We start from the raw sequence: 286,054 nt of genomic DNA, 5'->3' as shown, positions 1-286,054 counted from the left end.
GTACAAGCTGGCAAGTGACGGGTGAGACCACGTGAGGGGGAAGGTGGGTGGGCAGCGGAGAGGGGTCAATGTGAAAAGCTGGGAGATGATAGGTGGAGGAGGTAGAGAGCTGAAGAAGAAGGGATCTAATAGGAGCGGAGAGTGGACCATAGGCAGTAAACTGAATTGTGGAGAGAGTTTGAGCAGTTGGGACTGTTTACCCTGGAGGGACTGAGTTGTGGAGAGAGGTAGAGCAGATGGAACTGTTTACATTCGAGGGACTGAGGTGTAGAGAGAGTTGAGCAATTAGGACTCTTTACACTGGAGTGTAGGAAGCGAAGGGGTCACCTTATAGAGGTGTACAAAATCATTAGGGTGAATGTGCACTGTTCTTTTCTCAGTGTTGGGAAACAGGGCACAGGTTTAAGGGGAGAGAGGATCAACTATTTCACCCAGAGAGTGGTCAGAATGTAAGTGAGCTGCCAGAGAAAATAGTAGAGGTAGGTATATTAACAACATTCAAAAGGCACTTGGGCAGGAAAGATTTAGTGCGATATGGGCCTAACACAGACAAATGGGAATCTTGGTCAGTATGGATCAGTTGGGCAGAAGGGCCTATTACCTTGCTGTATGACCTTGTGATTCTATAAGTTAATAACTAAAATAGCATTTATTTAAACTGTATTAAACTGCCATGAAGTAAATTTTAATAATAAACATTAATATGCAAAGTAATCAGGAAAGATTAAGGAAAACCATCAAGGAGAATATGTACTGAATTGGAGAGAGAGAACAATGCTCAGGGCAGTGGGGGAAGAGCGCAGAAAGGGACTGTTGGGTTGCTCTACTCTGAGAGTCGGTACTGAGATGATGGGTTGAATGGCATTCTGTCTGTGCCGTAACAATGATTCATGGTGACTAATCTTTTGGCAGTCAGTGCTAATAACTGCTCATGTTTGTGGTTAAAAGTTGGCTGATAAAGGCTCTGGGAGCAGTTGAGTAATGTTGTTACAATAACGAAGTTAGATAAACGCGAACTGGTGCTGTGATTGATCTGGGACAAATAACGACTACCTCTCTCTGCAACAGCTCAGGACGTGCAGCAGGAATACGACCCTCATGCTGACCCCGTCACTCATCCCCAGCATCACTGTCCTCCGTTGAGTCCACATCCCTTGATTCCCACAATGTCAAAGAAAGCAATCACTCTCTCTCGTGAACACTCTGAGACTGAGGCCCCGCGAGCCACCGGGTTAGGCAGTGACAGAGGTTCTCTCTCTGAGAGGGTGAAGGTATTTCCTCTCAGCACGCCCCTGAATGCCCACCACTTCTTCAGACACAACAGTTCCTGCTTTTTGATGCCCCAACCAGAAGATGCAACAACCCCGCTCCTACGCTAACAAACGCTATCGATGTCTTGCTAAGGTTCGAAGTTCAAATTAAATTTATTATCAAGGTATGCTTATGTGACTGTGTACTACCCAGAGATTCACTTTCTTGCAGGCACTCACGGTAGGACAAAATACAATAGAGTCAATGAAAACTACTCACAAAGACTGATAAATGACTGTGTGCAGACAAAATGTGCAATAAATAAACAAACAAATAAGTATTCAGATAGATCAATAAATAAGTAACCCGATAAATAAACAAACAAACAGACAAACAAATAAGTAGATAAATAGATAAATAAATAAATAGATTGATACTGTGAATAGAAAATGTAGAATCCTCGAAGGTTAGTCCGGAGGTTGAAGAATCAGTTGAGGTGAGTGAAGTTATCCGGGCTGGTTCAGCGGCCTGGCAGTTGAAGGGTAATAACTGTCCCTGAATCTGCTGGGAGCATCTGCAGGAGGGTAGGCATGAGAAAATGGCTTCTACTACGGAAACAAGCTCTCCAGCCCAACTTGTCCATACCCGACTGAGATATCCATTTAAGCTAGTTCCATTTCCATCTGTCTAACATTTCCTGTCCATGTACCTTTTCAATATTGTTATTGTAACTGTCTCAATTATACATCCTCTGGCACCTTGTTCCATATATACACCACCCAACAGGTGAAGAAGTTGCTGCTTGGATTGCTTTAAAATCTCTCCCTTCTCACCTCAAACCTCAAACCTACGCCCTTTAGGTTTTGATTTACTTTCTCCAGAGGGGGAAAAAGCTGTGCAAATTCACCTGATCTGTGTCCCTTGGGATTTTATACACCTCTATAAATTAACCCACTTAGCCTCCTATGCTCCTAGTAATAAAATCCTAACTTGTTCAACTTCACTGTATACCTCAGTCCCTTGAGTCCTGGCAACCTTCTCATTAAATAAAGTTAAGAATGAAACACAGGACCAGAAGAACAGAACAAAGCACAGCTTAATAATTATGTGTGAAACACGGAGAGAATGGCAGGACTTCTGTGGAGGAGTGGCTACAAATGTTAGGGCACTAATTATCGCATAAAGTAAGGTGATTGTACAGATCCACCCCACCCCCACACTCCCATCGCCCTTTATAAAGAGTCCTTTCTCGATAAGACAACATGACTGACTGAATCCATTCACCACACAACTGACTGAGAAACAGTCACCAGTTATTCCGAGGGAACTCTGCGAACAATTGGGCTTTACTGAATCGGTCACGAGATTGGTTCCTTCCCCGTTGTTGCTCTCTCCCGAGGGACAAGCTTTCTTTTAGAATTCACAGCTTGTCTGGTCGGCCATTGCTCTGTGACCTCTTGTGAGCTCCTCGGGGTACTGAGAGAAAAGCTTTACCAGAAAAAGTGTTGGGAAAAGCAGGTTTTCCGAGACATATCCTGGGAAAGGCCATCCTTGTGTCTCCACTTCCTTCCCCCTACCCTCGGCCTCTCCTTCACCCACTTCCTGTCAAGCTAGAGGCATTGCTGGGACTAGCAGCGGTAGGGTTTGACCTCCTGATCCATAGATTGATAGAAAGAAAGGTTTTGAACACGGTGCAATTCAGCACAGGAACAAACCCTTCAGCCGACAATGACAATGTAAACCAAAGGTTTCCAAACCCTCTTTCAGGTGGGTCCTCTCCTCCTCAGAATCTGTCTCCCAGCCACTCAGTAAATTAGAACAGAGAATGTAGAACACTACAGGACAGTACAGGCCCTTCAGCCCACAAGGCTGTGCTAGCCTTTTAACCTATTCTATGATCAATTTAACCCTTCCCTCCTACATAGCCTTCCATTTTTCCATCATCCATGCGTCTATCTTAAATGTTCTTAAATGTTTGTAATGCATCTGGGTCTATCTCCATCCCTGGCAGTGCATTCCATGTACCCACCATTTTATGTGTAAAATACATACCTCTGACATTCTCCTCCCCCCACACCACCACCACCACAGACACACATTGCTCCAATCAGAATCAGGTTTAATATCACCGAAAAATGTGAGATTTGTTGTTTATTGTGGCAGGAATACATTTCAATACACAATTACAGAAACTATGAATTACAGTAAGTATGTATATATATATATGTATGTATGCGTGTATATATATTTACTGTAATTCATATATATAAAACATTAAATAAGTAGTGCAAAAATAGTAGTGAGGTTGTGTTTATGGGTTCAATGTCCATTCAGAAATCTGGTGGCAGAGGGCACGAAGATTTTCCTGAATCACTTTAAAATTATGCCGTCCCATATTAATCATTTCCGTCTTGGGAGAAAGTCTCTGGCTATTCACTCGATCTATGCCTCTTATCATCTTGTACACCTTGATCAAGCCACCTTTCCAATTAAACAAAACTTAGAATCTGTAAGTATTATCACACGGACCGAGGTACAATGGGAAAACTTAGTTTTGCGTGCCTTCCACACAGATCATTTCATCCCAGCGGGACATCGTGATGGGACAAGGGGGAACAATAACACAACACAGATCAAAGTGTAACAACTACAGGGGAAGTGCAGTGTAGGCAGACAATAAGGTGGAAGGCCAAGAGTCTATTTTATCATATAGGTAATGACGAGTTTGAGTACAGAGAGAAAATTAAGAACCTGGTGGCATGGTACGAAGACAATAGCCTACCCCTCAACGTCAGCAAGACGAAGGAATTGGTTGTTGACTTCAGAAGGAGTAGTGGACCGCACGACCCAATTTACATCGGTGGTGCGCAAGTGGAACAGGTCAAAAGCTTTAAGTTCCTCGGGGTCAATATCACAAATGACCTGACTTGGTCCAACCAAGCAGAGTTCACTGCCAAGAAGGCCCACCAGCGCCTTTACTTCCTGAGAAAACTAAAGAAATTTGGCCTGTCCCCTAAAACCCTCACTAATTTTTATAGATGCACCGTAGAAAGCATTCTTCTAGGGTGCATCACAACCTGGTATGGGAGTTGTCCTGTCCAAGACCAGAAGAAGTTGCAGAAGATCGTGAACACGGCACAGCACATCACACAAACCAATCTTCCGTCCGTGGACTCACTTTACACCGCACGCTGTCGGAGCTGTGCTGCCAGGATAATCAAGGACACGACCCACCCAGCCAACACACTTTTCATCCCTCTTCCCTCCGGGAGAAGCTCAGGAGCTTGAAGACTCGTAAGGCCAGATTTGGGAACAGCTTCTTTCCAACTGTGATAAGACTGCTGAACGGATCCTGACCCAGATCTGGGCCGTACCCTCCAAATAGCCGGACCTGCCTCTCAGTTTTTTTGCACTACCTTACTTTCCCTTTTCTATTTTCTATTTATGATTTATAATTTAAATTTTTAATAGTTACTAATTTTAACTATTTTTAATATCTGTAATATTTAATATTTGTAATCCAGGGAGCGTAAAGGCAGAATCAAATATCGTTGTGATGATTGTACGTTCTGGTACCAATGGTTTGGCGACAATAAAGTATAAAGTATATGAGGGAACTGGTCACTAGCCTTAAGAAGGTGGGGTAGAAGATGTCTTTAAATCTCGTGGTACATGCTTTCAAGTTTCTGTATCTTGTCAGTAAAAGTTTAGTCAAATTGGCAGGATCTTAAAGGTGATTGGAAGAAAGTACAAGAAGTATGTTAGAGCAATGTTTTTTACTGAGAGTGGGGAGTGTGGGGAGTGCGTGGAACGTGCTGCCGGAGATGGTGGTAGAGGCAGAATCATCAGGGACACAAGAGATTCTTAGAAAAGTACATAGATGATAGAAAAATGGAGGACCATGTGGGAGGAAGGATTAGATTGATCTTAGAATAAGTTAAAGGGTTGGCACAACATTGTGGGCCAAAGAGCTTATACTGTGCTGTTCAGTGTTCCGTGTTCCTTAAGGGAAGAAAGGCAGAACAGAGGGGTTTCGGAAGGGAATTTCAAAACTAAGGCTCCAGGCAACAAAAGCCACGGTCGACAACAGTAGAGTGGTTACATTCAGGAATGTCAAGAGGCCAGAATCACAGAAGATTTCAGAAAGGGATATATGAAGAGGTAGGGCCATGCAGGGATCTGAATATCCATCAGGTGTTGTAAAATTAGGCCACTTAACCCACCAAGTCTGCTCTGCCATTCAGTCGCGGTTGATTATGTTTCAAACCCATTCTCTCACCTTCTCCCTGGAACTCTGGAATATTGTGAACAATTTTGGGCTCCATACATAAGGATGGATGTGCTGGCTCTGAACAGGTCCCAGAGGAGCTTCACAAGAATGATTCTGAAATTGCAAGGTGCATGTGGAGTGTCTGATGTTTCAGGGTCCGTACTGCTGGAGTTCAGAAGGCAGAGGAGGGATCTCACTGAAACCTATTGGATACTGACAGTGTGACTAGAGTGGACATGGAGAATATGTTTCCATTAATAGGAGAGCCTAGAATTCGAGGGCATAGCCTCAGAATAAAGGGATGTTCCTTTAAAACTGAGAGGCAGGGAATCTCTTCAGTTGGAGGGTGGTAAATTTGTAGAATTCGTGACTACAGGTAGCTGTGCAGGCCAATTCATTGGGTGTGTTTTAGGAAGAGATTACTAGGTTCTTGGTTGGTAAGGGAGTTAACGGTTTTGGGAAGAAGGCAGAAGAACGGGGTTGAAAATATCAGCTATAATTGAATGGCAGGGCAGATTCAATGGGCCGAATGGTGTAATTCTGTTCCTTTGTCTAATGGTCCTATCACTCCAGCAGTAACTAACTTTGACAAGTATTGTACTAGTCTTGATGTTCCTTGGGATATCTTGAGATTGTGAATGGCACTATGAACGCACTTACTTGCTGCCCATTACACCACTGGCGTTAAGGGCAGCAATGAAGGTCCTCCATCTCTGGTAGTTTTCAGGGCTTCCTTCTTCATGTCAGTAGCTTCTCTCAGTTTACACTACTGTCAGTCACACAAGTCCCAGATGGAGACTCAGGAATACTGTCGCACACAGATGTAGAAGGATTCTTCATTCTGTTTTCCATAACAGTTTTGTTTTACCAGTCAGGGACATTAGCCCCCAGCTAAATACCGAACCCGGAGGTCTAGTGGGCCACTCATAGTCTGGCCTCTACCCTTTGACCTGTTTGGCATGGATGGCCCTACCAAGAGCCAAAGTATAAAGTCCTGACTCCAGCCAACATAGCCCTCCTGGTCATTGAGGCTCACAAGCCTCCAAACCCCATGACAAGGTTGTGGACCTCTTGGAGGACTAAACACTCAGTGGCCATTTTATAAAGTACACCCGTACATCTGCTCAGTAATGCAAATATCTAATCAGCCGATCATGTGGCAGCAACTCAATGCATAAAAGCATGCAGACATGGTCAAGAGATTCAGTTGTTGTTCAGACCAAATATCAGAATAGGGAAGAAATGTGATTTAAGTGGCTTTGAAACAGAAACTGCGGGTCTCCTGGGGTCTTCATACACAACAGTCTCTCGAGTTACAGAGAATGGTGCGAGAAACAACATAACATCCAGTGAACAGCAGTTCTGTGGGTGAAAACCACCTTGTTAGTGAGAGAGGTCAGAGGAGAATGGCCAGACTGGTTCAAGCTGACAGGAACTCAAATAACCACGTGTTACAACACGGATGTGCAGAAGAGCACCTCTGAACCCACAACATGTTGAACCTTGAAATGGACAGACTACAGCAGTGGAAGACCACAAGTGCACAGAAATACACTTAGTGGTCAGTTTAATAGGTACCTCCTGTAAAGTGGCCATAAGTGTAGAAATGGAAGTCATTTTTGGGGATACCTCAGCAACATACCTGAAGAAAGAAACACAATTTCCTATCGCAGACCTTTCACTTCTGGGAGAATCCAGCCTGTCTTTCTGTTCGTTTCGGGGGAATCAGCTGAGGGGGGAAAGGTTGGACAGCTTTATTCAGCAGGGTGTCAGAGGGACGTTCACAGTCTGTGAACATCAACAGGGGATTAGGGGGAGGTGTCAGACTCTGAATAGGTCAGCTCCCAGAGTGTTGGAGGATTAACCGAGGGTGACAAGTTTAATCACACATCCACATCCCCCACTCGCGGTCTTCTAGAGGAGCGATTTCCCTGTCTAACGGGGCAGCAAGAGCTGTAATTTCTTATTATTTTGTATTATAAAGTTATAGACACAGCTTTGCATGTCACAGAAAACAGCCTCCCTTCTATAGACTTTGTCGGTACCTCTCACTGCCTCAGTAAAGCAACCAGAATAATCAAAGGCCTCGCCTACCCCAGACATTCCCTCTTCTTCCCCCTCCCATCAGGCAGAGGATACAAAAGCCTGAAAGCTTGTTCCACCAGGCTGAAGGACAGCTTCTATCCAACTATTACAAGAATTGACCTCACAATCACCTCATTATGATCTTCCACCTTATCATTTACCTACACTGTTTTTTCCCTGTAGCTGTTACACTTTATCCTGCATTCTGTTATTGTTTTACCTTGTACTCTCTCAATGCACTGTATCTGAACAGTATGCAAGACAAGCTTTTCACTGAATCTTAGTACCATGTGACAATAATAAATCAGGATACACACGCAAGTATTATTTATGATAATTTTAAGTTTATGTTAACATGTTTGATCTTGTCTTGTAATGTCTTGTAACTAAGTTAATTTTCAGGGTATTTATACTCTGTTTATGTCTACCCACCCCAAAAGGTGTATGGGGTGTTCTCTGGTGAAGGGGCTCGTCGTGTCCATTCTGGGGCAGCTCACTCACCTTTGGCCCCCACCGGGCACTCAGCTCTCACCTGTGGCTTCAAGTAGCTGTGTGCATGTGACAGTGGCCATAGCCCGGTACACCGCTTCGACAGGCGGGCTAAACCAGGTGTGGGTAGCTGACGGGCCTCACACCCCGGTGAGATAGTGAAGTCAGCTCTGGCGGACTGGGCAGATGAGATCAGCTGTGAGATCCAACGGCCAGGGAGGTGGTTCTGCAACACTTCGTGGAGGGCAAAGGGCATGGCGAGGCGCAGAAGGAGTCGTGGACATCCGCTGCAATCACAAGCTCGGTCGTGAGGCCTATGTGTACCGCTGGACCCGGGCTTCTGAGGTCGAGAGATTGGAACTGCCCCAGAGCAGTGTCTTTTCCACTTTAAAAACTCTCCTGCACAGGTTTCTTCATGCAGTTTAACTGTACAAATCTAACTGCCTTGTAAACCTCCCTCTGATACCTCACAGCCCCACGAGGGTTTGTGCTGGATCGCCATGGAGCCTCTCACACCGAGCAGTTCACCGAGTGACAAACTTCTTTACGTCTTGGCCTGGTGTGGGAGCTCCAGTGCTCAGGGACGCAAGAGGCTACAGACAATGACAGACTCAGCCGGTCCCATCATGGGCACGGCTCTCCCCTCCATCAAGGGCATCTACAAGGTGCGATGTCACGGGAAGGCAACATCCACCATCAGGGACCCTCATCACCCAGGCCGTGCCCTCAGCTTAATGCTACCATCGGGCAGGAAGTACAGGAGCCTGAAGACCCAGGCCTTAAGGTTCAACAGCAGCTTCATCCCTACTGCCATGAGGATCTTGAACTGAACACCCCCAATGCTACCTTGGACTACAGTTCCCTCAGTCACAAGAGATTCTGCTGATCCTGGAAACCTTGAGCAACACATACAAAATGCTGGAATAACACAGCAGATCAGGCAGCATCTATGGAGGGGAATAAACAGTCGGCGTTTTGGGCCAAGAAGCTTCAGGTTGGAGGAGGAACATGTCATTCCCTCAACGTACTAATACTGTTATGTTATTCTGTTATGTAAATTACGTGCAATATGCTAATTTAAATCCACATAATTTATGCACAATGTGCTAATTTGTGTAAATTATGTATAGTATGTTAATTTGTTTATGTAAATACGTTAGTCCTGTTTGTAAAGTACTTTGCTGCTGCACGGTTAATTTTCATGGCATTTACACCCTGGGTCCATGGCAGAAAACTTGAACTTCAGTGGGACTTGGAGTGGCTAATTGTCTCCGATTCTGGGCCTGGAACCAAAGAGGAAAGTGGAAACCAAGGGATTAAGTAACTTCTTTCAACAGACAGTGAAGTGAGACGGGAGAGAAAGTTGTTAGAAATTCCATCGGCATGCGAGGTTGGAAATTAAAATGTTTGGGGAATGTGTTCAGTCCACAGGAAGAGACCGCAATGTTCACCCCACAATCTTTGGGGGATACAGAGGAGCTGTGTGAGTGGGCGAGAGCCTGGCAGATAGAATATGTGAGGCTGGAGGGTTGTGTGTGCGTGTGTCTGGTTGGAAGGGAGGAACGAGGCTTGGGTTGCTGTTGTTGTTTTGATGCTTGCTGTGGTCTGCTTTGGTCTGCTGAGCATGGCGAGCTTGCTATGTTACTGCCAGAATGTGCAGCGATACATGCAGACTGCCCCAAGTACATCCTTAACGTTGTGTTGGCTGCTAATGTCAATGGCATATTTCTCTGCATGTTTTGATGCACATTGATAAACAAATCTTAATCTGAATAAATCTGGATCTGAATAAAGAGTAAATTATATTGTTAACACAAGAATGTCTGCAGATGCTGGAAAAAAGCAACACACACAAAATGCTGGAGAAACTCAACGTGCCAGGCAGCAGCTTTGGAGGGGAATAAATAGTTGACATTTCAGGTGGAGAAGGAACAAGAAGAATGCCAGAATAAAAAGGTTGGGGAGAGGGGAAGGAGGCTAGCTGGAAGGTGATAGGTGAAGCCAAGTAGGAGAGAAAGATCAAGGGCTGGAGAAGAAGGAATCTGATGGGAGAGCAGAGTGGACCATAGGAGAATGGGAAGGAAGAGGGAACGCAGGAGCAGGTAATAGGCAGGTGAGAAGAGGTAAAAGATCAGAGTGAGGAATAGAGGAAGGTGATGGGGGGAATTTTTTACTGGAAGGAGAAGTCAATGTTCATGCCATCAGATTGGAGGCCACCCAGACGGAATATAGGGTGTTCTTCCTCCACCCTGAGGGTGGCCTCACCTTGGCACAAGAGGAGGCCATGGACCGACGTTGGAACGGGATGGGAATCGGAATTGAAATCATGGTGTATAAAGCCACCGGGTATAGTTGCATCCTGGACACACGATTGGTTCCCACGGGAACCAGTGAGCACAAACTTCCTCATCAGCTGAACGAGGGCACCATGCTATGTGGGTTAAAGGCAGTAGATGGGGCTGAGAAAAATGGAGAGATGGAGAAAGAGGGTGAGAGAGAAAGAGACAGGGAGAGAGATAGAGGAGGCAAAGGAGGAAAGGGAGAGTAAAAGAGATAGAGGAGGGGGCAGGGAGAGAGAGATGGGAGAAGAGAAAGAGGCAGTGACAGGGGAAGGGAGTGAGACAGATAGAGAAGGGACAGAGATAGAGAGCTAGCCAAAGAATGAAAGAGAGAATAAGGTTAAAAGAGACAAACATAGAGAGAGAGAGAGAGAGAGAGAGAGAGAGAGATTGAAAGATGGTCAAAAGAGGTAGAGGGAGAGAAAAAATGAGGATCAAAGCAGGTCTGGAGATTTCTCTGGAGACATTGTATATACACAATGGGCAATGGGGGGAATGGTCTCAGTACAAGACAATCAGAGACACACAGGGGTAGCCTGAGAGAGAGAGAGAAAGAGTCAGAGATAGCAAATGTTAGAGAGAGAGATGGGGAGGAAGGAGACCTATACAATAATATGTTTAAGATAACGTTTAAGATAACTTCTTCTGATAAGGTGCTTTCATTTCCAGAAACCATTTGTGTTGAAGTCCGTTAATGCAACTATAATCCAGAAATCCTGAAATCTCAGGAATTCTGGCAAAGCCTCCAGTCAGAAGGCTGAGGAATGCACAGAGGATTTTTAGTTATATTAATTTACTGCTGGAATGTGGGCTCTCCCTGAGTCACCCAACCATAACCCGTTGCCTAGCAATTTAGTCAGCTCTCTCAGTTGAATTAGACATATGACATGACTTCAATTACTTGATATGATGACCTAAGGATGTCTGACTACCTGACACCTGACCCCCCCCCCCTTGAGATCTGACCTTCTAAACTCTGATTTGGAGTCATCTGATTGGGTAACATCTAACCTTTTAACACAATTACATGATACCCTCTCTTCGCCTCACCTGCCCATCACATCTCTCGTGCCTCTCCTCTTTCCCTTTCTCCCATGGCTCACTCTCCCCGCCTATCAGATTCCTTCTTGTTCAGTCCTTTACCTCTCCCACCTATCCCCTCCCAGCTTCTTACCTCATCCTTGCTCCCCCACCCACCTTCTCCCTCATCTGGTTTCCTACTTCCCCTTCCCCGTCCTCCTTATCCTGGCTTCTCCCCCACTTTCTTTCCAGTCCTGATAAAGATACTCAGTCCAAAATGTCAACTGTTTATTCCCCCCCCCAACAGATGTCGCCTGACCTGCTGAGTTCCTCCAGCACTTTGTGTGCACTTCTCATCCTTGCCCAGTACAGCTCCCCTGTGACTCAAGGCCCCCAGTTAAAGGCAAGACAGTCAGGCAGTCATTAACCTTGGGATTAAAGCTACTTGGTCATATCCCACGTCCTCATGGGAAACTCTTCACTGCGGAGACTGGAAATGTTGAAATGTGACACCGTTCCCTTGGGCCAATGAAGCAAGGGCAATAAACATTTCTTTTACCGGCAACTTCCACGTCCCCAGAAAGAACGATTAAAGAGATTTGTTTTATTTGTTGCATGTACATTAAAACATATAGTGAAATGCGTAGTTTGCATCAACAACCGACACAGTCCGAGGATTGTGCTGGGGGCAGCCCACAAGTATCACCAGCGCAGTAAGCCCACGGCTTACAAATACTAACCCACACATCTTTAGAATGCAGGACACATCAGGAGCATCCAGAGGAACAGGGAGGAGGTACAGACTCCTTACACACAGCAGTGGTAATAAAGCTTTAAAATGAAATAGAACACCAAGTGTAACCAATCGAACTTGTTATTGTTACTGGAGAGCTTACACTGTTGGACTTCCTTAAAGTATGCACCAGTGCGGATAAATGTTCACTATGCATCTGGGAGGCTCTGCTTCTCCCTCAGGTCCACACTGCGGGACAACATTTAACCCCAGGACCCTGGTGGTCAAAGGTCTAGAGGGGAACCCACACAGGAATAACGTTATACAAAATGCGGGAGGAACTCAGTGTGCCAGGCAGCACTCACGGAAAGGAATAAACAGTCGATGATTTGGGCGGAGACCCTTCATCAGGACCCATACAGGGGTGCAGACTTCAAATGTTCCTTTGAAGTCTATGAATGTGTCTGAGGTGGTAAGAACTGAAAGAACCACAGGTGCATGGCAAGAGCATTTGGAATAGTTCTCCTGAGAGCAGAAAGAGAAGAGTTCAAAGTTCAAAGTAAATTTATAATTAAGGTGCATATGTGTCACCACATACTGCCCTGCGATTCATTTTCTTGTGGGCATTCACAGTAGAACAAAAATACAGTAGAATCAATGAAAAACTACACACAAAGACTGATACCCAATGTTCAACAGAAGATAAACGGCAAAACAAAAAACTAATAGTAACAATACATAAATAAGTCTATAAATAACACTGAGAACGTGAGTGGTAGAGTCCTTGAAAGTGAGATTCAGGTTCAGGAGCCTGAGGGTAATAGGGTAATAACCTATTCCTGAAACCAGTGGTGTGGGACCCAAGGCCCCTATACCAGCAATGAAAAGAGAGCATGGCCTGGATTTTGCTACTAACAGCTCACTAAGCATGTTGAGGCCACTCTCAGGTTGGAGGAGCAACACCTCGTAGTCTGTTTGGAGAACCTCCAATGTCATGACATGAACATCTATTTCTCCAGCTTCCAGTAATTTCTCCACTCCCCCTTACCTCTCTTACAATTCTGCACTCTGGCCCTCCCTTACTTCTTCTCTTCTCCTCGTTGGCCCATTACCTTCCCCTGGTGCCCCTCCTCCTTCTCTTTCTCCCCTCCTATCAGAATCTTTCTAAACTCAAGAGTTATTTCAACATACTATGTGAATAGGAATTTGGCAAGCTGTGTTGGGCCGAATGGCCTGTTCTTGCCCCCCCTCCTTGTCTTTCTTCCCGGACCTCCTGTCCCAGGATCCTCTCGTATCCCCTTTTGCCTATCACCTGTCCAGCTCTCGGCTCTATCCCTCCCCCTCCTGTCTTCTCCTATCATTTTGGATCTCCCCCTCCCCCTCCAACTTTCAAATCCCTTACTCACTCTTCCTTCAGTTAGTCCTGACGAAGGGTCTCGGCCTGAAACGTCGACTGCACCTCTTCCTACAGATGCTGCCTGGCCTGCTGCGTTCACCAGCAACTTTGATGTGTGTTGCACTAATATTCTAATGCTCTCCAGTCCTTTACTTTTTCCATTTCATCCCTTCTTCCCCACCCAGCTGTCCTAACCTGTCACCTTCTAGTTAGTACTCCTTTCCCACCCCCCACCCCCACCTTCTTATCTGGCATCTTCCACCTTTGTCTCCAGTCCTGAAGAAGCATCTCAGCCCGAAATGTCGACTGTTCTTTCATTTCTTTAGATGCTGCCTGACTTGCCGAGTTACTCCAGCATTTTGTGTGTGTTTCACTAAATATTTTGACATATTTCCTATGCTTTGATTCTTTACTCAATAAATGCTATATTTTATGTTTTTTATTGCTTATTAAAAATTAATTACAAATTTGAATCCTAACATTGGAATAGTTTAATGTGAGAACTAGAGCTGGATCACTCAGCTGCTCTGTCTCAAAGTTATTAAGTTCTAGCAAGATAACTCTCGAATTTTCTTTTCTTTTGATATTTTATTGCTTCCAATTTTAATCAATATGATTATTTTCAATGCGCACAAAAGCTCAAAATTCATGATTGTTTAGTGTCATTTCCAGTATGCAAATGTACAGAAGAATTAAATAGGTTTTACTCCGGATCCGATGCAGCGCAAGAAAACACAAGATGTTAAAGAACACAATAATATGTCCCTAATGTCCCTAAAGTAAGGCTGATCAACACCGCCACCCCTTCACACCCATAAATGCCACCGCTTGATCATTTCCTGTCAGTCACCTTTGGGGAAAGTAACTGTTTTTGAGTCTGTTGGTCCTGGATGCTATGTAGCCTCCTCCCTGATGACATTTGGAACACGCGGTCAACGACCAGGGAGGGTGGGATCCTTCATGATGGCACATTGCAGAAACGGGCCCTTCAGCCAAACTAGTCCATGCTGACCAAGATTCCCATTTAGTACCATTCGCCTGATGTGCCTGCCTTAGTCACTTCCTCCGGCAGCTCATTCCAATTTCTGAAGGTGCTGGAAATCTCGAGCAACGTACACAAAATGCTGAAGGAGCTCGGCAGGACAGGCCGAATCGATGGAGAGGAATAAGCAGGCGATGTTTCAGGCCGAGGCCCCTCACCAGGACTGCAAAGGAAGGGGCAGAAGCCAGAATAAGAAGGTGGTAACTTTAAAGGATTTAGCTTAATTTGACACCATGTCTGGCACAAGCATGGTAGGTAGGGTTGCCAGCTGTCCCGTATTAGCCGGGACATCCCGTATATTGGGCTAAGTTGGTTTGTCCCACATGGGACCGCCTTTGTCCCGTGTTTCCCCCACTAAGGTAGAGCATTCCTATGAAACCGTTCGTACCGAAATGGCGTGAAGCGCAGAAGCAATTACCGTTAATTTATATGGGAAAAATTTTTGAGCATTCCCAGACCCAAAAAATAACCTACCAAATCATACCAATAACACATAAAACTTAAAATAACACTAACGTATAGTAAAAGCAGGAATGATATGATAAATACACAGCCTATATAAAGTAGAAATAATGTATGTACAATGTATCAGAATCAGGGAGATTAAGCCAAAACAGATTTGTAGAAAAGAATTTGCACGTACACACATGCCCAAGTCACATATGCGCACACAGGTACCCGCGCAAGGCTTCATGGTCATGGTAGTCTTTCTCGGGGTAAACACAAGTGTCCCGTATTTGACTGCTCCTTTTGTCCCTTATTTGGGAGTGAGAAAGTTGGCAACCCTAATGGCAGGCCCAAGGGCCTGTTCCTGTTCAGTGTTCAGTGCTCTATGTTCTCTGATTCTCCTACCCCTCATCTACCCATGAGGGGTAACTAACCCACTCTACTGCACATCTTTGGGATTTGGGTGGAAACTGGAGCTCCCCGGGGGGTGGGGGGTGGTGGGGGGGAACGTGCGACTCCTCCCACACCCTCTCCTCGGGCTCAGCCTCTGGACTGAACGATCAGTTAACTTGCGGTGGAGCAACATTACTGGCATCCGGGAATGAGATGCACGTCTGGGCGGTGGAGAAGGAGTCTGTTATTTAGTGAGCAGGGATGGCTGACCCTCACCTCCCTGCGAAGGATAAAGAGGTTGGTGTGAAGTAAACTGTGGCAGTCTGTTTCCAGTTAAATAGGCCCAGGCTGGAAGGGGAGCCGTCAATCAGAAAGAGAGCATGTGAATGAGTTGCTGTACCTCGCCGGGTGACAAGTGGCTTCTTGTATCCGGTTTGGCACGTACTGAGAGGAATCGTGAGAATTCTCTTCCTACAAGTGCCATGACAACATTAATTAGCTCCTCAGAATGGGAGGTCTGCTCTTCACTGACCTCGCCTGAGAGATCTCGGCTGATGGGTCACCTGATTGAGGTTGATTGACAGCTTCAAGCGACAAAACCTACCCGGTGATTCTCTCTTCAAAGTCTCTGCTCTCAATAGTCACCTCAGATGGACTAATGTGGTACTGTTACAGCGCACAATATCCATTGTGAGTTCCTTCTTTTCTACAACCCCCACTGCTGTCTGCTGGGGGAACAGCTCCTCTCCTTAACCCTTAAGTGGGCTTCAGCTTGTGTGAAAGCTGTGCCATTCTAAAATACCGACACACAGTTCCCTCACTGTTCACTTTCTTTTGCCAGACCCGCTGAGAACCCCCAGCGTTTTGCTCCATTCCAAAATGGGGCGACACGCTACCATGGCAGTTAACTTAAGGCTGCTGCAGTGCCAGTGACTGGGGTTCAATTCCTGCCACTGTCTGTAAGGAATTTACACATTCTCTCTGTGACCGCGTGGGTTTCCTCCAGGGGCTCTGGTTTCCTCCCACATTCCAAAGAATGTGGGAAGTAGGTTAGCTGTAATTTAGCAGGAGGGGCTCGTTGGGCCGGAAGGTCCTGTTACTGTGCTGCATCTCAAAATTTTTTTTAAATGACCATTCAACCCATCGGCCTCATACTGGCTCCCTTTAGTTCCATTCCTAATGTCTGTAGGCCTGAGTCCAAATCTGAATCCATTAGAGGCTGAAGACCGGTGGCCTGCCCTGGGGTTGGATTGTGTGTGTGGGTGGGTGGGAGGGAGGATGGTAAGGGGCTTGTCTTGCTGTTACTGTTTTGTTGCTTGTTGTGCTCTGTGTTGTTCTGCTGAACATATGTTGAGTTGGGAATATGTGGCGACAATCGTGGTTGCCACCAGCACACCCTCAAGTGTGTTGGTTGTTGATGAAAAAGGTGCGTTTCACTGTATATTTCATATAATCTTCAATCTCTCTTCAAGATTCCCTGTATCTGTCCCCTGTATCCCTGCACCTGCCCCACCCCCCATCCCAGCACGTACACCTCATTTCCTTGCACCTGCCACCCTCCCCCACCCCCGTGACCCAGCACCTACACCTCATGTCTCTGCACCTGTCCCCTGTGTCTCGGCACCTACACTGCCTGTCTCTGCACCTTCCTTGTATGCCCAGCAGTTCCTCTTTTGCCACACTAAGGAGAAGCCCCCAGCTTACCACCCTACATAGCATATCCTATCTTTGGGATTTATGAGGAAATTGGAGCACCAGGAAACCCTATGTGGAGAAAGGTACACTCAGATAACACCAGAGGTCAGGATCAAACCCTGGTCGGCAGGGTTGGGAGGCTGCAGCTCTACCCGCTAGGCCACTAGCATCCACAGAGAGTTCAGTAACCAGAGAGAGAGATTTAGGTGGCAAGATCGTTGATAAGGATTGTTGAGAACTTGGGAAGCATAACAATCACTGAGCCTGAGGGCTGGTGAGGGCAGAAACCCTCCCATCCACATGTTAAAACATCCGGATGCAGGGTCTCAACCTGAAACATCGACCATTCCTATCGTCCCACAGACGCTGCTTGTTTACAGGAGATAGAAGAGCAGAGCAGGCCCTTCGGCCCACAATGTTGTGCTGAACTAATTGAACTAGTAATTAAATGCCTAAGTAATCTCGTCCCTCCAGCCTACAGAACGTCCATATTGCTCCATCTCTGCACATTCACTAAGAGCCTCTTAAATACCTCTTTGATAAGTTAGTGAATTGTGGGTAAGCTATGTTGGTGCCAGAAGCACAGTAAGCCTTGCAGGCTGCCCCCAGCACCTCCTTGGGCTGTGTTGGTCATCGATGATTTTACTGTATGATCCGATGTTTCTATGAACGGAGCAGAATTTGGCCATTCAGCCCATCGAGTCTGCACCATTCAATCTTGGCTAATTTATTTTCCCTCTCAACCCCACTTTCCCGCCTTCTTCCCATAACCTTTGACACCCTTACCTCCACTTTAAAATTCCAAATGACTTGGCCTCCACAGCCGTGTAACAAATAAAGCTAATATAGTCTGTATCTTCATCCCATCTCTCTCCACCACTACCCCTGACATTCCAAGTGCCCACCTCTCCTTTTAACTTACCAGAATCAGAATCAGGTTTAATATCAGTAGCATGCATCGTGAAACTTTGTCGTTCTGCGGCAGCATCACATTGCAATATGTAATGATAAAACTACAAATTACAGGATATATAAAAAAGGAATTTAAATTAAGTAAGTAGCGCAAAAAAGATAGGGAAAAACCACTGACATAGCGTTTGTGGGTTCATTGTGGGTTTGTTGGTGGCAAGAACAGGAAGGCAGATTACTATCTGAATGGTGTCAAATTAGGGAAAGAGGAAGTACAACGAGATCTAGGTGTCCTGGTTCATCAGTCACTGAAAGTAAGCATGCAGGTACAGCAGGCAGTGAGGAAAGCTAATGGCATGTTGGCCTTCATAACAAGGGGAGTTGAGTATAGGAGCAAAGAGGTAACCAATCAAGCAGAGTTCACTGCCAAGAAGGCCCACCAGCATCTTTACTTCCTGAGAAAGCTAAAGAAATTTGGCCTGTCCCCTATAACCCTCACTAATTTTTATAGATGCACCATAGAAAGCATTCTTTTAGGGTGCATCACAACCTGGTATGGAAGTTGTCCTGTCCAAGACTGAAAGAAGCTGCAGAAGATTGTGAACACGGCCCAGCACATCACACAAACCAATCTTCCGTCCTTGGACTCACTTTACACCGCACGCTGTCGGAGCAGTGCTGCCAGGATAATCAAGGACACGACCCACCCAGCCAACAGACTTTTCCTCCCTCTTCCCTCCAGGAGGAGGCTCAGGAGCTTGAAGACTCATACGGCCAGATTTGGGAACAGCTTTCCAACTGTGATAAGACTGCTGAACGGATCCTGACCCGGATCTGGGCCGTACCCTCCAAATATCCGGACCTGCCTCTCGGTTTTTTTGCACTACCTTACTTGCCCTTTTCTATTTTCTATTTATGATTTATAATTTAAATTTGTAATATTTACTATCGATTTGTAATCCAGGGAGCGTGAAGCACAGAATCAAATATCGCTGTGATTATTGTACACTCTAGTATCAATTGTTTGGTGACAATGAAGTTAAGTAAATAAGTAAAAGGTCCTTCTGCAGCTGTACAGGGCCCTGGTGAGACCACACCTGGAGAATCGTATGCAGTTTTGGTCTCCAAATTTGAGGAAGGACATTCTTGCCATTGAGGGAGTGCAGCGTAGGTTCACGAGGTTAATTCCCGGGATGGCGGGACTGTCATATGTTGAAAGATTGGAGCGACAGGGCTTGTATACACTGGAATTTAGAAGGATGAGAGGGGATCTGATTGAAACATATAAGATTGTTAAGGGATTGGACACGCTAGAGGCAGGAAACATGTTCCTGATTTTGGGGGGTCCAGAACCAGAGGCCACAGTTTAAAAATAAGGGGTAGGCCATTCAGAACGGAATTGAGGAAAATCTTTTTCACCCAGAGAGTTGTTGATCTGTGGAATGCTCTGCCTCAGAAGGCAGTGGAGGCGAATTCTCTGGATGCTTTCAAGAAAGAGTTAGATAGAGCTCTTAATGATAGTGGAGTCAAGGGTTATGGGGAGAAGGCAGGAACAGGGTACTGATTGTGGATGATCAGCCATGATCACAGTGAATGGCGGTGCTGGCTTGAAGGGCCGAATGGCCTACTCCTGCACCCGTTGCCTATTGTCGATTCAGAAATCTGATGGTGGAAGGAAAGAACCTGTTCCTGAAACGTTGAGAGTGTGCCTTCAGGCTCCGGTACCTCCTCATTTCTGATAGCAGCAATGAAAAGAGGGCATGTCCTGTGTGATGGGGGTCCACAATGCTTTACCAGTGACCCCGGCTCAATTCCCACCATTGTACATTCCCCCTGTGACCGTGTGGGTTTCCTCCGGGTGCTCCAGTTTCCTCCTACAGTCCAAAGACGTAGCGGCTGGTAGGTTAATTGGTCATTGTAAATTGTCCCGTGATTAGGCTGGGATTAAATTGGAGGATCGCTAGGCTGCGCCACTGGAAGGGCTGGATGGGGCTATTCCGCACTGTAGCTCAATAAAATAAATAAATAATGGATGCCACATTTTTGAGGCATTACCTTTTGAAGTTGTCCTGGATGTTGTGGAGGCTGGTGCCCATGATGGAGCTGGTTGAGATTACAAACATCTGCAGCGCTTTCCTGATCCTGTGCAGTGCAAGCCAGTTAGAATGCTCTCCACAGTACATCTGCAAAAATTTGCGAACGTTTTTGGTGACATGCCAGTTCTCCTCAAACTCCTAATGAAATATATCCCCTGTCGTGCCTTCTTTGTAATTGCATCAACATGTTGGGCCCAGGATAGATCTCCAGTGATACTGACACCCAGAAACTCTAAAGGGCTCACCCTTTCCACTTCTGACCCCTCAATGAGGACTGGTGTGAGTTCCCTCAATTTCCCTTCACTGAAATACACGATCGTTTCCTTGGTCTTACTGATGTTGAGTGCAGGCTCGTTGCGACACCACTCAGCTAGCTGATCTATCTTGCACCTGTATGCCTCCTCGTCACCATCTGAAATTCTGCCAACAATAGTTGTGTTGTCAACAAATTTATAGATGGCATTTGAGCATTTGTGCCTTGCCGCACAATCATGGATGTAGAGAGTAGAGCAGTGGGCTAAGCATGCATCCTCGAAGTTGTCATTAAGGCAGCTCACCCTGCTCTTCTTGGGTACTGGTATAATGGTTTCTGCTTTGAAGCAGATGGAGACGTCTGATGGCAGCAGTGAGAGATTGAAGATGTCCTTGAACACTCCTGGCACAGGTTTTCAGAACCCCACCTTGTACATCATCAGGGCCTGCCCCTTGCAAGGGTTCACCCTCTTGAAAGATGTCCTGACATCGGCCTCCAAGACAGAGATCATGGGGTCGCCAGATGTTGCAGGACTTCACGCAGGTGTTGTCTTATTCTCCCTTTCAAAGTGGCACACCTTAAATGCATGCAATGGGGCAGTAGGTACTTTGACCCAGAGCAGAAGTTACAGATAGACTATGCCCTTCATAATTTTATAAACTTTTATCAGGTCTCCGTCAGCCTCCGCCACCCCAGAGGAAATAACCCAAGTTTGACCAACCTCTACTTATAGCTCAGGCCTTCTCATCCAGGCTGGGGTTCGCTCCAGTAGATTGCTTGTTGCTCCAGATTCTCTACGTTGAAAGTGTAACCGACCCCCACCTTTCCAGTTTTGGATACCTCATCCCCCCCCACCCCCCCTCCACTAGGCACAGGCATCATCCCTTCACCTAGCCTGAGCAACATTTGAATGGGTGTCCTAATGATCTAGTGTGCAGATATTTTATAAGGCTTTGGTCAGACTAGACACAGAGTATTGTGAGCATTTTTGGGTCACTTATCTAAGGTAGGATGCACTGGCTTTGGAGAGAGTTCAGAGGAAGTTCACGAGAATGATCCTGGTAATGAAAGAGTTCATGTACGAGGAGTGTTTGATGGCTCAGGGCCTGTACTCATGAGAGTTTAGAAGAATGAGGGGACATCTCACCGAAAACCATTGAATATTGAAGGCCCAGATAGAATGGACATGGGGAAGGTGCTTCCTATAGTGGGTGAGTCTAGGACAAGAGAGCACAGCCTCAGAATAGAAGGATATCTCTTCACAACAGAAATGAGAGGGAATTTCTTTAGCTAAAGGGTGGCGATTCTGTGGAATTCACTGACATAGACAGCTATAAAGGCCAAGTCATTGGATGTATTTGAAGTGGAGATTGATAGATTCTTGATTAGTTTGGGTGTCAAAGGTTATGGGGAGACGACAGGAGAATGGGGTGGGGGGGGGTTGAGAGGGATAATAAATCAGCCATGATGAAATGATAGAACAAACTTGACTGGCCGAATGGCCTAATTCAGCTCCTGTGACTTAAGGTCTTATGGAGTTTATTTTAAATCAAAGTCACCTGCTCCTAGATAAACAGTGGGAGGAGAGGACAACATTGGACTTGTGTGCTGTGCCCTGCCATTGACAAGCAAGATGAGAGTGCACACACACACACACACACACACACACACACACACACACACACACAGCGTTCAGTCCACTAACCTCCTCCCCCATTTCTGGCCTCTGATCACTCCTCCAGTTGTTGCTTGAAGTCTTGCAGTTAGCTGCAACTCTTTATGGGAGCCCACCAGCTAAGGCTATGAAAAATTGCATGTTGTTAGCCCATAATTAGCAAAATTGCCCCACATCCATCTTGTCAGCATTGTTCACAAGGTTAATTCGGCTAATCAATGCGTCTGCTATTTCGTTCAGAGTTTGAAGGACTATTTTTATGTAGCTCAGGTCCTCGAGATTGATAAATAAAGAATTTCACACTCCTCTCCAGCCGATAGTGAGAGGATACACACTGTCTCTCTTACTGACAGTTACCCCATGTGGGGTAGGACATAACTGGTATGAGGGCAACACTGGAATTGGACAGGTTGGGGTCAAAGTTTCAAAATTAAGGGACGATGTTCAGGAATAGGATGTTATGTTGAAGTTCTTTAAGACACAGGCAAAGACAAATTTGAATTATTGTATGCAGTTCTGGTCGATTATCTAAAGGAACGATATCAATAAGATATAAAGAGGGCATGCTCCAAGTTTGAGCATAACCAATTTCAATCACTCCAGCAGTGGCTCCACTTTCAGGAAATCCCTCCCTAAATCTCTCTAAAACCTATCGAATAGGCCTGGATAGAGTGGACATGAAGAGGACATTTCCAGTAACAGGGGAGTCCAGGACCAGAGGGCACAGCCTCATGTATGTCCATTTAGATCACACGAGGAGAAATTCCTTTAGCCAGAAGGTCGTGAATCTGTGGAATACATTGCCACAAATGGTTCAGGAGGCCAAGTCAGTATATTCAAAGCAGCGGTTGATAGGTTCTAGATTAGTAAGGGTGTCAAAGAAAATGGGAGAAGGCAGGAGAATGAAGTTGAGAGGAATAATAAATCAGCTATGATTTCTATCGCCTGTCCCAATTTCTTTTGTAACCTTTTTAGACCACTGAGAACAGGAGTTGGGATGTTAGTACTGATGTTGTATAAGGTGTTGGAGAGGCCAAATTTAGAGGATTGTTTGCATTTCAGATCACCTACCTACAAGAGAGGTAGCAATAAGCTTGAAAGAGTACAGAGAAAATTTACAAGGATGTTGCTGGAACTTGAGGACCTGAATTATAGGGAAAGGTTGGATCGATTCTGACTTTACTCCCCAGACCATAGGAGAATGAGGGGAGATTTGATAGAGATATACAAATTTATGAAGGGTATAGGTAAGGTAATTTCAACAAGCTTTTACGACTGAGTAGCAAATTGTTAACATAAGGATTTCTGCAGATGCTGGAAATCCAAACCAGCACTTCTTCAGGACTGGTCTCGGCCCGAAATGTTGATCGTTTATTCATTTAATAGATGCTGCCTGACCTGCTGAGTTCCTCCAGCATCCTGTGTGTTTTGTTTTTACCTGAGGTTGAGTGACACTGCAACCCGGCTGCGACCCGTAGTGGCATCAACGTCGGACTTCGGGACGAAAGGTCCCGAGTTCGAATCCAGCCGGCTCCCCTGCACGCTTTCCATCCGTGCTGGGTTACGAGCTGGTGATCTCTTTGGAAACTCACCCGGCAGAAGGCAATGGCAAACCATTGCTGTAACTTGCCTCGTACGCGGTTCCCCACCATGTCAGAGAGGCGTGGAGGGAAATCGTCCGCTAACAGGAGAAACTCCGGATGCGACGTACCTTTCCTTTCCTTGAGTGACACTAGAACTAGAACTAAAGGTGAAATATTTAAGGGAAACACGAGGAACGTCTTCACTCAGAGGGTGGTGGAGTGAGCTGCCAGCAGAAGTTGTGGACGCAGGTTCGACTTCAACATGAAGAATAGTTTGGATAGGTACATGGACGGGAAACGTATTGAGGACTATGGTCCAGGTTTGGGTAAATGGATCTAGACCATTCGGTAAGGACTAGATGGGCCAACGTACCTGTTTCTGTGCTATAATGCTCCATGACTCTAATGGGGATGAAAAGTAGGGGAACAGTTGGAATTCTCTCCATGAGGTGTTTGACCACTGAGCACATTCAAAGCAGTTTCGGTGAACAAGTGACAAGTAAAGCTAATCTTGATCTTTATTATCGGCTAGGAGAGCGAATGGAGCCTCGAGTCCATGTTCCATGCAAAAGGCAGCACCTCTGTTTGACCATCTCTCTCTCTGATGATGGAGCCAGGAGCAATGAACTGGAGCTTGTGCTCTGGAGTGGGAATTGAACCCATTAGCTTCTAACGCATGAGGCAGTGGCTCCCTCGTTCAGCTGCAGTAGACAGCCAGGGATACCGTGAATTGAACTGACTTTATTTCTTTACATCCTTCGCATACATGAGGAGTAAAAGTCTTTACGTTACGTCTCCATCTAAACGTGCAATGTGCAATCATAGTAATTGATAATAATTTATAATAAATAGAACAGTCAACGTAATATAGAGTACACTCAAATCAGCGTGAGTTCATCAGTCTGATGGCCTGGTGAAGAAGCTATCCCGGATCCTGTTGGTCCTGGCTTTTATGCTGCGGTACCGTTTCCCGGATGGTAGCAGCTGGAATAGATTGTGGTTGGGGTGGTTTGGGTCCCCAGTGATCCTATGGGCCCTTTTTACACACCTGTCATAAATGTCCTGAATCATGGGAAGTTCACAACTACAGATGTGCTGGGCTGTCTGCACCACTCTCTGCAGAGTCCTGCGATTAAGGGAGGTACAGTTCCCATACCAGGCAGTGATGCAGGCAGTCAGGATGCTCTCAATTGTGCCCCTGTAGAAAGTCCTTCGGATTTGGGGGCCCAAACCCTTCTCCCAGCTACCAGCTACCCTTCTCCCGGAGGTGGATATGATCAGAAACAGCCCAGTGAAACGCAATAACCAAGCATGCAGCGAACCACCAGTGGCGTTCACGAGAAGGTAGAAGAGTCTACACTGCCTCCGAAGGTCACTTCTTCCCCACCCTTCAGGCATAAGATACAGAAGTTTGAAAGCCTGTACCACAAAGCTCAAGGACAACTTCATGCTACTGTTATCAAACACTTGAATAATAAGGACAAACTCTTGGTCTCATAATCTACCTTACTGTGGTCCTTGGACCTCACTGTCGGCCAGCACCGCACTTACTCTGTAACTGTAACAATGTTCTATATTCTATGTTAGGGATCCTGCCACGAAACATATCTTTACCCCTCCCTCCCGTCCACTTTCCTTAGGGATTGCTCCCTCTGCAATTCCTTTGTTTATTCATCCCTCTCCACTAATCTCCCTCCCGGCACTTATCCCTGCAAGTTGTCTAAGTGCTACACCTGTCCGTACACCTCCTCCCTCACCTCCATTCAGGGCCCTAAACAGTCCATCCAGGTGAGGCAACACTTCCCCTGCGAATCTCCTGGGATTGTCCGGTGTTGCCTCCCCTACATTGGTGAGACCCGTCGAAAATTGGGGGACCATTTCATCGAGCACCTCTGCACCATCCGCCACGAGCGTGACTTCCCCGTGGCCAAACATTTTAATTCCCATTCCCATTCCCATTCCAGCGTGTCAGTCTACGGCCTTCTCTTGTGCCAAGAAGAGGCCACCCTCAGGGTGGAGGAGCAACACGGTATTGGTCTGGGTACCCTCCAGCCTGATGGTATGAATATCGATTTCTCCTTCCGGTAAACTATTTTCCCCTGCCCCCTTCCTCTGTCCCCCACTCTGCCTTGTTACCTCTTCTCACCTGCCTACTTCTTCCCCCTGGGTCCCCTCCTCCTTCCCTTTCTCCCATGGTCTATTCTCCTCTCCTATCAGATTCCTTCTTCTCCAGCCCTTTACCTTTCTTGGCTTCATCCACCACCTACCAGCTACCCTCCTTCCCCTTACCCACACCTTTTTATTCTGGTATCTTCCCCCTTCCTTCTCAGTTCTAAAGAAAAGTCTCAGCCCAAAACGTTGGGCTCTATAGATGCCGCCTGACCTGCTGAGTTCCTCCAGCTTTTTGGGTGTGTTGCTCTATAATCTACATTCTGTAATTGCTTTCCCTTATAGATTAGTTTTATTTATCACACGTACATTGAAACGTATAATGAAGTGTCTCGGTTGCATCAAAGATGACCACATTCTGAGGATCAGCTGGGGGCAGTCTGCAAGTATGGGGCCAACATAGCATGCCCATAAGGTACTATCTTTAACCTGTACATCACTGACAAAGAACAGACATCCGAAATACAATCAACTCTCCTTCTGAAACGGCTCCACTTTTTGATGGACTATCTGGCCATTAATGTAACCAACTAATCACATGACCAACCAACAATGGTCAATGAGGCAGGATGAATGTTTATTGTGTTGGGAGGGGCGACCATTAAGTAGGATCCTTTGTCTCTGTGGTGCATGAGGCCTCTCTTTTAACCTGCTCTTGCAAAAGGGTAATGCTACACACTATAGCCCATCAATAAAGCTTAGCCACCTCAGAGGCAAAGTTTGTTGTATTTCAGTTGTCTGTCCTTCGTCAGTCTGCGGAATAGCCTGTCATTGTTTGAACAGATGAATCAGTTTGTCAGCAGGGGTCACCCATCCTGTTAAAATGTTTATCATTGCTTTAACTCAAGAGAATTCTCAGATTGGATGGTGGCAATTAAGTTGTGGATTGTTTTAAAATATTTCCCTTTCATCTCTGTAGCAACTAAGTTGGGGATGTCTCCTTGATCATATCTGCAGTTGATGTTGTCTAATATGTTAACCATCATGTGGTTAATTGTGAGTCCAGATGTGGGGAATTATATATTCTCAATCGGTAAAGAAGGAATGGATAATAACGAGTGGCGCTGGTCATGTGATTAGGCATGTGATTCATTGGTCATGCGATTAACAGTAAGATTCATTGGTCAATGTTGGTTGTTCGTGTGATTAGTTGGGTATGTGATTGGCCATGTAGAGAAAAGGTCAGGTGATTGGCCAAGCAATTCATGAGGCTGTTGTTCATTGGCTGTGCGACTCATTTTGTCACAAGGGCAGGACTGCAGCAAAGCATTTTTGACCCAGAGGCCCCTGTTGAAGATATACATTATGGGTACATCCCTCCCCACCATCGAGAAGGGGCAGCCTCAAGAAAGGAACATTTAATTTTAGAGATTTCCACCATTCAGGCTATGCTATCTTCTTACAGCTACCATCAGATTTGAAGAGAGCACTGAAGTCTCACAGCACCAGGTTCAAGAACAGATACTTCCTTCGTTCATTTGGTCCTTGAATCAACTGGTACGACCCTATTCACTGCCTCAGCACAGCAAAAATATGACCGCTCTGAACACTTTAGCATTCTTTCTCGTAAAATTGTGTACAATTTATGTTTTTCTTGTGAATGCTGCTTACCAGATTCTCTGTACCTGTGATGTGGCTGTGAAGCTTTTCATTTCACCCATGCACACGTGGACTTCTGCAGATGACCATAAACTTGACTTTGTCTTTCTTCAAGACTCATCCTCGAGGGGGGATATCAGGCAGGAGGCCACACAAAATCACAGGAAAATAGGAGGCCAGAGGCCCCCTGTCTCCTGGCAACGGAGGCCTTTCTGTGTGTGTAAGGGTGGGTGGTTGGGAAAGGGGTTGTGTTTTGCTGTCCTTGTGTTGTTCTGTTGAACATTGTCAGCAGGCTATTTGGTGCCAGAATGTGTGGTGGCACTTGTGGGCTTGCCCCAGCACATCTTTGGATATGTTTGTTTCTATCACAAATGACGCATTTCACCTGTTTCAGTGTACATGTGATAAATAAATGTGAATCTGAATCTGTTTAGGGGGAAGTATCTGTTCTTGAATCTGATGGTATGCAGCTTCAGGCTCCCTATCAATAGTAGCTGCAAGAGAAGGCATGGCCCAGATGGTGGGCATCTTTGATGAGCAATGTTATCTGCTTGAGGCAGTGCCCCCTGTAGATACTTGTGCAGATGCCAACTGCTGCCATTGGGAAGAAGGGACAGGAGTCTTAAGGCTGATTTACACTTGGGCGTCAAATGTATGCCGTAGGTACGGCATAGCCGCGTACCTACGCTGTACTCTGCGACGAACCCTACGCCGTAGCCTAACGCGTACCTCTCCCAAAATGTAACTACGCGTCGTGGTGACGCAGACCTCAACAACTGTGATTGGTCCGCTTGGTAGCATCGCATTTCCTCCTACGCTGCAATAGCTTCCCATTGGGCGACTGAAGGGTAGGGAAGGAACTCTGGCTGCAATGCTTTCCATAAAGCTTTCCAGACCTCCGAAATTATGGAGGACCCTGTGCTTGACGCCAGTTTGTAGCTAGCTGCTACAGCCTGTTGACTTCCACCTGAAGCTAAAACTCAAATGGTGATTGCCAGTCTCAGAGTATACTGTGCGTACACTGATTCGAAATAAATGGTTGGAGACGATGAACCGAATCATCAAATCTACCCACCGACATCCGAAAATATTTGAAATGCATTTCCTCGTCCATGTCTCTCAGTGGCCGGACAAACACAGAAAATTCACCCTCCTTCAATTTCAGTCGCCATTGTTTGAAGTTTGAGTTTCTTCGTGTTGAGTTTCAACATGAAGAAACTCAACACCGTGGCATAGAAACCCCACCGCCAACGAGCGTTTTGGCGGTGAATTGCAGAGCGACGCAGACACACCGACGCACAAGTATAAACGCTCACAACGGTGTAGCCCACTCGTGTAGGCTACGGTATAAGCTAGTACGTACAAGTATAAATCAGCCTTTAGGTCCCACACTACCATCTTGAGGAACAGTTACTACCTTACAAACATCAGACTCCTGAACCAGCATGGATAACTTCACTCACTTCAGCACTGAACTGGGCTCACTTCCATGGACTCAATCTCAGGGGCTCTACAACTCCCGTTCTCAGTATTATTTATTTATTAATGATATTATTTGTCATTTTTGTTTTTTCACAATTCGCCTTCTTTTGCACATTGGTTGTTTGTCAGTCTTTGTGTGTAGTTTTTCATTGATTCTATTGTATTTCTTTGACCTACTGTGAATGCCTGCAAGAAAGTGAAGCAACACACATCAAAGTTGCTGGTGAACGCAGCAGGCCAGGCAGCATCTATAGGAAGAGGCGCAGTCGACGTTTCAGGCCGAGACCCTTCGTCAGGACTAACTGAAGGAAGAGTGAGTAAGGGATTTGAAAGCTGGAGGGGGAGGGGGAGATGCAAAATGATAGGAGAAGACAGGAGGGGGAGGGATGGAGCCGAGAGCTGGACAGGTGATAGGCAGAAGGGGATACGAGAGGATCATGGGACAGGAGGTCCGGGAAGAAAAAAAGGGGGGGGACCCAGAGGATGGGCAAGGGGTATATTCAGAGGGACAGAGGGAGAAAAAGGAGAGTGAGAGAAAGAATGTGTGCATAAAAATGAGTAACAGATGGGGTACGAGGGGGTGGTGGGGCCTAGCGGAAGTTAGAGAAGTCAATGTTCATGCCAATGTTCATTCCAACCTGATGGCATGAACATCTTCCTTCACTCTTCCTTCTCACTCTTCCTTCAGTTAGTCCTGACGAAGGGTTTCGGCCTGAAACGTCGACTGCGCCTCTTCCTACAGATGCTGCCTGGCCTGCTGCGTTCACCAGCAACTTTGATGTGTGTTGCTTGAATTTCCAGCATCTGCAGAATTCCTGTTGTTTGCAAGAAAGTGAATCTCATTTTGTACAGATATGCTGCTGAGCAAGATAAGAGCCTATGGTAATACAGGAAAGGTACTAACGTGGATAGAAGATTGGCTCACCGGCAGGAAGCACAGAGTTGGAATAAAGGGGGCCTAATCCGATTAGGCTGCCGGTGACAAGTGGGGTTCCACAGGGGTTGCCTTTGGCACCGCTGCTTTTCACATTATATGTTAACAAATTGGATGACAGAATTGATGGCTTTGTGGCCAGGTTTGATGACGACACAAAGGTAGGTGGAGGGGCAGGTAGTGTTGAGGCTGTGGGGGGTCTGCAGTAGGTCTTGAACAGTCTGGGAGAATGGGCAAACAAGTAGCAGATGGGATACTATGTAGGAAAGTGTATGGGAGATGGAATGAAGGTGTAGGCTATTTTCGAAACTGAAAATTCAAAAATCAGACTCCAATATCCTTACTCCTCCAATACTATAGACCCAAAGCGTTTGATGTCTCTGATAGAGTTGAAAGGCCCAGATAGAGTGGATGTGGAGAGGATGTTTCCTATAGTGGGTGAGTCTAGGACCAGAGGGCACAGTCACAGAATAGAGGGACATACATTTAGAACAGAGATGTGAAGGAATTTCTTTAGTCAGGGAGTGGTGAGGCTGTGGAATTCATTGCCATAGAAGGTTATGGAGGCTGTCAATGAGTATATTTAAAACAAAGGCTGATAAATTATTGGTTTGTCAGGGCATCAAAGATTACGGGGAGAAGGTAGAATGAGACTGAGAGGGATAATAAATCAGCATGATGGAATGGTGGTGCAGACTCGATGGGCTGAGTGGTCTAATTCTGCTCCTAAAACAAAGACTTTGACTTTGATGGTGGGGGTGCAGTGGATGTGCTTAAGATGTATTTGACAGAGTTCACTACAGTCTGCGACAAAGATGGTACCAGAGAGGGGCGACATTTTGCTGGTAGTAGCCAGATGGGGTTGACTGACCGTTCTCCCATAGTGCTGTGCTCCAGTTCCTCTTATTAGCTGAACCGTTTGCCGAAGCAGGGTCTTGCAAAAGTATGGAGGGCAGTTGAAACACAACAGGAAGATGTTGTCCTCGTCCTGAGGTCGGCAGGTCCGATGGGTTCAATGCCTGAGCGGCTGATCAGAGGGGGTTCACTGGCCCCACAATAAATCTACCTTCTGCTAATGGATTGTGTGACATCGTCCACTTACTCACAGCCCAGATGCTGCCTGCGACCAGCTGAACAGCTGGATAACTTCAGGTTTACAAAGAACAGCTGCCGGTTCGGACGTCCCAGCTTGGCGAGGGAAGCTCGAAATCGAGCTGCACCTTCGTCTCTCCTTGCTAGGGGGTCCCAGCTTATTTACTCGATTTCTCCTGTGTTTATGTTCTGCACTGATTGATGATGGCAGTGGAGATTGCATCCCCGACACACGGCAAGCCGGAAAGACCTTCCCATCTGGCACCCCTGGGAAGGGCAACAGAACAGCTGCCTGAACCAGCAGTCAGATCACATCTGGAGTGCAGCACAAGACCATGAACACTCAAGGCAATTGGAGCAGGACAAAGCCAATCGACCCCCTCAAGTGTTCAATACATTCTGGGCTGAAGCTTTTCCACTGAGGTTGGGTGAGACGAGAACTACAGGCTATAGGTTAAGGATGAAAATTAGGATATTTAAGGGGAATTTGAGGTTGGTGCGAATGTGGAATGAGCTCCCAGTGTAAATGGTGGATGTGAGTTTGATTTCAACATTTAAGGGAAATTTGGATAGGTACATGGATCAGAGGGCTATGGTCCAGGTGCAGGTCAAAGGGACTAGGCAAAATAACAGTTTGGCATGGACTAGATGGGCTGAAGGGCCTGTTTCTGAGCTGTAGTGCTCTATGATCGATGCTGGCATCAACTACTCTTCTGGGCCAATTACACACAATGGAGACACAAGAAACTACAGATACTGGAATCAGTTACGATGTTGCACCTCACTCTCTCCTGCACTGCACTTTCTCTGCAGCTATTACACTTTACTCTGCATTGTTTCTACTTTGCCCTATTCTAACTCAATGCATGTGTAATGACTTGATTAGTTTGGACAGTGTGCAAGACAACCTTTTTCACTGTATCTTACTACAAACGTTTGTACATGTAACAGTAATAAATCAATAGCAAATCATCTGTCTCTGTCTCTGGAGACAGCTTATCCACTGATGTCTACTATAAGCCTACTGACTCTCACAGCTATCTGGACTATTCGTCTTCTCACCCTGTCTCTTGCAAAAATGTCATCCCCTTCTCGTAATTGCTCCGTCTCCGCCGCATCTGCTCTCAGGATGAGGCTTTTCATTCCAGGACGAGGGAGATGTCCTCCTTTTTTAAAGAAAGGGGCTTCCCTTCCTCCACTATCAACTCTGCTCTCAAACGCATCTCCCCCATTTCACGCACATCTGCTCTCACTCCATCCTCCCGCCACCCCACTAGGAATAGGGTTCCCCTGGTCCTCACCTACCACCCCACTAGCCTCCGGGTCCAACATATTATTCTCCGTAACTTCCGCCACCTCCAACGGGATCCCACCACTAAGCACATCTTTCCCTCCCCCCCCCCTGCTTTCCGCAGGGATCGCTCCCTACGCGACTGCCTTGTCCATTCGTTCCCCCCCCCATCCCTCCCCACTGATCTCCCTCCTGGCACTTATTCTTGTAAGCGGAACAAGTGCTACACATGCCCTTACACTTCCTCCCTCATTACCATTCAGGGCCCCAGACAGTCCTTCCAGGTGAGGCGACACTTCACCTGTGAGTCGGCTGGGGTGATATACTGCGTCCAGTGCTCCCGATGTGGCCTTCTATATATTGGCGAGACCCGACGCAGACTGGGAGACCGCTTTGCTGAACACCTATGCTCTGTACGCCAGAGAAAGCAGGATCTCCCAGTGGCCACACATTTTAATTCCACATCCCATTCCCATTCTGACATGTCTATCCATGGCCTCCTCTACCGTAAAGATGAAGCCACACTCAGGTTGAAGGAACAACACCTTATATTCCGTCTGGGTAGCCTCCAACCTGATGGCATGAACATTGACTTCTCTAACTTCCGCTAATGCCCCACCTCCCCCTCGTACCCCATCCGTTATTTATTTTTATACACACATTCTTTCTGTCACTCTCCTTTTTCTCCCTCTGTCCCTCTGACTATACCCCTTGCCCATCCTCTGGTTCCGCCCCCCCCCCCGTCTTTCTCCCTGGACCTCCTGTCCCATGATCCTCTCGTATTCCTTTTGCCAGTCACCTGTCCAGCTCTTGGCTCCATCCCTCCCCCTCCTGTCTTCTCCTATCATTTTGGATCTCCCTCTCCCCCTCCCACTTTCAAATCTCTTACTAGCTCTTCCTTCAGTTAGTCCTGAGGAAGGGTCTCGGCCTGAAACGTCAACTGCACCTCTTCCTAGAGATGCTGCCTGGCCTGCTGCGTTCACCAGCAACTTTGATGTGTGTTGCTTGAATTTCCAGCATCTGCAGAATTCCTGTTGTTTGCTCAAGGAACTCATTGAGTCTTTCAGCATCTGTTGGAGGGGGCTGGGAGAAGAGACACATAGATGAGTTCCTCTGTTGTTACATTTCCTCATAACCCTCAATTCCTTGATCTATCAAATATTCCATCTTAACTATATCGAACGATCCAGCCTCCACCCCTGTCCCCACGGAGCAGGTTCACTACCCTCTGAGAGGAGACAATTCTACGCACCTCAGTTTTATTCTGTCGCTCTGACCCTTTGATCAGGCGGGAAAACAGAGCACAGAGAGGCAGCAGAGGAGATGGCCGAGGATGTTGGCTTATGCATTATGCATGAAGAGAGACTGTCTGAACTATGTAAACTATGAATATCTGATCATACGTGACAGGAACTGGCCTTTCTGCCCACCATCTCTATGCTGTACTGTCCGTTCACAATGCCAACTTAAACTAATCCCATCAATCTGCTTTCCACAGGGATCGCTCCCCCTCCACAATTCCCTTGTCCATTCGTCCCTTCCCTTCTCTCCTGGCACTTCTCCCTGCAAAATGCCACACCTGCCCATTCACCTGCTCCCTCACCTCTATTCAGGGCTTCAAACAGTCCTTCCAGGTGAAGCAACATTTCACCTGCGAATCTGCTGGGGCCGTCTATTGCGTCTGATGCTCCTGATGCGGCCTCCTCTACGTTGGTGAGACCTGTCATAAATGGGAGTCCGCTTTGTTGAGCACCTCCACTCCATCCGCCAAAAGTGGAATTTCCCGGCGGCCGACCATTTTAATTCCTATTCCCACTCCAGATTTGACATGCTGATCCACGGCCTCCTCTCATGCTACAATGAGGCCACTCACATGGTGGAGGAGCAACACCTCATATTCTGCCTAGATAGCCTTCAACCTGATGGGGTGAATATTAATTTCTCCTTTCAGGAAAAAAGAACCTTCTCCTGCCCTCTTCTCCTGCTCCTCACTCTGGCCACTTGTCTCTTCTCACCCGCCTAACACCTCCCCCTCGGCCCCCTCCTCCTTCCCTTTCTCCCATGGTCCGCTCTCCTCTTCTATCGGATTCTTTCTTCTCCAGAACTTGACCTTTCCCACTCATCTGACTTCCCCTATCTCCTTCTAGTTTGTCCTCCTTCCCATCTCTCTGCCTTTTTATTCTGCTGCCTTTCCTCTTCCTTTCCAGTCCTGAGGAAGGTCTTTGGTCCGAAACATCAACTGATTATTCATTTCCATAAATGGTGCCTGACCTGCTGAGTACCTCCAGGAGTTTGAGTGTGTTCCTTTCTATTTACAGTACTGCCTATTCACAAGGCTGAATAAATATTTTATAAACCTCACTTTCATAACTCGATTCACCACCACCCCCGGCAGCATATTGCAGGCACCCACCGCTTTCCACGAAGTCTGAGGCCTGATGTCTGCAACACTGGGGCCCACTGGGGTCTGAAGTTGGAGATGTGTGTGTGGTAAAGGGGCTTTGTTTTGCTACACACACAAAAAGTGCTGATGTACGCAGCAGGCCAGGCAGCATCTATTGGAAGAGGTACAGTCGACGTTTCGGGCCGAGACCCTTCGTCAGGACTAACTGAAAGAAGAGATAGTAAGACATTTGAAAGTGGGAGAGGGAGGGGGAGATCCAAAATGACAGGAGAAGACAGGAGGGGGAGGGATGGAGCCAAGAGCTGGACAGGTAATTGGCAAAAGGGATATGAGAGGATCATGGGACAGGAGGTCTGGGGAGAAAGAAAGGGGGAGGGGGGAAGCCCGGAGGATGGGCAAAGAGTACAGTCAGAGGGACAGAGGGAGAAAAAGGAGAGAGAGAAAAAGAATGTGTGTATATAAATAAATAACGGATGGGGTACGAGGGGGAGGTGGGGCATTAGCGGAAGTTTGGGAAGTCAATGTTCATGCCATCAGGTTGGAGGCTACCCAGACAGAATATAAGGTGCTGTTCTTCCAACCTGAGTGTGGCTTCATCTTGACAGTAGAGGAGGCCGTGGATAGACATATCAGAATGGGAATGGGACGTGGAATTGAAATGTGTGGCCACTGGGAGATCCTGCTTTCTCTGGCGGACAGAGCGTAGGTGTTCAGTGAAACGATCTCCCAGTCTGCGTCGGGTCTTGCCAATATATAGAAGGCCGCATCGGGAGCTCCGGACACAGTATATCACCCCAGCCGACTCACAGGTGAAGTGTCGCCTCACCTGGAAGGACTCACAGGCATAGGAAGCAGGATCTCCCTAGTGGCGCCAGAGAAAGCAGGATCTCCCAGTGTTGCTTGAAATTCTATCATCTGCAGAGTTCCTCGTGTTTGTGCCTCTAGTTCTAGACTCACCCAACCAATAGGAAAATCCTGCTTGCATTTACCCTCTCTATACCCCTCCTAATTTTGTGTACAATTATTAGGTATATAGATAGGGTAAATGCAAACATATCATAAATAATTCTGAATCTCGAGTTGCTTTGTGTGAGGATTGTTCGGGAGTATTCTGCAGTTCTGCGAATGTAGCAGATAATAATTCAAGGAAGAACCAGGCCTCAGTTCTATTTATAAACTACAAGCAGTTAGAAGCACAGGCTGGCACACAGACTAAGAAATATGGTTTAAAAACTGGTGACCATGTGATGGTTGCATATGCATCAGCCAAACGTTAAGACAACGGGGTTGTGTTAATTGGCATGCACCATTGTCACTATGTTTAGGGAAGCTTGGAATTAGTTTGTCTCAGCCAAGGTAGTTGAACATTCAGAGATGTCTCCCACTGTAGATGTGTAATTCAAAGGAATCAATATCAACCCAAAGTATTGAAGTAAACATCGTCATTGTAACTATTGAAACTGTATCGAATCACCTATTGATCTTAAGGATATAAAGACGTATTGTACTTTTGCATTTGTGAGAGTATCTCCACAGGAACGCCTGCTTCTTCTGATCAATAAAGGCAGCTTCAGTGTCTCTCCAGGGACTTCGATCAAAGTCATAACAAGGGTCAAGAGGGAACAAGGGTGCCAAGGCTCTTGCTGGTGGTCCAGTCAGGAGCCGATCGAGGTGCTGAAGAATCCCCGCACCCTACACAGAGTCTGCACTCTCAGCCCATGTCATACGTCTGCAGCTACCCCTCTTATCCACCCACTTAGTGTGCGGTCACTGTACTGCGCAGGGAAGTGCTATCTTCAGTGGAAATATCCCAGATGAAATGAAAATCACACCTGGAACCCATCAAAGGTTGTCAGTGATATTCTGTTCAATGTACACATTCTCCCACCCCACCTCCACTCCCCCCCCACCTCTGACGCTCCCACCACATTTAAGCTCTTTTAAAAAATCCTCTTTTAGCTTAAAAACAAAAAAAAACAGGTTTAATAAAACAAGATGAAATGGATTATCCCACAAAAATCAGCACATCAAATCCAAATCAAACTGTTCACCCGTAACATGCATTGTAATAGAGAGGAAACTAGGCCCTTTCAACCAGTCTGTAAAATGGGATTATTTAATTAAAGACATACATCCCCCTTCATGTAGAATCGACCCTGTATAAACTATATCCCAGTGCAAACCTGACCCAGAGTTTGGAATTCCAATGTACTATAATCACTTCCTACATCTTCTACAGCAATGGAATTACCCACCAAGGCAGAAGCATATAAAAGAATAATAATTCTGATTTTAAAATTTTGACATTGAGTGCTTTTAATGTGAGATATTCATTATTTAATACCATCGAATAATAATCGGCACCAGAGCTCGGTGAAGTCCAGGGGACAAAGCTGAAGTTCAAAGTCCACAGCTCAGTGAATTGTGAGGTAGAATCCCGAAGCTTGAAGCCCCTGGGTTGGCTTGTCCAGAGGTCAGAGGCCTGATGTCTGTGAGTCCAGGCCAGGAACTGGAGCTTGGAGACATGATGTCTGAGAGTCTGGGGCCAAAGACTGAAGGCCTGGAGGCAGCCTGTCTGTGTGTGTGAGAAGGAGGATGGGAAAGTGTGAAAGGGGCTTGTTTCGCTGCTGTTGCCTTGTTTGGTTCTGTTGCTGTTGCTGCTTGCGTTGGTCTGCCGAGCACCGCGGATATGCCAAAATGTGTGAAGACACTTGCGGGCTGCCCCCGGCACATCCTTTGGTTGTGTTGGTCGTTAACACAAATGACACACTTCACTGTGTTTTGATGTACATGTGAATTTGGAATCTGAGTCTGAAGCATTCCGCATTGGAAAAATATTGTCCATCACTAGCTATTTATTGCAGCCTCAAATCTGTTGATTGGTGCCTGTTTCCGGTAACCAAAATACCCAAGGGGCAACTTGACAGCAGGTAACCATACCTCCAGGACCCAAATGGGGAACATTGTCGGGGGTGGCACTGGCATGCAAGAGAGTGGAGTGTCAGAGACCTGCGCCTCCAGCACTGTCAGTAAGGAGTCTGCAGGTTCTCCTCATGCCCGAGTGGGTTTCCCGCGGTGTGCTCCAATTTCCTCCCACATCCCAAAGATGTTCAGGTTGGTGGATTAATTTGCCGCAGGAAATTGTCCCAGGTGTATTGAATCTGGAGAGAAGTGTTGGGAATGTGGGGCAAATGAAGTGGGGTTAATGTGGAATTGGTGTAAAATGGATGTCTGCTGGTCAGCACGGGCCATGCAGACCGAAGGGCCCATTTCTGTTCTCTGTTCTTATAACTCTATGACACATTGATCGGAAGTCCAGTCAAGGGTTAATGGCCAAAGCTGCAAATCTGCCGATCTCTGCAAGTCCACTGTGGAAGTTGGGTCCAGTGTCTGTGAACCCACCAGTCCACTAGAGGCTGAAGGCCCAAGACGGCCTATCTGGGGTAAAGGGGACTGTGTATGTACATAGGGTGGGCGGTTTGAGAAGGACAGGGCTTATTTTGCTGACATTATTTTGTTGTTTTGTTATGTTCTGGTTTGTTGTTCTGCTGAAATGGTGGGCATGCTATGTTGGTGTTGGAATATGTGGCGACAGTTGGGGACTGCCCTCAGTATGTGCAACACAGACACAGACACACACACGCACACGCACACACACACACACACACACACACACACACACAATGCTGGAGGATCTCAGCAGGCCAGGCAGCATCTATGGGAAAGAGTAAACAGTCAACGTTTCGGGCTGAGACCCTTCATCAGGACTGGAGAAAAGAGATCAGGTCTGAGTAAGAAGGTGGGGGGAGGGGAGAAAGAAATACAAGGTGGTAGGTGATAGGTGAAACGGGGAGAGGAGGAGGGGGTGAAGTAAAGAGCTGGGAAGTCGACTGGTGAAAGAGATAAAGGGCTGGAGAGGAGGGAATCTGATAGGAGAGGACAGAAGATCATGGGAGAAGAGGAAAGGGGAGGAACACCAGAGGGAGGTGCTGGGCAGGTAAGGAGATAAGGAGAGACAGGGAAGTGGGAATAGGGAATGGTGAGAGTGTTAATGCAAGCACCACATTTCACTATATGTTGCAATGTACATGTGATAAATAATCTGAATCTGAATGTGAAATAAATCTGAATCTGAATCTATTCTCTTGCTTATAATGCACATCGCCTGGTTCTCTGTACAGGTTCATTGTGACGATGTAACTCAGGACCACGCTAGGAAGATGGCTCTGGATTGCGTAACCCAGGACACATCCATCAGGATCTGATCCATAAACTCGATGGATGTGCAATGTGCAAAAAGTTAATTCACAACTGATCTCAACCCTGCAGCTGGCCTTGTCTTTACTGCTGGGTTATGGTGAGTGGCTTCCGAGATCACTCAACGTCAAAGAGATCAAAATGAATCCATCCCACAATCTCTCAAAAAAGCCTCTGTATTAGTCCAAAAGCAACAGCATGAAATATCCTGATCCAAACAGAATATATTCCTTGGCAAGTGAAATTGGTCTTTATCGGAACATAATTGCATTACACCCCTCATTAATCTGTGAAATGTCAGGAGGTCCGATTAGTTTAAATGCCTGTGACTTAACATCTCATTATTGGTACAAAAAACATACCAGTAATTTCTGGAAGACAGCCAACTCCGGGAAGGGGAGAAATACAATGGAAGGAGAGAGAGAGAGAGTGCGAACACATCAAAGAGAGAGAGGAAGAGGAGACAGAAATAGCGAGAGACAAGACAAGGAGAGAGAGAAATAGAGAGAGGAGAGAGAGACAGGGAAGAAGAGAGAGAGGGAGAGGTAGAAGAGAGAGAAAAAGGGTGAGGAGAAGGGAGGGAAACAGGAGAATGAGAGAATAGAGAGTAAAGAGGAGGGGAGAGAGAGGAGAGAGAATGTGAAAGAGAGAGAGAGGCAAGAAAAGGGGACTATGGTTTTTGTTGGCAGTTCTCAGCTGTGAAATGGGTCAGTGATCTCACCGCTGTGTGGTTTGCTGTGGAATGAGGTGCAGTGTCAAGGCAGCCTGTGGAGCCAAGCGCTGAGAATGAGCGGGACAGATCGGGGCTGTAGCCAGACCGGCACAGTGAGTGCGGTTATTGCTGGGGCCTGATGGCACCAGCACCTCCCATGGTGCTGAGAGCTTCAAGTTCACAGGACTGAACATCACTAATCGTCTGTCTTGGTCCAACTGCATAGACACAGCGGCCATGAAAGCTCACCAGCAGCTCTACTTCAGCAGGAAGCTGAAGAAATCAAAGACCCCCGGCATTCTCTCTTCTCCCCTCTCCCATCAGGCAGAAAGCATGATAGCCTGGAAGTACACTTCTCCAGGATCTAGGGCGGCTGCTCTCTGTTTACTTTTCAATGGTCCTTTTCTACGATAAGATGGGCTCCTGACCTCACAATCTACCTCGCTGTGACTTTGTACCTTATTGACTACCCGCTCTGCACTTTCTCTGCCACTGTAACACTTTGTTCTGTATTCTGCTATTGCTTTCCCTTGTGCTATCTCGGCATACTGATGACATGAAAAAGCTGGCATCACATCAGGGAGGAGATACAGGAGCCTAGAGACACACACTCAGCGTTTCTGGAATAGCTTCTCCCCGTCGGCCATCAGATATCTGAAAGGACAATGAGCCCATGAAAACTACTCTCTTTCTGCACTGTCTCTTTCTTTTTCATGTACTTTTATTGTAACAGAATAATTTTTTTGTGTTGCTCTGTATTGATGCCGTAAAACATCAAATTTTACAACCTATTCTGTGATAATAAATCTGATTCTGATTTGATTCTGAAATAATCTTTATGCATGGCATACAAAACAAAGTTTTTCATTGGATGTCAGTACATGTGACATTACTTATCCACTTACCTTGATTCCTGCTCTCCTGTTACTGGGATTGTGAGTGGTGAGAAGGAAGACAGAGTTTTCAAGGTGAACACATGGCAGACGCAGAATAAAGCAGGTAAACGTGTAGTGGTTGCCAGGGCAGGAGAGACGGAGAAGGAAGGGAATTAAGCTGGTGTACCTGGCTGCACTTGTGAATCAGTCAGTGCAAGCAACACGCAGACACACAACATAGAGCAAACAGTACAGCAGAGGCCCTTCAGCACATGAGATTGTGCCGACCTTTTAACCTACTCCAAGATCAATCTAATCCTTCCCTCCCATATAGCCCTCTATTTTTCTATCACCCATGTGCCTAACTAAGAGTTTCTTCAAGGTCCCTAATGTACCTGCCACTACCACCACCCTTGGCAGTACGTTCCTTGCATTTAACCAATCTCTGTACAATAACCTACCTCTGACAAGTCAATATAGGAGCAGGCCATTCGGCCCTTCGAGCCAGCACCGCCATTCACTGTGATCATGGCTGATCATCCACAATTAGTATCCAGTTCCTGCCTTATCCCCATAACCTTTGATTCCACTATCTTTAAGAGCTCTATCCATCTCTTTCTTGAAAACATCCAGAGACTTGGCCTCCACTGCCTTCTGGGGCAGAGCATTCCACATATCCACCACTCTCTGGGTGAAAAAGTTTTTCCTCAACTCTGTTCTAAATGGCCTACCCCTTATTCTTAAACTGTGGCCTCTGGTTCTGGACTCGTCCATCAACAGGAACATGCTTCCTGCCTCCAGTGTGTCCAATCCCTTAATAATCTTATATGTTTCAATCAGATCCCCCCTCATCCTTCTAAATTCCAGTGTATACAAGCCCAGTCGCTCCCATCTTTCAACATATGACAGTCCCACCATCCCGGGGATTAACCTTGTGAACCTATGCTGCACTCCCTCAATAACAAGAATGTCCTTCCTCAAATCTGGAGACCAAAACTGCACACAATACTCCAGGTGTGGTCTCACCAGGGCTCTGTACAGCTGCAGAAGGACCTCTTTGCTCCTATACTCGATTCCCCTTGTTATGTCCCTATTGAAGAGGAGAATGCCACGCTGGCCTTGATTGTAATACACTTTTAGTATAGAAGTAGGCATGTCTGGTTATGCAGAGCCTTGGTGAGACCACATCTGGAACAGTACGTGTAGTTTTGGTCTCCATACTTAAAATAAGTTCGATCTGCCATAGAGGGAATTCAGCAAAGGGTCATCACGCTGAATCCTGGATGATGTGACTGCTGACTGGCGAGAGGCTGAGTCATCTAGCTTTGTACTCACTAATGTTTGGAAGAATTTAGAAGGGATTAAATCCAAATATACAAAATTCTGACGGGAAGAAGAAGATTCGCTTTATTTGTCACGTGTATATTGAAAAAAACAGTAAAATACATCATTTACATCAAATCACATCAGCGAGGATTGAACTGGGCAGCCCATAAGTCTCACCATGCTTCCAGCACTAACATAGCATGCTCACAATTCACTAGCCCTGACTGTACACCTTTGGAATTTGGGAGGAAACCAGAGCACCTGGATAAAACCTATGTGGTCACAGAGAGAATGTACAAACTCCTTACAGATGTTGGCAGAAATCAAACCCCGACCTTATAACTGGTGTTGTAGAGCATTGTGCTAACCGTTACATTATTATACTGCCCTATGCCGCAAGCACTGTACCTTCCATAGATCTGAAATATCCCGGAAATGATAGACCAACTTCTCCAGTCGCTCACAAGCCTACAGCGATGTTGAGGAGAGTATTTTGCAGACCAGAAGAGTGAACCAAGCTACTGGAGAAGACCAACGTGGTCTATCAAATCCAATGGGGGGACTGCAGCAAATATTACATCGGCCAAACTTGGAGGAAACTATCCACAAGGATCCATGAATATCGACTGGCTGTGAAGCGGTATGACCAACTCTCCCTCGTCTCTACCCGTGGAGATCGAGAGGGGCACAAATTCCACTGGGCATCAGTGGAAGTTATGGCGCAAGCAAACACGCGGCATGCAAGAGAATCCATAGAAGTGTGCTTTTCCGTGAACAATTCTGTAAACAAGCACGTGGATCGCGATCCTATTTATGAGCCAATGCGGGCAAAATTCCAGACCGCAACAGTTGAAGTTCGTCATGCAATCGATCAGTGATGAGATTTCCTTCCCACATCACAACTGAGTTTCCAAAATGATGACATATCAGCTGATTGATAAGTATATAAAGGACAAGCATTCAGAGGACACGTCATTAGTAACAGTGCACTGATGACATCTCCTCGCAAGGCAACGAAATGTTTGCAAGTGAATTGCCAAGTTCGGAGAACAACTCAACTGAACCACTGTACCAGGGCTTAACAAGTTGGAGGTGAGGAGGAGACTTCTCTGTTTGAGCGATTTAGAACCAGCCATTCTAAAGCTTTCAAACAGAGAAAGACCCTCCCAAGTGGTACTATTGTAGTTACCCAACCACTTCCTCTGGCAGCTCATTTCATATACAACCCATCTTCTGCATTTAAAAGTAGCCCCTCAGGCATTTCAAATTTTTCCCTCTCACCCTAAATCTGTGCATCCTATCTCGGTCTCCTCTACCCAAGGGAAAATCTGTTATTGTCCACCTTATCTTTGCCTCTCATAATCTTAAACATTTCTATAAGGTCGCCAACCCCAACCCCTCGTTCTACTATGTACCAAGGATTAAAGACCCAGACTGGACATGCCCCCTCTGAAGCACGTCCTCTAGTCCTGGCAACATCCTCACAATTCTTTTGTGCAGCTTTCCAGTGGTTTCTTGAGGTTATCATAGCCAGAGGAGGTAGTGGGGATAAGCTCGCAATGGTGTGAGTCTCAAATAGCTTCTGACAATCAAGTCCAGCTCCTGGCCTTCACGTGTGGCTTAGCTACTAAGCCCAGTGGAGCAATTTCTACTGACAGGAGAAAGGGCAAAGGGTTACTGGCTCCTTAAGACCAGTCACTTAGGGCAGACTAAGCTTGTCAGCTGTGGTTCGCAGCTCATCGAGGAGTCTAGGAGAAGGAAAACTCTAATCTCAAACTTCTGCTGCCCTGTGGCTATACCCGCTCATGGGCACAGCTTTGGGAGTAAACCCAAGGAAAACTCTGGAGCTGGAGTCCTACACTGAGTTCAACTCTGCCTGGCAACTCCTACAATGCCACTGGTGCCAAACTGTATTGGGTTCTGCCGTTCCTTTGGATTCATCAGCTGCACGTACAGAGGGAGCCTGCTACATGGGCAACAGCTTGCTCTCCATATTGTAATGCCCTGGCTTTCACATCATGTAGTCGGCTGGGATGCAATATTCATATCCAACCCCAGCCAACGGAGCCACTCTTTCCAGTTCAACCACATTTTTTTCTACAGCAGGATGACCAAAATTGTACACAGAATACTCCAAGTGTGGCCTCGCCAAATACTTATACAAAGGGCAACATAATGCATACAGGGCAAGACATTTAGGATGGAGTTGAGGTAGTGAATCTGTGGAATTCATTACCACAGACAGCCATGGAGGCCAGGACTGAATATATTGAAGAACTGGGTAAAAATATCTCATGACACTTGGAATGTCAAACCAGTGTATGACTTCTTCTATGAATACTAGGACATTAGAGAGAGTAATGGTATAGAGGGACTTAGGAGTAAAAGTTCAAGTTTATCGTTATTCAACCATATACCTGTATACCACCAAATGAAACAATCTTCCTCTGGACCAAGGTGCACAGCACAGTACATATGACTGACATACACAGCACATAATGTAATATTACCACAAATAAAATAACAAATATTAAAATATATTCCGAAGACTGACATTTAGCATAAGGTGCATTTATGAGACAAGTTAAAAAGTAAACAGTATAACATTACTGATGCTTCATGAGTGATGAGGCCTCAGTGGTGGCAGGAAGATCTGGGTGGCAGTGGTGACAAGTACATAGATCATTGAAAGTGGCATCACAGTGGCACTGTGATGAAAAGGTGTTTAACATACTGGCTGTCATCAGACAGGGCACTCAGTATAGGAGTTGGGACACTATGTCTTATATTTCTACGAGTGAGAAATCAGTGTTTCCATCTTTCCAGCAAGTTTTACCTATACTCGTCTGTTGTGTTCGATATGAGGGAAAGTGCAGAACACACACCAGCATGGCAGCATGTAGGAAAGCCAACTGAACGTTATTGATAACATGGCCTGTACAGTACTTGAACCCCTCCCATGTCGGGCTGGCTGAGTGGCAGACGAATACCACTATTAACTACCACAACATATCCTCTTCGTAAACAAAAAACAGGTACAGTACGCACTACTCGTCTATAGAACGACATTGAAATTATAGTCACTAACATTGAGCAATTCAGTTCACTTTACCCATAAGCATGTTAATTATGCCCCTTACATAAACGTTAAAAAAAATTACCAACACTATAACCGTCTTTCTCTTTGTTTTTTTCTCTCTGTTTTCCTCCTTTTCTCGCCAATTCCTTTCTTTTTAAGAACAGACTCGTTTTGTGAAAGGTTTTCAACATTAGAACTCCTTTTAAAAAACACTAAATCCAGTGGAGGTCGGGATAGACCACCTGAATGCTCTGGCAAAGTTCGAGGACTATTCAGCATCTTTAGTCACTTGCCCTAAGCTAAAAGGCTCTGGAGTGTATCTTTGTGGTAGGACAGATAGACAACTCCATCTGGTACAGGTTCCTGGAAGTGTTGGAGCGGATGGAGATTCTTGGACAGGTGTGTCCACCTCAGGAAGGCGATCCTCGTCATGAGGATCAGGCCACTCTACTTCTTTCTCGACGGTTAGTGGACTTTGAAGGTGCGTGGCTGCATGCCCGTTCCATCTGATTTCACTTTGCGACGTTCTGATCGCAAACAATCACGGTGCACGCTACCAGACTGTTGTTCCTTTGGTGAGTTGGTCTGGAACACAAACAGCTTCACCACTCTTGAGCAGCGACAAAGATTTTACTCGGCATCTGAGATCATGCAGGCTCTTTGTTTTCTTACGCTGAGCTGTGTCAAAATTTCTCACTTTGTCTAAGCCCGGTAAGTGAGGTTGGAGAAGGGAAGGAAGAACGGGTAGGCTTGTTCTCAGTCTCCAGCCCATTGACAGCTCTGATGAGGTGAGCCATTCGCACAAGGTGTGCAGCAATAAGCTAGCAGTGCTTTGTAGGGCTCTTTTGCCTTCAGCAGGAGATTTTTACCAGTTTGCACTGCTCTTTCCACTTCTCCAACTGCCTGTGGGTACTGTCGACTGCTTGTCTGGTGTTTGAGCTCATAGTCCCTAGCAAAGGCTGTGAATTCTGAGCAGCTGAATTGTGGACTGTTGCCTGAAACAAGTGCCTTTGGTATTTTGTGGTGGGCAAATGCAGTTTTCAGATGCTGTGTAGCTGCTACTGACGATGCAGAGGACAGCTCGGACAGCTCAACGTTCCATGATTAGTAATCTACAGTGAGAAGGTATTTGTCTCTTTTCAACTTAATAATGCCTGTGTCTGCAATTTTCCATGGAAAGTCTGGGAATTCTGTGGGACAGAGCGGCTCAGCATGACTTTTGTGCAGTTTTCTGCATGTTTTACTTGGCTATATGTAATCTCCCATTTGTGGGCTCAGACCAGGCCACCACACAGGTTGCCTTGCCCGTAGATGTCATTTTTTGATGCCTTGATGTCCTTGGTGGATTTGACTGATGATATTGGCATCCATAGACGGAGGAATGACAAGTCCGGAGCGCTTTAAGCAGCAAACCATCAAGAGTGATGAGTGTGTCTCTTTCAAGCCAGTAAGGTCTGAGTTGGTGAGATCCTTTTGGAACAGTTGACCATCAATTCTCATAGTATTGCATGACCTTGCTGCAGACTTGCTCCTTTTTCAACTCAGTATGAATTTCGTCCAGTTTACTTTGTGATGCAGGAAAGCTTTCATACACCTGAGCTAAGTAGATATTGATATCTTCCATGAAGGCGGGAATGAGCTTCCGTCCACTCACTTCTGCAGGGCATCCTTGATAAGAGTGTCTGGTGTTGTGAAAGATTTGTCGGGGACATGTTCAACCTCAAAACAGTATTGCGTAAGCCTCATTCTGAATCTTTGCAGATGTGGAGGTATTCAAATGTTTTGAGCTGAGGAGGCTGACTCATGGCTTGTGGTCTGTTTCAAGTAAGAATTTAGTGCAGCTGAAGCATTCGTATGCCCAGACGAGAACCAGTGTCTCCTTTCAGATTTGAGCACAACACTGTTTAGTCGGAGTCAGTGCTCTTGATGCATATGCCACCAGTTTGCATGCACCACTGTAGTCTTGTATGAGCCCTTCCCCTAGGAAGAGACATCTGCTGAGACCTAGGTTGCTTTATTCAGATCAAGGAACGCTAATGTTGCTGGAGAGATAAGCTCTGCTTTAAGTGATGAGAATGACTTCTCCTGTGGTATGTCCCAGGTTCAAATGTTTCTCTGAGAGAGGAAGTCACGAAGTGGCTTTGTTTTCTTTGCCATATCTGAAATGAATTTTCCCAGCTGGTTTACCGTGCCAAGTAAACTGTGGGTATCTGATACATTTGTAGGTTTTTCCACATTCCAACTCCTGCCAGTTTGTCTGAATCTGATTGCGCTCCCTTTGAGAACAGTTGATGACCTAAGAACTTCATGTCCAACTTTGTAAATTCACATTTCTTTTTGTTCAGGGTGATTCCAGCTTGTTTCAGTTTCTCCAAGGCAGCTTCCACTCTTTGTCATGTTCCTCACCTGAGCCTCCAAAGATGAGTATATCGTCCATGTGGCAGACTACTCTTCCCAGTCCCTACAAAATTTAGTTCATTCTCATCTGAAAGACTTCAGAGACTGATGAGATGCCAAAAGTGAGTCTCTTGAAGGCATAGCATCCATATGGTGTGATTAAGGTTGTGAGTTTCTCTGACTCAGGTGCAAAATGGATCTGCCAGAACTCTGGAGTTTGCATCTACTTTGGCGAAGAACTTAGTTCCACACAGCATACCCAATACATGCTCAGCAGGGGCCAAAATAGACTTCTCCACTCTGGCTGAATTTTCCATTTTGTTAGATCAACACAGATCCGCACTCTACCATCTGGCTTGGGAACGGGAACAGTGTCCACACACCAGTCAGTTGGTCCTTTCACTCCAGTTATGATGTCAACTGCCTCCATTTTCTCAAGTTCAGCTTTGACTTTGTTCATCAGTGGGACTGGTATACGCTTCGCAGTGGTCCAAATGTAATGGGTCACTCCTGGCCTCATTTGGATAAGGTACTCTTCTTTCAGTACCCTCAGGCCTGTGAACATCTCTGGTTACTTCTCCTGCCACTGAACATTGTTTAGCAAGTCCAATCTTGCAATGACGTTCAACCTCTCAACGGCATGTTGTCCCAGGGGTGGTGAGAAGAGATCTTGAACAACATAGACATCCTCTTTTAACTGTTTCTCACTTTTACAGATGGAAGTAGTAAACACTCCTTTCACACTGAGCTTCTGTTTCCCTGATCCCATGAATACTTTCTTTGTTGGGTTTAGCGTAGAGCCTGTTTTCTTCACCAGTTTTGTGAACAGACATTTGGAGATGGCTGTGACATTTTGAATGTCACTGCCTCATTTTGCAACTGAACCATAGTACTCCAGCCTTGTCTATTTAAATCTAGAGCCCCAAGGAAAATTCCCTCTTCATCTAATTCATGGTCTTCTTTGACCTCCTGAAGAACTGTTTTTGAGTGACACTGACTTTTATAATGGCCAACTCTATTGCACTGTGGCATTTCACTTCTTTTACTGGACAGAACTCTTTGGCTTGGAATGGAGACTTGCCGCATCTGCTGCAGTTGGACATTTTAGCTGCTCTTTGATATGCTTGAGCTAAGCTCTCCTGTCACCTCTTTCTGACAGCACTTTGCTTGTACCCTTCTTTTTGTACAGCTTCTAGCTTTACCTCAGCATCGCTTTCATGCATGTTGCTGATGACCATTCTTGCTCTGCCTGACTGTACTCGTGAGGTATGTCTGCAAATGATACCTCTCAGACAATCTGGTGTCCAGTAGCCCGACAACAATCCTGTCTCTAATGAGATAATTTCTCAGCTTTCCATAAGCACAGTTGTCTGACAGGGCATACAATGTTATGATTAAGTCATTTACACTTTCATCTGTTCCTGTTTTCTGGAGTTGAACTTTGCTGTCTCATATATCACATTTCGCTTTCCTGTGAAATATTCTTCGAATTTGTCCTGTACTGTTTTGTACTTCTTTTTCTGAGCATCTGACAGTCCTAATGATGCTTTGTCATCTATGCAGTAGATCAGTGTATTTATTTGATGCTCTTCTGAAGCCTGAGTGAGATTACTTACAACCCTAAATCTCTCAAAGCATCTGAGCCATCTCTCAAAGTCTCCTGGTTTAGAGAGATCAAACGTCTAGGGGAGAGGACGCTTTATTAGCAAAGTAGATGTGGGTACTGCAGGTATTTGATCCATTTCCCTGGTTGTTTATTTATTATTTTATTTATTTGGACTTCAAAATTTTTTTCTCTTCCTGAGACTTTGACTGACTTCTCTGCTGTGTCTGTGTGTTACAAGGTGGGCGTTGATGGTGGACCCAAATGCAAGACACGGACACTGAAGTACTAGGAACAGGACTAGGTTTATCAAGAAAGCAAGGGGAGTCAGGATGAAATGAGGCTGGACACTGATACAGGCCCTGGACAAGACTAGGATTCAGGGCCTGGGCTAGGACTTGGCCTAGAAACACGGGACCTGGATGGGGAACTAGGAACAAGGAGTCTGGACTAGGGACACGGAACTCCGGAACCAGAGCCTGGACAAGGACCTAGAACCTGGGTCTTGACTCGGAACTGGAACCCGGGCCTAGGCTAGGACTCGGGTCTAGGATCTTGGCAAGGACAGAACATGGCTATAGGACAGGACAAGGTACTCCAGCACCGGACGAGGTGCCCCAGCACAGGACAAGGAATCTCCAGCACCAGGCTGGGCGAGGCACCAGAACTAGATGAGGACACGAAGATTTGGACAGGGCTGGAACACGGTGCCTGGACTTGGTCTTGGAACACAGGAACACAGAGCCTTGGACTTGGATGTGGACTGGATGCTCAGAACCTTGGACGTGGACTGGACGAGGTACTCCAGGGCAGGACGTGGCTCTTGGACTTGGCTTGGTTAGGCTCTTGGGTACAGAGCCGGGCCGGGACCCGATCTAGGATGCAGGGCCGGGATGACTGCCGAGGATTCAGATGGGGATGATCCAGCACAGGATGAGGAATCTCCAGCACCGGGCTGGGCGAGGTACTCTTGGGCTGGGTGAGGGACATGGACAGGACAAGAACACGAAGCCTTGACTTGGACAGGACTGGAACACAGCGCCTGGAACTTGGAACACAGAACACAGAGACAGGACCCCTCCTTGGGAACAGAACCTGGGGCTGGGACTCTTCTTTGACACAGACACTAAACACGGGGACACAAAGAGACAGTTCCAAACTCAACGATAGATAGTTCCTTATCTTGGCGTGGCAAGGCTCCGGTCTCACTCCGGCGATTGAACTTGATGGGGATGTAGGCAAGGCTTCAGAAGGAAGGGGAAGAGAATAGTCCAGCAGGGAATCCTTGGTTTGAGACTATTTATGTGCCATCCCAAAGTGATGCCTTGATTAAGGCACCCAATGGAACAAGGGAAAACAGGAAAACACGGAATAAGGAATCGATGGACCGGACCGTGAACCGGAATGCAGACTTCACGGACCGGACCATGACACTGTGTCTCTGTGCACTTCCTCAGGCTAGTGGCCCACAGATTATTACAATGAATCCGCTTTTGGGAGCAGCCTGAAGGCATTGCCTAGTGACCCTGGCCAAGTTCTCAGCTCAGTTAGCAAACTAGCATTGGCAGTTTAGGTTGCTAAGTCTTTGGTTATTTTTCATTAATGTATGCAAACAAGAACAGTTTCACTGTAAATTGTTGCTTGTTGGGAATTTCCTTTGGTCTGTAGCCCAAATTCATTGATAATCAACCACTTATGACACCATGTTGTGTTTGATGAGGGAGAGTGCAGGGAACACCAGTGCAGCAGCAGGATATTCAACTGAACCTTATCAGTACAATGTGATCCCCTCCCACGTGGAAGTGGCTAACGGAGTGGCAATGGAATACCACTAACTACCGCAAAATGTCCGAAGCGGTGTGGATCATTGGATTTTAAGAACAAGTCATGCTGACTGCAAATTCTTCATAGATCTACCACTCTAAGATGACACAACTCTCAAAGCTGGTCACACTCTCCCCTCAAGATCCAATGAATCATCTTTGAAAATCTCTACCAACTGCATCAGCGTTTTAAAAACTTACTACGGAGCAGTCATCAGATACCAATACAGCTTGCTAAGTGTACTGCACCCACCTTTTCTTAAATACTCATTTTCAGTTGGCCAAGATGAGGTTCCTGACAAGTCTTGGACTGGATCTGATTTGAAAATGTTTTCTATTTTGTAATGATCTCATCTTCAGTTGTGTTAATGAAACTGGACCCTTCAAGGAATATTTTAGAGATTTAGTTTGCATTCAGTTCTGGTTGCTTCATTCCATTAAGGATGTCAAGGTTTTGGAGAAGCAGCAGTAGAGATTTTGACTCAGGTAGAGTGCATGTAGTGTAAAGAGAGGTTGGACAAACTTGGGCTGTACTGAGTTTAGTGGGGAGGTGCTGATAAAAGTTTATAAGATATTGAGAGGCATAGATAGACATCTGATATCTTCTTCCCAAGGTCAAAATGACCAACACCAGAGGGCAAACATTTAAGGTGAGAGGTTTTAAGTTTAAAGATGATGTGTGGGGCAGGCTTGATTTTACAGAGTGGTGATTGCCCGGAATGCAATGACAAGGGTGGTGGTGGAGGAGGCAGATATGATAGAAGCATTTAAGAGGTTCCTAGAATGTGCAGATAATGGAAGGTTATGGGCATTGTGTAGACAGAGGGAGGTGTTCAATTACTATCTTAATGAGGCACAACATTGTGGGCTGAAGGGCTGTTCCTGTGCTCTACTGTTCTATGTTCTAAATAAAAATTACAGGCTAAGGAGATTAGCAAGACTTATTGAGTCTGAATGGGAACTTGAGGGAAATAGAGAATTCTCTCAAAATGGAGAGTGTTGGACAGAGACGGACGTCAGTGGTGTTCAAACTACTGTACATGAAGGCAAAAGCTCTTCTCATCAGGTGGTTTTCTGTGAGGCATCGCAGAACCATGTGCTGAAGTTCAAACAGTAGGGTCAATGCGGCGTTTGCTTCATGACGAGTTGTTGCTTTGCTGCCCGTTGTGTTCTGTGTTGTTCTCCTGAGCAATGTGGGCACGCCATGTTGGAGCTGGAATGTGTGGTGACACTTGTGGGCTGCCCCCAGTACATCCTTGGGTAGTGTTGGTTGTTTACACAAACAACACATTTCACTGTTGTGTTTTGATGTACACTTGATAAGTGAATTTGAATCTTGAGGAGAGATGGAAGGAGATTGACCTGTGCACTCTGAATGACGCAGAGCTGATTGCGGTGAGGCTGACAGCATTCCAAGAGGGAGAGTCAGAAGGAAAAGTTATGAGGTTACATTTCAGTGGGAGGTCTAGAATTGAGGAGGTCACTCTGGATAAACAGATGTAAGGTCAGGACTGTGATGTGAAGCATTGTCCTAGAAATGTGCAGATATTGGACCCACAGCGATTCATTCTTGCCTTTATTTATGGCTGAGATTCGCAAGAAAGGAATGAGAGCTGAAACCATGAATATACTAAATGGTTGAGTTGGCTCCAGAGACTAGGAGCTGGCTCCTTCTAGACTGTGTTCATACACATGCAATGGTGGTGTTACTGAATTAGCATATCCAGAAGGCATGAGCAACATCCATCACCAAAGATTTTCACTATTTAGGCCATGCCATCTTCTTGCTTCTATCATTGGGCAGGAGGTACAGAAGCCTGACGTCCAACACCAGTAAGTTCAAGAACACCTCCTTCCCTTCAACCATTCTTGAACCAAGTGGCACAACCCTACTCATTACAGTTTAGTAACACTATGACAACTTTAACATTGTTTTTTGTTCTGTGTCCTTCCTTGCAAAGTTCATGCAGTTTGTTTGTGCTTCTTGTGAGTGCTGCTTCTACGCTGCTTACGTGCTTATTTCTGCTGCAAGTAAGTTTTTCTTTGAAGCTATGCATACATACACTTGTAAATTTAACTAAAACTTGACTTTGAACCTAAACCCAATGCTGCAGTCTGAGAATTGAGTTCCAAAACCATTCTGAAGCATGTACCTGTCAGTAAGAATTTCTTTCAGGAAATGGCTACCTGCTGTCCACTCTCATTCTGCATATCTTTCTGCACTATAGAAGGCATCCTAACTGCACGCATCATGGCTTATATGCTCTCCATGAACTCTACATCATCTCTTGCTGTCTCAGTCACACAGCCTACATAGTCAAAGACCATTCCCACCCTCTCTCTTCTCCCCTCTCCCATCAGACAAAATATACAAAAGCCTGAACTCACGTACCAGCAGACTCAAGAACAGCTTCTATCCCGCAGTTACAATGGCCCTCTGGCATGACAAGACGGATTCTTGACCTCACAGTCTACCTTGTCATGGCCTCTTACCTTATTGTCTGTCTGCACTACACTTTCTCTGTAACTGTAACACTAAATTCTATATTCTGTTACTGAATTTCTCTATTACTACCTTGCTGATATAAGACCATAAGACAAAGGAGCAGAAGTTGGCCATTCGGCCCATTGAGTCTGCTCCACCATTTTATCATGAGCTGATCCATTCTCCCATTTAGTCCCACTCCTCCGCCTTCTCACCATAATCTTTGATGCCCTGACTACTCAGATACCTATCAATCTCTGTCTTGAATACACCCAATGACTTGGCCTCCACTGCTGCCCGTGGCAACAAATTCCATAGATTCACCACCCTCTGACTAAAAAAATTTCTTCGCATTTCTGTTCTGAATGGGCGCCCTTCAATCCTTAACTCATGCCCTCTCGTACTAGACTCCCCCATCATGGGAAACAACTTTGCCACATCCACTCTATCCATGCCTTTCAACATTCGAAATGTTTCTATGGTTTGAATAGATGGCCCAAAAAAACCAAGATCTTCATTGCACCTCGGTACATGTGACAATAATAAACTGATTTACTATCCAGTCCAAACACCAACACAGTCAACTCTTCATTTCCCTCAGATGGGCTCGATTGAGACAATCAACACAAATAATGGGTGATCAGCGACCAGGGATGGGCAATAAATGCCAGCTTTGGCTAAATCTTGAAAATACAAGAACATAGCACAGTAACAAGCCCTTCAGCCCACATTATCTGTGCTAACAGTAATGCCAAGTTAAACTGAATCGATCTTTATCTGTAAACAATTCATTCCTTGCCTGTGCTCTGATCTCCTCCTGCATTTCAGTGATGTACAGGTTAGGGTCAGTAGGTTGTGGGCACGCTGCAGAAGTGTGGCAACATCCGCAGCATGGCTGCCCTCAGCACATTTGGACTGCGCCGGTCATTGACGTAAATGATGCATTTCACTCTACATTTCCATCTACGCGTGACAACAATAAGCCAATCTTTAAATCAAAGTAAGTTTATTACCAAAGTACATACATGTCACCACATCCAGCCTTGAGATCCATTTTCTCTTTAAATGTGCATGCGCCAGTCTAAATGCATTTTAAACACCAAAGTTGTATATTTGCTTCCAACACTACCCTGGCAGCCTATTCCAGTCACCTACCAATATCCGTGTAAAAAGAACTTACCCCAATCATCTCCATAGAACCAAAGAACACTACAGCACAGAAATAGGTCTTTTAGCCCTTCTTGGCTGTGCCGAACTATTTTTCTGCCTAGTCCCACTGACCTGCACCCGGACCATATCCCTCCATACACCTCTCATCCATGTACCTGTCCAGGTTTTATTAATCATAGTACTGAGTATAAGAGTTGTAATGTTATGGTGAGGTTGTATAAGGCATTGGTGAGGCCGAATCTGGAGTATTTGAATTTGGGACCTCTACTTTTCGTGATTTTTATTAACAACCTGGATGTCGGGGTAGAAGGGTGGGTTGGCAAGTTTGCAGACGACACAAAGGTTGGTGGTGTTGTGGATAGTGTAGAGGATTGTCAAAGATTGCAGAGAGACATTGATAGGATGCAGAAGTGGGCTGAGAAGTGGCAGATGGAGTTCAACCCAGAGAAGTGTGAGGTGGTACACTTTGGAAGGACAAACTCCAAGGCAGGGTACAAAGTAAATGGCAGGATACTTGGTAGTGTGGAGGAGCAGAGAGATCTGGGGGCACATGTCCACTGATCCCTGAAAGTAGTTAAGAAAGCTTATGGGGTGTTAGCTTTCATAAGTCAAGGGGTAGAGTTTAAGAGTCGCGATGTAATGATGCAGCTCTATAAAACTCTGGTTAGGCCACACTTGGAGTACTGTGTCCATTTCTGGTCACCTCACTATAGGAAGGATGTGGAAGCATTGGAAAGGGTACAGAGGAGATTTACTAGGATGCTGCCTGGTTTAGAGAGTATGCATTATGATCAAAGATTAAGGGACCTAGGGCTTTACTCTTTGGAGAGAAGGAGGATGAGAGGAGACATGATAGGGGTGTACAAGATAATAAGAGGAATAGATAAAGTGGATAGCCAGCACCTCTTCCCCAGAACACCACTGCTCAATACAAGAGGACATGGCTTTAAGGTAAGGGGTGGGAAGTTCAAGGGGGATATTAGAGGAAGATTTTTTACTCAGAGAGTGGTTGGTGCATGGAATGCACTGCCTGAGTCAGTGGTGGAGGCAGATACACTCGTGAAGTTTAAGAGACTACTCGACAGGTATAAGGAGGAATTTAAGGTGGGGGGTTATATGGGAGGCAGGGTTTGAGGGTCAGCACATTTTGGGCTGAAGGGCCTGTAATGTGCTGTACTGTTCTATGTATTGTGTGCAGTTTTGGTCACCAAATCACAGGAAGGATATTAATAAGGTTGTGAGAGTGCAGAGAAGGTTTACAAGGATGTTGCCGGGACTTGAGAAACTGGGTTACAGAGAAAGTTTGAATAGGTTAGGACTTTATTCCCTGGAGCATAGAAGAGTGAGGTATATAAAATTATGATGGGTATAGATAGAGTGAATGCAAGCAGGCTTTTTCCACTGAGGCAAGGGGAGAAAAAAACCAGAGGACATGGGTTAAGGGTGAAGGAAACATTGGCGGGGGGGGGGGGGCTTCTTCTCACCAAGAGTGGACTTTCAACTTTCTCCCTCTCACCTTAAAGCAGATCAGAAGTGTCAGTATTGCAGTTGAACAAAGAGGACTATGGAGCCATGAGGCCAAAGTTGACTGGTCGGATATCCTAGCAGAAAAGACAGTGGAACAGCAATGGCAGGTATTCTTGGGAATAATGCACAAGTGCAAAATCAGTTCATCCCCCGGAGAAGGAAGGACTCAAAGGGGGGAAAGTGGCCACAGTGGTTGACAAAGGACGTCAGAGATACCATAGTGTTAAAAAAGAAGTATAACAGAGCTAAGGTGAGTGGGAAGACGGATGATTGGGAATTTTTTAAGGAGCAACAGAACTTAACTAAAAAGGTAATACGGGGAGAAAAAAATGAGGTATGAACACAAGCTAGCTAGGAATATAAAGGAGGATAGCAAAAGTTTTTTTAGGTATGTGAGGAGAAGGAAGATAGTTAAGAACAATGTTGGGCCCTTGAAGAATGAATTGGGAGAAATTGTTATGGGAAACAGAGAAATGGATCTGTCTTCACTAGGGAAGACACAAGCAATCTCCCAGATGTATGGATGGGCCAAGGACATAGGGTAACAGAGGAACTGAAACAGATTGACATTAGGAAGGAAACAGTGATGAGTAGACTGATGGGACTCAAGGCTAACAAATCCCCAGGTCCAGATGATCTGCATCCTAGGGTACTAAAGGAGGTGGCTCTGGATATTGCGGATGCATTGGTGATCATTTTCCAATGTTCCTTAGATTCAGGATCAGTTCCTGAGGATCGGCAAATGGCTAATGTTATTCCACTTTTTAAGAAAGGAGGGAGGGAGAAAACAGAGAACTATCACCCTGTTAGCTTAACATCAGTAGTGGGGAAGATGCTAGAGTCCATTATTAAAGATGAAATAGCGGCATATCTTGATAGCAGTGATAGGATTGGGCCGAGCCAGCATGGATTTACCAAGGGCAAATCATGCTTGCCTAATCTATTGGAGTTTTTCGAGGATGTAACCAGGAAGATAGAAGCAGGGGATCCAGTGGATGTGGTGTACCTTGACTTTCAGAAGGCATTCGATAAGGTACCACATAGGAGATTGGTGGGTAAAATCAGAGCTCTTGGCATTGGGGGGAGGATATTGACATGGATAGAAAACTGGTTGGCAGATAGAAAGCAAAGGGTAGCAGTGAATGGGTGTTTCTCGGAATGGCAGGTGGTGACTAGTGGGGTGCCACAGGGCTCGGTATTGGGACCACAGCTGTTTACGATTTACATCAATGATTTAGAGGAAGGCATTGTGAATAATATCAGCAAGTTTGCTGATGATACTAAGCTGGGTGGCAGTGTGACATGTGTTGAAGATGTTAGGAGAATTCAAGGTGACTTGGATAGGCTGGGTGAGTGGGCAGAAACTTGGCAGCTGGTGTTTAATGTGAATAAGTGTTAGGTTATTCACTTTGGGAGCAAGAACAGGAAGGCAGATTACTATCTGAACGGTGTGGAGTTAGGTAAGGGAGAAATACAAAGAGATCTAGGAGTACTTGTTCATCAGTCTCTGAAGGTGAATGAGCAAGTGCAGCAGGCAGTGAAGAAGGCTAATGGAATGTTGGCCTTTATTACAAAGGGAATGGAGTACAAGAGCCAGGAAATCCTTTTGCATTTGTACAGGGCCCTGGTGAGACCACACCTGGAGTATTGTGTGCAGTTTTGTTCTCCAGGGTTAAGGAAGGACATCCTGGCTGTGGAGGAGGTGCAGTGTAGGTTCACTAGGTTAATTCCTGGGATGTCCGGACTGTCTTACGCAGAGAGGTTAGAGAGACTGGGCTTGTACACGCTGGAATTAAGGAGATTGAGGGGGGATCTGATTGAGACATATAAGATTATTAAGGGATTGGACAAGATAGAGGCAGGAAATATGTTCCAGACGCTGGGAGAGTCCAGTACCAGAGGGCATGGTTTAAGAATAAGGGGTAGGTCATTTAGGACAGAGTTGCAGAGGAAATTCTTCTCCCAGCGAGTTGTGGAGGTGTGGAACGCGCTGCCTCAGAAGGCAGTGGAGGCCAATTCTCTGGATGCTTTCAAGAAGGAGCTAGATAGGTATCTTATGAATAGGGGAATCAAGGGTTATGGGGACAAGGCAGGAACAGGGTATTGATAGTAGATGATCAGCCACGATCTCAGAATGGTGGTGCAGGCTCGAAGGGCTGAATGGTCTACTTCTGCACCTATTGTCTATTGTCTATAGAACAGCAAATAGTAATGCACTAATAATATGGCGGGGTCTGCTGCCAACACAGGATGGTCAGTATGATTTACTGCAGCATCTGTTGACACACCAGGGCAAACATCAAGTGCTGCTGGCAGATAATCAAATGGGTGAAAGACACTCCTTAGCCTGCCAGCACATCCAGATGTCCGTGGAGAAATGCTGGCAACCAGCACATTCCAGGCTGCAGGAGTACGTGTCGAGGGACACACTGAAGTTTGGTGCAGTCATCGTGAAGGAAGGATCAAGTGTAGGGGTCTTCCACGACTGGACAGGGAGAGACCAGGCTGGGCGAGGAAGCCCCTCAGTTACTGCAGTGGTGTACCACCCCAGGGGGAAACATGAGTGGCAACAATGGTATTTGGTTTTAAGGAATGTAATAGGACACTGTTGAATACATTGACCATGAATGTAAGAATAATAGACCATTACACTGTTTATTTTTGTAATTTTTGTTAGAAATCAAGTTTATTTTGATAATAAAAAAATCAGCTGAGCTGTGTGGCTTCAGTTCATGTTACATGGTATGTTGGTGCTGGAACATGTGGCGATATTTGCATGCTGCCCACAGCACATCCCTGTAGTTGGTGTTGGTTGTCAATGCAAATGACACATTTTACTGTATGCTTCCGTGTACGTGATAAATTAAGCTGCATCTGAAACGTAGATTCTCACTGGAACACAAGGATTGAAGTCTGAGGCCCAATATCCATAAGTGTGTGCGTGTGTGTGTGTGTCAGGGGTGTTTGCGTGTGCGTGTGTGTGTGTGTGATGTTTGTGTGTGCCTGTGTGTCAGGGGTGTTTGTGTGTACCTCTGTGTGTGTGCGTGTGTCAGGGATGTTTGCGTGTGCCTGTGTGTCAGGGGTGTTTGTGTGTACCTGTGTGTGTGTGTGTGTGTGTGTGTCAGGGATGTTTGCGTGTGCCTGTGTGTGTGTGTGTGTGTATATGAAGAATGAATGAATGGGCAGGTACATGGGAGGGTAGAAAGGGGCTCGTTTTGTTTTGTTGTTGTACTGTTGTTGCTGCTTGTGTTCTGCTGAAGATTGTGGGTATGCGATGTTGGTGCCGGAATGTGTGGTGACATCTTTGTACTGCCCCCAGCACATCCATAGGTTGCGTTGCTTGTTAACGCAAATGACACATTTCACTGTATTTTTCCATGAGTGCGTGATAAATGAATCTGAATCCGAACACAGGGGTTTGAGGTAAGTCCGATTCTCTCCATTTGGTCTTGAAGGCATCTGTGGAACCATGGTGAAGCAACCCATTGCAGTCTGCAGGCCTGGTCAAACCCACTCTCACCAGCTCCAGTCAGCACAGCTGGCAAAACTGCTCCATTAGTTTCCGTTGAATTATAGTCACGAGAAAACAAACAAGCCACTTAGTTCACAATTACCCGAGATAAATAGTACGTTGGAAATGATCAGTACATAACCCAGAGTCTGTGGTTGTTTAACTGGATATTTCCTTTTGATGAACATTACAAGCTAACTGTGGGAAGAAAAATCACCACATCATTCCAGCAATGAGACATCTGGGTTTCATGGATTTGAAAATAAATAACTCACACTGAAACTCTCATCTAATGCGAGGAAGTTGGTCTGAAACATCAATGGAAATACAAAGTAATGTCCAGTGAAGCAAGAGACCAGAATTTTGCTTTTCTCCTACAGCCTTCCACTTGGCACGATGTCTGAACTGTAGTCAGAGTTGTGATTTTGGACACACAGCCACCAATTTGTCTACTCTAGAGTAACTATGTGGTAATATTCTGGCCTCTTCCCTCTTCTGTTGCAGTCCTAATGAAGTGTCTCAGCCTGCAACATCAACTGTTATTCCCCTCTATATATGCTAGCTACCATGCTGAGTTTCTACAGCATTTTGTGTGCATTGCGCAGGAGTTACATCATCTGCAGAAGCTCATTTATAACTTGCTACTCCACTGTAAAGCCCCTTCAAGGTACTGTATGTCTACCCTGTAAAAGTTCAAGTCTTCTCTTTGATGGGAGTTCAGCAAAACCCTCTCTCACTGCACCCCTATCACCTGCCAACTTGTATCCCTTTTCCTCCCTCCACCTTATTCTGGACTCTGTCCCCTTCCTTTCCGGTCCTGACGAAGGGTCTCAGCATGAACTGTCAACTGTTTATCCTCTCCACGGATGCTGCCTGACTTGCTGAGTTCCTCCAGCGTTTTGTGTGGGCCGATTAAAATTTCCAGCATCTACCGAATCGCTTGTGTGAATGATCAGATCACATTTATTTTTGGAGCTAATTTTGGAATAAGTGTTAGCTTGTGCACTATCCTTCAAAACAGTATCACAAGATCTTTGTGTCCACTGCAGGGTTTGTGTCTCACCCGAAACTTGAGCCTCGGGACACCGTAGCTCTCCTTCAGTGTGTGCTGGGCACTACAAGCCTCTGTGCCCCCTGGTGTGTTCCAGTCTCTGGGTGGCAACGGTCGCAACCTCAACCATCTTAAGATTGAAATCAGTGTCAAAGCCTAAAGTCAATGTCACCTTTTTAAGAGTCCCGTGTGAGTCTGGAAATTGAAGCCTGAAGATAAGACTCGTGGTCAGCAGGTGGTGGGTGGTCTGAAGTTGGAGACCTGATGTCTGAGAATCTGGGGACAAGGAGAGGTCCAGAGGACATCTTTCCTGGGGTTGGAGGCCTGTGTGTGAGTGGGTGGGTGGGAGATATAGGAAAGGGGATTGTTTTGCTGCAGTTGCCTTGTTTTGTTTTGTTTCTGTTTGTCTTATTCTGTGGGGGAAGTCATTGTCAATGCAATCAGTGCATGTTTCCATGTACCTCTGATAAATATACCCGAATCTGAAGAGACTGTAGGTGCTGGAATCTGGAAGAACACACAAGATACGGATGGATCCCAGCGGTTCAAGCAGCATCTGTGGATGGAAATGGATAGTTGAGGGTTCAGGTCGAAACCCTTCCATGGACCAATTATCTAACCCTGAGTTTTTGGGTCCCTGAACCATCAACCAATGGGAACAACTACCCTCTACACAGACACAAGAGATTCTGCAGATGCTAGAAGTCTTGAGTAACACACACAAAATACCGGAGGAACTCAAAGATCAGGCAGCATCTAATGAGGGGAATAATCAACTTTCAGGCTTAGATGCTTCATCAGTTCCTCCAGCATTTTGCATGTACTCCCTCAACTTAGTCCCCCTAAAGCAGACACAATGTCTGTAACATCACCTTCAAGCTCCTGAACTAAGGAGAGGACAACCACAACTACCCCTGTCCAAGCATGTAGCTGAAACCCTTCATCAGTAACCAGTCTCCCCTGCACCTTCACTGAGACTGCAGTGACCAGAACTGGAGTAATTTTGCTTCTTGCTCTGAAAGTTTACACTGTGGTTAAGTTTAACATCATTCTTCCTTTGTCCTAGTCAGTTAGGCTTTTCTCGAAGGTCCCTACCAGCAATGGCAACAGCCTTCCAGGTACTCCCTTGTGAAGATGCTTTGCTCATGTTTTTTGTTGTACATAGGACATAACAGTGCAGTACTTGCCCTTCAGCCCATAATGTTGTGCTGACCTTTGAACCTACTATCAATCTAACCCTTCCCTCCCACATATTCCTCCTTTTTTTCTATCATCTATGTGCCTGAGTTTCTTTCATAAATGCCCCTAATGGGTCTGCCACGACCACTACCTGTCAGTGAGTTCCATGAACCCACCACTCTGTGCAAAAACTTACCTCTGGCATTCCCCCCTCCCCTACTTTCCTCCAATCACCTTAAAATTATGCCCCTCATAGTAGCCATTTCCACCCTGATACTGTCTCTGGCTATCCACTCAGTCTATGCTTTATCATTTTGTACACCTCTAACAATCACCTCTCATCCTCCTTCACTCCAAAGAGAAAAGCTCTAGTGCTTTCAGACCTTGATGAAGCACGTCTCATTTCAAAAATCTTAAGAACATAGAATGGATTAAAAGTGCAAGACTATTCTACAAGAAAGACAGACATCTGACTCCTGGTCTTATTCATCTAGGGCACTTATTTTCAAAACCTTTGCCCCCAACTTTGTTAGGTATCTACCACATATGCAAATACTTGCATTTTCACACCACACCCTCTGCTTCACTGGGGTGTCTGTACTTCATCAGCGCAATGCTTGTTGTAAAGCTGACAGCATTAATGTGAATAGCTGTAAACTAAAGCCAACGGTTCCTCGCTCCCCAACACAGGGAAGATAAATGAGAAACCAAAATGAACTGTGTTGGTCATCGATGCAAATGATTCATTCATGGTACATGTTACAAAATAAAATGAATCTTTTGTCTTTCTTAAAAAAATGGGAACAACTTGACTGCAGCGTCATTGCGCCATATAGCACGAAAACCGGCCCTCCAGCTCACCCAGTCTGTGCCAACCATCAATCATCTGTTTACCCTAATCCCATGCTTTATTCTTCCCACATTCCACAAACTCCAGATCAATTAACCCACCACCTGCATATTGTGGGATGTGGGGTAAACCGGAGCACCTGAGGGAACCAGGTCACGGGAAGAACATGCAAACTTCACACATGGACAGTATATGAGCAAAGTAAACATTATTATATGTAACAATGACAGTGGAGTGGAGACAGTCGAGGGTTTCAACTTCCAAGGGGGTAAATGTCACCAGCAGCTTGACCTGGTCCAGCTTGTAGATGCTATGGCTAAGAAAGCACACCAATGTCTCTACTTCCTCAGAGTGATAAGGAAATTTGGCATGTACCCAATGATTCTTACCAATGTTTACAGATGCACCATAGCAAGGAGTCTATCTGGATGCATCACACCTTGGTAATGATAACTGCTCTGCCCAAGGCCACACAAAACTACAGAAGATTGTGAACACAGCCCAGACCATCACAGAAACCAGCCTCCTCTCCACTGACTCCAGCACAATTCCTGCTGCCTCAAGAGAGCAATTAACATGACCAAAGATCTCTTCCCCCACCTGACAATTCTTTCTTTGGACCCTCATTAGGCAAAAGAGACACGAGAACATGTACCACCAGGCACAAGAGCAGCTTCTATCCTGCTGTCTCAAGACTCTCCCGTGGACTTTGTATGAAAAAGATGATCTCATCATTTGTCAGTCTACTTCATCGTGGCCCTGGCATCTTATATACCTGCTTGCATTTTCTCTGTTACTGAAACAGCATGCTCTGCATTCTAATATTGCTTTCCCTTTTGTTCTACCTCAATGTACAGCACTGCACAGAAGTCTTGGGCACAAATATTTAGCCAGGGTGCCAAAGGCTTTTGCACAGTACTGTACTTGTCAATATGGAGCAGACAGCAAGTCTGTAAATCTGCTGGGAGCAAAGAATGCCGGGATTGGTGAGGGTGGAGCACCGCCGGAGGGGTGTGGGCAGGTGGCAGAGAAGGAGTACCGAGGCAGGGTGTGGCATGGGTGCAGACATACCCAGCCCTGAGATGCCAGGCAAGGTAATTCGATTCCAAACAATTGGTTTATTGATCACTACAGAATGTCTCTCTGGTGCTTCCTGCTCCCTCCCCTCTCCCTTCCCTTTTTTCCAACCATGATTACCCTCTCCCTGCTCCTTTCCCACTCTCAGTCTGCAATAGAGACCCACACCATAACCACGTTTATCATCACTCGTGTGTTATTGTTTTTTTTTTACAGCAGCTGTACAGTGTAATACATAAAATTACTACAGTACTATGCAAAAGTCTTAGGCACCCTAGTTATATATATGTGCCTAAGACCTTTGCACAGTACTGTAGTTATGTTTGGAATGATCTGCCTGAATGGCACATAAAGCAAATCTCTTTAGAATTAGAATGATATTCATTACCACTGCCTATTTATTTATTGAGATACAGTGTGAAATAGGCCCTTCGGCCCTGGGAAGATTGCACCGTTCAGCAGTCCTCCAGTTTAATCCTAGCCGAATTGTGGGGCAATTTACAATGACCAATTAACCAGTACGTCTTTGGACTGTGGGAGGAAACCGGGGCACCCAGAGGAAATCCACACGGTCACGGGGAGAATGTACAAACTCCTTACTGGCAGCTGCAGGAATTTAAAGCGGGTCGCTGGTACTGTAAAGTATTGTGCTAACCACTGTGTTACCATGCCGTCTTGTATGATGTGAAATTTGTTGTTTGCAATAGCAGCACAGTGCAATTAAATAATATCACTACAAAGTGAAAAATAAATAGTGGGAAAAAAATGGAATAACAAGGTGGTGTTCATGGACCATTAAGATATCTGTTGGCAGAGGGGAAGAGGCTGTTTGTGAATTATTGAATGTGGGTCCTCAGGCGCCTTCCTAAGGGTGGTGACAAGAGGGGGTGTGTTCCATATCTCACTGTATCTCAGTAATAATAAACTAATTAGCAATTACCAGAAGATCAGGGTGTCTAGCACTATGGTACCACACTGCTAGTGGTACCATGAGCTGCATCTCTATGTTTGGAGTCACTGCATTTCCGCATCAACTAGTACATGCCCCTTTGTGCTTGAGTGCTTCACAATAAGTATCAGATTAATTATCACTGACATATATTGTGAAATTTGTTGTTGCAGCTTCAAAGTGCAATACATAAAATATATTATAACTTACTATAAGTATACGTAGTGCAAAAAGAGAGCAAAAATAGTGAAGCAGTGTTCATGGGTTGTCTGATGTCCATTCAGAAATCTGATGGCGGAGGGGAAGGAGTTGTTCCTAAAACACTAAGTGTGTGGCTTTGGACTCCTGTAGCTCCTCTCTGATGATTGTAATGAGAAGAAGGCAGGCTCTAATGCACAGGATCGTGGATGGTGGATGTTCTTAATGGTAGATGCTGCCTTTTTGAGGCATTGCCTTTTGAAGATATCATCGATGGTGGGGAGGCTCATGCCCATGAAGGAGATAGCTGAGTTTACAGCCTTCGGCAGGATTTTCCGATCCTGCGCATTGGAGCCTGCATACCAGATGGTGATACAACCTGTCAGAATGTTCTCCACAGCACATCTGTAGAAATTTGCTAGTCCTTGGTGACGTACCAAATCTCAAATTCCTACTGAAAAATAGCGGCTTTTGCAAATGCATTTGTGTTTGGGCGGGGTGCGCTCAGTGGCATGGGCCCTGATACAGACAGGTTCAAATCACAATGTGGCAGCTGGGGAAACAAAATTAATACAAACGAACAAATCTGCAACTTTGAAGTCAGTCACAAACCCGGGTTGTTCAATAGTTCAATTTAATGTCAGAGAATGTGTACAGTATACAACCAGAAATCCACCTGATTTACTGGTGATCTCCAGGGGAAGTTTCTGCTCTCCTAACTCAGTGTGGCCTGTATGCAACCCCAGATCCACTAACGTAGTTGATTCCAAACAGCCTCCTCAATTCTGGGGTTTATTAGGGATGGACATTAAAGGCTGGCATTGAAGGTGACGCCCACACCCTGTGGTTAAGGGAGGGAGTACCACCGGCGGACGCTCAGATCAGAGTTTTCTCTCTCAGACCTGGACCCAGAGGGCTGAGCAACAGTCACACCAGAAGAGATTGTTCAGTTCTTCGAAAGACACGAGTTGGGTGCAAAACATCGCCACTCTTCGGTGCCATCAGGTGACAGAAGATACAGGAGTCTGAAGACCCACACCTCCAAGGATCCTTCACCATTGCCATACTGTGCTTGAATGACCTGAAAAACCCTAATTCTACCTCAGACTATATTTTTTCCCTCTCTCTCAACTTGCACTGGGGCCACTATGTTTATTTTGTTGAGTAAGTTATGCATGGTTTATTTTAACTGAAGTTTATGTTAACTTATGTTTGCAATGCACAGTGCTGATACTGTAATAGGCTAATTTTCATAGCATTTATGCCTATGACAATAAACTTGAACTTGATTATTTCAAACATTTTTTAAGGAATTCAATCTACCAGTTTAATTTTTAAAGTCTATTGTGACCCACAGGGAGAATGCTTCCATTCCATTAACATTAAAGACTAGGTTAGGGTACCTTGTGATATTTTTATCGCAGGACATTGGTACAATAAATACCAACGGGGTAGTAGAATGAAGTTCAATAGGCATTTTCAAAAGAGAGCAGGATAAACCCTTGCTGGGGAGATCGTCAGTGAGCTGCAGGAGAGTTTGGGACTGACTCGAACTGGTGTTGGATGGTTGCGTGATTCCTAGAAGTGGAGGCAAGAGAAAGCCCCTCGGCTCCTCCTGCCTACTCTGCCATTTGCTGTCATCGACCTCAGCACCATTTTGTAGCACTGACCTATTTATTTTACACTACTTTTATGTATATAGAGTGGATTCCGGTTAATTGGAACACATCAAGATCAGTACAATTTGGTCCAATTAAGTGGCTGCCCTTACTAATCAAGAACCTATCAACCTCTGCTTTAAATATAACCAATGACCTGGCCTCCAAAGCCATCTGGCACAGATTCACCATCCTCTGGCTAAAGAAATTCCTCTTAATCTCTGTTCTAAATGAACATCCCTCTTGTCCACCTGCACCGCACTTTTTCCTGTAACTGTTAACACTATATTCTACATACTTCTTGTACTTACGTGAAAAATGATCTGTCTGGATGGCATGCAAACAAGTTTTTCACTGTATCTCAGTATGTGCTACAGTAATAAACAAACTACCAACCTGTTAGGAAACATTACGAAGAAAGAAAGGCATTTTCCCCACACTGTAATTAATTCTATGACTACAGTGCCCCACTTAGTAAAGCATCAGAACCTTATATCTTGTACCAATCATGTTTTGCAATATGCCATTTTTTTATTGAGAAAAATCAGACCAGCATCACAGATATCAAGTAAATCATAAAGAGATGTAGTTTAGGGGCTTAGCGAGTTTTACCGGCTCTTTAAATATTCTACATCACACACTATACAAAAAAAGTATTAGCTAATCTCACCATATATACAATAGAAGGCAACTTTTAAAGTTAAAGATACATATTCTTTTGTGTGACTTTATATTATATCACTGGTTCCGGAAACAAAGTTGCCCTTTGTAATCGGAGCACTTGCCAGATCCCCACATCTGTGAAGCTCACAGGGCTGGCACAATCCACCCATGCCCATTGCCTCATTGTCGAGCGTGTCGATTCAGTGAAGTCCATTTGAAAGATAAAGTAAAATGCACATACAAAATAGGAGGAAGGGAGAAAGGGGGCCATCCTATTTGCTCAAAAGGTAATAGCATTGTGCACACACAAACACTGTCTCTCGCTGAGCGTCTGGTGCTGAAAGAGAGATAGAGAGAGAGAACTTGGTTTTAATACATTAGAATTCTGACGCCAAGTATTTTTGCTCCATTTGTTTTCATTCAGCAACATCCCTAAATTGCCTTGCTAATCTGGTGGTGACTCGCTTTTTGAACCTTTTGAAGTACAAAAATGAAGTCCATAAGACCATAAAAGCAGAATTATGCTGTTTGGCCTATCTCGTCTGCTCCGTTATTTCATCATGCCTGAGGAGTACCTGGCTTCCACAGCCACCTGTAGCAATGAATTCCACAGATTCACCACCCTCTTGCTAAAGAAATTCTTCCTAATCTCTGTTCTAAAGGGAAATCCTTGTATCCTGAGGCTGTGCCCTCTGGTCCTAGACTCTCATTATAGGTAACATCCTCTCCACATCCACTCTATATCTTTCAATATTTGATGGGTTTCAATGAGATCCCCTCTCATTCTTCTAAACTTCAGCAAGTACAGGCCCAGAGCCATCAAACGCTCCTCTTACATTAACCCTTTCATTACCGAGATATTTCTTGTGTATCTCCTCTAAACCCTCTTAAATGTCAGCACATCCTTTCTTAGTTAAGGAGCCCAAAACAGCTCACAGTACTCCAAGTGCAGTCTGACCAATGCCTTATAAAGCCTCAGCATTACATCCTTGATTTTACATACTAGTTCTCTTGAAATGAATGCTAGCATTTTATAATGTGTTGGCGCGTGGCCAAGTGGTTAAGGTGTTCGTCTAGTGATTTGAAGGTCGCTAGTTCCAGCCTTTGCTGAGGCAGCGTGTGTGCCCTTGAGCAAGGCACTTAACCACACATTGCTCTGCGACAACACCAAGCTCGGTGCCAAGCTGTATGGGTCCTAATGCCCTTCCCTTGGACAACATCGGTGGCGTGGAGAGGAGAGACTTGCAGCATGGGCAACTGCTGGTCTTCCATACAACCTTGCCCAGGCCTGTGCTCTGGAAACCTTCCAAGGTGGAAATCCATGGTCTCATGAGACTAATGGATGCCTATAAATTGTATAATACTGAGTCAAAGCTAGGCAGGATTATGAAGAGGTCTTTGTCAGTTAGGTCATCATGGTGTGTTTGTTTAGGAGCTGGAGAGGACGTGCTTGGAGTTCTGAGCACAGGTTTGGTCATCTTGCTATTGGAAAGATGTTATCAAAGTGGAATGAGTGCAGCAAAGATTTATACAGATGTTGACAGGTCTTGAGGGTCTGAGTTAGAAGGAAATGTTAGATAGCCGAGCAGTTTATTCCTTGGAGCATAGGAGACTGAGAGGTAATCTTACAGGAGTGTATAAGTTCATGAGAAGCATAGATGGAGTGAGTGCACTCAGTCAATTTCCCAAGAAAAGGCAATCAAGAACTAGAAGGTTTAAGATAACGGGAAAAATTTCATAGAGATCTGAGGGGGAATTTTTTTTTAACAGTAAGGATTGTATCTATGTGGAACGAGCTGTCTGAGGAAGCGTTTCTGGTCATCTGCCTAGCGGAAAGACATCAATAAGGTTAAAAAAGTACAGAGAAAATTTACAAAGTTGCTGTCAGTAAATTGAGGACCTGAGTTATAGGGAAATGTTCATAGGAGAATAAGGGGAGATTTGATAAAGGTGTATACAATTATGAAGGGTGTAGATAGGCTAAATGCAAGCAGGCTTTTTCCACTGAGGTTGGGTGACACTAGAATTAGAGGTTATGGGGTAAAGTTGAAAGGTGAATTATTTAAGAGGAACATGAGGGAGAACTTTCTTCAGTCAGAGGGTGGTGAGAGTGTGGAACGAGTTGCCAGCGGAAGTGTGGATGCGGGTTCGTTTTCAACATTTAAGAGAAGTTTAGATCAGTACATGGTTGGGAAGGTTATGGAGGGCTATGGTCCAGGTAAAGGTCAATAGGAGTAGGCAGAATAACAGTTCAGCACGGACCAGATGGGCCAAAGGAACTTTTAAGTGCTGTAGTAATCTATGACTCTTCTGTTCTCTCTCTGGCAGATACATGAGGGGCATTTAAGAGTCTTAGATAGATAGACACGTGGATGAAAGAAAAATGGACTAAATGGAAGGGAAGTGTTAGATTGATCTTGTAGATTAAAAGGTTGGCAGAACATCATGGCCCGAAGGGCCTGTATTGTGCTGTACTGTTCTATGTTCTAAACCATCAAAAATCAAGAAAAATGTATAGCAAGACTAATATTACCAGTGGCTCCCATTGATGACTTGGGGACTTTGTACGAACAACATCTTGAGCAATAGCTGTTTCCACAGTTGCTGCAGTTTCGCTATGCACACAGGAAAGAAAAATGTGACGGTCAGAAAACGTATAAAAAGAACATTAACAAACAAGACACAGCCTACAGAATGTAATCTACAACTGCACTGTCATATGCAACACAAGCTATTGATACACAGTTAGTACACTGGATTAAATCTATTTATAAAAAAGTTTGAATACACTCAGTGTCTACCTTTTTAGGTACAACTGTAATGTGCAAATATTTAATCAGCCAACCATGTGCAGCACCTCAATGCTTTGAAGCCTGCAGAGATGGTCAATAGGTTCAGTTGTTCAAATCAAACATCAGAATGCAGAAGAATGTGATCTAAGTGTCTTTAACCATGGAATGATTGGTGCCAGATGGGGTGGTTTGAATATCTCTTCAACTGCTGATCTTCTGAGACTTTCACACACAACAGTCTCTGGAGTTCATAGAGAATAGTGCATAAAACAAAAGAAAACACATCCAGTAAATGGCAGTACTATGGACAAAAACACCTTGTTACTGAGAGAGGTTGTAGGAGAATGGTTGTCAGGAAGGTAACAGTAATAATCACATTACAATGAGGAGGAGCTAGGAAAACTGGTGTCAGTGATTTTTTTTTTGACCCAGGTGACTTCTTCGAGTCCATCCATGAAACAGCTAATTTTCTTCTCTAATGTCTTTCTTTTCTTTTCAAGGTGGTTGGGGTTCTGTCGGAGTCCGTGTTCTACAGCTCAAACTATGGTTCTTCGGTCTGACTGTGTGGCCTGGCACTTCGCTATCTCCAGGAACGGTCTGGAAGACGTGTGCCTTCGGGAAGTGGCCCCATAGATGATTCGGTTCCTCGGCAATTTTGCCAACTGAAGCGTTGTGGAAGACTGCAACACTGGGACGGCAGGCGACGCGTGCTGCAGTTGGAAGAAGGTCCCTGTACGCCAGCATTCCCTCTCTCTCTCTCAATGGTGAGTAAAAGCATGTTGTCCTCGAGTCGCAGGGCTTGGAGAAGAGACACGGAAGACTGTAACATCGATCTCTCCCTGAGCTTGTCTGAGATATGCAAGTGTTGGGTTATAGACTGTAGTTTTTGTGGATCAAGGTCTGTTTGGGGGCTTTTGCTATTGTTTGCATAGTGGGGGGAGGTCACTACGTCTGCTGGCACAAGTGGGGGGAGGGGAAGTGTCTTTGCTTCTGCTGCTGCTTGTGTGTGGGAAGGGAGGTGGGGCTTTGGAATTCTGATCATTCATTCTTTGGGGTTTCTTGTTACATGGCTGTCTGTAATGAGTAAGAATTTCAGGTTGTATGCTGTATACATTCTCTAATATTAAATTGAACCATTTGTACAACAGTGGTGTGCAGAACAGCATCTCTGATCACACACGTCAAATCTTGAATTGGATCACCTTGAACATCCAATCAGTGGCCACTTTATTAGATAAAGGAGGTTTCTAATAAAGAAGCTACTGAATGCAAGCAGTTTAAGCTAAACTATAAGATATCCATAGGGCAGTAAAAAGCAATAACAGGTCATGTTCACCCTTCTAGCAACATACAGAAGAATTAAACAACACTATTCCCAGCTGATATGCAGTAATATTAAACAGTGATAACTGATATATACATCATATTATTTTTAATATTAAGTTAATGAACAAGGAAATTACCAAAGAACACGTTCATGGATTGGACGGTGTTAACACTGAGAGGCAGAACCTTACCAAAAGACAATGGATAGGCTCATAAAGAGAGCTTTTAACACATTGCCTCTTCATAATTCAGGGGACTGAGTACAGGAGTTGGAATGTTATGTTTTAGTTGTACAAGCCTTAGATAAGGTCTCGTTTAGAGTACTGTGTGCAGTCCTGGCCACCCACCCACAGAAAAGAAATTAATAATCTCCAACAAGTGCAAAAAATTACAAGGAAGTTGCTGGAACTTGAGGACCTGAGATTGAGGAAAAAGTTGAATATCGTGGGACTTTATTCCCTTGTGCGCAGGAAAATGGGGGGAGGTTTGATAGAGACAAACAAAATTATGAGGATTATGGACAGGATGAATACTTACAGGCATTTTCCCCTCAGGCTGGGTGAGACTAGAACAAGAGGCACAAATTAAGGGTGAAAGATGAAATATTCAAGGGGAATCTCAGGGGAGCTTCTTCATGCAGAGGGTAGTGCAAGTATGGAACGAGTTGTTAGTGGGAGTGGTAGATGCAACATTTAAGAGAAGTTTGGATAGATACATGGATGAGAGAGTTTGGAGGGATGTGGTCCAGGTAGATAGGACTAGGCAGAAGATTGTGCCAGCATGGACCAGATGGGCCAAAGGGCTTGTTTCTCTGCTGAAGTGCTCAATTACTCTATTACAGTTGCTATTTTCATTGCTAACATTGAAATTCCTGAATTAATACAGATAGATAAAGGAAGATCTTGACATGTCCAAGGCTTCTGCCTTCATGACATTCAACCCCACGGCCAGATATCTGATTTCCATCCAGGAGCTCTGGTGAGACGCAGAAGAGCCATTAGGTCGATTACAGGTATGAACAGGATACTTCTGGACAAGACTGAGGAACTGAGAGCGGACTGGCAGGGGGCCAGGATCAGTCGCTCAGGATTAGGCAGCACTCCTTGTGGTTGGAGAGTTGATGCCAACAATAACATGGAAATATATACAGTACACTTTCAAAAGTGAGAGACGAGGGGGAGCAGAAATGCTGGAAATTCCAGGTGCACAACTGGGAAAATTGCCTGAGGGAACAGATAGTTGCCTACTTTACTGGAAAAAGGCTTGGGTCCAACTCAGGTGAAGTGTGGGTCTCCCAGTGAAGTGTGAATCAAGGGTGGGTTAAAATCATTCTCTATCCCATCATTCTCAAGTTGGTAAGAGTCACAGAATGATGCAGTAACTAGTCCATGCTGACCAAGGTACCCACCTAAGCTAGTCCTATTTACCCGATGCTTGGCCTGTATTCCTCGAAACCTTTCCTTTCCATATAATTACCTAAATGCTTCAGTTGGACCAGCTGCAACTACTTTTGCTAACAGCTTGTTACATATATGCCAAATCATCTATGTGAAGAAACTGCCCTTTCTAATCCTTCCTCTCTCACTTTAAACCCAAGCTCTCCAATTCTTGGTCCCCTTCCTCTTGGAACAAGAATATGTTAATTCACCCCTTATAATTTTATACACCTCTAGAAGATCACTCCTCAGTCTCCTGTGCTCCAAGGAATAAAGTCCTACAGGACTAACTTCTTCTTATAACTTAGTCCCTTGAGTCGTGATAATATCCTTGTAAATCTTCTCTGTGCTTTTTCTAGCATATTGACATCTTTCCTGCTGGCAGGGTGACCAAAACTGAATGTAATATTCCATATTTGGCCTCACCAATATCTTGTATAGCTGCAACCTAACATCCCAACTTTTATACCCAATGCTCTGATGAAGGCCTGTATGCCAAAATCTTTCACCACTGCTGTCTATCTGCGACTGCACTTTCAATCCTACCGTAGTCCAACTACACAGAAGCTATTACTAAGAAGGTGCCTTTACTTCCTTGGGAGGATTAAAATAATTATGACATGTCCCCTTAGATCTTCACCCATTTTTATTGATGCACCATAGAGAGCTTCATATCTGGATGTACCATAGCTCGGGACAGCAACAACTCTGCCCGGGACTGGAAGAGTTGTGAACACAGTTCAGCACATCAAAGAAATCAGCCTCCTCTCCACGGACTGTCTACACTTCCCACTGCCTCAAGAAAGCAGCCAAACGTAATCAAATAACCCACCCACCCCCTCCTTTATCATTGGGCAAAAGACACAGAAGCCTGAAAGCCCTTATCACCAGGCTCAAGTAAGGCTACTGTTTTAAGAGTACTGAACAGTCTGTGAAATGGACTCTGGATTTCACAGTGTATCTCGTGATGGCCTTGCACCTTATTATCTGTCTGTGTTGCACTTTCTCTGTGAGTGTTACATGTTTATCCTGCATTCAGTTACTGTTTTCCTTTGAACTACCTCAACGTACTATGCAATGAAATGATCTGTATGGATGGCACGTACGACAAGTTCTTTCACTGTACCTCCGTACATGTGACAGTAATAGATCAATTTATCAAATTAATACTCTGCTTTCTGTTCTTCTGGTTGGCTTCTTCTCGGGGTAGAGGATCACTTGATGGAGACACAGATGCTGGAATCTGGAGCAACAAACAAAATGATGGAGGAACTCAGTGGGTCAGGCACCATCTGTGGAGGGAGACGGACAGAGGAGGTTTTGGGCGAGACCCTCCCCCTGGATCACTAGTGCAGATGAAGGGTCTCAACCCAAAACATCCATCCACAGATACTGCCTGAGCTTGACTTCACTTTCAGTCCTATGGCATCTGAGATTACAGATGAGACCAATGTGGGGGCTACAGAATCGCCCAATAACGATGTCCAATTTGTGCAGTCTATGATACTTTCAGCTTCTTTTGCCATTTACACTGGGCTCCTGACAGCGAGTTTGAGAGTCTCAATGCCATCCTGAATTCTCCTCCTCACTGTGAGTGACCCCGGCATTCCCAAGAGCAAACTTGAAGTTTTTCAGTTGTTGATCTAGTAACCTGTGTCCTTGACAAGATTTGGAAAAGCACATTTGTTTCCTGTGTGTGGTGCTGGGGCAAATGAGCATTGCGGTCACAACATGGAAACAAGACCTTCAGCCCAACATCTCTATGCCAGTTAAGGTGCCCATCAACCTGCTCCCATTTGACCTGGGTAGAGTGGATGTGGAGATTCACAGGAATGATCCTGGGAATGAAAGCTTAGTATATGAGGAACATTTGATATCTCTGAGACTACGCTCTATGGAGTTCATAAGGATAATGGGGAATCTCACAAACCTCCCTGACACTGAAAGGTTTGGATAAAGTGGACGTGGCAAGGATGTTTCAGATTTAAGATTAGCTCTATCTGTCACACGTGCATACAGCTAATCCCTTTTAAATCTCGGACATGGTCTCAGCTAAAAGATGGCACGTTTACATGCATGATGAGGGTGAGCCAGGAATCGTGCATTGAGGCTCCTGAGTGGGACTTGAACCTACAACCTTCAGGTGACGCATGGCCACCTACTGAGCTGTGGCGAATACTGCTGAGTAACCACCGCTCTCTGCCACACCTTGTTTGCGTAAGCCGAGAAGCATGAATGGCCATCTTTTTTTTAAACAAAGGTATGAGTCATTTTTTTGGGAATAAAATACTCACTCGCTTCTTCAGAACTGAAAATGTGGAGCAGCAGCTGCTACAGTTTCCTGAAATGAGAGGAGGGTGGGCAGTCGTTAGTGAAGAAAAGTACTGCAAAAACATAAATCAGAGAGCACAGCTATTAAAACAAAGCTTCTTCCACCCGAACTCCGCATTCCTTCGTTGTTATTACAGTCCTGATTGCCACAGCACACTCTGGAACAATCATTAAATACAAATCACTGGAAATGTAGTTCGACACACTCAGTTGCTTGCAGAATTCCTCCGAACAGAAGATCATTGCCAAACTATTTCAATTAAACACCATACAGTTACTTTTGACAAGGAAATTCAGAGAAAAATAACTGGGGCTTTCTCCAGCTATGATAAGTACTGCAGGGGAAAGACAGAGGAGGGGTGGTTAGAATTGTGGCTTTCAAGAGATCGTGTATCTTGGTAGTGACTTATGACGAGCCAATAAAAGCTTTCAGTACCTTAACATTCTTCCTAGCAGAGTTATTGTTTAGATCCCTCAGTTCTCATGTTCAACTCAGAAGCCACGTAACAGAATCACACGTACACAGAATCATACACTCAATGGCCAGTTTATCATGTACCAGCTGTACCTATTAAACTGCCCAACGAGTGTAAATTCATGGTCTTCTGCTCCTGTAGCCTATTCCATGTGTTGTGCATTCAGAGATGCTCTTCTGCACACCACTGTTGTAACGTGTGGTTATTTGAGTTACTGTGATCTTGAACCAGTCCAGCCAATCTCCTCTCACCTCCCTCATTAGCAAGGTGTTTTTGCCCACAGAACTAGTGCTCACTGCATGTTTCTTTTGTTTGTCACACCGTTCGCTGTAAACTTAGAGACTGTTAGGTGTGAAAATCCCAGGAGATCAGCAGTTTCTGAGATACTCAAACTGCCCCATCTGGCACCAACAATTATTCCACAGTCGAAGTCACTCAGATCACATTTCTTCTCCATTCTGATATTTAGTCTAGAACATAGAACATAGAATAGTACAGCACAGTACAGGCCCTTCGGCCCACAATGTTGTGCCGACCCTCAAACCCTGCCTCCCATATAAGCCCCCACCTTAAATTCCTCCATGTACCTGTCTAGTAATCTCTTAAACTTCACTAGTGTATCTGCCTCCACCACTGACTCAGGCAGTGCATTCCACGCACCAACCACTCTCTGAGTAAAAAACCTCCCTCTAATATCCCCCTTGAACTTCCCACCCCTTACCTTAAAGCCATGTCCTCTTGTATCAAGCAGTGGTGCCCTGGGGAAGAGGCGCTGGCTATCCACTCTATCTATTCCTCTTATTATCTTGTACACCTCTATCATGTCTCCTCTCATCCTCCTTCTCTCCAAAGAGTAAAGCCCTAGCTCCCTTAATCTCTGATCATAATGCATACTTTCTAAACCAGGCAGCATCCTAGTAAATCTCCTCTGTACCTTTTCCAATGCTTCAACACCCTTCCTATAGTGAGGTGACCAGAACTGGACACAGTACTCCAAGAGTGGCCTAACCAGAGTTTTATAGAGCTGCATCATTACATCGCGACTCTTAAGCTCTATCCCTCGACTTATGAAAGCTAACACCCCATAAGCTTTCTTAACTACCCTATCCACCTGTGAGGCAACTTTCAGGGATCTGTGGACATGTACCCTGAGACCCCTCTGTTCCTCCACACTACCAAGTATCCTGCCATTTACTTTGTACTCTGCCTTGGAGTTTGTCCTTCCGAAGTGTACCACCTCACACTTCTCTGGGTTGAACTCCATCTGCCACTTCTCAGCCCACTCCTGCATCCTATCAATGTCTCTCTGCAATCTTTGACAATCCTCTACACTATCTACAAAACAACAAACCTTTGTGTTGTCTGCAAACTTGCCAACCCACCCTTCTACCCCCACATCCAGGTCGTTAATAAAAATCACGAAAAGTAGAGGTCCCAAAACAGATCCTTGTGGGGCACCACTAGTCACAATCCTCCAATCTGAATGTACTCCCTCCACCACCACCCTCTGCCTTCTGCAGGCAAGCCAATTCTGAGTCCACCTGGCCAAACTTCCCTGGATCCCATGCCTTCTAACTTTCTGAATAAGCTTACCATGTGGAACCTTGTCAAGCGCCTTACCAAAATCCATATAGATCACATCCACTGCACTATCCTCATCTATATGCCTGGTCACCTCCTCAAAGAACTCTATCAGGCTTGTTAGACATGATCTGCCCTTCACAAAACCATGCTGACTATCCCTGATCAGACCATGATTCTCTAAATGCCCATAGATCCTATCTCTAAGAATCTTTTCCAACAGCTTTCCCACCACAGACGTAAGGCTCATTAGTCTATAGTTACCCGGACTATCCCTACTACCTTTTTTGAACAAGGGGACAACATTCGCCTCCCTCCAATCCTCCGGTACCATTCCCATGGACAACGAGGACATAAAGATCCTAGCCAGAGGCTCAGCAACCTCTTCGCTCACCTCGTGGAGCAGCCTGGGGAATATTCCGTCAGGACCCGGGGACTTATCTGTCCTAATGTATTTTAACAACTCCAACACCTCCTCTCCCTTAACATCAACATGCTCCAGAACATCAACCTCACTCATATTGTCTTCACCATCATCAAGTTCCCTCTCGTTGGTGAATACCGAAGAGAAGTATTCATTGAGGACCTCGCTCACTTCCACATCTCCAGGCACATCTTCCCACCTTTATCTCTAATCGGTCCGACCTTCACTCCTGTCATCCTTTTTTCCTTCACATAATTGAAGAATGCCTTGGGGTTTTCCTTTACCCTACTCGCCAAGGCCTTCTCATGACCCCTTCTTGCTCTTCTCAGCCCCTTCTTAAGCTCCTTTCTTGCTTCCCTATATTCCTCAAAAGACCCATCTGATCCTTGCTTCCTAAACCTCATGTATGCTGCCTTCTTCCACCTGACCAGATTTTCCACCTCACTTGTCACCCATGGTTCCTTCACCCTACCATTCTTTATCTTCCTCACTGGGACAAATTTATCTCTAACATCCCACAAGAGATCGCTAAACATCGACCACATGTCCATAGTACATTTCCCTGCAAAAATATCATCCCAATTCACACCTGCAAGTTCTAGCCTTATAGCCTCATAATTTGCCTTTCCCCAATTAAAAATTTTCCTGTCCTCTCTGATTCTATCCTTTTCCATGATAATGCTAAAGACCAGGGAGTGGTGGTCACTGTCCCCCAGATGCTCACCCACTGAGAGATCTGTGACCTGACCCGGTTCATTACCTAGTACTAGATCTAGTATGGCTTTCCCCCTGGTCGGCCTGTCCACATACTGTGACAGGAATCCATCCTGGACACACTTAACAAACTCTGCCCCATCTAAACCCTTGGAATTAATCAGGTTCCAATCAATATTAGGGAAGTTAAAGTCACCCATGATAACAACCCTGTTATTTTTGCACCTTTCCAAAAACTGCCTCCCGATCTGCTCCTCTGTATCTCTGCTGCTACCAGGGGGCCTATAGAATACCCCCAATAGAGTAACTGCTCCCTTCCTGTTCCTGACTTCCACCCATATTGACTCAAAAGAGGATCCTGCTACATTACTCACCCTTTCTGTAGCTGTAATAGTATCCCTGACCAGTAATGCCACCCCTCCTTCCCTTTTTCCGCCCTCTCTATTCCTTTTAAAGCACTGAAATCCAGGAATATTGAGAATCTATTCCTGCCCTGGTGCCAGCCAAGTCTCTGTAATGGCCACTACATCATAATTCCATGTATGTATCCAAGCTCTCAGTTCATCACCTTTGTTCCTGATGCTTCTTGCATTGAGGTACACACATTTCAGCCCTTCTACCTTACTGTCTTTACACCATTTATTCTGCTTCTCTTTCCTCAAAGCCTCTCTGTATGTTAGATCTGGCTTTACTCCATGCACTTCTTTCACTGCTCTATCGCTCTGGGTCCCATCTCCCTCGCAAATTAGTTTAAACCCTCCCGACCCATGCTAGCAAACCTACCTGTAAGGATATTGCTCCCCCTCGAGTTCAGGTGCAACCCATCCAATCTGTACAGGTCCCACCTTCCCCAGAAGAGATCCTAATGATCTAAAAATCTAAAACCCTGCTCCCTGCACCAACTCCTCAGCCACGCATTCAACTGCCATCTCCTCCAATTCTTACCATCTCTGTCACGTAGCACTGGCAGCAATCCTGAGAACGCCACCCTTGAGGTCCTGTTCTTCAGCCTCCTGCCTAGTTCCCGAAACTCACACTTCAGGACCTCATCCCTCTTCCTGCCTATGTCGTTAGTCCCAACATGTATCACGACTTCTGGTTGCTTTCCCTCTCGTACCAGGATGTCGTGCACCCGGTCAGAGACATCCCGGACCCTGGCACCCGGGAGGCAACAAACCATGCGGGTGTCCTTCTCACGCCCACAAAATCTCCTGTCTGCTCCCCTGACTATAGAGTCTCCAATGATGACAGCTCTCCTCTTCTCCATCCCACCCTTCTGCACCACAGGGTCAGACTCAGTGCCGGAGGCCCTGCCACCGTGGCTCACACCTGGTCGGTCGTCCCCGCCAACAGTATCCAGGACGGTAAACTTATTATTCAGGGAAATGGCTACAGGGGTGCTCTGCACTACCTGTCTGCTCACCTTCGCTTTCCCCCCTCTGCCTGTCACCCAAGGACCTGCTTCTGACAGCCTAGGTGTGACTACCTCCCTGTAGCTCTCATCTATGACTGCCTCATTCTCCCTTATCCAGCTGCTGCTCCAGATTCCTTACACGGTCTTCCAGATCGCCCAGCCGTATGCACTTCTGGCAGATGTGACTCTGCAGGAGAGGGGAGTTCCCCCAAGACTGCCACATCTCACATGAGAGGCACATCACCGTCTCAGGAGACATTGTAAAAACTAACTGCGAGCTAGCTTGTCCTCCGCCTCTTCTCGTCGAAGCCTCTCGAGTTAAAGCCTCAAAGCTCCACTCCTTCACTGGCCCACTCACGCACTGGCTGCTTTCCACCTGAACAACAAATGAACCTCTTGACCATGTCTCTATCCTTTTATTTGTTGAATTGCTGCCACATGATTGGTTGGTTAGATATTTGCATCAATGAAGAGTACGGGTGTACCTAGTAAAGTGGCCACTTAAATGAGTCATTTGCGTTAACAACCAACAAAGGCAAAGGATGAGCTGGGATGGCCTGCAAGTATTGCTAACACATTCTGGTGCCAGCATGACATGCCCACAATACTTGACAGCACAGCACAGAACACAACATAACAACAAAAGCAGAACTTGACATGAATCCACATAAAAATGATAATCAGAAGAAGTAAATGCTCGATATCCGAAATGACAGCATAAAATGCTGGAAACACACAACAGACCAGGCAGTGATTATGGAGAGAAAAACAGGCAATGTTTCAGAATGAAGACCCCTTGTCTGTTGGCTGTCAATCTATAATGTTAAATTTCTTCTCCACAGAGGATGCCTGACCCACGTAAAATGGGATTAGGGCAGAAAATCAAAGACCGACCTCTAATGAAGTGGACAGGGTGAAATGAGAGAGATAACCGGATGAACTCAGGGCCCAGGCAGCTGACTGGAAGGCCACCAAGAGGGAAATGATTGAAATTTGAAGAGACCAGAAATGGAAGAGAATACAGATCTTGTGAGGAACTGAGTTGTATGGGATCATGAGTGTACACACGTGACATCTGGAGTAACTGAAAGGTGGAGACACCTGAGATACTAAAGGTGGAGACAGCCGTGAAGCAGAGGCTCTACCAGCTGAGCTACAAGAGATTCTGCAGATGCTGGAAATCTTGAGCAACGCACATAAGGTCCTAGAGGAACCCAGCAAGCCAGGCAACACCAGGCAGGGATGGTCATTTGAAACTCGATCCTGAATCCTGGAGGCCCTTTGGGCTTTAATTGACCTACTATGTTAGTGCCAGAATATGTGGTGACATCTGTAGGCTGCCCTCATACTTAGGCATGTTGCTTGTTAACGCAAATGACGTATTTCACTATATGCTTTGATGTACATGTGATAAATAAATTTGAATCTGAATGTAAAGGGTCTTGGCCTGAAACATAATAGTTAGTTTCCCTCCATAGATGCTGCCTGACCTGCTGAGTTCTTCCAGCATGTTTGTGCCTGTAGCTCTACCAGCTGTATCTCAGTGTCAGTGATGTTATGGACTGCAATTACATTAAAAAAAAATGGATCGTTTCACCCTAACTGGAGTCCATTCTAATATGCTTACATGTCCCAAACACTGACGGTGAGTCATATATGGAGCCTTTGGCTTGGAATTTCCGTAATCAATAACACAAGCGATTCTGCGGATGCTAAATATCCAGAGTAACACACACAAAATTCCAGAGGAACTCAGCGGGTCAGGCAGCATCTATGGAAAGGAATAGAGTTGACGATTTTGGCTGAGACTGGTTCCTCCAGTATCTTACGTGTGTTCCTTAATCAATTTCTTGAACTAAACCCTTAAACATAACTTGGCAAAAGACTGAAAAATTAAAGGTAAAATGTACTGCATTTTTCCTCTCATTGATTTGCAGAACATTTTAACACTGAATGCAAAGGAAATCCTGCCTCCCTGATACACCCACCTTACAAACATCTCTGCACATTTAGTTAATGCTGTGGCAATGAAACTATTCAGAAAGAGAGATTACCCTTGTCAAACAGTTATTGACCACAAGTGACCTAAACATTTTAAATCGAATTAGAACTAAAAATAGTAAAACTGTTCTGTCCACTGCTCCATTCCTTTTCACCCACTATTACGCATTAGTTCACTCCTTCCCAAAAGAAAATATTAAAAGTTAGCTTTTAAAACCACAGAAATCTCACCACTGTTCTTTCCTGTCTCCTTCTTCATCACAGTTCAGTCCATTGCAGGGAAAACCCAACTCCTGAGCACATTTCCAAGAGGTGTTGCCACCAGAGAACAGCATCCATCATCAAGAACCCCCAACATCCAAGCAAGCTCTCTTTTCACTGCTGCCAACGGGAAGCAGGTACAGGAGCCTTAGGTCACACACCACCAGGTTCAAGAACAATTATTACCCTCCAACCAAAAGCCTCCTAAGTAGGTGTGGATAACTTCACTCACCTCAACTCTAAACTGATACTTCAACCTACAGACTCTCTTTCAAGGATTCTATAATTCATGTTCTCGGTGTTATTTATTTATTAATTATTGCTTTTTTTTGTATTTTCACAACTTGCCTTTTGCACACTGGTTGTTTTTAGTTTTTGTGTATGATTTTTCATTGATTCTGAAAATGAATCTCAGGGTAGTATATGGTGACATATGTTCTTTGATAATGAAGTGACTTTGAACTTTATCCATTTTAGACAAAAGGTGGTAAAGAAGGTGCATGACATGCTTGCCTTCACTGGTCAGGACAAGAGTCAGGAAGCTGTGCTTCAGTTATGTAAAACTTTAGTGAGACCGCACTTGGAGTATTGCGTGCAGTTCTGGTCTCTCCTTTACAGGGAAGGATGTGGAGAATGTGAATAGAATGCAGAGAACAGGGGCACAGTGGTTTGCAGCGCCAACAATCGGGGTTCTGTTCCTGCCGCAGCCTGTAAGGAGTTTATATATTATCCCTGCGACCGCGTGGGTTTCCGCTGGGGGCTCTGGCTTTCCGTCACACTCCAAACATGTATGGTTAGGGTTACTAATTTGTTGGCACCAGAAGCTTGGTGACACTTGCGGCCTCCAGCACAATCTCGGACAGTGTTAGCTTTGATTAAAACTATACATTTCATTGTATATTTCAATGTTTTGATGTACATATGTCAAATATAGCTAGTCTTTCACTTTTAAAAAAAGGATGCTGCCTGGATTAGAAGGTATGACCTACAAGGAAAGAATAGCCAAACTTGCATTGTACTCCCGAGAGTGATGGAAGCTGAGGGGAGGTTTTTAAAATTACAAGAAGCGTAGATAGCGTAAACAGTCAGAACCCTTTTCCCAGGGTAGAAATTTCAAGTACTAGAGGACATGCTTTTAAGGTTATGGGGACGTTTAAAGGTGATGTGACGCAGACAGCGTCTGGTGCCTGGAATGGGTTACCGGGGGGGGGTAGAGATGGAAGTAGACAGTTTGGCAGAGTTTAAGAGATGGCACATGGTATAAAGGGATGGTGCACTGTTTGTGGCATAGAGGAGGAGGATGTTAGTGTAATTTGGCATCAAGACCAGCACAGATATTGTGGGCCCAATTGCCTTTCCATTGCTGTACTATGTCCCATGTTTGATGGAAATATTTTCAAGTGCTCTTGGAGCTGAATAAAATCTTACAACTCACAACCTCAAGTGGTTTCACTGTCAGAGATGGTACAGCACTGACTTCACATCCCGAGTACTTGCACTCTTCTCCGATGTTGACTGCAAGATGCATATTGGCCCAGAAAACTGAGATAAAACATTCACCCCACCAATTTTCCTTTAAAGAAGTCAAGTAAGGAGGAAGGATGCTGATAATTGGTTTATTATTTTCATATGCAACGAGATATAGTAGAAAGCCCCTTTTTTTGTGTGCTATTCAGACAATCCATATACATCAACGTAAATTCCCAGTTTTTATGCCATGGACCCCTACCATGGACCCTAGGTTGGGAACTCCTGTGGCAGAACATAGAACATTACAGCACAGTACAAGCCCTTCAGCCCCTAATGTGTGCCGACCTCTTAACCCACTCCAAGATCAATCTAACCCTTCCCTCCTACATAGCCCTCCATTTTTCTATCATCCATATGCCTGTCTAAAAGTTTCTTAAATGACGCTGTGTATCTGCCTCTACCACCACTCCTGGAAGCATATTCCATGCACCCAACACTCTCCGTGTAAAAACCTAGCTATCATATCCCCTCTGTACTTCCCCTACTCGTGTTAAAATTAGGCACCCTTGTATTAGCTATTTCTGCCACCCGAAAAAGTCTTTGGCTGTCCACTCTAATCAATGCCTCTTATCATCTTGCAGATTATGTCTCATCCTCCTTCACTCCAGAGAGAAACGCTTAAGCTCGCTCAACCTATCCAGTCAAGACAAAGAAAGACAGGATGCAGAATGTGGTGTTGCAGTTACAGAGAAAGTGCAGTGCAGATTGAGAAATATGATGCAAGGGCCACCACAAGGTAGATTGGGAGGTCAAGCATTCATTTTTAGCGTAAGAGAGGTCAGTTCAAGAGTCTTGTGGCAGCGGGGTAGGATCTTGAGCAACAGACACAAAGTGCTGCAGGAACTCAGCATGTCAGGCAGCATCTCTGGAGGGAAATAAACAGTCAACATTTTGGCTGAGACCCTTCATCATGACTGGAAAGGAAGGGGGAAGGGAGGTGGGGCCTGGTGGAACACAATCTCAGGATTTTGTACCTTCTGCCCGACAGGAGAAGAGAGAAGACAGAATCAATGGGTATACCCAACAGTATGGCATGCCTCATTACAGAGCTGAGGCATGCAGTTACTCAGCCATGTTCTCTAAAATGAGCCCTGAGCTGTCAATCTCCTCCCCCACAGGGCAGAGTTCACCCACCAAGGCAGAGCAGATAGTACTCACTAAATTACAGTCACACCAACCCATGGTTACATTATCTCCTGGGCTGGCCAGGGCATGTAGTAGTTAAATTACCAGACTGGATTAGCAATGCAAAATCCTGAGTTCAAACCTTGCCATGGCTGCAGTGGGATTTGAAAAATAAACTTAGTCTTTAGTAATAATGACCATGAAACCACTGGATTGTCATTAAAAAACCATATGGCTTACTGATGTCCTGCAGTCTTTCACCAGTCTGGCCCATAAGTAACACCAGACGCACAGTATTGTGGTGGACTGGGAAGCCACTCAGTTTAGAGGGAGTTGGGAATGGACAATTAACACTAGCCGTACAAAATGAGGTTAAATTGCCTCAGGAGACTGACTAGACGGTCTTGTCCACATGAAAAAGATAATTTTTGATTGACTTGAAGGTCACCTATTACTTTCAGCATCAATCTGCATTTACTGTAACACTGCAAAGCTTTTATAAAAGTGGATAACAAGAACCGAAGGGCTTGGCTGTGCACTAAATAAGGAGATAGGTCTTAAAGAGAGGTGTGAGAGGTTCAAGGAAGCAATTAGGGTACAGATGGCGCCCAGGATGTGGAAACAAGGTGGGTAGAATCAGGTAGAATCTGAGGCCAGTCTGAGATACCCAAGTGAGAGCCATCTTGGGTTACTGAGACATGTATATTATAGATGATAGGCATATAAAGGGGAGATTGTCAGAATCCTTTTCTGTAGGGTAGGAGTATAAAGAGCAAGAGACTTTAGGTTTCAGGTGAGAAGGAGTTTTAAAGGGGATCTGAGAGTGGTTACACAGAGTGGGCACACTGCCAAAGGAGGTAATGTAAACAATTACGTAATCACTATGTTTAAGAGGCACTTTAATATGCAAGGCACATACGATAATGGATATGCTAATGCAGGCAAATGGGATTAGGGTGGATGTGCATGGACACTGCAGCCCAGCTTCTATGCTGTGTAACTCGGTGAGATCCTTCACGCCTTTTCACTGCTGCATTCCTCTCCAAGTCTTGGTGAGAATTGTTTACAGTCAAAGCCCATTGATGAGCAGTGAGTAACTACGCCTTCATCAATGAAGCCTCTCCTCAGGTCAGAACCACCAGCACTGAAGGAGAATATCTGCTGCTACAGTTTATAATTCTTTACTATTTATTCATTGATTTAGAGATACAGCGCAGTGACAGAATGTTCCGGCCCAATAAGCCTGCACTGCTCAATTACACCCACGTGATCAATTAACCTGCTGACCCATACATTTTTGGGATGTGGGAGGAATCCCACGCGGTCACAGGGAGTACGTACAAGCTTCTTGCAGACAGCAGTGGGAGTTGAACCCGGGTCACCGGTGCTAACTACTACACTACTTACATATTTACTTACTGCCTGTTACGCCACTGGCATTTAGGGCAGCAGTGTAGGTCCTCCATCTCTGTCGCACACAGCTATAGAAAGATTCTTCATTGCTGTTTCCTTAACAATTTTTTTTTGATGCGTCAGTATTGTTAGCCCTGAGATGAACCCCTGGACCTGGAGGACTGGTGGACCACTCTTGGTCTGGCCTCTACCCTTTGACCTGTTTGGCGTGGGTGGCCCTAACAAGAGCCAAAGAACAAGGAGCTTAGTAAAACAGAGGGCTATAGGTAACCCTAGGTAATTTCTAAAGTAAGTACATGTTCAGCACAGCGTTGTGGGCCAAGGGGCCTGTATTATGCTATAGGTTTTCTATGTTCCTAAGGCCCTGACTCCAGCCAACATAGCTCTCCAGGTCATTGAGGCACGCAAACCTCCGAACCCTACGTCAAGGCTGTGGTCCTCTTGGAGGAAGCCTACTCTACCATGCCACCTAAATTCACAGGCACTTGGTGGAGATGCTGAGAATGAACCCAAGACCTCATACATGTAAAGCATGCACTCTCTCACTAAGCTACATCCCCATTCCACATTCGACCTTCACCAACTTCAGCAGAATCAAAGCCTAATGGAGCAACACACAATCTACTGGAGGGGGGTGTAAGAGAATTGTTTCAGTCAAAACCCTGCATCAGAATTCCGCTCAACCCCTCAAATTCCTCCAGCAGATGGTTTGTTACTCTTGGATTCCAGCATCTGGTGTCTCCGTTTCTCCAGCTCCAGCAGGAATCCAGTATTTTGTCACTAGTTTCAACACCAGTGATCAGTCCTCCCTCAGTAACTAGTTCCTGTATTGTTACACAGGAATATCCTTCAACTGCACAAGTCCACCCACCGCCGGGGCTCGGGTAGACACACCTTGCCCTATCAGCCACGACGTCCTCTCCTCTTGTTCATTTCCCAGAGGAGAGTATCCTCACTTCTGAATCAGAGGTTGCGTGTTCAGGCCTTCCTATGTGACCTGTGCACAAGAGCTGAGGTCAACCCTACACAGCTGGATGCCGCACTTCAGATGGAAAATTAAACTGCACTGGCCTGTCCATCGCTTTGAGTGCCAGGGAAGTGATTGCCAGTGCAGTTCTGTCATTCAGCATCATCAAAACAGATAACCTGGTCACTCGTATTGTGGGTTCTTGCTGTGTATATTCCTTACAAACGTGACTTTACTTTGCTAAATACACCTTTAAATATAGTGCTTGGGGATATCCTCAAAGGGATGCAGAAATCGCTTTTGCTTTTTGTTTTAAAAATCATTAATAATCTTTTTATGCAACCCCCAACCCCCCCCCCCCACCCCCAACACACACAGATGCTGTATTACCCAGTGAGTTCCTCTAGCAGACTGTGCGTTGCTTCATTTGGACTTGGGTCTGCAGAAGTTGGTGGAAGTCAAATGTATAACTGGGATGCAGCTTTTAAAACAAAAATCAGTGTATCCAAACAACTTTTTGTTGCCAGATGTCCCATTTCCTGCCTCCGAGGTCAGCTGGGAAAAGTTTCACCAGCAAGAGAAAATCTGCAGATGCTGGAAATCCAAGCAACACACTTCACCAATCAGGTCACAGAGTACCAAAGAGATCCTACAGTGCTGAATGGGTTAACAGTAGATTGCGGCTGTGTCAGTATCATATTCTTCCCTGCGGAATACTAGCTATCCCAAATGATAACTCAGAGAAGGAGAATTCTGCAGCAAATCGCTTTTCCAGATGTGACAGGATAGGTAACTTGTTTAGATTACAAAAGCTTTGTCTGTTTAATGTGACTCAGTTTAAGGTTCTCAACAACACTTTTGCTGAACAAGCAAAATGCACCGAGGTTACCAAAACACAGGTCAGCAAGGAGTTAGGTCACATCCCTGAGCGAAATGGCAAATGTGTTAAGCCCTCTTTCAGATGTTGAACAATTCTTGCACATGACAAAAGTTGACATTTGTCGATTCCAGCTTCATCAATTTCTTCACCAATAAAAAAATTAAGGGAGCTTCATTTGGTTGGAATTGCCTGGTAACAGTAAGACTAAGTAAATGTCATGAGAAGAAACAACGTGATGATGGACGTAAACACAAGCGTTTCTGCAGATGCTGGAAATCCAAAGTAACGCATGCGAAATGCTGGAGGAATTCAGCAGGTCAGGCAGCAACTACGGAAAGGGATGAACAGTCGTCGTTTAAGGCCAAGACTTGATGAAGGGAACCAATGAAGATCTCCAATGAAGATCTTAATGAAGGCTCTTGGCCCAGAATGTCAACTGTTTATTCCTTTTCATGGGTGCTGTTTGCCTTCCTGAGTTCCTCCAGCATTTTGTGTGCGTTGATGGATTTATCCCAGACATTTTAAGGAGGTTCTCAAAGTGAAAAGGTTCTAATCTCAAGATGCTTTTCAGTATTTGATACCTTTGGCAGAGGAAGGAGACAGTCAGCAGCTCAGATCAGATACAGAAGGAGGGGAGGGAGTCACAGGCAATACTGAAGTACACTAGTTGATTGTAGCTACTCAAGCAGTGGAAGTAGTTACTTAGTACTGAGGTAAGGATAAGATACAGTGGCTAGGCTGCTTAACTAGTGATCTAGTGGTAACCTTCAAAACCCAAATGCAAAATTTGATTCAACTGATTATATAATTTGGAATTTCAAAAAAAGGAATACTAACCTCAGACACAAAAACTCATTGCCTTTATCAATACTCATCTGTTTACCTGTCTGTGGAGACTGGAAGTGGACGGGGTCCAATTAGATTATGAAGACATGTAGTCCTCTTTTATTGTCATTTAGTAATGCATGCATTAAGAAATGATACAATATTTCCTCCAGTGCGATATCACAAAACACAGGACAGACCAAGACCGAAAAAACTGACAAAACCACATAATTATAAGATACAGTTACAACAGTGCAACAATACCATAACTTGATGAAGAAGTCCATGATCACAGTAAAAGTTCAAAGTCTGCCATTTCTAAGATATGATTGCAAGAGGAGACTGTGTACTCTGTGGAATGTGGTTCACTTGATAGTAGCTCAGGTCACGCAGGTAGGGAGAACACAACACCCACCAAGCAGCTTCACATCATCAGTAACAGTCACAGACTTGCAGGACCCGCACTCAACAATCCTCAACAATGTTTCTTCATGAGGTCCTGAAGAAGGGTCTCGGCCCAAAACATCGACTGTTTGTTCATTTCGAAGGATGCTGACTGACCTGCTGAGTTCCTCCAGCATTTTGTGTGCGTTCCTTTGGATTTCCAGCACCTGCAGAATCACTTGTGTTTAATGTTTCTTCCCGTCCGTCATTATGTTTCTGAACAGTCCATGAACCCTACCTTTCAGCTGCACTATTTTTAGTAATGTTATGTCTTTGCACTATACCGCTGCTGCAAAACAACAGATTTCACATCATACAAGACAGCGATAACAATCCCGATTGTGATGTCATTGGATGGGTCTCCTTTCCTTGCAGCATTTACTGCTGGTAAGTACCAGAGCAGCAGGGTCATGGAAACCTCCCTCCCTGATGTAATATTAGGGGACAATGGGAGAGACTGCTGTGTGCTGGCAGTCCAGTGTAAACTCTCTACCTCTCAACACTCCCAGCTCGGCTTGAGACATGTGGCAGTATAGTACGGACAGAGTGGCACTCAGCCACCAAGTCGAAAGAGCTGGCAATAGATTGGTGTTGAATCGATGCGGCACAAAATGCTGGAGGGTCACAGCAGGTCAGGCAGTATCTCTGGAGGGAAATAAACAATCAACGCTCCAGGTCGAGACCTTCATCAGGACTCGAAAGGGAGGGGGGAGGCAGGAGCCAGAATAAAAAGGAGGGGGGAGGGATGGGGGAGGAGGCAGAAGAAGTAAAGGGCTGAAGAAGAATAGTGGACCATGAGAGAAAGAGATGGAGGAGGGGAAACCAGAGGGAGGTGATGGGCAAGAGGGCAGCCTGTGGGGAATGGGAAAAGAGAGAAGGCGGAGGGGGGAGAAAGTATCGGAAGTTGGAGAAATCAATGTTCATGTTCATGGCATCAGGTTGGAGGCTAGACAGATGGAATATGACGTTGCTCCTCCAACCTGAGAGTGGCCTCATTGTGGTAGTAGAGGAGGCCACGGACTGACATGTCGGAATGGGAATGGGATGACAATTATAATAGAATCAATATACTGCTTTACACCTACCCGCAATTACAGGTAATCCAAGCACAATTTATCAAAGTCAGGAATGTGTGGGCTCTGGTGGGAGGGCTTCATTCATCAAGGTCATTTCTCCTGGAGGAGAATAAATGTGGCAAATTGAGAAACACCAGTCCCAACACAGTGGGACTGGCCAAGAGCTCTAGTCTTGAGATAGTTGTGGAAACAACAGTCTATCACACTCCCTCTTCACCGACAACTAAACAGCATTGGGGGGACACAAGAGATTCTGCAGATTCAGCAGGTCGGGCAGCATCTACAGAGAGGAATAAACAGTTGATGTTTTTGGTCTTCTATTTATTCCTCTCCACAGATCTGCCTGACCGGCTGAGCTTCTTCCACATTTTCTGAACATGAGGGGAAGGTGGAAGGTGAGCGTTTCTGATTTCTGAGGTACCCCCGTGCCTCTCACGTGGACAAGTTACAATACAGAAACAATGCAATATAGGACCAAGACCAGCTTCATTACGTCACTTTACTGCACGGAGGCTCTGTGACCATGGTAAAGGAATCCTTGTTCTAAGAACCAGCGAATCATTGTCCTGACCTGGGGGAGATACAGGGGACATTTGGCAATGATTCTGTGGGGAGAGAGTGGTGGGTGGATGGGCCAGGGGAACGTGACCCTCTGTGCTTTTAAATTGCCGCTACAGACTAACCCTCTGCAGTCTAACCTGGTTTCAATCTAGACCACTTACACTGGATTATAAATCAAAAACTCTGTCAGATCAGAACCACTTGTTTTTAATATATCATATTAAATTTAATAGCAAATCCTCATGACACCAACCCTAAAATATTATAAAGCAGTACCGTTTTAAGCTCCTTGTCTCTGGTGAGCATTTAATTGTGCTCTATAGAGCTACAAAGACTACGTCTGAACCTCTAAGTCCACACTTCCATTCATGTGCAGATCTATAGCTACCGGCCTTCAGAGGAGAGGCGCCACAGCCTCCCCAGTCAACAGTGCTCACCCCCACCCCCACTATGGGTGGACATAAAAGATTCCTTGCCACTATTTTGAAAGAGTACTGGATTCCTGCTCGATGTGCTCACCAATGCCTAAACCACAAGCAACACTTTTTTTTAAAGCAGTCAGATTATCTGTCATTATCCCTCCGTGATCTCGGTTTGCACAAACTAGCCACCACATTATATTTCAGCAGGGACTGTACTTCAAAAAAATTAAGAGCTTTGTTGACCTTAGAGCACTTCAGCACAGATCCGGGTTGCCAAAATCACAAGATAAATGGAAACAAGTTCGTTCCCCACCCTCATCCTGATTCACCTCAACAGTGACTGATGCTGTAAATTAGGGATTTATATCATCTTTAAGAATGGTGCTTCCCAAAACCTGAGGTTTAGTGTTCTAGTGGGACTAGAGGGACTTGGAGGTTGGGGGCTGTGAAAGGTAGAGAGAAGAGAGAAGAGAGGGAGAGAGGGAGGAGGAAAAAATCAAGGGAGAACATGGTGGGGAGAGAGGGTGGCGGGGCAGAGAGGGGTGAGGAGAGTGTGGTGGAGAGAGAGGTGGGAGGAAATAAAGGGGTGTGGAAGAGAGAGGGAGATAGAAGAATGAGGGTGAAAAACGTGAGCTCGAGCGGGAAGGCAGTGGGGGGAAGTACAAACAAATAATGTAAGGTCTGAAGGAAGTTCAGCTATCTAAAAAGTTTTAAATCCACAATACAGCATTGATTACATGTATTCCAAGCCTTCTTCCTATCCAGAGCAGCTGCGTTTTCCATCTCTGGCTGAACACTTTCCAACATGTTAATAAAACATTAGCAGCACAAAATTATAAAACACACACAAAAATGTTAAGAAGCAAAACATTTCAGCATTCCTTGACTTCTCCTTGGATGGCCATTGTTTTGGGTTAGATCTCAGCCTTTACTGTAACGTACAGTGATATATGTCCAGCACGAGGAAGGTGGAGTTGCAGGGAAGAAGTGGTGGGGAACATTCACAAATGCTGGTCCTTTGTGCTTAGACAAGGTTAAGGTGGAAGGATACCCAAGGTTTGTCTGGGCTTTATCCACATCAAGCATGAGGACAGCTTCTGGCCCACTGTTATAAAACTACTCAATGGTCTCCTAGTATATTGAAATTAACCTCACATCTATTGAGGGGAGTGGATAGTCACCCATTCATAACCCTCCGCTGATGCTGTCTGACCTGCTGAGGTACTCCACCATTTTGTGTGTGTTACTCTTTTAATGGTTCCTTAAGTTTGTCATACCTGGGAGGGGCAATGGTAGGGATAAGCGCTCACTAACTATTAAATGCTCCCAGTGGCATGCTTCTCAAATAGCCTAACAACCAAGTGCAGCGCTTGGCCTCACAGGAGAAGGGGCAAAGGCAGGTTACAGTAGCCTTAAAACTAGTCGCTTCAGGCAGATGGGGCTCATTAGCCATAGTTGGCAGCTCATCAAGGAGAAGGAAAACTCTTGATTTCGAATCTCCACTGCCTTATGGCTATAGTCTCTCATGGGAGCAACCCCATAGGAAAAATCCAGAGCTGGAGTCCCTAAGGTAGTCCTATATTGAGCTCAACACTGACGAGCAACTCCTGAAACATCACTGGTGCCAAACTGTATCCTTCTCTGCCATTCCTTTGTAGTTATCAGCCACATGAAGAGGGGGAGCTTGCTGTATGGGCAATAGCTTGCTCTCCATATCATACTGCGCTGGTTTGCATACAGGTGGTGCTGCACCAACAATGTAGGTAGCTAGGATGCAAGACGCATGGCTCACCACAGCTTGGAATTCAATACTATCATCCCCTCATACCAATCAGTAAGTTTCAAGACCTAGACCTAGACCTCAATACCACCTTGTATAACTGGACCTTCAATTTCCTCACTTGCAGACCCCAGCCAGTTTGGATTGGCAACAACATCTCCTCCACAATCTCCCTCAGTACAGGTGCATCTCAAGGCTGTGTACATAGCCCCCTGCTCTACTCGCTTACACTTACGACTGTGAGACTAATCACAGCTCCAATGCCATATTTAAGTTTGTTTACGACCCACTGTCCTAGGCTAAATCAAAGGTGGTGATGAATCAGCATAGAAGAGAGAGATTGAAAATCTGGCTGAGTGGGGCCACAACAACAACTTCTCACTCAATGTCAGCAAGACCAAGGAGTTGATTATTGACTTCAGGAGAGGAAAACTACAGATCCATGAGCCAGTTCTCATTCCGAGATCAGAGGTGGAGAAGGTCGGCAATTTTAAACTCCTTGGTGTTATCATTTCAGAGAATCTGCCCTGGGTCTAGCACAAGGAAAGCATGGCAGTGCCTCTACTTTCTTCGAAGACTGTGAAGATTCAGCATGTTATCTAAAACACTGACAAACTTCTATAGATGTACGGTGGAGAGTAAATTGACTGGTTGCATCACAGCCTGGTATAGAAACACCAGTATCCTTGAATTGAAAAGCCTAAAAAAGTAGTGGATACAGTCCAGTCCATCTACATGGAACACTGATGTAGGAGAGCTATATTGATCATCAAGGACCCTCACTACTCTCTTCTCGGTGCTGGCATCAGGAAGGAGCTACAGGAGCATCAGGACCCACATCACCAAAAGACCATAAGCCAGGTTCAGGAACAGTTATTACTTCTCAACTATCAGGCTGTTGAACCAAAGGGGATAACTTCGCTCACCACATCACTGAACTGAACTATTCCCACAACCTACGGACTCACATTCAAGTACTCTTCATCTCCTGTTCTTCATATTTATTATTATTTATTATCAAAGGTGCACATATCAGGATGCTCTTTATCAACTACAGTTCAACATTCAATACCATCATGCCCTCAAAACGAATCAATAAGCTCCAAAATCTTGGCCTCAATACCTCCTTGTGCAATTAGATCCTCAATTTCCTCACTTATAGACCCTACTCAGTTTGATTGGCAAAAACATCTCCTCCACGAAATCCATCAGTACAGGTGCACCACAAGACTGTGTGCTTAGCCCCCTGCTCTACTCGCTTTCCACCTATGACTCTGTGGCTAATCATAGCTCCAATGTCATATTCAAGTTTGCTGACAACACCACTGTCATAGATTGAATCAAAGGTGGTGATGAATCAGCATATAAGAGGGAGATTGAAAATCTAGCTGAGTGGTGCCACAACAACGACCTCTCACTCAATGTCAGCAAGACCAAACAACTGATTATAGACTTCAGGAGAAGGAAACCAGAGGTCCATGAGCTAGTCCTCACCAGAGGAGCAGAGGTGGAGAGGGCTATCAACTTTAAATTCATTGGTGTTACTATTTCAGCTGACCTGTTCTGGGTCAGCACGTAAGTGCAATTACAAACAACATGGCAGCACCTTTACTTTCTTAGGATTTTGCAGGGATTCAGTATGACATCTGAAACTTTGACAAACTTTTAGTTGTGTAGTGGAGAGTATATTGACTGGCTGCATCACAGCCTGGTATGGAAACACCAATGGCTTTGAATGGAAAATCCTGCAAAAAAGTAGTGGATCTGGCCCAGGCTATCACACATAAAGCCCTCCGAACCACTGAGCACATCTGCATTTAACGGTCATGGGAAAGCATCATCCATTATCAGGGATCCCCACCTCCCAGGACATGCTCTCTTCTCACTGTTGCCATCAAGAAAAAGGTACAAGAGCCTCGGGACTTGCACCACCAGGTTCAGGAACAGTTATTATTCGCTCAACCATCATGCTCTTGAACTAAAGGGGATAACTTCACTCACTCCATCACTGAAATGTTCCCACAACCAATGGGCTCACTTTCAAAGTCCCTTCATCTCATGTTCCTGATATTTATTGCTTATTTATTTGTATTTGCACTTGTATAGTTTGTTGTCTTTTGCACTCTGGTTGAACACCTTAGTTGGGCGGTCTTTTATGGATTCTGTTATTATTCCTAGTCTACAGATTTGTTGAGTATGCACACAACAAGATGAATCTCAGGGTTGTATATGGTGACATGTATGAACTTTGATAATAAAATTTACTTTGAACTTTATTATTTCTTTTTGTATTTGCACTGTTTGCTGTCTTTTGCATCTTGGTTGTTTGTCCGTGCTGTTGGGTAAGGTGTTTTATTGATTCTATTGTGTTTCTTATATTTACTGTGAATGCCTACAAGAAAATGAATCTCAGGGTTTTATATGATGACATGTATGTACTTTGATAATAAATTTACTTTGAACTTTGACCCCCAACTAACAGAGGCCTCATTGGTTTTCATTATAATACCTTGACATACTGATGTAATGATTGATCTGTATGAACGGTATGCACGATAAATTCTTCACCGTGCCTTGGTACATTTGACAATAATAAACCAATTTGCCATTGTGCAACCAGCTTCAAACAGCAGTGCCTACAGCAGGGGGATTCAATGGCTTTAACCAGAACACGTTTTCCCTCCGGTTAATTGGTGCTCGCCTGCACTGCGTTGCAAACTTGTCAAGTCACTGTGCGCTGAAAGCGCTCCACTGTAAACAGGAAACCAGCTGCAGCTGCCACTGGGGAGCCCTGGCATTTCGGCCTCAAACAAAGCAAAGGGCAGGTGATGAAATCATAATAATACTGCATTCCTTATGTGTATGCCTTGAATTTTAAATGAAACTTAAAAGGAACAAGAGAAGCATGAGGAGCTAAGTCATGCAGATATCAGACAGTGAGGGCGCAACACATGGCCATCTGCAACTTACCTTTGAACAAGTCTCTCTGTACCCTCTCCAAGGTCTTAGAAGGCTTCGAAAAGTGCCATGGTCAGAATTCATTACAATATTCCAGCCGAGACCCAACCAGTGTTTAGCCAAAGTTCCTAGCTACTATTTTTAAGGACCGAGATTGAACAGTTTGCTGTGTGCTCCATCCCTAGTCTCCCCAAACAGACCCTTTACTCCCATTTAAGGAAGGTCAGCCAGGCCCTGGTGGGTAAAGGAAATGCTTCAAAGTTAACATCACAATTAGCCTGAAGAGATTCAACATCACATTTACAAAACTGGGAAGACATTGCACCTGGAGGAAATCTGTTTAAAAGGGAGCTGAGCTACATAACAGTGACCTCCGCTGTGCTGCATTAAACAAGTGGCAGCTGCAAAAGGAGAGTACGAACACCCAGAAGGCCAGCCACGAACCATAGTCACCACTAACTCATGCCCACACTGCACCAGAACATGCGGATCCCAAAATGGCCTCTACAGCCTCCTAAGGACCCACTGATAGTCCCTTAAGAGAGCATCTTACTCGACTTGAATGATCACAAGAAGTGCATTTAGCAGCTTTGATGTCTCTGTGAGATTCAGATGTATTATCAATGACATGAAATTTGCAATCCCTTTAACTCTACAGTTCTCTTCGCTCTTCTTGTCATAACTTACTTGTTTACATTAAATTCCATTTGTCCCTCGCACCATTTTGCAGCCTCCTGAAGCTTGTTATCCTTCTCCTTGCTACGATGTTGATGAGTTTTGAATCCCTTTTATTTATTCAACATTTTCATATGATGTAAGCTGACCTTTTCCAAATCCTTTTCAATAACTTTTTGTTTGTGTATGGAGGAGCGGAGTTAATGACAGATAATGATTTTAACTGATGAAGCATAGCAGCCCAGCCTTTGTTTTGTTCTGTTTTTTTTTTAAGTGTAGGGGGACTTTTTCTTTGCATAAAATTTTTAAAACCTATTTTCATGTTCAGTTATTAAGCGATTGGGAGGCTTAAATTAAATATGTTACTCGGAGTCTGTGTCTGTATACGTTAACCATTATTAATGTAATCCTGATCTCTTTGTATCATTATCATTGTCATGTTTATCAATTTGAAACTTAATAAAAAGATTGAGAAAGAAAAAAGAAAGAATCCCTTTTAAAACGGATCAGAATCAGAATCAGCAGCAATACAGAGCAGTACATAAAAAAATTATAAATTGTAATAAGAATATAAAAAAGTAGTGCAGAACAAAACAAAATAGTGAGGTAGTTTGTGGGTTGATGGACTATTCAGAAATATGATGGTGGAGGGGAAGAAGCTGTTTCTAAAACATTGAGTGTGGGTGTTCAGGCTCCTATACCTCTTCCCTGATGAGAAGGGGGTATATCCTGGCAGGTGGGGGGCCTTCATGATGGATACCGCCTTCTTGGGGCATCACCTTTTGAAGATGTCCTTGATGATGTGGAGGTTTAGTGCCCATGATGGCATTTAGTTTACATCTCTGCAGCTTATTCCCATCCTGTCCATTGGTCCCTCCATACCAGATGGTGATAAAACCACTCAGTATGCTCTGCACTCTATATCTGTAGAAATTTGCGAGTCTTTGTTGACATACACTCCTAATGTGTGTTCTCCTTCCTTAAGTCCACAACCAATTCTTTAGTCTCTCCCTTCCCCCACCTTTTAAATCTATTCATCTTTTTTTCTCCAGTCCTGTTGAAGGGTCTTGGCCCAAAACATCAACTGTACTTCTTTCCACAGATGCTGCCTGGCCTCCAGCATTCTGTGTGTGTTGCTTGGATTTCCAGCATCTGCAAATTCTCTCTTTGTAATTCCTCATTCTTACTGATGTTCAGTGCAAAGTTGTTGAAAACCTTGCAAACTTGGTAACTTTTTGTGCTGTAAGCTTCCATGTAATGGTTCTACAAAGGCTCACAGGTCAATCTCAAACAACGGTACTTGCGACCGCTCAATAATACAGAACCTACGCTCAGTGGCCACTTTATTAGGTACAACTGCACACCTGCTCATTAATGCAACTCAATACATAAAAGTATGTAGACATGGTCAAAAGGTTCATTGTTGCTCAGACCAAGCTTCAGAACGGGGAAGAAATGTGATCTAAGTGACTTTGACCACAGAATGATTGTTGGTGCCAGACGGGGTGGTTTGAGTATCTCAGAAACTGATCTCTTGGGATTTTCATGCACAACAGTCTCTAGATTTTACAGAGAATGGTACAAGAAACAGAAAGACATGTATTAAGTGGCAGTCCTGTGGGCGATTACACCTTATTAATGAGAGGTCAGAAGAGAATGGCCAGACTGGCTCAAGCTGACAGGAAGGTGACAGTAACCCAAATAACGTTGCAATGGTGTGCATAGAGCATCTGTGAAAGCACAAACCATTGAACCTTGAAGTGAATAGGCTACAGCAGCAGAAGACCATGAGCATACACTCAGTGGCCAGTTTATTAAGTATAAGAGGTGCCAAATAAAGGGCACACTGTGTGTAAATTAAACTCGACGTTCCCACTTATGCCTTCTCAGGTATGAGGGGAAATGTGTTTCAGTCAGGGGGAGTGACAGTGTGGATCTTGCCACCACTGGAAGTGACCGAGGCAGCCAGCACATTAGCATGGATGGATTTCCACGAAGACAAGCTTTACCAGGTACACCCGCGCTTTAATGCAAATATCTAATCAGCCAATCAGCAGGCAGCAACTCAAGGTATTAAAAAAAAGCAAGTAGACATGGGGGCACCATGGCAGCAGAGTGCCTTACAGATCCGGGTATCGGAGTTTAATTCTGGCATCCTCGTTAAGGAATGTGCATGTTTTCCCCTGAACCGCATGGGCTTCCTCTGGGTGCTCTAGTTTCCTCTGACTGACCAAAGATGTACCAGGTAGTAGATCAATTGGTCATTGTAAATTGTCCCATGATTAGACTAGAGTTGAATTGGGGCTGCTGGCAGCATGACTTAAAGGTCCAGAAGGACCTGCTCTGCACTGTATCTCTAAATAAATAAATACTGATAAGTGAGAGCTACAGGAGACACATGAAGATCACGGACAGGTAACTGCAACCACTGTAAGTGAGGGGCAATTTAATAATTTTGACAACCTTAAGGGAAGCTTCACACCCTTTTGAGTCAAATTTACTGGGACTGAGAGCGGTAGTTTCCTGAACATTGGAGAAGCGCGGTAGCATAGCGATTATTATCAGCGGTAAGATCAGGGTTCAATTCCTGCTGCTCTCTGTAAGGGGGTTTGTACGTTCTCCCCGTAACCACGTGGCTTTCTTCTGGATGCTCTAGTTTCCTCCCACATTCCGAAGATGTACAAGTTAGGGTCTTCCCTTAAACCTATCTCTTTCAGTATTATACTTCCTTACCCAGGGAAAATGACTGAACGTTCACCTAATCCGTGCCCCTCATAATTTTATAAACCTTCATAAGGTCACCTCTCATTCTCCTACACTCCGGGGCAAAAGTCCAGGGTTATTCTTATAGCTCAAGCCCTCCAGTCCCAGTAACATCCTCATGAATCTTTTGAAGATGAGATGCTAAGAAACATACTACATGACGAATTTACCTACCAACAGCAAATAGAGTTTGCATGGACATCAAATTTATTTTTCAGGAGATGCTAACATCTCTGGCCAAGCCCCCATTTGTTGCTTATAGCAACCTGGTCAACTATTGCAGGGGTCTGTAAGGAGTCAGGCACACTGACGGGGTCTGGGTTACAGTTTAAAGTAAATTTATTATCAAAGTACATATATGTCACTATATACAACCATTAAATTTATTTTCTTGTGGGCATTCAGAATAAATATAAAGAAGCATCATAGAATCAATGAAAAACCACACGCAAGATGGACGAACAACCAATATGGAAAAAGACAATAAACATGCAATTACAAAAAAAACTGTAAATGAGCAATAAATATCAAGAACATGAGATGAGGAGTCCTTAAAAGTGCGTCTGTAGGTTTTGGGAACATTTCAATGACGGGGTGAGTGAAATTGACTGAAGTCAGATGATCTGACTTACAGGAATTCAACTTTACACAAGTTCTCCCATAAATTTTCAAAGTATTTTCAAGATGGTAATAATAAGAAAATATTTCATGGCATTCATTGATTAGATAAGCATTTATTTATTGACATACATCACAGAGCAGGTCCCTCTGGCCCTGTGAGTCATGTCACCCCTCCACTCCCCCAATTTAATTCTAGCCTCATCATGGGACAATTTACCATGACCAAGCAACCTACTAACCTGTATGCCTTTCGACTGTGGGAGGAAACTGGAGCACACAAAAGAAACCCACATGATCATGGGAAGAACGTACAAGCTTACACGCAGCAGCGGGATTTGAACCCGTGTCATGTGTACTGTAGAGCATGGTGCCACCCCATTCCAGAAGCCTAATTCTGGAGAGTGCTCAGATGAATACTTGGTGAAACTATAGCAAGTGTATATAGAATGATACAATGTGGATTATTACAGAAGATGGACATTCTGGTTTTGTGATATCAGCACACAGAGAGTTGCATGACCTGGGGACTGACTGTACAGGCAAAACCAGGTGAAAAAAATGACAGCAAACCTTCCTCCCTGAATCAGTCACCATCACCAGGGATAGCTTTTTTAATCCAAGGTTTATTTAATTACTTGAATTTAACTGTGATGGAATTCAATCTTGCCTCCTGATCAGTGGGCAAGGTCTCTGCATACCAATAGCAAATAGCCACATGAGAGGTCCCCTGGACCTCATATCTTTATTTCTCAGGGGATGTGCACATCTGAGGCCAGCACCCCCAATCGTTACCCATAGCAACCTACCCAGCTAGTCCAATAATTTAAGCACTATAGACTGGTTATAATCTGGGTGGCATGGTAATGTCGGGGTACACATGGTGATTTGTGCAATTGCTTTACAGCTCCAGTGATCACTTTCCACCATTGCCTGCAAAGAATTTACATGTTCTCCCCATGACTGCATGGGTCTCCTCATAGTATTCCTCTTACATTCCAGAGATGTATAGGTTAGCTTAGTAAATTGTGGGCAGGCTGCATTGACACCAAAATCATGACAACACTTGCAAACTTCCCCCAGCATAACCCTCATTGATCTGATTTGATGCAAATGATGCATTTCACTGTATGTTTCAATGTACAAGTGACAAATAATGCTAATTTTCTTTTCTTCTTCTCACTGTACTATTGTACCCAAGGAGATGATGTGGCGGAGGGAATAAGGAAATATGCAACTGGCAACACAATTATGTGAGTTTGCAAGTGTCAGCTGATAAGTAGTAAGTACAAGAGATGCTGCAGATGCTGAAAATCAAGCGAAACACACACAAAATGCTGGAGCAACTCAGCCTGCGTTTGCGGGCTTTTGGCATTTTTCCGGGAGCTTGATCAAATCACAATTCATTAGCAATGACAAATAAAAATGAGACAGGGACAAGTGGAGCGGCCATTATTGGAGTGGACTAGCATTAGAGTAAGGAGGCTTTGGCTCATCGGGCTTGGGCCAGGCAAGTATCTGGTAAGTTTATTCTTCTTTATTCTTCATCTGTTAATACACAGAGCAGTGAGAATAGCTCCAGGGGTTATGTTGTGTTCTTTATGTGAGAAATGGGAATTCTGGGAGGATTCCAGCCCCCCAGTAACTGCACCTGCACCAGGTGCACCGAGCTGCAGCTCCTCAGGGAACGTGTAAAGGAACTGGGGCTGCTGCTTGATGACCTTTGGCTCATATGAAACTGAGGAGGTGTTAGACAGGAGCTACAGGGAGGTGGTCACCACTAAGTTGCAGGAGGCAGGTACCTGGGTGACTGTCAGGAGAGAGAAAGGAAATGGGCAGCCAGTACAGAGTACCCTTGTGGCCATTCTCTTCAATAATATATATTTCATTTTGGATACTGCTGAGTGAGTCAGCCTAAAAGGGGTTGCTGCAGTGACCAGGTCTCTAGCACCATCCGGAGCTGCGAAGGGAAGGGCGAGCAGAGGGTTGCAGTACTGATAAGAGATTCCATAGTTAGAGGGGTAGACACACAATTCTGTGGATGTGATAGAGACACTCGGATGGTTTGTTGCTACCAGATGCCAGGGTCAGAGACATTTTGAATCAGGTCCACAACATCCAAAAGGGGGAGGGTGAGCAGCCAGAAGTCTTGGTACATGTTGGCACCAATGACATAGCTAGGAAAAGGGAGGAGGTTCTAAAGAGAGAATTTAGGGAGTGAGGTAGAAAGCTGAAAAACAGGACCTCCAGGGTAGTAATCTCTGGATGCTGCCTGTGTCACGGGCCAGTGAGGGTAAGAATAGGAGCATTTGGCGGATGAATGCATGGCTGAGGTACAGGTGCAGGGGGGAGGGTTTCAGATTTCTGTATCATTGGGATCTCTTCTGGAGAAGATATGACCTGTACAAAGCGGACAGGTTACACCTGAATCCGAGGGGGACCTTGCAGGCAGGTTTGCTAGGGCTATAGGGGAGGGTTTAAACTAATCTGACAGGGCAATGTAAAAATGAGTGACTGGGGCAGTTGATAAACAAGAGGCAGTGTGTAGTGAGATAGTGAGACGGTCAGAAAGGACGTGCAGATGATAGGGCACAACTGCAGTCAGCAGGATGAGTTGCTGTGTTACAGGGGGACAAAAATCAAAAAGGGTGACAAATACAGAACTGAAGGTGTTATACAGTCCTATAAAAAGTATTCACTCCCCACCCCGGAAGTTATCATGTTCTATAACACTGAATCATAGTGGATATAATTTGGCTTTTTTGACACGATTCAACAGAAAAAGACTCTTTCGTGTTAAAGTGAAAACAGATTTCTACAAAGTGATCGAAATTAATTACAAATATAAAACACAAAATAATTGATTGTATAAGTATTCACCCCCTTTAATATTACACACCAAATCATCACTGGTACAGCCAATTGGTTTTAGAAGTCACATAATTAGTTAAATAGAGATCACAAACAAGAGAAAATCTGCAGATGCTGGAAATCCGAGCAACACACCCAAAATGCTGGAGGAACTCAGCAGGCCAGGCAGCATCTATGGAAAAAAGTACAGTTGACATTTCGGGCTGAGACCCTTTGGCGAGCCCTGCCAAGTTCCTCCAGCATTTTGTGTGTGTTGAATAAAACTGAATTGACTTTATTACTTACATCCTTCACATACATGAGTAAAAATCTTTACGTTAAATCTCCGTCTCATGTGCAATGTGCAATCATAGTAATTTATAATAACTTATAATGAATAGAACAGTCAATGTAACATAGAAATGTACTCAAATCAGCGTGAGTTAATCAGTCTGATGGCCTGGTGGAAGAAGCTGTCCTGGAGACTGTTGGTCCTGGTTTTTATGCTGCGGTACCGTTTCCCGGATGGTAGCAGCTGGAATAGATTGTGGTTGGGGTGACTCAGGTCCCCAATGATCCTTCGGGCCCTTTTTTCACATCTGTCTTTATAAATGTCCTGAATCATAGGAAGTTCACAACTACAGATGTGCTGGGCTGTCCGCACCATTCTCTGCAGAATCCTGGAGGTTAATGCAAGTACAGTTCCCATACCAGACAGTGATGCAGCCAGTTAGGATGCTCTCAATTGTGCCCCTGAAAAAAGTTCTTACGATTTGGGGACCCATACCAAACTTCTTCAACCGTCTGAGGTGAAAGAGGCGCCGTTGTGCCTTTCTCAACACACAGCTGGTGTGTACAGACCACAAGGCCTTCAGTGATGTGGATGCCGAGGAACTTAAAACTGTTTACCCTCTCAACCACAAATCCATTGATGTCATTAGGGGTTAGCCCATCTCCATTCCTCCTGTAATCGACAACTAGCTCCTTTGTTTTTGCGACATTGAGGGAGAGGTTGTTTTCTTGACACCACTGTGTCAGAGAGATGACTCCTTCCCTGTAGGCCACCTCGTTATTGTTTGAGATTAGGCAATGTAGTGACATTGGCAAATTGAATTAGCAGATTACAGCTGAGGGTGGCGACACAGTCATGGTTATACAGGGAGTAAAGGATGGGACTTAGTACACAGCCCTGAGGGGCTCCTGTGTTGAGAATCAGAGGGCTGAAGGTGAGGGAGCCCACTCTTACCAACTGCCAATGATCTGACAGGAAGTCCAGGATCCAGCTGCACAAGGCAGGGTCAAGGCCGAGGTCTCTGTGAGTTTCTTGTGTTGCTTGTTAAATGGAGATCACCGTGGGCAGTCAAGGTGTTTCAATTGACTGTAGTGATAATACACCTATATCTGGAAGATCCAACTGCTGGTGAGTCAGTATCCTGGCAAAAACTACACCATGAAGACAAAAGAACACTCCAAGTAACTCCACAGAACGGTTATTGAAAAGCACAGGTCAGGAGATGGATACAAGAAAATGTCCAAGTCACTGAGTGCCCCTTGGGGTAGAATTAAGTCAATCATCAGGAAATGGAAAGAATATGGCTCAGCTGTAAATCTGCCCAGCACAGGCTGTCCTCAAAGACTCAGTGACCATGCAAGAAGGAGACTAGTGAGGGAGGCCACCAAGAAGTCTATGACGACTTTGGAGGAGCTTCAAACTTCAGTGGTTGAGATGGGAGAGACTGCATATACAATTGTTGCCTGGGTACTTCACTAGTCCCAGCTTTATGGGAGAGTGGCAAAGACAAAGCCATAACTGCTAGAGTCAGTTATCAAAGAAGTGATAACAGCACATTTGGAAAGCGGTGAAATCATCGGACAAAGTCAGCATGGGTTTGTGAAAGGAAAATCATGTCTGACGAATCTCATAGAATTTTTTGAGGATGTAACTAGTAGAGTAGATAGGGGAGAACCAGTGGATGTGGTATATTTGGGTTTTCAAAAGGCTTTTGACAAGGTCCCACACAGGAGATTAGTGTGCAAACTTAAAGCACACGGTATTGGGGGTAAGGTATTGATGTGGACAGAGAATTGGTTGGCAGACAGGAAGCAAAGAGTCGGAATAAACGGGACCTTTTCAGAATGGCAGGCAGTGACTAGTGGGGTACCGCAAGGCTCAGTGCTGGGACCCCAGTTGTTTACAATATATATTAATGACTTAGATGAGGGAATTAAATGCAGCATCTCCAAGTTTGCGGATGACACGAAGCTGGGCGGAAGTGTTAGCTGTGAGGAAGATGCTAAGAGGATGCAGGGTGACTTGGATAGCTTAGGTGAGTGGGCAAATTCATGGCAGATGCAATTTAATGTGGATAAATGTGAGGTTATCCACTTTGGTGGCAAGAACAGGAAAACAGATTATTATCTGAATGGTGGCCGATTAGGAAAAGGGGAGGTGCAACGAGACCTGGGTGTCATTATACACCAGTCATTGAAAGTGGGCATGCAAGTACAGCAGGCGGTGAAAAAGGCGAATGGTATGCTGGCATTTATAGCGAGAGGATTCGAGTACAGGAGCAGGGAGGTAATACTGCAGTTGTACAAGGCCTCAGTGAGACCACACCTGGAGTATTGTGTGCAGTTTTGGTCCCCTAATCTGAGGAAAGACATCCTTGCCATAGAGGGAGTACAAAGAAGGTTCACCAGATTGATTCCTGGGATGGCAGGACTTTCATATGATGAAAGACTGGATCGACTAGGCTTATACTCGTTGGAATTTAGAAGATTGAGGGGAGATCTTATTGAAGCGTATAAAATCCTAAAGGGATTGGACAGGCTAGATGTGGGAAGATTGTTCCCGATGTTGGGGAAGTCCAGAGCGAGGGGTCACAGTTTGAGGATAAAGGGGAAACCTTTTAGGACCGAGATTAGGAAAAACTTCTTCACACAGAGAGTGGTGAATCTGTGGAATTCTTTGCCACAGGAAACAGTTGAGGCCAGTTCATTGGCTATATTTAAGAGGGAGTTAGATATGGCCCTTGTGGCTAAAGGGATCAGGGGGTATGGAGGGAAGGCTGGTACAGGGTTCTGAGTTGGATGATCAGCCATGATCATACTGAATGGCGGTGCAGGCTCGAAGGGCCGAATGGCTTACTCCTGCACCTATTTTCTATGTTTCTATGTTAAAAAAAACTGACACGAAATCTTGGCTAGAGTTTGCCAGAAGGCATATGGGAGACTCTGAAGTCAACTGGAAGAAGGTTCTATGGTCTGATGAAACCAAAATCGAGCTTTTTAGCCATCAGACTAAACGGCATGTTTGGTGCAAACCAAACATCGCACATCATCATAAGCACACCATCCTTAACATGAAACATGGTGGTAGCTGCATCATGCTGTGGGGATGCTTCACTGCAGCAGGTCCTGCAAGGCTTGTGAAGGTAGAGGGTAAAATGAATGCAGCAAGACACAGGGAAGTCCTGGAAGAAAACCCGATGCAGTCTGCAAGAGAACTGCGACTTGGTAGGTTTATTTTCCAGCAAGACAATGACCCCAAGCATAAAGCCAAAGCTACACAGGAATGGCTTAAAACCAACAGTTAACATCCAGGTAACATTCACAACACGCTGGAGAAACTCAGCAGGTCGACAGCATTCGTGGAAACGAACAGTCAACATTTTGGGCCGGAACCCTTCATCAGGACTGAAGAGGGAAGGGGCAGAGGCCCTATAAAGAAGGTGGGGGGAGGGTGGGAAGGAGAAGGCTGGTAGGTGCCAGGTGAAAAACCAGTAAGGGGAAAGATAAAGGGGTTGGGGAGGGGATAGGCAGGAAAGGTGATGAAGGAATAAGGGAAAACACAATGGGTAGTAGGAGGAGGCAGAACCATGAGGGAGGTAGTAGGCAGCTGGGGAGGGGGCAGAGTGAAACTGGAATAGGGGAAGGGTGGGTGGGGGGAGGGAATTACTGGAAGTTGGAGAATTCGATGTTCATACCAAGGGGCTGGAGACTACCCAGACGCTGTATGAGGTGTTGCTCCTCCAACCTGAGTTTAGCCTCATCATGGCAGTAGAGGAGGCCATGTATGGACATATCTGAATGGGAATGGGAAGCAGAGTTGAAGTGGGTGGCTACCGGGAGATCCTGCCTGTTGTGGCGGACGGAGTGGAGGTACTCGACGAAGCGGTCCCCCAATCTGCGTCGGGTTTCACCGATGTAGAGGAGGCCGCACCGGGAGCACCAGATGCAATAGATGACCCCAACAGACTCACAAGTGAAGTGTTGCCTCACCTGGAAGGACTGTTTAGGGCCCTGAATGGCGGCAAGAGAGGAGGTGTAGGGACATGTGTGGCACTTACGCTTACAGGGATAAGTGCCTGGTGGGAGATCCGTGGGGAGGGACGTGTGGACCAGGGAGTCGTGGAGGGACCGATCCCTGCGGAAAGCGGAGGGGGGGTGGAGAGGGAAAGATTGCTTAGTGGTGGGGTCCTGTTGAAGGTGGCGGAAGTTGTGGAGGATAATGTGCTGGATCTGGAGGCTGGTGGGGTGGTAGGTGAGGACAAGGAGAACTCTGTCTCTGTTGTGGTGGCGGGAGGATGGGGTGAGGGCCGAAGTGCAGGAAATGGAGGAGATGCGGGTGAGGGCATCATTGATGACGGCAGAAGGGAAACCACGATCCTTAAAGAAAGAGGACATTTGAGATGTTCTGGAACAGAAAGCCTCATCCTGGGAGCAGATGCAGCAGAGACAGAGGAACTGGGAATAGGTAATGGCATTTTTGCATGTGGCGGGGTGGGAAGAGATATAGTCGAGGTAGTTATGAGAGTCAGTGGGCTTATAGAAGATGTCAGTGGACGGTCTGTCTCCAGAGATGGAGACCGAGAGATCGAGAAAGGGGAGAAAAGTGTCCGAGATAGACCAAGTGAATTTGAGGGCTGGGTGGAAGTTTGAAGTAAAGTCGATGAAATTGACGAGCTCAGCATGGGTGCAGGAAGCAGCACCAATGTAGTCATCAATGTAGCGAAGGAAAAGTTGGAGAGCAGTACCAGTGTAGGGTTGGAGCACAGACTGTTCCACATAACCAACGAAGAGGCAGGCATAGCTGGGGCCCATGCGAGTGCCCATAGCTACACCCTTGGTCTGAAGAAAGTGGGAAGAGCCAAAAGAGAAGTTATTAAGTGTGAGTACCAGTTCCGCCAACCAGAGGAGGGTGGTGGTGGTGGGGAACTGGTGAGGTCTATTGTCCAGAAAGTAGCAGAGGGCTTTGAGGCCTTCTTGATGGGGAATGGAGGTGTATAAGGATTAGAAATCCATAGTGAAAATGAAGTGGTCGGGACCAGGGAACTGGAAGTTATTGAAGAGGTGGAGGGCATGGGATGTATCCTGGATGTAGGTGGGGAGGGACTGAACTATGGGTGACAAAATGGAGTCCAGGTAGGCAGATACAAGTTCGTTGGGACAGGAGCAAGCAGAAACTATGGGTCTACCAGGACAGTCAGGCTTGTGGATCTTGGGGAGGAAGTAAAACCGAGCAGTACGGGGTGTGGGAATTATGAGTTTAGTGGCTGAGGACGGAAGGTCTCCGGAGTTGATAAGGGCGGAGATGGTGCGGGAGACAATGGTTTGATGTTTTTTGGTGGGGTCCTGTTCCAGGGGTAAGTAAGAGGAGGTATCAGAGAGCTGCCGTTTGGCCTCAGTGATGTAGCGGTCCATCCGCCAGACTACTACAGCACCACCTTTGTCTGCGGGTTTGATGGTGAGGTTGGGATTAGTGCGGAGAGAGTGGAGGGCAGTGCGTTCAGAGGGAGTGAGGCTGGAACAGGAGAGAAGAGTGGTGAAGTTGAGACGGTTGATGTCTCGGCAACAGTTGGAGATGAAAAGATCGAGTGCAGGTAGAAGGCCCAGGCGGGGTGTCCAGGAGGAGGAGGAGGGTTGAAGACGGAAGAAGGGGTCATCAGTAGGGGGAGGGGAATCCTTGCCAAAGAAGTAGGCTCGGAGACGTAGATGACGGAAGAAGAGTTCAGCGTTATGGCGGGCACGGAACTCACTGAGGTGTGGATGGAGGGGGACAAAAGTGAGGCCCTTGCTAAGGACAGAACGTTCTGCCTCAGAGAGGGGAAGGTCAGAGGGGATGGTGAAGACACAGAAAGGGTTGGGGCTGGGGTCAGAGGAGGGTAAAGAGTTCCCTCCGCGACTCCCTGGTCCACACGTCACTCCCCACGGATCTCCCAACCGGCACTTATCCCTGTAAGCGTAAGTGCTACACCTGTCCCTACACCTCCTCTCTTGCCACCATTCAGGGCCCTAAACAGTCCTTCCAGGTGAGGCAACACTTCACTTTGTGAGTCTGGTGGGGTCATCTATTGCATCCGGTGCTCCCGGTGCGGCCTCCTCCACATCGGTGAAACCCGACGCAGATTGGGGGACCGCTTCGTCGAGTACCTCCGCTCCGTCCGCCACAACAGACAGGATCTCCTGCTGGCCACCCACTTCAACTCTGCTTCACGTTTCCATTCAGATATGTCCATACATGGACTCCTCTATTGCCATGATGAGGCTAAACTCAGGTTGGAGGAGCAACTTTTCATATACCATCTAGGTAGTCTCCAGCCCCTTGGTATGAACACTGAATTCTCCAACTTCCGGTATTTCCCTCCCTCCCCTTCCCCCAGCTGCCTATCACCTCCCTCATGGTTCCACCTCCTTCTACTACCCATTGTGTTTTCCCCTATTCCTTCATCACCTTTTCTGCCTATCACCTCCCTGCTTCCCCTCCCCCACCACTTTATCTTTCCCCTTACTGGTTTTTCACCTGGAACCTTCTAGCCTTCTCCTTCCCACCCTCCCCCCACCTTCTTTATAGAGCCTCTGCCTCTTCCCTCTTCAGTCCTGATGAAGGGTTCCGGCCTGAAACGTTGACTGATCGTTTCCACGGATGCTGCCCGACCTGCTGAGTTCCTCCAGCTTGTAGTGAGTGTTGCTTTGACCCCAGCATCTGCAGAATATTTTGAGTTAATGTCCTGGAGTGGCCAAGTCAGAGTCCAGACCTCAATCCACTTGAGAATTTGTGGCTGGACTTGAAAGGAACTGTTCACTCATGATCATCATGCAATCTGACAGAGCTTAAGCAGTTTTGTAATGAAGAATGGAGAAAACATGCAGTGTCTGATTGGAGACCTATGCACACAGACTCAAGGCTGTAATTGCTGATTGGAGACCTATGCACACAGACTCAAGGCTGTAATTGCTGCCAAAGATACATCTAGCAAGGTTTCCTTATGGGAAAATCTTGCCTGACAAAATTGTTGGAATTCTTTGAAGAAATAATGAGGATAGAATTGAATTGAATTGACTTTATTACTTACATCCTTCATATACATGAGGAGTAAAAATCTTTACGTTACGTCTCTGTTCAAATGTGCAATGTGAAATCAAAGTAATTTATAATAAATATTATGTACAATGGGATAGTCAATATAACATGGAAATATAGTTTCGTCAGCATGAATTAAGCAGACTGATGGCCTGGTGGAAGAAGCTGCCCCGAAGGCTGTTGGTTCGGACTTTTATGCCAGAGGACAAAAGAGTATTGGTTAGTGTTGTGAACTTGGATTTTCAGAAGACCTTTGACAAGGTGCTTAACAAGGTAAGAGCCCATGGTATTACAGAAAACATACTAGCATGGATATAGCATTGGCTGATTGGCAGCAGGCAAAGAGAAGGAATAAATGGAGCCTGTTGGCTGACAGTGACTAATGCTGTTCCACAGGGGTTGATTTTGGAACTGCTTCTTACATTTAATGTCCATGATTTGGATGATGGAATTGATGGCTTTGTGGCCAAGTTTGCAGATGATACGAAGATAGATGGATGGGCAGGCAGTGTTGAGGAATCAGGGAGGCTACAGAAGGACTTGGACAGCTTAGGAAAATGGGAAATGTGGCAGATAGAATATAGTGCTGGGAAGTGTACAGTCATGCACTTTGGTGTAAGGAATAGAAGTGTAGACTATTTCCAAACAGGAAGAAAATTCAAAAATCTGAGGTGCAAAAGGACTTGGGAGTCCTCGTGCAGGATTTCCTAAAGATTAACATGCAGGTTGAGTCAGTGATGAGGAAGGCAAATACAATGTTAGCATTCACTTCAAGAGGACTAGAATACAAAAGTAAGTATGTAACGCTGAGTCTTTATAAGGCACTGTGAGGCCTCACTTGGACTATTGTGAGCAGTTTGGGGTTCCTTATCTAAGAAAGGATGTACTGACATTGGAGAAGGTTCGAAGGAGGTTCACGGAAATGATTCTGGAAATGAAAGGCTTATCATATGAGGAGTGTCTGATGACTCTGGACCTGTATTTGCTGGAATTTTGAAGAATGAGGGGGCAACTCAATGAAACCTATCAAATCTTGAAAGGCATCACTGGAGTGGATCTAGAGAGGATGCTTCCCATAGTGGGGGAAGCTACAACCTCAGAAAGGAAACACGTTCATTTAGAACAGAGATCGAGGAGAAATTTCTTTAGCTAGAGGGTGGTGAATCTGTGGAATTTGTTGCCACAGACGGCTGTGGAGGCCAGGTCTTTGGGTGTATTTGAGGTGGAGGTTGATAGGTTCTTGATTAGTTAGGAAATGAAAGGTATGAAAGGCAGCAGAATGGGGTTGAGAGAGAAATGCATGGCAGAGCAGTCTCAATGGGCCAAATGGTCTTATTCTGCACCGATGAATTATGGTTTTATGCTCGGGCAGCAGCAATCTCAAGGAATAAACAAGATGACATTTTGGGCTAAGATCCCTCATCAGGACTTGGGGGAGAGTTAGATTGCAGATGAGGAGGGGGCCTGTAAAGATACAGAGAGAGAGAGAGAGAAAAGAGTTAAGAAAGCCAAGGGGCCTTTGAATGAGAGGATTAAAAGCAGGGAGGGTGGAACCTGGTGACTAATGTTTCAAGGCACCAACAACAACTATGAGTCAAGGGTATTCCAGCAATTAGGACAACGAAGACGTGGTTGCAGGAGGATCTGTGGATCTGAACGAACACACCATGGATGTCAATGACTTTATCAAAACACTCTCCACAAAATCACTCAGAGTCTCCCCCAACCAGAAGCCCTGGATGAACCAGGTTCACAATCAGCTGAGGGCCAGATCAGAGATACTCAAGTCTGGCAACCAAGAAAGTTACAAGAGATCCAGGTATGATCTCCAGAAAGCCATATCATGGGCAAAGTGGCAATTCTGGATTAAACAAATCAATGAAGGACGCTCGACTGTTTTGGCAGGACTTTAATGCTATCACCTCTTACAAATGGCACGACCGTGGTGGGTCTCATCAGCAAGAACAATGAGTCAGCATACAGGGAGGAGGTGCAGCGGCAAACGGACAGGTGCAGAGCCAACAACCTGTCTCTGAATGTGAACAAAACAAAAAAGATGGTTGTTGACTTCAGGAGGACACGGAGCGACCACTCTCCGCTGAACATTGTCGATTCCTCCGTAGAGGTTGTTAAGAGCACCAAATTTCTTGGTGTTCACCTGGTGGAGAATCTCACCTGGTCCCTCAACACCAGCTCCATAGCAAAGAAAGCCCAGCAGCGTCTCTACTTTCGGCAAAGGCTGAGAAAAGTCCATCTCCCACCCGTCATCCTCACCACATTCTACAGAGGTTGTATTGAGAGCATCCTGAGCAGCTGCATCATTCAGGAATTGCACTATCTCAGATCACAAGACCCTGCAGCGGATAGTGAGGTCAGCTGAGAAGATCATTGGGGTCTCTCTTCCCGCCGTTACAGACATTTACACCACACACTGCATCCGTAAAGCAAACAGCATTATGAAGGACCCCGCGCACCCCTCATACAAACTCTTCTCCCTCCTGCCATCTGGCAAAAGGCGCCGAAGTATTCGGGCTCTCATGACCAGACTATGTAACAGTTTCTTCCCCCAAGCCATCAGACTCCTCAATACCCAGAGCCTGGACTGACACCAACCTACTGCCCTCTACTGTGCCTATTGTCTTGTTTATTATTTATTGTAATGCCCGCACTGTTTTGTACACTTTATGCAGTCCTGGGTAGGTCTGTAGTCTAGTGTAGTTTTGGTGTTGTTTTACATAGTTCAGTGTAGTTTTTGTATTCATGTAGCACCATGGTCCTGAAAAACGTTGTCTCATTTTTAGTGTGTACTGTACCAGCAGTTATGGTCGAAATGACAATATGCCTTCTATGCTCGTTTTGGCCGACAAAGCGTGGAGGAGCCATCACAACCTCCCACATTTCCTGATGATCCTTTGATTTTAGTTTCTGAAGCCAATTGTGAGCTGCCTTCAACTGGGTGAACCCACGGAAAGGATCTGCCCCAGATGAGATAGCTTGCCAAGTACTAAAGACCTGTGCTGATCAACTAATTGCAGTGTTCACTAAGATCTTTAGCCTCTCACTTCGGCAGTCTGAGGTACCCACCAGCTTCAAGCAGGTGCCTAAGAGGAACGTGGTAATCTACCTCAATGGCTATCATCCAGTAGCACTTACATCCATAGTGAGGAAGTATTTTGAGAGGTTGGTGATGAAACATATTAATTCATGTCTGAGAAGTGACTTGGTTCTGTTAATCAATAAGCTTCAAGACCTTAGCTTCAATACTTCCTTGTGCAAATGGATCATGAATTTCCTCACTTGTAGACCCCAGTCAGTTCGGACTGGCAACCATATCTCCTCCACAATCTCAATCAGCGCCGCAACCTCTTTAGGAGTTTGCACAGATTCATCATGACAGCTAAAACTTTGAAAAACTTCTACAGATGTGCAGTGGAGAACATATTGACTAGCTGCACCACAGCGTGGTATGGAAACATCAACGCTAGAATGGAAAATCCCATTAGAAGTAGTGGATAGGGCTCAGTCCCTCCCCACCACTGAGTACAACTACACGGAGCATTGTAGCAGAAAGTGGCATCCATCAGAGACAGCACGACCCAGGTCGTAACTCTCTTCTCACTGCTGAGGTTCAGGAACCTCAGGACTCACACCACCAGGTTCAGGGACAGTTATTACTCCTCAACCATCAGGCTTTTAAGCCAAAGGGGATAACTTCACTCAACTTTACTCTCCCCATCATTGAAATGTTCCCACAACCTATGGATGCTCTCTCAAGGACTCTTCATCCCATGTTCTCGAATGAATTTATATATATATAAAATATTTATTTGCTTATTTATTCTTTTTGTATTTGCACCATTTGTCTTTTGCGCACTAGTTGTACCTCAGCTGGTGTGGTCTTTCATTAATTCTATTAGTTTCATTGGACATTGAATGTGCGCACAATAAAATGAATCTCAGGGTTGTATATGGTGACATATATGTACTTTGATAGTAAATTTACTCTGAACTGTGGCATGGAAGAAGAGAGGTCCAACGTACAAAAGGTCTGCTCTGTAAGCCTAATACTTGCTACTTGAATGCCTTTTTATTGCAACAATCAAACTTGTTTAAGAAAATTCCTTTTGTTAAGTATTTCCCTGTCAAACTTTAATCCCTGAATATCTTTTGCCTACTCATTAAATACTTTGGTCAGATAATCTACAGGGAACTCTTGGGGATATGTTTATTAGATAATTGCATCAAACAGTAATTAAATCAACCACAAAGGTCAACTGAAATAAACCCACTATCACAATTATGCCCTCCAACAGTCACAACTGAACATATATTGCTAAACTTCCACCTGGGACAGGACTTCCATTTCGGCTATTGATTAACAGACATTATTACAGTCTGTGATTCGTGCCAAATGCAAACTTCTAACTCAAGGCTGCCTCTTCAAAACAATAAAACACATATTCACAATGGTTGGGAATTTTTGAAACTAAAACTATAGGTAGGCAAATTGTTCTGGAATTATTTTGAAATTAAAACAATTGAAAGTCCACTATTCTCTACAACTTTTCACATTTCTACACATTGAAATTGCCGTACCAGACCATGATGCAACTAATAAAACCATAAGACATAGGAGCTGAATTAGGCTGTTTGGCCCATCGAGTCTGCCCGCCATTTTATCATGGCTGGTCCATTATTCCTCTTAGCCCCAATCTCCTGCCTTCTCCCTGTGTTCCTTCATGCCTTGATAACTCAAGAGTCTATCAACCTCTGCCTTAAATATTCATAAAGCCTTGGCCTCCACATCTGCCTGTGGCAACAAATTCCAGATTCACCACTCTCTGGCTAAAGAAATTCCTCCTCATCTCCATCCTAAAAGGACACCCCTTTATTCTGAGACAGTGTCCTCTGGTCTTAGACTCTCCCACCATAGGAAACATCCTCTCCTCATCCACTCAATCAAGACCTTTCTCCATCTGTTACATTTCAATTTGGTCACCCTTCATTCATCTGAATTCTAGTGAATACAAGCCCAGAGCCATCAATGCTCTTCATATACACAAAATAATCTGCAGATGCTGTTGTCAAAGGAACACTCACAATGAGCTGGAGGAACTCAGCAGGTCAGTCAGCATCAGTTGAAAAGATTAGTCGACGTTTCGGGCCGCAACCCTTTGTCAGGACTGAAGGAAGCACTTTGGGGAGGGTTTGAAGGATGCTGGTAGTTGAAAAAAACAGTAATTTTAAAGACAAAGGGTGGAGGAGGGGATGCAGGGAGGTGATTGGCAGAAGAACAATGCGAAGTAGTAGAAGGAGGCGGAACTATAAGGGAGGTGATGTGACATAGGGATAGGGGAAGGGAGGGGGAGGGAATTACTGGAAGCTGGAGAATTCTATGTTCATACCAAGGGGCTGGAGATTACCTAGACGGTATATAAGGTGTTGCTCCTCCAACCTGAGTTTAGCCTCATCATAGCAGCAGACGAGGCCATGTATGGACATATCTGAATGGGAATGGGAAGCAGAGTTGAAGTGGGTGGCTACCGGGAGATCCTGTCTGTTGTGGCGGACAGAGTGGAGGTGCTCGACGAAGCGGTCCTCCAATCTGCGTCGGGTTTCACCGATGTAGAGGAGGCTGCACCGGATGCAATAGGTGACCCCAACAGATTCGCAAGTGAAGTGTTGCCTCACCTGGAAGGACTGTTTGGGGCCCTGAATGGTGGCAAGAGAGGAGGTGTAGGGACAGGTGTAGCACTTACGCTTACAGGGATAAGTGCCGGGTGGGAGATCCGTGAGGAAGGATCAATCCCTGCAGAAAGCGGAGAGGGGTGGAGAGGGAAAGATGTGCTTAGTGGTGGGGTCCTGTTGAAGGTGGCGGAAGTTGTGGAGGATAATATGTTGGATCCGGAGGATGGTGGGGTGGGGTGGTAGGTGAGGACAGGGGGAATTCTGTCCCTGTTGTGGTGGCGGGAAGATGGGGTGAGGGCCGAAGTGCGGGAAATGGAGGAGATGCGGGTGAGGGCATCATTGATCACCGTAGAAGGGAAACTGCGATCCTTAAAGAAAGAGGACATTTGAGATGTCCTGGAATGGAAAGTCTCATCCTAGGAGCAGACGCGGCAGAGATGGAGGAACTGGGAATAGGGAATAGCATTTTTGCATCTGGCGGGGTGGGAAGAGGTATAATCGAGGTAAAAAACTTTAAGGATCGTGGTTTCCCTTCTATGGTGATCAATGATGCCCTCACCCGCATCTCCTCCATTTCCCGCACTTCGGCCCTCACCCCATCTTCCCGTCACCACAACAGGGACAGAGTTCCCCTTGTCCTCACCTACCACCCCACCAGCCTCCGGATCCAGCACATTATCCTCCACAACTTCCGCCACCTTCAACAGGACCCCACCACTAAGCACATCTTTCCCTTTCCACCCCTCTCCGCTTTCCGCAGGGATCGATCCCTCCGCGACTCGCTTATTCGCTTGTCCATCCCCACGGATCTCCCACCCGGCACTTATCCCTGTAAGCGTAAGTGCTACACCTGTCCCTACACCTCCTCTCTTGCCACCATTCAGAGCCCCAAACAGTCCTTCCAGGTGAGGCAACACTTCACTTGTGAATGTGTTGGGGTCATCTATTGCATCCGGTGCTCCCGGTGCAGCCTGCTGTATATCGGTGAAACCTGACGCAGTTTAGGGGACCGCTTCGTCAAGCACCTCCACTCTGTCCGCCACAACAGACAGGATCTCCCGGTAGCCACCCACTTCAACTCTGCTTCCCATTCCCATTCAGATATGTCCATACATAGTCTCATCTACTGCCATGATGAGGCTAAACTCAGGTTGGAGGAGCAACACCTCATATACCGTCTAGGTAGTCTCCAGCCCCTTGGTATGAACATAGAATTCTCCAACTTCCGGTAATTCCCTCCCCCACCCTTCCTCTACCCCTATTTCACATCACCTCCCTCATAGTTCTGCCTCCTTCTACCACTTCGCATTGTTCTCCTGCCAATCACCTCCCTGCATCCCCTTCCCCACCCCTTTGTCTTTAAAATTACTGTTTTTTTCAACTACCAGCATTCTTCAAACCCTCCCCAAAGTTCTTCCTTCAGTCCTGACGAAGGGTTTCAGCCCGAAATGTCGACTAATCTTTTAAACTGATGCTGACTGACCGGCTGTGTTCATCCAGCGCATCGTGAATGCTCTTCATATGACAAGCCGTTCAATCCAGGAATCATCTTCATGATCCTCCTCTGAACCTTCTCCAGTTTCAGCACATCCTTTCTAAGAGGCCCAAACCTGTTCACAATGCTCCTAGTGAGGTCTCACCAGTGCTTTATAAAGCCTTAAAATTACATCCTTGCTTTTATGTTCCAGTTCTCTTGAAATGAACGCTAACATTGCATTTGCCTTCCTCACCACAGACTCAACCTGCAAATTAACATTTACGGAATTCTGCACAAGGTCTCCCAAGTCTCTTTGCATGTCAGAGTTTTGAATTTTCTTTCCATTCAGAAAATCATCTCTTTTATTTCTTCTACAAAAATCCATGGCCATACACTTCCTGGCTCTATATTCCAGCTGCCACCTCTTTGCCCATTCTCCTAATGTAAGTCCTTCTGTACCCTCTCTACTTCCTCAAAAACTACTTGCCCCTCCACCTATCTTTGTTTCATCCACAGACTTTGCAACAAAGACATCAATTCCACCATCCAAGTCATTGACATGTAATGTGAAAAGAAACGATCCCAACAGAGATCCCTTGTGGAACACCACTGTTGTTGTTGTTGTTCGTCCTTCGTAGTCGAAGATGACCATGGCTTCAAAGTCAAATGGGAGATGGGTGGCTGTGGGTCCGGAGGTGACTGATGAGGCCAATCCGGGCCCTGAAAGCTCGCCCACATGTGGGACACGAGTGGGTGGGTGCTGTCGTGGCAGTGGATGATGCTCGGGCCTTGCGCACAGCATGCTTTCGTTGCGCCTCGATGATGCGCCTGACTTCAGCTGCACGGGCTCCTGTGGTGACCTTGCTGCGCCAAGCTGGACGGTCGAGGGCAAGCGTCTCCCACGTGTTGATGTCGACACCCAGGCCTTTGAGGGACACTTTAAGGCAGTCTTTGTAACGTTTCTTCTGCCCCCCCGACTGAGCGCTTGCCCTGACACAGTTCTCCGTACAGCAGCTGCTTAGGCAATCGGCTGTCTGGCATTCTGACCACATGTCCAGCCTACCTGGCTTGGGCTTTCAGCAGGAGGGTGTAGACGCTGCAGAGCCCAGCTCGTTCCAAGATTTCCGTGTTGGGGACTTTGTCCTGCCACCTGATGTGGAGGAGTCTGCGGAGACAGCTCAGGTGAAAGTGGTTGAGCTGTTTGGCGTGTCTGCTGTAGATAGTCCAGGTCTCGCTGGCGTAAAGGAGGGTGGTAAGGACCACTGCACAGTAGACCTTCAGCTTGGTGGTAAGGCTGAGTCCTCTCCGCTCCCAGATGTTCTCACGGAGTCTCCCAAAGGCGGTGCTGGCTTTAGCAATCCTGTTGTTGACCTCAGCGTCTATGTTCACTGCCCGAGAGAGTATGCTGCCCAGGTAGGTGAAGTTGTCGACTGCCTGGAGGTTCTGGCCCTTCACCGTGATGCGCGGCTCCTGGTATGGCTTTCCTGGGGCAGGCTGGTACATAACTTCGGTCTTTTTGGTGCTGATAGTGAGTCCGAAGTTGTCGCAAGCTTGTGAGAAGCAGTCCATTTCGCGTTGTATCTCCTACTCTGTGCTGGCGTTGAGTGCGCAGTCATCAGCAAACAACAAGTCTCTGATGACAGTCTCTTACACCTTTGTAACTGCCTGCAGGTGCCTAAGGTTGAACAACCTGCCGTGGATTCCTTCTTCGTAGTTACGGAAGGCATCTATCAGCATGGCAGAGAATACCATACTGAACAGAGTCGGGGCAAGAACGCAGCCTTGTTTGACGCCATTTGTCACTGGGAAGGCCTCTGACTCGTCGCCGTCATCCAGAACTTTTACTATCATACCATCATGGAACTGCCGGACCACTAGTCACTGGCAGCTAACCAGAAAAGGCTCCTTTTATTCCCACTCTTTGCATTCTACCAATCAACCACTGCTTTAACCTTACTAGTATCTTTCTTGTAATACCATGGGCTCTTAAGGTTCAATGTTCAAAGTAAAATTTATTATCCGAGTACATAAATGTCACCACACACAATCCTGAGATTATTTTTCTGCAGGCATGCCTAGCAAATCTATAGAATAGTAACTGTAAACAGGATCAACGGACAACAAACTGCGTAAATGTAAATATAAATAAATAGCAATAAATAACAAGCGTGAAATAACAAGATAAAACAGTCTTTAAATGAGTGCAGTTATCCTCTTTTGTTCAAGAGCCTGAAGATTGAGGGGTAGTAACTGTTCTTGAACCTGGCGATGCGAATCCTGGGGCAGTGAGAAAAGAGCATGGCCTGGGTGGTGAGGATCTCTGATGATGGATGTTGCTTTCCTACGGCAACATTTCGTGTAGATTTGCTCATTGGTTTGGAAGACTTTACCCTTGATGTACTGCGCCAAATCCACTAGCTTTTGTAGGATTTTCTGCTCAAAGACATTGGTGTTCACGTACCAGGTCATAATGCAGCCAGTCAGCACACTTTCCACCACACTTTTACAGACGTTTGCCAAGGCTTTTGATGACGTGCTGAATCTCCACAGACTTCTGTGACAACTCTGAAGAGAGCTGTTGTGCTCTCTTTGCAAATATATTTATATGATGGGACCAGGACTTGTTAAACAACCTCATGTATAGCACCCTGTCAAAGGCCTTCTGAAAATCCAAGTACACAACAACAACTGATCCTTCTTTGTCTATACTGCTTCATATTTCTTCAAAGAATTCCAAAAGACTCGTCAGGCAAAATTTTTCCTTGAGGAAACCATGCTGACTATGGCCTATTTTATCATGTGCCTCAAAGTACCCCAAAACCACATCCTTATCAATCAGTTAAAACATTTTTCCAACCACTGTGGTCAGACTACCTGGCCTATAATTTCCCTTCTTCTGCCTCTCTCCCTTTTTGACGAGTGGAGTTCCATTTGTAATTTTCTGACCTTCCGAAACCATTTCAGAATCTTGTAATTCTTGAAAGATTATTACAAATGCCTCCATTAGACCATAAAATATAGGAGCAGAATTTGACCATTTCACCCATCGAGTCTGCTCCACCATTTCATTGTGGCTGATCCATTATTCCTCTTGCCTTCTCTCCGTATCCCTTCATGCCTTGACCAATCAAGAATCTATCAACCTCTGCCTTAAATATTTATAAAGACTTGAGCTCCACAGCTGCCTGTGGCAACAAATTCCACAGATTCACCACACTGGCTGCAGAAATTCCTCCTCATCTCCATTCTAAAAGGACACTCTTTTACTCTGAGGCTGTGTCCTCCGGTCCTAGAAAGACTTTGAGTCTGTTTCCCTGCTGGTTACTGAGATTCCTCTTACACCTGCCAAATACAATTATGTCAGAATAGAGCAGAATGATAATTCCCTCAGTAATTACAGTTGGAAACCACATACTTGTTAAATTACTGTGATGGACTTTATACACATCTATTCTTCACCACACATTACAAAAATACCCTGTTTTTATCTGTGAAGTTTATCTGTGAGCTGTAGCTTTGGCTGCAGTTACTGTTTTCTTTATATCACCAAAAATCTTTCGACTCTTTGAGCTTCCATACTGCAGTTATTAAAATGGTGATCTGCCGTCTGTCTAACTCAGCAACTTGTTGCGTCCATTCACTGATTTTTTTTTTGACAGTGATTTTGAGTGAAAATTGCTCTGTAGCTGGCAAGGTTTCCTTACACCTTCACCTCAGAGAGTAGGCAGAGAGTGGTGAATTTGTGCAGTTCATTGCCACAGGCAGCTGTGGAAGCCAAGTCGTTGGGTATATTCAAGGCTGTGGTCGATAGATTCTTGATTAGAGCATGAAGGGATATGGGGAAAAGGCAGGAGATTGGAACTGAGAGAGAAACTGGATCAGCCATGATGAAATATGGTGGAGCAGACTTGATGGGCCAAATGGCCTAATTCTGCTCCTGTATCTTATGGTCTTCACCATGTTTTATATGCAGGTCTGCACAGATGTAGTTTCCTGGAATATGGACAATTTTACCTTGAGTTCTGGACAGCTTTCCAGCTTGAGGAAAAAAAACAATAAAGCCAGTTGCCAATCATGCCTCTGTCAGCTCTCAAAAGAACATAAAGTCTCACTGCCCTGTGCCATTAACACACTCCTACATGTATAACCTTTGCAATCAAACATCTAATTACTTTTCTGAAGTTACCGTGAACTTCCTTCCCCACACTTCCAGGTGGCTTGCTGCATAGAACAGTCATACAACACAGAAATAGATTTTTCAGTGCCAGCTGTTAAATACCTATCTATACATATGGACCATTTTCCAAGACACAGCCCATAATTACCTCTGTAATGAAGCTCATCTAAATATTTGTTAAACATTATGAGAATACAGACAACTCTCAAATTACATTAAGAATGTGAAAACTGCGAGGGCCACACTAGTACACTGACTAGTGTTTGAGTTTGACATTTCCTATATAGTTCTTGTGTGGTGAAGCTTGGATACAGATGTTAATATAGTGTTAGACCATAAAATTGATTAATTCAGATGCCTTCAGATGAATTAAGTTAATTATAAATGTTATGAAATATAAGCAAGTCTTGTGTTATACATAGTAAGGCAGAACTCTATTATTTGAGATTGTAATACTCTAGGGACATTCTTTCACTTAAACACTAGCACTCGCAGTTCCTTCCAAAGCTGAGCAAACAGGGAAGGAGTGAGAGACAATCCTACAAACTCACTTCTCAGACCGTCTGTTCTACTTGATAAAATTGAAGCTCCTTTGCCCAGACGCCACAATGCGGTTTAAACAGCTTCTGGCTGCTACTTGTACTCTGGAATCAGCGCAGAGTTGATACCAATCAATTACATGATCCGTTTTTAGAGACGCCAAGAATCAGAATCAGGTTTATTATCACCGACCTATGTTGTGAAATTTGTGTTTGGCAGCAGCAGTACAGTGCAATACATACATAAGATATACTATTATTTAAAATAAGAAATAAGTGTTAAAAAAAGAAAAATAAGTAGTACAAAAATAGTGAAGCAGAGTTCATGGATTCATTGCCTGATGAGAAATCTGATGGAGGAAGGGAAGAAGCTGAGTGTGTGTCTTCAGGCTCCCGTACCTCCTCTCTGATGATAGCAATGAGAAGGAGGCATGTTTTGGGTGGTGAGTGTCCTTAATGATGAATGACGCCATTTTAAGGCATCACCTTTTCAGGGTGTCCCTGATGGTGGGGAGACTGAGTCTGCAACCCTCTGCAACTTTTTCATATTCTGTGCAGAGGAGAGAGAGGGAGAGGAAACTAGCTCTGCTTTTCATAGGAATGAACGTACACATGTCAGGCTTTTGAATTTAATAATATAATGTGAGCTTGCTCTTATGTAGGGTGTCCATAAGTCGAGTGCTTGTAACCTGGGGATGGCCTGTATTTTCCACAATGTTTCTTGGCAACCATTTCTAAACAACATGAAATATTTTAGTATAACTGCATGCTATATTACTATGAAAATAACAGTAATGTCCATAGTTCTGTAAATAGCAGACAATTATCTTGATGAAAGGACACTGACCTGAAATATGAACGGTTTCTTTTCCGCAATCATTTTCAAAATGTTCTGCACTTATGGCAAAAGCTGTCCAATTTCCCACTTTCTCTTGGACTAAAATCAGGAATTTCCTGTATTTGGAAATCCTTGGAACTTTGAAATGCTACCTTGACTCATAATTTGCACTGCCATGCAATACCAGTATTAAGCAATCACTGACTCTAATAATGAAGAATGCAAGAAGACATAACTACTTTCCCATATCTGAGCGGTTCTCCAGTAATGTTCCAGGGTTCAATAGCCCAGAATATTTACTGCCCCAATCATAGTAATATCATGGCTGTGAGAGTCAGTGAGAAGTTAGTTACAGGTGTGCCCCGCTTTACGAAAGTTTGCTTTATGCCACTTTGCTTTTATGAAAGACCTACATTAGTACTTGTTTTCGCTAACCGAAGAAATCCGAAGAGGATTTTTGCTTTTATGAAAAGGCACCTGCTTTAAACTTGTGTTTACCCCGAGAAAGACTACCATGACCATGAAGCCTTGCACGGGCAGGCGTGTGCGCATGCGTGTACGTGCCGATTTTTTTCCTACAAATCGGTTTTGGCTAAATCTTCCCGATTCTGATAAGTGAAACTACACTGTAAATACATTATTTCTACTTTATATAGGCTGTGTATTTATCATACCATTCCTGCTTTTATTATATGTTAGTGTTATTTTAGGTTTTATGTGCTATTTGGTATGATTTAGTAGGTTATTTTTTTGGGTCTGGGAACGCTCAATTTTTCCATATAATTTAATGGTAATTGCTTCTTCGCTTTATGCCATTTCAGCTTACGAAAGGTTTCATAGGAACGCTCTACTTTCGGATAGCGGGGGAAACCTGTATTCTGTAGTTACTGAACACTTGACTTCCCACTGTCTCTACTAAGTCAGGAGTGTGAAGGAATGTGTCCTTGAATGAGTGCAGCTCCAACAACACTCTGGACTCCTACAAATTTCTACAGATGTACAGTGGAGAGCATTCTGACTGATTTCATCACTATCTGATATTAAAGTTCCAAAGCACAGCATCGCAAGAGGCTACAGAGGATTGTAAATTCAGCCAGCTCCATCATGGGCACATGATACCTCATTTACTCAGAAACAACTTCTTCCCCTCTAACATCAGATTTCTGAATGGCCCGTGAACTGTGCTCTTTTTCTGCCCCTTCTTAAACCCATCACCCTTACTGGGGCATAAGCTGCTGACAGCAGCCGGCCAGGGTCTTCTAACCTAGGCAAGCCTTTCAAGTTGTCCCCATGTGCTGCCCATCCTCGAAGATCCTTCCTCTCCCAGCGATGAGGCCTTTGGAGCTTCCGTTGCTGTTTCTCTAGCAATGGGCTTTTATGGGATGGGGTTGCTAGTCTAGTCCAAAGCTCAACCTTCTTCCTGTCGTAGCCAGGCTCGGGACCATCCAAGACAGAATTACTTTTTTTGCACTATTTTATAATTTGTGTTAATATTATGTCTTTGCTGCCTCAAAACAAATTTAATGTCATAAGACAGTGATAATAAACCTGTTTCTAACTGAACCCGATAATGCCAGATTAGAGAACAGCTCTTATTAAGATAGGTTAAGCAAGCAGGGACTTTCCTCTTTGGAGTAAAGGACGATGAGAGGTGACTTGATAGAGTTAAGAAAATCTGAGACTTGGACACTGCTGAAAGAAAGATTGAGGGCTATGTGGGAGGGAAGGCTCCTACAGTAGGTTAAAAGGAATGGCACAGCATTGTGAGCTGAAGGGCCTATACGGTGGTTCTATGGAACTTAGCACCTGCCAAGCCCCTCAAGTCTTGGTCTTGCTTTCAAGTCAGAGGAAGCCATTCAACCTCAATGGAGCCTAACCTCACAGTCCAGACTCGTGGAGCAGGCCACACTGAAGGAGTGCGGCATTGTTAGGGGTGGTAGCAGAGCAATTAGTGTAATGCTTTCTAGCACCAGCAATCACGAGTTCAGGGTTCAATTCCTGCCACTCTCTGTAAGGAGCTTGTATCTTCTCCCCATGACAGTGTGGCTTTCTCCAGCTGCTCCACTTTTATCCCCACAGGTTAAGGTTAATGAGTCGTGGGCTTGCTACGACTGTGTTGGTCACTGACACAAATGACACATTTCACTGTACGTTTCGATGCTTTGACATATATGTGATAACAAAGTTAATCTTTCATCTTCATCAAAGTGGAGGAGTGCAGATCCAAGGTCCTGGTGGCCACTGGACAGATTCAGATTCATTTTGCTTTAACAATCAGCACACCCAACGATGTGCTGGGGGCAGCCCACAAGTGTCAACACATTCTGGTTCCAGCACAGTAGACCCACTATGTTCAGCAGAACAACATAAGCAGGAACAACAGAACAAAACAAGACAACAGTAAAACAAGCTCTGCCAATATCTCAGAGCAATCAGTTCTTCCCAAAATCTAGCCTACAGCATCTAATTCATCACCTGATGTGGTTACACAGCTCATGGGCATCAGTGACTAAGAACCTGGAGGGAGCCATTCAGCTCAAAAGCGTGGAATTCTATCAAACAGGCGCTACACTTCCTTACGTCACCCAATTCCTAGTTTCCACGCAGGTAACACCAACCGAATCAACGGTGCCAGGAGTTCTAACAAAAGTTCTCGTGCTGATCAGTTTTCTTTGTGGCACGGGGAAGATTTATTTCCTTCACAACTCAGTAAACGCAGAGAAAAGCCAAGGCAGGTTCTGCAATATGGATGCAATATCCTTGTCAACCCTCCGTGGAAGGCAATGTATATTTGTAAAAGAGAAAGAATTGCTTAGCAGTTCAAAAGCTGACTTGGGCACTCTTTCCTTTCAGCACGTCTGCCAGCTCTGTGTGTTAATTATTCAAAGAATTTGTTTGTGTCTTGCACATGTGAAGCAAATCATTTCTTGGCGTCGCTTTCAGAGGCACGGCATCCTTCATGTCACAATCTATACATGTGAGAATCATTTACCAAAGGAAAAACAAAACAAATCCACTAAACTCATCAGTTATAGAACTCTGTGGTGGTGGCCAGCAGTTTCCCCCAGCTCTCCACCCTGTTCTTCCCCTCTGCCATCAGGTTTCCGAACGGATAATGAACCAACTAATGAACCCTACCTCACTATTTTTTGCTCTGATTTTTGTACTACTTATTTATTTTCAATATATACAAATATTTCTTAATAAAATTTATAATTTTTTAATGTATTGCACTATACCGCTGCCACAAAACAATAAATTTCACAACATATGCCAGTGATATTAAATCCTATTCTGGTTCTTTGTCACAGGCTCATCTGGGAAATGACTCCTTTGTCATCCTGGAAACTGCTCAACTTAGAAATGGAAGGGACCAAGGTAACACATTATGGAAAAGGATTTTAAAGATTAGATTAGCTTTATTTGTCACATGTACATCAAAGTACACAGTGAAACGTGTTGTTTGTGTCACTGACCAACACAGTCCGAGGTTGTGCGGGGGCAAGTGCCACCATGCTTTTGCTGCCAATATAGCATGCCCACAATTTACTAACCCTGACCTGTACGTCTTTGGAACGTGGGACGAAACTGGAGCACCCAGAGGGAACCCATGCTGTCATGGTGAGAACATGGTGGAAAGGGAGAGAGTAAAATAGACATGCATACACACAGAGCACCGAATGTGCACACGTATGCCAAATGTCCAGACACCATACACACATGTACACACTCTTAGGAGCTCAGGGAACTTAGTTAACACATCATGAAGGATGGTTACACACACACAAAATGCTGGAGGAACTCAGCAGGTCAGGCAAATCTATGAAAGGGAGTAACCAGTTGACATTTCAGGCTGGGATCCTTCATCAGGCCTGAAACAATGACTGTTTATTGCTCTCCATAGGTGCTGCCTGACTTGCTGAGTTCATCTAGCATTTTTGTGTGTTGCTCAAGACCTCTAGCATCCCCAGAATGTCTTGCTTATGAAGGATGGTAAAACACACCTACACACAGTTGCAAATGCGCACACACAAAAACTCAAATATTTATAGGCATAGGGCCTCAATTGTGTGTACACACTGAGTCTCAAATCCCTTTATGGGGGGGGGGTGAGAGAGAGAATCTGTGGTATGTCGAACTGTCAGGGGAACGATTAGCTTTTGTTGTACTGCAGATCATGGCCTCTCTTGGGGGCTTTGCTAACTGATTGCTTGGTGGGTGGAGGGTGCTGCTTGGTTTTTTTGTGGTAGTAAGTGGGGGTGGGGGAGGGTTGTTGCTTTGTTGCTGCTTGTGTGTGGGAGGGAGCAGGGGGCTTTGGGGTTCTAATGTTTTTACTGTCACTCATTCTTTGGGGCACCGTTCTGTTTTCGTGGATGTCTGCGAAGAACAAGAATTTCAGGATGTACATTGTATACATTTCTCTGATATTAAATGTGACTATTGAACAGAGCTACAAGTGTAAGGATGTACCAAATGTGCAAGTGCCCACAGTCTCAAATGTGTAGATGCTGAATCTGAACTGCTCACACAATACACACATACATAACCACACATATGCACACACGAGCCTCCAATATAATGTATGCACACATGTTGAAGCACAAACATGGGCATGTTCCCACACACAGCAGAAGATTTAGTGATTTCAGGGGTGCTCAGGTTAATTGTCTGGCTGAGGCCAGCTCTTAATTCAACCCTGCAATGATTGGGAGACCCCATCAGGGACATTCCAGGAGTCGCTTGGAGACATGCAGTCCGATAGTGAAGGCTTCCGAGTAGTCAAGTGTAACTTTCTGGACTAAAGAGCACAAAGTTGCTAGGTGATACAAAACTGCTTCAGATTTTTGGTCCCTTTTAATTACAGAGTTCAATGAGTAACATGTGTAATATCGTTGCCTCTGCATTTTTCATGCCTAGCCATTCCCAGGTGAATATGCCAGTGTTGATGCATCCACAGATATTAGACAGAATATGGAATAACGTACGAATCCAAACTACCTCAAGAATAAAGCAGACATTTGCCCAAGGGAACTCGAATTCATCACCACAGATGGCTGTGAAGGGTATAATTAAAGTGAAGTTTGACAAGTTCTTGAGTAATAAGGGTATCAAAAACTATGGGAGAAGGTAGGAGAATGGGGTTGAGAAGGATAATCAATCAGTCAGGATGAATGGTGCAGACATTTTGATAGGAGCAGAATTAGGCCATTCGACCTATGTCTTATGATCATATGACCTGAAATATAACCCAAGCACTACCTGCCAATATGTTCTGATGATCTGCAAGTGTTCAAAATATCAAAATGCATTCAAAATGTTGTATTCTTTGGATCTACTCTTATCTACACAAACACAAGTAATGATAATGATCTTAGTGCTTGGGTGGCAAGGACTGAGACACCTAAACACATACACTGCCTTGGGTCTGTGGTATGTAATTAGCTTGTAAGCTCTTGCCAACTTCAGGGATGTTGGTGGCCAAGTAGCTAGCAATTAGTTATCTAAACACAGCAGATGTACATTGCTTCAGTTTTGCTAAACAAAGTTTTAAAACCCACATTTCACACGGTGATTGATTTGGCCGAAGTTGAGAGCAGAAGGCATGCAAGGCAGTGCCACATCACAGTGCCTTGCACTGAGCGTAAACAAAACAAGGACAAATTACTTGTGTTGTGTGAGCCAAGTGTTGAAAGTCGCCATGCCAGCTGAAGGAATCAAAATCAGGTTCATTATCACTGACATCATATCCTGACATTTGTTGTTTTAGAGTGTAGAACGGTACAGAACAGCACAGTTCACGATGTGGTACTGACCTTTTAACCTTTGACCTAAGATCAACCAATCCCCGGGGTTCCCAATCTAGTGTCCACGGACCCCACAGTTCACGGTAGGGGTCCACGGCATAAAAAAGGTTGGGAAACCCTGATCTAACCCTTCCCTTCTACATAGCCTCCCATTTATTATCATCCATGTGCCTAGCTCAGAATTTCTTAGCAATACTCAAGCTCAGCAGGTCAGGCAGCACCTATGGGAATAGGTAGATACTTTATTGATCCCAAAGGAAATTACAGTGTCACAGCAGCATTACAAGTGCACAGATATATAAATATTAGAAGAGAAGTAGAAAGAACAAAAAAAAGTACCCTCAAACAGTCTAAAAGGAGAGGGTCATCACTTCCCCTTATAGAGCCCAATGGCCGAAGGTAAAAAAGGCCTCATATAGCACTCTTTGGAACAGTGCAGCTGATAAACAGTTGATGTTTTGGCCAAAGACCCTTCTTCAGGACTTTGAACAAGGTGCTTTGGATTTCTAGCAGCAGCACAATTTCTCATGTTCAGAGTTTCTTAAAATGTCCCTCATATTAGTCATTTCTGCCCTGGGAAAAAGTGGCAATCCATTTGGTCTATGCCTCTTATCATCTTGTACATCTCTATCAAGTCACCTCTCATCCTCCCTCACTCAAGAAGTCCTAACTCACTCAACCAATCCTTGTAAGACACCCTCTCTAATCCAGGCAGCATCCTGGTAAATATCCTCTACATCACCTCTAAAGCTTCCACACCCTCCCTATAAAGTGACCACAACTCAACATAATACTGTATTCCAAGTGTGGTTTAACCAGAGTTTTATAGAGCTGCAACATTACTTCGTGGCTCTTGAACTCAATCCCCTCCCCCGCCCAATACATCTTAACAACCCTATTAGCTTGCTTGGCAACTTTGCAGGTTCTATGGATGTGGACTCCATAGATCCCTCTGTTCCTCTGCACTACCAGCAATCCTGCCATGACCCTCTATTCTGCTTTCAAATTTGACCTTTCAAAGTGAATCACAACACTTTTCCAGCTAGATCACCATCTGGCTTCCGAATTAAGATGGGACAAGTGAAGTTCAGTGACTAATTGCCTGTAGCAAACAAAACTACCACCTACTTTATTAATCACATTGTTTCTCATAAACGATCACTGTAATCAACAGCCTGTAACTTCCCTTTCAGAGTTGAGCTTTTGAACTGGCTAAACGACTGAAGTCTCAAAGGTGCAGGACAGTTGCGATATGGTGCATACAGGGCAAATCTAGGTGGCGGGGCCCACGCACAAGAGCAGGTATGAGTCAATGTTTGGAACGGGCTCCAAGGCGATTTCATGCAACAGAACTGAAGTGAGGCAAGTGGAGACAAGGCAGGCTAGAGGCAGCAGGGCCCAGGCCCTGGCCTGAGAATGAGAAAAGACTCGAGTTTGATCGATTTAATCGCTGGGCCGAGTTGGAAAGGTTGGACACGGGCCAGATCCCAGAACACATTCCTGTGGAACATAACCGGTCCTTATTTTATATATTTATATACAGTGCTTATAAAAAGTAATCACCCCCCCCCCCGCCCGGAAGTTTTCACATTTTATTCTTATACAACATTGAATCACAGTGGGTTTAATTTGGCTTTTTTGACACTGATCAACAGAAAATACTTTTTCGTGTCAAAATGAAGACAAATCTCTACAGAGTGATCTAAATTAATTACAAATATAAAACACAGAATAATTGATTACATAAATATTCACCCCCTTTAATATGACACACCAAATCATCACTGGAACAGCCAATTAGCTTTAGAAGTCACATAATTAGTTAAATTGAGATTTTTTTGAGACCTTTGTGCAGTCAAGGTGTTTCAATTGATTGTAGAAAAAATACACCTGTATCTAGAAGGTCCAACTGCTGGTGAGTCAGTATCCTGGCAAAAACTACACCATGACGACAAAAGGACACTCCAAGCAACTCCACAAAAAGGTTATTGAAAAGCACAAGTCAAGAGATGGATAGGAGAAAATTTCCAAGTCACTGAATATCCCTTGGAGTACAGTAAAGTCAATCATCAAGAAATGGAAAGAATATGGCACAGCTCTAAATCTGCCTACAGCAGGCTGTCCTCAAAAACTGAGTGACCGTGTAAGATGGGGACTAATCAGGGAAGCCACCAAGAGGCTTATGACAACTTTGGAGGAGTTACAAGCATCAGTGGCTGAGATGGGAGAGACTGCATGTACAACGACTGTTACCCAGGTGCTTTACCAGTCGCAGCTTTATGGGAGAGCGGCAAGGAGAAAGTCACTGTTGAAAAAAAACTTGCATGAAATCTTGGATAGAGTTTACCAGAAGGCATGTGGGAGACTCTGAAGTCAGCTGGAAAGAAGTTCTATGGTCTGATGAAACCAAAATTGAGCTTTTTGGCCATCAGACTAAACACTGTGTTTGGTGTAAGCCAAACACCACATATCATCAAAACCCACCATCCCTACCATGAAGCATGATGGAGGTTGCATCATGCTGTGGGGATGCTTCACTGCAGCAGGCCCTGGAAGGCTTGTGAAGGTAGAGGGTAAAATGAATGCAGTAAAATACAGGGGAATCCTGGAGGAAAACCTGATGCAGTCTGCAAGAGAACTGTGACTTGGGAGAAGATTTGTTTTCCAGCAAGACAATGACCTCAAGCATAATGCCAAAGCTACACAGGAATGGCTTAGAAACAAACAAGTTAATGTCCTGGTGTGGCCAAGTCAAAGTCTAGACCGCAATCCAATTGAGAATTTGTTGCTGGACTTGAAAAGGGCTGTTCACTCATGATCCCCATGCAATCTGAGAGAGCTGGCACAGTTTTGTAAAGAAGAATGGGAAAAAATTGCAGTGTCTAAAGCAGATAGAGACATAAATTCAAGGCTGTAATTGTTGCCAAAGGCGCATCTACTAAATACTGATTTGAAGGGGGTGAATACTTATGCAAACAATTATTTTGTGTTTTATATTTGCAATTAATTTAGATCACTTTGTAGAGATCTGTTTTCACTTTGACATGAAAGAGTCTTTTTCTGTTGATCAGTGTCAAAAATCCAAATTAAATCCACTGTGATTCAATGTTGTGAAAGAATAAAACATGAAAACTTCCAGGGGAGGGTGAATACTTTTTATAGGCACTGTATATACATAGGAGTGCAAAAATAAGCAAAATAGTGAGGTAATGTTCATGAACTGACCAGAAATTTAATTTTGGAGGGGGAACAAGCTTTTCCTAAAACAGTAAGTTTGTCTCTTTAAGCTCCTGTATCTCCTCCCTGATCTCAGTAATGAGAAAAGGGAATGGGGGTGAGGGTCCTTCATGATGGATACCACCTTCATAAGTAAGGCATTGTCTTTTTAAGTTAACCTCCTATGCATTGGTACCTTCATACCGAATGGTGATGATACTAGTCAGAATACTTTCCACTTACGTCTATGAAATTTGCTAGAGTCTTTTGTGACATACCAAGTCTCCTCACTGGCATACCTTCTTCATAATTATATTAATATTCAATTCAAGTTTAATTGTCATTCAACCATATACGTATACTCATATACAGCCAAAGGAGACAGCATTACTCAGAAGTCAAGGTGCAAAACACAGTACCAACAGTCACACACAGCACAAAGCACACACAAGATAGCAAACACAAATGGTATCATGCGATAAAAGTGTCTCAAAACTCCCGCCATCAATCTGCAGTCGAACACAATAGAGCCCATCTCACTGAGCGAACACTGGGGAGCAGCATTAACTCTAGCCTGAACCCTGTGCCACAGGACAGATATGTTGGGCCCAGGATAGATCTTCATTCAGGAGCTTGAAACTGCCTACCCTTTCCACTGCTGACCCCTCAATGAGAACTGGTGTGTGTTCCCTTGACTTCTCCTTCCTGAAGTCCACAATCAAATCCTTGACCTGACAGACATAGAGTACAAAGTCATTGTTGTGACTGATGAAGGCTCTCAGCCCAAAATGTTGACTGTTTATTCCTTTCCGTAGATGTTGCCTGACCTGCTAAGTTCCTCCAGCATTTTGAGTGTTGCACAGACAGGCATTTTTTTGTGGGAATGGGAGAGAGAATTAAAATGGCATGCTACCAGGAGATGAATGTTCTCCTGATCAATTGCTAGAGTCATGCAAACACAATGAAATCAGTGGAAAGCAAAACATCACAGTCATCCCTGTATATCCACATATGATGGGTTCGGCTTTCTACCCTCACACTTAAGACCAAGAACCTTTCAGCAGAACTGAATCATTAGTTGGCTCCCGCTTGGTAGACACTGCCCTACTGAGAAGTCCAGCATTTTCATATTTCTCTTCTGATTTTCATTATACTTCATTTCTATTTTGCTTCAATAGGGCAGGGAGAACTTGGTTCAGCCTCCCAGCTTGAAAGATGCTGCAATCTACTGATCTGGACAGACGAGACAGCCAGGGCTTTGAACCTTAGTCTTACAGTGGGCCCTGTGCCGAAGATGAATGTAACCCAGCAAAAATGATTTGTAGGGACATTGTGCAAGACACCAACATAGCTGACAGGAAAAGTATTCAGAATAGGATTGCAGGATGATGCACAAGCTCTGAGGGAGGTAGAGATTCCAGGAAAGAATGAGCTGTTGTAAGAGATGATGGAACAACTTTAATTTCATCACACAAGGCTAGTTATTTTTCCAGACATGTTCTCCAGATATCTTGAGCAGGATTCTTCTGCAGTCAACCTCAATGTGTCCCAGTTATCTAACATAGAACACCACAGCACAGTACAGGCCCTTCAACCCCTGATGTTATGCTGCCCTTTTAACCTACTCTACGGTCAATCTAACCCTTCCCTCCTACATATCTGTCTATTTTGTTTAACATCATGTGCCCAAGTGTCTCTAAAATGTCCTTAATGTTTCTGCTTCTGCTACCGCCCCAATAGAGCATTCCGTACATCCCGCACTCGTGTAAAAAAACCTACCCATGACATTTCCTCTTGTACTTTCACCCAATCACCTTTAAATTATGCCCCCTTGCATTTTCCAACTCACAGCATGCCCAGAAAATAAATAAAGAGGAAGCCTGTTACCATAAGATCCTTCCCTTCTTAGGAAAGCAGCACAGTGCTTGGGCTCTGACTGTTAATAAGTGGTAAAATCACAAGTGTCTTGTTGAGGCAACACAACACCCTATCTGCCTACAGGAGTCAATCTTAGTTAATCCTTGATTAAGTTAAAGAAAAACAATAAGCATTTGGTGCCTGCAACATCAAAACATGATATCAGTAAATATTCCTGCAGCAAATCACCTCTCTACAGAAACCAGCTGGCTTGACTGCCTATTTGGAGGACATCAAAGGGATCAGATTTATATGATTCACAGGAAGTATAGCTGATTTATTACAAGCAATGTGCTCTGGTGTTAGAAAGAGACGAGAATTAATCACCATTGCAAGTGGCGGAGAAAGGAGGGCTTATTAGGTAGTGCATGTATAAGGTTACAGTGAAGTGGCAGAGAGAAGGAAAGACTAACAGAATGAACTCTAATCTGTTTACCGCTCCTGTTCACTACAGATCACAAGCACCTAACATGAAGACATTGCCACCATGGTGGAGACAAGAAACCCGAGAGAAAGAGGGTTCGCAGGAAGAGAGACTGACAGATAGATTAGCTTTATTTGTCATATATATATCAAAATATCAAAACACAGTGAAATGCATCTTTTGTGTTGAGGATATGCAGGCAGCAGCCCGAAGTGTTGTCATGCTTCCGGCCCCAACACAGCATGCCCACAACTTACTAACCCTAACCCAGATGTCCTTGGAATGTGGGAGAAAAATCGGAGCACCCGAAGGAAAGTTGGTGCTGGGAGAACATCTAAACAATGTCTGTTGGGTTACTTGTCTGTTCATAAATCTGATGGCGGAGGAGAATAAGCTGTTCTTAAAATGTTGAGTGTGTGTCTTCAGGCTCCTGTACCTCCTCTCTGATGGAAGTAATAAGAGGGCATGCCCCCATATGGTGAGGGTCCTTAATCATGGATGCCATCTTCTTGAAGCATTGCCTTTTGAAGGTGTCCTCGATGGTGGGAGGCTAGTACCCATGATGGAGCTGGCTGAGTTTGCAACGCTCTGCAGCTCCGTGTTGGCACGTGGCCAAGTGGTTAAGGTGTCGGTCTAGTGATCTGAAGGTTGCTAGCAGCGATGTGTGTCCTTGAGCAAGGCACTTAACCACACATTGCTCTGTGATGACACCGGCGCCAAGCTGTATCGGCCCTAGTGCCCTTCCCTTGGACAACATCAGTGGTGTGGAAAGGGGAGACGCAGCATAGGCAACTGCCGGTCTTCCATACAACCTTTCCAAGGCCTGCGCCCTGGAAACCTTTCAAGGAGCAAATCCATGGTCTCACGGGACTAACGAATGCCTACATATGCAGCGGCCCCTCCATGCCGGACAGTGATGCAAACTCAAATTCGCTGTCTGAGCAATACTCAAATTCACATTTCAAACAACAAAGCAAAAGGTAGTCCCTTCTGCCCTTCAAAGAGTTCTGCTCAGTAGTCATCACAGAACCTGTTGAAGGAGAGCAGTCTACACTGGAGTACTGGCGGTGGAGAGAGTCAGCTGCTCTGAATTCCTGGGTGATAACAGATCAGATGGGCTGTCCTGGGGCCCAGGACATAGATACAAACACAAGGAAAGCCTTGATTTTCTGAGGAAGTTAATGGGGTTTGGTTTGTCACCAAACACTGGTGCACTGATTTTGGCCCAATCAGTCGATGCTGACCATTGTGCCCACTCAGTTCAGCACAATTTCCTGTGTTCCACCCATATTCTTCTAAGCCCCTCCTTTCCATGTACTTATCTTAAATACTATTGTACCTGTCTCAACCACTCGTCTTTGTTCCTTATACTCACCACCCACTGGTTGGAAAAGCTTTTTATAATGTTGGAAATATGTTCAAAATGTTGTCATTGGCTGAGTCATTTGTGCAAGTTTTACCCACAACGTTTATTGAGCAGATATAACCTTGACCCTCACCAACTTTTATCAATGCACCATAAAAAGCATCCTATCTGAATGCATCATGTATGGCAACTGCTTGGCCCGTGATCACAAAAAACTGACACAGCTCAGCTGTACAGACCTCCCCTCTATGGACTCAGTCTACACTTCTCGCTGCCTCAGTAAAGCTGCCAACAGAATCAAAAACCCTTCCCACCCCAAACGTTCTCTCTTTTCCCCTCACCCATCGGGCAAAAGATACAAAAGCCTGCAAGCATATAACAGCAGGCTCAAGGATAGCTTCTACTCCACTGTTATTAGAATATTGAATGGTCTCCCAGCCCAATAAAATGGACACTTGCCCTCACAATCTATCTTGTTACTTCCCTCCACCTCAGTATCTGCCTGCACTGCACCTTCTCTGTAACTGTAATACTTCATTCTGCATTCTGTTAACGTTTATCCCTTGTACTACCTTAATGTAATGAATTGACCTGTATGGATGGCATGCACAACAGGTTTTCCACTGTACCTCGGTACATGTGACAATAATAAACCAATTTACCAAACTTACTTTACCAATTTAACAACCTTCCTTTTTTTTACATAGCAGGATCCCATGAAGAACAAACGTAGAACCCTCTCTGCTTAGGACCTGGTTTCAAAACAAGAGTAGATTAATTGCGATGAACCTCTCATTCGAAAGCTGACAAGCTCTTCAGAAAATCAAGCGCAACATACTCTCAGCTGGCTCCCAGGAGAGAACTGCCAACACTTCAGCACAGAGTGGTATTAAACTGTCAGTCTCACATGAAAGTCCTCAAAGGATGGCAGATGTGAGAAATGGAAACAGTCAACACACACAATGCTTACATTATGCTTTATGCTTAACGTAGGGTATAAATAATATGCAGGATAATAAAGTTGACAATTGTACACCTGAGGGGCTTTAATGATGTCAGTAAACCATAAAATGAAAGTCTCGCGTCTGGCTTTGATTCAATTACTGGCTCTTATCAGCACCATAATAACATAAGGCACAGGAACAGAATTAGGCCATTCGGCCCTTTGAGTCTGCTCCATCACTCCATCATGGCTTATTTAGTATCCCTCTCAACCCCATTCTTCTGCCTTCTCCCTGCATCCTTCGACACCCTTACTAATCAAGAACCAATCAACCTCCGCTTTAAATATACCCAATGACTTGACCTCCACAACCATCTATGACAATGAATTCTGCAGATTCACCACCCGCTTGCTAAAGAAATTCCTCATCTCTGTTCTAAAGGGATGTCCTTCTATTCTGGGGCTGTGACCTCTGGTCCTAAACTCCCCTACTATAGGAAACATCCTCTCCACATCCACTTTGTCCAGGCCTTTCAATATTTGAAAGGTTTCAGTAAGACCTCGCCTCATTCTTCTAAACTCTAACAAGTACAGGGCCACAGCCATCCAATGCTCCTCTTATGTTAACCCTTTCATTCCTGGAACCTCCTCTGGAATCTTTCTGCTATGTACATCCTTAGTAAAAATACCCAAATTGATCATTCAAGGTCCAGGGAGAGGGGCAATTTGCCCCTTTCAGGTGTCAGCGGTGGGATGCTTATCGTGGATTATAACTCAGTTACTCCTTGTCAGTGACAGAAACATCAATTCAGCGTGACAGAGTACCGTGTTGGGGGGGGGGGTGACACAATAGTGTAGCGGTTAGCGTAATGCTTTACAAGGCCAGTAATTGGGGTTAAGTTCCTGCCACTGTTTGTAGGAGTTTGTACATTCCCACTGTGTTTCACATGGGTTTTCTCCATGGGTCCAGTTCCTCCCACATTCCAAAGACATGTATGTTAGGGTTAGTAAATTGTGGGCAAGTTGTGCACAAGAAGCATTGGAACACTTGCGGGCTTCTCCCAACACACCTTCAGATTGTGCTGGTTGCTGAAACAAACAATGCATTTCACTGCATAGTTTGATGAACAAGTGACAAATAGCGCCAATCTTTTTTTTTAAACTATCACCAGAAATTAAAACCCAAGAGATTCTGTAGATGCTAGAAATGCGGAACAAACCCACACAAAATGCTTAAGAAATTCAGCAGGCCAGGCATTATCTGTGGAAGGGAATACACAGTAGACCTTTCAAACCGAGACTCAGGAATGGAAAGCTTCCTCTGGTCCTCATCCACTTTCCCATTTTTCCACAGTCCACTGTCCTCCCTATCCAGTTCCTTCTTCATCATCCCTTTACCTTTTCCACCTATCCCTCCAAGCTTCTCATATCATCCACTTTCTCCCACCCACTCCTCCTTCACCTGTTTTCACCTATCACCTCCAACTTGTACTCCTTCCCCTTCCACCACCTCCTTATTCTGGCTTCAGCCCCCTTCCTTTCCAGTCCTGCTGAAAGGTCTGGGCTCGAAACGTCATCTGTTTATTCTTCTCCGTAGATGCTGCCTGACCTGAATTCCTCTAACATTTTGAGTGTGCTTAAATGACTGGCTGTCTTTTTAACCATAAGATGCAAAGGGCTAAAGACGGGACAGCTGTAGAATCTATCCAAAAGAGTTGCTAGAATTGTGAAGTTCTGTAGCATTGACTTGGAGATCTTCCACTTGTGCTAACAACACACTATAGGCCAATGCTGGAAAAGGAGCATACTTTCGAGAAAACTTTAACTAGAGTCTTTGAAAAGTGAATAAACATAGCAACTGATGCATCAAATTCCTTACTTCCACTAACTATGAACAATCTATTGCATTATGTTACCTCCTCTTCCAGTAAATCTCTCAAGCAAGATGCTGTGTTAATTGGACACCATTTACTATTGCTTCACTTTTTAGAATTGGGACAGGTATTCTTACGGTTAACTCCTACTGAGCACATACATTTCAACTTCCACTGAAGCTGATCCTGCTGACGTACTTGGCTCAGGAGTGCTCAGTTCAAACAAACCAATTTGGATTTACTTGACATTATTATCATGGTTAAAAAGACCCACCATAATTCAGATACGTATTAGCAATCAACATTTGTAAGAGAATATTATCACTATATCAATATAAATCACCATCAGATGATGCCTATAAAAAGTGCATAGAAGACTTACGTAACACACAGAAAATGTGAAGGAACTCAGCAAATCAGGCAGTATCTATTGAGTCCCTTCACTTATGAGTCTGCTGGGGTCACCTACTGTAATGGTACTGTCAGTGCCGCCTTCTCTACATCAGTGCAACCCGATACAGACTGGGGGTTTGGAGGGACCACTTTATCGTAAACCATTGCTCTGACGGCCATAAAAGGCAAGATATCTCGGTGGTGACCCTTTTCAATTTGAATTCCCATTCAAAATTTGATGTCTGTCTAGGCCTACTCTACTACCACAATGAGGCCGAACTCAAGTAGAACTAGCAAAACCTGGTGCCTTCCAATCTGATAGCATTAACATTGATTTCTCTAACTTCTATCCCATCCTGGTTTCACTCTCATCCCTTCTCTTCATCTACCCATCACCTCTCTCTGCTTCATCTCCTCCTTCCCTTTCTTCCATGGTCCACAGTCCTCGACTATTAGATTCCTTCCTATTCAGCCATTTACTTTTTTACCTATCCCCTTACAGCTTCTTACTTGAGAGGCTGGGCAGTCTAGGACTTGATTCATTGGAGTATAGGAGATTGAGTGGTGATCTTAAATTAGTATATAAAACATGAGGAGCATTGATCGGACTTTTACCAAGGGGAAGGGTGAGAGGTGAAAGATTAAAAAGGGACCCGAGGGGCAACTCCTTCACACAAATAGTGGTGGGTACTGTATATGGAATGAGCTGCCAGAGGAAATGGTTGACAACTCTCAAAATACATCGGGATAATAGGAGTTTAGAGGGATATAGGGCAAATGGCGCTAGCTTGCTGGGCACCATAGTTAGTATGGACTAGTTGGGCTGAAGGGACTTTTTCTGTGCTCTGTTAGCTCTGAGAATGCTTTTAGTGGTGGAGAAAGGGAGGAGGTTGTAAAGATGGAATTTCAGTGTTCAGGTCTTTCAAGCTTAACATTACAGGAGACCACATGCAAGTTGCTGAAAGCGTAGTTACCCATTGCACCAGCAATACTGAGTGAGCAGATTTCTCAAATGATGGACAGCTCTTCTCCTCACCTTCCAAAGGAGTAACTTCCCAATACAAGAGCAGCTCATACAGATCTCTGAACCATGGAAATAGAGTTCAATCCAGAGAATGTGAAGTGTAACACTTTGGTAGATTGAATTTGAAGACAAGAGTACAGGGTTAATCCAGAATTCTCAGCAGTGTGGAGGAACACAGGGATCGTGGGGGATCCATGCCTAAAAATCTCCCAAACTTGCCATGCAAGCTGATAGGGTGGTTAGAAGGCACATAGGCTGATAACCTTCATTAATCGGGAGATTGAGTTCGAGAGCTGCAAGGTAATGTTACAGCTCTATAAAACCCTGGTCAGACCCCACTGGCAAGATTGTGTTTCATTCTGGTGGCCACATTTTAGGAAGGATTTGGAAGCTTTAGAAAGGGTGCAGAGGCGATTTACTGTGATCTGCCTGGATTAGAGAGCATGTCTTTATGACATTAGGTTGAGTGACCTAGATCTTTTCTCTTTGGAGTGAAGGAGGATGAGAGGTGACTTAATAAAGGGGGTTAAGATGATAATAGACATAGACTGAATGGACAGCTAGAAACTTTTACCTAGGGTGGAAATGGCTAACAAGAGGGGGCATAATTTTCAGTTGATTGGAGGGAAGTATGGGGGGGGGGTATGTCAGAGGTAAGGGTTATTTTTTTTAAACATAGAGATTGGTAAGTACATGAAATACTTCTCCAGGGTGGTGGTTGAGATAGATATATTAGTGGCATTTAAGAACCTTTCAGATAGACATACGGATGAAAGAAATATGGAGGTCTATGTGGGAGGGAAGTATTAGATTGCTCTTAGAGTAGATTAGAAGCTTGGCACAATAAGATGGGCCTGTACTGTGCTATGTTCTATGACTCAACTGAGTGTACAGCATATGTGGAAAAGTGGGCTTCTGAAAAAGTTTAGCTTAGATTAAATGTGGAACATTTTATCAATTTCCTTAAGGGCTAAACGATCTGTTTTTATTTCTGATTTGCAATGTAATCAGTTTAGATAAAATTGGTATTAAAACAGTTTAGAGCACAGAACAGTACAGCACAGGAAAAGGTCCTTTGACCCACTATGTCTACCAAACACAATGCTGAATTAACTAAATCCTTTCTGCCTGTACAGGATCCATTTGTTTCCGTTTTCTCTATCTAGTAGCCTCTTAAACATTACTACTGTATCTGCTTCCACCAGCATCCCTAGCAGCCTGTTTCAGGCACCTGCCACTGTGTGTGTGAGAAAAACTTAAACCTCCCCCCCCCCCACACCTTAAATGCACAATGTTCAAAATAAATGTATTATCAAAGTACATATGTATATCATCATATACAACCCTGGGATTCATTCTCCTGAGGGCATACTCAATAAATCCATAGAATAATAACCATAACAGAATCAATGAAAGACTGCACCAAGTGTTCTACCAGTGTGCAAAAGACAATGAACTGTGCAAGTACAAAAATAAATAAATAATAATAAATATGCAATAGATGTTGAAAACATGAGAGTCCTTGAAAGTGTGCTCATTGGTTGTAAGAACATTTCAACGATGGGGCAAGTGAAGGTGAGTGAAGTTATCCCCTTTGGTTCAACAGCCTGATGGTTGGGGGGTAATAATTGTTCCTGAACCTGGTGGTGTGAGTACTGAGGCTCCCGTACCTTCTTCCTGAAGGCAGCAGTGAGAACAAAGCAAGGCCTAGGTGGTGGGGGTCCTTGATGAAGGATGCAGCTTTCCCACGACAGCGGTTCAGTAGACATGCTCAAAAGTGGGGAGGTCTTTTCTCATGATGGACTCAGCCATATCCACTACCTTTTATAGGATTTTCCATTCAAAGGAATTGGTATTTCCAAATCAGACTGTTATACAGCCAGTCAATATACTCTCCACAACACATCTATAGAAGTTTGTCAAAGTTTTAGATGTCATACCAAAACTTCGCAAACATGTTCTGTAATACTTGATATTTCTACCCTGGGAAAAAAGATTCAGACTGTCTATTTTGATAGCGGAGCAGCTAATGTAATGCTTTAAGCACCAGCCATAAGATCGGTGATCAATTCCCCGAGCTGCCTGTAAGCAGTTAGTACATTCTCCTTATGACCACACGGGTTTCTTTCAGGTTTCCTCCCACATTCCAAAGATGTATGAGTTAGAATTAGAAAGCTGTGGACATGCTACGTTGGCACTGGAAATTTGGTGACATTTGTGGACTGACTCCAGCACATCCTCAGAATGTGTGGGTCACTGGGGTGAAAACACCACATTACACTGCACGTTTTGATGCACGTGACAAATAAAGGTAATTCTTTTTGCAATCATATCTATGCCTCTTACTGCTTTATAATTTTCTCTCAGGTCTCCCCTCAGCCTCTTTCACTCTTGAGAAAAGAACTCGTCTGACCAACCTCTCCTTATAGTTCATGCTCTCTAGTTCAGCCTGTATCCTGGTAAACTACTTCTGCACTATTCCAATGTCTCCACATCCTTCCTGTAATGGGGCATCATTAATTTAGCATTTTCTGAAAAAAATAAAGCAGACTTTTCATAGATTCTTTTAATAGGTATTCTGGAGCATCCAGAGGCTGATAACTAACAGAGGCAGAAATGCACTCCAAAGAACTTCACATTTCATCTGGAGTGTGGCTTCCAGCAGCAACATGGGGAAAGGATGGTCACCAGATTACACAAGGCAAGAGCTTACAAACAACAGAGAAAACTGATAAGTTAATTGGTCCTGGAGATATCAGTTGAAGGATAAATGCCGCCTATAATACCAAGAAGACCTCCTGTGGCTCCTTTGAACTGCAGTATCTTTCACATCGATCTGAGATGGATGGGTTCTTGATTGGGAGGGATGAGGGAGTTAAAGGAGAAGACACGACAACAGGATTGGAAAAGGTACATTTGTGATTGAATGGCGAAATAGACCCAAATGACCTAATTCTGTTCCTAGATCTTGAAAGGTAAAATTTCTACCCAGTGTGTCTGAGAGGCAGAGTACACTGAGTGAGACTCAGATATCTTCACAACAGTTATGAGCACTTGAATCACCAAAGCACAGAAGGTTATGGAACAAGTGCTGATAATAGGGATTGGTATACATGGTTATTTAGTGGTGTATATGGACATGGTGGGTCGATTGCCTGTGCCTGTACTGTATGACTCTGATTTAATGCTTTCACTGGACAGTAGAGTTTCCTTTTCCCTTATCCACCCCTCCATGAGCCTCCACATCCAGTACACCATTCTCTGCAGCTTCTGCCACCTTCAGTGGGATCCTACCACCAAACACATCTTTCCCTCCACACCCCTCTCCCCACTTTACACAGGAATTGCTCTCTTCATGATCCCCTTGTTCACTTGTCTCTCCCTGCTGAATGCACCCCGCCCCCCCAGCACTTTTCCCTGCAAATAGAACAAGTACTTCACCCATGCCTTTACCTTCTCCCTCACTTCCATTCAGGGCCACAAAAAGTCCTTCCAGGTGAGGCAGCACTTCACTTACAAGTCTGTCGGAGTCATCTATACTTAGTTCGCAGTACTGTCTTCTCTGCATCGATAAGACCGAATGTAGATTGCAGCACCTTCACTAAGTCAGTCACAATACGTGGGATTTCCTGGTGGCCACTCATTTTAATTCCCATTCCCATTTTGGCATGTTGGTCTATTACCTCTACTGCAACGGTAAAGCAGCAACACCACATATTCTATCTGGATAGCATCCAACCTGATGGTATGAGAAACGATTTCTGTAACTTCTGGTAATATCACCCCTCTTTCCCTTCTACTTTTCATTTCCCCATTCTGACTCCTTTCTTATCCCTTTCTTTCTCCTCACTTACCTAATACCTCAAGTGCCCCTCCTCCTTCCTTTTCTCCCATGGTCCAGCCTCCTCTCTGATCTAATTCCTTCTTTTTCAGCCCCTTACTTTTCTCACTTATCACCTCCCAGCTTCTCACTTCATTCCCCTCCCTCCCCTGGTCTCACCTATCACCTGCCAGCTTGTACTCCTTTCCTCACCTTCTTATTCTGGCTTCTGCTCCCTTCCTTTCCAGTCCTGATAAAGGGTCTCGGCCCAAAAGTATTCCTCTCCGTTGATGCTGCCTGACCTGTTGAGTTCCTCCAGCATTTTTTGTTGCTCTGGATTTCCAGCATCTGCAAGAATCTCATGTGTTCAAGAGATAGATTATAGTAATTATGGAGTTGTTCCATGAGGAGAGGTTAACTGGGCTCATCCCCTTGGGAGTTTAGTAGAATAAGAAATGAAACTCAATTTCAAGATTCAGAAGGTAATCTATGAAAATAAACAAACAGGACAACATTTCAAGCCAGCACCAGGACGGGTCTTGGCCCGAAATGGTGACGCTAGAAGCATGGCAACACTTGTAAGCTGCCCCCAGCACATCCCTGGTCTGTGTTGGTCACTGATGCCAGCAACATATTTCACTGTATGTTCCAATGTTCCAACGTACAGGTGACACATACAGTTCACCTCTAATCGTTACACTGGTGACAATATGCAATAAACAGCAACCTACAGATTTCCTATTCTGAAATAAATTTTTCAGGAATATCCATTTAAAATTATCTTTTCAGTCAACCTGTCCAAAACGCCTGCCTATCGCTATCAACCCACAGAGACCTCCCAACAGCACACCTTGATATGATCTTCAGTACCGAGGAAAGGGTCTCGAGCTAAAGTGTTGGTTCTCCATTTCCCTGCACAGATTCTGCCTTACCAGCAGCTAGGTTTTTGCTCAAGGATCTTACAATGTGTTATTTTGGGGCTCTTGAAATTCTACAGCACTTTAGTCAACCAGAAGCCTTCTTTAATTTGAGACAGCACGGTAGCATAGTGGTTAGCACAACACTTTACAGTACCAGCGATCCAGGTTCAATTCCCGCCACTGCCTGTAAGGAATTTGTATGTCTTCCCACGGCTGCGTGGGTTTCCTCTGATTTCCTCCCACAGTCCAAAGACATACTGGTTTGGTAGGCTAATTGGTCATTGTAAATTGTCCGATGATTAGGCTAGGATTAAATTGGGGAATTGCTGGGTGACACAATTAGAAGGACCTATTCTCTGCTTACCTTAATAAATAAATAAATAAGTTTACTTGTTTCTTTGTCTTAAGGTATTCTATTAATTCAGACTCAAGTCAGTAATGATACAGCCCCTCAAAGTCAGTAACTTTCTTGGTGTCCTTATAGAAAATTTCTACACTTCCACATCAGCCTCTGAAAACTTGAAGGGCTGAATGGCCTACTTCTGCTCCCACGGTTATGAAGTAACCACACACGTTATAGAGTGCTCAGGCCAGCTGCCTGCTGAGTGAAAATTGTATTGCGTAAAATGTAGACAAGAGGTTAGAATCATGACTATCATCGGCTGAAGCCTGGCTTGATAAGGAATGCCTGGCAGAAACCCCAGGCCTATCTGCTGGGCAATAAGCCCAGAGAGAGACAGGTGTGATATAGTCCACTGCTCTATCTGGTCCCCACACACATACACAGAGAATCTGGATTAATCTTCAAAGCAAAATAAGAAACAAACATTTATTCAAAGGAACACAGATAACAGGCTACCATGGCCTTTATCCTTAATCAGGAGCAGAAAGTACTGGGTTTTTGAAAGGAAAAAGACAATGAAAGTATCCCTGGGTAAATCAGTACATGCAGTATTCCGCAGTTCCTCGCTACACATTCAAATTGTTCAAGATAAATTGATGACTGCCTCAGCAAGAATGCAAGAGAGGCATTTGAGAAGAAGAATAACTGGTCCTGTGTTAACATCTGTGACATGAGTCAAACAGCAGAGATCGCTAAACGGAAGGTTTCCCTATTAATTTCCACATTTAATGCATTGTAATCTATTATTTCTTTGCATTTAGTTTGGTTTATTATTATTATCACATGTACAGAGATGAAGTGAAAAACTTGTCTTGCATACATTTCAGACAGATCAATTCATTGGCTTTCCATTCGAGAACATCGGAGATGTCCTCTTTATCAAAAAACGGCATTTCCCTTCCATCATTGATACTGTCCTCATCAGCATCCCCTCTATTTCCCACACATCTGTCCTCACCCCATTCTCCTGCCATCAGAACTACTGTCACCCAATTACTGCCACCATCTTCAAGACAAACTGCTTTAACCCCAACCCTAATGCATGAAGCGCGCCATCCACCCTTCCAACAGGAACAATCCAGAAGATGAAATGACCTGTGAATGTTTTCTGACAAGCCTGGAGTTTCCAGGGAAGAGAAAGTAGGAACAAGACCACAAGACCACAAGACAAAGGAGCAAAGTCGGCCATTCGGTCCATCGAGTCTGCTCCGCCATTTTATCATGAGCTGATCCATTCTCCCATTTAGTCCCACTCCCCCGCCTTCTCACCATAACCTTTGATGCCCTGGCTACTCAGATACCTATCAATCTCTGCCTTAAATACACCCAATGACTTGGCCCGCACTGCTGCCCGTGGCAACAAATTCCATAGATTCACCACCCTCTGACTAAAAAAATTTCTTCGCATTTCTGTTCTGAAAGGGCGCCCTTCAATCCTTAAGTCATGCCCTCTCGTACTAGACTCCCCCATCATGGGAAACAACTTTGCCACATCCACTCTGTCCATGCCTTTTAACATTCGAAATGTTTCTATGAGGTCTCCCCTCATTCTTCTAAACTCCAAGCCCGGGAGAGGAGGGGATCAATGTTATTGCAAATGGAATCAAATGGGTCTGGATAGCAAAGCTGCTCATTTGAAGGGGATTCTTAGTGCTGCTAAACTATAGGTGCCTGCAAACCATGCCTTTTAAATGGAGGGCTACGCAAGAGGTAAGGATTAGATTGATCTTAAGAGCAGCTTAAATGGTGGGCACAACATCAAGGACCTAGGGGCATGTACTGTGCTATAATATTCTATGTTCTAAGATCTACATTCAGACATCATCATGTTAGTGATGTAATAGACCACTGAGTGGTTCCCTTGTGCAATAAGAGAGACTCTTGACCTCACAATCTGCCACATTGTGACCTTGTACCTTATTGTTTACCTGCAATGCACTTTTGTGGGGTGGTAGGTAAGGACAAAGAAACATACCCCTCTTATGATAGGAGGAGGATGGGGTGAGGACAGATGTTTGGGAAATGGAGGGAACGCTGGTGAGGGCAGTATCAATGATGATGGAAGGGAAACCTCGTTCTTTGATAAACAGGACATCTCAAATGTTCTAGAATGGAGATTATCTGTTTGAAATGTGTGCAAGAGGTGGTTTTCACTTTATCTCATATATGTGACAACAACAAGAAACACGGAAGCTAACTCCTTCCAAGAAGTTGAAGTACGACTTGCAGCAGTCCTCGAAGCAATGAAGCAGTATTATCAAAAATGGTCTCTGAACCCAAATCCATCAAAAACTCGAGTGTGTGCATTCCATCCGAGGAATCAAGAAGCAGCTCGGAAACTCAAGATCTTCTGGTGTGGGAAGGAGCTCGAACACCATCCGACTCCAATTTACCTGGGCGTGACACTGGACAGGACGCTCCCATTTGCCACCCACATCCAAAAACTCCAAGGGAAGTTGGCTCTCACAATTCTCTCTTGAAAAAATTAGCAGGCACGAAATGGGGAGCTAATGCTCACACACTTAGATCAACTGCCCTAGCACTCAGCTAAGGCCCTGCAGAGTACTGTGCACCTGTGTGGGGCAGATCAGCCCATGTGAAGAAAATAGACCCGTTGCTTAATGAAGCCTGCCGAATAATCACGGGCACACTGTGCCCCACACCCACTAACATCATTTACAGACTTGCAGGCATTGCTCCCCCAGAGATCCGAAGACACACTACAACAAAAATTTAAAAAATGTAAACAGAACTCGGATCTGCGGCACCCACTACACCATCATGTGCCAGTTTCCAACTGCCTAAAATCGAGGAAAAACTTTGCTACAGTAGAGGAACTACCACACGGAACACACCCCTCCTCCCCAAACATACATGATTGAGCTCTGGCAACAAACAGAAGCCAGAATCCCACCAAACAATACAGTGCAAGACCCCACAGAAATGTTGCCAGACGGGGCACTGTTTGACAGGCGGAAGTGGTGCACTGTCAACAGAGCGAGAGCGGGAGTTTGTAGGACGGGGGACAATATGGTGAAGTGAGGTTAAAGACCAGTGAATCCTGTGAGTGTGGCGAAAGGGTGCAGAACATTGAACACGTTCTGCGCAACTGCCCACTCTCACCTGATTTAGCTGATACTGACCCGCTCAACATCAACCAAACAACACTAGAGTGGCTGGCTGTCTGGTGTGACAAGCTATGATGATGACAAGAAACTAAAACCAAGGAAGCACAAAGGCACAATGGATTAAAATACATTAAATGTGGACCTTGCAAGCATTTGCACATTTGCAGTGTTAAGGTTTTTGAATTGAACAGTATCTATAAGCAATAACATAGTCTCTGAGCAACAAAAGCATCCATTAGAACAGCTTAAGGCCTGGGATAGTGCCTTATAACTAGACACAGTAACATCGCTTCTGTCTCCTGACTGAGACCACAAATTTAACTCTCAGCCGGTCATGGAACTGGTCACATTGAACACTACAGCATAGTTCAGACCCTTTGTCCCATGATGTTGCGCTCATCTTTTAACCTGCTCCAAGATCTATCTAACCCTTCCCTCCCCCATGGCCCTACATTTTTTTTCCATCTATGTGACATCTATGTCCCTTAAATGCCACTAATGTATCTGCGCCTACCACCAGCCTTGGCAGTGCGTACAACACACCCAGCACTCTATGTAAAAAGCCTACCTCTAACATCTCCCCTATACTTTCCTCTATTCACCTTAAAATTATGCCCCCTCGCATTACCCATTTCTTCCCTGAAGAAAAAGTTTCAGCGTTTTCATATGATGTAATTTGACCATTTCCAAACTTATTTTACTTCTCTGTAGTGTTGGCTGAGAGGAATGGAGTTGTCAACACTAAGGTTTTCTTTTCTTCCATTTTTACATTGTTAAAATTGCCCAGGTCTTTTTTTAGTTTAGTTGATTAATTCTGTTTAGATTAGTTTTTTTTGAGGGGTTTTTTTTTCTTTTTTTTTTCTTTTTTTCATGATTTTTGTCTAGATATTTTCTTTTTGTCCTGTATTATTCACTGGTATCCTACATGATTGGGAGTTTTGTCAATTAAATACTATTTGGTTTTATAATTACTCATGTTAAGTATAACAATGTATTCCCAACAACTTTGTATTATTGTTATGTTACATTTATATTTTATGAAACTAATAAAAAGATTGAAAAAGAAAGAAAAGAAAAAGTTTCTGGCTATCTATTCTATCTATGTCTCTTATAATCCTGTACATCTCTCATCCTCTTTCACTCCAAAGAAAACAGCTTGCTCAAACTTTCCTCATAAGACATGTTCACTAATCCAGGCATCTTCCTGGTAAGTCTGATCATTTGTGTGTTCTAAATGAATATGCAGTGTCACTGCTACATAGCGTGTTTGCAGAGGAGTGTGGATAGAATTTATTGATGTATTCACTCTCTCAGGGTGTAGCTGTTACTGGCTAAAAAAGATCACCAACACCCCTACTCCCTGAGGAGGCTAAGGGAATTCAGCACGTCCCTGTTGATCCCCTCATTTATTTTTAAAGAGATGCACCATAGAAAGCATCCTATCTAGATCTATCAGAGCTTGGCATGGCAACCATTCTGCTGAAGACCATCGGGAACTGCAGAGAGATATCAACACTGGCAGTCCATCATGAAAACCAGCCTCTCCACCATGAGCTCCATCTATGCTTCCTGCTGACTCAGGAAATCAGCCAACATAATGCAGGAGGTCATTCTCCCTTCTACCCCCTCCCATCAGGCAGGAGATAATAAAGCTTGAGAACATGTACCGCCAGGTTCAAGGACTGCTTCTATCTTGCTGTTATGAGAAACTTGAAATGACCTCTGGTACACTAAAGGATGAATTCTTCATTTCCCGATCGATCTCGTGGTGGCCTTTGCACCTTATTGTTTACCTGCACTGCACTTTCTCTGTAACACTATATTCTGCATATGCTTCTTCCTTTTCAATATCTGAATGCAGTTATGTATGGAATTATCTGTCTGGATGATGTGCAAACAAAAGCCTTTCTCACCATGTCAATACATTCAGTTTCTGATTCAGATTTATTTAACATTTGTACATCCAAGCATACAGTGAAATACAACCGACACAACCTAGAGATGCACTGAGGGAATGTCCTAAGTGTTGGCACTTACTCTGGCGATGCAGTATGCCCACAATGGTCGGCAGAACAACACACAAGAGGCAACAAAATAAAAACTACAGAACAAGTCTCTTTCATCCCTCACACACACACACAAACACTTCTCCATCTGTAGGACAGGTCTCCAGCCTTCAGTCTCAAGGCTTCGGACATTGGGCTTCAAGATCCAGACGACCGATCAACTTCTGGGCTCTGATCTTTGGTAGCAATTCCTGAACTAGCCAACGACAGACCCTGAACTCCAGGCTCAAGCTCTAGGCCATCGACTGACTGGATCTCATGCCTCTCGCTCACACGGACTCCTAGTCGTTGGCCTTTGAGCACGGAGTGGAGGCTCGTACTGTGGTGGGCCTTCATCACCCATCCACGTCAGTGTCAATAACAAACCAATGATCAATTCATCTCCTGCTACCCCTGAGCTAAGGAGACTGATAAACATATCGGTGGGTCTAGAACAGGGGTTCCCAAACATTTTTTATGCCATGGACATTAAGCAAGGGATCCCATGTACCCCAGGTTGGGAACCCCTGGTCTGAAATCACATACACACGAAACTAAGCAAGAATAGACAACTGTTTCTCTGAAGGACATCCATGAACTAGATGTGTTTTTACGACACGCTGGCAGTAACAGTGCAGTAAGTATATTTTCCAGAAACCTTTTGGTTCATTCCAGATTTATTAGATTACTTAAAAATTTTAATTCTCTGTTGCTGTGGTGAGATTCAAACTGATGTCTATGAATTAGTGGTCTATTGAGTCTTTGTCATCGTTCCCTCAGGTCAGCACTCACTGCATAGGGTAGGGCCACAGCTTGTAATACTGTGATTAGTAAGGGGAACCGTGCTGTTCAATTGCTGCAGCTCTTATCAGCTACACACGGTTAACAACAGAGTACAATCTCATAACCAGATGGGTTTCCTGAATTGTAAATGTCATGTAAATTGCCCCGTGATTAGGCTAGGGTTAAATCAGAGGATTGCTGGACAGCACAGCTTGAACGGCTGGAAGAGGCTATTCCGTGCTTAATCTCAATAAATAAATAAACATTACTGACAGCAATGCATAGCATGCAATGCATTTAATGCGATGGAAACAATATCATTTTTCAAAGACGTTCAGCAACACTAGTAACCTATGATATACTATTGAAACCACTGCAAAAACATGAAACATCACACCCAGAGCATGCCCTCTTCTCATTACTACCATCAGGGAAGTATCGGAGCCTGAAGACCCACAGTCAATGTTTCAGAAAGGCCATGTATACAGAAAGGTGCCGGAAAAAGGCTAGCAATATGAAGGATCCCACCCACCCTGTTCAATGGTTCCATTTAATTTCAGAAAATTTATACAATTTACAACCCAAAATTCTTACCCTCAGACATCTACGAAACAGAAGAAAATCCCTTAAAGAACGAATGAGAGAAAAATGTTAGAACCCCAAAGCCTCATGGACTGCTTGTCCCACTCCCATCTCAGGAAAGAGGCTATGTAGCATCTAGGCCAGGACCACCAGACTCAAAAGAAAACTTTCCCCGAACAGTAAGGCTGATCAACACCTCCACTCAGCAACTCACCCCATCACTACCCCACCACCACCACTTTATCATTTCTTGTCAGAGTCACCTTATGTACAGACAACACAAACAAAATGCTGCAGGAACTCAGCAGCCAGGCAGCATTTATGGAAAAAGAGTAAGCAGTCGGCGTTTCGAGTTGAGACCCTTCAACAGCACAGATGCTTTCGTATCTCCCGTCAGGTTATGAACATATAAATACTGTATACAAGTATTTATATTTATTGTGTTTTTTTACTATTGTGCTCTTTATCTTAGTGATTTTTTTTGTGCTGCATCAAACCCAGAGTAACAATTATTGTAAACAACAGGAATTCTGCAGATGCTGGAAATTCAAGCAACACACATAAAAGTTGCTGGTGAACGCAGCAGCCAGGCAGCATCTCTAGGAAGAGGTGCAGTTGACGTTTCAGGCCGAGACCCTTCGTCAGGGCTGAAACGTCAACTGCACCTCTTCCTAGAGATGCTGCCTGGCCTGCTGCGTTCACCAGCAACTTTTATGTGTGTTGTAACAATTATTGTATTCTCCTTTACACTTGTGTACTGAAAATGACATTAAACAATCTTAACCCTTACAAGAAGCTCCATCCTCACTGCCATTAGATTTCAGAAAGGTCCATGAACAATACTTTGTTATTCCTTTTTCTTTTGCACTATTTATTTATTGGACCACAAGATGTATGAGCAGAATTAGGCCATATGGTCCATCAAGTCTGTTCCACCATTCAATCAGGGCTGATTTATTATCTCTCTCAACTTACTCCCCTGCCTTAGCCCTGTAAACTTTGACGCTCTGATTAATCAAGTACTTACCAACCACTGTCTTAAATATACACAATGACTTGGCCTGCACAGCCATCTGTGGCTATGAATTCCACAGATTCACCACCCTCTGGTTAAAGAAAATTTTCCGCATTTATATTCTAAAGTCTGAGACTGGGCCCTCTGGTCCTAGACTCCTCAACTACAGGTAACATCCCCTCCACATCCACTCTATCCAGACCTTTCAATATTTGATAGGTTTCAATGAGATCCCTCATTCTTCTAAACTCCAGCGGGTACAGGCCCAGATCCATCAAACGCTCCTCATATGTTAACCCTTTCATTCCTGGGATCATTCTCATGAACGTCCTCTCAACTCTCTTCAAAGCCAGCACATCCTTTCTTAGATGAGGGGCCCAAAACTGCCCACAACACTCCAAGTGCAATCTGAGCAATGCAATATAAAGCCTCACAATTACACCTTTGCTTTTATATTCTAGTCCTCTTGAAATGAATGTTAACATTGCATTTGCCTTCCTACAATTAACTCAACCTGCAAGTTAACCTTTAGGAAATCATGTGCAAGGACTCCCAAGTTCCTCTGAAATTCAGATTTTTGATTTTTTTTGTGCAATTTACAAAATATCCATGCCTTTATTGCTTCCACCAAAGTGCACGACCATTGCATTCCATCTGCTTCTTTCCCCAATCTGTCTAAGTCCTTCTGCAGATACCATGCTTCCTCAACTCTACCTCCCTTCACCTATCTTCCTATCATCTGCAAATTTGGCCATAAAGCCATGTAAATTAGATTAGATTAGATTAGATTCAACTTTATTGTTATTGTGCTGAGTACAGATATAAAGCCAATGAAATGCATTTAGCATCTGACCAGAAATGCAAAGAATATTGTTATTTACAAAATAACTGCGAATAAAAAAAGTGCTACAGCACACAAATATAGAAGTACTGAGACAGTACAATACGGATGCAATACTGCTTAGCGCTGTGATGTGAGGTTCAGCAGTGTCACAGCTTCAGGGAAGAAGCTCTTCCTGTGTCTGCTGGTGCAGGAGCGGAGGCTCCTGTAGCGCCTACCGGATGGGAGGAGAGTAAAAAGTCCATGGTTAGGGTGAGATGCATCCCTGATAATGCTTTTCGCCCTGCCCAGGCAGCGTTTATGGTAGACGTTCTCAATGGTGGGCAATTGGGTGCTGATAATCCGCTGGGCAGTTTTCACTACACGCTGGAGTGCTTTGCGGTCCGATACGGGACAATTGCCACACCACACTGAGATGCAATTGACGTACAATTGAAATACAATCACTGACATACAATATAAAAATAAAGTTCAAATTAAACTTTATTATCAGAGTAGATACATGGCACTACGTACAACCCCGAGATTGTTTTTCCTGTGGGCATACTCAGCAAATCTAAAGAAATAACTGCAAACAGGATCAATGAACAAAAAACCATGCAAATCCAAATATAAATAAGTAGCAATAAATAATGAGTATGAAATGACAAGATAAAGAGCCCTTAAAGTAAAACCATCAGTTGTGGGAACACCAGAGATAGAATGAGTGTAGTAATCCGTAATCCCCTTTTATCCCCTTTTGGTTGAGGGCTAGTTAACTGTTCCTGAACTTGGTAGTCCAAGTTCTGGGCAGTGAGAATCTTTGATGATGAATATTGCTTTTCCACAGCAGCATTTTATGTAGATGTGCTCAATGGTTGGGAGGGCTTTACCCATGATGTACTGGGCCGAATCCACTAACTTTTGCAGAATTTTCTACTCAGAGGCTTTGGTGTTCCCATACAAGGCTGTAACACAACTGTCTGCACGCTTTCCACCACACATCTATAAAAGGTAGCCAAGGTTTTTGATGACATGTTGAATCTCCACAGACTCCTGAGGAAGTCATGCTTTCTTTGCAATTACATTTATATGATGGGTCCAGGACAGGTCTTCTGAGATACTGACACCCAGGAATTTAAAGTTACTCACCCTCTTCAACTCCGATCTTCCAATGATTACTGGCTCATGGACCTCTGGTTTCCCTCTCCTGAAGTCTACAATCACTTCCTTGGTCTTATTAACAAGTAATCCCACAAGCAATTCCTGTGGCACACTATTCAGGGGCAGCCAATCAAAGAAGGCCCCCTTAATTCCCACTCTTCACCTGCTTCTGTCCATTCTAGCACTTTTCCCATAATACCATGGGCTCTTATTTTGTTAAGCAATCTCATATGTGGCACCTTGTCAACAGCCTTCTGAAAATCCATATAAACAACATCCACTCATTCTTCTTTGTCGATCCTCCCTGTTATCTACTCAAAGAATTCAAACAAGTTTGTCAAGCAAGATTTCCCCTTCAGAAAACCATGCTGACTTTGGCCTATTATCATGTGCTTCCAAGTACCCTGAAACCCCATCCTTAATTAACCACCATCTGTCCAACCGCTGAAGTCAGGCTAACTGACCTATAATTTCTTTTCTTCTACCTCCCTAACTACCTCCAAGAGTGAAGTGACATTTGCAATTTTCCAGTCCTCCAGAATCATTCCAGTATCCAGTGATTCTTGAAAGATCATTACTAATATCTCCACAATCTCTTCAGCTACCTCTTTCAGAAACCTGGTGTGCAGTCTATCTGGTCCAGGTGACTTATCTATATTCAGACTTTTCAGCTTCCTAAGCACCTCCTTAGTAATAGCAGCGACACTCACTTCTGCCCCATGACCCTCTCACACTTCTGGCATTCTGCTAGTGCCTTCCACAGTGAAGACTGACGCAAAATACTTATTCAGCCATTTTTTTGTCTCCCATTACTACCTCTCCAGTGTCATTTTTCAGCTGTCCGACATCCACTTTCATCTCTTTTTAACTCCAGAAATATCTGAAAAAATATTTTGTATCCTCTTTTATATTACTAGCTAACTTACCTTCATATTTCATGTTTTCTCTCTTTATAGTTTCTGCTGGATTTTAAAAGCTTCCCAATTCTCTACCTTTCCACAAATTTTTGCTATATTATCTGCCCTCTTTTTTGCTTTTATGCTGGTTTTGACTCCCTTTGTCAGCCACAGTTGCCTCATCCTCCCTTCAGAATGCTTATTCATCTTTAGGATGCATCTTTCTTGCACTGTCTGAATTTCCCCCCCAAACGTCAACCTTTACTGTTCTGTCCTCATCCCTGCTAGTGTCCCCTTCCAATCATCTTTGGCTAGCTCCTTTCTCATGCCTCTGTAACTCCCTTTTCTCCACTGTAATACTGATACATTTGATTTTAGCTTTTCCTTGTCAAACTGCAGGGTGAATTATATTATACTATGAACACTGTCTCTTAAGGGTTCCTTTACCTTAAGCTTCCTATTTGACATGTAATCAAATCTGGGTCATTACATAACACCTATTCCAGAACTGCTGTTCCTCTAGTAAGCTCAACTACAAGCTGCACACTGCAAACTACAAGTTTAAACCTTTCCCAACAGCTGTAGCAAATCTGCCTACAAGGATATCAGTTCTCCTTGGGTTCAGGTGTAACCCATCCATTTTGCACAGGTTGTTATTTCCCCTGAAGAGATCCCAATGATCCAGAAATCTGAACCCCTGCTTCCTGCACCAGTTCCTCAGTCTCACTTTCATCTTCCAATTCATGTGACTCTTATTCTCAAAAGTGCGTAGCACAGGCAGAGATGACCATCCTGAAGATCCCGACTCTTCGGCTTACTGCCTAACTCCTTAAATTCTCTCTTCAGGACCTCCTCCCTTTTCCTGCCTATGTCATTGGTACCAACATGTCCTATGACTTCCGGCTGTTCAACCCCCTTTAGAATGCCGTGGACCCAATCAAACACACCCCTGACCCTGCCACCTGGCAGGCAATATACCATCTGAGTGTCTCTTTCAGGTCCACAAAATGTGCTTTCTGCTCCTCCAATTATGGAATCCCCTATCACTACTGCACTCCTGCTCACCACTTCCCTTCTGAGCCACAGAGCCAGAGACCTAGCCACTGCCACTTCCCCTTCACCTGGTTGGTTGTTCCTATCAATATTATCCTAAACGGTATACCTAGTATTGAGGGAAATGGGCACAGAACTATTCTGCATTGCAACCTATTCCCTTTCCCTCTCCTGACAGCCACCCAGGGACCTGCCTCCTAAAATTTCAGGGTCACTACCTCCCTGTAGTTTCTATCTGTCACCTCATTTTACCACAAGAGCTGAAGGTCATCAAGCTGCAACTCCAGTTCCTTAACACGGTCTCCAGGGAGCTACAGTTCAATGCACTTTGTGCAGGTGTAGTTATCAGGGAGATTGGAGGATTCTCAGAGTTCACACATCTCTCACAAAGGACATACCACTACCTTTGGATTTATTCTCAGCACACTAGCTATGTACTAACAGAAAAAAAACTGACTAGAAACTTACTTGCTCACTAAAATACTCTATCTTTGCTTGCCCAAGCCTGTTGAGCCAAAGCCAGACTAATCTAACAATGCCTCACTCCAACAATGGCCACTTTGCTTACACCTCTTTTTCTTTTTATTGGCCCTGCGCTGATTGCTGCCGCTAAGGAAAAATCCGAACCCAACAGCCTCTCTAATTGCTGCCCATTGAGAAAAAAATAATTTTGTAATTTATGTAGTTTTGTGTCTTCCCACTATATTTCTGCCGCAAGACAACAAATTTCACACCACTCAAGACAGTGATAATAGAACTGAGTCTGAGGTTAGCCAACACAGGGATGATGAGTGCATGAATTAGGATTTGTGCGGATAATAAATGGATAAGTTTTGGTACAAGACGGGAGGCTAAGAGAACTGCAGTGGAAGGGTCCACTCAAAAAGTGGAGTGAACCACTCTGAAGAAAACTATTAGAATTACATTTTTAAAAAGTAAAAGCAATGCTTTGTGTGACCCTGGAGGCGGTAATTGTGGTGATTATCGGTTTAACCAGAGTCAGCACAGATTTCCAAGGGTGTTTACAAGTCTGATAAGAAACTATTATACAGCAGCTTAGCAATTGTTTCACATGCTGCTAGTTCATTCATCACCTGCCTCTCGTGCTGTCAGAGAATAACTGGTACTGACTAAAAGCTGTACATACCTGTCAGGTATTATCACAGAAGCCGGAGCAGGAAGCAACAAGAGACAGATGGCCACATTGCACAGTTATACAACATCCATGTCGCCATCAGCCAAGCCTACTGGCCACTTCAGAATGATTACAGATGAAAAAGATTTAACTTTATTTCTCACATAAGTATTGAAATATGTTGTGAAATTCGTTGCTTGCAACAGTCTGAGGATGTGCTTCAAGATTCGCCATGTTCCAGCGCCAACAACTTACTGCCGTATGTCTTTGGAATGTGGGTGGAAATCGGAGCATGTGGAGGAAACCCCAGTAGTCATAAGGAGAATGCAGAAACTTCTTATAGACAGAGGCAGCACCTGATGCTGTAATGCATTATGCTAACTGCTACACTACTGAGCACCCCACCTTAGGGTTGCCAAATTTCTCACTCCCAAATAAAGGGACAAAAGTAGGGACACTTGTGTTTACCCCAAGAAAAACTACAATGACCATGAAGCTTTGCACAGGCACATGTATGCGCATGCGTGTACGTGCCGATTTTTTTCTACAAATCGGTTTTGGCTTAATCTTCCCGATTCTGTTAAGTGAAACTACACGGTACATACATTATTTCTACTTTATATAGGCTGTGTGTTTATCATGTCATTCCTGCTTTTACTATATGTTAGTGTTATTTTAGGTTTTATGTGTTATTTGGTATGATTTGGTAGGTTATATTTTTGGGTCTGGGAACACTTAAAAATTTTTCCCATATAAATTAATGGTGATTGCTTCTTCACTTTACACCATTTTGGCTTATGAACGGTTTCATAGGAACATTCTACCTTAGCGGGGGAAATACAGGACAAGGGCGGTCCCGTATGGGTCAAACCAATTTAGCCCAATATACGGGATGTCCTAGCTAACACGGGACAATTGGCAACCTTACCCTACCTTGACGTTCATCTCTGGTGAAACTACCTAGTTATAAAAGGTGCCAGCAAGCTGCCAAGTTAATTGTTGCACTGAGGGGTTAGCCCTTTATTCACTGCCCATGACAGGTCAACAATCTGTTTTTACATTAGTTCTGCAGGGCGGGCCTAGTACAACCCAGCTTACTTCCTGTGACATCCTGAACAGAGCACAAATCCCCTGCACTCACAGCGCAACATTGAGGAGTTGGCTATTGGATGTGACATATTTTAGGAGAATGAGAGGTGGCTTGACAGAGATATACAAGAGGCATACATCAAGTGGACAACCATCACCTTCTTCCCAGGGCAGCAATGGCTAATACGAGGGGCATAATTTAAGATTAGATTAGATTCAACTTAATTGTCATTGTGCTGAGTACAGATACAAAGCCAATGAAATGCAGTTAGCATCTAACTAGAAATGCAAAGAACAATATTATTTACAAAATAACTACGAATAAGAAGTAAGTGCTACAGCACACAAATATAAAAGTACTGAGACAGTACAATATGGGTGCAATACTGCTTAGTCGTGTGATGTGAGGTTCAGCAGGGTCACAGCCTCAGGGAAGAAGCTCTTCCTGTGCCTGCTGGTGCGGGAGCGGAGGCTCCTGCAGCGCCTACCGGATGGGAGGAGAGTAAAATGTCCATGGTTAGGTTGAGATGCATCCTTGATAATGCTTTTCGCCCTGCCCAGGCAGTGTTTATGGTAGATGTTCTCAATGGTGGGCAATTGAGTGCCGATAATCCACTGGACAGTTTTCACCACACACTGGAGTGCTTTGCGGTCTGATACGGGACAATTGCCATACCACACTGAGATGCAGTTGGTGAGTATGCTCTCAATGGTACAGCGGTAAAAGCCCATCAGTATCCTGGGACAGAGGTGCGCTTTCTTGATGCTCCGCAAGAAATAAAGGGATCGGGATGGAGGAGTTCAGGGACCAGGTGAGATCCTCGGAAATGTGGACACCAAGGAATTTGAAGCTTGATACACGCTCCACTACAGCTCCGTTGATGTAGATGGGGACGTGAGTGTGGCTCCTAGCATGCCTGAGTGTTAAAGGCCAGGTTGATGTCTGCACACCACGCAGCCAGGTACGGGACCTCGTCCCTGTTGGTCGTCTCACCATCCCCTCTGATCATTGGGGTCTGTTAGTCAGAAAGTCCAAGGTCCAATTGCGGAGGGATAAGCTGATACCAAGCTGGCAAAGTTTGGCAATCAGCTTGGAGGGGATCACAGTATTGAATGCCGAACTAAAGCCAATGAACAGCATTCTGACGTAAGAGTTGGGGCTGTCCAGGTGGGTTAGGGCAGAGTGAAGTGCCGTGGAGATGGCGTCCTCTGTTGACCTGTTGGTGCGATAGGCAAATTGATGGGGGTCTAGGGTAGTGGGCTGACAGGATTTCAGATGTGATAGAACCAGTCTCTGAAAGCACTTTGTAATAGTGGGGGTGAGTGCAACTGGGCAGAAGTCATTCAGGCCCGTGGCAGTGGAATGCTTCAGCACTGGCACGATGGTGGTGATCTTGAAGCTTGTGGGGACAACTGCCTGGGCCAAGGACAGATTGAAAATGTCTGTGAAGACCCCGGCCAACTGCCCTGCACAGACTCTGAGCACACGGCCAGGTATTCCATCCAGACCAACTGTCTTCTGTACATTCACCCTGCTCAGGGTGGCGCGAACATCGGAGGTGGAAAGTGAGAGAGATTTTAAAGTGATAACTGGGCATGTCTGAGGTAGTTTATTTTTTGTTTGTTTACTTTTTAATTTTTTTTTACACAGTGTGTTGCCAGGAGTGGTGGCAGAGGCAGACACAATAAAGACATTTAAGAGACTCTTAGATAGGCACACGGATAATGGAAAAAATGGAGGGCTATGTGGGAGGTAAGAAATTGATTTTGGAGTCGGTTAAATGGTCGGCACAACATTATGGGCCAAGGAGTATGTTACTATCCTGTACTGCTCAATGTTCCATAGCAAAGGCTCAAGTGATTCCAATGGGCTCCATCTAAGCTAATTCCATTTGCCTGCAACCCTCGAAAACTTTTCCATCCATCTGCGACCTTATGCTGCTGTTACATTAATGAGTACTACTGCTTAACATCCAGCTTTGTGGCACTAAACCCAAACTGTTGGACAGCAATTGAATTCATTGAACAATACAGCATGGGAACAGGTCCTTCAGCCCTCTGTGTCCCCGCTGATTATGATGCTAATTTAAACTGCACATCTGCCTGTATATCTTCTACACCCCTCCATTGCCTACTTGTTCATGTGACTAAGTGTCTCCTGAACATTGCTGTTATATCTGCTTCCACACCTCTCCTGGCACTGCAATCCAGGTATCCACCATTCGCTGTGCGAAAGAAAACTTACCATGCAAATCTTAAACCTCACAACCTTAAAGCTACACCCTGTAGTATCTGACAACTCACATTTCCAGCCTTTTTGACAAAGGCCCCATTAAAATGCCACTGTAGCAGCTTGTTCCATACACAGAATAAGCCTGATTTTCTAGATACAATAAATTGCCAGTAGAAAGGAAACTGCATTCTGATTTGAACCGTGCTATACCTTGGGGATACCCAACATGTGATCCTGAGGCCAGATGCAGCCTGCGGGCTCCTGTTCCTTTGCAAACTGCAGAAGGGTTGCTTCCAATTTGCAAGCTTGTAGCATATATTACCCCTGCTGCCTTCAGCTTTCTTGGATCAGGTGGGCTGGGAAAGAGAGCGAGCCTCCTCGGTTTGACTGAGACCAACAGAAGCTGTCATCAGAATAGTTTGTTGACATTTTTCTCCTCTGCCAAAACCATTGCTGGAAAAGAATTTACTTTTAACGCCGGGCTTTTAAAAGGCAATGCATTGGCTTGCATATCTTCAGTGAAAGGCTGCCAGGTGAAGTATGGTTATGCTAATGTCTAACCCTGGAGCAAACCATCAGCATAACATCAGAAACACCTTGTGCACATTACAAGGTACATTAACTCTAAAAGCAAAGAACATTGCAAACACACGGCGTGTCAGGCAGCATCTGCGGAAAGTGAAACAGAGTTAATGTTTCAGAACCTGTGCAAAGGGACTTCAACTTGAAAGGTTAACATCTGCAGTCTCTTTCAAGTCTTTTTTTTTACCGTGCCCATGGTCTGTTCTTATCAAATTACGGTATTGCTTTGCACTGTTGTAACTATATGTTATAATTATGTGTTTTTTGTCAGTTTTTTTAGTCTTGGTTTGTCTTGTGTTTCTGTGAGATCATTCTGGAGGAACATTGTATCAATTCTTAATGCATGCATTACTAAATGACAATAAAAGAGGACTGCCTATCCTCATAATCTAAATCTAATCTAAAACTTACTAGGTTCAAGAGAATGTAACCTTGCACCATAACTTCTAAAAGAATAACCAATTAAAACCAACATCCCATGAGTGCTGGATTAGCAGAGTTCTAAGTGTAAGTAATTAGACAGAATTGATTCACCATCCCATGGTCTGTTCTTCTATCAAATTATGGTATTGCTTGCACTGTTGTAACCATATGTTATAATTACGTGGTTTTTGTCAGTTTTTCAGTCTTGTTCTGTCTTTTGTTTCTGTGATATCACACTGGAGGAACATTGTATCTTTTCTTAATGCATGCATTACTGAATGACAATAAAAGAGGACTGCACGTCCTCATAACCTAATCTAATCTAATCCTCCAATGATACTCAAGCCACTCTTTCTCACCGACAATCAACACTGGCACACTTCAAACATGCGTGCTTAGTCTACTGCTCTACTCTCTCAACACTCATGACTGTGTGGCTAGCCACAGCTATAAGTACACCTGTGACACCACTGTGATTGACAGAAGCTCAGATGGTTATGGGGAGGCATACAGGAGTGAGATAGATCGGCTGGTTGACTGGTGTCACAACAACAACCTTGTACTCAACGTCAGTAAGACCAAAGGATTTAATGTGGACTCAGTCTTCATTGAGGGATCAGTAGCTGAAAGGGGAAGCAGCTTCAAGTTCCTGGGTGTTGACATCTCAGAAGATCTATCCTGGGCCCAACATATTTATGCAATCACGAAGAAGGCACACCAGAGACCATATTTCATTAGGAGTTTGAGGAGATTTAATATATCACCAAAGACACTCACAAATTTCTGGAGAGAATTGTGACTGGTTGCATTACCATCTTGGTGAGGAGGTGCAAATACAAAACTGCAGAAGGTTGTAAACTCAGCCAGCTCCATCATGGGCAATAGCCTCCCCACCATTGGGTACATCTTCAAAACAGCTCATGAAGGTGACATCCATCATCAAGGATCCTTATTATCAAGGCCATGCCCTCTTTTCAGAACCCTGAAGATGCACGCTCAACGTTTTATAGGACCAGCTTCTTCCCTCAGATTTCTGAATGGTCCATGAACCCATTAAGATCACTTTGCTTTTTCTGTTTATCTATTTTTGTGACTTTTAAGTTTTATGTCTTTACACTGTACTGCTGCCACAAAGTCATATTTCTTGACATACGTTGGTGATGAGGAACCCGAACGTGATTCTGATTTTGATGCTCTTAAGGGAGGAAATCTAGCATCCTTACTTGGTGTGGCTTAAATATGGCTCTCAACAGTCCTAAAAAAACAGCCCAGCATGTCTATCGGTTTAGGATCCAGCTGGGGATGGGCAATGGGGAAGCAGCAAATACTATTTTTTTTTACTTTTATACATTCTTTTTGCAATTTGTAGTGATTTTTTGTTTTGCACTCTACTGTTTCTGCATAACAACAGATTTTTATGAGTATATTCAGCAATTTTCTGCTTTTATTTCAAAAAGCTGGCTAGTGATCTCTTAGCCCACAGAAATCAAGCCTTGTGAGTGTGCTTTAATTGCCACTGTTTTTTTTTAACATCATGTTATCCCTCGTCCCTTTGGCCCAGGGAAATCTCTCCTTACCCTCAAATCTCCTCAGTCTCCTCCTATACATTTCCTTCAATTTTGAAAATTACCTCTCTGTGGTGCCATTCCAACTCCTTAATGATATGCTGAGTAATTATGTTTCCCATTGCTGGTAACCTCTATTAATACCTTAAATATTTGGAATTTTAATGTGTAATGGAATTAAATAAAAGTTAATTCTGAAGTGGACCTCAGAGGAATGTACCTGCCCGTATCTGACTTTTACCACAGCGGATAATATTTCAACGAGACAGGACAGAACGCCAGATATTAAAGCAAGCCATATGCTTCTAATAACCCCAGTGAAAATTGGATTTATATGTCGATAAAAACAGACTGTTTCCCAATATATTTCTGGGTGCCCTTGTCTGATCCAAGGTCTTAATGATAAAGAGAGTGTGTTTCTGTTCATATACTGTACTGTTGAGGGCAGGATCAAATTCACCAGCATCTCCACTTCTTCAGGAGGATAGAGAAATATTTGCCAAGACCCTCAACAATTTTTATCAATGTGCCATAGAAAGCATTCTATCTAGATATTTCATGATTTGGTATGAAACTGTGCTGCCTGAGACTGCAGAGTTGTGGACACAGCTCAGCACATCATGGAAACCAGCCTCCTTTCCATGGACTACATCCACATTTCCTGTTGCCTCGATAAGCAGTCAGAATAATCGAAAACCCCACCCATTCTGGACATTCTCTCTCCCATCAGGCAGAAAATATAAAGGCCTGAAAACACACACCACCAGGGTGAAGGACAACTTCTATCCCACTGTTATAACACTATCGAACGATACTATTATTAAGATAGTCTTGATCTCACAATCAAGGCATTGTACCTTATTGTCTGCCTGCAGCACACTTTCTCTGTAACTTTATTCTGCATTCTGTTACTGTTTTCCCTTGTATCGCCTCAATGGACTGATGCGATCCAAATGATCTGCATGGCAGGCGTGCAAAACAGTTCTTCACTGTACCTCAGTACGTGACAATAATAATGAACCAATGTGTCAAATTCACTCCAACAAACTGTTAGAAAGCATTTTTTCACATATTCATCTACAAAGATACTCACAACCTTGCATCAAGTGGGGGTTAGGTAGAACTAATATTCTGATGAACGTACCAATTACAGAAGGACATGCAGGGAAGCAAAGAGTACACAGAGCACACCAATTAATGTTGATAGTGTGTTATTGGGACGTGAGAATGAGAATACCATCACAGGCAAAATCAGGAATCACTGGGATTAGGAGATTTAAGTCCTTAAATCTTAGATGGGTGACAGTCCAAGGTATGCAGCAAAGCAGCAGACATCTCAAAATGCCAGAACCAGCAGAAGGCACCTCTTCATGCCAGCTTGCATGGCATACACCAAGTTGTATTGCTTGGGGCGGCACAATAGAGTAGCTGTTAGCTCAACCTGTTTACAGTGCCAGCTGCATGTTCTTTGTCCTGACATTATCAGGATGAGTAATCAACTTTATGAGGAGCAGTAGAGAGAATGGATTATAAAGACAGTGCCTGCAATACTGAGGTATACAGTATTTCAGGTGGAGATCTGCATTCAATAGTTGAATGAAGATCTTCACTTTCTTATTTTGTTGACCATTAAATATATCTGCAGATATATATAGAATAGGGGTGGTTTAAATTGGAGTCCAACTCTTTCGTTCAATAAACAGAAGCTACTCTGTGGCAAAGTGTTGCAGCAGGTAGATGCTGCTGCCTCAGAAAGCCATCTGTCCGGGTTTGATCCAGACCTCGGATTCTGTCTGTGTGGAGTTTGCACGGTTTCCCTGGGACTGAGTGTATTTCCTCCAGCCGCTCAGGCTTCCTTCAGTTTCTGTGGTCAGCATGGTGGTATAACAGTTAGCATAATGCTTTGCAGTGCCAGCAATCAGTATTCACTCAGCTCCAATCTCCATACCATTCATATCCTGATCAGTCAAAAATCTATCAACCTCTGCCTTCAATATGCCTTAAACTGTGGACTTGGCCTCCACAGATGTCTGTAGCAAAGAATTTCACAGATTTACCTCTCTTTGACTAAAGAAATTCCTCCTCATCTCTGTTCTAAAAGGACACCCCTCTATTCTGAGGCTATATCCTCTGGTCTTAGACTCTCCCACCATAGGAAACATCCTCTCCACATTCACTCTATCAAGGCTTTTCAACATTCGATAGGTTTCAATGAGGTCACTCCTCCCTCTTCTGAATTCTACTGAATACGGTCCAGAGCCATCAAACACTCTTCATCTGACAAGCCATTCAATCCTGGAATTATTTTTGTGAACTTCCTTTGAACCCTCTTCAGTTTCAGCACATCCTATCTAAGATAAGTAGCCCAAAACTGCTCACAATACTCTACGTAAGTGCTTTGAAAGGGAATGTTGAGAATGCACAGAGAGCAGGCATAGCCAAGATGGGCTGAATGGCTCCTTGAATGTCATATTAAAAGATTAGAAATTATTCTACAAAGTCAAAAGCAAGATTTGGAACACAAGAAGGACACAAACTTTATCATAGCAACATCAGAACTTTTAATTACTTCATTGGCAGCGAAGTTCAAGGTTTCGATAATCTATTTAGAACCATATATAAGGTAAGCATGCCAAAGAGGGACAACTCATAGAGTCAATGTTTTCCCTTTGCTCTCCCCTCATTATCACTACAATCCTTTTTTTCTCAACAACATTCTCCTTTTGAATATTCAAATTCCCTCTCATAAGTACAATCTGTAAACGTTTTTATTTACACAGTCCGCATATGAGCGAGGTCTTTATGGCGTAGTCTGTTTACACAGTAGCTTATGTGTGTGAATGCCCAAACCAATTCAGCTGGAGCCAATTCCCATCTTGACATCAAAACAGCAAAGGAACCAACACAGTACTGGATGGCAGAAAGAATTCAAGACAAGGAAATTCAGGGTATCATGATCAGCAGACCAGAAAGTAAACCATTTGATTTATTATTGTTACATGTACTGAGGTACCACGAAAAAACTTTGTTTTATACATATGAGAGGGACCTGGATGAATACTCATATGGAGAAAGTAGATTGCAGCGATATGGGAGAGAGCAGGGGGGAAGAATTAACTCTGTGAGTTGTTGCTCGTTGCCGCACTAATGTGTGATTCTAAAGAGAATGTCAGAACCTTGAGATATCGCAAATCTTTTCAGCCAATGAAGTAATTGAAAGCTTTGGTGGTGTTATGATGAAATTTAGTCTCTGTTCCATCTTTTGCTTTTGACATTGCTGAATGATTTTTCTTTTTTCTCTTACAACATTGAAAGAATTCATTCACCTCATCTCATCTGTGTTAGCTCTCTGGGTATTCCTACCAATCCCTTTGTTTTAGCATACAAACCATTTCATCACAACAGTACATTGAGATAATACAAGGGAAAACAATAACAGAAAGCAGACTTAAGTGTTACAGTTACAGAGAAAGTGCCATGCAGGCAGAAAATAAGGTACACACCAGAGAGTACAGGTTTAAGAGGAACAGTAGGGATCTGAGAAGCAACATTTTCACCCACAGAGTGGTTAGAATCCAGAATATACTTCCTGAAAAAACCATCAGACACAGGAACCTTAGGTCCCACACCACCAGGTTCAGATACAGTTGTTACCCTACAAGCATCAGGCTCCTGAACCGGAGTGGTGAACTTCACTCAACTCAACTCAACTCTGAACTGATTCCATAACCTACAGACTCACTTTCAAGGATTCTACAACCTATCTTCTCAGTATTTATTTACTTTTTATTATTTAAGCAATTGGTGTGCTTTTGCACATTGGTTATTTGTCAGTCTTTGTGTATAGTATTTTTTTGTAAATTATATTGTATTTCTTTATTTTCCTGTAAATGCCTGCAAGAAAATGAATCTCAGTGATGCCACATACTACCTTGCGATTCATTTTAATTTGCTTTGAGCTTTGAGAAAGTGGTACAGGCAGAGACTCTTGCAGTGTTCAAGAAGTATTTGAACGAGGGCTTTAAGGCATAGAAGGTAAGGACTAAGGCCTGTTTCTGGGCTGTACATTTCTCTAACTCTATTGTTTCCAATAGATCAAAGACAGAGAACAAGGTCTGAGGTGAGGGAAGATAGTACAGTGACAAAGATGAGGGAAGAAAAAGGAAAACTTCATTGAAAAAGGGACTGACAGATCCAATCCCTACTTAGTTTGTGTCACTAAGTAGTCAAGTTTCTTGCAACCCAACAAACCGAAACAGCCCTGGGTCAACATGACACGGCCGTCTCCACAGCTAAACCCAGGAAGGATGTTGGGAATTAGAATATATTGAAATTTATATGCTTAAGTTTAAAAGGAGGCTGTGCGCTGGTCTTAAAATCAAGGGAATTATTGCTTTTTTAGTATTTTTATCTGGAAGTACTCGACTTCCTTATCACTCAGTAATTCCCTCTTAAAAACAAAAGCCTTCACCTCTCTCTCAGGTTATTACCCAGACACAATGAATTAACTGTCTCAGCAGCAGGAGCACATATTTTGTCAAATGTTTTGAATTATTTTCTGAAACTGGATTACTCGATTAGGATTCACAAGGAGTGGGTTCAGAGGCAACCCTGTGCCCTTCCTGTTAGAATCCCGGGATACATAAGCACACAGTCTCCTGTTAGGAGGCAACATTTACTTATTGAGAGTTATTGACATAGGATATCCTAGTTAAACCCACAAAGTTTATTTGCAATGGACCAGTGCCCAGTAACTTACTGGAGACAGTACAAACTTCATACAAGTCAGGAGGTTAGTCAGAGACAATTCTCATAGTTCAATGCCACAGGACAAAACCGCACTCGCTTGGGACACCTTGGAAGGATGTAGGGAACACTTATCAGACTGGACATCATGGGCACACACATTAGTCTGACCTAGGCCAACGAACACATGCATGTACACCCACACTAGTCCAGACACACACACACACCAGACAGACTGGCCTGTGCACACATAAAGACAAATGTACAGGCCACCCATGCCCAATGCAGCACTCACCTTCCTTCTAGGACAAACTGGCAGTAGGTAAAACACTTAAAAAAGGAAGAAAATAAGGGCCTGTGCCAGTAATGGTAATGTCACTGAATTCCCTCTTGTTGGATCTCGTTATTGCCTGACCCTTGTTTGGTGTGCACGTTACTTCACATCTCTCTGCCCAGGCTTGGATATTGACCAGCTCTTGCTGCATTTGCCTACAGCTTGCTTCATTATCTGTGCAGTCACTAGCAAACAGAATTATAGAGCACTACAGCGCAGAATCAGGCACTTTGTCCCATCTAGTCCGTGCCCGACTGGGTTTCTGTCTAGTCCCATCCACCTGTACTCGGACTACAGCCCTCCAAAACCCTCCCATCCATGTATAAATCAAACTTCTCTTAAATGTTACAGTTGAACCCACATCCACCAATTCTGCTGGCAGCTCTTTCCACACTTGCACCACCCTCTGAGTGAAGAAGCTCCCCCTCAGATATCTTTTTAATACTTCACCATTCACCTTAAACCCATGACCCCAAACTGAGGGAAAATGTGCTGTATACATTCACCCTATCTATACTCATACTCTATAAGATCTCCTCTCAGTCTCCTACCCTGCAGGGAATACAGTCCTAACCTATTCAATCTTCTACAACTCATGTTTTCAAGTCCCAGCAACATCTGCACTCTTTTCAACATGTGGATATCTTTTTCATAGGTAGACACACAATACTCCAAATTTGGCCTTACCAACGTCTTGTACAACTTCAACATAACATCCCAATACCTGTACTCAATACTCTAACTTCACTCCCTGCCTTTCCATCTTTATTTCAGATTTCAAACACCTGCAGCATTTTGCTTTCAGTGTAAGACTTGCTGATCTGTCTGGCAGTGTGGGTTCAGTCCAGGATTTATTAGAATGTTTAAATTCACAATTAAGCTTTAATTAGAGCATGCTCCCCAGTGAATCAGATTTTAAGCGCCTGGTAATTGTCAACTGAAAAGCTTCAAGAAAAAAAAAAGGGGATTAAAATTCCTGGTCACCTGCAGAATGACTCCTGATGGTTTGTTTTGGCTGGGACCGGGGATGGTGGAAAAGAAGAATGCTTGCATGCTTTTCAGAGTCAGAGGGCGCCGGATTTCCCCGGAGACAATGTGATAGCAATTAAGAAGTTGCTGGCTAATTTATTTTCAAATGGGAAAATGGTTACATGAACATCGGCTCACAATCACTGGAAATGTAGAGACAGTGAAGTAAATCAAGGAATAGTGATTGGAATTAATTAATGGAATTGTTTAAGTAAGACTAAATGACAGTTTTTGTCAGTGTTTAAGCTCTACTTGCACTTCTTCTCCAATCACAATATCAATGTTTCTCTTTATTTATTTCCCCCTTGCATTCCTCCAGCTTCTCCTTCAACAGGGTATATAAACGAGGACAAATTGGACCCTCATCCACTCGAAGAACTTCAGGAAGGGGATGTTGGGAAAACAGTCAGCGTAAAGTAGAAATAACATCTCTTCATTGACAATCAACACAAATGCACCTCAAGCTAACATGCTTAGCCCACACCTCCACTCTCTCTACACTCATGACTTCTCCTATATTCTTCAACTTTAAACACTTCTATAGATGATTCTTCATTCTCCTACATTCCAAGGAATAAGGACCTAGCCCGGCCAATCCCTCCTTATAACTCAGGTTTTCTAGTCTGCACAACATCCTCAATCTTTTCTGCACTGTTTCCATTTTAACTACATTTCTCTCCGTCCACAGATGCTACCTGACTTGCTGAATATTTACAACATTTGCAGTCTTGGTTTCAGATGTCCAGCATCTGCAGTTTTATTTAAAGTTTTTGGTTAGATTTTCATATTAATGCAAATTTTATTTCTTTACATCACATGGATTCACAACTAGAACTTCACTCCCTGTCATGCAAGCACAGATCATCTTAATGCCGACCAAAATAGCAGTGTGAAAAAGAGGAAAAGGAAGAAAAATATCAAGTTCAGAAACAGTCAGCAGGTCAGGCAGAGTCTGTGGGAAAAGAAACAGAGTTAACATAGAACTCAGAACAGTATAGCACTGGACAGGCCATTCAGTTCACAATGTGGTGCCGGTCTTAATGTCAATTTATCCTAAATATCCTCCTCCTGAGTATCATCCATATCCCTCCATTCCCTTCACATTTATGTCTCTATCTAGAAGACTTAAACTTCAACAGACTGACTGCTTCCACTACTACCCCAGTAACTGATTCAAGCACCATTCTCTATATAAAAACTTGCCCCTCACGTCGCTTTTAGATTCCCTCCCCCAACAAAAGAAACCCTTATCCCACTAACCTTAAAAGTATGTTCTCTGGTGCTTGACATTTCTGTGCGTGCTATGCCTCTCCTAATTTTAAAACCTCTATCAGGTGTCCCCACAGCCTGCAAACGTGGGAGAACAACCCATGCCTGTCAACCTTTCCTTATAACTTACACCCTCTAATAAAGGAATTAGGGAATAGAGTTACGTAGCACAGAAACTAGCTGGTCCAACTGGTCCATGCTGAACATGATCCCCCACTTGCCTATGCTTGGCCAACTTCCAAAGTCAAAGTAAATTTATCATCAAAATATGTATATGTTACCAGAGATTCAATTTCTTGCAGGCATTTATAGGAAAATAAAGAAATACAGTAGAATTTATGAAAAACCACACACAAAGACTGACCAACAACTAATATGCAAAAGGTGCAATCAGTTCAGAGTTGTGGTGTGTGAGGTTACTCATGTTGGTTCAGGAGCCTGATGGTTATATCCCTCTAAATCTTTCGTCTCCATGTATCTGTCCAACTGCCTTTTAAAGTTTGTTATTGTATCTGCCTCAACCATTTCCCGTGGCAGCTCATTCCACATAGATACTATACGTTGTGTAAATAAGTTCTCTCTCAAGTTTCTAGTAAATCTTTCCCTTTGCACCTTAAACCTATGCCCTACAGTTTTTGATTCTTCCACCCTGGGAAAAGGACCGAGTTCATTCATCTTATCTATCCCCCTCATTCACTCTTTAAGTCACCTCTCAGTTTCCTGGACTCCAAGGAATAAAGTCCTAGTCTGTCCAAAATCTCAATCCCTCAAGTCCTGACACATTTTAACTGGGCACATTTTGACTGGGCCTTGACCAATATAAAGCACAGGACAGGAACAAACTGAGGCGGAAAACCAGTAGGAGACAATAAAGAGGTAACTTGCCTCTTCTGCAATACACATAACGTGAATTATCTACTTGCCAACAGTATCATTACTGGTTAACAGGCAGGTAAACCGGGGACAAAGTCAAGAAGGTCAGTAATTCTGATGAAGCCAAATTGCAACAGGAGCTCTTGACAAAGCCAGCAGTAATACAATACACAGGACAAGGTCCACTAGTTATCAAGTGGACTCAGGCAGAAGCAGCAGTGTAATGGAATTATTCAAACCTTAAAGAAAAAAAAGCAACTACTTCTGCCCCACACTCCACCCCTCCCCAAGGGTTTCCCCTTGTGATGGAGCCAAAAGTCATAAAATCCAGAGCAATTAGATTATAAAAAACCTTCAAAAAGAGAAGCATAGATTCAAGTTTCCATGTGAGGGAAGGCAGGCCATATTATGAAACACCAATTTTCCCTTTCCCAGAACTCTCATGTGACACACAGACTTCTCTGTGTCACTCCTTTGGCCAAAGTCAGTCAAATATAGTGCAGCTATTTATGCTGGCAGCCCAGGGGGACATCTAAAGGGGCCCGAGTTGTTGGATAAGGGCTCTACAAATGAGCAGAGGTTCCCCAACGGTCCAGAGCTCTGGCATGTCCATTATAAAACTGCTACGATCTGTAATGTGCAGCCTGAAAGGAGGAGGGAAGCCAGTTCAATAGAAACCTTCAAAAGGGAATTAGATCTTCATTTACAAAAAAAAAATAATGAAAGAACTAGGGAGTGCAGTTAATTGGAACTTCCGTCAGTGAACCAGCAATGCAAGATGCAGATGTTGGAACAACCCCCAATGCTGGCCTCGTCCCTAATGTTGATCACTCACTGAACCTCCCCCAACTCTCCTTCCAGCTCCTCCTCAAAGCTGCCATGTTCAAAGGGTGGTTAAGAAGGCATACACTATATTGCCCTTAATTACTCAGGGGATTTAGTTCAAGAGCCAGAAGGTAACGTTTAAGCTCTATAAAACCCTGGTTAGACCAAACTTGGAATATTATATTCGTTTCTAGTCACCTCTTATAGGAAAGATGTTGAAGCTTTATAGAGGGTGCAAAGGAGATTCACTGGGATACTGCCTGGATTAGAGATCATGACACAGGTTGAGTGAGCTGAAGCTTTTCTCTTTGGAGCAAAGGAGGATGAGAGATGATTTAACAGAGGTGTACAAGATGATAGTGAGCACATGGCCAAGTGGTTAAGGCATTGGACTAGCGACCTGAAGGTCGTGAGTTCGAGCCCCAGCCGAGGCAACGTGTTGTGTCCTTGAGCAAGGCACTTAATCACACATTGTTCTGCGACGACACTGGTGCCAAGTTGTATGGGCCCTAATGCCCTTCCCTTGGACAACATTGGTGTTGTGGAGAGGGGAGACTTGCAGCATGGACAACTACTGGTCTTCCATACAACCTTGCCCAGGCCTATGCCCTGGAGAGTGAAGACTTTCCAGGTGCAGATCCATGGTCTCGTAAGACTAACGGATGCCTTTACTTTACAAGATGATAAAAGACATAGGTGGAATGGATACCCAGAGATTTATTTCCAGAGCACAAGTGCCTAATATAAGAGGGCATCATTTTAAGGTGTTTGGAGGAAAGTATGGGGTGATGTCAAAGGCAAGTTCTTTACACGGAGAGTAGTTGGTGCGTGTAACATCCTGCCAGGGGTGGTGGTAGAGGCAGATAAGTTAAGGACACTATAGAAACTTTTAGATAGACGCATAGATGAAAGAAAAAAAAGGAGGACTATGTAAGAGGGAGGGGTTACATTGATCCTGAGTAGGTTAAAAGGTCAGCAAAACATTATGGACCAAAGGGCCTGCACTGTACCGTACTGATCTGTGTTCTATGTTCCATGCACCACTCCTTTTGCCCAGGCAATGGGTCTTTTCATCAGATATTACCTGTGCCAAACCATGTTCGATTATACCCTGTTAAATTTTCTAGATTGTTTAGGTACACTGAAAGGTGTTGCCTCCATTAAAATGTTGTGGACCTGGAATTTTTCTTTTTATTTGGGCACACCCAATATCAGAATACTCTGAGTGTTAGCTAAACTCAGGTTTGGGGCGCAACACTTCATATTCCGCCCAAGCAGCCTTTAACCTGACAGCATGAACATTAATTTCTCTAACATTCGGAAATTTCTCCCCGCTCACACTTCTCTTTTTCATTTCCCCGTTCTGGCTCCCCTCTTAGCCCTTTTCTTCACCTCACACGCCTATCATCTCCTTCAGGTGCCCCCCTCCTTCGCTTTCTCCCACGGTCCGCTCTTCTCTCCGATAAGATTCCTGCTTCTTCAGCCCTTTACCTTTTCCACTAATCAGCTTCCAGCTTCTCACTTCAGACCCCACTTCTCCACCCTCCACCTTCCCTCTGGTCTGGTCTCTGTATCACCTGCCAAGCCTGCACGCCTTACCCTCCCCCATATTCTTATTCTGGCTACTGCTCCCTTCCTTTTCAGACATGAAGGGTCTCAGCTTGAAACTATGCTGTCTGATCTGCTGAAGTCCTCCAGCATATTGTTTTTTGTTCCTCTGGAGTTCCAGCAATCTGCAGAATCCCTTGTGTTCAGTAGATAGATTTCTGCAATTAAAGATTTGTTTCATGAGGAGAATGATGCATTTCACTGTATGTTTTGATATACGTGACAAAAAGATGGGACTCTTGACCTCACAGTCTACCTTGCACCTAATTGTCTACCTGCACTGCACTCTCTTTGCAAATGTAACACTTTATTCTGCAGTCTGTTATTTTACCTTGTACCACCTCAATGCACGGTTGTAATGAACTGATCGGTATGAATGGTATTTCAAACAAGTTTTCTCCGTACCTTGGTACACGTGACGATAATAAACCAAACCAAGCTCTCGGAATGAAGCATGTTCACTGCCTGTCGCAAGTACCCGAACTGCTTCCTCTCTCAGTTTGTAAGCCTGTACAAGTTCATCCCTTCCAATGACACTCCCAGCTAATCAACACAATCTATCCTGGTGTCAGTACAAAAGAAAGTGCAGTAAAGGATATTACTATCAAATGTTAATCCTCTTGGCCCTCTTGATTTTTTTCCCCATGAATTTTACACCATCTATCTACCGGTGTTCAGAATGATTTTAACTTCAAGCACATCTTAGGGAATGAAGACATAGCTTCCATGCTGCCCCATGAACATGTCTGAGCAGCAAAGTCCAGTGTGGAAAAGAGTTCAGTCGAGACAGAAGATAAACTGCAAGTGCTCGAAATCTGCAGCAACGCATGGAATGCCCTCAACCTGAAACGGCGACCATCTATCTCCCTCCACGGATGCTGCCTGACCAATTCAGTTCTTTCAGCATTTAGTAGATAAATCTCCCTCTACACCTAGCCATAGGACGCTCCCAGGACAGGGACAGCACAGGTTAGATACAGGGTGAAGCTTTCTCTACACTGTCCCATCATACACTCCCAGGGCAGGGACAGCACGGGTTAGATACAGAGTGAATCTCCCTCTACACTGTCCCATCACACACTCCCAGGTCAAGGACATCATGGGTTAGATACAGAGTGAAGCTCCTTTTATACTGTCCCATCACACACTCCCAGGACAGGTTCATCACGGGTTAGATACAGAGTGAATCCCCCTCTACACTGTCCCATCACACACTCCCAGGTCAAGGACATCACGGGTTAGATACAGAGTGAAGCTCCCTCTATACTGTCCCATCACACATTTCCAGGATAGGGACACCTTGGCTTCGAGAGAGTAGAGTTTCCTCTCTGCCAGGCACTTGAAGCTCATGTACATATTAGTAACAGAGGGAAAAAAACGCTCCATTAATTATGTCCAGCAAATATCTCTGGCACTAAGGGATTTCTGTACAGATTAAAACACTCCTGCACCAACAATGTGGCTCCATTCCAGCAGCCCCTGCTGCACAATGCTAACTAATACATTTAGGAGGACTCATGATCCAGATTCCTCTTAAAATGGAGTGTAATGTGATAACATTTTTGATCTTTGTGCCAAAAGCAAGACAGGAACTTCCATCATGCAAAAACCATTTAGCAAATCAATTGGGAAGATGAGCCTGGGAGCTGTAAAAATAAAGGAACAGTCTGTCCAATCTGTTTTTTAACCAAGAGGTATTAAAATTACGTTAAATTTTGCAGAACGCTTACATTACTGCCTTTCCACATCTGGGACCTAAAGTCTTATCCAAAACCAACACATACTGGTTGCCAAAAAACAAGATGCTGTAGGAACTCAACAGGTCAGGCGAATGGGCAGGCGACGTTTCAGGTAAGACCCTTCATCAGGACTGAAGGAGTAGAGGGGAGAGAGCCAGTATAAAGAAGTGAGGGAAAGGGCTGGGGCGAGAGCTGGCAGGTTACAGCTGGAGGAGGAGGTTGACTGGCAGATGGAATCAGGTACAGCAGGGAAGGGGAGAGATAGCAACAGAGACTGGGAGGAGTCAAAGGACTGCAAACGATGAGACCTGAGAAGGAAGGAAGGTTAAGGTTAAGGGAAGTGGGGAGGGCAGATGGGAACATTGGGGTTAGGGAACCCAGTAAGAAGAATGTGTGGGTGATGGACAGATGGAGGGGTTGGAGAATGGGAAAGAAACAGGGTTATGAGGATGGGAGGAAGTACAGAGATTAGAAAGAAGGGGGTGTGAGAGAAAACCTGGGAAGAATCAGGTAGTGAGAGAAAGGGACAGAGGATGAGCAGGTTATGTGAAATTGGAGAGTTCAGAGTTCTTGCTATTGGGTCGAAGACCACGTAGAAGAATAAAGTTTAGCTTTATTTGTAATATGTACATTGAAATATATAGTAAAATGTCACTGAGTCTGAGACGTACTAGGAGTAGCTCACAAGTGTTGCCATGCTTCCAATACCAACAGAGCATGCCCACATCTTACGAACCCTAATCTATGTGTCTTTGGAATGTGAGAGAAAACCAGAATACCCAGAGGAAATCCGAGCAGTAACGGGGAGAACGCACAAACTCCTTACAGACAGCAGCGGGAACTGAACCCAATCACTGGCACTGCGCTAAGCTAAACACTAAACTACTGGGCTGCCCATCTACTGGGATGATATGCCTCTAGTTCTTGAATCACAAACCCTGAGAGGAGATTCTGCACATTCAACCTTTCCATGCCTCTCCTGATTATATACACCACTATAAAATTACTCGTCCTTCTCCGACACTTCAGTGAACAAAGTCCAAACCTGTTCACCCCCTCTCCATAACTCAGTTCCTCAAATTCTGGCAACATCCTCATAAATCTCTTCACTCCTTCCATCTTAATTATAGAAAAATAGTTTTGTTTAATTTTCTACAACAATGGCTCTAAGAACATGAGACACCCATGAGCATTTTCAGTCTTAACTCTCACAGGAAATAGTTGATTAACAAGCATGGCAGGGTTAAATAATGAAATCCAGGAGATTTCTGCTCACCATAGTTGTTGGTAGGATAACGTTTCCGTAGTTTCTCGGTCAGCTTGGAGACTTTACTCCTGATTGGCTCATTTTTGAAGAATCCATTGTCTTGCATGGTCAGATCGTAATCCCCACTGCACTGGGAGACATCGTCATCCTCCTAAATTCAGGACGCAAAACAAAAGCAATCGTCAGATCAGTGAGTGTTTAAATGTAAGACTTCTAGCAATTGTCAAAATATATTCAAAACTTTAAGATGTTTAATGTAGTTTCATGTGACAAAATGGAACCTGTGTAATCCCGTAGTGTTTTGCTATAAGCTCAGTGTGTACATTTCAAGAAGCATATAACGTCCTGATTGATCACTGCTCATTGTGAACTATGGGGAGGTTGATAACTGCTGGCCTTGAGTAAAGCAGCTGTGAAGGAGATGACTCGCAGAACAGATAACAGCCAAAGAATAGACTGTAAACCACAGTAAAAAACAAACTTTGTTAGCTGTAAATCAGAAGCAACCTCCACCCATGAGGAGTGGAGGTAAAGTAAATGGAAATCTGAGATAAAAACAGATAATGCTGGAAACACATAACAGATCAGGCAGCATCTGTAGAGAGTACAACAGAGTTAGTACTTCATATCTGAGACTGTCAGAATAGGAAGGCATATTGCTGCTGAAGACCAAGGTACAATTTTTACCTCTTGCACGGTCTGTGCGGAATTTGCCTGTTTTCCCTGTGGCCATGAGGGCTCTCCACAGGTGCTATGGTTTCATCCCACATACGGGTCGATAGGTGTACAACTGAATATGCTGGGCATTCTAGGTTGGCGCTGGGAAGGGTGACGATACTTGCAGGCTGCCCCAAGCACATCCTTAGGTTGCGTTGGTTATAGAGCACTACAGGACAGAAGGCCCCTCAGCCCATCCAATCCATGCTGAACTATTACTCTGTTCAAACTCTGACCTACACCTGGACCATTGCCCTCCCATCCATGTATTTATCCAAACTTCTCTTAAATATTGAAATAGGACCCGAATCCATCACTTCTGCTGGCAGCTCATTCTACATTCTCACCACCCTCAGAGTGAATAACTTCTTCCTCATGTTCCTCATAAATATTTCACCTTTCACCCAAACCCATGACCTTTAGTTCTAGTTTCACCAAACCCCAGTGGAAAAAGCCCACTTACGAGGGGTGATTGATAAGTTTGTGGCCGAAAGTAGGAGGAGTCCATTTTAGAAAACCTAGCACATTTATTTTTCAACATAGTCCCCTCCTACACTTACACACTTAGTCCAGCGGCCATGGAACATACGGATGCCTTCTTTGTAGAAGTCGGCGTCTTGGACCTCCAGAAAGTGGTCCACAGCAGGGGTGATTGATAAGTTTGTGGCCTAAGGTAGAAGGAGATGAGTTTTGCAGCTCTCGTTACATGCACGTGCAGTTCAACTCTGAGTGATTATGCAGAAAGTTTGAAGTTAATAACTCATCTCCTTCTACCTTAGGCCACGAACTTATCAATCACCCCTGCTGTGGACCACTTTCTGGAGGTCTAAGACGCCGATTTCTACAAAGAAGGGATCCGTATGCTCCATGACCGCTGGATTAAGTGTGTAAATGTACATGGGGACTATGTTAAAAAATAAATGTGCTAGGTTTTCTAAAATTGACTCCTTCTACCTTAGGCCACGAACTTATCAATCACCCCTCGTATATTTACCCATCTATACCCCTCAATTTTGTATACCTCTATCAAATCTCCCATCATTTTCCCATGCTCTAGGGAATAAAGTCCTAACCTATTCAGACGTTCCCCATAACTGAGGTTCTGAAGTTCTGGTACCTCCTTGTAAATTTTCCTCTGGTTGTTAGCATAAACAATACATTTCACTGTATGCTTCGATGTACATGATAAATAAATGAATCTGAATCAGAAATTCTAGTGTTCACAATACAGTACTCTGCTACATTCCTGAATTGATCTTTCAATTTTTGACTTGAGGAGCAATGCTGGAAACTTAATGGTTTTTCCCCCTGGTTTCCAATGGGAAAGACAGGCGTCACCTGCAACAACAGCAAACTCCCACTGTAAGCCTCTAAACAATTCTCCAATCTACTCAAATGTTCTTTTTCTCCCCTTCCCAGGTTATGGGCATTGCTAATTATCGTCCCAGAGGAAGCAATTACGATCCAACCATAGTGGCAAGTGTGGAGTCAAATGTAACCCGCACCGGAGAAGGGCAACAGATTTTCTCCCCTGAAGAACATGAGAGCACCAAATTATAGACACAAGAGATTCTGCATACGCCGGAAACTCAGAGCAACATATACACACACACACACACACACACACACACACACACACACACACAAAGTGCCAGAGTAACTCAGCAGATCAAGTAGCATCTACAGAGAGGAATAAACAATGGACATTATGGGCCAAGATCCTTCATCCCTCCTGTAGTATGGCTGTCAGAATTGTGCGCAATATTCCAAATATAATCTTACACAGTTGAGCCAGGACCTAGTATACTCTATGCCTCCTTCATAACCTTTACACCTGTGCTGACATTTTCTGTGATCTTTGCACTTGTACACCAAGGGCCCCTAGTTCCTATTCCCTACAGCTTTACCATGTCTAACCCTTAATAGATCTCTAAAAACACATCTCCTCAAGCTTATTAGGATTAAACTCTATTTACCATTGTCCTGTCCAGCTTACCATCTAATCAATGTCATTCTTTGTGTCATCAGAAATAGTGGTTAGCATAATGCTTCGCAGCATTAGTGACCTAGGTTCAATTCCTGCTACTCCCTGTAAGAAGTTTGTACACGCTCCAATGACCACATGGGTTTCCTCCCACATTCCAAAGATGTACGGGTTAGGGATAGTAAGTTACAACGTACAACAGTGCAGCACAGAAACAGGCTCTTTGACCTACAATGTTGTGCCAATCCACTAAATCAGTAATCAAACAGACAACCTAACTATTCCCTCTGCCTACTCGGAATCCACACCCTTCCATTTTTCTCACATTCAAAGATTCAAATATTCAAAGCACATTTCTTATGAAAGAATAAATTATACACCTTGACATGTGTCTGTTTACAGACAGCCACAAAGCAAGAAACTTGAATAACCCAATTTAAAAAAAAACGAACTGCACAGACAAAGAGAGGAAAAAACCACACCGTGCATTCATGTGCCCACCTAAACGTCTCTTATAAGTATATAATGCATCTGCCTTTACCAGCTTTCCAGGCACCCACTACTGTGTAAAAAAAATTGCCTCTCACATCTCCTTTGAAATTACCCCCTCTCACCTTAAATACATGCCCCCTGATATTAGACATTTCAACCTTGGGAAGAACATACTGCCTTATCTGCTCTATCAATGCCTGTCATAATCTTATAAATCTCTACCAGATCGCCCCTCAGCCTCCACCGCTCCAGACAGCCTGTGTAAACTCTCAATATTGCACATACCCCCAATCCAGGTAGCATCCAAAACCCTCTTCTGCACCCCCTCCAAAGCCTCAACATCCTTCCTACAATGGGGAGACTGGAACTGTATGCAATACTCCAGATGCGGCCTAACTAGAGTTTTATAAAGCTGCAACACAACTTCCTGACTTTAGAGCTCAATGCCTCAACTAATAAAGGCAAGCATGCCATACGCCTTCTTATCCACCCTATTAACCTGTGTAGCCACTTTCAGAGAGCTATGAACTTGTACCCCAAGATACCTCAGCCCATTTACTTTATTAAAGAGTCTTGCCTTAAAATCTTAGTGGGCATGCTATGTTGGTGCCTGAAGCACGGCGACACTTGCAGGCTGCCCTCACCAGATCCTCAGAGCGGGTTGGTCATTGATGCAAATGGCACATATTACTGTATGCTTCAATGTACATATGACAAATAAAGCTACTATTACCATATCTTTAAAGGGAACCCTCCTCATCGACAATGCCACCAAATTTTGTGTCATCTGCAAACTTAATAACCATTCCTCCTACATTCACATCTGTGTTATTATATATATGTTGTTATGTATATAACCAACAGCAAGGATCTCAGCACTGATCCCTGGATGCATCATTATTTAATATTGGAACAATTCATTACAAAAACAAACTATTCAAAGCTTAAAATCCAAAGGGTTTTATTTTTTTGGACTCTGTGAAAACTGCTAGACATAGTCCAAGCTTTTTAAAAGTTTCTACAGACTGTTAACCACAAAGCGAGTCATGCAGTATTTCAGACAAGTAGCCTGGTTAAGTGTTTGCACACTCCTGACAGAGAGACTAGCACCAGAATTGTTTCGACTAACCAATGCAGTGGAAGGAACAACACACATTTTTTGTGGCTGGAAATGCACTGGGAACCCCCATCTCCCTGTCCAAATAAGAGCTAACAAGGTAAAATGAAATGCTTCTTGTTCTCCGGAGGCTTCCTTGGAAAAAATTTAAATTAACTCAGCAATGCCACAAGGCCAAAAGAAACAGACTGTACCCTCAGAGATCTTGTTAGGGTGTCTTGAGCACTAAAGTTAAGCCAGATCTACTGAGGGTCATCCAATAACTCATTGGATAAGGCAGGTAATCGGTTTAATACTGTCACATGTACCGGAATACAGAGAATATCCAGGGTGGGAGGGATTCTTGATTACACTGGGTGGCTCACAAGGCAGCAAGACATGTCGACCTTCTCAATGGAGGGGAGGCTAGTTTCTGTGTTTCTGTGATGTGCTCAGTTGTGTTGAAAACCCTCTGCAGTTTTCTTGTAGTCGCGGACACAGCAGTTATCATATCAAGCTTGATGCATCCGGATAGGATGCTTTCTATGATGGATCCCTAAGGGTCCTTGTCACATGTACTTCAAAATTTACAGTATCATTGCCCAACACTTTCAGGCCATAGGACTGGATATAGAAATGTGAACACATGAGATTCGGCAAATGCTCGAAATCTTGAACAACACATATAAAATGCTGGAGGAATTCAGCTAATCAGGCACCATCTATGGAATAAACAGCTGAGTTTCAGGCCGAGACTGGAGTCTAACTCTGATGAAGAGTCTTGGCCAAAACATTGACTGCTTATTCCCCTCTATAGATGCTGTCTGACTTGCGGAGCTCCTCCAACATTTTGTGGATACAGAATAGGCTTGGTGGAAAGAGGCAGGGGGTGGTGGTGGAGAGTTGCTTTTGAGATTGAAACATTGAGACCAGTGGTGTGTCGCAGAGAGCAGTGCTGGGACCCCAGTTTTTTTTTCCATGTATATTAACTAATTGGATGAAAATGTAAATAGCATATTTGGTAAGTTTGCTGACAGCAGCAAATTGGTGGTGTAGTAGAGAGTGAAGACGGCTGTCTAAGATTACAACAGGATCTAGATCAACTGGGAATGTCGGAGAGGAATGGCAGATAACTTAAACATGCCAAGTGATGCACTTTGGGCAATTAAACCAGGGCAGGACATATACAGTGAATGGAATGTGCTGGGGAAACACAGAAACCTCGGGATGTCATGTTACATACAGCTGTATAAGACGTTGGTCAGACTCCACCTAGAGTAGCAAATGGAGTTTTGGTCACCATTTTTTTTAAAGGATGGTGATGAAGCTCGGGTGGGTGCTGGGACTGGAGGGCAAGTTAAATATTGGGCTACAATTATTTTGCCTTGAATGAAGGAGGTTGATGAGTGATCTCACAGAGGTTCATAAAATCATGAATGGCATAGATAAAGTGAATGGGTAGAGTCTTCTTCCCAGGGCAGTGGAGTCTAAAAGCAGAGAACAGACAGCAGGTTTAAGTTGAAAAGGGAGAGAGTTAAAAGAGACCCGAGAGGCAAGTTGATCCACAAAGAGGAAAGTGGACAGAGGTTCCAGAGGAAGTAGTTGAGGCAAGTACAATTACGACTTTTAAAATACATTTAGACATAGGTATTTGGATAGAAGGATTTAGTGGGATAGGGGCTAAATGAAGGCAAATGGGACTAGCTTAGGTGGGCAACTTGGTTGGACTATGGAAGAGTTGGGTCAAAGGGCCCGTTTCCAGCTGGGAGACACTAACTTTTTTCTTGGGATAGTGTAAAATGGAATTTCTGCCAAAGACAATCCATCAATGTGAATCTACAACACCTGGATCTCCATTATTAACATAGGCATGTGTTTTGGATAGGGAGGAATTACTGAAGGTGCAGGAAGTGGATAACAGCCACCTTTCGACTACATAAACGCTGAACATACATTTATTGTTAATGAGGAGAGTTCTGGGGGAAAATGATGTCCTTAAATATTTATGTTCACTACCAGCATGAAATATATTCAAGCTGAGTGTAGTGAGGAGAAGGCACAGACCACCTGGTTTTCTGCCTAATAATGACCATCAGCATGAGGATAAAGGGAAAAGAGAAAGTAGGGTAGCAATTTAAAAGGGAAATTGTGGCAATATTCAGTAGGCTTAGAAACATAAAGCATAGAAGGAGACTCAAAAGCCCATCTTGCCCATGGCAACTAAAATGGCTATCTCAACTAGACATCCTGGTTGAAGAGAGGGAGAGACAATTAGCTTTACATCAACATTCAAAAGTTCAAAGTAAAATCTATTATCAGAGTACATACATGCCACCATACACAACCTTGAGATTCTTTTTCTGCAGGCATACTTAGCAAATCTATAGAACAGTAACTGTAAAGAGGATCAATGGAGAACAAATTGCAAATGTAAATATAAATAACGAGCATGAAATCACAGACAAAGAGTCCTTAAAGTGAGACCATCGGTTGTGGGAATGGGAACACCTGAAGTAGAATGAGTGTAGTGAAATGTGTCGTTTGTGCCAAATCAAATCAGCAAGGATCGTGCTGGGCAGCCTACAAGCGTCACCATGGTTTGGGCACCAATAAAGCCTTCCCACAACTTACTAACACTAACCATATGTCTTTGGAATATGGGAGGAAACTGAAGTAGCTACCTGGAGGAAACCCATAACATCATGAGGAAAACATACAAACTCCTTGCAGACGTCTGCGAGATTTGAATCCCGATTTTTCAATCTGATGCTGTTATGTTATTCGCTATGCTGCCGTCCTGCCTGTGAATAGGAGGCAAAGGTCGGCAGAATAGAAAGTGACTCACTGAAGGAACCACATCTTGCCCAGTTAGGGCCATGGCAAGGTACAGTAGCCACATTACCGGGGGCAGCTGGCGCAGTAGCATAACGGTTAGCACATCACTTTTCAGTGGGTTCAATTCCCACTGCTATCTTTAAGGAGTCTGTATGTTCCCTAGTGATCCCATGGGTTTCCTCCAGATCCTATGGTTTCCCCCCACATTCCAGAGGGTTAATGAGTTGTGGGCATGCAACGCTGGTATCATAAGGATGCCAACACCTGCAGGGTGCCCCCGGAAAAATGTTGCTGATTTGATTTGACACAAATGTCACATTCACTGCATGTTTCAATGTACATGTGACCAATTAAGTTAATCTTCTGTTGGAACGAAAACGGCATAGACACACAAACATTTTTCCCTTTCAGGGTTGTTTTGAAGACCCTGACCGGAGTTACATGCTGACTTCAGTTCTTTGCGGGAGTGGGACCCGCTCTTGGGGTTTCATGACTGGCTACTGTTAGACACACCAAGAGCGCAGCCTAAGAGCTTCGCTTGCCTTCGGAGGTCCAAGATTTCGTGGCTCTGGAGACAGGTGGATCAAAGGTTGGTGTCCCAGAAGGAGATCGGTGTATCGTGGGAGTCGGAAGACCTATGGCTGTGTGTCTAGACACCTGAGATCTTTGGGCACAGAGCTCGGGAAAAGCAACGCAACGGACTTTTAACATCATAAACCAGCAAGTTGTTTGTAATGTCTCCCCTCTCACTGTGAAACAGAGACACCTCTTTCTCCCTTATTAGGGGGAGAGAGAGCCTGTGGTATGTCAAATATCGGGTGAACGAGTAGTCTTTGGGGTACTGCAAGTCTGTGTCTTTGTTTTTGCTTTGCTGCACGCTTGAGTGCTCGGTGGTGGGTGCCGATGCGCTTTTGTTTTGCTGGTGGTGGGAGGGTGATTCTTGCTTGCTGCCGCTTATGCGCCGGGGGGGGGGGGAGCTGGCGAGGGACTTTGGTATTTCAACACTTACTCTGTCATTCATTCTTTGGGGGCACTGCTCTGTTTTTGTGGATGGTTGCAAAGAAAAAGCATTTCAGGATGTATACGGTATACATTTCTCTAACATTAAATGTACCTTTGAAACCTTGAAACCTTTGGACATTAGGATACACACATGTACATAGACAGAGGGGAGCACACAGACTGAGCAACAAAGAGAAAACACACACACACACAAACACACACACACAGAAGCAGAAATACAGACACGGTGACTTGTGTACACACATACAGTGCCTATAAAAATATTCATCCCCATGGAAGTTTTCATGTTTTATAACATTGAATCAACAGTGGATTTAACTTGGCTTTTTTTTGACACAGATCAACAGAAAAGGACTTTCGTGTCAAGGTGAAAACAGATCTCTACGAAGTAATGTAAATGAATTACAAATATAAAACACAAATAATTGATTGCATAAGTATTCACCCCCCCCCCCTTTAATATGACACACCAAATCATCACTGGTGCAGGCAATTGGTTTTAGAAGTTACATGATTTGTTAAAATGGAGATATGTTTTTGGAGACCTGTGTGCAGTCAAGGCATTTCAATTGATCATAGTAAGAATACACTTGTATCTGGAAGGTCCAACTGCTGGTGAGTCAGTATCCTGGCAAAAACTTTATCATCAAGACAAAAGAACAACCCAAGTAACTCACGAACAGGTTATAGAACATAGAACATAGAATAGTATAGCACAGTACAGGCCCTTTGGCCCACAATGTTGTGCCGACCCTCAAACCCTGCCTCCCATATAACCCCCAACCTTAAATTTCTCCATATACCTGTTATTGAAAAGCACAAGTCAGAAGATGGATAGAAGAAAATTTCCAAGTCACTGAATATCCCTTAGAGTACAGTTAAGTCAATCATCAACAAACGGAGAGAATATGGCACAGCCATTAATCTGCCTAGAGCAGGCTGTCCTCAAAAATTGTGTGACCATGCAGGAAGGGGACTAGTGAGAGAGGCCAGCAAAAGTCCTATGACAACTTTGGAGGAGTTACAAGCTTCACTGGCTAAGATAGGAGAGACTGCGCATACAACTGTTGCCCGGGTGCTTCACCAGTTACAGTTTTATGGGAGAGCGGCAAGGAGAAAGTCACTGTTGAAAAAAACTCACATGAAATCTCGGATAGAGTTTGCCAGAAGGCACGTGGGAGACGCTGAAGTCAGCTGGAAGAAGGTTCTATGGTCTGATGAAACCAAAATTGAGCTTTTTGGCCATCAGACTAAACGCTGTGTTTGGTGTAAGCCCAACACCGCACATCATCAAAAACACACCATCCCTACCATGAAGCATGGTGGTGGCTGCATCATGCTGTGGGGATGCTTCACTGCAGCAGGCTCCAAAAGGTTTGTGAAGGTAGAGGGTAAAACGAATGCAGCAAAATACAGGGAAATCCTGGAGGAAAACCTGATGCAGTCTGCAAGAGAACCGCAACTTGGAAGAAGACTTGTTTTGCAGCAAGACAGTAACCCCAAGCATAAGTCAAAGCTACACAGGAACGGCTTAAAAACAACAAAGTTAATGTCCTGGAGTGGCCAAGTCGGAGTCCAGACCTCAATCCAACCGAGAATTTGTGGCTGAACTTGCAAAGGGCTGTTCACTCACAATCTCCATATAATATGACAGATCTTGAGCAGTTTTGTAAAGAAGAATAGGGAAAAATTGCAGTGTCTAGATGTGCAAAGCTGACAGAGACTTATCCACACAGACTCAAGGCTGTAATTGCTGCCAAAGGTGCATCTACTAAATACTGACTTGAAGGAGGTGAACACTTATGCAATCAATTATTTTGTGATTTATATTTGTAATTAATTTAGATCACATTGTAGAGATCTGTTTTTACTTAAACACAAAAGCGTCATTTTGTTGATCAGTGTCAAAAAAAAAAGCTAAATTAAATCCACTGTGATTCAATACTGTAACACAATAAAACATAAAAACTGTTAAGGGGCGGTGAATACTTTTTATAGGCACCGTCCACTGGTATGGGTATGCATACAAAATTAACCTATCTTTCATTTGAATTCATTTTGGGCAGGAAGATTCCTGCATTTTGAACCATCCTCAGACTTGGCAACACTTCAATGCTGGAAAATTAAGCCACTCAGTCATTGATGCAGCAAGATTAGACCAGTGATTCACGACATACTTCGTTTGTTATTAGCCTGACCTGGGCACCCAATGGTTAGGCTTGGAATCTGTAGCAGTGTGAGCAGGATTTGTTCAAATTACCCATGTAAATATATTTTAATCCATACTGTAATCCTTTAATGAGCTTTCAAGTGTTTAAAATGTCAGTGGATTAGATTCATACGAACAATACCTCAATGAAAAGAAATTGATTGTAAAGCAGTTAGGATGAAGTATAAAATAAACACATGTTCACAGTGATTGACCATAAGACATTCAGTCCATCGAATCTGCTCCACTATTCTATCGTGACTGATTTATTCTCCAACTTCATTCTCCGACCTTCTCCCCATAACCTTTGATGCCCTTACTAAGCAAGAACCTATCAATCCCTGCTTTAAATATACCCATTGGCTTGGCCTCCATAGCTGTCTGTGGCAATGATTTACACCAGATTCACCACCCTTGTTTTGTTATAACTGATTGAGGTAGAGATTATCCTGTTGCAGCAGACAAGAGGGGCTGAATAGTCTTCCATTGCTTCTATGACTTACACTCCAGAAGTTAATCTCATGCATTCCTTGCTATAGGCTACCAACATCACTGAGCAGAAGTTAGTCTGTGGTTGCCTATTCTATACAGTGGGAGCTTCCCCAGCCCTATATGGCCAGCATAGCATAAGTGGTTTCATGAACTTCAATGGAACAAGGTTATAAGTTCAGTACAAACAACAGCCAATATGCATATATAAGACTAAGATCGTTGGTGAGCAACCTCACTGCCTGTCAAAGAGTCATAGCGTAATACAGCACACAGAAAGGCTCTTCAGACCAACTGGCCCTCACCAATCAAGATGTCCATCAAAGCATCCTCCAACAATGAAGACTGGGGCAGCAAATGTACGTTAAATCTTCACTTGTTGACAGCACTGGGTTGATTATGGACAGCAGTGATGAGCGAGGCATTAAGACCAGATGTTCCATGATTTAATTGATGATATGGGGGGAAAAAAGGAGACAGCACAAGTGGTTCTAAAGGTATGCCATGAAACCTCACCCCAACTTAATCACCACCATCTTCTGTACATAACTTACATACCTATCCACTGATGATCATGCAAGTGACTATAGTACAAGGTTCTCAATGAAGCAACAGGAAATGCGGTGTGAGGACAGTTCTGAGATTGTGCTTTAAAGGTTAAATGTTATAGGCGAAAGATGAAATGTTTAAGGGGAACTTGAGGGGCAACTTCTTCTCTCAGAGGGTGGTGAGAGTTCAACAAGCTGCCAGCAGAAGTGGTGATTGCAGGCTCAATTTTAACGTAAGAGAAATTTAGATAGGTACATGAATAGGAGGGGTATGGAGACCTGTGGGCTAGGTGCAGGTCGGGGGAACTAGGCAGAATAATTATTCAGCAGACTAGATGGACCGAAGGGCCTGTTTCTGTGTCGTTCAGTCCTATGACTCTATTTAAGCCCACATAACCTGACAAGAAACTGCAGGTTATTTTGATACGAAGTCTACAAGACTGACCTATTTTTTTCTAAAGGAAATGTCTATCTTCCTGCAAACACAAAAGTGACTTATTCTCCAGTAAAATCCTCTCACTCTTCAGTCAAACAAATGGCCCTGTGGCTTCATTCAATAGACTCAGATAGTGTTACAGTGATGTATTCTGAAAGTGGCTCAGTACTTTAAAATCCACACAAACAAGTTTCTACCCACAGCCGTGAAGGAAGCTACTGAACATTCAACATGATATTACTCACCGTAACCAGCAGCTGATGCTCCTTTTGAAATAAGCAGCAGAAAGGGGGAAAAAAAACAAGGAAATTTGAAAAATTAAACGTGGATTAAACCCAATACAGGTGTTCCCCGCTTTTCGATCGTTCGCTTTACGAAACCTCACTGTTATGAAAGACCTGTTTTCGCTAACAGAAGGTGTTTCCACTGTTACGAAAGAAGGCAGCGCGCGCCCCGAGCAGTCGCTCTCCCCCGGATTCGGAACAGCATTCTAGCCGGCATTGCTTAAACACGTGTCTCTGAGCATCCGTTTGCCTGATGAGTTCTAAGGTACTGTATCGGAAAAGCCTGAAAGAGCTCGTAAGGGTGTTACACTTAGCGTAAAACTAGACATAATTAAGCATTTCGATCATGGTGAACGAAGTAAGGACAAAGTGAGTTTGACTTGTGGAAGTTGACAAAGATGATGTTGAAGTGGTTTTGGCATCTCATGACTAAGAACTGATAGATGAAGAGCTGATGCAATTGAAAGAGGAAAGGATAACAATCGAAACCGAATGCAGCAGTGAACGGACCGAAAGGAACTGAACATGAAGCAACTGCGTGAGATTTTCGCTGCAATGATTGCAGAAAAGTACGACTTTAATTTTGAAAGGGTACGTCGGTTTAGGGCATAATTGCAAGATGGTTTGAGTCCTTACAAAGAACTGTATGATAGAAAAATGCGCGAGGCTAAGCAGTCAAGCAAGCCTTCCACATCAGCCACAGCAGACGACGAACCTCGACCTTCGACATCGAGGCCGGCAGACATAGAAGAAGATGAGCTGCCTGCCCTGATGGAAACAGACGATGATGAGATGACACTCCAGTGTCCCACCACCCCAACCCCCGGGCTGCGGACAGATACCCATCCGCGGAGAATGCAGCAGCAGCCAGGATGCACCCAGCACATCTTTAAGAAAAAAAGCTGAAATAAACAAGCTAATTACTTAGGTGCCGCCCGGTACGTAAATGTCGGCCCAGATCAGAGGCGACACAATCGGCAATCGTCTCTGATCTGGGCTGACATTTAAGTGCTGGGCGGCCACCTAATTAATTAGCTTGTTTGTTTCGGCTTTTTTCTTAAGGATGTGCTGTATGCGAACCGGCTACTACTGCATGCTTCGCAGATTGGTATCGGTCGCTGCCCGGAGGGTGGGGGCCACTGCACCACCCCAGCCTCCGACGACTCAGCCTAACACACCATCATCAGTGTGCTCGGTGTCTTCCCAATTCCCGTCAGTGATACTACACTGTACATACATTATTTCTACTTTATATCAACTGTGTATTTTTACGTGTTATTTGGTATGATTTGGCAGCTTCATAGCTTAAAGGTTACTGGAGAGCGCTTGCGCCGTGTTTTTGCCGAGAGCGCTTGTGTGAGATTTTCGCTACAGAGAACAGTGATTGTGGAAAAATATTTCTACTTTATATTGGCTGTGTATTCATCATATCATTCCTGCTTTTACTATATGTTACTGTTATTTTAGGTTTTATGTGTTATTTGGCATGATTTGGTACGTTATTTTTGGGTCTGCGAACGCTCACAAATTTTTCCCATATAAATTAATGGTAATTGCTTCCTCACTTTACGACATTCCAGCTTACGATTCGTTTCATAGGGATGCTCTACCTTTGGATGGCGGGGGAAACCTGTAGACTGTAGATTGATAAGATGTCAGTGGTTAGTATGCTGGAACTATGCCTAGGAGAGGTTACACCACAGCTTTAAGCATTGTGTACAGTTCTGATTACAAGGGTGGTGTGCAGTAGAGGGTACAGAGCAGATTTAAGAGGATCTTTTCCTGGAATGGAAAATATCAGCCAGGACTGGATAGGCTGGAGATGTTTCCTTTGGAACAAAGGAAGCCAAGGAGAGATTTAATGAAAGTATATAAAATCATGAAGTTCCTGGACAGAGTAAAGAGAGAAGAATGTCATTTCAAGGTTTTTATCGTACCTACCATACCCTGGCATGGTAGCCAGTATGGTATACTGCAATGGAAGATGATAGTGGAGCGGTGAATGTAATACTTTACAGCACTAGCGATCAGGGTTCAATTCCCACTGCTGTCTGTAAGAAGTCTGTACGTTCTCCCTAAGACCATGCGCATTACCTCTTTAGGAATAGGCAGCCACGGACTAACTTCTGCTCGGTGATGTTTGTAGACAATAGCAAGGCATACACGAAATTAACTTCAGGAACGTAAGACGTGGAAGTGAGGGGAGGCCATTTGGCCCCTCTTGCCTGCTGCAACAAGATGATCTGGCATCTTGTTTGACAGGAGGAATTTGGGGCAACACATCTCCACCTCAAGCAGTTATAATAAAACAAGGTTGTTAAACCAGCGGAATTCATTGCCACAGGTGGCTGTGGAGGCCAAGTCAATGGGTATATTTAAAGCAAAGTTGATAGGTTCTTGCTTAGTGAGGACATCGAAGGCAGGAGTACGGAGTTGACAGGAAAATAAATCAGCCATGATGAATAGTGGAGCAGACAAGTGGGTTTCCTCTTTGGGGTCTGGTTTCTTCTTACATTTCAAAGATGTAAAGGGCAGTAAGTTGCGGGCATGCAGTGATGCTGCCAGGAGCATGGCAACACTCATGGACTGCCCACAGCACATCCTTGGACTTATTACTCATACACGCAAACTGTATTTCGATGTTTTGCTGCACATGTGACAAATTATGCTAACCTTTATCTTTATTTCAACCACTTCTCTTGGCAGCTCGTTCTGCATACTCACCACCCTCTGTGTAAAGAAGTTTCCCCGCAGGTCCCTTTTAAACATCGCCCCTCTCATTTTGACCCTATGCCCTCTACTACCCCTTCCCAGGGAAAAAGGGTATGCATACATCCTATCCATGTTCCTCATGTTTTCATACACCTCTATAAGTTCAACCCTGTCCCCTAATAAAAGTCCCAGACTGCTCAACCTCTCCCTACGACTCAGATCTTTGAGGCTTTACAAGATTCTTACAAATCTTCTTTGCACTCTTACCATTTTAATGATGTCCTTCCTGCAACAAGACCAAGTTTGTATTCAATGCTCCAGGTGCAGCCTCACCAAAGTCTTGTGCAACTGCAACATAACATCCTAACTCCTACACTCAGTGCCCTCCTGACTAATGAAGGACAGTGTTACAAAAGGCTTCTTCGCCATCCTGCCTACCTGTGACTCTGAAAACCCTCTGTGCACAACTGTCCCCGAAGCTCTACCATTCGCTGTACAGATCCTACCCTGGCTTGACTAACAAAACTTTGTAGTTCTAGTAAACTGAGTACAATTATGTATTTTGTTTGTAGTTCTAGCCTCACCCAACCTGAGCAGGAAAAGTCTACTTGCATTTACCCTATCTATACCCCTCATGTCTACCTACAAACGCACTTTCTCTGCATTCTTTTATTGTTTCCCCTTGTACTACCTCAATACGCTGATGTGATGAAATGATCTATAGGAACAGTATTGCAAGACAAGCTATTCCCTGTACCTCGGTTCACGTGACAATAATAAACCAATTCCAAATAAATGCCAGACTACGTGGTAATTTGGACATTCCAAGAAAGAATGTTTCAAACTGTTCTTATACAAGAGCAGATTAAGCCCAAATGTACAGTACCTCCATCCAGAAGAAAAAGGGAACAGTTTAATTCAGAGCTCATAACCAGAAAGATAAACTGTGAAAGCCATTACAGAGACCCAAGAGAGACTGCAGATGCTGACAATCTCAACCAACACACGAAAAGTGTTTTGTCTGACATTGCCAACAGCTCAGACAGCATCTGTGGAGGCCAAAGAGCAGTACATGTTTTAGGTTGAGACCCTTCATAGGAAAGCCATCACACTACGATGGGGCATCCATGCCCTGTGTAAGATCATATCAGATCTATCCATGAGTTTGCCTAGAATGGGTGACAGACCTGATGACACCTTACCCCAATGTACAGTAACTTCGACGCAATGCAGCCTTTGTGCATCTCAATGTCCTACGATGGTAATCAACTGCAAATTAAATTGCAGGCTAGGGGCTGGCTGCTGCATCTCGCCCTGGTTTGCTCTCCCAGGTGTGGAATCTGCAAACTCTCTACGGTATGCAATCAAAATAAACCAAGAGCAGCCATGTCCTTTCACATAAACCAAAAGAAAAATCAAAAAGCAAATACCGGAAATTGCACATAAATGATTGTAGAGGACACAGAGCCAAATAAAACCAGACATGACACGCATACTTGGCGTAAAATTGGGCCTGAACATTTTATAGACTGAAATTGTGGTGTGTGAAATCAGTAACAAATGTGTTGACGTGCAGTTCCTTTGCCACTATTTCAAAACAAATTAGGGACCCATTTGTGTTCAATGCTTTTTGTTAAACTGTGAACAGAAGAGTTTCAACAAAATATGCACTGTTGCAATCATTTGATCATTAAATAATCCCCAGAACATCACTGGGAGTTAAATAACTAATCAGCAATCACTGAGTGGAGATGGAATGGTAAATGACTCCGGGGAATTACAAAGGACAGTGATGCAGTAAGGAGGATCAGTGCAAAGACAACTTTTCCAAGCTTTTTCAACAAGATGGAAAGGTCTTCTACCTCCTCCCATAAAGCAGAAGACACAAAAGCCCAGAAGCACACACCACCAAGATCACAAGACAGCCTCTATCTGATTGCTATAAGGCTACAGGTATTGATTTATTATTGTCACGTACACTAACATGCACTATGCTTGTCTTGCATAGTGATTATAACAATGAAAAATAAAGTGTAAAAGGAGTGCAGTGAAGGTAAATGATAAAATGAAAGATGACAGTGAAGAAGATTGTGAGGCCAAGAGTCCATTTTATCATACAAGAGGCCTGTTCAAGAGTCTCAATAAACGTCTACTCCCTCGGGAAGCTAAAGAAATTTGGCATGTTCTTACTGACTCTTATCAATGCACCATAGAAAGCATTCTGTCTGAATACCTAACAGCTTGATATGGCAACTGCTCTGCCCGTGACCACAGGAAAGTGAACCCAGCTCAGCACATTCACAGGAACCAGCATTCTTCTCCATACCCTGTCTATACTTCTTGCTGCCTCAGTAAAGCAGCCAGCATAATCAAAGACCCCCACCCCTCTCCCATTGGACAGAAACATGAAAGCAGGTATTATCAGGCTCAAGGAGCCTCCCCTTTCTGATGGGAGAGGGGTAAAGAGCCACAAGGAACTGTGAAAACGTGCCAAGCACCATAAGACACCATTAGAATCAACAAACGCACCAAAAGAATCAGCAAACTCATTCGTAAGGCCAGTAATGTTGTGGGGATGGAACTGGGCTCTCTGACAGTGGTGTCTGAAATGAGGATGCTGTCCAAGTTGCATGCCATCTTGGGCAATGTCTCCCATCCACTACATAATGTACTGGTTGGGCACAGGAGTATATTCAGCCAAAGACTCATTCCACCAAGATGCAACACAGAGCGTCATAGGAAGTCATTCCTGCCTATGGCCATCAAACTTTACAACTCCTCCCTTGGAGTTGTCACCCTGAGCCAATAGGCTGGTCCTGGACTTCTTTCCTGGCATAATTTACATATTACTATTTAATTATTTATGGTTTTATATTGCTATATTTATACTCTATTCTTGGTTGGGGCAACTGTAACGAAAATCAATTTCCCTCAGGATCAATATAAGTATGACTATGACTATAACTAGAAACATCCTTTCCATATCCACTCTATCCAGGCCTTTCAATATTTGATAGGCTTCACCAGGAACGTCATCTGATCCTTCACTATCCTGTTTTTAAACAAAATAATCTTTAGTCATCATAAAAAATTATTTACAAGATTAAACCATTCCGGGCCTTTCCATTCTTTACATACACGGTCAAAGCTTCCCATACTGCTCTAGCACTGCTGCCGCTCATGTGGCACTCCAGGGTTTTATATTAAATACTATAATAATTGAGAGGCTTCCTCCCCCAACCCAGCACTGTGGTGAAGCCTACACCGTGGTCCTTCCCCACCGAGAGCTCTGCAGCGAGGACACCAAGCTTCAGTGCATCCCTCAGCACATACTCCTGTAGCATGGAAATTGCCAGTCCGCAGCATTCCTCCACAGACATCTGGATGCGCTGGTAGACCAACAAGTTTCAGACAGACCAAAGAGTTTTTTTCACCGATTTGATGATCTGCCAGAGGCACTCGATGTTGGTCTCCAGCTGTGTCCATGGGAACAGCCTGTAGACCGGAGAGTCCTCTATCATACAGCTGTTGGGGATGAAACATGGTACAAGCCCTTTCAACCTTCTCCTCACCTTCTCAGCAAACCCACAGTCTGAAAAAAGGTGAGCTTCTGTCTCTTACCCACTATAGTAATCCCACAGGCAGCGGGTTGTGTGGATGATGCTCCAATAATGCTGCAAGGATCTGACAGGGAGGGTCCCTGTCAGCACCAGTCAGGTGAGGGTCTTGATGCCTGCTGCTTACAATGAGGCATTCTGTCAGATGGTCTGAACAGTCTGCCAGGGAAACTACCCCAGGGTGTCCAGTGAATCCTTCTCCTGCAGTCTCTGCAGGAAATTCCATGCTGACCACTGCCTGATGGCCTTGTGAGCCACCGGGAGTTTGATTCAATTCAAAGGAAGGGATGGAGTCAGTCAGCTCCACCAGGGTCAGTGGCTGGTCCAGACTCTCCTGTGTGATAGATAAGTTCTGGGAGGCTGTGTTACCTGTGGTCTTTCTATCATACAGAGTGGCATTGAAGGACCTACAGATCCTCAGTATATCTGTGTGTGAGGATGGCACCTTGCTGTCCTCTTCCTTAAAGCTGTGGATCACAGAGCTCCCTCTGTGAATCTTCCTGAAGAAAAAATGTGACTGGATCAGAAGATACTCATGGAGTATTCGGAGGCGAAGTGCTAGGTTTACTGGCTTTTCACATCTTTTAACTCTGTCTGGAGTTGACATAATTCCTTCTGACCCTGCCTTTCTTCTGAACACCTTTGCAGTTGAAAAACACCTTGCTGTTCTCCTTCATCACAACCCACCAGTGAACAGGGAATTAAAGAATGGTTCTCCATTCTGTGTATTCCTCTCTAGTTCATTAATGTTCTCTGAGGTCACCAACCCAACATTCAGCTTCCATGTCCCTCTGCCTGCTTTCTGGTCCTGTAGGTGGTCAGTGAAGAACACTGGTGTGACATCACTGTCCTGGTTGAAAAGGAGTAACCCACCTCCCAGCCATAGGTGTAGTCCTTCAAGTCCACACCACTTTTGAAATGTGGAGAGTGTTTCTGCCTCTCTCACCCTTCTAAACAGTGAGTTCCACACTTCCTTCATCCTTTGGGTCAGACTAATTTTCCTCCTTTCCCTGCTAATTTCTCCTTAACCACTTTGTGTTACACCTCTTCTTCTTGCTGTCAGGCACCCTCATTATTCTTACACACCTCAATTATGCCTCCCCTTAGCTTCCTCTGTTGCATAGACAATACCCCTGGCTTATGTAGTCTTTGCCCCAGGCTGAAATATTCCAGTCCTGGTGACATCCTCAAAAGCCTCTCACGTAGCCTCTCCAATTCATTCTCAACTTCATACAGTGGTGACTACAGCAGCAAGCAGTGTTCAAGCTGTGGCCTGAATATGGCCTCGATGCTTTTATAACCTTCTCACTCTGAAGCATTCGTCCCAATTTCGGAACATCCTGGGAGAATCTCGAACAAGGGAACGTAGTAAAAAGACAAAGGTCTGGTCCACTTAAAACAGAGGTGTGTCCAAATCTATGTCTCTGGGATCCTCCAGCCCAGAGAAGTATGGGAATTAGATTGTTAGAAACAACTAAAGTGAAGGCAGATTAATTTTTGAAAACTAAGCAACTACATAAAACCCTTAGTCAGACCACACAGCCAGAGTATTGGATTCGGTTCTGGTTACTCCATTACAGTAAGGATGTGGAGACTTTGGAGAGGGTAAGTTAAAGCATAACAGGATGCTGCCTGAATTAGAGGGCATGAGCTATAAGGAGAAGTTGGACAAACTTGATTGTTTTCCCTTGTGTTAGAGGCCAAGGGAAGACCTGATAGGGGCGTCTAAAATTATGAGAAGCATAGAGAGGGTGGAAAGTCAGAACCTTCTTCAGAGGACAAAAGTGTCAAACACCAGAGGACAAGCTTTTAAGGGCGAGGTGGAGGAGTTTACAGGCAATACGCGGGGAAGTTTTTTTTAAAAACTTACATAGTGGTTGGTGTCTGAAATGCATTATTGGAGTAGTAGTGGAAGCAGGAACCGTGGCAAAAAAAAGAGTTTCTGAACCCTTTGCAACTACCTGATTTTCTGTATTAATTGCGCATAAAATGTGGTCCGATCTTCATCTAAGTCACAATAATAAACAAGCACAATCTGCTGGCGCATGGCCAAGTGGTTAAGGCGTCGGTCTAGTGATCTGAAGGTCGCTAGTTCGAGCATCAGCTGAGGCAGCGTGTTGTGTCCTTGAGCAAGGCACTTAACCACACGCTGCTCTGCGACGGCACTGGTGCCAAGCTGTATCGGCCCTAATGCCGTCCCTTGGACAACATCGGTGGTGTGGAGAGGGGAGGCTTGCAGCATGGGCAATTGCCGGTCTTCCATACAACCCTGCCCAGGCCTGCGCCTTGGAAAACCTTCCAAGGTGCAAATCCACGGTCTTACGAGACTAACGGATGCCTAAACTAATAACACATAATTATACTTTGCACGTCTTTATTAAAAACATTGTTTAATCATTCACAGTCCAGGCTGGAAAAAGTATGTGAACCCTTGTATTAAATAACTGGTAGAACCTCCTTTAACAGCAATAACCTCCATCAAACATTCCCTGGAGCTACTGATCAGACTTGCATAACAGCGAGGAGGAATTTTAGACCATTCCTACATACAAAATTGTTTCAGTTCATCAATATTTCTGGAATGGCTTGCATGAACAGCCCTCTTCAGGTGATGTCACAGCATTTCAATTGGGTTAAGGTCTGGACTCAGGCTTGGTCTCCCTAACAGCACGGTGGATATATCTACACCTCAGGGACTGTACCAGTTCAAGAGGCAGCTCATCACCACCTTCTCAAGGACAACTGGGGATGGGCAATAAACACCCACATCTCATAAATGAATAAACAAAAGATACACCAATTTTCTTCTTTTTAAACCATTCTGCTGTTGATTTACTCTTGTGTTTCGGATCACTGTCTTGTTGCACTATCGAACTTCCATTAGTCTTCAGGTGACGGCCACTATTCCGACATTCTCCTGTAAAATGTCTTGATACAATTTTGAATTCATTGTTTCCTCAACGACTGCAAGCTGTCCAGGCCCTGAGGCAGCAAAGCAGCCCCAAACCATGATGCTCCTTCCACCACGCTTCACAGCTGGGATGAGGTTTTGGTGTTAGTGTGCATTTCTGCTAAAAAGTTCAACTTCTGTCTCATCTGTCCACAGAACATTGTCCCAGAAGCATTGTGGAACATCCAGGTCATCTTTTGAAAACCTGAGACATGCAGCAATGTTTTTTTTGGAGAGCAGTCCTTCCATGAACACCATTCTTGTTCAGTGTTTTTCTTATAGTGGACACATGAACAGAGGCCTTAGCGAGTTCTAGAGATTCTGCAGGTCTTTTGTCATTACCCTTGGGTTCTTTTTCATCTCCTTCAGCATTGCATGTTGTGCTCTTGGTGTGATCTTTACTGAAACACTCAAGTCTTTAGAAATGCTTCTGAATTGAATTGAATTGACTTTATTACTTATATCCTTCATATACATGAGGAGTAAAAAATCTTTACGTTATGTCTCCGTTCAAATGTGCAATGTGCAATTATAGTAACTTATAATAAATATTATGCACAACAGGGTAGTCAATATAACATTGAAATACAATTGCGTAAGCATTAAGTAAGCAGTCTCATGGCCTGGTGGAAGAAGCTGTCCCGGAGCCTGTTGGTCCTGGCTTTTATGCTGCAGTAGCAGCTGGAACAGTTTATGGTTGGGATGACTTAGGTCTCCAATGATCCTTCAGACCCTTTTTACACACCTGTCTTTGTAAATATCCTGAATAGTGGGAAGGTCACATCTACAGATGTGCTAGACTGTCCGCACCACTCTCTGTAGAATCCTGCGATTGAGGGAAGTACAGTTCCCATATTAGGCAGTGATGCAGCCAGTCAGGATGCTCTCAATTGTGCTCCTATAAAAAGTTCTTAGGATTTGGGGCCCGCACCAAACTTCTTCAACGGTCTGAGGTGAAAGAGGCACTGTTGTGCTTTTTTCACCACACAGCCTGTATGTACAGACCACGTGAGATTCTCAGTGATGTTTATGCCAAGAAACTTAAAGCTGTTCACCCTTTCAATCCCAGATCCATTGATGTCAATAGAGATTAGCCTGTCTCCATTCCTCCTGTAGTCCACAACCAGCTCCTTTGCTTTTGTGACGTTGAGGAAGAGGTTGTTTTCTTGACACCACTGTGTCAGGGTGATTACTTCCTCTCTGTAAGCTGCCTCATTATTATCTGAGATTAGGTCAATCAGTGTAGTGTCATCAGCAAATTTGGTTAGCAGATTGGAGCAGTGCGTGGCAACACAATCATGGGTATACAGAGAGTAAAGGAGGGGGCTAAGTACACAGCCCTGAGGGGCACCTGTGTTCAGAGTCAGAGGGGTGAAGGGTGAAGGGAGACCTGCCAGTGATCTGACAGGAAGTCCAGGATACAGCTATACAAGGCAGGGTGAAGGCCGAGGTCTCTGAGCGTCTTGTCGAGCCTGGAAGGAATTATGGTGTTGAAAGCTGAACACCATAACAAGAACAGCACTTTCACATCAGCATCCCTCTTCTCCAAATGTGCAAGGACGGTGTGTAGAGCTGTGGCTATTGCATCGTCTGTCGATCAGTTGTGTTGGTAGGTAAATTTTAGGGGGTCCAGTGTGGATGGCAGCAAGCTGCAGATGTAATCCTTGACCAGCCCCTCAAAGCATTTGCTTATTATTGAGGTGAATCCGACAGACTGCCAGTAGCTTTGTAGCTTTTTCCAGCTTCACGTATCTCTACAATTCTTCTTCTAAGGTCCTCTGAAAGTTATTTTGATCGCGACATGATGCACATGAACAGATCTTTCTTGAGAAGAGCAGGCTCTGTCAGTAATCTGACTTTGTGTGTTTTTTTAGGGCAGGGTACCTCGACAACCCACACCTCCAATCTCATCTCACTGATTGGAACAGTTGGTTTCAAATAGCTTTTGTAGAATGCATTACCCCAGAGGTTCACATACTTTTTTTGAACCTAGACTGTGATTGCTTAAATGGTGTAGTCAGTATTGACGAAAAGTTGTTCAATTGTTTGTGTGTTGTTAGTTTAGACAGATTGTGTTTGTCTATTCTTGTAACTTAACATTCAGATCAGACCACATTTTATGAGTAATTAATGCAGAAAACCAGGTAACTGCAAAGGGTTCACAAACTGTTTCTTGCAAGTGTAGTTTGGTGAAATTTAAGAGGCTTTTAAACAGACTGGCTCGATGCATGAATGGAGGGGTATAGATCATACACAGGAGGAGGATATTTAGCATAAATTCACATTAAGACCAGTCCCAAAAAGTGGGTTGAATGGCCTGTCTCCAATGCTGCACTGCACAGAAGTGTAGTGGCTAGTGTAACACTTCACAGTGGTGACAGAATTCAATTCACCACACTGCTTGGAAGGAGTTTCTACATTCTCCCATGGGTTTCCTCAGGTGCTCCAGGTTCCTCCCACATTCCAAACACGTACGGGTAAGTTGTGAGCATGTTATGTTGGTACTGGAAATATGGCAACACTTGTGAGCTGCCCCTTCACACCATTGGACTGTGTTAGTCGCTGACACAAATTTCACATATCACCGTCTGCTTTGATGCACATTGAACAAATAAAGTTAGTCTTTACCCGCAGTTCTATGTGTCATAGAATTGAGGGTGATGGGGAAGCAGCACATGGAGTTGAGGCCATCATAGATCAGCCATGGTTATAGAGAACAGTCAAGGCAGACTCAAGAGGCCTGGTGGCCTACTCCTGCTCCGATCTTCTGTGTCCTAATCATGACCTTTACGAAGACAGGTGCGACAGGCAGGAGCAGACAAGTCAAGTGACAAAGTCCTTTGCTTCAATTTTGTTTTTTAGCAAGGATGTTGGCCAGAACTCAAGGGACTGAGTTATGGAGAGAGGATGGAAGTTTTTTTTACCCTCAAAGCAGACGGAGAGATAGGGGTGCATAAAATTATGAGGAACATAGACAGAGTGAATGTGCACTGTTACCGAGTGTTGGGGGAATCAAGATTTAGAGGGCATAGGTTTAAGATGAGAGGGGAGAGATTTAACAGAATCTGAGGGGAAACTTTGTCATCCAAAAGGTGGTCAGTGTGGGCAGCATGGTAGTGTAGCAGTTAGCATAACACTATTCCCAGCTCCAGCAACCTGAGTACAATTCTGCCACTGTCTGTAAGAGTTTTGTACGTTCTCCTCATGGCCATGTGCCCTTCCTCCTGGTGCTCTGGTTTCCTCTCACATTCCAAAGACGTACGGGTTAGTAGGCTAATTGGTCAGACGGGTGTAATTGGGTGGCACAGGTTCACTGGTCCAGAACGGCCTATTACCGTGCTGTATCTCTAAATAAATACAAATAATTATATGGAATGAGCCACTAGAAGAAGTGTGTTGGGGCAGGTACAGTAAGAACATTTAAAAGGTACTTGGACAGCTACATGGATAGGAGAGGTTTCGAGAGTTGTGGGTCAAATACAGGCAAATGGGACCAGCTTAAATGGGAGTCTTGGTTGGCATGGACCAGTTGGGCCAAACAGCCTATTTCCATGCTGTGTGACTCTATGCCCAGCTCTAACTAGAGCTGGCAACTACTGGGTGTTATTGTAAAGAGGACGTGTATCAGCCAATGGACTGCCAGTAGCAGCCTCTGCAGAGGTTACTTATTGTATTGGGTCCTCTTCTACAGAAAGAATGCTCAAAAGCTCCTCAAACTGCAAATGTCCTCCAACACACATGCAACTTTTTAGGCAGACATTGGTATTGATCTATTATTGCCACATGCACCAAGATACAGTTAATCAATAGTACTGATACTCTCTGTAACTGGATCTTGGAGTTCTTGACAGAAAGACCCAAGTCAGTCCAAAATAGCAGCAGCATCTCAAGCTCCATCACACTGAGCACTTGTGTCCCCTAGGGTTGTGTGCTCAGCCCCAGGATGTTCACACTGCTGATTCACCTCAAACCGTACCATCAGCTTCACTATGATACAACAGCAGTCAGCCTCACCAGCAACAACGACAAGTTGGCATACAGACAGGCTTGTCAAATGGTGCGAGACGAGAACCTGAGCCTCAATGCAGCCAAAACAAAAGAGATCACTGTGGGGACTTCAGGAAGGCACACACTGACCGCTCTCCATTGCACATCAATGCCTCTGCCATGGAGAGAGTAAAGAACACAAAGCCCTTTGGCGTGCACATAACGGGCAATCTAACTAGATCAATAGCACCTCCTCACTCGTCAAGAAGGCACAGCAGCGCCTACACTTTCTGAGGAGATTGAGGTCTGCAAGGCTCCCCGCCCCCATTCTAACAACTTTCTACAGGAGCACTGAGAGTGTCCTGTCTGGCTGCATCAATGTGTGGTACAGAAGCTGCAAGGCATCAGAACGAAAACCCTACAGAGGACAGTAAAAACCACCGAAAAGATCATCAGGGTCTCCCTCCCCCTTTATCTGTGACATTTACCAGGCATTGCAGACGAAAGGCCCAAAACATTGTTGAGGATCCTTGCCACCCATTCCACAATCTCATTGTTCCACTACCATCAGGAAGGAGGTACAGAAGCATCAGGACTAGGACTGCCAGAGTGGGTAACAGCTTCCTAATGAATACTGGCAGTCCTAGATAGAGTGGGCATGGAGCAGATGCTTCTTAAAGTGAGGGAGTCTAGGACCAGAGGGCACAGCCTCAGAACAGAACTATGTCCCTTTAGAACAAAGATGAGGAGGAATTTCTTTAACTAGAGGGCGATAAATCTGTTTAATTTATTGCCACATCATTGGGGCAAATTTGAAGCAGAGGTTGATAGTTTCTTGATTAGTACAGTCAAAGGTTGTGGAGAGCAGACAGGAGAACGGGATTGAGAGGATAGTAAATCAGTTGTGACGGCAGAGAAGACTCGATGGGCCAAATGGCCTAATTCTGCTCCTGTGTCTTATGATTGCTACTGAACCCAATTCCTCATGCACACTCCATGGATACAGTGTTAGATCAAGTCAAGTCACTTTTTATTGTCATTTCAACCATAACTGCTGGTAAAAAATGAGACAATGTTTTTCCGGACCATGGTCTCCTGTACCCTAATAAAGTGGCCCCTCAGTGTATGCTCATTGCATTCTACTGCTGAAGCCCATTCACTTCGACGTGTTGTGTGTTCAGAGCTGCTGTTCTGCACACCAGTGTCGTACCGTGTGGGTATTTGAGATACTGTCACCTTCCAGTCAGTTTGAAGCAGCCTGGCCATTCTCATTTGACTTCTCTTATTAACAAGACACTTCCTCCCCACAAAACTGCTGCTCACTGGATGTTTTTTTGTTATTCGTGCCATTTTCTGTAAACTCTATGGACTACTGTGTGTGAAAATCCCAGAAGATCAGCACTTTGAGACACTCATATCACTCTGTCTCGCACCAACAATCATTCCACACACAAAAATCACTTAAATTACATTTCTTTCCCATTCTGATGTTTGGGTTGAACAACAATTGAATCTCTTGACCACACCTGCATGCTTTTATGCATTGAGTAGCAGCCACATGATTGGCTGATTAGATATTTGCATTAACAAGGTAAAAACATTTATCCAATGAAGTGGCCCACTGAGTCTATGTGAAGGAGGAATATATTCAAATAAAACCCAGTGTAAAATCTGAGTTTTTTTATTTGAACAGGAGACAGGAGAAGGTAATTAGTGCTGTTTGAGAACTGGGAATGCTATTTATTTTCAATAAGCCACATACTCCAAATACCTAAACAACAGGAATTCTGCAGATGCTGGAAATTCAAGCAACACACATAAAAGTTGCTGGTGAACGCAGCAGGCCAGGCAGCATCTGTAGGAAGAGGTGCAGTCGACGTTTCAGGCCGAGACCCTTCGTCAGGACTCCAAATACCTGTTTGTTCTTAAGTAGTGGAGCACACAACAAAATTATTTTTTTCCATAACAGCCATAATAAATAAAACATGGCTTGCACTTGCAGAATACCTTATCATATTAATACCTTCCAAGGCACAAATCCTCGGTCTCACGAGACTAACGGATGCCTATAAATATATCACAAACACACCTCAGACATGGCAAGGGACTTTGAAGTGCAGGGATTGTTATGTATGAGAAATCAGCAGCCAATTTCCACCCAGCAAAGCCACACATTCACCAAGATTGGTCAGTCACCTGGTGCTTGAGGTAATCTAGCTGAATAGGGAATAGTGGATGGGGCATTGACAGACTCCCCTGTTTGAAGGGGGAGTGTGGATGAAGTAAGAAGCTGGGAAGTCAGGTGGAAGAGGTAAAGGGCGGAAGAAGGAATCTGATAGGAGAGGAGAGAGGACAATGGAATTCAGGACATATATCTGATATAGATGTACTTTGGTAATAAGTTTACTCTGACTTTGACTATACATACGCAAAGATTTTGCAAAAGAAAAATTCTGCAATTAAGAAATAGAAACCAGTAAATAAGTAATACTGAGAACATGAGTTGTGGAGTCCTTGAAAGTGAGTCCATGGGTTGTGTTCAGTGTTGAGGTGAGTGAAGTTATCCATGCTGGCTTCGGGGCCTGATGGTTGAAGGGTAATAACTGTTTCTTGGTGGGGTGCGACCTAAAGCTCCTGTACCTCGTGCATGATGATAGATAACAAGAAGACAGCATGGTCTGGATGGTGGGGAGCTCTTTATGATTGATGCTGCTTTCTATGGCAGCACTCCCTGTAAATGTGCTCAATGGTGGGGAGGGCTTTGCCTGTGACCTAGGATTCATAGAGTTCAGTTACACAGCACAGAAACAAGCCCTTCAGCCCAACTGGTACATACTGACTAACATGCACCAAGCTAGTTCTTTTACCATCTGAAGATGAAAGAAATTAGCTTATCTTAAACACAAAATACTCCGCAGATGCTGGGATCAAAGCAACATTCACAACACGCTGGAGGAACTCAGCAGGTCGGGCAGCACCCTCCCCCCACCTTCTTTATAGGGCCTCTGCCCTTTCCCTCTACAGTCCTGACGAAGGGTTCCACCGCGAAACGTCGACTCATCGTTTCCACGGATGCTGCCCGACCTGCTGAGTTCCTCCAGTGTGTTGTGAGTGTTGAAAGAAATTAGCTTTATTTGTCGCACGAACATCAAAACATAAGTGAAACGCGTCACTTGCGTCAAATCGAATCAATCATGCCCATTACTTACTAACCCTAATCTGTACATTTTTAGAATGTGGAGGAAACAGGAGTACCTAGAGGAAGCCTACAGCATCACAGGATGAACATACAAACTCCTCACAGGACAGCGTTAGGATATCAAGCTCCGATCGGTAACCGCTGTTGCTGAAAAGCGAATGCACTAACTGCTATGTTACCATGACACCCTAAACACTCCCACTCCATGAACCCGCCCCAGCTACTTCCCCTGGCAACTCATTTAAGGATCAGCTTACTGGTGTGTTTGTGTGACATACAACAACATTCAACAATTACAAAGAATTAAGAATAATATAAAGTTAAAAGAACAGATATGGAATAAAATATGCATAAATACCAACATGCATTTACAACGTAAATAGCATTATAAAATGTGGTTTAAAGTATTTACAGATTGATCAGATTAACTGCCTGGGGGAAGAAGCTTTTAAGATGGTGTGAAGTTTTTGCTTAGAACACCACCCTTGATTTATTAAAAGTTGCCTCTCGAGTTCCTATTAAATCTTTCCACTCTCACCTTAAACCTAACAAGGTGGTGTGCTGTATCAAACAAATAGCTACGTTGGGATCCAGCCTGGGTCACTGGAACAGATGGGGGAGCAGCTCTACTCTCTGTGCCACTCCACCATCATTAAAAATAATCCCAGTCATGTGATTTAACCATTAGGAACAAGAATGAGAATTTTAATACACTGCTTTTGGCAGAGCTCTTGAAGAGAGTGTACACATACATATTCATATTCATACATAAGAATCTCTTGTGCATTACAGCATAGTACAGGTGCTTTGGCCCACAATGTTGTGCTGACCTTTTAACCTAATCTAAAATCAATCTAATCCTTCCCTCCTACATAACCCTCCACTTTTCTTTTATTTTATTTACTGAGTGGAACAAGCTGTAACAGCCTAACAAACCGCACTTCCCAGCAATCCACCTATTTAACCCTTGCCTGATCATAGGACAATTTGGAATGACCAATTAACCTACTAACCAGTATGTCTTTCGAATGTGGGAGGAGACTGGAGCACCCGGAGGAAACCCACACGTTCCCGGGGAAGAGAGTACAAACTCCTTACGGATGACGCTGGAAGTGAACTCCGAACTCAGACGTCCTGAGCTATAATAGTGTTGCACTAACCACCACCCCGGCAGGGTGTTCCATGCACTCACCACTTCGGGTAAAAAGCTTTCCTCTGACATCCTTATTATACTTTCCTCTAATCACATTAAAATTAAGCCCCCTCATGTATAGTAGATATTCATGTATATTATGTTTTGGCACAAATGACATTTTCACTGTATGTTTCAATGTACATGTGACAAATAAAGCTAATCTTTATTTAATGCAACACACACAAAATGCTGGAGGAACTCAGCAGGTCAGGCAGCATCTATAGAAAAGACTAAATAGTCAACGTTTCAGGCCAAGACTCTTCTTCAGAACTGAAGAAGGGTCCTTTTTATTGTTTCATCACTGATGACTCTACTGGTCCCTTCTCGACCGCATTATCTGTGTCAGTGTGAAACAAATGCAAGCTGCAGAGCTTTCAGTACCATGAAAACGCACGCCAGTAGCTTGCGAGGCACTGCAGACGAGCTCACTGCCAGTAATGTTCAACTCACCTCTATAGCATCCTTGAATTCGTCGTCCTGCTCCTGTTCCTGTTCCTCCAGATTTCCCGGGGTCACCTCCTGCAGAGAGTGATTGAAAGCAGCATTACTTTAAATAGAATGTTAATTTTGTAAAATAAATGTGGTTAGCCAGAGTAAAAAGCTGGCTACTGATGAGGAATTCAAAGTGCAGGATCAGCAGCCCCTCCATAACTGTGCATATCATGCTGAGTCAGAGGGATGAGGTTTTAAGACCTACACAAAATCTTGGCTGATACTCCTGTTCCCCACTGCAACCATGTTTTATTGCCAGACGTTGTATCTGCTCTCTCTCAGGCAGACCTGAAAACGTCCCACTACTCCATTTTGTCCAGTTGGAGAGTTGCCCAGGTGTGTGCAACAAAACATAGGGCAAAAACAGCTTCTCAACCTGGAGCTGTCAGAGTCCTACAGCAGGTAAACAGTCTCTTTGGCCCAAACCCACCCCTGCCTGCCAAGATGTATATCTGCACTAGTCTCATTTCCCCTCCTGTAGCCCACATAAGACCATAAGACATAAGAGCAGAATTAGGCCATCTGGCCCATCGAGTCTGCTCCGCCATTCAATCAGGCCTGAGCCTTTTTTTCTCTCCTCCTCAACCCCAGTTTCCGGCCTTCTCCCCGTAACCTTTGATGCCATGTCCAATCAAGAAACTTATCATCTCTGCCTTAAATACACCCAATGACCTGGCCTCCACAGCTGCATGTAGCAACAAATTCCACAAATTCACCACCCTTTGGCTAAAGAATTTCTCCCCATCTCTGTTTTGAAGGGGCGTCTTTCTATCCTGAGGCTGTGCCCTCTTGTATTAGACTCTGCCACCATGGGAAACATCCTTTCCACATTTACTCTATCTAGGCCTTTCAATATTCGAAAGGTTTCAATGAGATCCCCCCGATCCTTCAGAATTCCAGCAAGTACAGACCCAGAGCCATCAAATGTTCCTCGTATGATAACCCTTTCATTCCTGGAATCATCCTTGTGAACCTCCTCTGGACCCTCTTCAATGCCAGCACACCTTTTCTGAGATGAGGGGCCCAAAACTGTTTACAATACTCAAGGTGAGGCCTCGCCAGTGCCTTATAAAGCTTCAGAATGACATCCTTGTTCTTGTATTCTAGACCTCTTAAAATGAATGCTAACATGGCATGTGCCTTCCACACCACCGACTCAACCTGCAAGTTAACCTTTAGGGTGTTCTGCATAAGGACTCCCAAGTCCCTTTGCACCTCAAATTTTTGGATTTTCTCCCCATTTAGAAAATAGTCCGCACATTTATTTCTACTACCAAAGTGCATGACCATGCATTTTCCAACATTTTATTTCATTTGCCACTTTCTTGCCTATTCTACTAATCTATCTAAGTCCTTCGGCATCCTACCTGTTTCCCCAACACTACCTGCCCCTCCACCAATCTTGGTATTGACTGCAAACTTGGCAACAAAGCCATTTATTCCATCATCTAAATCATTTATATACAGCATAAAAAGAAGCGGTTCCAAAACCGACCCCTGTGGACCACCACTAGTCACTGGCAGCCAACCAGAAAAGGATCCTTTTATTCCCACTCACTGCCTCCTACCAATCAACCAATGCTCTAACCATGTTAGTAACTTTCCTGTAATACCATGGGCTCTTAACTTGGTAAGCAGCCTCATGTGTGGCACCTTGTCAAAAACATACTGAAAGTCCAAATATACAACATCCACAGCATCCCCTTTATCTATTCTACTTGTAATCTCCTCAAAGAATTCCAACAGGTTTGTCAGGCAGGATTTTCCCTGAAGGAAATCATGCTGACTTTGTACTACCTTGTCATGTGTCGCCAAGTACTCCATCACCTCGTCCTTAACAATTGACCCTAACATCTTCCCAACCACTGAGGTCAGGCTTACTGGTCTATAATTTCCTTTCTACTGCCTTCCTCCTTTCTTAAATTTGCAAATTTCCAGTCCTCTGGCACAATGCCAGAGTCCAATGATTTTTGAAAGATCATTTCTATTGCCTCCACAATCTCTAACGCTACCTCTTTCAGAACACTAGGGTGCAGTTCATCTGGTCTGGGTGACTTGCGTACCTTTAAGTCTTTTAGCTTTTTGAGCACCTTCTCTCGCGTAATAGTAACTGCATCCACTTCTCTTTCTTCACACACTACAATATCAGGCACACTTGCTAGTGTTTTCCACAGTGAAGACTGATACAATATACTCATTTAGTTCATCAGCCATCTCGTTGTCCCCCATTATTATCTCTCCTGCCTCATTTTCTAGCAGTACTATGTCCACTCTCATTTCTCTTTTATTTTTAACATATTTGAAAAAACTTTTACTATCCACTTCGATATTATTTGCTAGCTTGCTTTTATATTTCATCTTTTCCCTTCTAATGATTTTTAGTTGCTCTCTGTACGTTTTTAAAAACTTCCCAGTCCTCTATTTTCCCACTAATATTTGCTTTGTTGTATACCCTTTCTTTTGCTTTTACAATATCTCTGACTTCCCTTGTCAGCCATGGTTGTACTATTTTACTATTTGAGTATTTCTTCATTTTTGGAATACACATGTCCTGCACCTTCCTCATTCTTCCCCAGAAACGCATGCCATTGCTGCTCTGCTGACGTGTCTGCCAGCAGCTCCTTCCAATTTGCTTTGGCCAAATCCTCTCTCATACCACTGTAATTTCCCTTACTCCACTGAAATACTGCTACATCAGACTTTACTTTCTCCCTATCAAATTTCAAGTTGAACTCGATCATATTGTGATAACTGGTTTCTAAGGGTTCTTTTACCTTGAGCTCCCTAATCGCCTCCAGTTCATTACATAACACCCAATCCAGAGCAGATGAACTGCACCCAATCCAGTATAGCTGATCCCCTAGTAGGCTCAATGACAACTGCTCTAAAAGGTCATCTCTTAGGCATTCAACAAACTCACTCCCAAGCTCCATTACCAACCTGATTTTCCCAATCGACCTACACGTTAAAATCTCTCATGACTACCATAATATTGCCCTTTTAACTCATCTTTTCTATTTCCTGTTGTAATCTGTGGTCCACCTCCCAGCCACTGTTGGGAGGCTTGTATATAACTGGCATCAACGTCTTTTTACCCTTGCAGTTTCTTACCTCAACCCACAAGGATTCAACATCTTCCGATCCTATGTCACATCTTTCTCGTGATTTGATGCCTTTTTTTTACCAGTAAAGCCACACCACCCCCTCTGCCTGCCTCCTATCCCTCCGATATAACATGTAACCTTGGACATTCAGCTCCCAACAACAACCATCCTTCAGCCACGATTCGTTGATGGCCACAACATCATACCTGGCAATCTGTAACAGTGCAACAGGATCATCCACCTTATTTCTTATACTACACACATTTAGATACAACACCTTGAGTACCGTATTTGCTACCCTTTCTGATTCTGAATCCCTAATGTTTTGATACTCAGCCTGCTGGCTGCAACTAAATCCCATCACCTGCCTGCCCTTCCTGATGATCTGACTGCACGCTATCTTTAGTTCTTTTACCATCCATCCTATCCTGAGACCCTTCACTCTGGTTCCCACACCCCTGTCAAATTTGTTAAAACCCTCCCAAAAGACTTATAAGATACGGATGCATGGAGTCGGAGGAAGTGTATTGGCATGGATAGTGGATTGGTTAACCAATAGAAGGCAGAGAGTTGGTATAAATGGGTGTTTCTCCGGTTGGCAGTCAGTGGTGAGTGGGGTGCCACAGGGGTCGGTGCTGGGCCCGCAGCTGTTTACCATTTACATTGATGATTTGGAAGAGGGACTGAGTGCAGCGTAGCAAAGTTTGCTGATGACACTAAAATGAGTGGAAAAGCAAATTGTATAGAGGATGTGGAGCATCTGCAGAGGGATATAGATAGGTTAAGTAAGTGGGCCAAGGTCTGGCAGATGGAATACAACGTTGGTAAATGCTAGATCATCCACTTTGGAAGGAATAATAGAAGAGCAGATTATTATTTAAATGGTGAATGATTGCAGCATGCTGTTGTGCAGAGGGACTTGGGAGTGCTTGTTCATGAATCACAAAAAGTTGGCTTGCAGGTACAACAGGTTATTAAGAAGGCAAACGGAATGTTGGCCTTCATTGCTAGAAGGATTGAATTCAAGAGCAGGGAGGTCATGCTGCAACTATACAGGGTACTGGTGAGGCCGCACCTGGAGTACTGTGTGCAGTTCTGGTCTCCATACTTGAGGAAGGATATACTGGCTTTGGAGGCAGTGCAGAGGAGGGTCACCAGGTTGATTCCAGGGATGAAGGGGTTAACCTATGAGGAGAGATTGTCACCTGGGACTATATTCTCTGGAGTTCAGAAGAACGAGAGGGGATCCTATAGAAACATACAAAATTTTGTAAGGGATAGATAAGATAGAAGTAGGAAAGTTGTTTTCACTGGTAGGTGAGACTAGAACTAGGGGAGATTGCCTCAAGATTCAGGGGAGAAGATTTAGGACGGAGATGAGGAGAAACTATTTTTCCCAGAGAGTGGTGAATCTGCGGAATTCTCTGCCCAGGGAAGCAGTTGAGGCTTCTTCACTAAATCTATTGAAGAAACAAGTTTTTACATAGTAAGGAAATTAAGAGTTATGGGGAAAAGGCAGGTAGATGGAGCTCAGTTTACGGACTGATCAGCGATGATCTTACTGAATGGCAGGGCAGGCTTGTTGGGCTGGATGGCCTACTCCTGCTCCTATTTTTTATGTTCTTATGTTATGTAGAAAATATTTGTAAGTAAAAGCCAGTAGATTTCTGTTGGAATAGAACCTAATCATCAAATAGGAATGTTTATGAATGTGATAAGTCAAGAGAGAGAACTTTTTCATGTCAATAGTCAAGGTGTAGTGAAGAATCTGGCAACTGAATGCTTGTTTTGGAATGAGTTTCTCAATTTTGCATGATGTTTCAACATTTTTGAGCATGTGGATATGTACGTAGAAGGTCAGTTATCAAATCTTGGGGAAAGGGGAGGACAAAAGTGGGGACTTTTAACCTTAAAAGCAAAAACAGGAGACCTGTAGAACTCTCCAGATCTTAGCACCATGTTGGAAAGAGGAAAAGTGATTTCAAAGAGTGGTGTTGGTGGGTGGGAGAGGATGGCATTGTGAATAAATTATTGCAGTGAGATGGTCTCTGCTGAGTGTTTTCTCAAGGAACCAGCTAGAAGAAAGGATGACTTTGCTTTTCTCTTGTTTGCAGCCTCCAAATGACCCACACAAAATATCTCATGATGACCTCGTGCTGAACCTGAGGTCTGTTCTTACCACTACGCCTCGGTTTGCAGAGGTAATTCCAGAATTCTCTTCCCTTTGCTCTGATGCATTTCTTCTAAGGAGACGTAAACATTGGTAACCAGCATCTGAACTCCTCAACTACTTCGATGACTTTACCTTTTATTGGTATTGTACAGCATAGAAGGATTTTCTGGCCAATGTGCCTGTGTTAGCCCTTTTATAATTACACAATAGTACTATTCCTAAGGTCTTTCACTACCCGCTGTAGGCGTTCTTATCAATTATTTATAAAATACCTTTTTGAAGTTGATCTTCATGGGAGAGTTTGTCATCGAAATGTTGGTTATAATCGACACCTACAGCAGTATGCAAAAGTTTGGGCACTCAGGTCAAAATTTCTGTTACTGTAAATAGCTAAGCGAGTAAAAGATGAACTCATTTCCAAAAGGCATTAAGTTAAAGATGACACATTTCTTTAATATTTTAAGCAAGAAAACTTTTTTATTTCCATCTTTTACAGTTTCAAAATAACAAAAAAGGAAAAGTTTGGGCACCCTGCATGGTCAGTACTTAGTAACACCCCCTTTGGCAGTATCACAGCTTGTAAACGCTTTCTGTAGCCAGCTAAGAGTCTTTCAATTCTTGTTTGGGGGATTTTCATCTATTCTTCCTTGCAAAAGGCTTCTAGTTCTGTGGGATTCTTGGGCTGTCTTGCATGCACTGCTCTTTTGAGGTCTATCCACAGATTTTCGATGATATTTAGGTCAGGGGACTGTGAGGGCCATGGCAAAACCTTCAGCTTGCGCCTCTTGAGGTAGTCCATTGTGGATTTTAAGGTGTGTTTAGGATCATTATCCTGTTGTAGAAGCCATCCTCTTTTCATCTTCAGCTTTTTTACAGATGGTGTGATGTTTGCTTCCAGAATTTGCTGGTATTTAATTGAATTCATTCTTCCCTCTACCAGTGAAATGTTCCCCGTGCCACTGGCTGCAACACAAGCCCAAAGCATGATCGATCCACCCCTGTGCTTAACAGTTGGACAGGTGTTCTTTTCATGAAATTCTGCACCCTTTTTTCTCCAAACATATCTTTGTTCATTGCGCCCAGAAAGTTCTATTTTAACTTCATCAGTCCACAGGACTTGTTTCCAAAATGCATCAGGCTTGTTTAGATGTTCCTTTGCAAACTTCTGATGCTGAATTGTGTGGTGAGGACGCAGGAAAGGTTTTCTTCTGATGACTCTTCCATGAAGGTCATATTTGTGCAGGTGTCGCTGCACAGTAGAACAGTGCACCACCTCTCCAGAGTCTGCTAAATCTTCCTGAAGGTCTTTTGCAGTCAAACTGGAGTTTTGATTTGCCTTTCTAGCAATCCTACAAGCAGTTCTCTCAGAAAGTTTTTTTGGTCTTCCAGACCTCAACTTGACCTCCACTGTTCCTGTTAACTGCCATTTCTTAATTACATTATGAACTAAGGAAACGGCTACCTGAAAATGCTTTGCTATCTTCTTATAGCCTTCTCCTGCTTTGTGGGCATCATTTATTTTAATTTTCAGAGTGCTAGGCAGCTGCTTAGAGGAGCCTATGGCTGCTGATTGTTGGGACAAGGTTTGAGGAGTCAGGGTATTTATAAAGCTTTGAAATTTGCATAACCTGGCCTTTCCTAACAATGATTGTGAACAAGCCATAGCTCTAACAAGCTAATTAAGGTCTGACACCTTGGTAAAAGTTATCTGAGAGCTCAAATCTCTTGGGGTGCCCAAACTTTTGCAAGGTGCTCCCTTCCTTTTTTTCACTCTAAAATTGTACAAAACAAAAATAATACACTAATCTTGTTTAAAATGTTGAAAAGAATGTTTCATTTTTAACTTTATGACTTTTGGACATCAGTTCATCTTCTACTCACTTAACTATTTACAGTAACAGAAATTTTGACCAGGAGTGCCCAAACTTTTGCATGCCACTGAATACCTGGCTGGAAGCCCGAGAAGAGTTTATTCATCATACAATGTGTTGTTTGTGTCAGTGACCAACATTGACACATGTTGTGCTGGGGTAGCCCACAAGTACTGTCTTGCTTCCAGCATCAATATAGCATGCCCACAACTTACAAACCTGTTTGGATTGTGGGAGGAAATGAAGAAACCATAGCAGCAAGAGAAAACCCACACGGTCAGGGGGAGAGCATACAAACTCCTTACAGACAGTGGTCTGACAGACAGGAGATGAGTTATACAGCTCTCGTTATGTGCACGTCCAGTTCAACTCTCTGAGTGGTTATGCAGAAAGTTTGAAGTTAATAACTCATCTCCTTCTACCTTAGGCCACGAACTTATCAATCATCCCTGCTGTGGACCACTTTCTGGAGGTCCAAGACACTGACTTCTACAAAGAAGGGATCTGTATGCTCCATGACCACTGGACTAAGTGTGTAAATGTAGGAGGGGACTATGCTGAAAAATACATGTGCTAGGTTTTCTAAAAATTTACTCCTTCTACCTTAAGCCACGAACATATCAATCACCCCTCGTATGAAAGGAAAAGGGGTTTGCAGGAAACACAAGATGGAAAGATAAGAGAACCTTAGATGTCCAGAGGGCTGATGAATTCAGTCAAGAAAAAAAAGGAAAAGTATATAAAGCTACAAAAGTTAGGATCAAACAAAGCATAATGAGGAGTATAAAGAAGCCAGAAAATAACTAAAGAAGGGAATTAGGAAAGCCAGGAGGGGCCAGGAAAAGTCATTGGCAAGTAGGATTAGGGTGAATCCCAAGGCATTCTACACATACATCAACAACAAGACGATAACTGGTTAGAGAGTGGGACCATTCAAGGATAAAAGGGCGGGGGGGTGAACATTTGTTTGGATGGACAGAATGTGAGTGAGGTACTAAATGAGTACTGTGCTTCAGTACTTACCAAGGGAAAGGATATGGAGGACCAGGAGATCAGTGCTGAGTGTATAAACATACTAGGGCATTTAGAGGTCAAGGAGGGGTAAGTGTTGGGCCTCCTAATGAGTATTAAGGTAGATAAGACCCCAGGGCCTGATGACATTTACCTCAGGTTATTGAAGGAGGCAAGAGACAAAATTGCTGGTCCCTTGACTAGTATCTTCACGTCCTCTATAATCACAGGTGAGGTCCCAAAGGACTGACAAGTGGCTAAAGTTATACCTCTATTTAAGAAGGGAACAAAGGAAAATCCTGGGAACTATAGATCGGTGAGTCTCACCTCAGTTGTAGGGAAATTGCTGGAGAAAATTCTTTGGGGTAGAATACATGAATATTTGAAAATCCATGCCCTAATTAGGGAGAGACAGCACGGCTTTGTGCGTAGCAGGTCACGCCTTACCAACTTGATTGAGTTTTTTGACAAGGTGACGAAAGAGGTTGATGAGGGTAGGGTAGTGGATACTGTTGGCATGTATTTTAGTAAGACATTTGACAAAGTCCCTCATGGGAGGCTAATCAAGAAGATTAAGATGCATGAGGGTCCACGGTGAATTGGCTGTTTGGATTCAGAACTGGCTTGTACATAGAAGGGAGGGTAGTAAACTCATTCGAGTTGGAGGTCGGTAATTAGCAGCGGTCCACAGGGATCTGTGCTAGAACTTCTGCTGTTGGTGATGTACATAACTGACCTGGATGAAAATGTAGATGGGTGGATTAGTAAATTTGCGGATGATACCAAGATTGGTGGATTTGTGAATTGTGTAGAAGACTGGCAAAGAACACAGCACGATATAGATCAGTTGCAGATATGGGCAGAGAAATAGAAGAAGGAGTTGAACCCAGATAAATGTGAGGTGTTGAACCTTGGCAGGGCAAATGCAAGGAGATGGTACACTGTTATGAGCATGACCCTTAACAGTGCTACTGAGCAGGTGGATCTTGAGATCAAAGTTCATAGCTCCTTGAAAGTGGCTACACAGGTCAATAAGGTGGTTAAGAAGGCTTGTGAAATGCTTGCTTTTATTAGTCGAGGTAATGAGTTCAAAAGTCAAGAGGTTATGTTGCAGCTTCATAAAACTCTGGTTTGGCCACATCTGGAGTATTGCATACAGTTCTGGTCGCCTCACCACAGGAAGGACGTTGAGTCTTCGGAGAGGGTGCAGAAGAGGTTTACCAGAATGCTGCCTGGTTTAGAGGCCATGTGCTATCATGGGAGGCTGGATAAAAACTTGGGTTGCTTTCTCTGGAATGCCAGAGGCTGAGGGGAGATCTGATAGAGGTTTATAAGATTATGAGAGGCATAGATAGACTGGACAGAGCGTATCCATATCCCAGGGTTGAAATGTCAAATACCAGAGGGCATGCATTGAAGATGGGGGGTCGGGGTTCAAGGGGGATGTGAGCAGTAAGATTTTTACTCAGAGAGTGTGGATGCCTGGAATGTGCTGGCTGGTATGGTGGGAGAGGCAAATCAAATACATTAGAGGCTTTTAAGAGATGTTTGGATAGGCACTTAGATTTTAAGGAAGATGGAGGGATATGGATGGCGTTGGTAGAAGGGATTAATGTTTGGGCGTCTTAGATCTGCTTTTTAGCTGGTTTAGCACAATGTTGTTGGCTAAATGGCCTGTTTCTGTGCTGTAGTCTTCTATGTTCTATAACAGTCTCAGCCTATTCAGTCTCTGCCGGAGCCCTCCAGCCCCAGTAACATTGTTGTGATTCCTTTCTGCACCACTTTAATGACACCATTAACCGAGTGACCAAAATTGTGCACAACTCTCCAGGAAAGGTCTCTGCAAAGTTATACACAAATCCGACATTAATCTCAATTTTTAAAAAATTCTCCCCCTTGAACTCTCAACCAAGAAGTTGGGAGATTGCTGTGCACAAAATCAGCTCATTTGATTGACTACTATGCATTTGGACACCCAGGGGTTACTATCACTGACATATGTCGTGAAATGTGTTGTTTTATGGCAAGAGTACATTGTAATATATAAAGTATACTATAAATTACAATATGAAATATATATAAAAAACATTAAGCAGCATTTCTCAACTCCAATTTTGACTAGAAAGGATGTAATGTTAATGATATTTCCATCTCATCACTTCATACTTTTCTCTGTTGCCTTATCTGTCTAGTCAATAAACCTTGTCCTCGCTACATAATTGATTACTATCCTCCTGTTTGCCAAACCTCCGAAGCACGTCATCTGCAAATCTTCAAATTCCAGCTGTACACTCCTCTGCAAGGCATTAGTGTAGATCAGAAAGCACAACGGTACTAACACTGACCCTAGAGAAACACCAGTATCTACCACCTTGCAGTCTAGGAAACAACCATTAACTGCCTCCATAGATGTTGCCTGACCTACTGAGTTCCTCCAGCAACACACAAAATGCCAGAGGAATTCAGGCAGCAATCAGGAGGGTGAAGGGTCTCAACCCAAAACATTAACCTTCCATTTCCTTCCGCAGGTGTTGCCTGACCAGCTGACTCCCCCATAGCTTTTTATGTTGCTCCAGATTTCCAGCGTCTGCTACCTGTTGTGTCTCCCACCTACAAACTCCAATTCCAGAAAAGTTGGGACATTTTCCAAAATGCAATAAAAACAAAAATCTGTGATATGTTAATTCACGTGAACCTTTATTTAACTGACAAAAGTACAAAGAAAAGATTTTCAATAGTTTTACTGACCAACTTAATTGTATTTTGTAAATATTCACAAATTTAGAATATGATGGCTGCAACACACTCAACAAAAATTGGGACAGAGTTAAAATAAGATTGAAAAGTGCACAGAATATTCAAGTAACACCGGTTTGGAAGACTCCGCATTAAGCAGGCTAATTGGTAGCAGGTGAGGTATCGTGACTGGGTATAAAAGTAGCGTCCATCAAAGGCTCAGTCTTTGCAAGCAAGGATGGGTCGTGGCTCACCCCTTTGTGCCAAAATTCGTGAGAGGATTGTTAGTCAGTTCAAAAGGAACATTTCTCAATGCAAGATTGCAGAGAATTTAGGTCTTTCAACATCTATATTATGAAAAGATTCAGAGAATTCAGAGACATCTCAGTGTGTAAAGATCAAGGTCCGAAACCACTGTTGAATGCGCATGATCTTCGAGCCCTCAGGCGGCACTGCCTAAGAAACCGTCATGCTACTGTGACAATTATAGCCACCTGGGCTCGGGAGCACTTCAGAAAACCACTGTCACTCAACACAGTCCATCACTGCATCCAGAAATGCAACTTGAAACTGTATTACGCAAGGAGGAAGCCATACATCAACTCTATGCAGAAACGTCGGCGAGTTCTCTGGGCCTGAGCTCATCTCAGATGGACCGAAAGACTGTGGAACCGTGTGCTGTGGTCAGGTGAGTCCACATTTCAGTTAGTTTTCGGAAAAAACAGGCGTCCAGTTCTCCGTGCCAAAGATGAAAACGACCATCCAGATTGTTATCAGCGAAAGGTGCAAAAGCCAGCATCTGTGATGGTATGGGGGTGCATTAGTGCCCATGGCATGGGTGAGTTGCTTGGATGTGAAGGTACCATTGACTCTGAGGCATATATTAGGATTTTAGAGAGACATATGTTGCCATCAAGGCGACGTCTCTTCCCGGGATGTCCATGCTTATTTCAGCAGGACAATGCCAGATCACATTCTGCACGGGCTACAACAGCGTGGGTTTGTAGACACAGAGTGCGTGTGCTTGACTGGCCTGCTGCCAGTCCAGATCTATCTCCTATTGAAAATGTATGGCGCATCATGAAGAGGAGAATCAGACAACGGAGACCACGGACTGTTGAGCAGCTGAAGTCTTATATCAAACAAGAATGGACAAAATTTCCAATTGCAAATCTACTACAATTAGTATCCTCAGTTCCAATACGATTAAAAAGTATTATTAAAAGGAAAGATGATGTAACACAATGGTAAACATGCCTCTGTCCCAACTTTTGTTGAGTGAGTTGCAGCCATCAAATTCTAAATTTGTGTATGTTCACAAAATACAATTAAGTTGGTCAGTAAAACTATTGAAAATCTTTTCTTTGTACTTTTGTCAGTTAAATAAAGGTTCACGTGAATTAACACATCACAGATTTTTGTTTTTATTGCATTTTGGAAAATATCCCAACTTTTCTGGAAATCGGGTTTGTACCATGGCCCTCGACTTAAGCCACTTTCGTGAATGTGTTGTCACGGATCATTTCATTCCATGGGAATCAATTCTGCAGTGTGTGCGGGATTCCTTTCTGAAAATCCAGGAGTATGCCATTTCCTTCACCAACAATCTAATTACCTTATCTAGAAGCTGAACTGGGTTAGTCAACAATTCCACACTGTCTCTTCTTTACTGACTCAAATAAATTTTCCCGCCAAGATGGCCCCTGTGTACAACGCTCCTTTGGTCGGCATCTCCAGGATAGATCATGAAACCATATATTTCATTTCTTTTATTTCTTTTATGTTCATTTTCCGTCTTGGATGTGATCCTGGAACTGTTGGAGACAGTGACTTGCTGTTTGGAGATCATTTGGGTGTTCCAGCACTCTGCAGTCTCTGAGAGGATTCCAGGAGGCAGAGGCAGCGTGTGCGAACCTCACGACGGGCACGCTGCCGGACAGGGTGCAGGCCGATGTTCGACTCCACTTCACCGATTAAAGCGACGAGGGAGATTGAAGTATCAAGGTGAATGCGGAGGGTGAGCACTGGCTCCCTTTTTACGATGGCTCTGCCACTGGACCCAAATGTTCCCCAAGGTTTTCTGCGTTTTGCATGTGGACTTGGACTACAGACTTTTTTTCTTCAGTCTCATAGTTTTTTATATTCTGTGTTTTTTGCCCAATCTTTCTTGTGTTTTTTGGGCAGGGAGGGGGTTTTGGGGGGGTTAATGTGCCTGCTCTGCTTTGTTTGTGTTTTTGTGCAGGAGAAGAGATTTGGGGGTTACTGTTCCCGTTCTGTTGTGTTCATTTCTTTGTGCAGGAGGAGAGATTTGCGGGTCAATGTCCCTGTTCTGTTTCGTTTGGTGTTTTGTGCAGGAGGGACTGGGGGTCAATGTTCCTGTTCTGTTTTGTTCATTTTTTTGTGCGGGAGGAGAGATTTGGGGGTCAATGATCCTGTTCTATTGTGTTTGTTTTTTTGTGCGGGAGGAGGGATTTGAGGGTCGATGTTCCTGTTCTGTTTTGTTTGGTGTTTTGTGCGGGAGGAGGGACTGGGGGAGTTGACGTGCCTGTTCCATTTTTGCTCATTTTTTGTGCGGGGAGGGGGGATTTTCGGGGAATGGTGCCTGTGCTGCCTTTCTTTTCTTTCTTGGGTTTCATCGCTACCCAGAGAAGAATTTCAAGTTGTATACTTTGATAATAAATGAACCTTTGAACCGGCAAATTCCCCGATTCTTGACATTATTGAACTGAAGAGATTATCTAATTCTCCACTGAAAGCATTGTTCTCTGAAGGTGTCACATTTGTCTGGTGGAGTGGCACGGTAATGCAGTGGTTAACATAAAGCTTTATGGCACAAACTGTAAAATCAGGTTCAATTCCCACCACTGTCTGTAAGGAAATTTTATGTCTTGCTGTAACCATGTGGGTTTCATCTGGATGCTCCGGTTTCCTCTACATACCAAAGGCATACAGGTTAAGGTAAGTTGTGGACATGATATGTTGATGCTGGAAGCTGGTGACTGTGTTGGTTAATGACACAAAAACTGTATGTTTTGATGTACATGTGACAAATAAAACTAATCTTATATTTAAAGAAATCTTACATCCCCTCCAGGAACGCAGCAAGCTGAGGACACGCAGTTTGATGTGTGGGTTCCTCCATGCAGGAGCAGAATAGGCCATTCAGCTCATCAAATCTGCTCCACCACTCAATCATAGCAGATCTATTTTTTTTTAAATCAACTCCATTTCCATGCTTCTCCCCATAACCTTTAACCCATCCTTTACCAATCAAGAACCTATCAAACTCTGCCTTAAATACACCCAATAACTTGGCCTCCATGGCAGCATATTCCACAGATTCACCACCCTCTGGCTAAAGAAATCCCTTCATATCTCAGTTCTAAAATGATGTCCCCTTATTCTGAGGCTATGCTCCTAGACCCTAGACTCTCCTACTATTGGAAACATCCACTGCATGTTCACGCTATGCAGACCTTTCAGTACTCAGTCGGTTTTAAAGAGATCTCCTAATCTTCCTGAACTGCATCATACAAATCCATTTATATCAAATGACCCCCATACGTTAAACCTTTCATTCCCTGGATCATTCTTGTGAATTTCCTCTGGACCCTCTCCAGGACTAACTCATCATTCCTTGGATGCTCCTCATATGTTACATCCTGCCATAGACAGCTGTTGCAAGGAAGGAACGCATTGTATCTTTCGCTCCCGACCTTTCAAGCCAGAAACCTTCAGACTGATCAGGGCTCAAATTCCAAACTACATGAGCAACAACTTCCCTCCCTGCACTCCCTCCGCCTTATTGAGACCGCCAGCAGAGGCATCAATCACATAGCGGTGCCAAGTCTGACGAATGAAGAGTTTCACACTTACCGCCACATTCTGGTTAAGAAACAAAAAACAGATGTTTATGTAGCAGCTTATCATCACTTCTCTTGGCAAAATCATTTAAACTTGATCTTTTTATAACCGGTGATAGACAAGGAAAACACAACTAGACTTCAAGAAGATGAGAACAGTAGGAGGAAAATAAAAATCAGGAAAAATAAAGTGATTTACTATTGCAAATTTCACAATCTCAGAACATCCCAAACCGATTTAGAGCCAATGAAAATAAGCACTGTTGCCATGGCATTACAGAGCACAGCAGCAAAGAGAAGCTCACACAAACAATGCACACTGCCTCTTCTTTACTATCTCAGGTATTCTGCAGTTGAAAAAAGACTGAGGACTATCACAAGCTGATGGGGTGGCTGAGAAGGCACATGGTGTCTTCATTAGTTGGGGCAGAGGATTCAAGAGCCACAAGTTAATGTTGCAACTCTACAAAACCCTGGTTAGACCACACTTGGAGTAATGTGTTCAGCTTTGGTTGCCTCATTATAGGAAGGATATGGAGGCTTTAGACAGGGTGCAGAGGAGGTTTATCAAGATGTTTCCTGGCTTGGAGAATATGTCGGATGAAGAAAGATTGTGCAAACTAGGGCTTTTTTTGGAAGCATAGGAGGATGAGAGTTGACTTGATAGAGACAACAAGATAATATGAGGCATAGATCAAGTGGATGGCCACATACTTTATTTCAGGGAGTAAATGAGGGCAAAGTTTTAAGGTGATTGGAGGGAAACATGGAGGAATGTCAGAGATTTTTTTAAAAAAGCAGTGAGTGGTAGGTGCATGTAACACAATGCCAGGAGTGGTGGTAGACACAGATACATTAGGTTCATTTAAAGGACTCTTAGATGGTACATGGATGAAAGAAACACAGAGAGCTATGTGGGAAGGAAGGGTTACATTGATCTTGGAGTCATTTAAAAGGCTGGCACAACAGCATGGGCTGAAGGGCCTGTACTGTGCTGCACTGCTCTATCTTCAATGATTAACAGGATGCCAAGAACAACTCTTCTGCTTCTAAAAACAGGAGCACGCTCATCCAAGAGGGGAGAACCTCAAAACTGAGACATCATTAAAATCAGTTTAAAAACTCATCTAAAATACAGCACCTCCAATAATAAAGCCCCTTGATCAAGATCTCATGAAGCAAAGCACAGGCCAACACTGCTCCACCCTGGAGTTGAACTTATGAATTGGATGGCAACTTGCTTTAAAACGGAATTTGTTTTATTTGATTCTAATTGTGCATTTTTTTGTCAAAATGTATATCATTTATGTTTAACTCATGTTCCCGTGCTCTTTTCATGTGAATGCTGCTTATCAATGCTATGTACCTGCAATGTTGCTGACACAAGTAAGTTTATCATTGCACTGCATGACAAGGGTTACCAGCTGTCGTCACAAAGTCTATGGAAAGAATATCTTTTCTAGTGCTTTTTGTATTTTTTCTGTGTTTAAATAGGTTACATTTGATGATTAGTACTGAAACATATTACTTGCATTATGTTGTACTATGGTATTGCTGTTCTAGTCCACTGGAGGCCAATGACACCCTGCCTTGGGGTGAGAGGACTGCATGTGTCAAAATCAAAGTCCTAACATACTAGACTACTGCTACACTATAATAAGGTATACCTATTGTTCCTTTCCAAGACCACATTTTGGCAAAGCAGACCATTTGGCTACACTCTTACAATTTGCATACAAACAGAGCTTAAAAGAAGGCTCCAGAGATTAAAACAACTACGAAGTGGTCGCAGGAAGCAGAGAAATGGTTACAGGATTGCTTTGAGTCAGTGGATTGGGCCGTGTTCGAGAATTCATCTGAGGACCTGAATGACTACACCAGGGTCATAACAGGCTTTATTAAAACAGTTGTGGATGGAGTGTGTTGCCACAAAGGGTTAACTCCAACAAGAAGCCCTGGATGAACCATGAAATCCGGAATTTGCTGAGAGCCAGAACAGAGGCATTCAAGTCCGCTCATCAAGAATGCTACAAGAGGTGAAGGTATGATCTCCAGAAAGCCATCTCAAGGTCGAAGTGGAGATTATAGACTAGAATAGAATCAACGAGAGATGCTCGACAGCTGTGGCAGGGTTTGAATGCCATAACCTCCTACATAAAGTAGTTAAATCTTGCGACATAAGGGACAGCAGAGCCTCGCTTCCAAATGAGCCTTTTATGTTCACTTTGACCACCAGAACAGGGGATAACCATCATGCACCCTCATGTCTCCCAGTGATCCTTTGGTCTCAGTATGTGAAGATGACGTGCGAGCTGCCTTCAAGAAGTAAGTCCAAAGAAAGCATCCAGTCTGGATGAGGGAACCTGGCTGAATACTGAAGACCTGAGTCAACCAACTGGTACAGATATCTTCAACCGCTCACTCTGGCTGTGAGTGGTACCCACCTACTTCAAGCAGGCTTCAATCATACCAGTGCCCAAGAAAAGCATGGTACCCTGCCTCAATGATTACGCCCAGTGGCACTTACATCCACAGTGATGAAGTGTTTTGAGAGGCTGGTGTTGAAGTATACCAGCTCCTGCCTGAATGGTGACTTGAATCTGCTCCAATTTGCCTACCGAAGAAACAGGTCCACAGCAGATGCCATCTCATTGGCTCTTCACACAACCTTGGAACATCTGAACAGCAAAGATGCATACATCAGGATGCTCTTTACCAATTACAGTTCAGCACTTAATACCATCAGCCCCTCAAAACTGATCAGTATGCTCCAAGACCTGAGCCTCAATACCCCTTTATGCAAATAGATCCTGAATTTCCTCACTTGCAGACCTCAATCAGTTTGGATTGGCAAAACCATCTCCTCCACAATCTCCATCACCACAGGGATGTGTACTTAGCCCCCTGCTCTACTTGCTTTACATCTATAACTGTGTGGCTAAGTAGAGCTCCAACACCATATACAAGTTTGCTGATGACTCCACTGATGTGGGCAGTATCAAAAGTGGTGATTGAATCTGCGCACAGGAGGGAGATTGAGTGGTGTCATAACAACAACATCTCACTCAATGTCAATAAGACCAAGGAACTGATTGTAGACTTCAGGAGAGGGAAACCAGAGGATCAGAGGTGGAGAGGGTCAGTAACTTTAAACTCCTGGGTGTCACCATCTCAGAGGACCTGTCCTGGTCCCATCATATAAATATAATTGCAAATAAAGCACAACAGTGCCTCTACTTCCTCAGGAGACTGCGGAGATTTGGCGTGACATCAAAAACCTTGGCAAACTTCTATAGATGTGTGGTGGAAAGCGTGCCAACTGGCTGCATTATGACCTGATATGGCAACAATGCCTTTGAGCAGAAAATCCTACAAAAAGTAGGGAATTCAGCCCAGTGCATCACGGATAGAGCCCTCCCAACCATTGAGCACACCTACATGACACATTGTCGTGGAAAAGCAGCATCCATCATCAAATATCCTTACCACCCAGGCCATGTTCTCTTCTCGCTGCTTGGCCAGGTAGAAGATGCCTCAGGACTCACACCACCAGGTTCAAAACAGTTACTAGCCCTTAACCATCAGGCTCTTGAACAAAGGGGGATAACTACATTCATTCTATTCCTGGTGTTCCCACAACTAATGGTCTCACTTTAAGGACTTTTTATCTTGTTGCTTCATGCTCATTATTTAGTGCAATTTATTTATATTTGCATCTGCACAGTTTGTTGTTTAACAGTTACTGTCCTATAGATTTGCTGAGTATGCCCAGAGGAAAAAGAATCTCAGGGTTTTATGTGGTGACATATATGTACTCTGATAATAAATGTTTCTTTGATTTTGGCTTTCACGGGCTGCCCGCAGCACATCATTGGGTGTGCTGGCTGTTAGCCCAAATGAGGCGTTTCACTGTTGTTCAGATGTACACGCGATAAACAAACCTGCATCCATTCACTGTTTTATTAAGTGGCTCAGTACTATAGATAGACAATCTTTCTGCGGAAACAATATGACAGATATACTACACTGAAGGACCCCTACTGAATTTCCGTTTGCAGCTTAGCTACAGACTCTGAGCACTAATCACCCATTTCAACAGTCATCAGATACTATGAAATAAAACTTTGCACCAGCAAACTTTGAAAGCAGATGAAGGCAAGAACCGCTAACCCTTTCCAAAGCATTCTCCCTTACAAATAAGACTGGTGATTAACAGCCACAATAATCGAGATGGATTAAACAGCAGTAAATTTCTGCTCAAAGAAGTCTATTAGATGGTATTAGCCTGGTGGATGCCAAAGCACCTGAAAACATTATCTGATTCACTCCATGAATGAGTGAGATGATTAGATGTCCATCACCTATTTTTGTTTTCAATTTAGAGGTACTGTGTGCAACAGACCCTTTCAACCCAACGACCATTGCCCAGCAACCCACCCATTTAACCCTAGTCTAATCACGGCACAATTTACAATGACAAAATAACCTATTAACCAGTAAACAACAGGAATTCTGCAGATGCTGGAAATTCAAGCAACATACATCAAAGTTGCTGGTGAACGCAGCAGGCCAAGCAGCATCTCTAGGAAGAGGTACAGTCGACGTTTCAGGCCGAGACCCTTCGTCAGGACTAACTGAAGGAAGAGTGAGTAAGGGATTTGAAAGTTGGAGTGGGAGGGGGAGATGCAAAATGATAGGAGAAGACAGGAGGGGGAGGGATAGAGCCAAGAGCTGGACAGGTGATTGGCGAAAGGGGATACGAGAGGATCATGGGACAGGAGGTCCGGGAAGAAAGACGGGGGGGGGGTGACCCAGAGGATGGGCAAGAGGTATATTCAGAGGGACAGAGGGAGAAAAAGGAGAGTGAGAGAAAGAATGTGTGCATAAAAATGAGTAACACATGGGGTACGAGGGGGAGGTGGGGCCTAGCGGAAGTTAGAGAAGTCAATGTTCATGCCATCAGGTTGGAGGCTACTGTGTAAGCGGAACAAGTGCTACACATGCCCTTACACTTCCTCCCTTACCACCATTCAGGGCCCCAAACAGTCCTTCCAGGTGAGGCATCACTTCACCTGTGAGTCGACTGGGGTGATATACTGCGTCCGGTGCTCCCGATGTGGCCTTTTATATATTGGTGAGACCCGACGCAGACTGGGAGACCGCTTTGCTGAACATCTACGCTCTGTCCGCCAGAGAAAGCAGGATCTCCCAGTGGCCACACATTTTAATTCCACATCCCATTCCCATTCCCATTCTGACATGTCTATCCACGGCCTCCTCTACTGTAAAGATGAAGCCACACTCAGGTTGGAGGAACAACACCTTATATTCCGTCTGGGTAGCCTCCAACCTGATGGCATGAACATTGACTTCTCAAACTTCCGCTAGGCCCCACCTCCCCCTCGTACCCCAGCTGTTACTCATTTTTATGCACACATTCTTTCTCTCACTCTCCTTTTTCTCCCTCTGTCCCTCTGAATATACCTCTTGCTCATCCTCTGGGTCACCCCCCCGGCCCCGTCTTTCTTCCCGGACCTCCTGTCCCATGATCCTCTCGTATCCCCTTTTGCCTATCACCTGTCCAGCTCTCGGCTCTATCCCTCCCCCTCCTGTCTTCTCCTATCATTTTGCATCTCCCCCTCCCCCTCCAGCTTTCAAATCCCTTACTCACTCTTCCTTCAGTTAGTCCTGACGAAGGGTCTCGGCCTGAAACGTCGACTGCGCCTCTTCCTATAGATGCTGCTTGGCCTGCTGCGTTCACCAGCAACTTTGATGTATGTTGCTATTAACCAGTACATCTTTAGACTATGGGAGGAAACCGGAGCACCCACAGGAAATCCACGCAGTTCACGAGGAGAACGTACAAACTCCTTACAGAGGATACTGGAATTGAAATCTGAACGCTGGAGCGTCTGAGCTGCAACAGCGTTGCTCTACCTGCTATGCTCCGTGGTGCCCTATTGCCAACCTACACCAGTGAAGCAAATTCTCAACCATGAGGCATAGCGGAACATCTGGAAAACTTCTTAAATATCTGCTTTGCTACCGCTGCTACTGTGTGGTAATCAGAACCTCTGGAGCTGTAAGCCTCGAAATCCTCGGCTTTGCGTGTTTCAGCGGCCGGGGAGAGGTCGAAGGTGCTCGGCAGACGATGGCGCTCGGGAGACTGTATCGGAGAGGCTGCTCGGAAGCTCGGAGTTTTCGGACGGATGGACTCAGGGTCGGCTGTGGTCGGTTGGTTCCAAGGTATTGGCAAGTTGACAGTGCCTGGAGGTTTATGGCAGGGAGTTTCTCCCTTTTGCCGCCACTATCGGGGACTCGGGAGTCGATCGACTCGGGGACTTTGAGACTATTTTTTTTTACTGTGCCTCTGGACTGTTCTTCATCAAATTATGATATTGCTTTGCACTGCTGTAACTATATGGTATAATTATGTGGTTTTGTCAGGGTTAGTCTTTGGTCTGTCTTGTTTTCTGTGATATCACGCCGGAGATACATTGTATCATTTCTTAATGCATGTATGCATTTCTAAATGACAATAAAAGAGGTCTGAGTGTCCTCATAATCTAATGAGGAACTGCTGCATGCTTGCACTTGCAGAAACATGGCTCCAGGACCCAACCTATGCACTATCAATCTTGGGGCCACGTCAGTCAAGGACTTGGACTAAAGTTATTTTCTTATGACTGTAAGTGCTATCATAATTGTATGTGTTATGTACTAGATGTTGAATCTTGGCCCCAGAGGTACATTGTTCTATTTAGCTGCACACATGCGTATAGCTGAATGACAATTAAACTTGAACTTGAACATTCCAGCCTGCCCCCAAAGGAAATGGAAGTCTCGTAAACCATCAAACTCAAGCAGGGTGTCAGGAAAGTAAATTAAGAGAAGTGAAAAGCACATTACAAGCATTTACACTTTCTTAAATAGTACAAATTTAAATAAATATGGCCCTCCTCTCTTTCTCTGCAGCTTAAAATCTATTCCATTTCTCATTTTTCTGGTGATCTAGGTATCATATTGCAGCAATTACAAAAAGTTGGGCAGGTCCAAAGAGAGTTAAAGTGGCATACAGCAGAAAGGAGCTGAATTTCAGAATATGGAGGTGGCACAGGGTGCAGGTGAGGCAATACCGGGAATGTTGTGCACAGTCTGGTGGCAACAAAAAGAGATTCACCACACTAATCAACACCTAGATCGACTAACCCCAGCTACCACCACCATTTCATCATTTTCAGTCAGTGTCACCTTACATACAAGACACTCTTGTACCTAGGATCACTTTGTGTACATACAGTCAATATACGTAAGCAATCTTATGAAGTTATTTTTATTGTGCTTTTTATTGTGTTCTCTGCATCTTATTGAGGTTTTTTTGTGCCTCATCAGATCCAGAGTAACAATTATTTTGTTCTCCTTCACACTTGAGTACTGGGAAAAAAACCACTAAATAATCTTGTATCTTAATTCCTGGGATTAAAGAGCTGAACTATCAAGAGAGGCTCGGCAGTTTGGTTCTGTATTTCTTGGAATTTAGAGGATGAGGGGTGACCTTATTCAAACATCCAAGATCCGACTGGGTAGATATTGCTTTGTTGCTTGGTATGTTCTGTTCTGCTATGCTCTGTGTTGTTTTACTGAGCATTACAGGCATGCTATGTTTATCACATGTACATTGAAACATACAGTGCAAAGTGTTGTGTGCGTTAACAACCAATTCAACCCAAGGATGTGCTGGGGACAACCCACAAGTGTCGCTATGGAATCTGTGCTGACACTTGTGGACTGCCCCAAGCACATCCCCAGGTTGCGTTGTGTATTAACACACTTGATGCCTTTCATTGTATGTTTCAATGTACATGTGATAAATAAGTCTAGATCTGATCTGAAATGGAAATGTTGAGTTGTCTTTACTGGTGGGAGAGTTGTGCGTAAGGGGATATTACAACATAATAAGGGGGCAGTCATTTAAAACAGAGGCACACAGAAACACCTTCGCCCAGACAGAGGAAACCTCTGGAATTCTCTGCCCCAAGGGTGGAGAAGGCCAGATCATAAGATACATTTAATATTTGAAAGATTAAATAATGGAGAGTTATGAGGAACTGGCACACAAGAGAAAATTCATCAATTCATTATTATACTGAATCATGGGCTAGGCTTGAACAGCCAAGTGGCCATCTCTGTCCAATTTCCTAAAGTTTTTGTGAAAAGTTATTGACCTAAAAACTAACTCTATTTTGTTCCCCACAGGTACCGCCTGACTTGCTGAGTTATGTCTAGGATTTTGTTTTGATTTCAGATTTGCAGTATCTGATTTTTGCTTTCCCATCTACTTGCCTGGTCCCCAGCAGGTCTGTGTTGTGGTATCTGCTCAGCTTCTTACCTCTGGAGTGCTTGCTGTTGGAGTCACATCCTGGTTTACAGCTCCTTCTGACTCTGCCACTGTAACCTCCTCTTCGGCCACTGGCGCTGGCCTCAAATTCTGCAGCAACGCTCCCTTGTAATCTTTAATTACTGCAGAAACAAAACGAGAGAAAAGAAAACAGAAGGATAATTAGAGAAGTAAAAGATAACGTGAAAAGTCCACAATCTTTTCGAAGAACTTTTCCTTCACTTGACCCCCAAGAAAAACACCACTTTAAGCAACACAAAATGTTGAAGGAACTCAGCAAATTAGACATCTATGGAAGGGAATAATGAGTTGAAGTTTCAGGCCAAGACCCTGCATCGGGACTGAAAAGGGAGAAGCAGCAGAATAAAGTGGGGGGAAGGAAGGAGAAGGAACTTAAGCTGGCAGGTGATTGGTAATAGTAGGTGGGTGGGTGAGGAGGAAGGATGAATCTTCTGGTGGTTCAAATATGCATCTATCTCAGCAAACTATCTGAATTAGTCTTTTCTTTATTCATTACAGGAATGTGGGCTTTGTAGAGAGTTCCAGAAATGACCCAACAACAGCGAAGGAACGGCAACAGTGTGGCATCTGGCTTGGAGGGCAACTTCCCAGTGGTGGTGTTCACCATGCCTCTGCTCCCATGTCCTCCGTGCCCTTGGAAGGATGGAGAGGCCACCAGGCAGGCTGCTACGCCCAGCTCAAACGGGTCACCTTGGTTGACATGAACCAGTTGGACAAAGGGGCCTGTTTCCGTGCTCTGTGACAGTGACTCAAAACAATCCCGCTAACACAAGAATCAATTCATCAGTCCAATGTACCCCTTCTTGGCCAGCTTTGACTACATCTGTAGCTTCACTAAGGCAATCTGAGTGTGCTATTGTATAAAGGCTGAAGTTCAAGACTCAGGACATAAATGCCATGAATATTAGCTTTCTACAGCAGCAACACAGCACATTATAAATATAAATTACTTGCATTTAAACTAATGTAAATTATACATAACTTACAAAACACACAATTCATGTTAATTTAAGTTTATGTAATTTATGTAATAATGCAGGTTGAGGGAAATATACCAGGAGGTAGTGTAGTGGTTAGCACAACACTTTATAGTACAGTTGTCCCAGGTTCAATTCCCACCGCCTGTAAGAAGTCTGTACATTCTCCCCATGACCATACCGGTTTCCTCCAGATGTTCCAGTTTCAAAGACATACCAGCTGGTAGGTTAATTGGTCATTGTAAATTGTCCTGTGATTAGGCTAGGAATAAATTGGCGAATTGCTGGGCAATGTGGTTTGAAAGGTTGGAAGGGACTATTCCATGATGTATCTCAATAAAATATTTTTTTTAATTAGTGTTGGGGGTTGTCAGATCAGTGGGGAAGAAGCTGTTGTTGAACTTGAGTTGTGGGTACTCTTGAAGAATTCTGGCTGGGGTGGGTGGCAGTGTGCGCTTAGCGGGGAGTGCAGTATGAGCCAAACAAAGCAAACGTGCCCACAAACACCAGGGATCCTGCAGACGCTGGAAATCTTGAGCAACACACACAAGTTGCTGGAGGAACTCAGCTGGTCAGGCAGCACTTATGAAGGGAAATAAACAGTCAACATTTCAGGCTGAAAATCATCTTGATGAAGGATCTCAGCCCCAAATGTCAACTGTTCATTCCCCTCCACAAATGTGCCTGACTGGTTGAGACGAGTCCACCTTCATTTACATACAATTGGAAACAAATACAGAAAATCTTGCATTCTTTGACACTGAACAGGGTTGGTGCATCAGCTGATTTCAACCAACAAACATCTTCAACCAGTTCCAACCCAACACAATGTGGGATGAAGCAACAAAGGATCTGCTGGAAGAATTCGGTAGGTTGAGTAGCATCTGTCAAAGGAAAATCTGTCCACACCTCAGCTCAAAACCCTCCATCAGGACATGCATGGAGTTTTAAATATAAACACACAAGAGGTTTTGCAGATGCTGGAATTCTTCAGAAACATGCAAGATGCTGGAGGAACTCAGCAAGTCTTCCCACTTCCATTTTCATTTTCTGCCTCCTGCCCTTTTCCTTTCCAATCCTGATGAAGGATCTCTGCCTGAAATGACAACTGTTTATTCTCCTCAATAGATGCTGCCTGAATTGCTGAGTTCCTCCAGCATTTTTTGTGTGTGCAATAAGTTCGATTGAAGTTGTGTCAACAGCAGCCACTGGCCACCAACTCCATTAAAAGCACCAAAGAAAGGCAATGTCAGATACGATCATTAAAATCATTAATGAAAATGTCCTCTGCTCATTATTATCATCAGGGAGAAGGTACAGGAGTCTGAAGACACTGATTTAGGAACAGCTTCTTCATCTCCACCAATAGTCCATGAACTCTTGAACACTACCTCGCTATTCATCTTTGGAACTACTTAAATTTTTTTTAAACACTACTTCACTATTCCTCTTATACCTCTATTTCACTTTTTATCCTAACATAGTATTTTTAATATCTTATACTCTTACACTGCTGCCACAAAACACCAAATTTCACATCAGTGATTAAAAAAAAACCTGATTCTGACAAACAGAACACCAGATGCAAACCTGAGGAAATGGAGGAGGAAGAGCTTTACGTTTAAGTATTTTCTCAGAAACTAACTTTAAGACAGTAAGGGAACAGGATTTGAATCTTGGGAATCAAGTATTCTCCCTGGTGACTGTGCCTTGTACCCAAAGAAAACGTGGAACACTCTGTAGAGGGAGAAACATGCTTTTCAAGCATTTAGGATTTTCATAAACACAAGAGACACTGCAGGTGCTGGAAATCCAGAACAATACACAAAATGTGCTGGAGGAATTCAGCAGGTCAGGCAGCATCCATGCAAATGAATAACCATTTGAAGGGGGAGGGGGAAATAATTCTGTCCAGACAGCCTCTCACCTGATGGGATGAACATCAATTTCTCCATCATCCAGTAAATTTTTCCACTCCCCTTTCCATCTTCTTCAGTTCCCCACTCTAACCTCTCACCTCTTCTCCTCACCTTCCCCCTGGTGCTACCCCTCCTTCCCTTTTTCTCATGGTCCTCTCTCCTCTCAGATTCCTTCCAAACCAATCCTTTGCCTTTTCTACCTATCACTTCCCAGCTTCTCACTTCATCCCCCCTCTGCCAGCCACCTGACTTCACCAATCACCATCTGGTTTCTCCTCCTTCCCCTCTCCCCACCTCATTCTGGCAACTTCCCCCATCCTTTCCAGTCCCGATGAAGGGCCTCGTCCTGAAACGTTGACTGTTTCTTCATTTCCGTAGATGCTCCTTTACCTGCCTATTTCCTCCAGAATGTTTCCATTTCCATTTTTGGACTTCCAACACCCAGGACAATTTACATCACTGCACAGACGTGAGGTTCACAAACACCACACACTCCAGGGGCTCACTACGAATGTGCCAAGCAGTAACTGAATGAAGCCTTTTAGGTGACCCTCTGCAAGCAGCCTTACCCCATTTGCCACAGCCAACTGAAAGCAGCCACACAAGTGGCACAGGAAGCATATGACATGCCTACCTGCATTGGCTGGGGAACTGAGCACAGGCATCAAGAAATCGTACTGCGGTTGTATCAAACATTGATTAGGCTGCACACGGAGTATTGGGTGCAGTTCTGGCCACTACATTACAGGAAGGATGGCTGAGGAGATAGCGCAGAAGAGGATTACAAGGATGCTACCTGGATTAGAACGTATGAGCTGAAAGAAAGTTTGGACAGACTTGGGTTCTTCTCTCTGGAGTATCAGAAGCTGAGGGAAGACCCAGTAGAAGTTTATAAAGTTGAGAGAGGCATAGATAGGGTGGGCAGTCAGAATCTTTATTCCACTCCCCCCCACCCCCCCCCAGCCCGGGGTAAAATGTCAAGTATTAGAGGGATAGTGTTAAGGTGAGGGGGGAAAGTTTGGAGTGGAGAATGAGAGGAGACCTGATAGAGGTGTACAAGAATGTAAGAGGCATAGAGCAGGTGGACAGCCAGAGACTTTTTGCCAGGGCGGAAATGCTAATGGAGGGGGCATAATTTTGAGGTGACTGTAGGGGGAATACAAGAGGCAATTTATTTTTCTTTTTTAAACACACAGAGTGGTGAGATTTTAGAGGCAGATACAGTAGGGACACTTATAGACTCTTAGACTGGCGTGGATGATTAAATTGCAGACGCATTAGATCGAGCATGGAGGAGGTTAAAAGGTCAGCACAACATTGTGAGCCGAAGTCCCCGTACTGTGCTGTAATGTTCTATGAGACGTGTGGGGCAAGTATACATTTTTTTAAAAACAGACAGAGGTGGGTGCCTGAAATGAATGGTCTGCCAGACGTGGTGACGGATGTAGATACGACAGTGGTGTTTAAGAGGCTGCTGGATGGATACGTGAACATGCAAGGAATAGAGGCATAGGGATCAAATCCAGGCAGAAGAGAATTAGTTAAATTCAGCGTTGAGTTCGGTACAGAGATAGTGGGCTGGAGGGCCTGTTCCTGCGCTGTACTCCTTTAAGAGGGCACACAGACAATAGAGTCCTGGGATGTTCGTGAACTATTTTACCGACAGTGATTAGTGCAAGCCCAGCAGCTGCCCATATCTGCAGGTCAGACATTGAACTGGAAACTGCACACGCGGAGTTTACACAAGAATCTAAAAATGTGGTGCTCATGTTTGCCAAGTGATGCTGCTGGCACACACAAATCCTCTCGGAATTGAAGTATAAATGTAAGATTTCCATTCAGATGGAAACATTTATGTACAAAGGAAGGAAACTGCAGGCCAACTATAATAACGTCCATTTATATAGCACCTTTAACACAGTGAATTAAGAAAGCCCCAAGGCACTTCACTGGCATCTGACCAAACGCTCCTGGTGGGGGTTTGGAATTCAATGCCTGACATGGTGGCAGAGGCAAGAACTCCATGGTATATTTAAGAACCTGCATAAGTGGTTAAAAGGTAAACACCAGAGATTCTGCAGATGTTGGAAATCTTGAGCAACACACACAAAATGCTGGGGGAGCCTCAGCAGGTCAGGCAGCACCTATAGAGGGGAAGTAAGGCCGAGACCCTTCGTCAAGAGTGCTGAAGGATAAATAGCTACCAAATGGGATTAACCTCCAGTCCATTTTGACCAGCATTGTGCTTCCATCTGCATCATTTTTTTTTATATACAGATGCAGAATGGTAACAGGCCCTTCCAGCACAACAATTCTACGCCACCTAGTTACAATGTGATCAATAAACTCACTAATCCAAACATCTTTGGAGTGCAGGAGGAAACTGGAGCACCTGGAGGAATCCCATTCCTCCATTGGACCCAGAATGTTGCTGCTGTAATAGCAGTATTCTAACCACGACACTAGTGTGCCACCATTGTTTAAAATAACGCTTCAAAGATAGATTCAAAGTTCATTTATTATCAAAGAACGTATAAATTATACATCCTTGAGACCTGTTTGCTCACAGACAGCCACGAAGCAAGAAACCCGAAAGAACTCAATTAAAGAAAAAAAAGACCAATATCTGAAGTGTAAGAGAGAAAAAAAAAACACAAGTCACGCCAACAACTGAAGCGAACAACATTCCAAACCAAATTGATTGCTCAGATCCGAACCCCGGAGCAGCCCGGCCTAGGCCAAAAGCCTCGGGATCAGTCCATCATCAAGCACAGAGCACAGCAGCCAGGGCAGTCTTCAGAGCCTCAGTGCCATGGAGAGAGGAGTGACCATCGCAGAGAGAGAGCGAAATCAGCTCTCGAACTGGATCCTGACACCCAGCTTTTTCTTTCAGTCTGGGACAGTGTTTAAATTAACCAGACAATGGAACAGTGAAAGGCTCCAGCGCTCTGGAGAGATGACCGAACTTCGCAGAGAGTAAGCAAAATAGGCTCTCGCCTCCAATCTGGGCCGGCGTTTAAACAGTCTAAACAGCGGATCGTACCTGGCACTAGGACCCCGTTATTGCAAAGGCGCCGTGGTCTAAGCTCCAAGCTCTACAACATGTCCCAGGCCAGATTTTGCTGCCCAATCTGAAGCCGCTCTCAAGTTTTTCAAATCAGCTCAGCACCCAGAGTGATCCAACCCCACACCAGGGCTAATTGTATGGGTATCAAATCTCCTCTACCCAGGCCCCAGCTTCCCAGTGCCCAGAGCGATTCATCCTCGCACCAGGGCTAATTGTATGGGTATCAAATCTCCTTACCCGGGCCCCAGCTTCTCAGTGCCCAGAGCGATTCATCCTCGCACCAGGGCTAATTGTATGGGTATCAAATCTCTTTACCCGGGCCCCAGCTTCTCGGTGCCCAGAGCGATTCATCCTCGCACCAGGGCTAATTGTATGGGTATCAAATCTCTTTACCCGGGCCCCAGCTTCTCGGTGCCCAGAGCGATTCATCCTCGCACCAGGGCTAATTGTATGGGTATCAAATCTCTTTACCCGGGCCCCAGCTTCTCAGTGCCCAGAGCGATTCATCCTCGCACCAGGGCTAATTGTATGGGTATCAAATCTCTTTACCCGGGCCCCAGCTTCTCGGTGCCCAGAGCGATTCATCCTCGTACCAGGGCTAATTGTATGGGTATCAAATCTCTTTACCCGGGCCCCAGCTTCTCGGTGCCCAGAGCGATTCATCCTCGCACCAGGGCTAATTGTATGGGTATCAAATCTCTTTACCCGGGCCCCAGCTTCTCAGTGCCCAGAGCGATTCATCCTCGCACCAGGGCTAATTGTATGGGTATCAAATCTCTTTACCCGGGCCCCAGCTTCTCAGTGCCCAGAGCGATTCATCCTCGCACCAGGGCTAACTGTATGGGTATCAAATCTCTTTACCCGAGCCCCAGCTTCTCGGTGCCCAGAGCGATTCATCCTCGCACCAGGGCTAACTGTATGGGTATCAAATCTCTTTACCCGGGCCCCAGCTTCTCGGTGCCCAGAGCGATTCATCCTCGCACCAGGGCAGGTTGCACAGGCATCAGAACTCCATCTGCAATGATTCTGCAACACACCACCAAAGCTCATCTCCCGAACGCACCTCGCCATCACTTGCCCCTTCACTGTTTGCGTGATAATTTAACACAATTTACCTCAGAAAAGTTATCTTTAGTGATATTCTTAGTCAGATTTCTTAACTTTTTAGCTACCTGTGAGCTGTCTCACACATTTGGTAAAAAGCACGGAAATGAAAATAGTTACACAGATGCTGGGACAAATGGCCAAAGTCTTGGGTGAAGAGACGTGTTTTAACAAGTGCCAAAAGTGAAGGAACTTAGGGAGGAAATCACAAATTCTTTCTGTGCCTCAACACATTGGTGTTATTAAAATTTGGAAAAGTCACAAGGCCAGAATTGGAAGAGAGGGGTCAGGCAGACTAGGATGTTATTCACCAGACAGGACAATAGAATTGAAGAGTGATAATATAGAGGTGTTTAAAATTACAAGGATCACAGATAAGGTGAACACCTCCAGGGCTGGAGAATCAGGAACTAGAAGGTATGGGTTTTAAGCTGAAAGGGGAAAGATTTAGTAGGAACCTGAGAGACAAATTTTTCTCCTTGAGGGTAGTGCATAAATGGAACAAACTGCCAAGGTAAGGCACGTACCTTAACACTTGGACAGCTACACATTAGGAAATGTTATTTGGGATATAGGTCAAATGGCTCCAGCTTAGATGGGAATTTTGGATGACACGTTGGGCTGAAGGATATGTACCTTGCTGTATTACTCCAACACTAAATGTCTTACCCTGCTTCCTGAAGTTGTAATATTTGGTTCCAGACCCCAGCCAGGGAAAAAGATCCTAACACTGCAACACCTAAGAGCAGAATTAGACCATTTGGCCCATCAAGTGTGCTTCACAATTCAATCACAGCTGATTTATTTTCCCTTTCAACTCTATTCTATTTCCTTCTTCCCATAACCTTTGAGACAATTACAAATCAAGAATCTATCAACCTCAGTTTTAAGATATACCCAATGACTTGACTGCTACAGCCACAATGAATTTCACAGATTCACCACAGCCCAGCTAAATAAATTACTCTTTATTTCTGTTCTAAAGGGATGTGCTTGCACTCTGAAGCTGTTCTCTCTGATGCTAGACTCTCCTATTATTGGAAACATCCGCTCCACATCCACTCTATCTCATCATCATCATATGTGCTGTGTCGTATAAAGTAGGCGATCGCAGTCTTTAACCAGAATTGTTCTTGGGAAATTTTTCTACAGAAGTGGTTTACCACTGCCTTCTTCTGGGCTGTGTCTTTACAGAGCAGATCAGCCCAGCCTGGTGTCAGTGGTCACATAACCAGGACTTGTGATCTGCACCAGCTGCTCATATGACCATCCACCACCTGCTCCCATGGCTTCACGTGACCCTGATCCGGGGAGGGGAGCTAGGCAGGTGATTCACCTTAGCCCAAAAGTGATTTGCAGGCTCATAGAGGGAAGAGGAGCTGTACACCTCCTTTGGTAAAGATGCAACTCCACCCTGCTACCTAAAACTCTGTCTAGGCCTTTAAATATTCAATGCGATCCTCCCCTCATTCTTCTACACACTAGTACGGGCCAGAACCAACAGGCGTCTCCCTCCTATATCCAGACTGTCGAGCCCCATCAGAATTTTATACTATTCAATAAGATCCCACCCCCATTCTTCAAACTCTAGTGAATTCAAAATTCTCATTAAGAGACATTAAATTGTTAAATTGGTTTACTATTGTCATATGTACTGAGACACAATGAAAATCACACTGTTCGTTCAGATCAATTCATTAAAAAGTTGCAATGAAGGAGAAAGGAAAGGCAGAGAACTATGGGCCAAAAGTGAGCAAATGCACCAGCTTAGATTGTGGTCATGGGTTGGGCTGGGTCACATGGCTTGTTTCTGTGTTGTATGACTAAGTGCAGACATCACCTAAGGTTATCAAGTGACAGCAGTGGCAACCTCAAGACCACTTTTTAATCAAAAACCTGAAGCTGCCTACAGGCAAGATTGATGATGAAGTATTAGTAATGCAACTTCAAAACCTGGGCCATCTTCATGGCATTCTACTATCAGAAACTGGTTTAGTATGACTGGCATATGTTGTGAAATCTGTGGTTTTACAGCAGCAGTACATTGCTATACATAATAATTTTAAAAACTATAAATTGCATAAAGAAATATATTAAAAATTAAATTAAATGCAGCACTGTGCAAAAGTCTCAGGCACATATATACTGTACAGCTAGACTGACTAAGACTTCTGTACAGTACTGTAATTGTCAACGTGGAGCGAACAGCTCCACGTAAATCTGGTGGGAGTAAAGGATGCTGCTGGGAACGGTGAGGGTGGAGCACCACGGGAGAAGTGTGGAACAGGAGGCATAGAAGGAGTACCCGGGGGGGGGGGGGGGAATGGCACGAGTGCAGACACACCCAGGCAAAGTCACTTGATTCCAAACAATTGGTTTATTGATCATTACAGAGAGTCTCTGGCACATTCTGCTCCCTCCCCCTCCCTTCCCCTCTTCCCAGCCATGATTCCCCTCTCCCTGCCCCCTTCCCACCCTCAGTCCATAATAGAGACCCATATCAGAATCAGGTTTATCATCACTCACGTCATGAAATTTGTTTTCTTTTGTGGCAGTAATACAATGCAATACATAACTGCAGCACTGTGCAAACGTCTGTATGTGTATATATATTTATTATATGTATATTAAATGTATATTATATGTACTGACAATTACAGTACAGATATATATATATGTGCCTAAGACTTTTGCATGGTTGGGAAGAGGGAAAGAGAGAGGGAGGGAGCACGGAGCAACAGAGATGTTTGGTAATGATTAATAAATCAATTGTTTGGAATCAAATGTAAGTAGTGCAAAAAAAAAGTAGTGTTCATGGGTTTAAGCCAGATCTCCAGGTTTCACCCAAATGATCGTAGACTTTACAAAGTTTCATTGAGGGATTGTCTAAATTACTGAGGAATGTCTATTACGCTCTTGCTTTGAACATTCACACGGCTCACTACAAAATAGAATTACAAGGCAACAAGGCCATGCAGCCCATCATCCTTCTGATTGTCCTTAGGAAAAAGTTCTCCAAAGGTTTTAGCCGATAGCCTTGTAAAATGAATTTCTAGTAAGATATTACCAAATTTCTTTGAGCCAGATTAAATATGTTCTGTCCTCTTTGTTGACAGAATGTATCGCAGCTGCTCTACAAAAATCTGCCTTCCAACTATATAGGAATAGCTTGGCTTGAAGGGAGCTTGCTCCTAGGTTCAGGTCTTCAACACTATAACTTTACACAGTCAGTAGCATTGACTTAACACAGTCTCAGAGCCAGGAACAGAAAATTTACAGAGATTTTACTTTCATGTCCAGGTCATTTGAGTGCATTGCGGACTCCAGCCACGCAGCCAACTTCCTTTTCCCTAGCCCCCTTCTGGAACATGCTGCAGGGCTATTAAAACAGTAATTTCATGCCATTTTAAAGTCTCTTCCCCCAGGCTGTTAATCTGATCAACCATTCTCGTTAGCCAGCTATACCCCTCTCTGTCTATTACCTCAGTCACTGTACTGTAGACACTTTAAACCACTTTTTATAATGTTGTTAATGCAGATATTTATTTACTATTTAGGCATTTTTTTCCATATTCATTCTTTAGCCCATAACTTTATTAGCATTTTAATATACATTTCCTTATACTTTTATATAATTCCTTATAATTGCTGAATGTTGCTTTTGTTACATGTCACACCAACACACCACAGCAATTTCCTAATACATGTAAATGTATACGGCAAACAAAGTTCATCTTTGATCCTTGATTATGCAGCACTGTAGGGAATAGTTAGGGGAAACAAGCACAAAGCACATCCTTCAAGAGGGAAAGGTGCATAAATACTTCAAAGGGAAAAAGCAGCTCTGCTGGCTTTGGATTTCAGATGGTTTTGATAGCACATAGTCAATGGACAAAATGGCCTGGTGTTGGTGAACCTCTTGTCATGCACAAGTGAGACCACCAGACATAGGAGCAGAATTAGGCCATTCGGCCATTGAGTCTGCTCCACCATTCAATCACGTCTGATGTTTTTTTAAAAGTCAATCCCATTCTCCCACCTTCTCCCTGTATCCTTTAACCTCTGCACTAACCAATAACCTATCAGTCTCAATGTCCAATAATCCAGCAACCACATCCATCCATGGCAACAAATTGCACAGATTCACCACCCTCTGGCTGAAGAAATTACCCCTCATCTCAGTTCTAAAGGATCATCCTATTATTCTGAGGCTGTGCCCTCAGATCCTAGACTCTGCTACGAATAGAGCGCCGAGCTGTCAGAGCTGTGCAACACAAGACATCAGGCAGCAATAGCAAGGTGGCAATCTATAAGGCCCCAATCTGAATTACTGTTCACAAGATGAATCTTATTCCTGGCTTTACAACACCTAAAGTTCTTGATTAAATAATAACCATGTATGGGGTTGCACAGTAGCAGTCAGTGTGACACTATTGCAGCACCAGCTATTAGGGATCAATGTGCTACTATCCTATCTGTGAGGACTTTGTATGTTCTCCCAAGACTGCATGGATTTCTCCCAGGTCCTCCAGCTTCCTCCCACATTCCACAGACGTGTGGGTTAGCAAGTTGCGGGCATGCTAAGTGGCACCAGAAAAATGGCAACTCTTGCAGAATGCCCACAGCACAACCAATGTGTTGGTCATTGACACAACGCAGTTCACTATCTGTATTGACAATCTCTGGCACCAGGTTCCACATACCCACCTACCTCTACTATTCCCCCTATAACTTCCTTCAATCACTTTAAAATTATGTCCTCTTGTATTAGCCATTTTCACCCTGGGCGGGAGCTCCTGGCTGTCTACTCTAATAATATACTCATTGTGAAATCAGAATGAAGTTTATCATCGTCGATATACAGTACTCAGCAATAGTAGCTAGGGTGCCTAACACTTTTGCACAGTACTGGTAATAATTTTATGTCCCCCACTGCACTGCTGCCACAAAAAAACAAATTTCATGACATATGCAAGTGATGATAAACCCGACTCTGATATGGGTCTCTATTGTGAACTGAGAGTGGGAAGGGGACAGGGAGAGGGGAATCATGGTTGGGAAAAGAGGAAGGGAGAGGGGAGAGAGAGGGAAGCACCAGAGGGACACTCTGTAATGATCAGTGATCAATAAACCAATTGCTTGGAATCAACTGACCTTGTCTGGCATCTCAGGGCTCACCTTCCCAATCCCTGGAAGTCCTTCTCTATCATCTGCCCCACAACACCCTCCCCCCGCCTCCCCATGGCACTCCACCCTTGCCATTCCCAACATCCTTTACTTCCACCAGATTTTCAAATTCGCAGAACTTCATGTTGACAAATATAGTACTGTGCTGTATGTGTCCAAGACTTTTGCACAGTACTGCAGGTCATGAAATTTGTTAGTTTACTTCGAGATACAGTGTGGAACAGGCCCTGCTAGCCCAACGAGCCCCACTGCCCAGCAACCCCTGATTTAACCCTAGCATAATTACAAGACAATTTACATTGACCAATTAACCTACTAGCTGGTACGTCTTTGGACTCTGGGAGGATACCTGAGCACCCGGAGGAAACCCATGCAGTTCACAGCGAGAACGTACTTGTTTTGCAGCCACAGTAAAATGCAATACAAAAATCAACATGACTACATGTTACATTATCAATAGAATGTATTTTTTAAAAAGTGCAGAAAGAGAGCAAAGCAGGGAGGTCGTGTTCATGGGTTCGTAGATCAGAAAACATGTTAGCTTAATAATTCTTGTAACACTTTGCTAGTATAACAAATCTGCACACCATAAAGCAAACATGAGGGATCAGTCAAACAGTCTCGAAACAAAGATATAACTGACCGTGTGTCTCATCCAGTACCCACTCATCTCTCAATTCACCTTATGTACAGAGAACTGTGGAATAGAAGGATCTTTGGGTCCAAGTCCAAGCATCTCTAAAAGTGGTCCACAAGTCGGGAGGGTGGCAAAGATGACATTTGACATGCTTGCCTTCATTTGTCGGGCACAGTGTACAAGATTCAGGAAGCCATGTTGCAGAGAGTTATGCTGAGCTGTGTCCACATCACTAAAACCAACTTTCCCTCCATGGAACATACATCAAAGTTGCTGGTGAACGCAGCAGGCCAAGCAGCATCTATAGGAAGAGGCGCAGTCGATGTTTCAGGCCAAGACCCTTCGTCAGGACCTTCGTCCTGACGAAGGGTCTCGGCCTGAAACATCGACTGCGCCTCTTCCTATAGATGCTGCTTGGCCTGCTGCGTTCACCAGCAACTTTGATGTATGTTGCTTGAATTTCCAGCATCTGCAGAATTCCTGTTGTTTCCCTCCATGGATTCTGTCTACACTTCTCACTGCCTTGGTAAAGCAGCCAAAACAATGAAAGACCCCACCTATCCCAGACATTCACTCTGTTTCCCTCTCCTATCGGGCAGAAAGTAGAAAACCTTGAATGTATGTACGACCAGGTTGAAGGATAGCTTCTACCCCACTGTTATAAGACCCTGATTCCCAATAGAATGGTTCCCAATAGAATAAGATGGACTCAACCTCACAATCTATTGCGTCATTGGCTTGCACCTTATTGTTTACCTGAACTGCACTCTGTAACTGGAACACTATTCTGTATTCTGTTATTGTTTTCCCTTGTACTACCTCAATATACTGTTGTGACAAAATTATCTCTGTGACCAGAGATTTTCACTGTATCTCAGTACATATGATAATAATAAGTACAGTACATGGGGGGGGGAGGGTGCACGGTAGTGTAACAGTGCAACTGAGCAGCGATCAGGGTTCAAGTGCTGCCACCGTCTATGAAGAGTCTGTACGTTCTCCCTGTGACCATGTAGATTTTCTATGTGTGCTCCAGTTCCCTCCCATATTCCAAAGACATACAGTTTAGAGTTAGTGCGTCATGGGCATGTTATGTTGGCAACAGTGAGCATGGCGACACTTACACGCTGCCCCAGACAAATATTCAAGCTGTTTCGCAAACACATTTCACTCTACGTTTCAATGCTTTGACATACCGCACATGTGACAAACAAAACTAAATCCTTTTCATCTTTTAGTAAGCAAATTTCCTAATTTAGGCTGCCCTTGGCATATTGCGAGCAAGTCTGTCCCGTTGCAAGAAGACCGCGGAGGCTTTGGAGAGAGTGCAGAAGCAGTTTGCCAGGATGCTGCCTGGATTAGAGGGCATGTGCTATAAGGAGAAGTTGGACAAACTTGGGTTGTTTTCTCTGTAACATTGGAGACTAAGGGGAGACAAGATAGACATTTATAAGATTATACAAGGCAGTCAAAACTCAGTCATGAGGTGCAGGGCAAGCTTTTTTTTGAAACAGAGTAGTGAATGTCTGGAATGGACTGCCAGTAGTATTGGAGGCAGATAGGATACTAACATTGAAGAGGCTTTTAAATAGGCTTATCAATAAGCAGATGAATATGTAGGGAATGGAGGGATAGCGATCATATGTAAACAAAAAAACAATAAAGTGTTTAAAAGGTTAATTTGGTGTCTTGTTAAGCATAGACAGTGTGGGCTGAAGGGACTGTTCCTGTGCTGTACTCTTTAACGTTCATAACATTTTTTAATAAATTTTTTAATCACCGTACAGCCAATTGCTTCTGGGGTAGGGAATGGCTGTTGTCTTTTCGAGGAAATACTCAATTGTAGACTCACTAGCCAGAGGATACTAGCCTCAAGGCACCTGGCCTGTCAGAATTATATGCTTCTACGAGATTACCTCTCATGCTTCTAAACTCTAGAGAATATAGGGCCATTCTAGTCAATCTATCCTTGCAAGGCAACATCCTGACTGGAACCAATCCAGTGAACCTTGTTCAAGTAATTCCTGATTATTCTGCAGTCTTAAAACAATCCATTAATAACTCTGATTTTGTCCTATTACTGCCAAGTATTTATTGTTTTGTTTTTTTGCTGTATCGAGAGGGTAAATTAAAAAGGGGTGGTGTAAAATGTTTTGATGGAAGTGTCCTGCTCAATAAACTGAACGGATCCCTGCAAGCTTTCCACAGCCAAGCACCAAGATCCATTACCTCAAAGTGAATCCTTGCTCCACAACACAAATGTACCTTTATGTCAACAACATCTGGGTATTCTTTGCAATTCCGGCATTCACACAGAAACCCAACTCACGCTAGACAGCTCGCAAGACAGAAATACCTCTTCCCTCTACAGATTTTCTCAAATGTATAAAGCTGTGCTATAAAGCAATAAAACAATAGGGCTTATGGCTGTAAATTACGGGAATGATTGATAATAATAGATAAGCAGCAACGTAGACAGAAATATCTGCTCCAATCTACGAAACCTAGACAATCTTCCTCATAAAATGTTAGCCTTTACCAAGGCAAAAGCAAAAACAAAAGTAAAATCGTTTTTCTAGGAAACATCTAGAACAGTTTCCAAAAAGCCCTCCTACTTGCCTTGCTGTCTCGGAGACTTCAGAGTTGCTAAATTTGCCAAGACACATTTAAACTTGTTTTCTGGGTCCACGTGGGTCAGAGATGTCAAACATGCATCTTTCTCCACTTACACATCCCCAGTTACAATCCTTGGTAATCAACATTGTTGTTTTACCATTTTCTACCTCTCCTCCCAAATTCCAGTGGGAATAGTTCCAATAGTTGGACGGGAACCAATCCCACTTCCTCAGGCAGCCAAGTTAACCCAGACAGCGCAAGTGGGAGAGTCGCTTCTGCCCAACTGAGCTCCACCAGGCCCAGTCAGTTCTTTGTCATTGACACCAGTCCACTTGTAAAACGAAGGCCACACTGGAACATTTGACTGCTTTGGACCTATACTCACTGGAGCTTAGAAGAATGATCAGGGATCTCAGTGAAATTCACCAAATTCCAAAAGGCCTACAGACATGGAGAATATGTTCCAATAGTGGAAGACTCCAGGACCCGCGGCAAAGCCTCAGATAGAAGAATGTTCCTTTAGAACAAAAATAAGGAAGAATTTCTTAAATAGAGGGTGGTGAATTTATGGAATTCATTAAAACAGATGGCTATCGAAACCAAATCATTGGGTATATTTAAAGCAGAGATTTATAGGCTTGATTAGTAAGGGTGTCAAAGGTTACGGGGAGAAGACAGGAAAATGGGGTTGAGAGGGATAATAAATCATCCTTTATTGAATGCCTGAACAGACTTGATTGGTCAAATGACTAAATCTGCTCCTATCTCTTACAGTCTAGGACTGTAGACAGCCCTCTTTTCCCTCAATATCATTGCATAGAGTCCAGCAACTAACTAACACTTCTCAGAACTCAGTTACATTATTAAAGAGTCCCGCCTACAGGATGACCCATAATGCAGATCTGAACAGGACCAGGACAGAATCTGTGATTAGTTATTGTACAGTCAGACTAAATTTGCCTTGAGATGTCACGATCAAGAGTGAAGGATCACCAAGCAACAGGATATTTTTCATTGTATTAATAGATTTCTAATATTGTTTGCTCCACTCAGACTCCCTGAGGGCAAACCAAACAATACCAAACTAATTCCAGATGAGCAAATCTTTGAGTCTGAAAGAACAGGGAACATTAGGAACTTGCAACCAGACACATAAATCCCTAGATCAAATGACAACCCATCAAATGCTCATGTCATTAATGGACAGATTTCTCCAACTATACATCAAAGGCACTTCAAAATGGCCTGCATGGGCTAATCAAGAAACAATTTTGCTTCTATATCTACTAAAGTGACCAACTAGGTCCATCTTCCCTCTTAGATGGTCCCTTGGGACAGAGGATGACTTATTCCCACTCCAGTTCTTCAGGGATTGATGAGGGCAATGCAGGAGCCAGAGATTGGCCCTAACCATGGACTCAACTCCATCTACCTGCGTTTACTACCAAAACCTTTAATTCTCCTGCTATGTAAGAATCTATTTAACCCTGTTTTATATATATTTAATAAGGTAACCTCTACTGCTTCCCTAGTCAGAGAATTCCAAAGATTCACTACTCTTGGGGAAGTTGTTCCTCATCTCCATCTTAAATCTACTCCCCCAAATCTTCAGGTTATGTCCCTTAGTTTTAGTCTCACTTACCAATGGAAACAAATTTCTTGCCTCTATCTTATCTCTCTCTTTCATAATTTTATGTATTTATTTAGAGGTGTATAAGATGATGAGGGGCATTGATCATGTGGATAGCAGGCTTTTTCCCCAGGGCTGAAATGACTAACACAAGGGGGCATAGTTTTAAGGTGCTTGGAAATAGGTATTGAGGGGATGTCAGGGTTAAGTTTTTCACATAGAGTGTGATGGGTGCGTGGAATGCACTGTTGGCGGTGGTAGTGGAAGCGGATATGATAGGGTGTTTTAAGAGCCTCTTAGATAAGTGTAAGGAGCTTAGGAAAATAGAGGACTATGCACTAGGGAAACTCTAGGCAGTTTCTAGATTAGGTTACGTGGTCGGCACAACATTGTGTGCCGAAGGGCTTGTAATGTGCTGTAGGTTCTCCGTTCCACAATCTCTTCTCACTTTTCGGAATTCCAGCAAATATAGTCCCTGACTTCGTACAAACTAACCCTCCCCTCCTCATTCCAGGAATCAACCTGGTGATTCAGAAACCGAAGAGGTTAGCCTATGAGGAGAGACTATACACAGTGGGTCTGGCAAGAACAGCTGACAGATGAATCCTGATATCCAAGGATAAAAGGTACAGATATAAAAGCCCAAGAGGGAGCTTAGTTCCTGGAATGTTGTGGGTCTTGGCTTCTGCCACTGGAACACATGCACTGTGCTTCCGCTGTTAAGTCCTTCCGGGCAGGGTGCAGTGTCATCGAGTTCACACTGTGACACACTATTGTCTTGGAAGAAAACAGACTTTACATGCACAATATTCGTAATTCATTGTTTCTGCACCCATTCCTTGTCTGCCACTGCTTCACCCCAGTGTTAATAGCCACATGAATTCTAATAATGGACCATTCTGCACAGTTCATTGGGCAGTTAAGAAAATTCCACAAAAGCTTCTTTTACGCCTCTAATTGCAGCAGCGACAAAGTTTAAACTGTGCTGACAAGTCCCATTCCAGTCAGGTCTGGAAGGAACCGTGCCTATTCAGTTTATCTTTTCAAACTGTGCAATCTCAGGCTTAAATATCGTTTCTGTGTAATGGAGATGGTGAAAAAGGGAACCAGCAGGAAGATGGTGTGTAGATTTAGCAAATTAGTAATCTCGTACAAGGAGAATCAAAAGCAAACAATTAATCTTTTGTGTGCTTGGTGTGACACAGCAGTACACATTTACAAGACTGAGTTGCATTATGTGTCTGGAAAGGGCAGACATCACCCCCAGATGGTTATGGCGTGCATTACTAAAAGCAACAGCAGCCAGCTTTAAAGAAACTCTATAGAGGCCCTTCCCAGCTCACAAATGCCAGACATGTACGTTCAAACAAGCATTTGGGAGATCAGTGGGATATATTTGCCAGCTGCTGCTAGAAGGAATATTGGTACGTGGACAAAATATTGTGCATCTCAGGCACATCCCACTATCAGTAACACCTACAGGAAGCACTGCCCCAAGAAGGCATCATCACCATCCAGACCAAATGACATAGTCCTAATCACTACAGTTTAGCAATACCATGACCACTTTACAGTAAGATGGACTGTGTTTATTTGTTCTAATAGGGTTTTCTTATTTTAAAAGTGTATTATTCATGATTTTTTTTTGTAAATGCTGTTTATCTGATGCTATGTGCCTGTGATGATGCTGCAAGTATTTCATTGCACCTGTGCGTACGTGTACTTGTGCAGATGACAGTAAACTTGACATTGACATTTCCAACTTGTTCAGGTCTCAGGAACAGAATGCTGCTGTAACTTGGAGAGGACCTTAATCTCCCCTCCGCTGTCTATTTTTGTTACATCAAGAATCTCAATTGCGTCCCCAGATCCTCAGCTGCCCTCATTAATCGTTTCTCAGAAACTAGTTGAGACAGCTAACAGCAGGAGTTGTTCGATGGTGATAGGACACGGGCACCCCAGGTCTCAAACCTGTTCCTTCAACATCCATGGCAGCTCCATAGAGTGTCTCCACTTCCTAGCTGAGGAACCAACAACCAAATCGGAACCGCTCCAATTCTACAAGCGTACCAGAGGGGAAAAACAGACATCACAGCAATACTTCTAAATAAAGCCAAAAGTCAATTTTTTTGACATATGCATGCACAAGTGCAAGGAAACGTTTATTTTAGGAAGGTGCAGGCTGAGCACTCCTCACTGCATATAAATTGCTCCTCGGTGGAGAGAGCTAGGAGCAGAAAATTTCTGGGAGTGCACAGAACAACCATCTTACCTGCTTCCTCAACACTACCTCTTTAGTCAAGAAAGCACAACAGTGTTTCCACTTCCTGAGGAGATTTAGGCAAGCAAGACTCTACCCTGCTCCCCCAGACAAACCCCCCACCCAAAAACCAAATTTTACAGGAGCACAATTCAAAGTACCCTAACCAGCTACATAACTGTCTGATACAGGAATTTCAGGGCATCTGACACCAAGACCTTACAAAGGATTGTGAGGACTGCTGAGAAGTCTTCCATGCTTCCAAGATATTTATCAAGAACGATGAGTACACAGGGCCTATAGCATTGGAAAGAATTCATCCGTCCAACAATCTCTTTGACCCTCTATCATGGCAGGTGGTACCATAGCACTAGGACAAAGATTGTTAGGATGGGAAATAGCTTCGTCCCCCAGGCCGTGAAACTACTAAACTCAATGCCACCATCCAGGTCTCATCACCTATGAAGCCGCAGTAGCATTGTGCTGCTTACTTTTTAAACTTGTGTCGTAAATGCACCTTATTATTTGTTAATTCACTAATGGTAATATTATTTTATGTGTTGTGTCTGTTATATGTTCCGTGTTGTGCATCTTGATCCAGAGAAACATTATTTCATTTGGTGGCACACATGTATGTGGTTGATAATAAACTTGAACCTACTTGCCTCACAGACACATCACATCATAGAAGCAGTAATCACAAGAAGAACATCAATTAAAAACAATTTTACAAGAAAGAGCACAATTAGAATAATTTAGTGCAAAGTGATTGAAGTGCTCACAGTGTTGCTAAACTGGAGTGATTAGGCATCATAACAGGAAACCTACTAGCTGTAAACTCATCCATTCAGAGGAACAGCAGATTCACTCTGAAATTTTTGGTCAGACAAAGACAAAATAGATCCAAGGATGAAGGTGAAGTATCATCTCAATGTAGGGCACACTGTGCACGTTGGACAATTTGCACCTCCTTCTCCAATCAAGCTACACCTCCGACTGCTCAATAATTTGCACTAGGCTTCCAAAGTGACGTGATAAACACACTAGATTCTGCAGGTGCTGGAAACCTTGAGCAAAACATTCAAAATGCTGGAGGAAATCAGCAGCCAAACTTGCTGTACGTTCCCAGTGCTTTCTGTTTTCATATTAGATTTCCAGGATCTGGCCATTTTGATTCCCAAACTCTACGCCATTCCACTTGCATAATGTAAAATGACCTTCAAGTACATCCCAACCAGAGAGGATGCTACTTCATAGATTTACAGCCTCTAAAATTAGCTTGCTACAAAATTCTCTTCTCTATGAAAGGAGAGAGAAGAAAGATTTAGAGAGGTCCCAAGGGGCAAATTTTCCCCACATGAAGAGAGGTGGGTACTTGGAAAGAGCTAAAGGGTGGAAATGATTGCAGCAGATCCAATCATATAATTTTTTAAAAATTCAGAAAATACATGGATAGGAAATGTTCAGAAAAAACACAAAAGGCACTGGAGGAACTCAGCAGTTCAGGCAGCATCTATGGAGCGAAATGGGCAGTTTATATTTCAGGTTGAGACCATTCACCTGGACTGAGAGATAGAAGGGAAAATGGGTCTGGTAGGCAATATGGTCAGAATGCACAAGTTGGGCTGAAGGGTTTGTTCTTGTGCATGAGATCCCAGTATAAATATACAAAAGCTTCGTAAAGGCTCTGCTTTCTATCAATTTATCCTAATCCCCGACTCCAGACACAGCTACATCACTATTTATTTTCACTAAAACATTATGATTACACAGACAAGTGGAGCTCTGGTTCAAGACTCTTTTGTAAGGTCAGGAGGGGGTGAAAATAAAAGCAGATGGACTAAGTCTATTAGAGTAGAGAGAATCCAGGATGTGTTTCTGTCACAATGATTTCTGAACCCACCCACTGTTCTGGAAAGCCGGTTGTACTAAGTGCTGACACAGGTTAATGAGGCTGAGAGGAAGTTAGCTCAAAAGACTCTGGGGAGCATTTGTAGAGGAGCAGGATTGAAAAGCAGAGGAGTGACGGCAAAGAGTAAGACATACAAAATGCTGAGGAGGTCAGCCAGTCACGCAACATCTGTGGAAAGGAATAAAGATTTGGTATTTCAAATTGTCAATTTTTTATTCCTTTCCATTGATGCTGCCCGCCCTGGTAAGTTCCTCCATCATCTACCTGTCGATTTCCAGCATCTACAGAATCTCATGTTGTGCAGTGATGTCAAAGCTGTATAGATCCTTGGTTTAGACTGTGGTTACTATACACAATTCTGGTCTTCACCACTGAAGGAGCGGACAAGAGAGTTTGCAGTGTTAGAATGAGCAGAAAAACCAAAGACACCTAGAGTTCCTTTAACACAATGAATGAAGTGGGAGTGTTTAGCTTCATAGACAACAGAAGAATGGGCTGCTCCTGTGCCTATGAAGAGATGTGTCCACTCGTGTGAGAACCCATGAGTGCAAGGCAGTTACTATCCAATGAGGGAATGTGGCAGCTAGAATGTGGCAGGAAACATGTGGACAGATGTTGCTGAGGGCAAACTAGATAACTATTATACAGGTTTCCCCCGCCATCCGAAGGTACAGCATTCCTATAAAACTAAGCCGGAATGTCGTAAAGCGGAGAAGCAATTACCATTTATTTATATGGGAAAATCTTGTGAGCGTTCGCAGACCCAAAAAATAACCTACAAAATCATGCCAAGTAACACATAAAACCTAAAAATAACAGTAACATATAGTAAAAGCAGGAATGATATGATAAATACACAGCTTATATAAAGTAGAAATACTTTTCCACAATCATTGCCTGAACTGCTCTCCGTAGCGAAAATCTCACGCAAGCGCTCTCCAGTAACCTTTAAGCTATGAAGCTGCCAAATCATACCAAATAACACGTAAAAATACACAGCCGATATAAAGTAGAAATAATGTATGCACAGTGTAATATCACTTACGGGAATCGGGAAGACATGGAGCATACTGATGATGGTGTGTTAGGCTGAGTCATCGCAGGTTGGAGTGGTGCAGTGGCCCCCACTCTCCAGGCTGCCGACCGATATCGATCCGCGAAGAATGCAGGGGTCCAGCAGTAGCCGGGTGGCACACAGCACATCTTTAAGAAAAAAGCCGAAATAAACATGCTAATTAATTAGGTGCCACCCGGCACGTAATTGTCGGCCCAGATCGGAGGTGATTGCTGATTGCGTCGCCTCTGATCTGGGCTGACAATTACGTGCCGGGCGGCACCTAATTAATTAGCTTGTTTATTTCGGCTGTTTTCTTAAAGATGTGCTGTGTGCCTCCTGGCTACCGCTGCATTCTCCGCGAATCGGTATCTGTCCGCGGCGTGGGGGTTGGGATGGTGGGACACTGGGGTGTCGTCTGTTTCCATCAGGGCAAGCAGGTCACCTTCTTCTATGTCTGCCTGCCTCGACGTCGAAGGTCGAGGTTCGTCATCTGCTGTGGCTAATGTGGAAGTCTTGAAAAACGACAGTATACTTGACTGCTGAGCCTCACGCATTTTTCTATCATACAGTTCTTTGTAAGGACTCAAACCATCTTGCAAATATGCCCTAAACCAATGTACCCTTTCAAAATTAAAGTCGTACTTTATCATTACTCATTCGGTTTTGATTGTTATCCTTTCCTCTTCCAATTGCATCAGCTCTTCATCTGTCAGTTCTTGGTCATGGGATGCCAAAACCTCTTCAACATCATCTTCGTCAACTTTCACAAGCCAAACTCACTTTGTCCTTACTTCGTTCACCACGATCAAAACGCTTAATTATGTCTAGTTTTACGCTAAGTGTAACACCCTTACGAGCTCTTTTAGGTTTTTCCAATACCTTAGAACTCATCTTGCTAACAACTGCTCACAGGCACGTGTCTAAGCAATGCTGGCAAGAATGCAGTTCCGAATCCGGGGGAGAGCGGCTGCTCAGGGCGCGCGCTGCCTTTTATCGTAACAGTGAAAACATCTTCTGTTAGCGAAAACAGGGAACTAATGTAGTTCTTTCGTAACAGTGAGGTTTCGTAAAGCGAACGTTCGAAAAGCGAGGGACACCTGTACACTGCTTTTTCCCCCAGATGAATGATGTTTTGCTTAGCTGTACGCATGTGTATGGTTGAACAACGATAAACTTGAACTTGAAGTTGCAGAGAAAGGAATGGAAGATTGTTCAAACAGGGGAGATAAGGAGAAGCTTGTAGACGTATGTGTGGAACACAAAACCCAGGCACAGATCCAGACTGTAATTCCACACACTGTATCCAATTTCCTTTTTATGTGAATTCCATATACTCTTCCTTACACCTCTACAGAGTTTCCTCTGTCTATGTTATGAAGCCCTCAGCTACTCAGCCTGGGGCAGAATGGTAGTATAGTAGTTAGTGTACTACTTTACAGCACCAGCAATCGCAATCAGGGTTCAATTCCCACCACTGTCCGTAAGGAGTCTGTACATTCTCCCTGTGACCATGTGGGTTTCCTCCAGGTGCTCTGGTTTCCTGCCAGATGTACAGGTTAAGGTTAGTTAGCTGTGGGTATGCTGTGTTGGTGCTGGAACATTGTGAGCCTTGCAGGCTGGTCCCAGCACATTTTAGGATTGTGTTGGTCGATGACACAAACGACACATCTCACTGTATGTTGCAATCTCTATCTAACTACCTTTACCTATCTTGGCATCTCAAGGCAAATTAGTTTATCATCGTCACATGTACCGAGGTACAGTGAAAAACTTGTCTTGCATTATGTTGATACAGATCAATTCATCACAGTAGTGCAGGTAGAACAATAAAACAATCAGAATGTAAAATGAAGTGTTATAGTTACAGCAAAAGTACAAGATCAAGGGAAAAGGCGTATTACCAAGCCCTCCTGAAAACCTCTCACTGTCCATCGCTGCCTTTACTTAAGTGGCCCAGTACATTTAGAAAACAACATGTAAACAGAAACACGAGGAAATCTGCAGATGCTGGAATTTCAAGCAACACATAAAAGTTGCTGGTAAATGCAGCAGGCCAGGCAGCATCTCTAGGAAGAGGCTTATGCCTGTGCTTTGCCTGGCCTCAAGTAAATGCAAAGGATTCCATGGCCCTTGTTTGAAGAGAGCACACCGAGTCTTACCAACACTCATCTCTCCAACATTTTACTAAAACTCATCTGATCCTTTTCTTTCTCTCCATCTAATCGATACCCATTTGTTCCTTGAGGTTGGCACGGTATCAAAGGCAGTTAGTGGAACACTTTACAGCACCAGTGATGTAGGTTCAATTCCCGCCGCTGTCTGTAAGGGGTTTATTCATCCCCTGTGACCACATGGGCTTCCTCCAGGCGCTCGGGTTTTCTCCCACATCCCAAGGACGTTAAGAGTTAGGGGTAGTAAGTTGTGAGCATGCGAGGTTGATGTTGGCAGCATGGCGACAGATGCTGGGGCAGCCCGCAAATCTTCAGACTGTTAGTCTTTGACATAAGTTACTTATTTCACTGTATGCTTTGCTGTACATGTGACAAATAAAGCTAAACTGTATACCCACTCAGCCCCATCACTCTGTTTTTTTCTACTCCTCTATCTGCCAATCACCCATACACCCTATTGTTCTCATCTGGCCTCCCGCCCCCTCCCTTTGATCCAACCTCTATCTCCTCTCCTATCAGATTCCACCATCTGCAGCCCTGTGTCACCTCCACCCACCATCTCCCAGTCTGTCTGTCTTCTCACTCTCCTCTCATCAATCTCCCAACCTGGATCCAACTGTTCTTGCCTCCCCCATCCCTCTCACCTCTTTATACCATCTCCCCTCTATCTTTCAGTCCAGATGAAGAGTTTCCACCCAAAATGTCAATAATCCATTTTCCTCCAGAAATGCTGCCTGACCCGCTAAGTTCCAATAGATTGCTTATTGCTTCCTCATTCTTATCACCTCATTGTTGCTTTGGGGTTCTGACTGTGCAGAAATTGACAGAACAGATTTCCTCCAGTTCATTTTGGCTGGCTGTGGAATTCCTCGGGACATCTGAGGAGAAGGAAGATAATAAAAACAGAAACAGCTGAGAATACCCAGCAGGTCAAGCAGTATCCATGGTGAGAAAAACAGTCAACACTTAAAGGCCAGAACCCTGATTCAGAACCAAAATGTTGACCTCATTTCTCATCCACAGATGTAATCCAATCTGCTGAATTTTCTCAGTTTTTTTTTTGCTTTCAGATTGGGGTTTTTGGGGGGATGGGGTGAGAGGTGTGGGGATAATAACAAGAAGACAATACTGACAAGTGTGAGGTATTGCACGTTGGAAGGACAAACCAACGTAGAACATACAGGGTTAATGGTAAGGCACTGAGGAGTGCAGTGGAACAGAGGGATCTGGGAATACAGATACAAAATTCCCTAAAAGTGGCGTCACAGGTAGATAGGGTCGTAAAGAGAGCTTTTGGTACATTGGCCTTTATTAATCAAAGTATTGAGTATAAGAGCTGGAATGTTATGATGAGGTTGTATAAGGCATTGGTGAGGCCGAATCTGGAGTATTGTGTTCAGTTTTGGTCACCAAATTACAGGAAGGAAATAAATAAGGTTGAAAGAGTGCAGAGAAGGTTTACAAGAAACTCAGTTACAGAGAAAGGTTGAATAGGTTGGGACTTTATTCCCTAGAGCGTAGAAGAATGAGGGGAGATTTGATAGAGGTATATAAAATTATGATGGGTATAGATCGAGTGAATGCAAGCAGGCTTTTTCCACTGAGGCAAGGGGAGAAAAAAACCAGAGGACATGGGTTTAGGGTGAGGGGGGAAAAGTTTAAAGGGAACATTAGAGGGGGGCTTCTTCATACAGAGAGTGGTGGGAGTGTGGAATGAGCTGCCAGACGAGGTGGTAAATGCGGGTTCTTTTTTAACATTTAAGAATAAATTGGACAAATACATGGATGGGAGGTGTATGGAGGGATATGGTCCATGTGCAGGTCAGTGGGACTAGGCAGAAAATGGTTCGGCACAGCCAAGAAGGGCCAAAAGGCCTGCTTCTGTGCTGTAGTTTCTATGGTTTCTAAGAAACAGACTATTTAGTGTGAATCATTAAAGACCAGCGCTGATCTTTCAACTTGGCCTCACTTGAGTATCCTCAACTCTCTGCATTCCCTTCCCAGCTAAAAATCCAACCATCTCTACCCAAGTTTGCTGAATAACAGGCCAGCTCCTTGTTTCTGAGACTACAAAAACCTCATTCAAGATAACCTCAGAATAAGAGCAGAATTAGGCCATTTGGTCCATCAAGCCTGCTCTGCTATTCAATCATGTATTTTTATCCAACCCCATTCTCTTAATCCATTAATCTCTGCCTTGATTACACCCAAAGTCTTGGTCTCCAGTCTTCTGTGGTAACAAATTCCAGAGTCACCATCCTCTGGCTAAAGAAATTCCCCCTCATCTTAGTTCTAAATGGAGGCCCCTTCATTCTGAGGTCGTACCCTTGGATCCTAAACTCTTCCACTAATGGAAACATTCTCTCCACGTCCACTTTATCAAGGCTTTTCAATATTCAGTAAATTTTAATGAGATCCCCCTCCTCATCCTTCCAAACAATCCTCCTACAAAAAGCCTTTCATTCCTGGGATCATTCTTGTGAACCTCTCCTGGACTCTCTCCAGGACCAACCCAAAACTGCTCACAATATTCCATTTGTGGTATTCTGACCAATGCCTTATAAAGCCTCAACACTACATCATGCTTTTATGTTCTAGTCCCCTTGAAATGAATCCCAGCATTGCATTTTCCTTCTTTATTAACTCCACCTGCAAGTTAACCTTTATGGAATCCTGCAATAGGAATCCCAGGACCTTTTGCACCTCTGGTTCCTGAATTCTCTCCTCATTTAGAAAACAGTCTACCAGCAAGGGGAAACATGAACTTCACATCTTCACTGTTAACTCAGCTCAAAGCGTGGGCTTGCAAACCCAACATCAGATGATACCAGGAGACCAAATTAGGCCGTGAGGGTGGAGAGAGGGCTGGCAACAGCTAAAATTCTAATACAATTTTAAGTAATAGCATACCGCAAATTCACCCTCATCCCTTCACTGGAATGAATTTCACGCTGTAATGCAGGACAAATGACTGCATTTGACATGGTTATTAGGTGCAAATCTGGGTAATCCCTTCCATTCACAGGGGAGATGGAAAAGGGCAAAGGAGGTTTGGTTGGAAAGATGGGAGGAGGAGTCAGTGGACTCCAAATTACAAACAGAGGTTTTCTCTGCTGAAAAGACTGGAATTAGTGGTAGTGGTACACCCAGGGAATTCACCAAATAACCCTGGAACTTTAGAACCAAAAAAAAACAAAGAATTCATGTATAATTCAGACTCAGATTAAGGCTGCAATTCAGCAAACTGCTCTCTCAATGCAGACTGAGGATATGTCCACACTAGACCAGATAAATCCGTAACCAAAGCTTTCTCTCTTCGTTTTGACCCTCCGTCCACATTGAAACTGCGTTTTCCGCCCCCGAAATCGGAGCTTTTCAGAAACGCTCTCCAGAGTGAATAAATCTGAAAACGCCTACTATCCGGCGTAGTGTGTACGGGGTAACCGGCTATTTTTAAAACCGTTATCATGGCGTGCCGGAACAAATGGTGGTGGCAGCACCGCATTTCATTGTTTTCTTGATCGCAACCTCCAACACCGCAACGATATCTGACAGTAGATGTGTAACAGCCTAAGGTAACATTGTACGGAAATACAAGATAACACTGATGCAGACATGTTTTATACATTTAACAAGGTGCTTTATTAATGTATTGCTTGTGCAAACATTCAATATCTGCAATTGTCACTTTTGCCCAGTAAATCATTTTATTGCACATGTTAAATACAGCAAAATAATACACAAAGATATGGCAAAAGTAAAGGCAAACAAATGAGGTAACAGCAAATTTCACTTTTGCCCAGTAACAAGCCTTATTGCATTTAGTTGTAGCTGTCGCCCCTTTCATCGGTGAAGAGACTGTGGCTGTAGGAAATGTTTCTGGACAAACGCACACCAAGTCTTTCATTTGGCAATTTCCTTTGAAGTTTTTCTAGTCTGTAACTAGACAAACGCGCACCGTTTCCTCTTCGCTTGTTTTCTGTGTGTCCTGCGCATGCCCAGTAGGAGGCGATTCACCCAAATACCCGTTTTAATGTGGACGGAGGTATTTTCAAAAACGCCTAGTGTGGATGTCTGTCATTTTTACACGAAACCAGTGTTTTCAAAATTATCTAGTCTAGTATGGACATAGCCTGAAAAAGGCACAATTTATCTATCCCAGATCATTTCAAATCATCCCACCCAAGCTAAACCCACAAAATTAAAAGCAAACATTCATCTTGAACATATCAAAATGTGAACCATTTGATATTTAAAACACAAGAAAAGGAAGACAGATAATGAAAGTAAACCTGCACAATATACAAGAACAGATAGTAAAAGTTTTTAAAAATAATTATATAAAGTGGAAAAGAGTGACTAAAGTAAACAAAGGTCCTTTTAAAGATGAGAAGGGGATTTAATACTGAGTAATGTGGAAATGACTGAGGCCTTGAATGACCATTTCATGTTGGCCTTCAGTGTGGAAGACATGGCTAACATGCCAAAGAGAGATGTTATGGATGTGAAGGGAGGTGAAATCTTCGGCTAGATGAGCCATGATCTTTCTTAGGCGAAGCAAGCTCACTGGGCCAGATAGCTTAATCCAGTTCATGTTCCTTATGGTTCACTCTAGTGTAATTTGGAACTCCTTCCCTTTTGCCCTACTAATGCCTACCACCACTGCCTCTACCACCAAGATACCCTGATAGAGGGTTGAAACTCTTACTGCATTTAGTTGGCCAAAGGGTATGGAACCACGGCTGAGGAATCATAGCAGACAGGACCCTAGTGAAGAGCAGACAATGATTCTACAGGTAGCCACTACAGTGGAGGCTTTGGCTGCTTTTTCTGGAGAATCTCTATATGTGGAACGTTCACTCTGGACTCCTTGCAGATGCTGGCACATCGTTGGAATTCCCACTTCCTTCTTTCCCACAGGAAAAGCAATACTTCTGGCAGTCCAGTGCCCCAGCAGCACACTGCTCCCTGCAGACTCTGCTGAGAATGCTCTCCTCCACTACGAGGTGTACATGTCAATGTCGACTTCCTCAGCCTATCAAACCCGCTGTGTGGAGCATGCATCCTTATAACCCAGCTCAGCACTGGAATAAATATTAGTTTTTTGTCACTTGTACAGTACAATGCAATATACACAAGTATATATACATACATACACACACACACACATACACACACACACACCTATACTTAGATACATATACATTTATACATATATAGGGCAAGGCTGCCTAAGACTTTTGCACCGCACTACATTTGCGGAGCAGAGAGTATTGGTAGATCTTGTGGGAGTAAAGGATGTTGGAAATGGTGAGGGTGGAGCCTGTTTTGGGGGTGGGGGTGGGGTTTAAAGCAGGTGCAGAAACACCCAGCCCTGAGACACCAGGCAAACTCATATGATTCCAGATAATTGTTTTCTTGATCATTACAGAATGCCTCTCTGGTGCTTCCCGCTCCCTTCTCTCTCCCTTCCGCTTTGCCCAGCCATGATTCCCCTCACCCTGCCCCCTTCCCACTCTCAGACACAGCAATTGGTTTTAGAATATTGCAGGAAGTCCCCGGGTTATCCACGGGTCCAAAGTCCATGAGTCAATTTTCTCCGCAGGTTGGAAAATACTCAAAAAAACCTCACGACTGTGAACACACCTTCAGAGCATTGTAATTAAATACATCCAAAAATTATAAGCAAGTTTGCTTTTTTTATATAAATATGCACAAATTGGTAGGTGCCTGGAATGCCCTGCCAGGGGAAGTGGTGGAAGCGTATACAATAGGGTTTAAAAGGCATTTAGACAGATTCACGCACAGGCAGGGTATGGAGTTATACGGACCATGTGCAGATAAATGTGCAGTTTAAATTGACAATATAGTCTGCATTACTCTCTTCTCACTGCTGCCATCAGGATGTTGGTTCAAGAGCCTCAAAAACCAAACAGCTGGTATAGGAACAGTTATTACCTATCAAACATCAGGCTCTTGAAACAGAGGGGATAACTTCACTCACGCCAACACTGAAATGGTTCCACAATCTATGTACGCACTTTCAAGGACACAATTGTATTTCTAATCTATATTGACTCTTCTATTGTATATCTTACAGTACATACTATTACAAATTGCTATAAATTGCACATTCAAATGGAGACATAACGTAAAAATTTTTCTTCCTCGAGTATGTGAAAGATGTAAGAAATAAAGTCAATTCATCGCAATTGCTCAGTTTTTATTGCTTATTTGTTTTCTTTCCTTTTTGTACAGTATTTGGAGAGTTTGGCTTTTATTTTGCACATTTGTTGTTTGTCAGTTCTCTTGGGTTCAGTTTTTCATTGATTCTATTGCGTTTCTTGTATTTACTGTGATTGCCTACAAGAAAATGAATCTCAGAGTTGTATACTGTGACATGTGTGTACTTTGATTTGGACTTTGAGCAGGCTGGAAGGCCTGCCTCTGTGCTGTGTAGTTCTACATTATATATTACAGCCTTGGACTCAATGAATGCATTCATTTCAGATGATCAACTATTCCCATCTTTTTGCTCAAATATCTTCCCTCACCTCTTCCGGTAATCCTGACAATCCGACGCTAAATCTCTCTAACAAACCCTCGACACTTGCCAACTGACATCCCACTCTCAACCAAACTATCTCAAAATGTCACTCATTGTCTGTTGCTCTCCTCCTCCGCTGCTCTGCACCTGCCCACTTTTGCTGCACAACTTAAAAATGTTTCATTTTCTGACTTTTCCCACTCCCCCATTGCATTTTTATTTCAGATTTTCAGCATCCTTCCCACCCTTCAGAGATAAACAGATTTGATATGGTTTGGTGACGCCACCATCAGGCAGGAAACAGAACTGCACCCAAAATGTGTTTCAGGATCTAGGGAACTTCAGATTGGTGCAATCCAGTTGCACAGTCGTCACATATCATCAAAAAATTGGAAAGCTATATATTTTAACATGCCAGAATCACGTAATGGTTATTGTGAAGGGATATAGATATGTTAGTTCAGAGACGCAGTAGCAAGAATGTCAAGCAATCAGAAAAGTCAGAGATCAACAACTTTAATGATATATTGGCCTCCCTTATGAGATTATAAAGAGCTTTAGTGCGGCCTCTCCTGCACTGTTCTGGTTTCCATACCGAGAACAGGATGCCACAGCAGTGCAAGGTGGTAACTGGTATCAGTTTAAATTCTTTTCAGGCTTCCAGCTGGCTACAGATGTCAATTTTAAACCGACGTTTCAATGACGAATTCTGCTATCTTCATCAGGACTGATGCCTGGGCATGTCCAGTCTGGTGTTATTTACACCGCCGTCACCCATCACTCCTGATTTTACCTCCGTCCATCCGACATCCAATCAGTTTTCCATTTACAATCTCGTTTACAATCTCATTCCAGTTCTTACATACAGCGAGACCTTCGTCTTTGTTAAAATTATTTTCCTCTATTTTTACTTCAATGGCTTCCTTAACTAGGCAGTTCCAAAAGCCATTGGTGCAGCACAATAGTTTTGTGCCGTCGAAGTCAATCCTATGGCCGTTGCGAATGCAATGTTCTGCTACCACCAATTTCTCCGGGTAACCCAAATGGATACACCTCCCGTGCTCCTTGATGCGAGTTTCTACTGTGCGTCCCGTCTGGCCGATATATACTATTAGTACCAGTCACAAACACATAAGGAAGCTCAAATCACAGCTTATATGGGTCAAAGATGATCTGAGACTCAGGACGTCTGGCATTTACAGGATTCCCTGTGAATGTGGAGCAGCATATATCGGCCAGACGGAACGCAAACGATAGTTACCTGAGAAGAATGGTACCTGTAAGAGAGGCTACTATGACAGCAACAGTCACTCTGACTGAGCTGCAGAAGTCAGTGGCTGCAACTGGAGATGGAGTTCATGGCTCCACAATCTCTAAGGCGTTGCACAAAATGGGTATTTATAGAAGAGTAGCAAGAAAGAAGTCACGGTTTGCCTGTAAAGGCTTTGCAAAGCATCACATAGAAGGTACTGTAAAAATGTGGAAGAAGGTCTTGTGGTCAGATGAGACTAAAATGGAACCTCTTGGCCTCAATACTAAGTGGTACATGTGGCGTAAATCAAATATTGCTCATCAGCCAGGTAACCCCATCCTCACTGTAAAATATGATGGAGGTAGCATCATGCTATTGGGGTGCTTTGCAGCAGTAGGCACTGGAAATTTGGTCAGCATTGATGGAAAGATGAATACAGACAGATCCTGGATTAAAACCTGCTAGCCTCTGCCAGAAAGCTTAACAGGGGAGGAAGTCTATCTTTCAGCAAGGCAATGACCCAAAGCACCCTGCCAAAGCAACACTGGAGTGGCTTCAAATGAAGAAAATTTATGGCCTTGAGTGGCCCATTCAGAGTCCTGACCTTAACCCATTCGAACATCTCTGGCAAGACTTCAAGATTGCTATCCATTGCCACTCACCAACTAACCAGGTGCAGCTCTGGCAATTTGGCAAAGAGGAATGGACAAATCTTGCTCCATCACATTGTGCAAAGCTAATTGAGACTTACCCAAAAAGACTACTGGCTGTAAAAAGCTTCAAGAGGTAGCTTAACCAAGTACTGAGCAAAGGGGGAGAGGGAATGAATACTTTTGAACTTATGACATTTCAGGTTTTGAATGTTTATTTTTTCATACTTCACAATTTCCCTTGTTTTTTGGTCTATACTGTGAAAATAAGCATCACGTGAATCACAATTCAAAAAATTCTTGGTTATACAGATCAAAATCCCTGGATGTAATACTCATACGTGAACGAAAGGTTTGGGGTTGAATACTTTTTCCAAGGCACTGTATACCTAATAACTTGGCCTTCATAGCCGTCGGTGGCAATGGATTCTAGATTCACCACCTTCTGAATAAAGAAATTCCTCCTCATCTCTGTTTGAAAGGAAAGTCCTTCAATTTTGTTGTGAACTGTCAGAGGTTACAGCGGGATATCGAGAGGATGCAAAACTGGGCTGAGAAGTGGCAGATGGAGTTCAACCCAGATAAGTGTGAGGTGGTTCATTTTGGTAGGTCAAATATGATGGCAGAATATAGTATTAATGGTAAGACTCTTGGCAGTCTGGAGGATCAGAGGGATCTTGGGGTCCGAGTCCATAGGACACTCAAAGCTGCTGCATAGGTTGACTCTGTGGTTAAGAAAGCATACGGTGCATTGGCCTTCATCAATCATGGGATTGAGTTTAGGAGCCGAGAGGTAATGTTGCAGCTATATAGGACTCCGGTCAGACCCCACTTAGAGTACTGTGCTCAGTTCTGGTCACCACACTACAGGAAGGATGTGGAAACCACAGAAAGGGTGCAGAGGAGATTTACAAGGATGTTGCCTGGATTGGGGAGCATGCCTTATGAGAATAGGTTGAGTGAACTCGGCCTTTTTTTCCTTGGAGCAACAGAGGATGAGAGGTGACCTGATAGAGGTGTATAAGATGATGAGAGGCATTGATCGTGTGGATAGTCAGAGGCTTTTTCCCAGGGTTGAAATGGCTAGCGAAAGAGGGCACAGTTTTAAGGTGCTTGGAAGTAGGTACAGAGGAGATGCCAGGGGTAAGTTGTTTTTTTTTTTGTTTTTCTTTTTTACAGAGAGTGGTGAGTGCGTGGAGTGGGTTGCCAGCAATGGTGGTGAAGGCAGACACAATAGGGTCTTTTAAGAGAGTCCTAGATAGGTACATGGAGCTTAGAAAAATAGAGGGCTGTGGGTAACCCTAGGTAATTTCTAAGGTAAGGACATGTTCGGCACAGCTTTGTAGGCCAAAGGGCCTGTATTGTGCTGTAGGTTTTCTATGTTTCTACGTCCTTATTGTGGATGTCCAGGTCACTCGCTCAGCTGGAACCATGAATGCACAACAGAAGAACTGCACAAATCTAACTGTGTCATCATCAGATACAACAGACAACCAAACCAATCAATCAATCACAGTCACATACACCAAGATGCAGTGAAAAACTTGATTTTACATGCCATCCACACAGATTATTTCAAAACACAAGTACATCAAGACAGTATAGCAGAATGTAGAATAAAGAAAGAGCAATACAGACAGACAATAAGGAGCAAGGACCAAGACAAGTTAAATTATGAAATTTATAATATGAACATGGATGTAAGAAAAATTGAGAATTATAGGCTGTGTAGATTAAAAGGTGGGCACAATTTCTGGGCAGAAAGGCCCAGACTGTGCTGTACCATTCTAGCCTAATCCAAAAGCAACGATGGCAAACACTGAAGCACCCGTTCAAGACAGCATCGTCGTTACATCCATAGAACATTAGATGCTGAGGATCACAGTCATTAAACCACAAGACAAGCACTGCTATACATTTGCTCGGTAGACAGGTACTGTACAGGGATAAGAAATGTTTAGAGGGATATGGAACCAATTTGGATGGTCATCATGGCCGGCACAGACCAGTTGGGCCGAAGGGCCATGACCCCCAGAGGCCAAGACTGCTGATCTAGAGACAGGATCAAACTGGTATTGGAACCCAGAGGCAGCAACACAATGTATGCCATTGTTAGAACCCTTATCACACCGATGCTGCACACAAAACCAGATCTTTCACTCACACCCCTGAATTCAGCCCACTCTCACAATCCAAGTGACACACCCATCCCCACTCCCATACACTTACCGTGGTAGAAGTTAGCATTGCCCAGAAATATCGCATTGTTTAACAGGGTCAGGACCCAGCAGAGGGGGAGTAAGTACAGAAGAGAGAGTATACCCAACAAGGTTCCGTAAAACCTACAACACAACATGAGAGAAAGAACTTCAGTATCCAAGTGACTCCAGCCCCAGAACTCAGCAACCGTTATCAACGTAGGGAAGAATGAAAGGGGGGGGGGTTGCCTCTTTGTAACCTATCAAATACTGAAAGGCCTAAATAGAGAGGGGACATTTACTATAATGGGGGGAAGTTTAGGACCAGAGGGGACAGTCTCAGAATAGGACCCTTTGGAACAGAGATGAGAAAGAATTTATTTAACACAGGGTGGTGTATCTGTGGAATTCATTGCCACAGACGGCTGTGAGGAAGCCAAGAGATTTGGTGTATGTTGAAAAAAAAATCTAATAAATATATGCTTAAAGCAAAGACTGAAAAGTTCTTAATTATTAAGGGTGTCAAAGGTTACAGGGAGAAGGAAGGAGAATGGCATCGAGGGGACAAATAAATCAGCCATGATGGAATGGCAGAGCAGACTTGATGGGCCAAATAACCTAATTATTTTCCTACGTCTTATGGTCTAAGTTAGCTTCAATGCAGGGGATCACAAGAGACTGCGGATGCTGGAATCTGGAGCAGCACACATCCTGCTGGAGGAACTCACTAGGGTGAAGTGACACCTGTGGTCGGGGGGGGGGGGGGCAGGAGCTAGCGACATTTCAGGTCAGCTCCCTGCATCAACTCATGGTTCTTGGTCATGATCCGGATACATTTATTTATCTATCACATGTACATCAAAACATACAGTGAAATGCATTGTTTGTGTTAACAACCGACACAACCCAAGGATGTGATGCAGGCAGCCCACAAAACGTCACCACACATTCTGAAGGCAATAGATCATGCCCTCATTGTTGGCCAATTGACATGTTCCCATCAATCCACACCCATTTTTATTGATGCAACAAAGATTGTAGACTCAAATTTATTTATCACATGTACATTGAAACATACAGTGAATTGTGTTGTTTGCATGAACAATCAATACACGTGAGCATATGCTGGGGGGCAGACCACACACACTCACTCACTCTTTGGGCCTCTAAGTTCCCCAGTCACATAAGCCAAACAGCATCGCAGGCATCCACTAGTCCACAGAGTCCATGCACTATTCTTACTTAAATGCCATTCTATTCTCTGAACCTTCCCATCATCTAGCCCCACCTCCCGCACAATTTACAACAACCAGTTAACCCACCAACCTACAAATATCTGGCATGCGGTAGGAAACCAGAGCTGTTGCAGGGAGAACATACGAACTCCACACAGACAGCAGCTTCTTCATTTCAAGTTCAAAATTCAACTCTAGATGTTTGAACGTTTGCCTTGATAGTCAGCTGTTGTGACACTGATGACAGTGCCAAGTCATATAACCGGTGTGGGTCAGGGCACAGGGTGGTCGTGCGAAACTAAAACCACCAAGTTTTGGATGAGCTATAGTTTTGTAGGTGGAAGGCAAGCACCAGTGACCAAGGTGTTCAACAGTCAAGTCCAGCAGTACCAAGAGCACGGATGGAATAGGAGAGGATCGGGAAAATCTTATAACACATTCTTGGAGATGGAATATAATGTATTAGAACTGAAAAGAGGGTGCAGAAGAAGTTCATCAGGATGCTGACTGGATTAGAGGGACTGACCTGCAAGGAGAGGTTGGATAAACTTGGCTTACCTTCTCTAGAGGGCCGGACGTTAAGGGGAGAACAGACAGAGGTTTAAATAGGGTAGGCAATCGGAATCTGTTCCCACAGTGTACAAATGTCCAATGCCAGAGGACATGATTTAAGGTTGGGGGGGGGTGTGGAGGGAGAATAGTGGGAGAGTTTAAAAGGTGATGTGAAGGCAAATTTCTTTATTCCCCACATAATAGTGAAAGCAAGCAATCTGGTGGGAGTTTCAGAGGATTGTGGATTTACACACGAATATGAAAAGAATGAAGGGATATGGATGATACATTGGAACGGATCAGATTTAGTATAAATTTGCAGCAAGATCAGCATGACATCATGTACTAAATGGCCTGTCCAATGCTGTACAATTCTGTGTTGTATAATTATTTACAGTTTAAATTGTCGTCTCGGTCAAGGGTTAAGAAATTCACAGCAAGCTCACCCACCCTCCAAACCAAACTTGTACGCGCACCATTGACTTACAGGACAGACACAGTGTGATCTTCCCAGTACAGGACACGGTACGCAGCTTCACAACTGATGCAAGTCTTGTTCAGCAAATCGTCCAGATGAATTAAGCTGAGAGAGGGAACAAACACACACACACAAAAAAAACACCTGTATTAACAAAACAGTGTGAATCAGGGACAAAAGAGACTCAAGATACTGTAAACCGAAAGAAAATTGAAATGTAGAGGGAACTCAAAGCTCAAAGTAAATATATTATCAAAGTATAGATGTGTCACCACATACTTTTCTGAAATTCATTTTCTTTATGGGCATTCACAGTAGAACAAAGAAATACAATAGAATGAATGAAAAACTTTACACAAAGACTGACAAAAAACCAATGTGCCAAAGACAATTTTTAAACACAAAAATAAATAAATACTGAGAACGCGAATTAGTCACTGAAAATTAGCACAATGGTTGTGGAGTCAGTTCAGAGTTGTGGTAAATGAGGTTATCCACTCCTGTTCAGGAGCACAAGGGTTAAAGGGAAATAACTGTTTCTGAACCAGGTGGTGCAGCTCCTGTACCTCCTTCCCAATGGCAGCAGTGAGAAGACAGCATGGCCTGGTTGGTTGGGGTCCTTGATAATGGACGCTGTTTTTTGTGGCAACGTTTTTTGTAGATGAGCTCAATGGTAGGGAGGGCTTAGCCTGTGATGGACTGGGCTGTATCTCTTCACTTTTTTGTGGGAATTGAGCTGAATGACCTAACTTTGCTCCTACGTAGTCTTATGGTCTAATACCTATTATCAAAGATCTCCACCACCTGAGTAATGCCACACTTTCACGGCTACCACCAGGCAGGAGCTACAGAAGCCTGAAGTCTCACACCACCAGGTTCAAGAACAGTGACTTCCCCTCAACCATTTGGTTCTTAAACCAAACTGCACAACCCTAATCACTACAGTTTAGCAACTCTAACACCACGTCGCACTAAAATTGATTCTGTTTTTATTCTAACTTGTAAATATTGCATACAATTAATGCTTAATTTGTTTTTCTTGTGAATGTTGTTTATATGATGCTGTGTGCCTGTGATACTGCTGTAAATATGTTTTTCATTGCACTTGTGCGAACATTTGACAATAAACTCAACTTCATCTGCCAATTACTGCCTCATAGATGTGCCAGAAAGAGACAGCAAATTGAACAATGGGGTCACAAGACATTACTGCCATCTGCACAGGAGACTGGAGACCCACGGCCAACATTTCAATAATAGCTTCTTCCCCTTCACCATCAGAACTCTGAATGGTCCATGAAAATGACCTATTTTTGTACTACTTATTTATATTACATATAATTTCATTATTATAATTTTAGTACTATGTATTGCACTGTACCACTGCCACAAAACACTAATCTTCACAACATACGCTATTGATAATAAACCTGATTCTGATATGACAAGTGTCGTAAAGAATTAGTGGAAAATTATAATATTCTAAAGAAGTTCTTAAGCTCTGTTCAATGATTAATTGAACAACAAAGGCATGTTTACAATAGCAAGTGGACCTGGAATCTTTTCCCCGGGGTAGGGGAAACCAAACTAATTTCATAGGGTAAACACGAGCAAATCTGCAGATGCTGGAATTTCAAGCAACACACATCAAAGTTGCTGGTGAACGCAGCAGGCCAGGCAGCATCTCTAGGAAGAGGTACAGTCGACGTTTCGGGCCGAGACCCTTCGTCAGGACTAACTGAAAGAAGAGCTAGTAAGAGATTCAAAAGTGGGAGGGGGAGGGGGAGGGGGAGATCCGAAATCTTAGGAGAAGACAGGAACTCCCTCTGTCCCTCTCACTATACCCCTTGCCCATCCTCTGGTCTTTTTTCCCCCTCCCTCTTCTTTCTCCCTAGGCCTCCTGTCCCATGATCCTCTCATATCCCTTTTGCCTATCACCTGTCCAGCTCTTGGCTCCATCCCTCCCCTTCCTGTCTTCTCCTATCATTTCAGATCTCCCCCTCCCCCTCCCACTTTCAAATCTCTTACTAGCTCTTCTTTCAGTTAGTCCTGACGAAGGGTCTCGGCCCGAAACATCGACTGTACCTCTTCCTAGAGATGCTGCCTGGCCTGCTGCGTTCACCAGCAACTTCTATGGGTGTTAGTTTCATAGGGTGAGAGGGGGAAGATTTAAAAGGGACCTGAGGGCAACTCTTTCCACACAGAGGATGGTCAGTATGTATGATACCTCATCCATGAGAAGGAATACCTTTTGATGAGAGGTTAAACTATGGCTCCATTTGCTCTGGCAGGAAAAGGTTAAAAATCTCAGAGAATAGAAACAGAACACATTAGAAACACACCGCAGGTCAGGCAGCAACCACAGAAAGAAAAATATGGTCACTATTTCAGGTGGAAGGTGCTTTGTTATAACTGTCCCAGTTCTTCAACCTGAAACAGTAACCTCCTGTCTCTCTCCACAGATGCTCACCAAGAAGTAAACTTACAAAGTTTTGATTTCCACCAGAGCTTCCTGCCTGGTGATTTTAACTTTCTGAAGATCCTCTCTTCGGACACTATGACTCTTCCGCTGTGCAAGGGCTTGCTCGGTGAGTTGTTCCTGGCAACAGTCCTGCAGATATCCGAGTACAGCAGGGGTAGAGATAACCATGGCGAGCAGGATGAACCAACCAGCTACAAAGGAGAAAATGAAACCAATATTCACAACAGCATAAATTCCACAAGTGTGTGAACTGCAGGGCATCTGACTGCAAGACCCTGAGATGAATTGTGAGGATTACTGGGAGAAATCATCTCAGGTCAATTCACACCACCTCCCCACCCACCCTATCCAGGACATGTACCAGAAACACTGTCTCTGCAGAGTCCTCAGCATCAAAGACCCCTCCCATCCATTCCACAATCTCTTTGACTTCTACTGTCAGGCAGAAGGTTCCACAGTAGAAGAACACCAGCTTCCTCCCTCATGCTGAAAGACTCCCGCACACCCAGTACACATTATTTATGTTAGCCCCTATAGCAGCAATACTGTTCTATATTTAACTAAATGTAGTTTATGCACTTCGTCAACTTGTACATCTACAGAATACTTTATCTGTTAATACTATAGTGTTAATATTATTTAATGTGCTGTATGTAATATATGCACCAAGTTTTACACCATGGTCCCAGAGGAACACTTTCATTTAGATGCGTACATGTGTACGGGTGCATGGCCATAAACTTGAACTTGAACCCTGTACTCAGACAGAGCAGCCTGTGTGACTGGACAGCAGAACACAACTCCTGTCTCAGAATGTGTTAGACAAAAAAAAAAGCTCCATCCACAAAATTCCTCAGGAGTGCCATGGTGCACACCACAAGAACTACCCCTGTGCATTGGGGTACATTTTCATTTTCAACAGGCTGATTGCCAGCATGAAGGGGTCTCCTTACAAGGAAAGTCATCAGTTGGGATATGCCCCTTCTCATCAGGGAGAAGGTCCAGGAGCCTGAAGACCCACACTCAGCAATTCAGGAATAGCTTCTTCCCCTCTGGCAAGTTTCTGAAAGGTCTACAAACCTCATTATTGCATATTTTGCATTATTTTTGTAATTTATACTAATTTTATGTCTGTGTTGTACTGCAGCTGCAAAACAACAAGTTTCATGTCACACAAGTCAGAGATAATAAACCTGATTCTAACTGCATCAGCAGATTGAGCCAACATTCAATCACTTCAATTTGAACTTACTGAAACACAAAAATTCTCCACTCAGGACCAGCACCGGAAACTCACTTTGGTCCCAACTATCCCTTTATGACACTTACATGGAACAGTTCTCATAGCAATGCTATACGCACACACAACACACACTCCTTTCTCTTCTATGGTTGCATTGGCGCTACTTTCTGGTCTTGTACAGAAAGCGCCTTCGTCTTTGCTCTCGCTGGCTTTCATTCTAAATTTTCACATGGTCCATTACTGGCTCTTGACTTCTCATAGCACGGAAACATGTTATTTCAGCCCAACCATTCCATGTTGACCTGGAACCCACCCAGCTAGTCTCAACTTTCTACGTTCAGCCCATATTGCCCCAAACCCTGCCATCCCACAAACCTGTCCAAGTGCTTCACTCTCTACCACAGTGGACAGGTCCACCTTCCATCCAGATAGACATATTGTCCTCATCAGGTAATAGGTTGGCAAACAACATCAAACACAGGCTCATAGGCTGGCAGCTACTTCCAACTACTCTTCCTCTTGCTTCCCTTGAGGACACCATTCCAGTCTCCTCGTTTCTCCAGCCCTGTCACATTTTGCTGACGAGACTTCCCACACCAGTACTTACAAGATGACTTCCTACTTCCTTGGCTGCGGCTTTAGCTCAGCCATGGTTGTGGAAAACCCTGAACTTCATTTCCCATACTTCTCCTCATATAGTTGTCTCTTACTCCTAGTGAGAACAAGGTTCTCTTTGACTTCACTTCCTCATCCATGATCATCCTCTATCATTCCTGCCACCTTAAACAAGGTACCCCAATCAGGCACATCTCCTCACCCAATCTTCCAAAGGCCCATTCTCACCTAAGAATTTGGTACGTCACCAAAGACTTTTGCAAATTTCTATGGGTAAACGATGGAGAGATTTCCAATGGGTTGTATCACAGCCAGGATAAGGAGGTTAGCCTGTGAGGAGAGATTAAGTGGCCTGGGACTACACTCACTAGATATTCAAAAAGATGAGCAGGGATTATATAGAAACATAAAATTATGAAAGGGATAGATAGGATAGAGGCAGGTAAGCTGTTTCCACTGGTAAGTAGGACTAGAACTAGGGGACGCAGCTTCAAGTTTCAGGGGAATAGATTTAGGATAAAGATGAGGAGAAACTGCTTTTCCCAGAGTAGTGAATCTCTGGAATTCTCTGCTGGGAAGCAATAGAGGCTATGTCAATATACTTAACACACAGTCAGATAGATTTCTGCAAAGCCGGGGATTTTAGGGGTCTGCCGAAAAGGCGGGTAGGTGGAGATCAGTCCATGGTCATGATTTTATTGAATGGTGAAGTACTCTCGACAGGCCAGATGGTCGACTCCTGCTCCTGGTTCTTACTGTATGTACTTACAGCTACATCTCTTTAACCATTTGGTTCTTGAGTCAACGCATTGTTCATTACTATAATTTAGCAACACTACTAATTGTTCTTTATTGTAAAAAATTGTGTGTAATTTTTGCTGAATTTATGTTCCTTATACAATGCTAGGTACTTGAGCTGCTGTTGCAAATAAGTGTTTTTATTGCTGTTGTTCATGAGACAATAAATTCAAGTTTGACTTTATGTTCAATTCAACACAAGAACATAGTGGAAATACTTGACAGGACGGGCAGTATTTGTGGAGAAAGAAACAAGTGTTTGTTGGCCTGAAGCATTAACCATTTCACTCTCCACTGATGCTACCACTGAGTCTCCAGTGCTTTCTGTTTTAATTCAAAATTCTACCTCCTTTGCAAATGAGTGCATTCGACAAGATAGATGCCAAAAACTACGTTCCTCTCCATGCAGAAAACCAACTACAAAGGGACACTGTTTCAGAAAAAATGTCATTCATTTCAGGAAGTGACAAGGCAGAATTTTCTCTCAAGGAACCACAGATTGATTGAATACAAAGATAACGATTTGCTTTATTTGTCATGTGTACATCAAAACCTACAGTGAAATGCATCATTCAGATCAATGTCCAACATAGTCAGAGAATCAGAATATCAGAGATATATTGTACATGCATACTTTGACACTGTAAAATGTTACACTAACCACTATGCTACCTGGCTGCCCTGAAACAGGGCTGAATCAGGCAGAAGGCAAGTCTATCAGCAAGTCAAGAGTTCTGGGGAACAGGCAGCCAAGATCAAAAGCACATCAGCTACCATCTACCTATCACCCACACCTCACGCTCGCAACGGAACAGAGACCCTCATGTTGCTTTCTTTAGTACGATTATGATTATTAAGGCTTACCTTGGCTGAGAGCCAGAAACAGCACATTGAGTGTAACACAGCACACGAGGGAGCAAAGGGGAGCTTTCCATCTACAAAAGAAAAAGTACACGTGATTGATAAACACAGTAGGGACACAGGACCTGGGCATCTTTGGAGAGGAGACAGGGAAATCTCTAAGAAAGACATAGCACTAAAGAATGGTAAATCTCCAGTGCCAGACAGTCACTTCATTCATGGGGTTTAAAAAGGGAGTAATTGGAAACAATTCAAATTACTGTCATGATTTAGAGTCATAGAAAAGCACAGCACAGAAGAACTTTCAGCCCATCTAGTCTGTGCTACTTACTCCCATCAACATTTGGAAATAGTTTATGTTTCAGGTCCTGATGAAGGGACTCGACCAAAAGCACTGACCATACCTTTGCCTCCATAAATGCTGCCTGTCCCACGGAGTCCCTCCAGCAGTCTGTTCCTTTTGCACACTCCTGATTTTAGCAACTGCAGTCTCTCGAGGATGCTCTGACTTGCAGACACGAGAGTGCAGATACTGGAATCCAGAGCAACACACAAAATGCTAGATGAACTCAAGTAGTCAAGCAGCATCCATAGGAGGAAACGAACTGACCATGTTTTAGGTCAGTACGCTGCATCAGGACTTTCTGGGTTCTTTTCTTCACACCATGCCTCTCACTTGAAACAATAGAAATATCTACACACAAACATTTACTGAATTTGAAACTTCCCACTGCATTGTGCACTGTAAGTCAGAGGATGCACTGCTTTATCTAACTGAAGAATACTCTACAATACCACACACAAAGTATTGTTCTGCTGAGCCAAAACCAGTGTCGATTGTTCTATTTCTTCAATGCCAGGGTGTCTTATTGTTTGCAACGGGTACTCTGAGATCAAATTGCTTTAGTTGTGGGACACTTTTAAGGCTCACAGTTAGCATAGGGTCAGAGAAATCCACGCCTTTCCCTTTCAAATAAAAAATGTTTGCTAACACTAAAATATTACTGAAGGAATGTCAGTTTTCATAGACTTGAGTCACATGGAACGGTGATTTTACTACACAATGGGTTCTAGAAATGAACACAGCGTTGTAGCACTGCAGTTAGCATAATGCTATTAGAGTGGCTGCTGTAAGATGCAGGTTCAATTCCTGCCTCTGTCTGTAGGGAGTTTATGTTCTCCACATGACCGCGAGGGTTTCCTCCGAGTGCTTCAGTTTCCTTCCACATTCCAAAGACATACGGGTTAGGATTAGTGAGTAACAGCATGCTGTGTTGGCACTGGAAGTGTCTAGCAACATTTGTAGGTTGCTCAGCACAGTCCTCGTCGATTTGATTGATGCAAATAATACAATTCACTGTACATTGCAATGTACAAGTGACAAATAAACCTGATTTTCCTTTCTTTATTAAATCGGTCAATTCATTTCTATACTTTTTCAAATCCCCTCAAGTATTTTTAAACATTTTCTGTAACTTATTTCACAACATATTAGTTTTCCGGTCAAATGAAAACACTTGAGTTCTCCTTTCACTTCCATGGGTGAGCCTTGATTGCTGAGCGAATCATTTCCTAATAGAGCTCAGGATCAACCATTTCTCACAGCTCAGGCCACTTGGACAGAGAGCAGCTGAGTAAACTGGAAACACCAGGGAGGTTCATAGTTCCTTATCTGACATCACACGATGTGTATGAGAGACGGGGGGGTTGGGGGGGGGGGAACCAAGAGGCCATGGGAGTGTGACAATGGGTTGGATCACTTGGATCAAATGTAAAACGTCTTCACTACTTGAATGAACCTACTTAGCAATTTGCCCCGACAAAGAACTCCATCCAAGCATAGCTAGGCAAAAGACACCAGGCAAAAGATCCACATTTCTGTCGAACATGGTGTGCATGCTATGTTGACACCAGAATGTGGCAACACTTGTGGGCTGCCACCAGCACATCCTTAGGTCTGATGGATGAGGGGTAACAACAGTTCCTAAACCACCAGCGCCTTTACTTCCTGAGAAAACTAAAGAAATTTGGCCTGTCCCCTAAAACCCTCACTAATTTTTATAGATGCACTGTAGAAAGCATTCTTCTAGGGTGCATCACAACCTGGTATGGGAGTTGTCCTGTCTAAGACTGGAAGAAGCTGCAGAAGATCATGAACACGGCGCAGCACATCACACAAACCAATCTCCCGTCCATGGACTCACTTTACACCGCACGCTGTCGGAGCAGTGCTGCCAGGATAATCAAGGACACGACCCACCCAGCCAACACACTTTTCGTCCCTCTTCCCTCCGGGAGAAAGTTCAGGAGCTTGAAGACTCATACGGCCAGATTTGGGATCAGCTTCTTTCCAACTGTGATACGACTGCTGAACGGATCCTGCCCCGGATCTGGGCCATACCCTCCAAATATCCGGACCTGCCTCTCGTTTTTTTTGCACTACCTTACTTTCCCTTTTCCATTTTCTATTTATGATTTATAATTTAAATTTTTAATATTTACTAATTTTTAATATTTTTAATATTTAATATTTGTAATCCAGGGAGCAGGAAGCGCAGAATCATATATCGCTGTGATGATTGTACGTTCTAGTATCAATTGTTTGGCGATATTAAAGTATAAAGTATGAACCTAGTGGGCCCCGAGGCTCCTGTATCTCCTTCCTGATGGTAGCGACAAGAGAGCAATTGAGAAATGAAATAAACCTTCAGTAATTTCAATACGAGGAGGTAGGAACAAAATAAAGGAAAAAGTGGGTGTTATCTTCCAAAGTTCTGTAGATTATAAAACAGTTAAGCAGATCAGAGGAGGACAATGTAACCTCACTATTCCGCAAAGCAGAGTGACAAAGAGAGTCGAAGTAATCTGTGCCAGTGCAATGACAAGCTTACTTACAGCAGCATCTCTGGCACGCTGCCTCATATTAGTAGCATTCACAAGGAAAACAAATTATTCACAATTTTTACAAGAAAGTGGGAGAGGGGTTACAGGAAGCCAGAGACTGGTCAGTTCCCACCAGTCATCATCATCAGGTGCCAAGCCCAGTTTGAGCTTTGACTGCCATGGCCCACACACTCCTGTTTCCGGTCAAGTGGATCAATTCATTGGAATTCATTTCCAGTTCTTTGGCTGCTGTCTCCATCATCATTTGTCTTTGTCTTCCTCTTGCTTTCTTCCCTTCAATCTTTCCCATAATTACCTCTTTCCTAATCACATGTCCAATGAAGTTGCGTTGCCTTTTCATGATCTCATTATTTCTCTTTTTGTGTTTACTCTGTGCATGACGTCCTCGTTAGATATTCGTTTCGTCTATAATATTCTTTGCATCCTCCTCAAAAACCAAATCTCTGCTGCTTCAATGTGTTTCTTCATGTTACTAGATATGGTCCAACATTCTGAGCCATATAACATAACTGGATAAATGTAACATTTCAGTGCTCTGAGGCGGGTTGTCATGCCTAGTTTAGTATTGGTTAGTAGCTGGGAAAATATCAGAGTACTTTATCAAGGATGGGAAAAATATGCCATTTTAAAAATGTCAAGGGAAATAGACAAAGTCAACATGAATTTATGAAAGGGAAATCATGTATCAGTCAGTTTGTGAAACGTTTTACTGACAATGTGACTGCAGAAGAGATAAGAGAGAATCAATGCATGTATTTGGTGCATCAGAAGACTTTGATAAAGTCCTACATAAGTGACATGTATGTATAAATAAACCACATGGAATGTAACCAATATACTTACAGGATTTGAAAATTTGTCGACAGGAACGAGTTCAGAACAAATGAGTCTTTCTCGGGCGAGTATGTGGTAAATAGTGAAGAACCAATTTTTATCAATGCACCATAGAAAGCATCCTATCTGGATGCATCACAGCTTGGTATAATTACTGCTCTGTCCTTGACCACAAGAAACTACAGAGAGTTGTACACGTAGCTCTGAACGTCACAGAAACCAGCCTCCTTTCCATGGATTCTGTCTAAACTTGTGCCATATTGTACTTGGGAACTGTTCAATAATGTTATAACAGTGGGGCTGATGTTATCCATGACTGGGGGCACTTGCTTTCAGCTTTTGCATCTTCCGCTCAATGGAATAGGGGAGACGAGAGAACTATAGGGCGGGTGGCGTTTTTGATTATGTTGATTGCTTTACTGAGGCAGCGAGAAGTGTAGTCCACGGGGGGCGGCGGGGTGGGGTCTGGTTTCTGTGATGTGCTGTGATACATGTCCAGAACTCTCTGCAACTTCTTGCAGTCACAGGCAGATCAGTTGCTGTGATGTATCTAGATAGGTCACTTTTTATGGTGCATCAATAAAGATCAGTGAGAATCAACGAAGACATGCTAAATTTCTTCAGCCTCCGAGAAAGTAGAGGCATTGATAAGCTTTCTTGCTTGTGGCGTCAACATGTATCATGATTTGGATGAAGGAACACAATGTTTCTCAACTTGCCCAAGACAGTAATCTGGGTGGGATTGTGAGAAGGATGCAAAGCGGCTTCAGTCACTTTATAGAGCTGGAGTAAGAACAGTATCGTGAATTTACCTCAGACAAGTGTATAAATGTTGCACTTTGGCAAGTTAATCAAGGGTAGGACAAACAGTAAATGGTGGGGTTCTGGAGAGTATTGTAGAACGGGAAGAGCTCAGGATATAGGTATCTAGTTCCATGAAAGTAGCAACACAGGTTAATAGGGTGGTGAAGGTGGCATTCAGCTTGCTTGCCTTCAGTCAGGGCACGTACAGGAGTTGGGACGCACATGCAAGACACATTAGGTCAAAAAAAAGAGTAAACTTCATTCCCCTCCCTTTCCCCCACATTCTTCCTCTGACTTCTCATCTTTTTCCCCCCAATCCTGATGAAGGGTCTCGGCCTGAAATGTTGACTGTTTATTCATTTCCATAGATGCTGCCTGGCCTGCTGATTTCCTCCAGCATTTTGCCTTGGATTTCCAACATCTACAGATTTTCTCATGTTTGTAACCTCAATCAGTTTGGCGTCCCTCATCTTTCCTGGCCTCACCAGTGATGTAAACTTAAATGGAACAGGCACAATTAAGAAATCTGAAGGGACACACCTTGTGTGAAAACCTCAATCTATTTGGTCAAGAAATTAAATTGAATTGACTTTTACTACTTACATCCTGCATATACATGAGGAGTAAAAATCTTTACGTTATGTCTCTATCTAAATGTGCAATGTGCAATTTATAGTAATTTGTAATAAACAGTATGTACAACAGGCCAGTGAATATAACATAGAAATACAATAGTATCAGCATGAATTAATCAGTCTGATGGCCTGGTGGAAGAAGCTGTCCCAGAGCCTGTTGGTCCTGACTTTAATGCTATGGTACCGTTTCCTGGAAGGTAGCAGCTGGAACAGTTTGTGGTTGGGGTGACTCGGGTCCCCAATGATCCTTCGGGCCCTTTTTACACACTTGTCTTTGTAACTGTCCTGAACAGTGGGAAGTTCACAACTACAGATGTGCTGGGCTGTCTGCACCACTCTCTGCAGAGTCCTGTGATTGAGGGAAGTACAGCTCCCATACCAGGCAATGATGCAGCCAGTCAGGATGCTCTCAATTGTGCTCCTGTAGAAAGGATTTGGGGGCCCATACCAAACTTCTTCAACCGTCTGAGGTGAAAGAGGCACTGTTGTGCTTTTTTCACCACACAGCTGGTATGTACAAACCATGTGAGATCCTCAGTGATGTGTATACCGAGGAACTTAAAACTGTTCACCCTCCCAACCCAGATCCATTGATGTCAATAGAGGTTAGCCTGTCTCCATTCCTCCTGGAGTCCACAACAGGATTGCAAAAGAACAATTCGAAGAGTCATAGAGCAGTACCACACCAAAATCAGCCCTTCAACCTATCTTATCTGACCTGTGCTGGACTATTATTCTGCCTGGAATCATTAACTCACACATGGACCACAGCCCTCCACACTCCTCCCAAAACCAAACCCTTGTACAAACCCAAACTCTTCTTAAACTGTTGCAATCAAACCCGTATCCACCACTTCCGCCGGAAGCTCGCTCCACACTTACACCACCCTCTGAGTGAAGAGGTTCCCTCTCCGGTTCCCCTTAAATATTTCACCTTTCACGCTTAACCCATGACCTCTAATTCTAGTCTCACCCAACTTCAATGGAGAAGGCCTGCTAACATTTATGCTATTTACCTCTCAATTTTGTTGTGGCAATATTGGTGCAATAATTTATAACGTACAAGTTCAGTATAACACACGGTACTGTACAAAAGCCTTAGGCACATACAGTGTACATAGCAAGAGTGCCTAAGACAGTTTTCTATTTGTCAATGTGCAATGGAGAGAGTGGTTGTAAATCTAGCGGGAGCAAAGGGTGTTGGGAATAGCAAGGAAGGAGCACCGCGATAGCGGAGAAGCACAAGAACATAAATCAGCCATCTGGCCCGTTGAGTCTGCTCCACCATTCAATTAGATCATGGGTGACCGACCACGGACTCATCTCCACCTACCTGCCTTTTCCCCATAGCCCTCAATTCCCCTAGTATGAAAAAATCCAGCAGTGCCAGGAGTGAGGAGGTGGGAAGGGGGCAGACACACGCAGCCCTGAGAAACCAGACAGGGTCATTTGATTCCAAACAGTTGGTTTGTTGATCATCACAGAATGTCTCTCTGGTGTTTCTAGCTCCCTCCCCCTTTTTCCACCCGTGATTCCCCTCTTCCTGTCACCTTCCCACTCTCAGTCACAACAGAGACCCATATCAGAATAAGGTTTATCATCGCTTATACATGTCCTAAAACTTGGGGTTTTTTTTGGGAAAAATTACTACAGTGCTGTCTTATGTACCCTGGCTATACACTGTGTATATGCCCAAGACTTTTGCACAGTACTATATTCGGAAAATAAAGTTTATTATTGGAGAAAGTTGTAGATAACACCTGCTGTAACTGTTGTCCCTCATGACAGGACCATTCTTGTGGATCTTTCCCGGTCCCTTTCTAATGCCATCACATGGTGACACGGGTAGGCAGGGGGATGAAGGTGGCATCTGGCATGCTCGACACTAACAGTTGGGGCAGTGAGTACAAGATTGAGGACCCCCTAACTGTGCAAGTCACTGGTGAGACCACACTGGGAGTATTGTGTCCCGTTCTGATCACCCCCGTATTGGAAGGATGTTATTAAGCCTGAAACGGTGCAGCAAAAATCAACAAGGGTGTTATGGGATCTGGGGGGGCAGAAATAAAAGTAGAAGGTGGTAGAGGCTGATACAGTTGGGCCCCTCAGGTAGGCACATGGGTGAAAGACAGATGGAGGGCTATGTAGGAGGGAAGGGTTAGATTGAATTGGGAGTAGGTTTATCCACATTGTGGGCTGAAGGGCCAGTACTCAGCAAATCTTTAGAAAAGTAACTATAACAGGATAAATGAACCATCAAACAAGAGAAAATCTGCAGATGCTGGAAATCAAAGCAATACACAGAAAATGCTAGGGGAACTCAGCAGGCCAGGCAGCATCTATGGTCCCGGCCCGAAACATCCACTGTTTACTCTTTTCCGTAGATGCTGCCTGACCTGCTGAGTTCCACCAGCATTTTGTGTGGGTTTCAATGAAAGATCAACCAGATTGCAGAGGACAACGACTGTGCAAATGCAAATGTAAGTAAATAGCAATAAATAACAAGAAAATAAAATAAAATGCCATTAATATGAGATCCTTGGTTGGTGAAACGTCTGAATGGACGGGAAAGTGAGTGTAGTTATCCGCTTTGTTTAAGAGCTTGACAGCTGAGGGGCAGTAACTGTTCTTGAACTTGGTGTTGGGAGTCCTGAGGCTCTTCTACCTTCTACATGATGGTAACAGTGAGAGAAGAGCATGGCCTGGGTGGTGGGGATCTCTGACAATGGATGCTGCTTTCCTGCAAACAGCATTTCATGTAGATGTACTCAATGGTGGGGAGGGCTTTACCCACGATGTATTGGGCTGAATACATTAACACTACCTTTTGTGAGATTTTCCTTTTAACAGCATTGGTAGCAAGCCATGATGCGGCCAGTCAATATACACTCCACTACACACCTATATGCCCCATAAGATTTTATATAACATTATAAAGTGAATGCTCACAGTCCTTCCCCCCACCACGCTGGGTAGAGGAAGTATCAAACCAGAGGGCACAAGTTTAAGGTCAAATAGGAAATATTTAAATGGTACCCAAGGGGGCAACATTTTCCACACAGGGTGGGTATACGGAACAAGGTATCAGAGGAAATAGTAGAGGCAGGTTCAATTACAACATTTGCAAGACATTAAGACAGATAAGATAAGAAAATTTAGAGTGTTAGTGACGAAACACTGGCAAACATGGGTAGGCCATTTGGAAAGTATGAATAAGTTGGGCCAAAGAGGCTGTTCCAATACTGTGAAACACAGTATTGGACCATGACATTTACCTTGCAACGTGGCAATCAGAACTGAATTTAACACCCCAAATACAGACAAAGCAGTGTCTTATGCAGTCTGGCAATAATTTCCCTTCTTAAAACTTTGTCTCTGCTTTGCTATTCCACCTTTCCACTTCCAAATAATTTGTGCGCCCATGCCCAGGTCTCTCTCATCCAACGCTTTCTAAAGAGCATCTTTTATTTCTATATTGTGCATTCTTCCTTATAAAATTCATCAGTCACAGTTCTCCACATTAAACTCTATCTGCCACACATCTGCCCATGAACCACTGGAGGAACTCAGTTGGTCAGGCAGCATCCCACCTGCTGAGTACCTCCAGCGTGTTGTGAGTGTTGCTCTGACCCCAGCATCTGCAGAGTATTGTGTTTACACATCTGCCCACGTCACCTGCCTGTATGTATCCAGTCACAATCTACCATGGAGAGGAGAGCAATAAGAAAATAAATAAAATATAAATATATAATTCCATGACCTCAAGATATTCTGCAGATGCTGGAGATCCAGCATAACACACTCAAAATGCTGCAGGAACTCAGCAGGTCAGCCAGCATCTATGGAGAGGAATAAACAGTCAACGTTTCGGGCTGAGACCCTTCATCAGGACTCAATGAATGCCATACCTGATTAAGTATTTCAGCAGCTCCCAGAAGTCGTACAGCGGTTCAGCAAAGATCTCCAGCCTCTTGAAAGCCACCACCAGACTGAGAAGATCCAAGGTCTCAGTGGGACTGTGCCTGGCTGCAGTTTCAGGGGTAGGTCCGGCCTCCGGTTCAGAGAGGGGGCTGTTGTTGCCGCTGCTGAGCGGAGAGCTGTTGGTACAGGTGGCGGCGGTGAGGCTCCCAGCAGAATCCTTCCTGTCCAAACCCTCCGTTGTAGCTGCCTCCCAATTGGGAGCAGGGCCCACACTTGGCTGCATCTCCCCCAAGATCTAATATACTGCCAAATGCACCTTTATATTGACACCTCCAATCAAAGTACTATGTAAAAACACCTATATGCGATTTATGCAGATGTAAACATTATATAAATAGCTCGGTTAGAGCAACTAATTATTAACGCTGGAACAGGACGGAGGATGCCCAGATGTTGCAGTCCCCGACCTGGGGTCAGGGGTCGCGCCGTTGCTAGGAGACGGAAACGGGCCCGGCGGCCGCAGCCAGGGCAACCCTGGAGATTTAGCCCAGATCCCCCGGTACTAATGCCTCGGCCGCCTACTCCTACTGTATCCAGCCAGCCGGCCGGCTGCGGAGCGTCCGAGCAGCGAATTTTCCTTCCGCCTTCTCTTGGCCAGCCGGCGCATCGCGTCGATGGACGGTGGCCGAGAGGCGCCGCGAACGCAGCCCGGCAAATAACAATCGGCTTGCTGACTCTACAACCGCCGCACTGGAAGAACTAATTCAAAATCAATGTTGTCAGGGCGGTCTCTGAGTACACAGATAACATAAAAGCACAAAATTGATTGCCTATATCTAGGAAGATGTTTGAAATGCTAAGTGACAACGTCTATCTAGTCTGTCAGATTGAACTGAAGTCACAATGGTTCAAATAACAGCCCATGTTGTCTGCACAAAATACTCTGCAGATGCTGGGGTCAAAGCAACACTCACAACACGCTGGAGGAACTCAGCAGGTCGGGCAGCATCCGTGGAAACGATTAGTTAACGTTTCAGGCCAGAACCATTAGTGAGGACTGTAGGGGGAAGGGGCAGAGGCCCTATAAAGAAGGTGGGGGAGGATGGGAAGGAGAAGGCTGGTAGGGTCCAGGTGAAAAACCAGTAAGGGGAAAGATAAAGGGGTGGGGGAGGTGAACGGCAGGAAAGGTGAAGAAGGAATAGGGGAAAATACAATGGGTAGTAGAAGGAGGCAGAACCATGAGGGAGGTGGTAGGCAGCTGGGGGAGGGGGCAGAGTGACATAGGGATAGGGGAAGGGAGGGGGAGGGAATTACCGGAAGTTGGAGAATTCTATGTTCATACCAAGGGGCTGGAGACTACCCAGACGGTCTATGACGTGATGCTCCTCCAACCTGAGTTTAGCCTCATCATGGCCTCCTCTACTGCCCCTTGGTATGAACATAGACCAAGTTATTGACTAAGGTGGGGTTACCAAGAAAGCCACAGTAGGACATCCCATGTTACCTGATTTGATGCAAGCCAATTAACACAACCCCATTGTTTTCATGTTTGACTCTTGCATATGCGATCTCTTAGTCTATGGAGCAGCCTGTGCTCTTAACTTCAATTTATTGCTTGCAGTTTACAAAAAAACTCGCTAATTCAAAGCTTCCCATACTTAATTCAATTTACAATAAGAAATGAGCCTGATACTTGTTTTAATTAATATCTGCTATATTCACATAACTCCAGAATACTTCCTGACATTATTTATTTATTGAGATACAGTGTGGAATAAGCCCTTCTGGCCTTTCGAGCTGCGCCACCCAGCAATTCCCTGACTTAATCCTAGCCTAATCACAGGACAATTTACAATGACCCATTAACCTGCCAACTGGTACATCTTTGAATTGTGGGAGGACACCAGAGCACCCGGCAGAAACCCATATGGTCACGGGCGAGAACATACAAACACTTTACAGGCAGCAGCAGGAATTGAACCCAGGTCGGTGGTACTGTAAAGCATTGTGCAAATCCCTACGCCACCATACCAAACTTATAATTTGTAAAACAGTTTGCATTTTTAAAAGAACACACAATTATAAAAGTAATGACTTGCATTTATAGATAGGTAGATAGATAGATAGATACTTTATTGATCCCAAGGGAAATTACAGTGTCACAGTAGTATTACAAGTGCACAGATATAAATACTAGAAGAGAAGTAAGAAAGAATAAAAAAAAAGTTACCACGAACAGCCTAACAGGAGGGGGCCATCACTCCTCTGTCTATAGACTGACTCATCATAGAGCGCTTAAAATACCTCAAGGTTAAGATTCAAGGTTCAATTTTTTTAATGTCATTTCCAGTACACAAGTGTAAAGGAGAACAAAATAATTGTAACTTCAGATCTGATGTAGCACAAAAATTAACAAAATATGATTAAAGAACAAAATCATATGAAAATAAAATGAATATAAATTAATACGATAACTTATATACAGACTGATTGTCTGTCCATAAAGTGGCGCTAGGTATAGGAATGTCTGTACATAAGGTGACTCTGACAGGAAATGATAAAGTAGTGCTGGTGGATTAGTGGGTGGAGGATTTGATCAGCCTTATTGTAATTGTTTTTTGAGTCTGATGGTCCTGGTGTAGATGCTACATAGCCTCCTGCCTGATGGGAGTGGGACAAACAGTCCATGAACAAAGTGGGTGTGATCATTCATGATGTTACTGGCCTACTTCTGGCACTTTTAAAAATATTATAATATTAATATTACAATAACTTAATTATAGTTTTATTATTATTATGACTTTCATTTAAGAAACATTTTAAAACAACATTTTATATTTTAGCAAATTTGTAATTGCAACTTGCATGTAACAAATGTATAATAACTAGCAGTTGTACCAAACACACATTTGGCAACCTAATATTTACGACAGAATCACATTTTATTTTGTTAAATACAACTTGTTGAATTAAAAACTCTTGTGCATTATAGCAAAG

At 44.0% G+C, this 286,054-nt stretch overlaps 1 protein-coding gene across 3 annotated transcripts; it reads right to left on the bottom strand.

Moving 5' to 3' along the window:
* Positions 1–66,869: 66,869 nt before the first annotated feature.
* zfyve27 (zinc finger, FYVE domain containing 27) lies at positions 66,870–283,807 on the bottom strand. 3 transcript variants are annotated; one of them, XM_063071388.1, is made up of 12 exons: positions 283,045–283,779; positions 273,963–274,033; positions 270,447–270,633; positions 267,970–268,065; positions 265,727–265,839; positions 230,482–230,612; positions 207,293–207,361; positions 189,144–189,164; positions 177,079–177,220; positions 74,886–74,932; positions 69,571–69,652; positions 66,870–67,374 (listed from the first exon to the last, which is right to left on the bottom strand). In XM_063071388.1, exons 1-12 carry the CDS (start codon positions 283,338–283,340, stop codon positions 67,310–67,312), a joined length of 1,320 nt encoding a protein of 439 aa, XP_062927458.1. In that variant the 5' UTR covers positions 283,341–283,779; the 3' UTR covers positions 66,870–67,309. The 3 variants fall into 3 exon arrangements, with proteins under 3 accessions (XP_062927458.1, XP_062927459.1, XP_062927460.1); XM_063071389.1 differs by lacking the exon at positions 189,144–189,164 and having other exon boundaries at positions 66,871–67,374; positions 283,045–283,771; XM_063071390.1 differs by lacking the exons at positions 66,870–67,374; positions 69,571–69,652; positions 74,886–74,932; ... (2 more) ...; positions 207,293–207,361; positions 230,482–230,612 and adding an exon at positions 258,624–260,132 and having other exon boundaries at positions 283,045–283,807.
* Between the last annotated feature and the right edge of the window lie 2,247 nt (positions 283,808–286,054).

Source organism: Mobula hypostoma, chromosome 19, assembly GCF_963921235.1.
Source record: "Mobula hypostoma chromosome 19, sMobHyp1.1, whole genome shotgun sequence".
Taxonomy (NCBI): Eukaryota; Metazoa; Chordata; class Chondrichthyes; order Myliobatiformes; family Myliobatidae; genus Mobula; species Mobula hypostoma.
Note: the sequence above shows the minus strand (reverse complement) of the source record. Positions and strands in the feature narration are given on the sequence as shown.

Excerpts from the sequence above, each read along its gene's own strand:
- zfyve27 (XM_063071388.1), bottom strand. The coding sequence starts at position 283,340 with ATGCAGCCAAGTGTGGGCCCTGCTCCCAATTGGGAGGCAGCTACAACG. Across the intron at positions 270,634-273,962 it reads GTTTCTGGCTCTCAGCCAAG|CTGGTTGGTTCATCCTGCTC; the intron begins GTAAGCCTTAAT and ends TCTCCTTTGTAG. Across the intron at positions 74,933-177,078 it reads TTATCCTACCAACAACTATG|GAAACTGTAGCAGCTGCTGC; the intron begins GTGAGCAGAAAT and ends CTCTCATTTCAG.